The 288,358-nt window shown below is 41.5% G+C and overlaps 9 protein-coding genes and 1 long non-coding RNA gene across 16 annotated transcripts; 6 read left to right on the top strand and 4 right to left on the bottom strand.

The window, feature by feature from the left end:
• The first annotated feature begins 21,857 nt into the window (after positions 1–21,857).
• On the top strand, positions 21,858–32,625 carry DLL4 (delta like canonical Notch ligand 4). 2 transcript variants are annotated; one of them, XM_048307994.1, is made up of 11 exons: positions 21,862–22,615; positions 22,746–23,009; positions 23,475–23,532; positions 24,194–24,463; positions 25,165–25,225; positions 25,334–25,464; positions 26,844–27,013; positions 28,087–28,306; positions 28,757–29,465; positions 30,221–30,329; positions 31,769–32,625. In XM_048307994.1, the coding sequence occupies exons 1-11, from the start codon at positions 22,562–22,564 to the stop codon at positions 31,772–31,774; spliced, it is 2,052 nt and encodes a 683-aa protein (XP_048163951.1). In that variant the 5' UTR covers positions 21,862–22,561; the 3' UTR covers positions 31,775–32,625. The 2 variants fall into 2 exon arrangements, with proteins under 2 accessions (XP_048163950.1, XP_048163951.1); XM_048307993.1 differs by lacking the exon at positions 31,769–32,625 and having other exon boundaries at positions 21,858–22,615; positions 30,221–31,760.
• A 28,119-nt stretch (positions 32,626–60,744) lies between these two features.
• Positions 60,745–63,231, top strand: CHAC1 (ChaC glutathione specific gamma-glutamylcyclotransferase 1). The gene is made up of 3 exons (XM_048308342.1): positions 60,745–61,038; positions 61,129–61,164; positions 61,426–63,231. Exons 1-3 carry the CDS (start codon positions 60,790–60,792, stop codon positions 61,855–61,857), a joined length of 717 nt encoding a protein of 238 aa, XP_048164299.1. The 5' UTR covers positions 60,745–60,789; the 3' UTR covers positions 61,858–63,231.
• An 11,989-nt stretch (positions 63,232–75,220) lies between these two features.
• INO80 (INO80 complex ATPase subunit) lies at positions 75,221–133,185 on the bottom strand. Its single transcript, XM_048308363.1, has 36 exons — positions 133,141–133,185; positions 130,940–131,125; positions 129,505–129,671; positions 129,341–129,408; positions 128,234–128,395; positions 126,383–126,503; positions 124,929–125,143; positions 123,864–123,917; positions 122,199–122,402; positions 120,759–120,954; positions 120,502–120,569; positions 119,983–120,192; positions 119,312–119,392; positions 118,087–118,182; positions 115,448–115,507; positions 114,715–114,857; positions 113,544–113,628; positions 112,929–113,046; positions 112,460–112,545; positions 111,332–111,499; positions 110,752–110,885; positions 109,883–109,950; positions 108,675–108,768; positions 107,366–107,543; positions 101,890–102,030; positions 96,793–97,018; positions 91,405–91,532; positions 87,024–87,118; positions 84,654–84,726; positions 83,046–83,204; positions 81,654–81,756; positions 80,999–81,087; positions 80,067–80,222; positions 78,857–79,016; positions 77,845–78,054; positions 75,221–77,249 (listed from the first exon to the last, which is right to left on the bottom strand). Exons 2-36 carry the CDS (start codon positions 131,080–131,082, stop codon positions 77,032–77,034), a joined length of 4,677 nt encoding a protein of 1,558 aa, XP_048164320.1. The 5' UTR covers positions 131,083–131,125; positions 133,141–133,185; the 3' UTR covers positions 75,221–77,031.
• An 8,644-nt stretch (positions 133,186–141,829) lies between these two features.
• On the bottom strand, positions 141,830–157,182 carry EXD1 (exonuclease 3'-5' domain containing 1). The gene is given in 7 exon segments (XM_048307466.1): positions 141,830–143,013; positions 147,822–147,998; positions 151,572–151,708; positions 154,141–154,217; positions 155,299–155,408; positions 155,410–155,444; positions 157,143–157,182. Coding segments are annotated over 7 exon segments (873 nt in total). The 3' UTR covers positions 141,830–142,716.
• A 1,310-nt stretch (positions 157,183–158,492) lies between these two features.
• On the top strand, positions 158,493–178,187 carry CHP1 (calcineurin like EF-hand protein 1). Of its 2 annotated transcripts, none has more exons than XM_048308366.1 (7): positions 158,493–158,729; positions 164,808–164,880; positions 171,932–172,012; positions 173,276–173,403; positions 174,279–174,340; positions 175,270–175,392; positions 176,686–178,187. In XM_048308366.1, the coding sequence occupies exons 1-7, from the start codon at positions 158,663–158,665 to the stop codon at positions 176,737–176,739; spliced, it is 588 nt and encodes a 195-aa protein (XP_048164323.1). In that variant the 5' UTR covers positions 158,493–158,662; the 3' UTR covers positions 176,740–178,187. The 2 variants fall into 2 exon arrangements, with proteins under 2 accessions (XP_048164323.1, XP_048164322.1); XM_048308365.1 differs by lacking the exon at positions 158,493–158,729 and adding an exon at positions 160,571–160,751.
• Positions 178,188–180,425: 2,238 nt separating this feature from the next.
• Positions 180,426–195,825, top strand: LOC125326978. Of its 2 annotated transcripts, XR_007204096.1 has the most exons (5): positions 180,426–180,522; positions 181,110–181,336; positions 185,305–185,340; positions 185,898–186,124; positions 186,923–195,825. It is a non-coding gene; the product is annotated as an uncharacterized LOC125326978 (long non-coding RNA). The 2 variants fall into 2 exon arrangements; XR_007204095.1 differs by lacking the exon at positions 181,110–181,336.
• Positions 195,660–202,046, bottom strand: OIP5 (Opa interacting protein 5). 2 transcript variants are annotated; one of them, XM_048305751.1, is made up of 5 exons: positions 201,652–202,046; positions 201,455–201,521; positions 200,333–200,386; positions 199,723–199,804; positions 195,660–198,420 (listed from the first exon to the last, which is right to left on the bottom strand). In XM_048305751.1, exons 1-5 carry the CDS (start codon positions 202,001–202,003, stop codon positions 198,265–198,267), a joined length of 711 nt encoding a protein of 236 aa, XP_048161708.1. In that variant the 5' UTR covers positions 202,004–202,046; the 3' UTR covers positions 195,660–198,264. The 2 variants fall into 2 exon arrangements, with proteins under 2 accessions (XP_048161708.1, XP_048161706.1); XM_048305749.1 differs by having other exon boundaries at positions 200,333–200,455; positions 201,652–202,045.
• Positions 202,047–202,315: 269 nt separating this feature from the next.
• NUSAP1 (nucleolar and spindle associated protein 1) lies at positions 202,316–215,502 on the top strand. 2 transcript variants are annotated; one of them, XM_048307342.1, is made up of 11 exons: positions 202,316–202,463; positions 203,625–203,690; positions 204,758–204,949; positions 205,987–206,161; positions 207,838–207,927; positions 208,641–208,741; positions 209,738–209,925; positions 212,015–212,190; positions 213,176–213,286; positions 213,818–213,929; positions 214,413–215,502. In XM_048307342.1, the coding sequence occupies exons 1-11, from the start codon at positions 202,371–202,373 to the stop codon at positions 214,498–214,500; spliced, it is 1,392 nt and encodes a 463-aa protein (XP_048163299.1). In that variant the 5' UTR covers positions 202,316–202,370; the 3' UTR covers positions 214,501–215,502. The 2 variants fall into 2 exon arrangements, with proteins under 2 accessions (XP_048163299.1, XP_048163298.1); XM_048307341.1 differs by having other exon boundaries at positions 212,015–212,202.
• On the bottom strand, positions 209,411–223,942 carry NDUFAF1 (NADH:ubiquinone oxidoreductase complex assembly factor 1). 2 transcript variants are annotated; one of them, XR_007204332.1, is made up of 5 exons: positions 221,783–223,532; positions 219,790–219,975; positions 218,529–218,603; positions 216,506–216,893; positions 209,411–209,733 (listed from the first exon to the last, which is right to left on the bottom strand). XR_007204332.1 is itself a non-coding variant. In XM_048307344.1 (5 exons), the coding sequence occupies exons 2-5, from the start codon at positions 222,284–222,286 to the stop codon at positions 216,753–216,755; spliced, it is 906 nt and encodes a 301-aa protein (XP_048163301.1). In that variant the 5' UTR covers positions 222,287–222,401; positions 223,715–223,942; the 3' UTR covers positions 216,455–216,752. The 2 variants fall into 2 exon arrangements, 1 of the variants encoding a protein (XP_048163301.1); XM_048307344.1 differs by lacking the exon at positions 209,411–209,733 and adding an exon at positions 223,715–223,942 and having other exon boundaries at positions 216,455–216,893; positions 221,783–222,401.
• Positions 223,943–224,017: 75 nt separating this feature from the next.
• On the top strand, positions 224,018–253,748 carry RTF1 (RTF1 homolog, Paf1/RNA polymerase II complex component). The gene is made up of 18 exons (XM_048307142.1): positions 224,018–224,172; positions 226,807–226,917; positions 235,882–236,029; positions 237,503–237,707; positions 239,800–239,914; positions 241,221–241,332; positions 242,140–242,275; positions 242,878–243,055; positions 243,962–244,044; positions 244,380–244,467; positions 244,552–244,659; positions 245,234–245,311; positions 246,547–246,668; positions 247,042–247,099; positions 247,686–247,763; positions 248,850–248,945; positions 249,233–249,344; positions 250,979–253,748. The coding sequence occupies exons 1-18, from the start codon at positions 224,095–224,097 to the stop codon at positions 251,083–251,085; spliced, it is 2,013 nt and encodes a 670-aa protein (XP_048163099.1). The 5' UTR covers positions 224,018–224,094; the 3' UTR covers positions 251,086–253,748.
• The last annotated feature ends 34,610 nt before the right edge of the window (positions 253,749–288,358 follow it).

The raw sequence follows: 288,358 nt of genomic DNA, 5'->3' as shown, positions 1-288,358 counted from the left end.
TTGCTTGCAATCAGGTAATTAAGCCATTAATTTATATCTGCTCCCTAATAAATACACAGAGCAACAGGTTCAACCCTCACACATTTATGAGCTCATTTCAGATGTGGCCTCTGAAATGCTGAAAGACCTTTCCTGTGAGTATTTACTGCAGAAGTCAGTCCATTGAATGTTTGCAAAGAGTAATCCCTAGACAGGTGTAGTAGTAGCCAAAGCAAATTGGTCTAGAAATGTCAACATATATTCATGGATTATTTGCCCAGCTTAAGCACTTATAATAAATGTCAACAGACCTGTCAATAAGGTTCAGCTTGCCAGTAAGGAAACCCCTAGCCTTGCAGCAAACACATGCACCACAACAGGAAAGCAGCACAAGCCTGCTGACAGAAGGAAACCCACTGAGGAAGGTGATGGGAGGGAAAAGTTCCATCAAATCTGCATCCACACTTTCTGGGGCTATTCCACCCAAGGGAAGGTTAGCAATCTGTGGTGCTTTTATATCTGATCTTCCTTGCCAGCACAAGGTCCTTTTGTTCAGCAGGGTGGTTTCCAGCAGCCCAGAGCTGTCCTCCAAGGCAGCCACCAGTTGCAGGGTGAAAGGGGCACATTTCCCATATGGGTGTGCAGCATGTAAGTATCTGGGAATGTTCCTAATGCTCACCTGCACCCTTTGGCAAGGTGACACTCCCACACCTTTCCTCCTCCACCAGACATGGGACTTGCCAATGTTCCACCAAGGGACTGATTCATCACATCAGTCTGCTGGCCAGAAGCAAGAAACCTGTTAATGGATAAATCACGCAATATATGGCATGTTTGCGCTGCATACAGTGCTCCAGGGCCTCTACTCATGCAAACAGGAGAAGTCAGCCTCACCACCTTTTACAAAAAACTGTCTTCAGGACAGAAAAGCATCCTGAGTTTCAATTTCAAAAGCTGTTGGGCACAAAGCTCCCTCCCAAGGCAGAGCATGGGCAGCGACACGCAGCCCAGGACAGCTCTGGGTTGGCTGTGCACCACTGCATTCCTTGCTGACCTTGCCCTTGCTAAGCAGCCTGCCCAGGGCAGGGAGCAGCCTGAAAGAGAGAGCTCGTGTGGGAAAAAGGTCCCCATGCTCAGTGCTGACACCAGAGCAGCAAGCTACAGGGAGCTCCTTTTGTAACTGCAGAGGTTCAGCCATTTCCCCTCCTAGCTGCTAGAAGCCCTTGCATGAGGAAATAAGTGATTTAAGGAGTCATCATTAATAACAAACAATAGAATATTTTTTTTTTCTATTTGATGGGTTTTTAGACCTGTGACATATCCTGCCTTTGGGCACTGTTCCAGAAGCACAAAATTGCCATGCTCCCACTGTGCCTGTGGGAAGTGGGCTGGAGGCTGCTCCTAAGTAAACCTGAACACCCAGCAGATACTTCCCTCTTTGTCCATCTCAGTTTTGTTACAAGAGAAAAAATGTGCCAGAGATCACAAACCTCTGCAGCAGCCACAATCCCTCCTGCAGCACCACTCTTGGCATGTCAGCTCGGTGCCAACTGCGGCTCTTCCCTGGCCCTGTGGCTCAGCTCAGCCACAGGAAGGCTGATTTTTAATCTTACTGACACCCTGTTTACACCAGAGAACCTGCTTTGATTGCAGCTGGCTTCCAGCTTCCCTTTGCCAAACCTACCTCGCACCATGCCTGACCCTTGCAGGCACTATGGGAAGCATTACCGTCTCCACAAGCCACAGCCTCCGGCTGCCCAGAGGGACAGGCCACCACGGAGCCGTGAAATACCCATCCAGCAAGGGGATAAATTGCACTGGAGGCTCTGCTGCCTCCATTTGCTCAGCATTCCTGACTGAGAGCTTTTTCCTGCAAAGTCACCAGGCCCATCTTGAGCCAAAGTGCACTCACTCAGCTGCACCATATCCTGACAGGATGTCAGCAGTAAACAGTAGGTAAATACTCATGCTTTATCATTGGTTAGTATTTGTTGTTTTTAGAGACCTGGACTAAAATTCCCACTGGAAAAAAAGTGTGTACAACAAAAGTAGCTTCTATTTTCTGCCCACAGGAGAACCATGTGAAGAGAGCCATTTCCTTCATTATTATTCCACACACAAAAAAGTTTGATGATATTCCTATTGGATTTTTAGATCTTTTGCATCTATCTACTTAATTGCTGGGAAATTATTTGATCTATTAACAAACTTATATTATGAATCAGTAAAGACCTATCCAGTCCCCACAACTGTTTGTTGGCCCTTTGCAATGTGGACCTTCTCCGGATCAGTGAAAGCCCTGCAACCATCCCTGAGGTGCGGAGCAAGCACTCCTCAAGCATGACTATTCTCACACCATTCAAAATTGGTTTTGAGAAATAATTGTGGGTGGAAGTGAGCTCTCTGCAAAAAGCACACTCCTTCGAAAATCAAGGAGTAAGTGAGTACAGCAAGCAAAGCCTTATTCTGGCATGACTAAAACATAAACAGCTATTTGCTGGAAATCACTGGCAGCATTTTCTCAGCAAAGGTTATTGTGAGAAGATATAATTGATATTAATGTCTAGGGTTATCTCATCTGATTGTATCAGCAAAATATGTGATCACTTGGTAATTACTTTTAACATAATTTTCACGGGAGGACAGTCGACGCTGGAGAACAGAGTTGTCTTTTTAAACGCAGCAAAATACTGCCTAATTATGAATTAAACCCCAGGCTGAGCCAAGTTAGCAGCCTCTGGATTGATTTTGAGCTAGCAGTGCTTTCCCATTAAACTTTGGATGATTCTCATAGTCATTTTTCCATGGAAGTAACACTTTTCTGAAAAAAATAATGTTGTTAGCCCACAGAACATTGAAATGATACAATAGCTGCTTGCTTGGAGCTCACTCGCCACCTGCTTTTCCTTGTTTTGTTTTCTAGCCTCTAATTACTGAGCAGAGTCAATTCCTAATGAGGCAGTTTGATTTCCTGTTTTTCATACTTCTTGAGCTGCTTAAAGAGCCTGTCCAACATAAAAGGAACCCTTTTCTAAACAGATTTTAAATTAATTATAATAACCTTGGTGGTGGTTGCTGTTGTTGCTCTGCGTGTGTGCATGTGTGTTTGTGTGTGAGTGCATCTGAGTTTTCCATGGCTGTGTTTCTCATTTAACATTTCCACACGAAACAACTTTTTTTTCCCCTCCTGTTTCCCCCTCCCCCCACCCCCAACAATGCAAACTGGAAACTCTTGTCCAGGAAATTGTAGCCACAGAAACACTGTGTCTGGGGCTGAGGAGGAAAAGGTGGTGATGTCATGAATAATTGGGCTGTGAGAAAAAACGGAGCATGAATAAGGAGGGAAATATTCTGACGTCTGTTTTAAAGCTGGAAGATAAACACTTGTTGTGAATGGTACACACTGCCTTCCAAAAGGGCTGGTAGGAAGAAGAGCAGTACTAAATGACTGCTCAGAAATATATGAATGATGCTAATGAGGTCTCTGAGCCCTCTCCTAGCCCTACCAAACACGTGTGACGCCTCTCAGTTTGTGTCTCAGTGCTTCCCCCGTGGACAGCAGCGGCACTGGAGAGCTGCTGCATTCTCGGGATTTACAGCAGTCCTAGTCCTCCTCCTGCCTCTGCTCTCTGCTCACTCTGTCCCTGCCTGCTCCCTGGGGCCCTGTGGCATGGTGAGAGGCTGCTGCAGGCTGGAGCTGCACAGGCTGCGCAGGCTGCAGGTGTGGGGTGGCCATGGGCTCTGACCTTGCCCAAGAGGTTCCGCCAGCCACAGCTCCCCTCTGGCTGGCCAAAGGAATCTTGCAGCTATCTTGGTGCATGGATGGTACAAAACATTGCCAGGCAGAGCCTCCTGGCACAGTAGAAGCCCCTGCCATCATCCACCTGCAACTCCCCAGCACTTCAATACCCCTTGCCACAGTCCCAGGGTGGTGCTGGATGAGGCCACTCACAAAAGGAACCTAAGGACTTTGCTACGGTGTCGGTTCCCCCATCAGCTTTCTCCTTCCATTCTCCAACCAAGAGCCTTCCCAGAGAAATTCCCCATGGGAACCTTTATCTGGAGCAGAGCCTGCCACCGTGCCCTGGTAACAGGCCACAGCCTCTGCAGCGTTGAGAAGGTGGCTGAGGATTGTTGTGTGTTTGAACAGCCACAACCAGTCCAGCCCGGGACTGTTGTGTGGGCCACTTGGCAAGTGCATAGGAGAAAGGCACTCCCTGTCCCAGAATGTTTGGAGAAGAAAGCAATGGATTGGCACCAGTCAGCCCCTGGACCTACTACATTTGTGAGTGAATGAAGCTCCTCTGTGGAAGCTGCATATGAAGCTTACTGAAAAATACACAACCTGCTGCTAGAAATGTAAGGAAAGGCAACCCATGCTATAATTCTAAAAATTTGAGGGAGCCCTGGCTGGGGAGAGCTGCATTCCAGCCCCACCCAAATCATAAAGCTGAGAAAACTTCAATGGGCTCTAGCTTCTGGATTATTATTATTATTATGACAGGGTTTTCCTCTCAGGATTCAGAGTCTCTGTAAATGGTGGGAAAAAGGGTTTTATACAACCTCCAGTCTCCACATGACAAAGTGACTGCCTATTCCTACAGTCATCTGAACAGAATAGACGGAATAAGCTATTGTCTGTGCTCAGAAGTCAGCGACTGCACCGGCACTTGATTGGTCCAGGATGTAGAGGAACAAAAAGGTCATTGAATAAAAGAAGAACAATACTTTTCATGAAACAAATGAGCTTTTGCTAATTTATAACATGTTTGGATTGGGTATCATATACATCAAAATGATGTAATTAGTAAATGTCATTTTCTGGAGAGAGAGAGTTCAGCAAACCCTTAATGATGGGAATTTCCTGCCCCAGACTGGAGTCTCTGGACTACCAGGGCATCATAAAGATGCTGTATTCCACTAATAATTAGAATGGGCACAAAGTGGGACCTAGATGTATGACAAGGGGAAAAAGGAAAAAGTTCACCTACTGTGAGGGTTAGTTGCACTGAAGGATTAATGATAGGAGTACAATGGGCTGAAGGGTGATTAAAAACTGTCTTGCACATTTCACACTCAGTGTTTGAAACCTGGAATCTGAATTGTTCCTACCTCCAAATATCCACATCCCTCAAACCCGTCGCTACTTGGGTGATGGTGTTTCTGCAGTGGACACAACCATGGGCTCAACTCCCAAAGTACCTCAGTCAGAGGGATGTCCGGAACAGGATGGAAGCTTTGCAGTTTTTACAGCACTCTGCTGAAGACATCAAATTGCAATGGGACCTGCATATGTTCAACACCAGCTTCAGAAGTTTTGAATGTGTTTCTCCCCTGCATACTCACATACACACGTAGTCACATTCACAGTGCAAGGCAGGATCACACCTGGGGTTACACTTTCCAGGTCTGAGGGAAAAACTGCTCCCAAGATGCTCTTCACTCAGAAGGGAGTCAAGAGTACTGGAAACCTTGTGTAGGAGGCATTTCTCAAGCAGTGTCATTCCAGGTTGCTTTAGGCCAAAGACTTGCATTAGCAAAGCCAGACACACTGCAAAACTTGAGGAACATGCAGAACCTACTTGTTAAGGAAAACAATAAGTATTTTGCCCTTTTTTTGCAAGTCACGCTTGACACTAAGCTGAGGGTAGATTTGTCAGAGCCCATCTGAAAGAGCAGCTGGCTGCAGCAGTGAAAGCCAAAAGGTCTAAATTCCCTCTTCAAATATGTCTGACATCTTCAAATAAGCATATCAGCTACATCAGAACTGCCTTGCATCTCTTCCTCCAGATCCTGAAGCCAGCCCTAAGCTGAATGTTGATACAAAGAGAAAAACACTGTTTCTGCTTACAGTATAGAATCATGGAACAGTTTGAGTTGGAAGGGACCTTTAAAGGTCATGTAGTCCAACCCCCCTGCAATGAGCAAGGACATCTTCAACCAGATCAGGTTATAAAGTATAAAGAGACAGCAAATAGAGAGGGGTCTACCAGACTCAAAGAGCCTACCAGAAAGACTATGCCCTGACCTAGCTGCTTAGACCTGGGAGATGACAGAAATCCACTGTTTGGTTTTCATTTCGTATGTTGCTGACTCTTTCCCTCCAGAAGTTTTGCACCAGTTTTTGGACCCAAAGCTCCTGCTGTAGCATGAAAATCTCCAGGATTTTCAAGAACCATGTGGCGCACTCTGTTCTTCAGGTCTCACGGAAGCTCAGCTGCTCTCAAAAAGAGACCAGCTGGGCAGGGAACTAAATTGAGTTGCCACCTAGAAAACTTTTCCTCTCTGGTGGAAAAATCTAATAGGCAGGTTTACGAAGAGAAATCTCCTCTGGCAATGGCCGCAGCATTCTCTGAGATATGCGATAAATACATTATATTAGTTCATGTTTCCTTCTTTGCAGGAATTGCTCAGGCACAAAGGAAACAATAACATGATTTGGAAAAACTTCCTTACTCATTTGTACTGCAACTTTATTCTTCACAACAAATTAAATGTATGTGGGAACTAAACCAAAGATCCAAAGGTCCAGTAAACACTAATCACAGAACCTCTTCTGCCTGTAATGGGCATGTTTGAGCAGGAAATATTTAACTGTTAAGGGATTTTTGCCTCTCTATTAGCAAAGGAAGGACACCTCTAAATGTGACATTCTTGTCCCCAGGAAATACCCTTACATTCTCTGAGAGTTCAGAAAGGAAAACATTCCACTGCAAATAATTTACTTCACACCCGCTTCTTTCCTTTAATGTGCTTTTTCAAAAATTCCTTCTGCTGCCAATTTTTCTATCTTTTACGAAGATTAACGCAGAAAGTCCCACATTTGTGAGCTAAATTAATAATCTTGAGTCAACAAAACCATATTCTGAGGAGCCCTGGCTGAGCCAGCTACAATTCTGTGACTGTGAAAAAAAAAAACAAAAACAAAAGTGTGAATTTTCTCCTTGGAGGGAGAGCTAAAAAGCAGAAAAGGTTACCACACATCTGCTGATCCACTGCACATAGTCACCATTTCTGTTCTCCCAGCGAAACAACATCAGCATGACCCTCTGCGTAGCTGAGAGAGGTACCTGCTGTCAGGTAGGGTAACACTTAGTCATAACAGGAACAAGGATGCACAGTCCAGCAAATACTAGGGTATGACACACCACAAAAGCAGGTACAGGTGTTGACTCACAGACAATCCACCTTTTTTCAGCAGACTTCTTATTTACCATAAATGAGTGCATACAGCCCACTTTCAGTTCCTCTAAGTTGCACTTAAGTTAAACTCTGCTTTGTGTTCACCAGATGGTAAGATCAGGACCATAATCTCAAGGTGATAACAGCTCTCAACAGCTTCAGCTATTATTAAAATATCTGTATCAAGACAAAACCAAGAAACCACATTAATTGGCTGAGTGACAGGGCTTGTAGGTGAAAGACAACTTGCTGTAAACATTAATAGCCCATGACTGTGTGTGGGTGGCAATGCACCAAAGAAATGGGCAGCTCTTGCTTATTCTAGTGTTTTCCTATAGTTTTGATTCCTGGATGGACAGAAGAAATAAAGATATAACATCAGTTAGGCATTCATTTGCTCTCTGCGTGGGAAGTACACCTCTGAGCTAACCAGTCTCTTCTCATTGTATCAGTCCAAGGTCGTATATATTGCCAGTAACTGCATTGTTCAAGCTTTGTCTTCAGATTTCGCAGAGTGTGTTCTCACAGGTCCCTCACTCCATAGCTGGCAGATGTGAATGGAGCCTCCACTCCATCTCCTCAAATATTTTGTAGTTCTTTCCTGCCCCTTTCCTGCAGATGGAAAGACCAGAGCCCTGTGTAGAGCTCCAAAGATAACCGTATTGCAGATCTGAAGTACAGGCAGTTGAGTTTTATCCCCAAGTCCTGTCTAAAAATCATCTGAGATCCTACCTGCATGTTCCCAAAGGAAGGTGTGAAAGTGACAGCAAGCATGAGGCAGTTTGGTCTATTGAGAGCTTCACAGATTCAGTGGGCAGAAGTGATCACCTGCCATATAACATGGGGCCATCAAAAGTCATCTGGGATTCAGGTCCTGCCCGTGCACAGAGCAAGGGAAGGACTTTCTTTACCATGCAGTATCCAGTAATGTCCTGGAAAAGCAGTGAGTTTTCACCCTAGATATGTACATGGTGCCAATGTGGTGAGGTTCTCCACATCCTTCTGGAATTAGAGTCCATCAAAACAGACACATACCCAGTGTTGGGTGTTACCAGCAAGCTCACTACCAAACTCCACAGAAATCACCCCGTATCTATAAACCTCTGACAAATTATTTAAGTAACTCCCTGGTTTGGGGAGAGAGAAAACATACATTAATAATAGGTCTATTAAGAAATCTCACTTGAACACTAGCATGCACACTCCCACATGTCCACACACCCGATTTCCAGGGAAATGGCCAGGGCAAAACACTCATTGCTCCCAGAGTTTTCATACTTTGGTTTACTCTGATTTGTGAGCTGCTTTACTGATAAAGAACTGGCACAAATTGTCAGCTGTTATCTCCACAGAAATAGCTTCCTCTGCTAGACTAGCTTTCAGCACTTACTCACAGCCAGTGGAGACCTGGGTCTCTCAAAAAAACCCCTCTCTGATCGACTCAAAACTTTGATCCTGATTTGCATGTTTGAATTAGGATTAAAGCCTGCTGGGTGCTGCTCTGCTCCCTATTGCCCAAATGCTCTCCCTCTGCAGGTCTCCCAGCAGGCAACAGCAGTCCAGCACCCCAAATAGAGTAAGATCTCATCTAGACAGAGCAGAGGAAAGTAATAGTATCTAAATCCTGGTGGACAACTCTGCCCTGAGCCCAGCTAAGGGAATTCTTCCCATTACTGTGGTACTGCATTAGGACAGGATAGAGACAACAACTCTGGAGAGTCAGGTACATTCTGACCATCCCTACATGACTTAACAAGTATACGTACAAACTTTGCACTCCAAATTTCAAGGACTTGAAATTACAAAGGACTCATAGACAGAAATTACTTCTTTGACTTATTAACCTTTAGGTCAAAGCAATGTAAATCAACTTCAATCTGTTAGCAACTGAGAGCTCCACATTTCATTCGACCCTGGGACTTTTTAGACTACAATCCCCAAAGCTAACCACTGCTGGAAAACAGCAGCTCAGCAGTCTCAGCAAAATCTGAGGACCTGCTGGCTCGGGGACTGGAGGTTTCTCTCCAAGTCACCACCCAACATGTTAGTGACCAAAAGACACTCTCACCCTACACACTACCTGTCTTGCCTACAACAAATTGGATGGCTTCTGCCTTACTGCCTGTGGGTACCAATCCACATGCAAAGTGTGCAAGCATCTTTTCTGATAGGTGTAGATCAAACTTTCTAACGCTACTGGCTACCCCTTCACACTGGCATGAAGGAACACTAGATGATGTGACAGTTTTGGCTGGGATAGAGTTTGTTTTCTTCATAGTAACTAGTAGGGGACTGTGTTTTGGATTTGTGCTGAAAACCGCGTTGATACCACGGGAATGTTTTCATTACTGCACAGAAGTGCTTACACAGTGCCAAGACCTTCCCTGCCTCTCGCCCCACCCCACCAGAAAGTGGGCTGGGGATGCACAGCTTTTGGGAGGAGACACAGCTGGGACAGCTGACCCCAACTCACCAAAGGGATATCCCATACCTTATGGCATCATGTTCAGTATGTAGAGTAGAGGTGGAAGAGGGGAAAAAGAAGGGAAGAGGATATTTGAAATTATGGCATTTGTCTTCCCAAGTCACTGTTATGTGTGATTGAGCCCTGCTTTCCTGTAAACAGCTGAACACCTCCCTGCCCATGGGAAGTAGTGAATTAATTCCTTTTTTGCTTTGTTTACACCTGCAGTTTTTCCTTTGCCTGGTAAAATGTCTTTATCTCAGCCCATCAGTTTTCTCACATTTGCCCTTCTGATTCTCTCCTCCATCCCACAAGGAGGGAGTGAGCGAGAGGCTGGAGTTAAACCACAACAGGTGAGTGGCACAGAAGTTCTTGCACTTTGTCCACTTTTGCTGTAGTGGATCCATTAGTAAGGGAGAGTATCAGCCTCTAAAGCTGCCTGTCAAAAAATCTCCCAGCTGCACTGAATTCAAGAAAAATTAGTTTGGGGCATCACAGGAACCTGGTCTGAACCGTGACCCACTGACACAGAATTTGGTGGCTGCTTTCATTGATTTAACAGCATCTGATAGGATTATGGGCAGCACATTTCCAGGCTGGCTAAGCTCTACACAAAGCACTTCAATAAATACTGCAGCACTGAGTCCGTTGTTAGAGATGTTTTGGTGTCCACAGCAGTACAAGGCTTTGACTCTCCAGCAGATTTCTAAGCAACAAAACTTGCCGATCTCTGTTATTTTAGGAGTGAACTGAAAACACTTTGGTGTTGATACACCACAAAACTCCACCATACTGTGAACATTGCTATGTTTTCCTAAGAAAGGTCCTGTTCTTTAAGTATTGTACTTGTACAGCAGCTTTTATTGGCACTTCCTCATCCAAGCTGCAGCCACTCAGAGTGTGGGGATTTTTGTGAATTTTCTAATCACCCTTGCTGGCTGCCTCTGAATGACTGTGCAAATAAAAGGAATGTGAATGAAAGTAATGTGAACAGCAATTTTAGAATTGAGCTTGATTTCACCAATTTGCCAGTCTGGTAAATAAGAAGAGAAAGATTCAGAGCTAAGAACCTGTTCTGAGAACTAATGCCAACCAATGCACAGCAAAGGCATGCAGTTGTTGATTGTTTTTTTTCCCAAATGGTTGCCTTCAGAAGAGCAAATACACCCATATCTGGGATATCATGGGTTTGTGGGCTAAAGCAGACTTCCAGGACACTTTTTTAAACCCAGCCCCCTGCCCTCTGTTTCACCTCCTTCTCCACCCCATACAAAGAAATTACCTCAATACTTTTTCTCCTTTTACTCTTTTCTTATGTCCTTTTTCACCTTTCCTTCATTCTTTATGCTGAGATCTTGGCAAGCAACATCAACTTCGGCACCTGACGAGTGCTTATTCTCCATCCAAAATATCCCCCAGTCTGTGGCCTCAGCTGCAAACTCCAAGAAAACTGTACCAGCAACAGACCAAGGATTAGTGTCTTTCCTGTCATGCAGCTTTTCTCTCTCCAATTCTCCACTCCTATCCTGCTGTAGTGCTGGCTAGCAACAGAGCTCAGGTCAGTGCACATCACATGGAACACCTGCCTCTGGGTTTAGGAAGAGCTTCCTAGCAGGACTGCCTTGCCTCAGGTAAGAATAGTGATGCCACCTTCAGTAAGAGCTTCATGAGAGCCACAGTAGTGGTTCTCATGGTTCTCAGGTGAATATATTTCCTATTTTTAACCATTTTCTCACCATCTGTAGCAAGAAGAGATACTTTGAAACAAGTTCATCACAGAGGATATTTTGTGGGATTATGTGGCTCCTGTGCCACCCACCCTTAGTGTACCAGTGAACTGGGCTCCCCCCAGGAAAGAAGAGCAGGTAGGAGGGAGCAAGCAGAATTTGGACTACCGGTTGTATTCCTGACAGACTTTTATCTTCAGCGTCTTCTGGCATTGCTTCCCTGCTAGACCTCCACTGGTGGCAGTCACTGCTGAAGAGCTAATGTAAGGCAAGTTGTCCCCTGTTATACAGACTTGGTCTGAGAAAAAACAGATATCATAGTGGTTAAAATTCAAGGCACTAGGACATGGACTACCCTCCTGTTGCAACTCCTGCTACCCTTTCTGATGGAAGAAGAAATGGGAAATGATGAGGGAAAAGGCTCATAAAGGCCTTGCAAAAACTCAAATTAAAAAGCTGCATCTAGGAATACTTCGAGGCCGCAATTAGTCCTTGCAAATGAATGCTTACTATTTTCATCAGCTGGAAGAGTTAGCAGAAATTAATCAGCTGTGAATTGTTTCTAAAATGAGGCAAAAAGCAGCACTCAACCACAGGGGATCTGAAGCAAGAATGAAATGAAACACAACATGAAAATGTGGCCAAAACTCTTAAATGAGGAAACAAGCAGGCACCAAAATAAGCATGTAAAGTGTCTTTACTGGTCAATCCATCATGAACAGAATAAGATGTTTCCCAGTACAAGAGTTAAAGAATACCAGTTTGGTGATACTATCCAACAACTTGAGCTGCCACCATGTATGATTCAAGAATCAGCTAGATACTAGATAATAAACACACTGGACATCTAAATTGTTATATATCTTGGCACCTGACCAGCAAAGCATCCATGTAAAACCGTATGCCAGTAAATCTGCCTTCTGCTTTTAAGCTGATTATTCAAGGGTTAACTATGAGATCCCCTAATGAAGTAATAAAACCCAGACATATTTTAAAAGCTATTGATTCATCATGCTATCTGTTTTGGAGCATGTCAATGCATAAAATATTAAATGGAAATGCTCTGTAACTTACAAAAAGTTTATTAGTTGTGATATATGTTCTTTGAAACATTCTTTGCTCTACCTCTACTGCAGTGCTCCAGATTTTGTTAGGAATGGGCCTAAAACAGAATCCTGCATAAGACTCCCCTGCCCCCAAAGTTGGAAGGGTGCTCAAAATCCAATCCACAGTGCACAACCTGATTTTACCAATTAATCCATTCAGCATCATGATTGTGGTAGAGATCCTTGGCTTAATCCAGATATCCCAGCTTGCACCCTTTCCAGGTTGTAGTGATGCCTTTTACTCAGGCGTCCTGCTGTGGCATAAGGCAGGTTTCAATGGAAATAGTGCCAAAATGCAAGCAATCTATGAGACTGTATTTCTTTACACCTTATACCTAGTTCTGAAAGCTTTGTCGTAAGGCTTGTGCTCTTGACAGAACTAAGACACTCCTGGTCCTAATCTCAGCCAAACATTCCAAGCACTGGCCAGTGGCTGATGCTCAGATTCCACCTGAGCTGTTGTGTATCAGGGTAAACCACATCATCCCTGCTCTACTCAGGCACTAAGGAAGGGATGAACCTCACCTCGCTTTAGCTTTCTAAAAGTAAGGGGTCTCACCTGATCAAGTCATGTGGGGTCCTCTGGAGTCAATGGAGAGGGAAGGGTTTCTGCAGATGGTGATTCTGCTTGTCTAACTCAGAGTACCCTCCCAGAATGAGCGATATGGTCCCATCTCTCAGAGTTGACACAAGAGGAAATGCAGATAATTCATGTAGCCTATGTACCTATTAAAAGGTTGTTATAGAGGCTCTGAGAAGCAGGGTTTCCAAGCAGCATTTGTGTGTGTGTGTGTGTGTGTACAAGAAGAACCACACAGAATGGGGCCTTGCCTCACCCCAGGTTTTAAAGAGGACAGTATGTCAACCTTACCCAACTGTTCAATTGCTCCTTCAGGACAGCTTCATTCCCTTCAGGATGTGATGGATGCTACTGTCTGCCCTCCTGCAGGTGATCTGGTCACCTGGAGAGACTTCAGTGGTTGCCACTCCTAAGCAGGCTCTGACAAAGGGCACCCAGTGACAGAAGACTTCTTGATCCCTTGCTGCTGGCTAAGGGTGGCAGCATAGTCCTATATAAGAGCACTTAGGAGCCTCATGGGAAGTCCTCGCAGTTGCTCAACTCAACAGAGGCTCCTGTGTAGGCTGCAAAAGAGCACCTCTGGGACCATCCTTGGGCACAGAGCTGGAGGAAGGAGTCAGTACCCATGCCATCAGTGTAGCTCTGGTTTACATCATTTAACACTCACAGATGAAGTGTTTATTGCTCTTCCATTTGAGGATCACTATGTGGTCAAGTACCAGCTTTTTTCAGTCTGCTAAATTACCTGATGAAACTTTTGATTTAAAGAATAGAGCTGGGAGCTCGGGCAAGCTGGGCTCTTACCAGCCAACTAGATTTGCTATCACATATGAGTGACAAGATATTTATGCTGATAGGTCAACAGACAAACAGACAGATTCATTAATTTTCTTCTCCCTTGTCCCATTATCTAAGCCCCTGTGCCATCCACAGCCACTGGAGTGAATGTTCATTTCTATTCCATTGTCATACTAACTACTGCTCTAGTTTAAGTATTCTTTTGAACCCCAAGAACAATGTGCACAAGGCGCAAATCCATCCCGCTCCTCCATGGCTAAGTAGGGCCATTAGACAGGAGAAACAATAGAAACTCAGCGGGTGCTCTGTGTTTGCTCCCTGCATGGCCGCACACAAAGACAAAAAGCGAGGAGGGTTGGATGGTCCAGGGATGGGTATTGGATACCCTGATGCGCTTATTTTCCCAGCATCCCCAGATCACAAAGGAGTAGAGGTTTTGCATGGGCCTGCAGAGGCTACATCAGTGACTGGGCACAGGACCTCATTGTCTGGTTTGTTTTGTTTCCCTGAACAATATGTCACATATTTACTTTCCTCTTGGAGGGCTGATGCTAACATAAAATCATCACCACGTTATGCCAAAATGTCAGCATGCCACATCGCCGCATCTCTACATGAGGCTGCCTCATGGGCCCCCACTAGGATTTCTGACCCTAATCATTTCCCATAAGCAGTGTTTGCAGGATGCAAGATCTTAAAATAGGACAATCCCAGAAATCCTGGAGCTGGTGGCAGCTCTTGTTCAAGTCTCTGTCTTGAGTGACTCCATCTGGACAATCTAGGACTGGTTTTGATTGGCTGTGGAAGCAGCTGGTCTTGGTTAAAACCTTTTTTTTGCTAGAAATAAATATAAATGCTAGGGATAAAAAGTCAGGATGGTCTTTCTCTTGAGTCATTAGCACGTTTTACCTCTGGTGAAGGGATTTCAAAGTGGATTTTCTTACTTATGTGGCCAGCTGTATTTTAAATACCTTTAACTTTTACCAGTGTGCAGCTCTGAGATGTTTGCTGCTGCTGCTGCTGCCTTGCTGCAGCTTGATCCTGGAGCACAAGCAGGTGCAACTCCACTGAATCCCACAGACCTTTTTCTGCCAGTACTGGCCTATACAGAAATTCAGCCCTGGGTATTTAAGAGCTTCTGCCCAACACCAGATACCAGAAGAGTGAGGAAAGCAGAAGAGCTCAGCAAACACCTGGTGCAGCCACAATACCTTGATTGCAGGACACCTCCCGCTACGAGGGATCAGCCCCAAGCACCCCTGGGGATGATGGCATGTCATCAGCCTCCCATTCGTGTGGGGTGGGGTGCCATGCACCTCTGGCCACTCCAGAAGTTATTCCCAACACTGCTCTGCTCTCCTCTCTGTCCTCTGGGACAAGCTGCACAGTGGCTGCACTGAGGCCATACTCCAGGATTTGTTCTGCCAACTCTCACATGCCAGAGGTCTGAGGCTTCCTCCTCTGACTGTCTGAAGCAAGCGCCACAATGCTGGGCCCCTACCAAACATCCCGTGGGCTCGGGATGAGGGACAGCAGAGGAAGGACTGGTAACACAGGCAGAGCGTGGATCCATGCCACTCCCCAGGGGAAGGGTTAAAACTGCCTTTTACTGTTTTTCTGTGACAGGTCTCTTTACTCAGTGCTATATAATATAGCCCCAAACATATTCTAAGTAGCCAAGGGCTGCCCGGCCATCTGTTTGAAGACACAGACCTTCTGAGGCAGGAGTTCCCAAAGCCTGGCCCATGGGACATTTACTATGGAGCCTGCAAAGGGAATTCTTCCCCTTTAAGAAGGCAGCCTGTACTTGTTTTGTTAGGCTGCTTCAGGCCACTGTCCCATCCATGAATGTTGATCCATACATGACTTGTATATGAAACCAGACATGGGAACTTCTGCTCCAAGTGAGAAATCTCCCCTCCAACTCTCCCCTGCCAATCTCACCCACAACTTCCAGACTCAAAATAAAGAGAAAGATTTGGTCACCTCCGAGGTAACTACTCTAGTTCCTGCCATAGCTTCTGGGGGTGCTTTTTATGAGAAATCTTGATTTTATCCAGCTATCTCAGATAAAAGTGCCAAACAACTTCATGACTTTCTGTCTTTGAAAGCAAATTAGGCTTTTACAGGCACATTTACGAATGGTATCTGTGGCCTGCACTGAATTAATTAAGAAAGAAACAGACCCACATAGCTGAAATATGTGCATATCCCTAACTATTTTTTGTATTATGTTTCATTTTATGTATTTATTCAAATTTAAAGCAAAGGCACCTTTCAAAGGCTCTAGGCACAATAAATTATACAACGAATGTAGTCAAACAAAATCCCAGCAATACAGAAATCGCTTCTTCTAGAGCAACTCAGCCAGCCCAGAGCTTCTCCATGAGAAGACAGCCCCATAACTTCCCCATGCTTTATTATATCACTTTCTCATATCCCCAGATGCTATTTTCCCTTCCCTGAGACGAACAGGATGACACCTGGAGAGACACCACCTTTCTCTCTCTCAGCTTAGCAGGGAAAGTATTTTGGGGCAGCCAAAAGGAAAACGAAGGTTTGCCAAGGTATGGGGCAGAGCAGCACATGGGCGAGCACCACTCACCTCCCCTTGCTCTTCCTGCCGGGGACTTCAGGCTGGAGGGCTCAACCTCGACGCCCATCGAAGTGGCCTCTCAAAGAGGGGTTAACCCTCTGAAACAAGTTAAATATTGGGGCCTCTCATCCCACAAGTCCCTGTAAGGAACCTTGCCCCATGTCATGGGGTGATAAACTGCAGGCAGTGTCTTTGTGTCCTTAAAACATTAATTCCCCTAAAACATGTAAAGCATCTATTGGTGAGTAAAATAAAAGGGAGCCAAAAATGTCACAAACTGCCCTGATGCCTGTGACCCACAGGAATCCCAGCACCACCTGCACACCTGCTGCTGGTAGCGAGGACCAGATGCCACTTCCCCAGGCATACAGAAACCAGAGCATTAAAGGAAAAGGTGAAATCGGTGAGGTTCGTGTTGATTTTTTTTTTTTTTTAATAAAGCCATTTTTTCTTATTTTCTTTACTTTTCAGGTCTGGTCCACACCCCAGCATCAAGTTTCTGCAAAGGGGCAGCCCCGTGCTAGGCGACTGTGCTGATGAGGCGCTGGGTTGGGGTAGAGGTTTGGAGCTGCTGTGGCATCTGGCATGAAAAAATGTCCCGGGAAGCTGTTACATTAAATGGCCAAATCGATTTATTGAATGGCAGGTGTTAGCTACAAACAGATGGAGAACATAAAGGCATAAGCAGGCATTTGTATGGAAAAGAAGCCATCGATTTGTAGCGAGAGACTCAATAGTGATCGTTACAGCCTTTAACAGAAATGTGCTTTTTTTTCACGGGCTGGGCGCGGGGCGGCTCGGGGTGAGCGGGCGGCGGGGAGCGCAGCCCGGCCGGGCCCGGGCTCGCCGGCGGCGGCTGCCGCGGGCTCCCCCGGCGCCAGGGCCGGCCCCGCGCGGCGCGGGCGCTGCGTGGCGGTGCCGCCCGCCCCAGTTGCGGCGCGGCGTGTCCGGGCCGCCCGTGGCAGCGCCCCGCGGCAGATGAGGCACGCGCCGGCCTCATTACAATGAGAATGGGCAGGCTGGAGGGGCCATGTGGCAGCAACAGTTTGCAAATCCCCCCTCCTTCTGTGCGAATCGGGAAACATTTCCAAACATTTGTACCCCAAATCGACCACATTAACACCCCTCCGAGCGGCGCTCCCTGGAGGGATGCTCCACGCTACGGGCATTTAGGCAGAAACAAAACAAGCAAGAGGGATTTTTTTTTTTCTCTTCTTTTCTCTCTCTCTTCCCCCCCCCCCCCCCCCTTTTTTTTTTTCTTAGAGGATCTCGGTGTGTGTCAGCGCTGAATCGATGCGCAACTTTCTAGCCAAGGGGTTTTAAAGCCATCGGGGAATCCTTCTCAAAAAGTGGGGCTGTGCACATGGAAGGGCTGGCGAACACTGAATAAATGGGCGAGTCTCTGACTAAGAGATCAAACTCACTCAGTTATCAAAAAGGCGACCAGCGAGGCCAGCCCCAAAACAAACCGCAGAGCCAGGAAGCAGGAACACTCCCGAGAAAGGCGCGCAAGGTGCATAGTAAAACCCCGCCCCGCACTCGTACAGGCGCCAGGGATGCTGCACTGACAAAATAGTTACGATAATTTTGACCAAGGGCGGGCCAGCCCGCGGGGCTCTGGAATTGCGAGGGGTTTCTGGGCGCCACTCAGCACACGACCCTGGGGGTGAGGGGGTCGGCTCCTGGGGAAAGGTGAAGGGCTCCAAGGCGCGAGTGCGCTGCTTCCCCATCTGCGCCCTGCGATCCGCTCCCAAATGAGTGCGGAGAAGGGGAGTTGGGTGGGCACCGGCTGGCGCTGAGGGCAGGGGAGGGGCGTGAGCAGCCGTGCCCCTCGGGCATCCGCACCGCTCCCGGGCACAGGGAAGGGTCAGGGGCTCGCCCCCCAGGTTAGGGGAAAGGGGAAGACGCAGGACGCCCCCAGCTAAGCTTGACCCGGCCGGGAAGCCAGGCCAGCCTGGCTGCGGCTTCATGCTGTTTTAGGGGACAGCCTGGGACGCCCGGGTCACAGGGAAGGCAGGGACAGTCTCCATCTCGGGCGTGCCCCCTTCCAAAAACCCCGAATGGCACCACGGGGCGGCCGGAGCATCAGGCAGGTCCTGCCCCGGCCGTAAGTATGGGTGCTCTGTATTTTCAGGGCCTTAGAAGCAGCCCAGCAGAAGCTACGCAGGAAGCGAGTGGTGGCAACATTACCGGGAGCCGCTTATGCCCAGATCCATTCCCCCGCGGGAGTTTTCCCCCGTGGGTCGGGCGGGCAGATTAGAAAGCACGGAGCCTTCTGAAAAAGAGAAAAGTGGGACCAATGGTCGCGATGCAGGTGCTGCTGGCTGCATCTGTGCGGGCGATAGCGAGCCCTTCGCAGCCCCTTTTCCCGGGCTCTGGCAGCCTGAGAGCAGCAGGACGCTGGCGGCCGGGGTCGGGGGGGTGGGAGGGGGGCCGGACACCTCCCGGGGCTGGGGGAGAGCTGGACATCCCCCCGGGAACGGAGGAGGGCAGCCTGGCACGAGGGCTCGGGGGGAGGGATGGCTTGGGCAGGCTGGCAACTTTCACCCCCCCGGAATTAATTAACGTTGTCTCGTTAGCGAGATGCGTTTGGCCCGGCCACGCGTATGCTGAGCTGGGCCAGCCTGGAGATAAACCGGCAGCAAATGGGGCGCGAAAGAGGGGAAGAAAGCGCCCTGACCTCGAGTAAGTGAGCTGGAGAGATAGGGAGCAGGGCGGAAAGGACGGGGAGGCGGCGACCACCGGGTATGTCTGGTCCGGGCAGTGCCCAGCATCCCGACAGGGGCTGCGGGAACCCCACCGCCTCCCCTTGGCAAAGCCGGGGGCTCTGCGGGCTTCCCCCCGTCCCGAGGACAAGGCACCCCTCGAACTGAAACGAGGATCTTAGGGGAGGTGGTTAGGCTGTTGCTCTCCAAGTGACCCAGGATGGCGTGTTGGGCACAGGAAAGAGTTTGCAGGAGTTGTGTTTCTAATCTGCTCTCGGCCGACTTTCAGGCTCAGCTGTTTGATGCTACTAGTGAAACTTTTTTTTTTTTTTTTTTTTATCTGAGCTCCCTGTGCGCGTGTGTCAACATGCAGCAGGTGGTTTATTATATTCCCCTGTTATTATTTTATTACGAACTCTTTTTATAGCTGCAATCAAAATAATTGTCTGGAGTTTCGAGAAGGATTTAGCGTCTGTTTTGCACCACTCACCCGAGCTTCTGAAAATATTTGGTTTTGGGGGGGATGACACGTGGGGAGCTGGAGCGACTTCTGCTCCTGCCGGGAACAAGCAAAGCTAGATGCAAAGCTTGACTCGAAAAACAATGGCCACCCAAGGGCGGTTGAGCGGGTGGAGGAGTGCTTGGGGGGCTTGCACCCCTTTTATCAGATTTAGGGAAAGGCAGCTCTTCTCCAGCCGCCAAGGTGTACTCCGCCAGGATGGCAGAGAGGTTTGGCAGAGCTGTGAAAAGCAGAGATGAGCTTGTCTTGCTTTAACCTACATTAGCTCCGGGTCCATATGGTAGATGCTGCCTGTGGATCCCCAGCACCAAAGCAAGGCCCTATTCTTGCACGCTGCCCTGCTTGTGCCAGATGGTGCCTGGACCAAGTGGCCATGCGTGGGGTGGCTCTGGTTAGCCTAATAAACGTCCAATACAAGTCAAAAATCAAAACACACACATACTAACATCTGCTAGAGCCTGCAGTACCCAGCTAGCCTTTCAATACTGAATTAAAGAGCCCCACAGCCCTTCTGTTCCCCTAGGTTAGACACTCATTACCATTTATCAAGCACTGATGTTATCTGGCCTCTCATTTTATTTAGTACCGAAGCTATTAGCATCAGATTTGATTTTGACAGTTGACGCTGCTGCTGGTAAAGCCGGGATCTGGCCGGGTGGATCGCTGCAAAATTCCGAGTTCATCAGCGGCGACACATTCCTCCTTCCCACTTGTTTACGAGGCCGAGACAAAAGAGCTCCTCGCCTGTGCCTCTCTGCCTAGCGGTTTATCTCCACCACGGACACGGCTCCCGTCCGCACAAACACGTACCCCAGGCGACAGCCGGGCTCCTCGGGACGGAGCGAAGCCAAGGGTGCCCGGCCTCGGGTGCAGTCCCCCGATACTGCCAGAGTTTGTGCCTCCCAGCTTCGACTTTCACAGGCGCAGTGGGGACCGGGAGAAGTTTTAATCCTCTTTTGGTGGCGACACCGATTTCTAGCCTGCTCCTCTCCCCAAACCAGTCCAAGGCGGCGATGCCCGTGGCTTTCCCTCACGCTTTCTCTGCGAAGCCGTGTCGTGTCCCACCCCCCGGCTCTCCCGGTGACACCCCGGGCGTTTGGACTCTGACCACATCCTGGGCCAAAGCTGGTCTCCAGGGAGAGCAGCCGCTTTAAATGTACGAGGGAGAGCGACGGCCTGGGAAGTTTGGCTGGAGTGTGCCCTCACCATGCTGCCTCGCCTCCAAACGATCCAGATCCCCGTCTTTCCTTATCCCCCCCAGAAGAACTCGGAGTGGGGAAGTAACGCTGTGAGAACACACCCTTTGGGAGAGCAGAGGGGCGGAAGGGGACCGGCAGCGCGCTGCGCCCCGCGTTACTCCCCAGGTGACCCACGCCGCGGAGGCCCGCAGCCTGGCGCGCCGGGCGCTGGCAGAAAGGTGGCAAGACCTCATTACCATACAGCTGAGGGTTTATCTCTCCCTCCCTCCCTCCTTCCCTCCCCCCTCCGGCCTCCCATCCATTTAACAAGCTGAAATAAAAAGCCACATGAAAGGCCTTCTCTGTGCTTGGCTTTAATGAGGGACACGCGACCCAACAATAAGCGCACGCTGCAATCAGGCCAAGGGCTTTATGGCACACGCCAGACCGCAACCCGGCCGCGGCCAGGCGGCCAGACACTGCCCGCGGCCCCGCTCCCGCCCCTCTTGCCTGCAGGCACCCGAGTTTTCCCCTTGCCCATTATTTCTGGGAGCCGGGGCAGCCCAGGGAAAACCCAGTTCCGTCCCTGCTGTCGACCCCGGCCACCTCGCTGGAGCGCTCGTTCGCCACCGAATTCGGAAGGGCGACCGAGCGTCCGTCGATCCCCGCCGTGCCCGCCTCCCTGCCATCACCCACCCTTTCTTCGGTGGGCTCCGTTAGCCGGGGTCAGGAATGGGGCCGGGCCGAAGGCTCGGACGCCCCAGAGCCGGGCGCTGCGCCCCGGGAGGCGCCCGGGGTGCCCGCCTGCCGGGCAGACACCGTTTTACTTTTGGTTTCTACCCGGGGCCAGCCTCCGCCGGGCAGGGCAGCTCTTACCCGCCGGCTGGCCGCGGCTGCAGGGCACCGCGCCGCGCCGTCCCGCCGCCCCGGGACACGGCCGGGCACGGGGGACACGCGTGGAGTTGGGTAGTAGAGGGGAATGGGGAACAAACAAACTAACTAACTAGCAAGCGTATTTTTAAAACATTTCATCCTCTATTGTTCGGCCGCCGTAGAAAGCTGTCCTGTGGAGAGCCGTCTGATTTTCGAGGGAACTCTCTCTCCCAGTGTGAGCGCCGTAAATATCTCAACAGATGCTCGGCTCGTTCGTAATCAGCTCGGCTCCTCGGCCGGCAGCGCGGCAGCGGCGGCGGCGGCAGCAGGGTATTAATTCGGGATATGAGGGCTCTCCGCAACATTTGGTTCTTTTTTCCAGAAAGGAAAGATGGAAAGGGGAGGGATCTGACCGTGAGTCTGACTGACAGTTTACATAATGAGCTTGTGAGGATGCGAGGAAACTATATAAACAGCTCGAAGCGAAGCAAGTTTTCCATTTACTGAGCGCTGTTAGCACCGGTTAAAGGAGGAGCGGTTCCACACTAAGCACTCCCCTCCGCGTCTCTCACCAAACCCACCCGGCTTTGGAGTTTATAAAGGCGACGACAGCGATCAGAGGTCGGCGGCTCGCTGCAGGATTAATTCTCAGAAGGGGACGGATCGACACCTGGATTTTACCTTTCGATTTCTGCTGGTGCTCGGGGAATACTTGGAAGAGCAGGTTGCTCCAGGAGAATCGCCGTGACGCCTCTCTTTTCTCCCTCGACCGAGAAGCGCTTGCTTGGTCTATTTGAGGAATACAGAAGGAAAACTAAACCCACTAAGAACTGGAAGCTCGAATAACACAAGGATGACAGCCTTGCGCATCTTTGGCTTGACGTTTCTGTTAACGATTTTGCAGCAGGTAATCGCACATGCCCAAAAAAAAAAAAAAAAGGGTTCGCAAAATGTAAAGTGGGTGATGGAAGCAAGTTTGCATGGCAAAGCCGGGTAAGGTCTGATTTGGCTATTTTGTGTGTCTCCCCTTTGTGCAGAGGGTGGCCGGCTCCGGCGTCTTCCAGCTGGAGCTACACGAATTCGTGAATAGCCACGGGTCTCTGGCCAGCGGGAAGCCCTGCTCCCCCCACTGCAGGACCTTCTTTCGTGTTTGTTTGAAGCATTTTCAGGCAGTGGTTTCCCCAGGCTCCTGCACTTTCGGCAGCATCATCACCCCGGTTCTGGGAATAAACTCCTTCAGCATCAAGGATACAGAGAGATTTGACAGCCCCATTAAGCTGCCCTTTAACTTCACGTGGCCGGTGAGATTCCGCTTTAAACCCGATTGCGATGGTGGGGCAGGAGGGTGGCAAGAGCGGGCTAACGGCGGCGGGCTGATAACCTGTAATGTAATCAAACTACTTTTGCCTTTATACTTATTTCCAGAACTTCCTTAAAAAAAAAAAAAAAGGCGGGGGGGGGGGGGTGTGGAGGGAAAGCTCGATGAAAAAACTCATCCAGACCAGAAGCACTTGGGATAATCAATGTTATTAAGAGAAATAGAGCAAGGGGCTGGGGGCCTTGGAAGTGGGGATGTGTATCCGTGGTCTGTAGGAGGGAGGGAAGGAGGAAAGCGTGTAGCCGCGGGGAGAGAGCGCAAACGCGGGGCCCGGCGGAGCAGGGCAGGGCAGGGCAGGGCAGGGCTGGTGTGCGGTGGCGCGGTGGGTGCGGTTCGGTGCGGCTGTGCGCGGTGGGGTGCGGGGCTGACGCTGGTCTCTCTCCCGCAGGGAACCTTCTCCCTGATCATCCAGGCCTGGCACGCGCCTGCCAACTACCTGCCGGAAGGTGAGTACTGCGCGCGCCGCCGGCAGGGGGCGCCCGCGCGGCGGGAGCGCCCTCAGGCCCGTCCCGTGTCCCCCCCGTCCCGAGCGGCCCCCCCGGCTCAGCTGTTTATACTATAACTCCAGGGCCGGCTTTATCCCACCATCAGGAGCCGATCCCCCAACGATATCCATCAGGGGCCGCTTTGATTCTGCCCCGGCCTAATCTCCAACACAATTGCGTTTCCTCCGGTTTATTTTTGGCGTGGGAAAGCGAGGCGGGCTGCGGTGAGAAAGCCGGGAGCCTGCCAGCAAGCCCCGTCCGCCTTTTCCTGTATTTTACACCTTGCTCGAATTCCGCCCTTTGGAAAGGAATAATGGCTTTGGGATGTTTTTCTGAGAGGAGAGGAAAAGGATATTTCACAGCAGCCCTCCTTTCACAGGCCCCTCGGCTGAGTCCCCTTGGCCGGGGTTCGCACAATCTGGTGGCCACCTTTTTGTACCCTTGCACACATCGATATCCACACGCGTGCCTGTGTGTATGTATATATGTGTATGTGTATGTATGCATGTACGCATGTATGTATGCGGACATATATGTGCGAGCGGGGTATCCCGCTCCGCTGGCCCGGCGGCGTGGGACGCGGCGGGCTCTGAGCCGCTGACCCACGCCCGCTCTCCCGCAGGCTCCCGGCCGCCCCCAGAGGAGTGGCTCATCAGCCAGGTGTCGATCCAGCGGTCGCTGTCGGTGGGCGAGGACTGGTCGCAGGATGTGCATCAGGGCCCGCTGACCCAGCTGCGCTACTCCTACCGCGTGGTCTGCAGTGAGAACTACTACGGCGAGAGCTGCTCCCGCCTCTGCAAGCGCCGCGACGACCGCTTCGGGCACTACGTGTGTGCGGCGGACGGGAGCCTGGCCTGCCTGCCCGGCTGGGCCGGCGAGTACTGTACCGACCGTGAGTGTCCGCGGGGAGCGGGGCGGGCGGGCAGCGCCGCGGGCGTCGGCCGTGGCTCTAAAGCTCACGGAGGCCTCCCGTGGCCTGGGCCGTGTTTTTATGCCGACGTCTCCACTCCCTGCCTGGAGAGGCAAAGTTGCGCGCTGAGGACTTTGTCCCCTTTGGCTGCAACCACCCAACGCTGTGCTGCACCTCTGCGAGCCTTAGCAGCAAAGAGGGAGCTGGCAGGAAAGGGACCTTGGCTGATAGCCCTAAATAGCAGTAGCTATTGCAAGGTAAAAGGGTAGCAGCTTGCTCACGCAAAGTCTGCCCCCAACCATTCCTGCAACCAGAGGACATGAGACAGGTGTTGCAGTGTAGTGGTGGGAGCCTTTACTCTGAGTTCAGGGTACCACTGGGATTTTTCAGTCTTTCATTAGCACAAGCCAAAGCCACTTTCTGCTTTTCTAGCAAGAGTTGCAAGAGTTCATGTTTGTTGCATAAACACAAAAACTAAAGGACAACTTGTCAAGTGTTGGCTCTCCCTGTTCACTTCCTCCTGCTCCAGAGCTCCCCGTACAAAGAAGTTTTAAAACAAAGTTTTGGAAGTGGAAAACTCTTTTTGGAAGTGTTTTTTAAAGCTTATTATCCTTTAAAAGTGTCTTCTGTAGTGCCATGTGTATTTACCTAAACATTTATGCTTTTTTATGTTCTCTTCACAGCCATCTGTCTGGCTGGATGTACTGAACAGAATGGATATTGCAACAGGCCTGGAGAATGCATGTGAGTAGATGGCAATTGCAGTCTGCACATCAATTAAAATGTCATCTTGTAATAGAAACTTAAACTCTTCTCCATGTCATTAATGTTTTAATTGGACTTTTCTTTTAGCTGCCGTCCTGGTTGGCAAGGCCGCTACTGTGATGAATGCATCCCCCATATAGGCTGCCGTCACGGGACTTGTAAAACACAATGGCAGTGCATTTGTGATGAAGGATGGGGTGGCCTCTTCTGTGATCAAGGTTAGTTCTGAAGCTTGCACTTACAGCTCTAGGTTGGGTACTCCTTAGTACTGCACTAAGGAATCTGACTCACTGGATCTGGAATTAAATTTTCCCAAGGTACATGTTCACAGGCATCAGTTCGTTGCACTGCTGCCTAACTTACCAGTTCTTGTAGTAATTTTGTTTGAAAACGAGGAAACCTTTTTGGTAGCTGCAGTTTTTCTCTTGCAAAAGAAGTTTCTCTTGGAGAAAGACCTAACAATCTGGATGAGTGTTGAACAGACAAGTTTTCTGCCTGCTCAAGCTAAGTTTAACTTATTCCTTGAACAAGTATAACAATTTACTGAACAATTTCCATCAGCAGTAAACACCATCATTCGGGCCTTCCTTATTTTGCATACAAGGAAGTTAACTCATGTGATAAGTCTGGAGCATGAGAGAAAAATCATGTAAGCAAGAATGAAAAGTACAGGTTCCATTTTAAGGTACACCAGACCACTTCCACCTATTCAACCCACTGAATCACTGAACCGTAGCCAGCTGAGCAGTCATGTCCTCAAGGCCATATATGCACTGCTGGCGCTGAGATCATTAAGTGCTCAAAGCAGGCTAAGTGTTTCCAGGACAGTTATAGGATTAAGATGGTGAAGGCTGAATTAAGCAGGAAAAGTAAAGTTGCAGATTTTTTTTCTGCTTATAGTTATCTATTAACCAGTTGCATACACATTACTCTATAGTGTTTATAGAGATAATAAAGTTTTTCTACTTATGTCCTATGAACTTACGCTTTACCTCTGTCTCAAATTTAAAGGAAAAAAATTAATAAAACCGTCGATCTTGGCAGAACATTTGACAGTTTAATCTACTAACATCCATAACAAGAGAGCAAATAAACAATAAAAGATTTCTGGTGTTTGTTTAAATCTCAAAGCCAAAACATCTTTTATTTTTCCTCCCTGCCTCTCCAGAATGTGCCTCAGAGCACACCTTTTAAAGATGGAGCTCACTCTTTTAGTGTCTAACATGTTGTTCATGAAGTGTTCATAGTGCTGTGGCGTATCTTTCAGAGAACACCTGCTTATGAAGTACATTTTCCAATTTGGTACCTAAATCCCATTGCAGCTAACCATTTTGTGTCCACAAAAAAGGGAGAATATACCAAAACACTAAGAAAGTTAAATTTTTGCCAGCTCTCTCAAAATTCAGAGCTCAAGTGATAGATGGTAATCTGATTATTACTGATAATAACCTGGATAACAATCTCCAGTACTCCTATTGATAGAAAAATTAAATACTTCATTGGAAATTCTGTCTTTTTTGTTGACTACAGCATTTTGTAGATATATCTTTTCCCAGCTGTCAAAGACGTATTCTCCTAACTCCTGGTATTTTTGCAGATCTGAACTACTGCACTCACCACAGACCATGCAAAAATGGAGCAACTTGCATGAACACTGGCCAGGGCAGCTACACGTGTGCATGCAAACCCGGCTTTACCGGCGTCGACTGCGAACACGAGATCAGCGAGTGCGACAGCAATCCCTGTAGGAACGGCGGTAGTTGCACGGTAGGGGCATTTTAAATGTAAAGCCTTTGTGTGAAGCAAGCCGCGGTGTACCTTTTCAGAAATGGTTCTGTAACAACATAATGGGAATTCGATAGTACACAGGTTCATTACTGACGCTCACAACTATCATACTGAACCCTTTCCGAGAGGTGTCAGGGGAGGAAGTCTGTTACAGGAGGAGATGTATCATCTAGATTAGAACTAGTCAACTGATCCTTGGGTTTCTGTGGCAGCCATTATGAGAACTTGGCAAGATCTAGGGTTGGTGAGGGAGCAGATCTGTTAAAAATAAGCTTCTCAAACCACCATTCATGCAGAAATGCACTAAGTCTGTATTTTAATCATAAATAAAAGAAAATGTTGCTTTCCGCTATGGGAAGATAGTGTCAAACAATATGGGGGCAATCAGCTGAAACTTTCTGTGAAACAGAATTCCACACTTTCAGATTCCTGTAATTTAGTGTTTCAGCCTGTTTTCGGACTCAGTTAATGATGGGTTCTTACCAATGATGGATTGGTAAAGGCTGATTGATTATAGATGCCAAATGTAATCTGATGCATGTTTAGAGTAAGGCACAGGACCCTACCTCCCTTCTCCCAAGGTTTTGGACATACAGTACTTGGAAAAAAGAAACAGTTCATTATGATTTAAGGGGTGGGACTTACCCAAGCCAAAGCAACTTAAAGTCTTGTGAAATAAAGAAGGGCTCTCACACTGAGGATAAATGGCCTGATCACAGCTTCCCACTCTGCTCTGGGAAGACCTCAGGGATCCCATTAGACAGTAGTAGTGTTTGCAATGTTTTTGTCTAACTGCCTGCATGCTCCCTACAACCACATCTGTTCTGCGTGTATAGCTGCACAATTACTCCTGTACGCTGGGTACGGCTGAACCTATGCTCTATCCCTTACAGTCTGACCTGCAGGTGTTTACTCTCCTGGTGTCACTTTTGCCACATCAGGCTGTGGATGAGAAGGGACAGAACAGCGCTTGCTGCTGACCAAAACTAAGCATGCAGGGAGCTATCATTTGTTGCTGTTAAATAACAGTGGCCTAATGTTGTGTTTTGCAGGATATGGAGAACGGTTATCACTGCCTGTGCCCCCCTGGCTACTATGGCACTCACTGTGAGCACAGTGCTCTGACGTGTGTAGATTCTCCGTGCTTCAACGGTGGCACATGCTTGGAAAAGGAGCAAGGGGCCAGCTACACCTGCGTTTGCCCTTTCGGCTTCACAGGGTCAAACTGTGAAAAAAAAGTAGACAGGTGCACAAGCAACCCGTGTGCAAATGGTGAGTCTTTTTATCAAAAAATCTCATGACCCTGACTCATTTGTGCTTTTCAGTGCAGAAGTGATAGAAATCCAATCTGACCTCTACTCTTCCTCTAGAACATTAGTCCCTCTCCCCAGCTGTATTCCACATCTACCCTAATTTTAGTCTCTTGCTGGGGCGGGACTTTCTCTGGCATTTTCTATGCAACAAAACAATGCACAAGGTTTATCATATGATTAGGAAGATGGCAGAATTAATTAAATTAACTCTATTACATATTTAGAAGGGGCATAATTTTAAAGCACAGTGATAGATTAGGTAAAGTAGAATGAACTTTCAGATGTGTGGTTGTTTTGTAAAATAACCTCTCTCTTCTTGAGGTAGTATAACATGCTGACCGGGGAAAGGTTTAGATTTCTGAGTGAAGTGCATTGCAAACTAATTTTCATTTTACTTTTTTCCCCTCAGATGGTAGTTGCTTTTACCTCGGGCAGTTTCGTGTGTGCCGCTGTCGGGCTGGTTTCTCTGGTCAGAAATGTGAGATAAACATCAATGATTGTGCCAGAAACCCATGTTCCAATGGGGGAACTTGTCATGATCTAATCAACGATTACACTTGCACATGCATGCCAGGCTACAGTGGCAGGAACTGTGACATCAAAACCAGAGATGAATGTGCTTCTGGGCCATGTGAGAATGGAGGCACATGCTACAGTGGACTTTATAGTGCCAATTTTGTGTGCTACTGTCCTTCTGGCTTCATGGGCAACCGCTGTGAATTGCCAGTTTATTCAGTGCCCGTTACACTTCCTCCTAAACCAGTCCCCTGGATTGCTATATCCATGGGGGTGGGGCTGGTGGCTTTGCTCATACTATTCTGCATGATAGCAATGGTCATCAGGCAGATGAGGATGCACCCAGAGCAGGAGTTGGAGACGATGAACAACCTGTCTGACTTCCAGAAGGACAATCTCATTCCAGCTTCCCAGCTGAAAAACACCAATAAAAATAAAGACCTTGAAGTGGACTGTGGGCTGGAGAAATCAAACTACAAACCCAAGAACCATAAACTGGACTACAATCTGGTAAAAGACCTGACAAGTAGAGGGACACCGGAAGATAAATATTACAAAAGTGAAAAGTGTTTAGGAGAGAAGTCTCCCCTCCGACTACACAGGTGAGAATGCAGTCTTTATTACAGTCTTTCTTAAAGCCACTCATCTTCATTATCAGTCTAGAAGCAGGTGAGCATATGAGGGAAAAAGAAAACTCAAGCAGATAATATACAAAACAAACCAGATCAAAGCCAGGAGTCTTCATACTGGAGTATGTGAGTCACAACCAGGTGGTATCCTTAGCTAAGTCAATTAATTTGAGTGTTTGTGCAGGATGCTGTTAGTATGGATACTGTGAAGGAACCCAGAGTGGCTAGGCCAGTGGTGAAAGTAAGAAGTGCCTTTCCTTCCTCAGTAGATCTTGAAGGAACAACAGTTAAGGCATACAGTGATTAAAATAAGTATTTCATTTTGTAAGAAGGCAAGATGATCTGCTTACTGAGAAGAATGATAGAGTGAAAACAACTACTCTTTTTCAAAAGGAGAAAAGGGCAGGTATTCAGTGGCTTATCAGTCTTCTGATTCAGGTGCTGAAGGTCTTGTCTGGGATCTGCATGTGGCTGTTACAGCGAGGGCTCTGAGGAACGCGCTGTTAGGTTGCACATGACAGGAGCATAGGAAGACTGCCACTGTTTCTTACTTCCACTTCTCTAGCATAATATTCTGACAGACACAGAACATGTGAAAGTTGATCCTATGCACTTCCCTTCCACACCTTCATGGCTATCTCATTCCACCGCTCCATATTCATGTTAGGTTTTGGGAGTCAGGCTTGTTAGTAGTCAGCTAATATTCTTTTTTCTCTGCCCTGCCTTAGTGAAAAGCCAGAATGCAGAATATCAGCGATATGCTCTCCAAGGGATTCAATGTACCAGTCTGTCTTTGTGATAACAGAAGAAAGGAATGAGTGCATCATAGCCACAGAGGTAAGTAAGTACACAGGTGGATAGGCATAAATTCACAAAGTAAAAAGGTAAAACATCCTTTAGTACTGTATCTGAGAAGGCTCCTTTATTTCCAGGGATCGTGATGCTTCCCAGCATTTACGTCTCCTCCTCTGTGGCCCACACAGAACATACAGTGGGGAAAATAAAAAAATTAGCTGCTCTGATTTTATTAAACCAGAGGTTTTGGGCTTACATAAGTCAGTGGTAGATGAAAACACAGAACATCAGCTCATAAAAATTCAGCACATTGTAGGATTATTTCCTCTTAAATAGGTGGTCAGAAGAAATGGAAATAATAATCGTTCTTAGGCTCACTGATGTAAAGCCATGCTTTTTCCTGTGACTACAATGGATAATCTTTGTTCTGTGGAAACAGGCAATGCTATAGATTTCTAGCAGAAGATGGAAGGTAGCAGAATATGTTAGTGGATAGGCATAAGAGCCATTTAGAAAGTCTGTTTTAAGGTAATTTCAACCTCTTAGCATTTAAGCTCCAGCTAAGTATTCTCTAACAGAAATTAATGGTGTTACTGATGAAAACATCTCGATTTTTATGTTATATTGAAAAGTTGAATGCCCAAAAAAAAGGAAAGGCCTAACACTGAACTTTAAAGACTTTAAAAAGCAGATATTGAGGAACCAACTAGTTCCTGAAGAATTACTGGCCCTTTGGAAAAAGTCTCAGTGGAAGCTAAAGGCAATTTGACGTTCACCAATACCTGCCTTCTTTGGTGTAGCCATCGTTAGGACTACTTTCACCCTGCAGGAAAGAGAAGCTTGCTGTGCCATACAGCAGTGATCTGTGAAGTCAGATCTGCAGGATTCCGTCTCGCTTTCCAAGGTGGATATCAGATTTCCCCTTGAAAGCAAGCTGGAACACAAGTCAACCAACAATATTAAAAGTTTAAGACTAAGTGAAAGGATTCAAAGATACAAATGACAGCTAGATGCTTCATTCCCATTAAGTGACCTAAATACTGTATCTTTGAAGATCTTGCTGACCAAAGCTAGGCTCCCAAATTTACATCATGCATCTCCAGACATGTTTCTGTTTTCAGAATGACAACCCTTAGAATCTCTCACCCCATCATTCAGGCTTAATGCTTCTAAACACAAGCTGTTTAAGTATACCATGTACTTCTTACAGAGCCCTAATGTTAAATGCCCAGGTTTGTAAGCATTGTCCCCCTCAGGCCAGGTAGAGAGGCCACTCATCACAGAGATGACTGGGTTTTTTTTGCTGGTAATTCTTTGCCGCTGGACTCAGCTGAAAACATTGAGCACTGAGAGTTAAACTGCAGTAATGTCTGGCTTAAATTGCTTTAGTTTGACATAGCTGAATTATAGTTTGTTAGTTCTGCACTACTCTGTATGCTGTGATTCCTTCTCATTCCTGGTGTTATTTTACGTCCCGACAGGTATAAGACTGAAGATCGGCCCATTTGCACCTCAGATTTGGTGATGCCAGTAGATGGACGTTCCTGCTGCATTGTTTACAATTCAGAACTGGATTGGACTGTTTTTAATTACATGCAACTTGCTGCTCTCAGGCGGAGGATGGAACTGAGTGAACTGGACAGACTGTGAATTTACTGAAAGATGCAATACACCTTTTTGTTCTTACTGCCCTTGTTTGAAGTTTGATACCAGAAATTTCATTTGCTATTGAAAAGGGGAGGCAGAGGGAAGAGAGAGGTTAAAAATGTTGGTGTTTTAAAAGGTGCTGAGGCCAGTTCCTCATGGACAGACCCCTGGCTTTCCAGAACTCTGGTTATGGGAGGTGCTGGTAGATAAGGAGGCACGTAACTGTCACAGATATTGCCATGGAAGGTGCGAAGCAGGACACATTGCTATGCAGATAATGGAATACAGTATAAATGAGGTCTCAATTTTTTCTGGGTTTAAAAGTGCCTATAATGTGTCAAGAGAATCTAACAAGCCCAAACAGAAACTTGACTGCTCTTTTTGCAGTTACCTGAACAGTACTGGGCAGAGGTGGTTGATACTTCCTGCTACACATCCATTTGCATCTCCTCTCTCCTGCTGCATGTACTGGAGACTGTGTAAGGGGTGAGAGGAGGAGGAAAGAAGAAAACCAAATTTACATGTCATCTCATTTGGTGATGCTTTGGAGAACTGATTGACTCAAGCCATGATGTGGGACATGATTTTTGTGGAAGCTGTGATAAGGAATGTGTACTGCCTCTTCCCCATTGATACGGAGAAGGTATGATCCCAGCTCTATGTAAAGCCTTACAAATGCGTTTAAAATCAATCAGCTCCTAGAACCTTTATGTGCTGAGCTGTCTCAGCTGTTTTCATGCCCTTTGCACTACCAGTGATTGTGAATAGACATTACTTCTTTTCTTCTCCTTCCTCATTCTCTTCCCCCTGCCTTATTTTGACACAAATTCAGGGGTTTATGTCGTGTTTCTGAATTAGGTGCCACCTTTTACTGCAAATAGTCTCAAAATTGCAGCTTCTACTTTCTGAAGAAGCAGCAGCAGTGTACCCACTTACCCCTCCATTTCTCCATCTGGTTGCAAAACTCCAATTCTTGTTCTTCATCCTGGTTCTAAATGCCCAGTAGTGAAGCACCCGCTGAGATGCCCTCTGCCAAGACAGGTGGAGATTAGAGTTAGAAGGTTTTAGGCTCATCCTGTTTCTTTCATACCCACCCACTGCTACATGGAAAATATGCTGTGTCTGTCCCTGGAAACCAGAGGCGGGCAGAAGCTCCTTTCTTCTATACATATTTACAGCAATAATACTGGACACCCCAGTGGAAAGTGCCGTGACATTCATGAATGAGACCAGGGCATGGGGCAGAATGAGGAGGGAGAAACAAGATCTCTTAGAAGAAACCTGGACTGTGCTATCTCTCTGACAGCGATATTCCTGCCCTTGTAAAGCCTGTTGTTGGACTAGCCCATCTACTCCCTTGAACTGTGCAGACAAGACCCCTTCATATTGTCCACTACTGACCTTCTGCTCTGACCACGTAGGACCATTTTGAAGATGACCTTCAGAAATCAATAATATGGGTTTTAGTTTGTCTGTTTGTAGTTTATTTTGAAGACTAGTATTTCAGTAATTTAAAAAAAATCAGAAGCACTGAACTTTCTACGTTTTATAACATTATTTTGTATATAATGTATATTTATAATCAAAACAGAAGTGTAAATATGTTTATTACTTCTCATGTAATGTTTTTAATGTGATGACAAAGTTTGAATTTTATTTTTTTTTTCAAGCAATGAAAATACTTTCCTGCTACAACAAAGTTTATTGTGGTTTGTCCTTTTACACATGTTATTCTGTGACAGCCAAGGTTAGCAAAGCCCCCCAGAAATAAGCTTGGCCTGCCTGGTCCCTGCAGTCCTACATTTACATTTTGCACACCAACTGATGTCAGCTGCTTTTTATTTTTTAAAGTTATACTGTTAGCACATGTCAACAAAGTTGTTCAGCTGAGTGGCATTCATCTGACATTTTGAAATGTTATACATATTTATATTGTGATGGATAATATTTAAATTACATATATACATATATACACACACACGCACACATTCTCTTGCTATTGGTGTGGGACTGAACTGTCAGGAAAGTTATTTTTATTAATACTTCACTCTTCCTCTCCCATCGCAACTCATGACATGAAAGATGCAGATTTAATACCATTTCAAAGTGGCTTAATAAATGCATTGTCTTGGGGTTCACTTACAGAACAAAACACAGTTACTATCTTTTTAAATCCTATTTCTTTAAATACTTTTAATAAGATCCAAATCTTGTCCACAGGTTACTCTGGCACAGCATCTACATCTACTCATGTAAGATTGTATCCCTGTTTGTTTGATTGCAAGGGGTAAGATTTGTCTTTCACTTGTGGGATTAGGGGGAGTTTCAGGCTTTCTCCTCCTGAGTTCCCTACACTACATCAGCAGCTGTGTCCTCCCAGGGCATCACAAAGTCATTATCCTCTACAGCCCTTTTGGAGGACATTTCCACAAAAAAAAGTGTAAAAAGCACACTTGTATAAACACTCCCAGCAGGTTTAGTAGCCTTTGAAGCACATACATTTACAGGCAATTAAATCTCTCACTAAATCAGCTAGGTGCAATACAGCCAACATCTGAGTGCACAAAAGCAAAACTACAAGAACAGGAAACTACTGCTGCTCTATTTTAAAATCAGGGGGTTTTGTTGTTGTTGACAAAATGCCAAAAAAGCATCTGAATATTGGATGCCTTTCCTATCTTTCCCCAAAATAAAATCTAAGCAAAATTTGCTATTTTTTTTCAAAAAATGCAAAATTAAAAACCCCAGTGGCATTAAAAAAGCACCATAACAAATTCTTTTTACTTCATCATTAAGATACTACAAATAATGATTCATAAGGGTCCTTCTGAGTGTATTATTAAGGTTACATAAATACTGCTTACTTTGGATGGTTTTGTTTCTCCCTCTTTAGACATTTTCACAGTAAAATTAACTTTCAAATCCCAGCCGATTTCCCCAGCTACCATAAAAAATAAATTTAAGACAAAATTCAGAAATAAGAAGCCACCTCCCCCTCCCCAAACATTCACCCTGTAGAGCAAATTATGAAAAACAAGCCATTGACAAAAAGCTGAGCAGATGCTCCCTGCTTGCAGTCCTTCCTCGGCAATGTGAAATAAACCCAACAGATGCCTCCCTTAATTGAGCACATGGATTACATACACACATGCACTCTGTCCTGCTTAAAACAAAACACACACAAAAATCAAACAGGAAAATAGACAGAGAACTCTTCCCAATGCCTAGGCAAGCAGGAATGCTAAGACCAAAAAAGACTCGGTTCTTCCTGCTCAAAACATGACAGGAAACTGTACCCCTAGACAGAAGGGAGTTGAAATCCATTAAAACCTGTGGACCTGATTGTGTAGATCCCATGGGGTAAAGCAGGTACAACACATGCCTTTGTGTATCCACACAGGAGAGAGGAAAAAAAATAAAAAGCATCATCTTACAAGGAAATCTGTGAATATTTACTAGAGGCAGCACTGCACGATGCAGCCACCAGAATAGATCACATATCCTACGCAGGAAAAACAGGAGCGGTGCCTGCTTCCACACAGGGGGAGATGGAAAGCATATGTGAATCTATGCACGTGTGCACATCCCCAAGTCCTTGCCAAAGAAACCACAAGCAAATTAGCTGAACACATAATATGACCTGGATTTAACCTACATCTTTGGGCAAAACCTTCCTCACCAAGGGCCACTGTGCACTGATGGCTCAGCAGCCTGGCTTCCCCCAGGTGAGCACACCTCTGAGCCACAGTGTATGAATTCACTAGGAGGAGCTGAGATCCTTTTGACTGTGAAGACTCCACCTCAGTTTCAGAGATTCCTGTTGAGGACCACAGACCACGTCAGGACCAAAATATCATGATAAACAGTGCCTTTTCTCTTTACAAGTTCTTAACAAGCTTATGGACTTCTCAGACCAAACTGTGCAATTTATTGCTTTCAGCATAATTTCCAGTAACTGTGGCAAGATTATGGATTTGGCTCAAGGACTGCACCTAAACTTGGCATTCAGTTTTAAAAGACTGCACAAATTCACTTGAAAGCCATGTGACAAAACAACTGTTTTAAGAATGGACTCTGCCTCTGAGAAACTCTCTCATGTTTCCTTGTATTAGGACTTGATAAAAATTATTCCACAGCCACGCAGAGCCCTGCAGTCTAAGTGATTTTGGAGCTGGAATGAAGGAGAGGGGTGCTGCCTTGGACACTGCTTTGCCTGAGTTTTTTCATGTTCGGCTCCATCCCAACATCACTTTCCTCTGATGGAGACAGATGCCGGGATATACCTGTAGCTATAGCACCCACTGGTGCTGAGACAACATGCAGCAGGACACAGCACAGGGCACAGAGTTTACTTATATTAGTGTAGCTGAGGGGTGCCTGTAGAAATTAGGGTCGATACAGGACACGCCAAAAATGGGATAAAATGCAAAATGCATTTTATTATGCACAAGACTTGACCAGCAACAGCTTTCAGCCTTCAAAGAGCTGCTGAGGAAGCCTAAATTAGTTATTGTGGAATTTCAACCACCTAGTCCAACAGATGAAACCATCTCTGTCAAAATGCATATCAAGTATTTTCGTTGCTCCTCAGTCTTTTTTTCATTAATTTGTGCTAAAATGAGAAAGGCACTGTAGGTCACTAACGAACCTGCACTACAGCAGCTTAAGCGACAGTTACGTATCTGTGTTTGCCTGTCATTCCCTTATCTCGCATACCTGACCCATAAATACACATTGGTTTTACGCAGCAAATATGACACTCCCAGCACATTTTGCTCCCAATCCAAACTCCAGTTGTGGAGCATTGACATAACTCAGTGGCCCTCTGCCACACTTCATTGTTTTCACAACTTCAATTTCATGCCCTCTCCATCAAGATTCCCTGCCCCCGTTGTGCCTCTCCCTCCCTGCCCTGCTCTCTCTTTTTAAGTTTTGCCATCTCAGCTCCCAGAGCTGGCAGGTAATGGCCTTGGTGGCCAGTGACATTGAAAGCAGTGAGAGTTCTCCTTGATAACTCTTGCATCTACTCTAAATCATCCTACTCTCCTCTCAGACCTTCTCTGGGAACCGGTGACCCAGAAACATGAAGCCATCCTTTCTCTTTCTCCTGCCTCTGCTGGGCATTACTACTGCCATCCTTGCTCCTCTTCCCCTGCACAATTCCGGGGCATATTTCTGCAGCACAGTGGTCTATCATGCTGCAGGGCTAGGATGGAACTCTCTGGTCCATCAGGTAACTGCTTGTGTACACAGCAATAATTTCAGATGCCCCAGCAATTGTTCCACTCACAGCATTTGATTCCAAGGACCTTTGTACCTGGAATGTACCTTTGTTTCCTCCCTTTTAATTCTTGATGACAGACCATCACCTTCCCAGAGGTGCTCCCTTCTCCCATAGATCAGCTGTCCCCTCCAACGAATGTTTCAGCCCTTGGGAGATGCAAAGGAGAAGAGACACAACATTGATCTGCTTACAAAGCTCACCCAGCAGTCACTGCCACCCAGAGGTCTTCACTGCCTTCCTGCGGCACTCCACACATGTCCCTGAGAAACTCAGTGGTGACAGGCTCTGTGCAGCTCCCCACACTGCAGGAATGCACCCCTGGACGAGAAGAGCAGGTAAAGTTTAAAAGTGCAGGGCATGGAGTAGACTGGAAAATAACTCCTGCTGCCCAAGTCTCCATCTCATTGTCCTCCCTTCTGACTGGCTCACTTCTGGCTGACATGTCATGTGAGAGGGGACACCTACAGCTGAGGCACGTAGAGGGGTCTACACCTGGAGATAACAGCCCTGGGTGTTGTGTGACCTGCGTAACACAGACGATCCCATGATTACTTTATCTCTTCCATAGACTGTAGAATACTGCTGGACTTGCCTCTCACAGAGGTAGCAGTGTAGTACATAACCACCATGGAAAGGCTTAATCCTTCTTCATTTCCTCTGCTAGCATTCGGTCTTCCCTCTTGCAACCAAGTTGGAGACAGTGCTCAGACTCCATCTATCCCTGCAACCAACCCACCCTGCTGGCTGCTCTGCATGAAGACCAGGTCATTCCCAGGAGGAGTTCCAAGGTTCAAAAGGAGGACCTTGCTCATAGTCATGTTTTGCAAATACACATTTAAAGGAGGAAAACATGCAGTTTGAGGAGAGGCTGTTTGGTGATGACATCTTTTAGCTGTACTTTATGACTTATTTGTTGAATTGTTGCTGGCTCCACAGTGGTTTAGGTGATTATATTTTTAACTGACTGCCTAGAAGGTCACAGAGGCACCATGTTTGTTTTTACAAATGAAATTGAACTAACTTGTATTTAACATCCAAACAGATCTGCTGAAATGTTTATAGCTGGAGAGGCCTTCACCAGCCAGAACAGGATTTGGCCATTCCTGGCACCATGCAAGAGCTCTGATCATCCCTGTACTGGGGCACATGGCTCCCACAAAGATTTGTGAGCAGGGTTGAAATTCCTGGTCCAGATATGAATCACTGTGCATTTGAAATTACTTTTCTATTAACACTGTTTAATATTTGCCTTACATTTTCTGCTTTGGCAGAAAAGGCCAAAGCATTGCCAAAGCATTTCGTTCTTGATCATAAACTCATTTGTTCTCTGGAAGATTGTCAGCAAAGAAACAAAAGACAATCTGAACAAAATTTATCTGGGGGGTAAAAACCCACATGAGATAAAAGCATGGTAATTAAAAAAGAAATGGCCCTGTTCTAATCCTCTCTTCCAATTCAGCCCACCAGGTCCTGGTGTAAGTTTCTCCATCAATAGCTCCCCATCCTCTCATGTCTCCTTATAGCACAGGGGCTCTTTTCTTCCTCCCAGCCCTCTCCCTTCATGAAGATTACACTGATTCCCACACTATTAATGGTATTTATGTTTGTCATTAGTTGCTTAGGAGGAGGGGTTTTAAGTTCTTCAAAACTCTACATACAATTCACAATGCCTGTTCAGGTTTCAGGAGATAGAGTTGATTTATATCCTAGGAACAGGTAGAAATACCTGTGTACTTATAATCCAAAAATCTCCTTTTTCATGGAGACAGTAATGTTAAGGAACCTTTGCATCAGATACACATTTTTCAAACATGAGGAGGAAGAATTTCCTTGCCGTTTTGGCAGTTGCTCCACAATCTGCTCTCAGTCATCTCCAGCAGATGCAGATTCATCTCACCTCACTGCAGCCATCCAAGCGTGAAGCATCTAGTTTAAGCCAACTGTGTAGCTTATCTAGGGTTCACGGAGAAAGGTAGATCCTTCCAGTGTTTGCTCCTGGAGAGGCATCTGAAATAACTGGGGGTGACGGATGACGCTTGGAAGGGTCAATATCATTAACTGAAACCTGACAACTACTTTTAAGATGGGCAAGAGGCATCCTTAAGCATGAATTTGAGGAGCAGGCAGTGCTTCTCTGAAGGGAGTGGGATGCAGACACTTAACCCCTACATGTCCTTGAGGAGGTCTCCCTTTTGATGGCTGGCCGTTTCTCTCTCCTGACATATGAGCTGGAGTTGTTAATGCTAATGTGACTCAGAAGGATGTTGTGAGGGCTCGTTCATATCGTTCAGACTCCTCATGGCTTCGGAAGTGCAAATAAGCCCTTACCGGTTTGGTCTGATTGTTTAAGTAGCTGCTAAGGATAAGCAGCCTCTGGGCACACCAAGCCGTGGTACAGGGCTGTGCAGAGCAGACATTGCTCCCAACACCTCCCTCACAGCAGAGCATTTTCCTTGAGTTTGAGCCCAAACTGGGCTGCGCTGTACTGCCATCATCGCTTCCTGTTTGTTACCTCACAGCACCATTTCCTGTTTCCTGCCTGATTATGACCATGCCAACTGTTTTTCTCAGGTCTGGACCAGCTTCCCAGCACCCCCATTTCAACTCACACAAAAACACCATCATGGACACTGTCCTGGTGGCAGAGCGTGCTCCTGGCTGCCATGTGCCTCTCCCCACACTGTCACCTTCCCTCTCCCTGCCCACTTGGTTGCCCAGTCCCAAGCTAAAGCAGTGAGTCTCACACATTCCATGAAGTGAGAGAGAACAAAATGAGGTGCTGATGATTCCCAGGGTTTTGCTGCAAACAAGCAGAAGGCAGCAAGGAACCCTGCAAACCAGGAGTCAGCTGGACAGAGAAGGTGGTGACATGAGGGACTCATGGGGCCCATCTCTACAGACACGCTCTGTGTCACTGGGCTTTTTGCTTACTCAGAGACCTGGCACTGAGCTGCCTAAAGCAAATGCTGTGGGAAATGACATTAAGGCATCAGAGTACAGGGGATTAATGTGGTTTCCAGTAGCTCCAGCACCTCATCACTCCCATGGTAGAAACACTTCCACTTCCATAGCTGAATTTGCTTTCAGCATCCAGACACTTCTGATTATACCTTTCTCCACTCTATTTATGGCTTATTAGCATGTGGTATTTTCTCATTACCTGTAATAAAGTGACGTTCCCAGTCTTGTTTTGGTACCTGAAACAGCTGAGCCCTTTCAGTTTCTCCTTGAACATCACAGCCTCTAAAGATGAGGTGAGGTCCCTGGCTCAGGTGGGAAGAAAACCTTCCTCCTACTACTCTTTACACCCTTGTTTAAGCACCCAAGGAACTCATGGACCTTAGAATGTGTCCCTTTTCCACCTCTCCACTACTCAGTTAAGGCCCTGAGTCAACTAACACATATTGCCAGTTACTTACTGTGCTGTGTCACCACCTTTCAAATATGAAGAAAAAGAAATAGCCTTTGCAGACATACACCAGAGGTACAGCACTTTTAAGCTGGTACTTTTATTTCCATACATCTCACCTACAGCAGGCAAAAAAACAACCAACAAAAAACAACATGCCTGTTCCTTCACCTTTTGCCTGTCCTGTCTGTTTAAAGAATAAAGTATTTGAGGAAGGACCTGTCCTTTACTGGAGCTTTCATAATATTCAGGTGTTTCAGAGATGCAACACAGGAAAGACCCTGGGAATTCTAAACTGCAGAGTGAAGACATGGAAGTGGCAATAACTGATCTATAACAGAAAAAACAAAAGCTGTTTTCCCCAGGTGACCCTGAATGAACACAACGGGCATGTTTGTACTAGGTGTTTTCTTACTTAAACACCTGGCAATAAGACTGTACCTCTGTGAGTGGTCCCCTTGTAGTACAAAGCTTTATGAGGATTCCATTTGAGTGTTTGTGTGAGAAATCTGAGCAGGCAACAGTAGCAGGGTACTTCCTGTACGTCACATTTAGAATAGATTGTCCCACCACGAGTAACTGTGGGGCACACTGCTGGGAACAGGCTGGAGAGGAATGGATCATGCCAGGTGAATCCAAGCTGGCAGCATGTGAGAGTGATGAGAGTGCTGGTGTGGAAGGAGCTCTTCACCATGTACCAGCTATTGCACTCAGATTTTGTCTTTGGAAAGCTGAGTATGTTCATCTGTACCAGAGAGTAGGGAGAGCAGCAGGAAAAGAGAGTGTTTGCACCATTCCAGAAGTCTTGCAGTCCCTCGGGAGCCGGCAGTACAGCATCCCTGACCAGCCCTGTTCAGCCAGTAGAGGTCTGCAGAGTCGGCACAGCCCGAGCCTGCAGCTGCGGGCTATGAAGGCTCAGCGTAGGTGGCAGACTACGTCTGCCTGGCACAAGGCACCTTAGCTGGGCAGAACTGTGGGTCTCTTGGAACTGAAGGCACACCGGAGCTCTGTCCCTGTGCACTGTGGTTAATGGGGAATAGAACAGTGGGGCTAACAGAGGGTAAATATTGTGAGCAAGATTTGTGGCTGCAGGGATCCCTCTCTAATATTGGGAGTACAGGTGCATGGTCACAATTTGCTGGCCAAAATGGGGTTTTTAACATAGTTGAAAGGTTTTGCACAGCTCTGGAATCCCAATTGCAAGGTCACAAGTGACCATGGAAAGTGCACTGAGGCATTGCAAAATACTGCCTTCAAGGGTCAGGTTGGAGTCATGGGAAGAGGGTGTGTGGCACCCAAACCCACATTACAGTACTTTCCAGCAGTCAAGGGAAGGCAAGTGGGGCATTTTCAACGAGACTCAAAGTTAGCACCCTCACTAAGCTATAAGAGACAAACCAAACTCTACCCTTTGAGAAACCCACAGGGATCAGGGAAGTTATACCCTGGCCTTCAGTGACTTATTTCTGTGTGGTGCATGATGCAGCACATCAGGTAACACACATTAATTCAGTGCCAGTGTGCAGAGCCAGGAAGGGCATCTCTCTGAAAGTCACCGCTCATGTTTCAGCTTCAGCCCGCGGCTCCACACAGGGAGCATTACTGCAGAGCAGCAGGCACGGGAGAAAACAAACAGCATTGTTTCCCCTCAGAACCAGATTCCCACCCCAGGACCCTCTTCTGGTGTGCTCCCTGGCCACGAGCTGGATTGGTGGGCTGCAGCTGTAGCACCAGGAGGAGATCTTCAGCAACAAAAGACAGGCTAACACTGTGGGACAGAGCAAGTTGCATCTCTCCCCAGCCCACTATCAGAAAACTGACTGAAAATAGCTGAACCGGAAGGCTGCAGAGCACCCACCCTCCAGTCGGTGCTCTGAAGGCACAGAAAAGCTTTCTGTTTTCTCAGTTGCCCCTTTTCTTTGGGAACACCTGTACACCTGCTTCAGCAGCAGCAGGGTCCTTGGCAGCACTGGAGCCCTCAGGGGGCAGGAATCAGCTCCAGACCCCCAAACAGCAGCCTGTACATGCAGCATTGTGTTTCTTGTCAGAGGCTCATTAACACAGAGATATTTAATCAGTGCCTCTAAGGCAAATAGGGAGAGAGGCCATGGAGAAAAGGGCTTCCGAAGGTTTGCAGGAGAGGCAGTACTCCTGTCAGTGGGGCTGCAGGCTCAGAAAGCCTGACCCCCATGGCAGCCTGGAAGCACGTGGGAAGAGCAGCCCATGTGCTTCTTTAGGTGTGGTTGAAGTTGTCACCAGAACCCCTCAGGGACCAGCACAGTTAGTCACTTCTGCAGCACTGATGTTTTGGGTGTGGCTGGTTGGCTTTTGTTTTCCTTTTCTCGGGCTCAAACACATGCTGGAATCACACTAGTGAAAGGGCAGTTAGAACAGTTTAAGGGGTGTTTGTAAACCTACACCAGAATTAGATAACAATACTTGATGGGGAATGTGGGACACAGAGAAAGAGGGTGAACTCTGCAGTGGGCAACTGCAGAGCCTGCCCAAGAACACATCCCTGGAAGTATTCGGGGCCAGGCTGGATGGGGCTTTGAGCAACCTGGTCTAGTGGAAGGTGTCCCTGTCCATAGCAGGACGATTGGAACTAGATGGTCTTTAATGTCCCTTCCAACCCAAACCTTCAAAGAGTCTATGAAAAGGCATCAGAATGTCATGGCAAGTAGATGCGCCGTGTACATTTACTTTGAAAAGGATTTCTCACTGTCTACCTCTGCTTCTCTTTCACTTTTGTTTCATTGCTTCAGGCCCTGTTACCTCCTTCCTGAGTAACTAACTGCAGGTCTCCAACCTTTCTGAGTCATGCTCCAGAGAGGCAGAGGCATTCAAGGCACTGCTAGGCAGCCACACAGGATAGATACCTCAGGAGAAGGCACCACCCCAGACCTGCAGAGATCAGCCATTTCCCAGAAGGGTGCATGCCATTCTCTATCTCTTTCTAAGTGCAGCTGTTCACTTCCATAAACACCGCCTTTGTTTTAACGCTGTTAGTCCAGCCATCCCCCTGCGTCCTGTGGCAGCTAATGAATGCCACAGGGCTGCAGCTGCCAAATGAAAGAGAACCCTCTTCATGCAGGCACACGTCTGCCTTCAGGGTGCTGAGCAGCCTCACCTGTAATTTTGTAGAGCTGAATGATTAGGTCCAAAATGCCTTTGTATAAACCTGTGCAGTATTTGGTGCACACAGCTTGTGTTCTCCTCTTGTTCTCCACTTTAGTTTTACATAAAAACCATTGCTAAACAGTTGCAGCATGTAATTTCCTGTAACATGGATGGAGTGTGTTCTGGAGTGTGAAGAAAGCTTTGCTAGCAGTACAAAGAACAACTGGTGAGGAGATGTGGAGCTATTTTTTTTGTTTCTCAGCTAGCTTTCCTATTAACGTAATTGCACTGACACCAGCAGTTAAATGGGTGTAAATCAGGATTGGAGGAATTCAGGGTTAGGGATCCATTCCCTCTCTTCTCTCCCAGTTCTTACTGTACAGTCTCTGCAGCTGCCCTCTACAGAATTCCCCATTTCTCTGTCCATCATTTTCTCCATCAGGTGTTCTTGTCCACTTTAGGCTACAGCAGGTTTGTACAGTGCTTGGAGATCCTCTGTCGATGGAGGCTGTGTTATCATTACGGACAAACACCTCTCTGCAGTCCTGCCCTCCATCTTGCTGTCACTTAGCACCCTGTGGAATGTGCCCAAGAAAATGGCAGAGCTCCTACACGGTCACAAACTGAATCCTGAAGAGGCAATACTGAAGAGACTCCTTTTGGCTGCAAATCCAAACTGCTGGAGCTGACTGCTTGTCCAAACAGAGGTGTTACCACAGCATGGCGCTGTGGGTCCTCTGGGCACTCCCCTTCCTCCGCTCTGACCCGGACAAGGTTTATTCTGAGGAAACAGAATTAAGAGAAAGTAAGAAGGGTTGGTCTTTACCTGTGCCTCACTGGGTTCAAAAGCTTCCAGCTTTTGAGTTCATCCTTTGCCCCTTCATCCGCGTCTCAACAAAAGGATTCAAGATCCCCACACTGATATTTTCGCATGCAACACAGACATCGTCATGAAAAGGAGAGCAGCACTGCCACTGAGGACTGTCTCAGTGCACAGACTTTTTGCTTGTCTGATATGAGACATGCACATTTCCCATTCTCAACTGTTCCTTTAGAGAGCACTTGAAGTATGCCTTTTCTGATATTTTCCTGTGAGACCATGAGGACTGCTTAGGGGTTGGAAGTATTGTTAAGCAGTCACATGAGTCTTTTGAATAAGCCCATGAGGAATTCACCCTTTAGGTCATAATTAAGTGCATTATATCTTTATTACCACTGTACTGTGGGGTTTCCAGCAGGCCACTGTCACTGACACAGGACTTGCTCTCCAAATTGTTATGAATGCCATAAAGAGAAGGCTTTTTGCATGGCTTCTGCTGGAATTCTCCAGGCTCAAGTAACTGCTCAGTACATGATCAGCTCTCTAATTCTAATGTTCAGGTAAAAATTCATCCACCATAGAGGATGTTTGCAAAGTAAAGGGAGATATGATCTTTTCCAGCTATGATTTACCATAGATACAGTGCAATAAATAGGTACTTCTTGGCATGCACTCCAAGGCTGGACCAAGAAAAGTAGAAGGGGTGGGGGTTTAGTTCTGTTTTGGTTGGTTGGTTTGGTGTTTTTCTGTTTTTGGGGGTGTTTTTGGGGAGTGGGGGTTTGTTTGTTTGTATTTTTTGGTTTTAATGAATACCTCATTACTTCCACACTTTGTCTTCATATTCCAGGTCAGCAGCTGGTGGTGAAGTTTGAGAACAACCTTGAAGGATGAACCTTTATGCCCTTTGGACCATAGAGGAACTCAATTGTGATCTCTTTAAACCTACTTGCTCACACTTGCTTGCAGAAAAATTCCTACTAGTTCCAGGATGACATTCCCTGCCAGACTCTGAATGTCATCATATGGAGATCTGCTCCCACACAGAAGGGTGCAGAAAAGATGATGTGCTAATGAGCTACCTTCTTATCCCTGCTGTCAGTTCAGTGACTCTCCCTCCTCCTCTTCCCTTCCCCTGAACTGCAAATGTAATTGCTTTCCAGCAGCACTGAGAACAGCCCGGTCCATCTGCAACCCTGGAATCCCTCCAGAGGGCAAAGTCTTGGCTTTTTCCTTCAAATTATCTTGTCTTTTCTTTAGAGGAGAAGGAAGGAAATACCAACCAGGGCACTGATGCAGTCAGACTGAGCAGTTGAAATGAGGCCAGCATCCCTTTTGCCATCAGACTACCCAGGCTGTCCTTCTGCCAGTGCTCAGCAAGCCACTGCAAGCCTGTTGCCTGACTACCATGTCACTAGCACTGTTATTCTGCTTGGCAGTGCAGCTTGTGCCCCTGAGCCCACTCCCCTCATGCATTTCTCAACACATTACCTAGCACCCAACAATATAATATCTAACACAGAATGGGCAGCCCAACACTTAACTCCTCTCCCATGTTTTGCAGGGAACTTCACCATTTCTGCATGCACAGGGCTCAGGTGCAGGCAAACAGGGTATTTGACATTGTTCACACTGGTTGCCAATTAAACTTAGGGCAAGCCACTTTCCCCTCCCACTCTTCCTAGGGGTAACGTGGGGCTAGTACTCACTCAGCGGCCTCCAAGAGGGATAGTTAGACTCAATTAACTGATGTAAAAAGAGTTCCGCGCGTTGCTAGAGGACACTGACGCAACATCTGAGCCTGCTCAGGCAAGAGCGATGCTCAGGCTAGGGCAGTGAATACAGAGCTTTGATGACACTTGTGGTCTACTAAAGCCATAAAATTATTTCAGATGTCATGGTTATCAGCATCTTTCTTTCACATCACCTCTCCATATGCAGATTAGAGCTCGCTAAGAGACATATGATGTGATTCTTGAGGCTGTCTTGTGCAGGGCCAGGAGCGGAACTCTGATGATCCTGTGCGTTTCTTCCAAACCAGAGTATTCTGTGGTTCTGAGTGGTCCTGCTTTGGGCCCTTGGAAATGAGGAGAATGAGAGATCAGCAGAGAAAAAAAACCTGCAAGGGAAGAGGAATTTGCCTGCTCAGTTTTCCTAAGAGGATCCATAGGTACAATATTTGTCAAGTAACAGTATCTAAGCAGTTGCTTTAATTTCTCTCTTACAGAGGCAACATATCAGGAGAAAGATTTGTCAATAAAAATTTGACAAAAAACAATTATGCTTTCAAACCATATTGTTCCCCAACCCCCTTGTTTATGAAATCTATGCCAGCCTTTTATAGCTTTTTCAATTTAAAGGGTCATATTGAGAGCTCAGCTCTGTTTCCTGCCCTGCCTTTGTTTCTCAGTTTCCCATTTGTAGCTGTTTTTTGACTAGCCTGGTCACAAAGCATGAAATCATTTGTTTTCAAATCCAGTGCACAGAAAAACTGGGGGATTCAGCTTGTAACTATTTTGATCTGATATCTTCTGGGAAAAGCCACATGTAGCCACCAGCTGGCCTTCCCACATGGAGTTCTCCCACTTAAAGGCTCTTCAGATGCTCTTTAATGCTAATGCTCAGCCTTATGATGCAATCTTTGCTGCATGTATCATGGATGCTGTAACGTGCCACAATGACCCTTCTACTCAGGTCCTGAGCCCTCTCATGGCATGTTCCACCATGAGCAATACATAAAGCGTGAAGCTATTGCACAGTCATATCATGACACCTTCTTTCCATTACCTCCAGCACAGCACCTTGCAATTCCTCTTTAATTGCTCTCATTATCTTCCTCTACCACATGTATCTCTAAAGAACAGCCAAAAATAGCTCAAAGAAAATAGGCCAGTTCTGTTACAGGAAAGTGGCTAAAATTTGCCTGAGAGGTTACCTTTCAGGCTCAAGGCTCCACAGATGATGCTGTGGAGTCTCATTTTGACTTTTCTTTGGTGTGCAATCCAATGTTATGACAGACTAAAAGACCTCATGCCTGCTGATGTTTGAAAGAAGATACATGGCAAAACCATATTTATGTTCAACATACACCAAGTCACCCTGGCTTGAAGGGAGGAAGATAAGAGACAGCTCTTGGCTTAGATTTGGTCTCTCACATTTGTATTCTTGGCTGCAAAGAAGTGCAGTACGTGGGCTTTGTTAGATGAATGGAGCCCGCTTCAGCTACACCACCACAGCTTGGTGCCATTCCATCACCTTGCAGCGAAATCTAAATCCTTTCTTCTGCTACATTTAACCTGCCTATCCATGTATCCACTCACAACTACTCTTTCCCAGCCGAGCCCTTGACACACAATAGTTGTCTGCTCCCCTTCACTTTGTCTGCTCACCCATGGAAATCCAAAGGCTAAGAAATCCTAATGCTCTACTGTGATGCTTTGTAGTACAGGGCAGGGGAAATTTTGGAAAACCAGTTTAATAAGGCAGCTAAGGGAAAAGAAGGATGCTTGGAGTGGAATGTGCACTCTAAGCTACTGCGCCATCAGATGTTATCCTAACCTGCTGTAGAACAGTTTTCTTGTCCTTCTCATTTAGGATAAAACATATATACACAGCTCTGCCAGCAGGTCTGGAGAAGCAACGAGAAAAGCTGGGGCTTTCCCACCATCTGGATCTAGAAATGAACAGCCATCCACAGCCTGCTTTCGAGGAAACTTCGTGTTATAGGCTCCCATTTCAGCACAGAAGGTAATGGAGTGGGGGATAGGAGAAGAATAGGTGATGATGATTCAACTAGAGATACAGCATGAAACAGTCCTTGGGCAATAGTTCGATCACCACAGCCATCCTCAGGATTGGAGATAAAAGGCACTGGCAGATTTAGAGGGATTCTTCCTTCCTCTGACTCTGAAGACATCTGTTATGCATAGGCTCAGACTCAAATTAAAGGAATCGCTAACTGCTTAATCTTAAGCACATGATTAAGTTCAGCATCAAGTGATTTAAACACATTCTTATCAATCTTCAGTCAGGAACCTCTGATCCTTATTTTGTTGTCTAAGCTTTAAAACATAATGGGATCTGATCGTAACATTATACACGCAGATGGTCAGTCTGTGAGAGGGCAGCACTGTGACTGCCCATTCCACAGTTTGAGGCAGTGGGACATGGAATAAAGCTAAAGGCTTTGGCATTAGCCTGCAGTGGCAGACTTCAGGAATAAGCTTCTGCCAACCAATATCCTAGAGAGAAGAACACTACTGTCCTTTCACCCTGCATCCACCTCTGCATGAAGCCTCTCTCCTCTAGACAGTGCCCAGGTGCTCCAGCTGCTGCTGCAAGCTACCTGCTGCTAGGCTGGGGTCTTGGCAGATTATAGCCAAGTGCTGTGGGATTGGAGGTTGAGGTTAGAGGGTAATTTTTAAAAGAGAATATTATTATTCTAAAGAATCAGTAGCCTCTTAAAGGCAACAGCCTTCCTATCTTAGCTGGCACAGATTTCCTAAAATGGGACACAACTAGAAAAGATTAAAATATTTTGGAAACCACTCACTGTTCCACAACTAGACGTGTATGTGTAAAATTAAGAAGAGGCTGTACATGTCCCAGCAGTGCTGACAGCAATGCCACATTCATCATAAACTGGAACACAAGTAGCTGTACAGCCACTTTGTTTTAATTGTCCGGAGATCGTGGGGTAAGAGCTTGTTTATTTTCTCACTGAAAAGATGTACTCAAGGAACTGTTTTCTATCCAAAACACACAGATAACAGGACAGAGTCTTTCCTCAACAGTGCAATCTGTACTGAGGTGGGATTCATACATCTCTGAGGATTTGAAATACACGTGTTAGCTGAGAGTCCTGAAATCTTATACCAAGGATACCACCAAGGGAACATATAGAGGCTTTTCCTTGAAATAAGGGGAGGGAAATACCTATCAAAAAAAGCTGACACTGTCAGCTGTTGTCCTGGCACCAGTCTAGTGTTCCCACCTCACGAGAATCTGTCTGTGTGCTCTTTAGCCTGAGGTAACCTCGGGCTATGCGTAACATCAGAGTTAGTAAACGGGGTGACGGTGCCTCTGCTTGTGTACAGCATTCCAGTCCAATCATTACGTAACACACCAACAACTTAAGTTATGATTTTGATATTCCACTGACACACCAGTCATCAGCTTCCAGTGCCCATGCAACCAGAGTGTCTGCAGATTCAGTCCATCTCAGGAGAACATTCCCCATGGTAGCACTGTACCACTCACTGCCAGGTTCCACACTGGCCTTTAAACAGGGAGGGTGCCCTGGTAAAATCTGGATCCCGATTCAACCAAACAACATCACCCTTTACTCTGTGTTGTTACAACTGGCCTTGGAGGAACAAGTGCGACAAATGTTGTACAGGGGTGCAGGTAGAATTCAGACTGGATTAATTTAAGCAGATTACTTCTAAAAAAGCACATAAGCCAAATCAATCTCACTTCTCCCTCTTTTCCACCTCCTCTCAAAAAAGTCCCATTGTTTTTCAAGAGCCAAATGGGCCCAGATGCATGTAGTACTGCACCCTACACGACTCTTTACTCCAGCCAAGGCAGATAAACTGTGCTTACATTCTGCTTTGGTGACATTGTTACTGTCTCCACATACAGACAGATATAACTAGGCAGGGTATTTGGCATTGAGAAGGTACCACAGCACTTCAAACTACCACAGAGCTGCTGAGAGATGACATTAGAATGGGAAGAATGACAAGGAATTCTCTGGCCTTGGCATAAATAGATGAAGTTACTGAATTCAACATGGCTCACTTGAGCTTCTGCTGTCACGTCAGTTCCAAATAACTCAGCATGTAGCAGATAAGACAAGGTTAGGAACATGAGAAGAATTAAAATCTGCAATGGAGACATGTCATGGCAGAGCTGGAAAAGGTTAATGCCAGAGCAGGATCGATAGCAGACAGAGAAAAGCAATCTCATGGGGAATATTGATAGGTCAGGGTCAGCCAAAAGAGGAGCAACATCAGGACATGGTGAGTGCAGGAAAAAAGTTCAGGCTGACACTGCAGTTACATGCACAGAGAAGTTTTGCAAGCAGACATGAGAACAGGCTAACAGTAAATACCTTGTTCTGTCAACACTGGATGCTGTTTTCGGCCATAGCTATTAAAACCCTGGCAAAGTATGACAGCTCTGGACAGTGCAGAACTCTATTTGCTGGTGCCCACAGGTCATTGATAGCTGAGGAACTCCTAAGAGGAGCTTGGATGACTTCAGTTGTGATCTTAACCAGCCAAGAGCTTGGTCACTGTCAGCCTGTATCCTTTTGCTGTCAATCCCACAGCTTCTGTGCGGTCCAGTGCCCGTTCTTCAAGTCCCCATGCTCCCTGCACAGAAGAGGATGCAATGTCTCATGAGTCACTTTCCTGTTGCTTCCCAATTAGGAGGGTGGCCCACAGAACTGCACTGTCAACACTTCCCACACACTGCTTATACAGCAAGAAGGTGCAGCAGAAACATCTTCTCTGCACTTAGAAAAGCTGTTGAGTTACCCTTCCTTGCCACGCATTCCATCAAAAGGCTGGCAGAAACTTTCTCACACATGCACTGGGAGCAGGGAAGTTATAATTGGTTCACGGAGAGGCTGCTCAGGGCTGCAGAAGCCCTGCTCGCTCAGGCACTCTGACACAGCACGACAACACAGCTACCATTGCACACAAAAGCGCACCCGTGACTTATGCCCAGAGAACAAGAGCAAAGATACAGCTTCTGGGTATGGATTTCTCGTTTCTGCCTGGAGGAGGGAGGTGAAGTCAGCGCCTGCAGGCATAGGCATGTCGAGGTGACACAAAGCTGGGGCAGAAACACCAGCAGTCACTGTAAGCCCAGCTGCTGGGGCTGTGCAGTCCAGGGCTCTGCACTGACAGTGCTGTGCGGCACAAGCAGCACAGGTGAATCAGCCCAGCAGCTCCCAGTCTTATACGTGCCTGGAGTCAGCTTCCCCCAAACACACCCCCTGTGTGTGCGCAGCCACAGGGAATTCACCTCAGTTTATGCTAATACTCTGACTCACCCTGTTGATCAGCCTCTCTCTTTGCAGCCACTACAACAGCAGTCTCGGGCAGGCAGTCAAGTGCCTGAAGCCTGGATGCTGGAGTTCCTCCTACCTACCTTCTGTTACCACCACAGCCTATGACTTGATGCAATATGTTCTCAGAAGCCTTCTGTTTCCATCTTAGTGCAGGACGGCACAACCCTTCTGCTACATGGCCCCAGTGTTCCATACAGGGCAGAAAGGAAACCTTCCCTTACCAAAAAGAGCACAGTAAGACACATATATCACTGGGTTTTTTGTAAAGCCAAACCAGACTTCAAAGAGACTGTGACCAGAGCCATTGCCGGCCTGGTAACAAGACCACAAAAAACATGACTTCTCTTCAAAACAGGATTCATCTTATTTCACTAGAAAAATTCTGTTCCCACACGGGCTACAGCTGCACTTTCTGACCTCTCATTCCAGAGGGCTTGGAAGCATCATATCTGCTAAAAACTCAACTGAAAGAGGTTTAATGTTGAAATAATTTTATCTTCATAATCTACAATAGTTTTAAAGTATTTGAGAGTCATGATATCCCCATGATGGAAATGGTAACACCGAGCTTTCAAATGCTGCTACAGCAAACTGCCACAAAGGTTACGAAGCATGGAATGCACCAGGACAACCCAGGACTGGTCACAACCAACACGCACAACAGCTTTGTCCAGGCAGATGCTTTTCCTGTTTTGATCTTGCATGTGGTTGAGCGTAGGAGGACAATGCTCATCATTGGCCATAGAGAAAATCCAACAGCTACTGATTATTTTTGAGTATTCTCAGCTATCCAACCCTGCAAGTTTTTGCTGTTCCCACATGCAAGAAGGTGGCAGGCACTTGACTTCAGAGAGCAGCATGACTGGTTACAGGCAGGAGTTCACCCAGCTTTGGAGAGATGCTCCAGAACTGACTGCTGCCCCACAGGATGGGAAGGATGGTGTGGACTGACTGCTGGGCAGCACATGTTCCTTATGCATTTGTGCTCCAGGCTGAATGAGAAGTGTTTCTGTGGAACCTGCATGTCTTCACACAAGTTCTCATGCCTGTTATCCTGGCACTCATTTTTGTCTTCTGGGGCAGAGACAGCATGAGCTGATACACAGATGCTCTCTCTGAATTAAAGAGCTGGCAGATCTTGCTTATCATATTTGCCAGGGCACCACAAGGAAGACAGGCAACACTTAGCAGGTGTGTGAGTCATTTCTTGGCTTATTAAGTAGCTTTTTTCCATAACATTTTGTTCTAAATAAATAGCATTGGGCTTTAAGGAAGGTGGTGATCATGGCATGTTCTGCTCCTCATCTTGGGAAGAGCACCTGTAATTAGGAAGGACAGGTCTTTGGATCTGCTGGGCTAATCATAGGAAGATTCAGAAAAGGAAACTGCAGACCTAGGTTACCAAATTAAAGGGCAAAGAAAGCTGAGAACTAAGTGCCCAAAACCTAGGTGGACATGACTTAGGAATTCACAAAAAGAATAGAGCTACTGCTGAGACAGAATCTGTCCTGTTAATACTACAAAACCAAACATGCTAGCTCACATACAACACATCTACACCTATTTTTCAAACCACAAACAGTTTTCAATGTATGTGCCAGAGATACTGAAATATAAAGACAAATATTTTCAGCAGGACTGCAAATTTCCTTCAGACAGAGACATAGTCTTTACATCAGAATGCAAGATTCTGCCCTGCATGGCCACATTTAAAGCAAAATCTTTCAGTACTTGTCACTAACAATAATCTGGTTGGTATGAGCCACAATCTCAGGACTGTTTGGGTTTTTTGGTCACAGCAATGAGACTTTTAGTCATTCTAGAAATAAACAAATTTGATTTACTGAGACAACAGCATAGAACATTTGTCTTCCTCTGCATAAAGCATCACATTAGGTAGGTCATTTGCTTGCAACTCAAACATTCAAAATAGTGAAATATAACATAAGTGAGTCATAGTTACACATTAAAAGCTATAAAGGAGAAGGGAGGCAGTGAAGGAGGAACTTCTTATCAACATAGCTACTTATCACTCTTCCTCCACACAGATCCGTAAATGCCACACATTGATTGGCTGGGTTATTGCTTTGATTGTACAGGCAACACACTCATCTTCCTGCCCTAGAGCAACCAAGAGGCTAAACAAAAGCACTGTTCCTACTCTCCTTTTTGCCTTGATAAGGACCTGGATGAGTGGGCAGCAGGTGGGTTTTCTTCCTCTCTCAGATGAAGACTATTAGTGACTGTTTCAGGTGCAAATCCACCCCTCTGGCCATTGCAAAGAGGGGCAGAGCTGCTAGGAGGCTGGCTGCTGTCCTTGTGGGGTTACCAGATGCCTGGTAGAGGGAGGACTTTGTTCCTCTTTGTGCTGTTTAGTCTTGTTGCTGACTTTGCCCTTACTCTGTCTTTATAGGCCCTGCTGTCATCTCTTTAGCTGTGTGGTTTATGGGCTTTGTTCCCAAGGAGAAATCTCTTGTGCCTTTATTACACTTGGCAGCTTGCTGCTTCCTCTCTTCAGAAAGTGTGCTGGCTACCTATTGTCCTTTCTTAAAGTTTGGTGGCTGACTTTACAGCTCACTTCTCTGCTGCTAAGTAGAACATGAATTTCAACTTCCTTCTACCTTTCAAAATTCCTGATGATACTGTAGCGTTGCTTTATCTGGGGTTTCTCAGTAGGCAAGGGATGAATGGTGATTCAGGGTTTGCTTTTGTTCTGCAGCCCTTGCTTTGCCATTAGTATATCAATCAGATATTTCAGAGCTCTCAGTTTGTGCTTGTTCAGGGCTTTGTGGTCACACTCTAGCTATAGCTGTGTTGTAGAAAATGATTCCATAGCATCTAAGCCACAGAGAAGCAATGCTTGTTATGAAGACACCATGACAATCTGGGTAAGAACAGCTGCAGGCATGTCAGGACAAAACCTTATCACTGCAAACTGATGAAGCCTCTCCGACACTACAAATCTGTGGAAATTATGGAGCTTGGCTGTACTCCAGCTACTTCCTGTGATACTCCTGAAATGAAAACTTTCTGCTCATCAGACAAGAGCACCGGATGGAAAGGCAGTAGGTAATAGAGGTAACTACATCACATAATCTCTGTTGCAGTCAAATCTACATAAAGAACTTATTTTTGTGTTATTGGCCCTTCATACGGAGGAGTGGGGGGGGGTGCAGAGTTAAAAACTTGCTGCTCTGCAGGTTAGGATATTCTTTTCAATCTTCAAGCTGAGCCACTCATGTCCAGTTAATGCTCATATCCCTTTGTGTGAATTCAGTTTCAATAACAGGGCTTTAGTTTGCTCAATTGCGACTTTTTTTTCATGTCTCAAATACAGGCACCACTTGCTATTTTCCAGTCGTGGTACCTGCCCCACTTATATATTTACATTCTTTGCTAATAAACTCTTGGTTTGTGTCTCTTCTTTCACCTCCCTTGACACAAGGAGTTCTAAGAACAGTGCTTTTCCTTCAGATGTGGTAATTTTTTTTAAAGGACTCACAGCAATCACCACCGTCCTGTCTTTTATTGGTTTGCATCTAAGGTATCTTTGGTCTTGACAGTCATATCCCTGCCAGTAATCCCACTTCTATCTTGATCCTCTTTTTATTTGACTAGAAAGCTTCTTACTGGGTTTTAAACTCTTTGCAAATGTGCAAATTGGCCCTAATTTCTGCGGCTCTTACTTCATTACATAGCTAAGTGCCAAACCAGAAGTTTTTCTGTTGCATTATTCCTTTTCCATCCTGTATGAGTTCCCTATTATTTCTTAAACTGTTCTTGAAATCAGCTGGTTACTTCCCTAAACAGTTATCCTTCCCTACTTGGGATGCAAATCACAGATTTGCTTTCTACCTTTGAATTAAAAATTCTGTTGTTCTTCCATGTTTCTGTCTTTGGACTCTTCAGTCTACCTGCCTGTATCAACCAGTTCCTTCAGGTTTTTCTCAGACCTGTTTAAAATTTTACCTATAAACACATTTTTCTTCTTTTTATACTGGAACTAGAACTAAATCACTTCCTGAAGTGAAACTAAATGACAACATTACATCAGCCCAGGTAAGATAATGACTTTTACAGCCAGGGCTGAGGTTCCCAGCCCTGGCCTTGTGAGCCCATGCCTCCTCCATCAGAGTCTCACCTTAAAGCTGCCAGTGTGGACATCCACATGACTCCTCAAAATGTCTCTCTAGTGTTTGGGCAGCAGAGTGAGGCCATGGGGAGAAAAAAGTAGGGGGTTATACTGTACCAAAAGACAAGCCAATCTGGTTCATGACTCACAGCCTGGCACTCAGATGAGCTCCTAGGTTTGGGATGCTCTGGGCTCAAGCAAAAGGAGTTTCCACAAGTTTGTACTCAGATTTTAAGTTCAGTGTCCAATTTGTTCATCCCTCAATGAAAGTGAGTAGGAAGTGTTTGAGCTTCTTTCCTACCCTGCTACAACCCTCCCCAGTCTCTGCTCACTGTATCTACCTTTAACCAGTAAAAAAAACCCCTCTGAAATTGTAGTTCTGATTCTTTATTGAGAAATTTTTTATGTATTAGTGCTGGGAGGGACTTCGTCAGCAACATGGAATATGAGAGAGGGACAGAATGACCAGAGCAATCAAGGCCAGTTCCTGCCAGGGGGGTCAAAACTACCCACCAGCTTGAAGTGAGAAGGGGCTGGAGGAACTCAGCAAAACCCATTGTACAGCAAAACACTCTGGTGTACAACTCAAAAGCCAAAATTATAATGCTGGATTTTCTTAAAGGACCTCTCAGCCAACTACCAGGCCACTGGTTAGGGTATTGTTATTGATGGCATGTTAAAATGCTCATTAGATACATGGATTTACTTTTTCCCTCTCATATAACTAATTCAAATACAAACCAAGTTTGTTATGTCTCTATCCAGTTTGTCATTCCCATCTGTGAACTGGGCACACTGCAAAATCTCCCAACACAGCTGACAACAGTCAGAGCTGTAGCAGTCATGGGGTGAACCGACTGAATGTGGAGTAGGTCAGCATCAGCTCAAGTTCTGTCCTGCAGAAGAATCCCCCAAACTATCACCTTGTCCTAGACTTGTTTTTCAGCCTGGTGTCCTTACAGTACTTTTCCCCTGGATTTTACAGTAGTTCTCTTTAACATACTGGTATGTCCTTCACCATTTTTAGCTCCCTTTACTCAGGACTGTATTTAACCCCACAAGTTAATGCATTTAACAATGGAAGTGTGTTCTCCTTGGATGCTACAAACAAATTCAAATACACCCATTTCCTACTGTTCTATCCATCTTTCTTGGTCTCCAAGTTTTAATACAGAAGCTTAACAATGTGGCTTATGCATTTCCTTGTTTGAAACAAGGCTGACTGCATGTTTCTATGGTAAGTGTTCACATCTGGAGGGGATTTGTAAATGCCATAAGAATTGGATTCCTCAAACAGAAGTGAGTAAGACCCCTGGTGATGCACGTTGATGTGGCTTTTTGAATATCAGGTGAATAGCACTGATTTACATTGCCTTAAAAAATGTGTGGCATTGTTTGAACTTCATCTCCAATTCCAGTAGCTTTAATCTTTACTGAAGCTTTTGGGAAAAGAGGACAATTTAGTGTTTAGATTCCTGCCTGCTCACTGTAGAGAGGAAAGCAGTGCCAAGCTGTTGAAAGATGTGGTAGTATCTGGAAATTATCTGGCAATCCTACTATCCCCAGCTGATATTTTCTGAACAGAATAACTTTTGGTAAGACCCAGTATGTGCCCTCAGTTTCCTGAAGTAAATAAGAGCCTGACACACAAGCCACTGCTATGTGTCATGGCAGCCCTGTTGTTGGTTCCTCTGGCTCTAAGGTGATTCATCACTACCCTGAAAAACAGGCAGCCCTGGCACTGCTAGTCACCCCACAGTAATATGGGAATGCTTGCTCTGGGGAAGCACAGCATATACTGCTAAAGAGAAAATAGCTCCTCCTTTTCCTGAAATCCGGAAAAAACTAGTTTCAGGAGTAACAAATAAAGCTGTGATTGCCTTTTTCTCTTTCCCAAAGGTTCCAGGCCAAAGTAAATATTCTTACTGCTGTTAAGGGTTTTTTAAAATTATGTTAACAGAGTATGACCATTATATTCCATTTCTTTTTCCCTTAGTCACTTTTAAACTGTTGAAATCCTATGATTTTTTCCATCTCCTTTTGTTGTACTACAAAATCTACATCGTGCTCCCTAACAGTTAACTTCACTGCTGTTCCACATCCTCCCTCACACCTGTTTGAACATTCTTGTGGTTGAGTTTGGCAGGCTGTTCCCCTGGCCTTTCAAACACAAGCTCCAACAATACCAAGAGACACTAAAGCCTCCTTTATACCCACCTGCTTCACTTACACAGTGGCACCTATACTGTCTGCAAGGCACCTTTCTGCTCAGCCCTTTGCCCCTAGTGATCCTCATGCCCCTGGTTTATTTAACCAAAGTAAAGTGAAGGTAGAGTCAACATAGAAATGAATGAAAGAAAGCTTGAAAGAACAAAGAAATATTCTTAACCTCTTGCTGTATATGCCACAACTTCAGTAATAGTCTTCCCTCAGGCTCTGCTCCTAATGATGGAGCAATATCCCAATTTACACAAGAAAATCAGGGACTTCAAAAGGAGTTTCTAACCTCATACCTCATTGATCTCGTTGTACAGCACTGCAGGGAACAGAGACCTGTAGTGTTTAACTGGTGTGGGATCTGAAGCTGCTACCCTAAGGCTTTTGCTGTACACATTGGCTCTCCATTGCAAATCTGGCTTAGCCACACAGCAGAGTCTTTTGGCAAAGGCAGACAGACAGACTCTACAAAGGAAAGGAGTAAATTTTCTCCCTCACCAGCAAGCACCCAGTCACCTCCCAGTAGCATAATTTTTAATTTCTTGGTCCAATTTTCCTTAGCTTAGTACCAGCAGATAAGATACCTAGAGCTTCATTTGTCACACATGCATAATCCAGTGCATTTCTCAGATCATGGAATCACAGAAGATGCTGAGTTGGAAGGGACCCCTGAGGATCATCAAGTCCATCTCCTGGCCCTGACCCCAAGAATTACACCATGTTCCGGAGAGCGTTATTCTTGAACCCAGACAGGCTTGGTGCTGTGACCACTTCCTTGGGGAGCCTGTTCCAGTGCTCAACCACTTTTGGATGAAAAACTTTTTCCTGACAGCCAACCTAAATCTCCCCCGACTCAGCTTCATGTTGTTTTCTCCTGTCCTTGGTCACGAGAGTGAAGAGATGGGCACTTGCCCCTTTGCTTCCCCTCATGAGGATGTTGAAGACCACAATGAGGTCTCCCCTCAGTCTCTTCCAGACTGAACAAACCAAGAAGATGGATAAAATTCACATCCTGGGGAAAGCTGAAGAAAGAGATTAGATTATTTTTTTACTGCTGTTACTAAGACCAGAACCTAGCAAGAGCTTTTTCATCTTATCTTTTAGACTGATTTGTCACTTTTTGTGCTCTTAGTAATTACGATGCACCTACAGGCAAGTGTTTTAATGCTTTTGTTAACTACATATGGGGGCTTTGCTCAAATTTCCTTGATCTTAGCAGGAAAAAAAGATAAAGAATGAAATATGAAAAATATACACTTGCTCTACATATACAGTGGGAGATAGAGGACTGGCTTAATTTCCAGAGGACACTGGTTTCATTTGATTGAAAGGCCACATCATTTTAGCATGGACAAACTGCTGCTAAGGCAGGAATCTTGTATGTTAGGGGATAGGATCTACTAGAGATTTATTTCTTATTTTCCACAGCTGATAAGAACAGTTTCTGGAGCATTTTCTGGTCTGACTGAGGCCTTTGAATACAGCAGCTGTACAAACAGGTGACAGATTCACCTTCTGCCTATGGAAAGGGACCATTGGAAAAGGATTAAGAGGCTGCAAGGCTGTGCCAGCATGGGTGTGTGGTGTGAAGGGCTGGGAGCCTGCCATGCCAACCCCATACCTTTGAGCCTGAGTAAGACAGAGAAGGTGACTGGGAAAAGCGCAAGTGGAGAGGAAAATCAAGGAGCTTTGGGCTCCATTACAAGGCTGACCTTGTGAAGGGTCATGCACAGTGACAAGTCAGAGAGTCAGTCGTGTAGGGCAGGAGAAAAGGACATGCTCTGTAAGGCATGGAGCAGCAGGGCAGATGTGAGAGCCATGCAGACTCCTGTCACCTGTGGTGAACATACCACAGTACAGGGAACACCCACCACAGTCTGTGTGTGTTGTAGCTGCAATGCCCTGTTAAGTGGAGTGGAAAGGTGGGTGCTAGTTGGATGGGGACCAACAGGAAACTAAATAAAATACTGTAAATAGACTGTTTAGATTGATTAAGTGCAGAGGACAAGAATAATAATGAGAAACACTTTGATGGTTTTGCGTCTCATTCTTTCTCCTCCTCTCTTACCAAAATGAACAACTTTGTAATGTAAAAAGTCCACCTCTAGTTGTCACAACCTACCTAAAGCTGGTTTACAGCTGGGTGTCCATCTCATACACAGACAGCACTTGGGCCCACACACATAACAAATGTTATGTATTAGAAGCTGACATTCCAGCCTGGGTATAGTACTAGGGGAAACGCACTCGAGTAGCTGGATTCAGCACCATGTCCTTGCATTTGTGTGGATGTTATTTTCTGTTTCACTTATGTGCCTTACGCCTTGGCCCTGTTGATGTCAGGAGCTGTCGCTTCACCCTGTTAAATATTAACTGCTTGGTTTTCCAACGCAGCACCTCCGGTTCTGGGATAAAGCCAAAGCCGGGAGCGTGGGGCAGGCTCCTGAGGAGGGCTGGCCCACTCATTCCACCCCAGCTTCTCCCTTTCGGGCACGGCGCGCTCTGCTCCAGCGGCCTCTGGGGTCTGGCAGCGGCTGATCCCCTGGCGTCCCCAGGCGGGAATGTCGCACCCAGCGCTGCTGGACAGGCCGACGGCTCCGCTCGCGGGCCGGGGTGTCCCGGGCCGGGCAGCCCCGCCTGACGCAACCCGGGCCCCGCTTTGCCCCACGCGCGGCGCCGCGAAACCTCCCGCCCTCGTTGCATCACCCGGGCGGGGCGGGGCGGGCGGTGCGGGCCGCCTTTAAAGCGCCGCGGCGGCAGAGCCGCCCCACGAGCCCCGCAGCCGCAGCCCCGACATGAAGCGCGACCCGCAGAGCCCCGAGGAGCGCCCGGAGCCGCCACCACGCCCGCTCCTCTCCTCCTCCTCCTCGCCCTCGGGGCAGGCGGAGGGCGCGGAGTTGGCGGCGTCGGTGTGGATCTTCGGGTACGGCTCGCTGGTGTGGAGGCCGGGCTTTGAGTTCACGTCGCGCAAGGTGGGCTTCATCCGCGGGTACAGCCGCCGCTTCTGGCAGGGGGACACCTTCCACCGCGGCAGCGAGAAGACGGTAAGGGGGGGGGGGGTGCAGCCCGGGGGGGGCCGCGGGGCACCGGTGTCGCGGCTCGGCTCTAACGCGCTGCCTTTTCTCTGCCCACAGCCCGGCCGGGTGGTGACGCTGCTGGAGGACTGCGGGGTGAGTACCGGGGGCGCTGGGAGCTGGCCTGGGCGGGGGGTGCCCGCGCCACCACCTGGAAAGGTGTGTCGGCAGCCGAGTGCTCTTGAGCCCCGCCGGGATCGTGGAGGGGGGTGTGGGGTGCGTTACCTTTCTCTGCCCTGTTATCAGTTGTGCGGAGACCCCCAGAGTAAGGGAGCCTTGATTTGAAACATGAGCGGGCGGTTGGACAGGCCACTGCAGTTACAGCATCCCGTAACCACCTTGCTCTTTCACTTTCAGGCATGCACGTGGGGTGTCGCCTATGAAGTCCGTGGGGAACAGATCGCTGCATCGCTCGAGTATCTCAACATGAGAGAAGCTGTCCTGGGAGGCTATGACACCAAGTTGGTGAAGTTCCACCCTCAGGAGAAAGATGCAGAGGAACCCATCCTGGCTCTTGTTTACATTGCAACACCTCAGAACCCCTCTTACCTTGGCCCAGCATCTGAAGAAGACATTGCAGCTCAAATCATTGTCTCAAGTGGTTGCGCGGGTCATAACATTGAGTACTTGCTGAGACTGGCAGACTTCATGCGCTACTTTTGTCCTCAAGCAGAGGATAAACATCTCTTCTCCATCGAAGAAGCTCTTATTTCCATCCTTCCGTGTCTATACTACACAGAGGACTCTCTAGAAGAAACCGCAAGTGTCCCTCAGAAGTCTAAGAGTTGAAATAGGAATTTTTTTTGCAGGGTTCAGGAGAAGGGACATAAGGGAGAAGAAAGCAGTGGGGACAATCTTAACTTTGATAAAATATACTGGACTGAGTGAATAAAGGGAGAATTAGCAAGTAGTTGGGGAGGGAGGAAGCGGAGAGTAAAACACTTCTATAGGACTTGCAATTAGTACCTGTTGCACTCCTTATCTGTAGCATCACCATACCCATCACTGCTTTCCAGATGGAGAGCAGGGATCTTCACAGGAACTCTGCTCTGGAATATTTGCTTCTGGGAGTCAAACCTGAGGCCCTCATTTTCTTTAGAGAAAGAGGCTCATCTATTCTGTGCACTTTCTCTTTTTTTCTTTTTTTTCTTTGAAAACTAGTTGAGCAGGACTTGACTAGGTTTAAGCAGTATATATGTAATTCTACCTCAGATTGGCAAAAAGCTGCTTGTGTGGTGGTGGAGACTTTGGCAGATTCTGCCAAATCTTTTTTTTTTTCCCCTGCCTTGTCCCACCTCTAGTACAATGACCTGGCGCTAAATTTTAGAACGTTTGTGCAATATTAAGTGAGCAGGCCTCTTTATGCTCTTGTGGATCCTACTTCTGTATGTTGTGAAGGACCACAGTAATGCACTTATTTTCTAAAATGTCATACTGTATTTATTATGTGTTATATTTCCTCTTAGGAGGGCTATCTAAACTACTCACATGCCACAGTGCTATGCAGCCCACATTCAACCTTGCATTTGTGCCTTCTAGTTTTAAATCCATTTTCTGAGGGCTAAGCCTGCTTTAATGACAAGCTTTTGTCCAAGCTTCGCTGACCTTGTGCTGCTACAGATGTAACTGACTCTGTAAGAAATGGTCATGCCTGTGGGGAAAGCCTGTGCTGTCTGCAGGAAAGCTGTCAGGATGCAGGAGAGTTTTAACTAGCCCTGTACTGCATTAACCTCTGGTGCTTCAGGATGGGCTTCTGCAGAAGCATTTGAGGGTTCTAGTTCCATACAGGGGTGTCTGTCTGGCACACTTTCATTTGACTGCAAAGGACCATGACTGAGCATACCTGTAAGCCTGTGAGCTGCTGAAAAGCCTGCCTTGATCACGTTAAGTAGAGGCACTGCTGCAAGCTCAGACTTTTCAGCTTCACATATTAACAGCATGAAAACCCATAGTATTTTGTGAGAAAACTGCTGCTACTGCAACTGCAGCAAAATCACTCTTGAGAGCTGACCCCTGGGACTGTTGGCTCCTCCCAAATACCATGTGTTTTTTTAATTATAAAAAAGGCTAGGGTCTGTTTGTATTACTGTGGCTTGTATGTATATGAAGTGATAAGGTGCTGTGCCCAGTAATAAAACAAACTGACAAAGTCAGTCTCATGTACTTTGGTGTTGGTCTTTTTCATTATGGAGTTACAGTTCAAATTAAGAAGTCTGGTTGTTTGGGGTTTTTTAAATGGTGATTGTTTTTTTTAAAAAAAACCAAAGCCTTAACTGCTAATTCTGCTGAAGCTCCTGTGGATTTTTTGTGGGTTTTGTTTGGTTTGGTTTTTTTAATCATCTTGCTGCTGAGCAGCATGCCTCTGCTATATCTACTGGAAGAAACTGATTGACTCTTTCCCTTAGAGAAAAGGGGATTCAGTGACTTTCTCTTTCCAGCTCTTGTTGATTGTGGAGTGCTGGTGCTGACAACAGACACAAGCCAGCCCTCCAAACTCTGCAGGGCAGGCACAGAAATGTAATTCTGCCTTGGCAGGTCAAAGGATTTTCATTCTGAGTGTAACTTGGCATAGCTGTTTCCAAGAAGTAATAGTGGAAGGACCAGAAACTGCAGCTGCAGCCAGATCTGTTGGCTGCAGTCAGGGAGTCAGTTACTTTTCTTCTGCTTTGCGCACCACGTGGTGTGTACAGGGGTAATGTGTACATTCCCACTGCTCTAGTTACCAGCTCTGTCAGTGCCAGAAGATCACTGTACCTACCAGTATAACCTGCCTCAAGGCTTGAATGATGGAGTGAAAACTAATTGAAACGACTGAATATACCACTAATTAAAGGCAGTTGCGTGTTTCAGGGATAACAGACTAGAGAAAAGTACACTTTCCCTGTCCTGTGGAGGCTGTCACTTTGGCTGAGCAGCTGTACCATGGGGGCTGGGATATCCTCCAGCTGGAAAATCAAAGGGTTAAAGATTGAACTTACCTGGAGGGAAACAATCCCTTACTAGGACAACACTGGGGTCAGATTCTAGAATAACTCCAGATAAAACAAAACCATCTTCACACCAATCTTCCCAGGCACAAAGTTGCCACTGACAGGAATTAATATCAGATGTGCACTGAGCAACCTGCATTGCCCTTGCACAGAGAGAGCCCCTTGCTTTGTTTGTCCTGCCTAGCCTGGGTTGGCCCCATGATCTTCTGCATCTGGTAAAAGACAAGCAATGAATGCTTATGAACAACCCAGCTCCACTAGGAATGTTCCTTCAGTGGCTGTTTCTTCTTCCCTGAAAAACTTCACTGTTTTAAGCACAGGTACACTACTCCACTGAACTACCATTTTCTTTCCAAGGAATTCTTTGTAGTGGACTTCCAAAAAAGGACCCCATTTTCCCATCTGAAGTGGTGAATATGGCAGCTTGCTACTATCACCCTGTCACTGCATTTTCAAGTCAGTAAAACAATGAGGTATCACGTAACTGCTTTCTCCCAAGGCTTTTATTGTGTCCCGTGAGTCTGGGAACCGGTCACATTTTGTTCAGTTGATGAATTTAAAAGGTTAACATCCCAGATTTGAACTTTGGCCATGTGAGTGAGGAGAGATGGCACCCTACAATATTTGCTACATGCCCAGACTCCGTACTGCTGCTCAGAGTTGGGGGTTGCTTGCCTCTGATGAACCAAGTGGGAGGAATATAGTTGCTGCCTGGAGGCAATCTCACAACCATGGCACTTGGGAGTGCCAGGTCAATGGTGACACACAAAGACAGTGTCCTACCCCAGGTATATTTCACTATAGGTTTCCTCTCCCCATGCCATGTCTTGCCAGCCCAAGAGAAGCGGCTGGCTGTGGGTGCAGCTCCAGCTTCCGGCAGCTCTGCCACTGACAACTGGCCTGGGAAAGAGCACTCACCCCTGTCAGAGGGTGGGACAACCAGTGCTGTCAGACACTTCTGGAGCTGCTTCCCTATCCAGTGGCTTCCTCTCGCATGTACAGTTTTCTCTGACTTCCCTATGACAAGCTTGTGCCTATCAGGTCACCTCACATTAGAAACCAACTGCAATGGAAACACATTTACAAGCGCTGTCAACTGCATACTTCCCAAGTCTAAAACCAGCACAATTCACATTATTTCAGTTCCTTCTCCAGCCTTTTCCATTTTCCTGCCCAGCAGTTCCCACACAGTCTTGGAACATGGGCCTGAGTCACCATTTCCTTGAGTGCATTAAGACAGGACCTACCCAGCTGCTTTGCAGTGCCACAAGCCAATTAAATGAAGCAGATGACAACAGAGGCCCCAGCCTTCATATGTTAAAGCACTCCTGAGGGCAAACAGTCCTTAAAAGGGCAGGGGAAAGGATAAGGAAACAGCAATGTTAAAAGGATTTAGAGAAGACCAAACCAAGAGGAAAAATCTCTGGCTCTTAGGTGCTACAGTATCATCTCAGTTTCAAGGTGGAGTGTCCAGAACAGAGGAGACCACACAGGTAAACCTATCAAAGTGATTCCAGCCTTAGTAAAAATGTCATTTAAATACAGCATCTCCAAGGTGTGAACTTACCTGTTCTCCATGTACTTCTCCAGGTCAGAAAATTAGCGAGACCAAACTCCTATTTGTGGCTGATGGCAATAAATGCATGCAGCTTGGCAAGGGAAGGAGGTGGTAGGAGAGGGGAGAGGAGAGGGAACAGATCAGCTTTCCTCAAATGGGTGCAAAAGCAGCCAATGGCTTGGTCAAGTCTACCTTTGAGCATCCCAAGAGTGGGGCCAGCATAAACTTTGAAGGCTATTGAGGAGCCAGATCAGGATCTCAGTCCCAGGAGGAGCTGAAGGGGGGAGCTGCCACTCTGCATGCATATCCACAGGCTTGAGAGGGTCCCTGGAGCTCTGCCATGTGTGGCAGGGAGAGTCTTGCAGGTGGCCTACAAGTCACAGGGAATGGCACATGATGGACTTAGCATCTGTTACAGGAACTGCAGCTGGTTGTATGTAGCACATGTTATTCCATATGTGTCTGCTTGCGGCTCAAGAGACAGGCTGAAATGTGGATTTAATTACCTACAGATGTTTCACAGGCAGAGGAATAGCAAAAGACAACACCCCAAAGAACGCTTATCACCGCTCCAGATCGGCCCCAGCAGCGGGTGCTGCTCTGTGAACTGGTCACTGGAGCCTGCAGAGGCTACGCTGCACTCCCCTTGCAGCAGAGGCACTTTGTGCACACTGAACATGGGGTGGAGATGTCCAGAAACCACATCTGGCTTGGTAACAGCCTGTTGTTTGGCTCCCACTACCAGGAAAGCTTGGAGGGAAAAGAAAGCAGGGGAAAGAAAGAGGGTCTACTGGATGTACAGCTGCACCAGGACAAGGGAGACAGACTTTGCTGAAGTATCCAGACATTGTCAGCTGTGTGCTTTGACACTTCTCCATGTAACACATTACAGATAGTTTGGTGCCAGAACGGGAGCTCTGCTGACATGTCCCAAAACCTGGTAGTCAGTCTAGGGCTGAAAATTTAAATCAGGTGTATCACATTCAGTGCAGTAATTTCAGCCCAATGGCAGGAGGGAAAACAAATGAGCAGAATTTGGATGCGAGATGTTCCCCGAGTCAGACTTCTTTCTCACTTTGGTGCCACCAGTTTTCATGACGGGGCACAGACTTCATGAGTACCAAATTCAGAGTGTTTTTTAGAACTCAAGGACCGATGCAACATAAAAAGGTGCAGTCCCAATGCATGACTGAGCAGTGATGTGCTCTCATCACTCAGCCAGCACTCAGCCCAGCTCAGTACAGAATCAGTCCCTGTGCATGGGAGGAACAGGAAGGGATTAATAAAATTGATTCACAGTCAGGCTGTGAAAATACACTTGCAGCGAAACTAGCTGCTGCTCAAAGGACTTACGAATTTCCTACTAACTAGTTGCCTTGTCTTAGGTGAAAACCTCCCTGATTTATATGCTGTATGAAAATTATGAGAGAGGCCCCTTGTGGCTTTGAAGGAGCCTTGAGCCCTGGAGGGGAGGGAGGGTGGAAGGAAGTGGGCATTCTGGGCAGCACTGGGGAAGCTCTACATGCTTTGTTTACAAACCCTGTACACTTTTTGTTTGGCTTTCGGACGTGTTTTATCCTTTCTCAACTCCCTTTTCATCTCGTTGTAGTGCCAGCCACACTGATGAGTGTTTATGCTTGCAAATTCCTGAAGCACAGCCAGTACCTTGAACTCTAGAGAATGAGACTGAAATAACGTAAAAGGTCAGGGAAGTTCAAAGACAGAGGTGCTGTTTTCCTAGCTGGGGACACCACACTGTTCCCAGACCACGCTGGGCTGCTCTGGGAACACAAGAACAAAGACTTCTCTCTTACGTCCTCCTGTTTATGCTGCTTTTTGCCTCCCTCACCTCACTGTTTTAAAAGGACTCATTTCCACGAAGCTTCAATTAACCACAGGGGATCAATGTGGCCTAAGCCTGACAACTGAAGAGACACCTGATAGCTACCGGCACTTAAAACTCCTGTTCCAAAGGAAAGGAGAAGTTTTTAGCCCACTACCCAAGTCCTGCTGGCTGACACAGCAGGAGGAAGCCCCAGGGTGCTGCTTTGTCCACAAGCAGGTATCAGCTATTGAGGCACCTGGAAATCTCTAAGTGTTTCACTCACAGAAAGGCAAGTCAGAGGGTGACTTTTGGAGAGGTTTCGTGTACCTGTGCTGGTTAGCGAGCCTGACCTTCAGAAACATGATGAACCTGCACCTGAGCTGGCTGGGCACATGCTGGGTACGTGCAGCTCACCTGTGCCGTGCAAGCAGAGAGAGCTCTGGCGTGCTGGGCACCCCGCCCATGCTCTGCACGAAGCCGTGCAGGCACTTCCAGCCGCACATCTCTGCAGACCGGGGCCTTCACTGGCACCTGCCCACACATGGCACGATGTGCTCACTTGCACAGCACCACACCCACCCCACGTGCTCTCATTCGCGGCTGAAGGAGGCTAGGGAATGGTCTAGGATAGCGTGAGCACTGGGTTTCATTACTTTCTGGCCTCAGCTCTCTGCTTAAACTGAGGCTGTGGACTGAGAGACCCCGGCAGCACAGACAGTATGGAAGTCATTTCACAGACGCACACCCAGACCACTCACAGCAATTATAACCTCGTCTACAAACGAACCCCCTGGGGGGCAACCACAGCCAGTTTGTTGATACCAAACTGTCTACACAAAGCATATGTGACGCTTGAAAACACTTAGAAAACAGACTTTTAAAAGCAGCTTTTTATCCCGTCCTTGTCTAGACGGCACACCAGCCTTTCCGAACTCCGAGTCCGCACCGAGGAAGCGCGTGATGCCACGGGAGGGAGGCAGCGGGGAGGGAGCAGGCGCTGCCCCGGCCCCGGGGAGGCGAGGGAAGGCAGGGATGCCCACCTCTGCCCACCCCGCGGGCACCTCACGCCGGGGCAGCGCCGGAACATGTGCTTCCACGTGTCACAGCACCAGCCAGCGCCGCAAGTGACCTCCCAGGACTGCGGCTGAGCCGTTGTTGGATGTCCTGGAGGTGCACAGCGGTGGGAGATCCTGTTACAGACAGCTGGGATCAGCAGCTCTGTCCTCAGTGCTTCTACTGACGTGATGAGCTGAAATCTCTCGTTTATTCTTGTTTTCCAGTGAAGTACTTATTTCTTTAAGTAAAATTGAGCCAAAAGCATATTTCAAACAGCTAGCAGGTTCTTAGATTATACATACATTCACTTCAGATTATACATACATGCATTCTTTGGTCTGCTTTATAGGAGTGTGTTTTACTTCAAGTTGTTTCTCTCCACAAACACACAATCCCATTTTTAGAGAGGGAAAAGTGCAGGAGTGCCCAGCTCCCCACAGCTATGACAGATGCTGCTTCTCACCTTTCCTTTGACAGCAATTGTTAAGAGACTCAATCACCTCTGGACATGTTAGGCAGGAACCAGATGAAAGTGTCTCTTGCTGCTGCACAGCAGAGTTGATTCTGGCAGCATTTCTGTCTCTAAACTACATATATATGAATCTATTCTTGGGAATACATCGTATAATTTGAGGGCAGATGAGCTCAGGACCGAGGGAAAAAAGTAACTGTGGGACTAGCCTCATTCAGAATAAATATCCACTGTTCTTTTTCCCCAGAGCATTGCTGCCTCATTTAATTTGATGGGAGGATGTTAAAAATGAGCAGCAGTTCAATTCCTTTTTCTCTTGCATGGTCCTGTTCATGCCTTTATGCACACAAATGCAGGGGACGGTTCCCCTCTTTGACTTTTCTCTGGCAAACCACTATAGCAACACCTGCACATCACTGCGGCACCTTGGCAAGCCCAAATTCCTCTCCATGAGACCTTTGTGAAGAGGTATAATTTCTATTGTACAGATGGGGAGCTGAGACATCAGGAATATGATTTCTAAAGTGTACAGTGACTTTCAAAGCACATGGTGAAATATTGAGGGATGATGTTTTTCAGAGTACTCGGAACTGTACATTGGGTGTTCAGTGATACCATGCTGGAAAAAAGATAGTGTGTGCTCATGTAATCAGCACTACCTCCTGATGCAAACACGCAAGGGCCATCTCATATTTTCATGCATACTCTTATGTTTGCTGTTGTTCAGTGAGGATCTGTGTGGTTGCAAGTTTAGTGATTTGCTCTCAGTATTCTTAAATTTTCACATACCAAAGCAACTAAAAATTAAGCTCAGCAGAGAAACATTTTTATATACCTTGGGGTGTTTTTGCTTTATAGGCATCACTCAAATTTCTTGCTGTCTCTCAAGCTTTTTTAGCTGCTGACAGTTCCAAATACCTCACTTAATTCCTGTAACATCTCAAACATGAGATTTGGTTTAAATTAAAATTTTAAACATTACTTTTCTCATATGCTATCAATTATATCACTGCAAGGCAGAGCTGGGCTTCTCTAATCTGTCTGTGAAAATTCTACCAAACCAGTTCTCACTCTTAATATTTAGTTACTTGATTCCAGACAGACACGATGATACAAAGGACAGCAGTGAAACTGAATTACACTAATTATGCAATATATACCCCTGATTGCATATGCTAACAGCAAGTTATCAAAACCAGGGAAGCTGCCCATAAAAGGAATTGTCAGGACATCCAGTCCCAAGTCAACACTGTTTAAAAACCTCCTTGTGCATTACAGATTCAGCATCACAATGTCAGTAAGTTTTCAATTAGTTAACTGGAATTGATCTGAGTGTCAAAGTACTAAAACACTAAGAAGAATTTTTTTTTTTTGTGCTAACTAGATTAAATAAATATCTCAGTAAAATTATGACAGCAAGTTAGTCACACTAATTTCTTCCAAACTCTGAACATGCAGAGAATGATGAAAGACTGCAGTCATCTGGACAAACAGACATCATGAAACTGAATTACTTTGTCAGGAGCCCTTGAAACCCAGAGACAGAATGTCCCATTATGCACCTTTAGATCTATTTAGAGATCCACTTAAAAAAAAAATGGTTTGGAACTAGATGATCTTTAAGGTCCCTTCCAATCAAAACCATTCTATAGTTCTACAAAATACCATAGTACTATGACTGTAAATAAGATTAAATCAAAGAAAAATCTAGATTACATGGCAAGAAAAGAGAGGTCTGCAGGAATGCAGACATTGTTCAAAAAAGCGTTCACATGAACTCTATGGACAGAGCCGGAGCAGCAAGAAAAACAAGACTCAGAAGGGCCCTCCCATTAGCACCCACCAGATGCATGGAGTAACCCCCCAAAACAGGTTTTTGGCTGTTAGTTTTCACAATTCTCTGAAGGTTCATATAGCCTGAACATCTCTTCTGTTTCCTCTGCTTGCGAAGGAAAACCTGGGAGCTTTGTCACAGACAATGAAGTGTCACTCAAGGGTGTGTCGGGCCACGTGCCATTGCATTTACTGTGCAGCAGCACGCTCCGCTGATCAGCACGTAGCTAATTGCAGTCACACGCCAAAAGCTTAATGTAGTTTAAAAAAAAACCCCAAAGCAACGTTTAGCCAGCTACGTGTGAAATTTGCTGACTCTCCCATTCTTAAAAAAAACCCCATCAGCCTTCCATAGGCTGAGTGAAATATAGGCAGGCACTCTGCTGCCGCTTCCGACTGACTGTAGGGAGGGCAAGGGCTGCCAAAGGTGACTGCTTGGGAAGCACTTCTGGGAGGAACTCAGATGGGTTTAGACCAATTCTGATACAAGTTTTGACTTGTCTGTGGAGAAAAGTTACTTGAATTACAGAAGGCTGTGAATTAGAGAATAGTTGTTCCCAGAGAACACGGATGTTCTTTCTCAGCAAAGAGCCTACCTGGGAGGGGAGTTCTTCGGAACATTGTGGAAGAACAAGCATCATAAAACCACTTGTCTACACAGCAGCTGCGAAACTCTAAAATGTACTCACTAAACTGAATAGAAATGAGAATTTCTGCATTTGAACTCTAGTGTAACATCAAGGGAAACTAACACCTCACTTGAAAAGAAACCTGAAGGACAGTCACCTGAAAGACAGATCATACCACCTTACCATGGTATAGAGGGAGGGCTCCCACCTGTGATGTATTTCTTCCTAGAGGAGGACCCAGTTGGGAAGTTAAGATGTAGGGATACATCAGAGGAGCTACAGGAATAGATGAGAGGTGAGATTAACAGGATTTGCTTCACCTAATAAAAGAGCATTTCTTAAATACATCTTGAGAAGAAAGCTGCTAGTTTCTTGCTATGAATAAGAAAATTTAAATAAATTTTAAAAATAGTCCAAAAATTAGTTTTATGAGACAATCCAAACCAGTAGTAAATTTCCAAATAAGTTATAATCTCTGAGCAACAGTAAGAGTTTTTCTTGTATACTTAGTTTCATCTTAATTCACAGTCCCCACAACAGAGGTGCAAGGCATAAGGGTCCTGCATTTAAAAATTAACACTTCAGACAGAAGCATTTCCCCTGCCAACCAAAAGCACTGAAGACAACACTTGGGTCTTAAGAAGAGTTGGGTAAGGTTGAGGACAGGGAGGAAAAAAACAACTGCTTGCAAAAAAAGTCACAGAGATTACAAGGGATACTGTAGTCCTTAGATATTCAGAAGCTGACATGGTCTCCTGTGAAGTACAGCAGACCTAACAGAACCAGCAATACTGACAAGGAAGGAAGACAGTCCACGGGAAACTCAAGAAGACAGAAAAGTGGTGTTTCGGTGTTTTCTTCCCCTACCTCATTCTATCAGTGATGCTCATCAGCTGAGGAAGGAAGGAGTCATTGTTTCATACCTGAGCACTGAAACACTTCCTCATGCTTAGTATGCAAAAGAATTCCCTCATATGCCCCTAGGAGAACATTCTATAAATAGAGTACAGTACAAAATGCCTGGAAGGCCCATTAGCTTTGGAGTAACTTCACTTCTCTGAGGGGGTAGGCAGGAGCAAAGAGGAGGCTGAAGCTGGAGGAAACCCAACTCATCTTATCATGCATTCCTCCATTTCAAGAGGCATTTGTTGGATGCTTTTCAGCAGAGCACATGCTAATGTGAGTGCTACAAGAACAACTTGTTTACTCTACAGATCTGCTAGTTGAATCTGAGAGCTGGGCCATCTGTATTGTCCTAATAGATGCTCCTGAGAGAAAGGCAGAATCATCCCTTTCCCTCTCATTCACTCCTATGTGACTGTTGCAGGCTGCAAATAAAAAATAAATCCTTCACAGTTCTAGGAGTATAAGATATGATTACCTTTATTTTAGTACGTATGTCTCAGTTATACTTCACATGCAAGCAGCATCCCTTTGGGTAGTGAGCTACAAATTGTTTTCCAGCCACTCCAACAGAAATTTCCGAAGGACAGCAGGGCGTGCGCCACCATCCCACCTTGAGCAGGAAGGGGAGCACAAGACATGCCTGTAAGGCTCCCTGAGAGTTATAATGTGTGTTTCAGACTGAAGAGTCGACAAAAAAAGAAAGATGGAGGCAGAAGTGAGAAGCTGAGCAGGCTGTAAGTCTGTCTGGGAGCAGAAGCAGGCCAGCTTGCTCCACTGAGACCAGGACAGGACAGGCAGTGCAGTGGTCACAGGGCAGCACTTCCCAAATTACACTGATCCACATCCTGCCCCGGAGTGATTTTATCAATTGTGCTCTTCCTCCTCTCAGCTGTAACTTGGCTGTTCCTGAGCTACAATCAAAGTAGTGCAGATCCCTACTCCTGCTGCATGGAGCTTTTCCCACTGAGCTTTGTGTGCCTCCCCCACTGGGAAATGCTGCTAAAGGAAATACTTGGGGAATATGGAAATAAAGCAAGATACAGCTCTAGGCAGACAGGCAGCTTTCTACAAACGGAACACAGGACAGCGAAGAGCAGGGACGCTGGTGGGGAAAGCATGCAACAGAGAGGGGAGAAGGCACAGAAATAACACTACATTTGGACAGTACAGCAATAATATCCTGAAGTGAAGAATTAAAGCAGTTCCAGGTTCACACCATCCTGCAGTAACCTCTTTATCTCTTTGCAGAATAAAGAAAGGAAATTTAGTGGCTGGCTAAATGGAGAGGACAGCAGACTTGAGCCATAATAGAAAAGAGAAAACGCAGGCTAGCAGCAAAGGGTGTTCTGAGGACCCTTCTGAACTAGACAACCCTTGTAGGCTAAACTACAAAAATGTGTGTGAGGCTGAGACACAACAGCACTTTTAATTTAAGTCCTAACTTCTCAGGACCTAAGAAAATTATCACCTTTAAATGTCTTCAATAGTAGCATTGATCAGTGAACTGTATTTAACAGTTCTGTAGCAATCAGTGAGTAAAATGCTATAATCAACTAGCATGATGAATACACAGCACTGCCAACATCCCCCAAACCATACTGACAGCTATTTCACCTCTCCAGCTTAAAACACAAACTCAGTTCATTTGTTGTTTCTACCTCTAGCAAATACCTTATCTCTTGGAGTAAAGTGACCTTCTCTGCCATTAACCCATATAAGTGCATTAACACACAGTCAGAGTGAAAAGATGCTCAGAATGAAATTTAAAAGAACAAAGCTTCGGTGTGCACACCCATTTGCTCACTTCAACTGAAGTGTTCCCCAGGTATGGATACAAAACTACCTCCACCTTCTTAAAAAAAATTCCCAGTGTTTGTCTCTGTAGCACTACTTCCTTCCCCAAACCAAGAAATTAGACTAGGACAGCCATCACATGAATTTTTCCCAATACCTTGACTACTATCACAGAATCTGTTCCCCTATGATGCATAATACCAAGAAATTTATGTTGAAATGTTGAAATTTAATGTCTAACAGAAATTGAACTGAATGTGATCTAGCAGTTCATTTATTTTAAAACTGTGTTAGATCTTCCTGAACTTCTTGGCCTGACACAAACTGTGCAAGCAGATCAGCTACCACTGCTTTTGCCACAGCTTGTGATGTTATTTGGTGTTTCTCTTGAGGATGAAATGATTTAAAATATTTTTTAGTTTTATCTTATGTTAAATGTATTTTATAATTTATTTTATAAATATATTCTAAATATATTTATACTCTTAAATACATATTTTTATTTTTATATTTATCAGTGTTTAAAATATCAATAATTTAATCTTCCAAAAATATAGCATGTGACAGTACATACTACACTTTTGCAAGCTTTTCAAATTACAATTTTGGGTTTTTTCTCTCCACTTTGGATTACAAATTAATGCAACTGTCTAGCAGTTTGGAGATCAAGACTGTGCATAAAAAAGTCCTTTTAACTCCCACTGAGAAGAAAAAAAAAGTAAAAAAAAAAAGAAAAGAAATAACTGTAGAGAATGATGTCTCAAAACAATCAACTGTTGAATTGAACCACCGAAGTTCAGGTACTGTGTAATTACGCATATTATAGTTGCTTCTGTTTCCTTGTGACCTGCTGCACACTTACTCTAAAATAGATTATGAGATAATCAGTGAATACAAACATGGGATAAGGGTACAGTTGTAACTGAAGAAGGTTACAAACATGATACTTGGCAGAGCACAGACACTCTAGAGCTTTACATTGAGCAGCATTTGTCTCCAGAAGCACTTCCAGATGTGCACCCCTCCATGTTCTCTTCCCTAATCCTCTCATTCGTACAGCTACATGCATAAAAACCACAAAGACACTGATTTACATAAAATTATCTCACTCCATTTTATTTAAGATTTTCTCCTCCAGTTAGTAAAAGAAAGATGTGTCTCTCTTTATACATATGTACAAGTTCAGTTACAAAAATAGACAGCACATTCAAAGAGAAAAAAAGGCTTGGCATTTGTCTGATTCCCTCTAAATATCATATATACATGTGAATAGAAGGGGAAGGGGGAAGTCTTCATGAGTTAATTAAACATCACCTCCCCCTCAATTATCCCCTGCAAATCTGTTCAAAAATCAATCTAACTAAGCTCAGTTCTGCTATTTTCAGGTGTGCAAATTAGAGGCAGAACCGACAGGAAGCACTCGCTCTACACTGTAGGACGCCAGGCAAAGGATTTGGGGTCAGAAAAAAATTATAATAATAAAAAAGGAAATCATCTTCCACTGTCACAGCCCAGACCTGCAACTCAACTTGCTTCTCTCAAGGGATGAAAGTGCCCCGGCAGAACAGCCTCTTAATTCAACGTGTGAGACAGAACAACTGTCCCACACCTAAATCTCAGTGCAATGCAGACAACGCTTACAGCAAAGCAAGGGGCTACGGGCGGGGTTTGTGCATCAAGAACGAGGAAGGAGGAAGGGAACAAGAACATGGATGGGTACTGGCAGCACTGCCTTCTATCAGCCTTATGGGACACAGCTACTGCCCGCACACTGCAGTGAACTCAACCACGCCAGTATGTGTGATGATCACAAAGATGAAGGGAAAACACACTGCAAGAACAGTCAATGGGATGGCTGGGATATTACATAATTTTTTTCCCAGATTTGCCTGGAAGGGGGAATGGCACAGTTCCCTCTCTCTCAGGATTGTTTTTCATTGCGCCTCTCACAGCACTGCAAGCTGCAGATCCACGCTCTGCTATGGCGCAGTGAGAGGAGCAGCACGAACTCCTCCTCAGCACTTCCGTTTTCCTCCTTCTCGAGATTTGTACAAATAGAGTATTATTTTGTTTCTAAGCTTTTAAGAGTTTTGCACACCTCAAAAATGAGAGAAATCATTCTGAACACAGCGAGTGTTCATGCTGATGAGAATTCTGAAATGCAAACCAATCACTGGCCTGTGATTTCTTCCACTGTGTGAAGCAGAGGCTGTGCTGCTGCTCTCACGAGGCTTGACAGTGCTCCCTGTATTCTGCAGCTCTGAGCATCTTCCTGACAAATGGTGCTGAAGAGAGTCTGCTCCCTGGAAACCACCTGAGACACCTTCCTTTGAATTTCAAGTCTTTAAAGAACCTGGAGACCCACACCAGAGGAACCCAAGATTTTTTCTGATTACACATCATCTTCAGCATAGCCCCCAATTACTCCTGCACATTCACTGACCAGCTGCCAGTACAGAAATGTCTTGTGACTCTACAGGATACTCCTGGTGTTCATATACTGATTTCATAGGACAAAATTAATGCTGGGCTCCATCTCAGGCTATAACAGAGGAAGTACACTGGTGTGACTTCAAGCACACTCAGCTGCAGGGTATTGCATGGAGTAGCTGGATGCTTTCTTGGGAATCTTTGTCAGATGTGTCAATAAAACACAGGCTGACACTCTCCCAATTACCCCAGACTCCCTTCCCTCCTTCCTGCAGTGTCTGCAAAGATAGTTTTTTGGAATACACATAATCAAAGTGCTCACATCAACCACCCGCTCCCATTGTGCTTTGATTTTCTTTCCACACATGTGCTGGACACCAACAAGGCATTCGTTAGCATGCCTTCAACTGGCAGGGTGGTCTACTCTGAAAGCCAATGCAGTTCAGACAAGCTTTGGGGGTTCAAAATTACTACCGACCACCTGAGGTGTGGGCACCTTTGCTTTGCTTCCGAATTGAAGTTTCTGATATGAGACTGCTGGTCAGGTTTAAACTTTTGGGGGTCCCACAAACACTGTTTCCTTTGCTCAAAGGGGAGCTCAAGGGAGAAGAGGCGCTTGAAGGTCCAAAATCTGCAAGTCCAGAAGGTCGAATGATTGCTGTTTGTAGAGGGCTACTTGCAGCCATGCCTAGCAATGGAAAAGAAAACCAAATTCCACATGAGCATATTATTCCACTTCAACAGCAAACAATATATTAACAGCCAGTCCTAAGACCACTCTGTATTCATGACTTATGACAGTTTTATGAAGAGGGATCTCCTTAAGATACAAAACATCTTACAGTTATACCTTGGGCTATCTTCAGCTAATGTAAAGCTGCAGCTCAATCACCATCAGTTTAGGAGGTTTTGGAATGTGATACGGTAACCTCAACATGATGCAATGCAGGAAAATCACAGCCACAGCCATGGCATAAACAACACTATCTGATCTGTCTGAACACCACACTAAAAAAATGCCAAAACCAACAAAAAAATTAAGGAAAAATATTTGGTATGAGGTAATTCAAAGGGCAGACAAAAAACTCAAGGTCATCTGAGGTGAAACTGGCTATCCTCTCACACCCTTACCATGTCACACTGTGTACTGCCTGGATCTCAGAATATAATGGGCAAGCAGTACCACCAACACAACACTTTTAACCGGTTGTGAGCAGCCGTCACGCAAGCCTCCGTGGCTGGCTGTGCTCTGGGCAGCCTGGTGCCCGCCCTGCCCCACGTACCTTTGGAGACGCTGTAGCCGTAGGCTGCGTACGCCGCCGCAGACGCTGCCGCTGCCCCCGCCTTGGCCCCTGCCATGGCCGCTGCGCTTCCTGCTATCGACTTCCGGCTCCTGCCTTTGCCAGTGCCGCCTTTGGAGCCCCCTTTGGGGCGACCCCGGCTTCGACTTGACTGGCCTCTTGCAGCGAGAGATGTATCTTGCATTGAAACGCCTGAACAAGGAAAGAATGTTACAACAGTAACTCCTACAGTGTTTTCACAGTGAGTGCAGCATCAAAGCTGCCCACCAGTTACATTAATACTGTATCCTATGTGGCATTTACATTAACAGGGACACTGTTAGCAAGCAGCCATTTCACGATAAGAAATTATGTATACAAGACTTCACTCTTCAGCAACAGTATCTTATTAACTGCAACTACTTGTATTACTATGAATCCAATCTACAAAGAGGTGGAGGACACTGAGTTCTACTTCAGGATGATCCTTTTTCTTATTTGAAGATGGAGATGCAGTATCTTCCATCTCTGAAGAAACTCATCAAGAACTATGATTCTACTTATTTCACTGTAGAAAACTACAGTAATTAAAAACACTTGACATTATTTAAAATTACATTGCACTTAAAAAATTGCTCCAACCACCCACTGGAGATAGAGAACTAATTATTAACCCAGCAGTAAATTCAAGGAAAAGCTTAGAGAATAATAGTTCTGTGGTAGTCTGTAATTTCGTAACAAACTTATGGGAAGGAGAGCCTTCTATAACACAGGAACAAAGGACACAACTTTTTGAAATAACTAACACAGCAAAGAGGTAAGTGTGGTGAATGACAGACTATAAACAGATTTCCTATCAAATTAGAAGCAACTTCTCAATGAAAAGGCAATTATTGTCCCCCATATCTTGCCAACCATTCATACATCCTGGGTAAAATGCAGAAAACATATCACTTAGCCATGCAAAGTCAAGGTTTAATAAATGTTAGCAGTAAATCAAGGCAAGAGTACTGACCATTCACGGTGTCTGAAACTGAGCCAGTAATGGAAGCAGGAGAGTTTGTTGCCCTTGACTGAGGTGCTGAAGAAGCTGGATCATCCACAATCACAAGCATATCATTACTGCTCTCATCAGGAGGGATAGAGCCCATATGTAATTCACTGCTGATGGATATCTAAACATGACAGAGAACAAAGCCATTAGCTTCTCAGGTTCGGAAAAGGTACAAAAATAGTAAGATCTTCAAAAGCTATACAATCACAAGTAATTGGTACTTATTCCTTCCCATTTTCTCTAGAATAGCAGCATGAGCAGGATACATCATCTGCCTGATCACATCACACTTTATTTACATGCTGAGCAGCAGTAAAGACCTCCACCCACTATTTAATTTCAGTTCATGAAAATACATGCTAAGTTATGAAGCAAAAGACTAATGGGCTGAGCAGATTTAAGTAAACTGTTGTTCAACTGTGCATTTTCAACTGCAAGAGAGAAAATAGGATTCTTAATCCACTACTACTGCTAATAAAAATCTTGATCAATAAAGGAATACAGAAATCTTAATCAACATGGCACAGAACAAAAGACATTTCCTGCTAAAACCAATTCTTTACACACAGATGAAGCAAAATAAGATGTGTGCCACTGAGAATTTTTAATTTAAATTCCAGAGGAGAAAAATCACAGTAATTCAGAACCTGAAGCAAGTGAGGAAGCAGAGATGCAGATAAGACTAGTGAGGGGTACTTAGAAAGAAACTGAATGTCAAGGAGCTATTTGAGGGATACTGCTTGGCTCAGAAGCAGAATGTTCTTGCTGTAGAAGGTATTGGTATGGGAGAGGGCACATGGTTGTAAGTGTGAGCATAACAAAGGCAAGGAAAAGGGACAAGGAAGTAGGAAGAAAGTAAGTGGGACTCCAGGTAAGAATGGAAAAATTTCAGAGACTGGAAGGGAGGAAAGTCAGGGCGTAAACTCACTGTAAGAAAAGGGAGGTAGAGAGTGAAGAAGAGGGGAATAATGGAATGTCAAATAACATGAGGAGCTGTAAGGAGCTGCTGCATTTTCAATAATCTATTTTCATTTCCATGGTTCACCTTTAAGACACATCACTTCCCCACACCCTCAAAGCTCTACAATAGCTAAAATAGCAAACAAGAATCCTACAAGATGTAGGGCCACAACTGAAACAGTATGTAGGTTAAAGCAGAGGTGAGTCTCACCTCACTGAAAGGACTGGGCATGGCAGAGTCTACACTAATGAAAGAATCATCCCCATCAGCAGATAGGTTGGAGTTATCAGCTGAGGGAACAAATGGGATCACAAGGTTCATGCTCTCTTTCTTTCTCTTCCCATCCAATTCATCTTCCTTCTTCTTCTGAAATAAATAAAGTAATAACAGGATGAAAAAGGCAATAAAACAGCAGAATGGGAACAAGCCACCCAAAATCTCAAAACCTAGCTCAGTACTTTAACTCAAGGAATGCCACGTGCAGAATTTCCCAAAACAAGTTTCTGAAGGATATGGTAACAGATCCCTTAAATGCTCCTTCTTTAGATTTGAGAAGAGTTTTCTTTTTCTTCATAAAATAGCTGGAATGATGGAGTATTACTCTTACAAAATTACTTTGATTTCCAGTACCTTTTGGAGTGAGTTTGAAATTCTTTACCATTACCCAAAATTTCAATTAATTAATGCAAAGCCTCCCTGTCTTAAAAACTCAGATTTTTCATTACCTGGTTTTAGTGATGCTTTTTAAACAAACTGATCTTCCCTAGTTCCACAGAAGCCTCATAGCTATATGGGTTTTATCCATGGTTGGTGCTTCCTTTACATTCCCCTTTTTGTCCTTGCAGAACAAAATCTTGATAAAGTCACCAATTTAATGATCAGTTGATTGTCAGGTTTGTTTGGATAGGCAGTACTTCCCTATTACTGAAGTTGCTGATGAGTAAAATACAGGTAACTATGCATTACTTATTTTGTAATATCCCTCTTCTGTGTAAGGAACTGCCACTGACTTTCAATGGCAAAGGCAGGAAGGTTTACTCCTTAAGACTGCCTTGGCATAACATGCTCCACATCCCATAACAGTGATCCTGAAGCTCTTCTGGCTCTACCACTGACACAGCAACCTCTCTGTATCAAAATACCTTCTCAGCATATTTTTCCCTTTTACGTTTACGCTCCTTCACACGATTTGTTTCTTCTTGCTGTCGCTTCTCTTCTTGACGCTGACGCACTGTTGGAAAAGAAATACAAAGCTGTCACCACTGGAAAAGTATTTCATATCCTTTTATGAATCTTACCAAGAAGTTCTAGTTCTAACAGAACTGGGAAGAAAAGTCAGTTGTATTGAAACTAAAACACATTGAAAACACTACTCTATTAAAACTATTTGTTTCCAAGTCACTAAAAAGTCTTACAGGGAAATTCTTCTTTCAAGCAACATGGAAGTGTATGCCTCTAACTTCAAAAGTATGATGAAATACAGCACTTTTATTAATACTTTTCTTGTCATGACCTACATAATTCTTGTCAAAGCTCTGTCATTCAGGAACAATGTAATGATCCTGAATGAGTGCCAATAAAAACTTAATCACATCATCATGTCTCATTTTGCACAACTTCATTCAGCTCAGCAGTGATATCAAACCAGCTTGTACTAACAAGAGTTGGCAATACAAAAAGAGACAGGAAACAGAAGTTGTTATCAGCAATACATGTGTTCGGAGAGATAAAAACACAGATTTCATAAGGTAATGAAGTGGAAAATGGGGGAATTGCTGAAACACCAATTTCACATACATTTCTTTTCTAGTTCCTCATCATCCAGCAGAAGGCTGACCACCTCTTTTGGCTTCAAGGTGTCAGGTTTGAAATTGCCACCTGAAATTACCATTCGTTGAATCTAGAAGGAAAAAAATGAGTGAAGAAAAGGAAAGTCAAAGCATCCATGAAACATTTCTCACTATCCATCACTGAAAGCCAGCTGCAAAAGTCATGCAAGTACATCTAAGTCAGACTTGATCCAATTTCTCTATCATACCAAAGTTAGTAGTAAAATTTCAGGGTATAAAATACGAGAACCAACTGAGATAGACAGCAAAAAACTACCATCCCTTATGGAAGGATACATTTTTTCTAAGCAGCATGTAATAAACTACTAATTATAATAGTATTAATTGATATACTGCTGAAGAAAACAAAACAAAAATACAGCAACAGCCCTCTCAAGTATAATTTACCCATTCAAGTTTTCAAGTAAACTGCACAGAGGATCATGCAGACCACATTCTTAAAGGGTGCAACATTTTTCATCTCCTTGACTGAAAACTGTATCTCCCTATTGAGTCGGTGTTGCAGTTAAAGCAATTCACTCAGCCTCTATTACTACAACTATATCTTTAAAAATGCAACAACTAAAAAGAGCTGTAATTTAGCAGAAGAGAACAAGCTTTAACATATGGCAATTTAAATTATTTGCATCACCAACAGCAGACTACACCTGATTTTCAGGCTGATTTCAGGTAACTCTAGTGCAGAATCTCAGAAAAAATGGTTTCAACAAGGGAAATATGAATGCATTCAGTTGCTGCAACATCATGAGCAGCATCCAAGTAAGACAAAAGCTAAAAGAAACTCCCAAGTACACAAAACATCTGAATGTTGTATATAGTGTACCCACTGCTACTGAAAAACATGACTCTCCTTAGTTATTTTCTTGCCAATTAAGTGTCATGAGGTTTGAAGTTCCTAGTACACTTACTGCTTGATGCTGCAGGACACTGAGCTTTTCTGGCAATCATCACACCTCAAATAATTTCCACTTGATTACCTTCCAAATGTCTTTAAAAAAAAAAAAATCAGCTGCTGTGTAACATGAGGGGAATCAGTAACTCTGACGCAGCCAAGACAGAAGCCCTAGTCTTAAAGAAGGCTGAGTGTTTTCACTGCAGCATAAGAAAAAGTTTTCATGAAGTCATATTGTAAATAATTAGCTTCTTTCCAGCTCACATAATGTCACTGGACTGCTGCTGTGTTAGGGACACAGATTTGTACATGTGAACAAAGACACTTCCTTTTGCCTTCTCTTCTGTCTCCCTGCAGACACTTTTTCTGTCTCTTTACTCATGTTGATACGTGCTTTATGATACCATCTCTGTAACTTCTTGTTCCAGATGAGTTCCTTATTCCTACCTCACTCTTTTCCTTTGCCCTCTGTAGGATGCGCTCCTCAATGGTGCCTTTACAGATCAAGCGGTACACGGTGACTTGTTTGGTCTGACCCAGCCTGTGGGCCCGGTCCATGGCCTGCTGGTCTACTGTTGGATTCCAGTCACTGTCATAGAAAATTACCTGCAAGGCAACACCAGAAAGGATTAAATAAAAACATACATTCAGAGCCCCTGGTGATTAAACAAACAAAAATCCAATATATGGTAACAATAAAATTCAATCGTGTTTCACAGAATTACAGCCCCACTTTAGGCTGTGTTAAATAGCCTTGCCCAGTCCCGTGAAATCTCTTCCACTGCATTTCAGGTGAATTCAAACTGAATGACACTACGAATGCTTCAACTTCTACAGAACATCTTTAATATCCTCTTAAACAGACCTGTCTGGGATGCACAGAATTCCTAAGTTTGTCATCACATTAAATCACTGTCATGCAATTAATTATAGACTTACCACATCACGGACGCATTTTAGTGTTACTTACCATCATATCAGAATTTCATGCAAAAAGTAATATTCCAATTTTTATTCAAAACTTAGATGAAGTCTAACATTTCTAGTACTTTGACTATAAAAAACTGAAATGCCACATTAAATTCATATTGCACTATTACTCTAATAGTACTTTATGCATAATAAGCATAAAAACCAACAGCATTTAAAAAAATTTTAGACAGCAAAGTAAAGTATTAATGAAGTTACACAGAAAAACATAGACCTAAAAATGCTCATGCAAGGAGCCTGCCTGAGCTTCCATCTGTTTATTTCTTCTTTTAAACCCTGAAAATCCTACAGATACTTTTTTTCTTCTGATTTCTTGTGACTGACAACAAGACACGATAGGATTTCTTTTTTAAAAACACGTAGTATTTTTTTGATTCAAAGGTCTTTGGGTATTTGTGGCTACAGACTTGAGGTCAAATCTGCATGCACACCAGGTGTAGGTTAGAAGCACAAGAATAGCTGTTAATGAAAAGATGAATGGTTCATCAGTATTCCTTCCCTAGTGATTAGTGGCAGCTGCTCCAGAGTGCAAATCCTTGCAATTCACCTAAATCGGTCTGTCCTTACACCTCAGGGGAAGAAATTTATCCTTCCTGAGTAGCTGACACTCAAATACAAATGGCTTCCTACCTTTATAGGCATTGTTTCATTCTTCTGGGCACAGAAAAAAGGGTAACTGATAACTATTCCACTGGTTCCTTTGCAACTGAACCTTTGGAGCAAAGGGTCATTCATACAGTGAATGCTGTTTCATCTAAGTGTCATTTGCACCTGTAGACTCCTTCAGTAATCCAACTTCTTTCTGGACTCTGGTACTCAAGTATGTGGGGAATAGGTAGAAATTTCCAACTGTAGCCAAAAACTGTGTACCAAAATGTCCAATATTCTACAACTTTATCATCAAAGTAATATTACATTGTGAATAATAACTAAATAAACAAGGCTATGCAATTTCACAATGTGAATGGCAGTACTAAAAATATTGATCAGTACAGGCAAGAGAGTGCCAACTTTCACACAGAATGACTGATTTTCCCACATAAATTGTTACCAAATTTCACCTACCGTATCTGCAGCTGTAAGGTTAATGCCCAAGCCTCCAGCTCTTGTACTTAACAGGAACACGAAAATATCATTCCTGTAGAGGAAAGAGATTAAATCCCCTTATTTTGTGCATGAACAAGGAATAACCACAGAAGCAATTTTTTGACCTATATGAAGCAATCAGAGCTGTTTCTATTACTTGAACACTTCAGAACATTTTGTGCTGTTCATTCATGGTCAAGGAAAAAAATGTATGAAAGAGTGAAAGAAGTTAATCTACAAGTGAGGACTGTCTGAACATGTAAACATTCAACTTGCAGTTTATTAATCTGTATCAAAACAAACCAGGGCTTGTTTATCTTGCCCACACTGGAAATTAAGATTTCATATGGACAAAGAACAATTTACTGTTTCACAGAACTGACCCCATGTTAAAGAAATCTTGCCTTAATGATGCTCAATTGATAAAAACAGAAAAATAAATGTCAAAACTCTGTAGTGCAAGTTTTGTTCTAAATTTGGTGCTTTGAACAGAACGAACATGGAGACAAGCCTTTATGGGGCAAGACCAAGTACTGATGGAAACTTAAGTGATAACAGCAAAATCAAAACTTCTGCTAAGGTTGTAAACGACACTAGTGTCTCTGGAGGGTCAGCATTATTTAGAAGTGTTCAACACCTTATGGATCTGTGAACAGGCTGAGACAAACAAAGCAGACAGTACACTAGTACGGACTCCAAAGACATTGACACATTGTCCTTCTCTGCTTAAGAGAAGACAGTCTGGAACGTCACATCCTTTTGGTACTACACTGTCTGAACAACTTGGCAAATATAAGATCAGTAAAGTACCAGAAACTCTTGCGGAATGAACTGGAAGGAACTAAAACCAAGCTGTAAATCTTCAGACATTATCTTGCAGGTAACAAAGCCAAAGGAGTCAACAGGTGCCTGTTTGCACTGAAGATAATCCTTGGCCAGGTAATCTGCTCTCTTTAACAATAGTGGGATGTATGTATAGACAGTCACCTGAACATCCAGCTGTGAAATGCTTCTTGATGTGCCATATGGGAAGGAAAGTGGACAGAACCACAGACTACATGAACAAATTATCATCTCATAGCTATATATTTTCAGCGCCTTGCAAGGATATCCTGCAGAATAGTTTAATCTCAGTCATGCTTTTTTCTCTGGAAGTATTTCTCATAAGTAAATCATGTATAAGAGGAATTCAACTAACATTTTAGCAGGAATTCTTGTTTAGACTGGCTGACCTACATTTCAAAGGGATTTCCTGCTGAAATTATTATTTTTCTTCAGTTGTTTTATTCACTAATAAAAATGAATTCTGTTCATTAATAAAACTAGGGATTTTTTACTTTGTTTGGTTAAGGATCTTACAGGAGGAAGCATCAAGATTCCAGGAGGACATCATAACCTGCAAGGAACTTGTTTCTGACATGTGGAAATAGGCAGAAAGAAAGGTACTACACGGTCCTCTCACTTACTTCTGCACATGTTCAAGTTCACTAGAAGACTCATCATTGCAACACAGTCCTTCGGGTCCGTCAGCCTCACGAACCTGCAAGGCCTGGACTCCTATTTTCAGCTACAATACTTTGGGACCACTAACACAAGGACTCTTCTCTAGTTTAGAATAGTTGTTTATTGTAGGGTGAAAGCAACATCTATGAATCTAACTCCACTGAAATAGGAAAGTGGCCTTCTTACAAGCTCATGTCAACATACAGGAAGGATAACCTGTGAACTACTGTACCAAAATGATATTGTATCAAGCCATATCTCAGGATTAAAAGGAACTCAATAACCACAAACTCAATAATTATAAATAATGTGCCCTGATGTGCTTAAAAAAATTGTCAGGATCTATTTTGGTTTACCACACAAGAAGTTACCCTACCTCTCTAGCTAATAAAATCCCCATCCCCATTTTATCTTTTGTTTATTAGTTTAAGGTTTCTTAGTATAATATGGTTAAATGGTTCGTTTTGCAGAAAACTAGGTCACTTTCAATACTCTAGCATATGCAAGATTTTCAATCTCATCTTTACAGTGTCAATTGTCAAAGCATTTAATAACCAATGGACATTTTCTGCCTTTCCGTTGAGCTTCTTTCTAAGCAACAGCCTATTTGGGTTGGCAAGAAGTACAATAAGTGGCTACACTAAAATTGCTTCCACTACTCTTTCACAGATTCATATCAACACCACTGAGTACTGGTCAGCAAACCGCCTAGAAACTGTTTCAAATAAATGAGGTCAATTTGATATAAGGAAAGAAAAGTACAGACTTCATTTATTTCATTACATCTTACACCAACTTCCTAGGTACATGTATTTTATCTCACACACACCTTGCAAAATACATTACCTGTTCTGAAAATCTGCTACCATGTCCCTTCGTTCAGAAATCTTTGAAGAGCCATCCAATCTCATGTAGGTATGTTTCCTATAAACCATGTATTCCTGCAAAGAACATGGACCAAAAAAATACAGTTGTTCTTGAAACTGTTCAATCTTGATTCTTTCAGAAAAAAAAAAAAAAACACAATAAAAGCAGGATTGCTAATTACAATAAGGTTCCCTAAACATCATCAACAAATGTTCTGTAAGCAATACTTGGTAATAATACAATCCAGAAATTAAAGCTACTCCATCATATGTTGGCTTTTGCATTCCATGTAAGAGATAAATGACAATGTCAGTTCAGAGTTGGGGATATATTTGCTGCACTGCAGACCTGGTACATGCCTTTTCCTATAAATAAATAGGGAAACAAAAATCACTAAAATGGGAAGTTTGTTTTCACAGAGTCTAAATTTTTACTAAATCCCAAGCTTTTACTGTGCAAGCAAACCTTTCCAAACAAACCAATTGCACCTGCTCCCTGTCGATTTTATACCATTTGACTGGTGGTTTTTAAAATCTGGTGCTGTATAATGTCTGTCCAGGTTTCATCTCAGCAGCGAAGAACCTCTGAATCTGTTGCACACAAGAATACTTTGAACATTACACTGGTGTGTCAGCCCACAGCTCCTGCCAGGCAGCAGAACTGAAACCATTGCCTGAGACACATATCAAATGGCATCAGCCAGGAATGCTGTAAGCAAAGGCTTTTTCCAGTGAGACACATTTTTCATGCTCTAAGGTTCTCAGCATTTTCTGATACCTGTGCAACTTTGAATAAAATCTAAATTACATACAAAGCTCAAATAACCACAGAGTTTCTCTGGAAAGCTATCCTCTGGGGTGCTTGAACAATGGGATCCTTGCTTGGCTGACAAGATGCAACATCTACTGGTTACAAGAGTTAGGTTTAACCCTACTGATGCATGAGTCTTTTTGAGATGCTGTGAGTGCAAATGAAGACACAAAGGAACAGATAATGCTTTAGCAGCAAGAACTATTGGATTCATCTCGCTCTAAACCACAGTGCTCAGCAGACACAGAACTGATATGCTATGGAGAAGACATGGCAGTGCCTGCACTCCAATGAACCTTCTGACAGTACCATGCCCAGTTCTCCTTTTCCACCATCCTTCAGGGCTCCTGATCCCTTTGTGTTCTGCTTCACTACTGCAGAAATGGTGAAAGAGCTGCCATATTATAAGGAACTGAGAAAAAATTGATGTGGAGGAAGCAAGCTTCAATGTGAGACAGATGAAAGAGAAAATTAGGTAAATAAAACTGTGGAAATGGCCAAATCCACACTTGGACCACCTCTTCGAAACAGAGCTCATGGCTAGTAGGATTTCTGGAGGGAGTACAACAACAGAAGTTCAAAGCAGAGAAGAGCAACTTCACTACACAGACAAACAAGTCCTAATTTACTGTTGATTTATTCAATTTCTGTGACAGGTTTCTGTCACCAACTAAAACCAGAGAGAATTGTCAGTTAGGCACTATGATGCCACCTTTTCTCCAGAGTTGAACAATCCTTTTACTATCATCACAAGAACCTTTTCCTTTCATTTCTTTGTTACTGTCTTTATCTGCCTTTATGATGATTCAACCTTTTGATCTTGATTTAGACTTCCCTCATCTATTAACCATCTTTTCATTATCTGTCTTCTAAACAAAGCAGCACAAACAGAAAACAACTTCATTCATTCCATCAGGTGCATTTATTCTTATTCCAGACCAGACATTTTCACAAAGGCACAGAGTGCAAAAGAACAAGTTATTCTACACCTGCAGTACTGGCATTTATGGGCTGTTCCCCCAGGTCTGTGAATTAGCTTTGTACATTAGCCCTTAGCTAATCATCTAACAGGTTCTGGTCTGCCTCCATCCACCTTCCTCTGATCAAGGTGGATGCTTCACAGTAGTGTAACAGTGCTCATACGAAACATCCTTTTGTTGTGAACTGGTTTTGTGCAGTACTTTCCCAAATATTAACAGTATACCCTTTCAATTCAGAAAAAAAGTAAAAAAAAAAATCCACATTGCAATTCATACTACACTTCTCAGCAGTTCAGTGTTCTGATCACTCATAGAAATGGCATGCTTTCAGCTAAAGAGACAACCCTGATGGCAAAGAAAATATTTAAAGAATAAATATACCTGGTCTGTACTGTAATTGTGGAAGGCACTTGATGACTGCTCACTTTTCTAGTTCCCCACAAGGAATGACGGAGTGGGGTGGGGAAACCTCAGAGGGAGGCTTCAGTCTCATATAGAGATCCTTATACTAGACCTGCTTGAAAAATCTACCTGCCAGTCTTGTTTAGTGTAAGGGGTCACCAAGCCACCAGAAGCATCAGTCTAGGACAAATAATGAAACCCTTGCAACAGAGCACCTACACAGGAAACAAACAACACACGATGACCTGAGTATGGTAAGAATGTAGTGCCTGCTAAAGCCAGTGCTCTTCTGGGCTTCCACACTGATACTTTCTCAGTAAAATGTTTTCCCTTCATATTATTTCACAGTCTAAATTGAGTACTCTTACGTTTTAACACAACTCATTAACTTTTGGTAGAGTACAACCAAAAGTAGAACATTTTACTGCATGCAGAACATAATTCGACTCCTCATCTCATGAATACAATCTGATTCCCAGTGAAACCATGGACAATTGCTCTTCAGGAAGACAGCAATCATATGGAGAAAAACAAACAAAATCTTAAAAAGTATGAAATACACATCTGCATGAAATAACAATACTGAAATTACAGTTTATCCTCTTCTGTTGAAAGCAAATAATTTTCCTCTTTGTATTTATAGCTGCCATTTTATAATGGCTGAACTACTCAGCAGTTCTTCAGTTGAAGCTACATAAAACAAACAAGGTTTTATAACTTTGTAAACAATGTGCTTTGTGCTCTCTGCCCTGCGTAGATTAGGTTAGTGTAATACAGTCCAAATACTGTTAAAAAAGACATCCTATGTTTTTTCATATTCAAGTAGGCAGATGGGATATATTTTGATAGATCAGGAAAAATATCTACAGATCCACAACTTTTGCAAGGACTTTCTTATTAATCGAGTCCTTACTTGGTTTTTAGCTTGCTTAACTTCAGCTTCTGTTACTTGGGTGGAGAGAAAGAAAAACAGAGGACTAAGTAGGTGGCTTATTTGGATAATAAAACACAAGTGAAGTTGAACATTCAAGAGGTGGAATAGCAAAACGTTGTGCTCACAAGCCTTTAAAATGGAATGCTAAGAGAAAAGACAGAAGCACTAAACACTCAGCTTTATGAGCTCCATGGTGTAATGCAGGGTATCAACAAACCTACACCACGTCCAATGTTTGCCAAAAAAAGAGGCATACAAAGCAATGCTAGGCAAACTGCCAAAATACAGAATTGCGACCATGCAAGTTCTGTTTTTCCTCACAGCAGCAAAAACAAAATTCAGCTTGTGATTTGTTACTAAACTATTAACTGCTGAGCTTAAAATACTCTCCTGTTCATACAAAACTCATGACTTAGGCAGCTATTGATTCAGGCTTCTCACTTTTTCTCTTCAGTTTATTGTGGAGAAAACAGTATCCTAGCTCTTTGATGGCATGGCTGCTCATCAAATAATGATTTTTTTGTTTTTTCTTCAGAGGCAGACTGCCTGTATTTAAATTATGAGTCATGACTTCATTCCTTATCTCTTTCCTATCCCATATGCCAGAGAATCTCTTAATGTTTACCAAACTTCTGCAGAGGAATCAGATATTAGAGGGAAACGGTAAAAGTCTGTGAAATTACAACATAAACACTGTAAAATTTACCACTGTTTTTCCTCTTCCTTCCAATAAAAGGGCATGCAGGCATTGAATGAAAATAGAAGGAAGCAGTTCAAAACCAGAAAAAGAGGATAATTAAGCCATGCAACCCCTTGCCACAGGGCAGTGCAAATGCCAACACCTAACAAGGTGTCAAGATGCAAATGAACAACTTCATGGAAGAAGAATCCATGTTGGACTACTGAGTATGCAGGAGGCACATTTGGTTCAGAAACCCCTTGAACTGCAAACTGCTGGAAATTGAGTGACTAAGGGTGAAGTATCACTATTCTTGTACACTTTCCTCCTACCATCTGCTGCTATACACTGGTATCACTATAACACTAGGTAGGACCTTAGGTCTAACTTTGTATGGCAGTTCTTATATTTTCATATTAATGCATTAACTGGGTATCCTCTGGTAAGCAATTTTATGTCAGGTTTGCTGCATCCAAATTATAGTACTTTCTCCAAAACAGTGTTGCTAAATCTCCATCTTCATAAATTGTCTTCTGTCAGCTCTAGCTCTCCTACCTCCAGTAAGTCAATCATCCGCGTCATCTGGGAGTAAATGAGAACTCTGTGCCCTTGAGATTTCAGCCGTGTCAACAGAAGATCAAGAGCATGAAGTTTTCCACTGTCAGTGATCAGACTTTCTTTATCTAAAAAGAAATAGAAGAAAAGCATGTAACTAATAAAGCAAACCCAGATACATGCAACAAGTTAGCTTTTAAGTTTTCCTAGCACTTCACTGCATTATAATCCCTGAAGTAAGGAGGTGTGATGGAAGAAACTGCAACATCCCTTCTGGCTGATACTTAAAATCACAATGGTAACAATAACTTTTGTTTGCTGGGACAGGAGCAATATGAATATACCCACCTGGCAAAATCTTGTCACAGACTGATCTCCTCTCAAGTATGGGCTCAATCATTTTTTTGGATAGCCATATCCCTCATGTAAGCTTTTATTCTGACCATATCAACAAGCACTATATGCCTTGACACTTCAAGAAATGTTTTCCACTTCACACAGGAAAATGGGGTCCTTTGCACATTTGCTGCTACCTGCTGCTGAGCTTTAGATTCATCCTCCACAGATCACACCCCTCACCAACACAGAAAGTGAAGAACAGCTCTCTAGGTCACTGTAAAACAACAGTCCCCTCACAGAACTGCCTTGTTCTTCCCTGCCCTCTCCTTTTTTTTTTCTCTTTTGTTTTGTTTAAGAAATGTTTCCAGATGGCAATCTTTTCAGTCACTTCAGATTTTATACTTCATGTCCTCTCTATTTCAGCACTGCTCATGAAGTATTTTTCAGGAAGGAGATCTTCCTGTTTGTACATTCTGTACATAAACTTCAGTAAACAATACATTACTGTTTAAAGAGGATGAAGAGAAATTTTCTTCCAAAAAATTATCTGTTGGAAAGGCCATTGATGATTCTCTATTCTTTTGGATGTCTGAACTTAGGTTTACAGCCAAAACGGAAAGCTGACAACTGCAGATGGTGCGGGCTAGTACAGAACCCAAGTATTTTCAACATGTCTAGCAGGTAATGTTCTCTAATGTCTAGCAGGTAACACTTTTGCACACTTCCTCCTTCACAGAATGAATTAACTCACGGGCTGAAGAAAATCCAGCTTTCTGTATGGCAGTTAACTGTCTTGCCCAATATCCCAATTAAAAAAAAAGTTATATACAAAAATTAATTCTTTCATCTGACCACCATGCATTTTAATATAGCCAAAACCAGGTTCATACCAGTGGAAGAGAAGAGCACAGATCACACAAGAGCACTCCTAAAAAGATCTTATAAGCACAGCAGGCAACACAGTTCATGAGTACCAAAGTGGTGTGGTAGGTGGACAGCAATGTGGCAGAGTAGTAAGCAATTCCTGCAAGAACAACTATGGACTTGCTGAGAAAAGCAGGAATGTAGTTGCTCTCTTTCAAAAACATCCTTTAGCTTAAATATAAATAGTGGACTTGATGCTGGAATTAGTGGGATCTACATTAGAATATCAGAAGACGCAAACAACAGTCTCCTTTCTGAAATTCAAAAAATTGTGAGTTACCATATTGTTTAAAATAATTAGGTATTCTACTTGCTCTACAAATCAATGCTGTGAATGCTCTCTCCTATGGTCATTCTAGAGCCATGCACCTGCAATTCACTAGCTAAGAACCCAAGACAAGACAGATCTGCTCTTTCTTGCTTGTCTGCCTATCTAGATAGTCACTGTTTTTCTCCCTTTTGCTCTTCATTTTGGCAGTGATGATCATGCTCTGCCAGGAGCAAGCAGCACATCATTGCTTGAAATGTTAGCGACTACCTTAGGGAAGCCATTAACTGGAGAGCCAAGCCAAGGAAATACTGTAAGGAAAACTCAAGCCCACACATCAGGCTGGCATTTGTTCTAAGTGCAACATAATGTATAATGATGCACTCATCTCTAGAACAGTATTCAGTCTCAATTACATATAAATCATTAATAGCTTCATGTGTTCTTCAAAGGAAAAACAAATTTTGAGCATAGGCCATTAAGGAAAATGGAAACGACTTACAGCTATTTTGATTTAAAATACACCTATAGAAGCCAAAACTTCTGCACAATAGCAGTGTTTACTCTTTACAGAAAATATTATTATTTCCTTTAATTATAAATACAGCCATGACATTCTGCTTTTATTCTAATTGGTCAGCTTGCTATTTCAGAATGAATTAAGTTGAGTGAAGTTACATGAAAAGTCTAGATATACATGACAAACTAACACAATTATTAACCAAAAGCCACCTGACTGGAAGAAAACTCAGAGAACCACCAGGGTCTGTTCAAAAGTCAGTCCTGATAGGATCAGATTAACATATAGCAAGTTTCCAAAAGCAAAATGCTTTCTGTTTTTCTCACAAAGGCATGAATAGGTAGAATTAAGCTTTGCTAACTGGAAATGATGCGCGTCCTTTGCTGCTGGCTCCTGAGGTCTCCATTGTGTAAGTAACTATTTTTAAATCGCAATGAAATGCAAATTAGAAGTAAAGAATTTATTTGCAGATGGTCTGAAAAGTTAGCAACTTGTTAACAGTTCATAAGTCATCCAATATTTCAGCAGCAAAGCAGACTGCACTGGTGAGAAAGTTTTTGGGGTATTTTTTAGGAGAGCAAAACAAAAAAGAGTACTACCAAAAAAGAGATTTATCATCTCAAAGAGAAAACCATTTGTCCCTAACCTGGCACCTTTAAGTATGCTATCCTGATGCCATTGTGTTTTCCAAGATCAAGTATTTTTCCATGCTGAAAGCCTGCCACCTAGTGCTTCAAAGAACAAATTCTGGAAAATCGTAAAAGAAAATGTATTTTACTCATGCCATCTTCAGAAAATACCACAATTAGTTAAAAGAGAAAAAAAAATGTCTTCCACCTCTAGTTTCTCTCACTTCTATTTCTAATTTTCTCTTAACTAGGAGAAGAAAATGACAACCTATTACTTTTTTAAAGGGGATTTCAAAATTTGCGGTTCTACCTTTTTTTTACTTTTAACGATCAGTAACAACTTCCAATGACAAATTATTTGGAATTTTTTTTTGTTTGTTTTTAAAAGGAACTTCTAAAACTTTAAGTCAGTCAGGAGATAGAGGTCGTATATTGCACTGTCAGAGAGCTCTCCCCAGGACACAGTTTTTGGGTTCTTCAGCACTGTATGAAATAAACAAGGAACCAGACTAAATGGCTTTCAGTCTGAAAACAACCCAAACCCAACTGCCTCCAGCCATGCAAGGATATGGACATAAATTATCTACAAGGGGATACAGTGGGCCTGGGAAGAATAGTTAAAAATGATTATGACTCAGAATAACCCTTGTCAGGAGCTCTGGCTGATGACTGTAGCTGGGCTCAGCGCTCTCTGGAGAATGAGAAAAAGTGCCTCTGGACATGCAAAAAGCAGAGGAAAGAGAGATAAAGCCTGGGTTCCAGTTGACACCCCTGGTTCCCCTCCTGACGGCACAATGGGGTCAGTGAGGAGCTAGCTGGCTCTCACAGTAAACAGCCAGTGAGGCCGGTGCTTTTTATCGATACTAAAAGGACTCAGACACTTCCTGCCATTTAATCCAGGACCATTTTTCTTTCAAAGAACAGGAAAAGCCTCAAGAGATTCCCACAGTGATCACAGCTGAGCCTGCTGCCACGGTACTGGGAACGCTGAGTCTGGGAGAGGATACATCAAGGTTTAGGAGAGAGAGGTGTCCCCCTTTTCTTGTCACCTATTTGCCACAGACCTTTACAGCGACTGTTCCATTTGACATTTGCTAGACTTTAGCCTTGCAAATGGCTCCTTCAGCAAATCACTCACTTTCTGTAAGGCACCAGGCCTGTTTCTGCACCTATGAACACAGCTGTCCTGCTGTGGTGTGTGCCCTCTCCTCTCAGAGTAAGTTTAGGTTTGAATGCTACTTTCTACTTAATTAAAACACAGCTGTACAAAACTACTTTTTTAAGCCACTTCTAGGTCCAACACTTCCTAAATTAAACCAGCTTTACGTAACACACTCATCTCAGCCTCCTTCTCAACCAAATTCTGTTGTGCTTTGACAACAATTTGCCTACCCCTGCACCTATTCTCTCACTCCTGTAAGCTTCTTGTACCTCACCTTTATTCCTCTAAAATTTTTTTGCTGATAACAGTCCCCAGCTTAAAATGGAAGTCTTTCAAGAGAATGCAGCCCTGTCTCTTTCCTGCATTGGCTACTTTTCTGCATTTCTCTATCCATGTCTTCTATCTTATCTCCTCAATACTTCCCGATTTTCTGCTACAGAGATTGATTTTCTTTTTCCAAATAACTGGCAAACAACTAAAAGAATTCCTAGAAAAACTATAAAATCATCAACTATCACTGAATATTAATCCAGTGCAAGCTCATGAAAAATGGTTTCTCCATTACATAGGTACAAACGTGCATGTGCTTCAAATGACTCCAAACAATTAAAAAGGTACCTTCTTAAACCGGACTGTAGCAAGCAAAAGGCCATTTTCCTCTTACTGTATTAACTTCCCCTGCCAAACATCCTTGACCCAAAAGGGTCTGGGAATAACTTTGCATCTGGCAGTGTAAGCTGTTTTTCCTCTTGGCTATCTATCAGATCTCTAGTACTTTCTGCAGAATTCTGCTCACTGCTCAGGACCATCTTCTGACAGCTAGAGCATGTCCAGCCCATGAAAGTCACTGCAGTGCTGGCAATCAAACCCTATGAGATCTTGGATTACTTTTGTCTAATTCTAAGAAAAAACTAAGTACATTTATTTTACTGGTACACTGGTACCTCTTTCCCACTTTACAAGGAAATATGAATAAGTCTTCTTCATTTCAACCAAAATTCAGTAAACCCTTCATGCTTTATTTTCCAGGCCAATTTCCTCTGAACTTGGTCCTCAAACCCATCCTTCTCATGGTAGACTGCTACAAGTAATTTTAACCTTTTCACTAGGTAGACCAATAAAAGATCTTTTAGGACAATATGAAGCTCTTCCAACACCTTAGGAGGCAAGGTATATCTCTAACTTTTCATCCAATCTTCCTATCTCCAACCTCAAAACAGTATTTGGTTGTGAGAGCAGACTGTGCTCTAGTAAGCAAGTCGACCTCTTTACAGTCATTTGGAAGACTGACATGCAAAGAGAGATTTGCAGGCATTAGAAAAACCTGTATTAGACTTTTCAGTATCCATCAAAGATTTACTTCAGACATAGGATGCAAAATCATGGTGTATTTTAAGATATCAGGGTTAGCTTTCACTCTGAAGGAAAAGCAAACACACAACCACCCCCAACCCTTCAAAAAGCCCATAACCAAGCATAAATTACCACAAAATAACAGATGTTCTTATTTATCTTATCTCTGTTCCACTACAACCTCCAAACTTACCTGGTATCCTGATAAAAGACCAGCCGTTCTGAGGCCTGATCCCTAAGAGCCCTCCTGGATGCTCTGGGAAGAACTGGGAGCACTGCTTCAGCCAGTCAGCTGCTAGCTCAGGGGATCCATGGAGTACACACTGCTTTGCTTCCAGACTTCCTCCTTCCCTTAGTGCCCTGTGCTCGTATTCTGCACTTCGGTCATTGCAGTAGAATTCCAGTGGCACAGCTGTTACCTACAAGTAAAATAATAATAGTCAATATTCTTGCTCACATTTCTCCTCATCCCCAAATCCCCAGTTCAAGTACCTTACTATGGGATCAAATTTTCAAAGTCATATCATTATGAAATGCAGAAACAGAAAACAATCTTTTGTTTGGCTTAAACCAAGCAAAGACGCAACACCTCTCCACACCACAAAAAACACCATGTAAACAACCAGGCACAGAAAACCTTCCTTTTGATAAACTATGCCTTGTGCCAACTGCTACACAACTGACAGCAAAGCTAGAAGAGTAATATCCTTGCTGTACCTCTCCTTTTGCCAAGATTTCTTTTATTTATTTGTTTATTTTTAGTTCCACCCTTCACAATCAAGTAAGTATTTATCTCATTAGCAGAAATGACACTTATATATTGTCCTTAACAGAAATTCATTTGATAATTCAGAATTAGGGAGATTCATAAATTAGAAAGGGGAAAAAAAGGAACAGCATATTTCTTGGGCTTTACAGCTGCTTTGAACAGAAGTGGGCCACAGAAATAGTGGTCTTTTTCTTGTGGCATTCTATGAATCCTATGCCCTATTACCTGTTTCAGTATATACAATCCAGCTGGACAGACCAGTGTTGCAAACAAGGGAAATGTGATTTCATGCCATGTAAGCTGTTCTGGAACAACTCCATCAGTTTCACTCCCCCTTTTCTGCCCCATCCGCCCAAATCCGTACAGAGTGGAAGGCGGACATGAGCCAAACAGCTGAATGCCAGTGGCTGCAAGGTGCTTGAGCAAACTCTGTTCCAGCAGACAAGGCTGCATTTTGTAAAATCTGAAGCTTTCTCTTCTCTCTCCCTTACCACGGTAAAGGACAACAACCAAAAGTGAAACTGAGCCATGGTACACAGCAGGACAGGGTGCTCTGCTGGATTTAACTTCAGATACTTCACCAACAGTTAAATCACATGATCCAAAGTAAACACAATTACAACACTTTAAAACAAATATAAATGCAGAATAATTCACTGTCTAGCACAAGAATTAAAAAAAAAAAAAAAGCAGATAACCAACTTCTTCTTTCTACCTTTTTTGAATATAAGTCTGGTTTTGGGAAAACATTCTGGAGTGTTTACAGAAACTGTTTATAACCAAGTTTACAAAAGAAAGCAAGTAGAAGCTTTTACGTACTATCTAAAAACTTAATAATGTGTTATAAACTCACATAGAAATGAAAATAAATGGTAGTATTAAGACAACTAACCTTACAGTAACAGAGAAATTTGAAATGCCATGACAATTTCTTCACCAATATAAGAAGCAAATATATCACTACTTTAGAAGTCATTGTTGCTTTTATTTTAGAAGTACAATGAAAAAAATCCTCCATGTAAAGTCATAGAAATTAAAAACACTGTCATGAATCCTAACAGTGTGCAAAATGACACTTCCTCCAGGACTATGAAAAGCAATGTAACAAATGAACAACAGAGAAAATCAAGCTTGTGAAAGTTTTCACACTTAAAAAAGGCAGCAGGGCTGCATAGGAAGAAACAGTACAGAAACCTATAGGTTTTCATGGAGAACAGTAAACAGTGGACTTCCTGCAGAATTGAGCAGGGGTGGGAATTAACGTGATAATGGGACATCTGAAACATTAAACACAAGAAAAGAACCATCTTTGTATTGCAGATGAAAAGCTTCTATGTTTGAAGGGGGTTTAAATTTTTCTTCCAGCTTACTCTGGTGCGATGTAACTGCTACATATTGAGAATAATATATGCAACATTGTATCATGCAAATAAAAACATTTTAACAGCTTAACTAAATGCTAAGCAATAGACAGTTTAATTACCACCAGTTTCAAACAAGGCACTTTAGAACTGTAAGGTAAAGAGAGCAACTCCTCCCTCAGAACTGCCTGGTATCTTACATGTCGGCTGTACCTCACTGAACATTTGTCAGCTAACTCAAAGTAACAGGTATTAAGCAAGGTTTCCTAGCTGGAAGTGTGGCTTTGACCAGTTTTACAGGAGCTCTTCTCATAGGAATAAATTAATCTCATAGAGACTTCTCTTTACAAGGGCCAAACAATTGTTTAAACATATTAATGAGCATAGTTACAGTAAATAACAAAAACAACAAAAAAAACCAACAAAAAAAGCACACAATATCTTTGCAAAACAGTAAATCCAGTGCTTTTCCAGATGCCAAGAGCTGTTTTAAAATCTGTCTACAGGTCTTACACACAGCTACACAAAATACTGCAAAGAGAAAGGGGCTGTGTTAAGAATTTGAACACATTTCCACAACCTACAAGGTACTTTTAGAGTTGCTGCTATCCTGTACTGCCACCTGCAGTCAAAGCGTATGTCTGACCTTTGTGAGAGAGGGCAAAACCTCTCTCAAAGCACAAAAAATTCAAAATGCAAGCACGTTCTGCCACCTGAAAAAAAGTTCTGCCACTGCTGTAAACCACAAATGATGGTACAGACTTAGGTTGTTTAAGAGACAATATTCACCATCACGTTTCAGTTCATATTTCTACACTGAACAGACTGGAACAAATACTCTTTTCAAGCACAGACAACTTGCCATACTGATTTCCAGGACCTAGATTTTTCACCTCTAGAACAGGCAGCCACTACACACAAAACAGAGCAGACTAACTTCTGACACAAACATAGCTTACCTACTGAAAACAATACACAGATTTGTACACCGGGATTTTTACAAGACAAATGAAGTCATGTCGGAAGATTCTACAAGCCACGTTTCAGTAACACTTCACTCCAAGGAAGAACTAGTAGGAGACAATCTTGAGACAAACTCTGTGTGCCTCAGTGCTATTTCTACATTAACAAGAACTAATCTTCCTACATATCCCCTGTAAAACTGACTGACATCTGAGGACCTAAGACTATCTTTATCATCAGTTCCAATTTTTTTTTTAAATGCAGGCATGTATTTCTAAGGTCCTGTATTTTTACATGCCCTTACAAGAGAAAACAATGCTTTTCTGAAACAGACAAAAAAAAAAAAATCTTTCATTCAAGCTTGTTCACACTCCTTTTTGTCATGGCATATTTTTTCAAATTTTTTTCCCCACAGGTTTGTTTTTGTGGTTTTACTTGTAACGAAAGGTAGAGCAGTCCTTAGAACTAAACCCTCCTCTCTCAACACCATTATTGTCAAACTGATTGAAAGAGTAATGGTTCAGAAATACATCAAAAATATAGTGACAGGGATGTATAAAGGCATTTCCACCTTAAATTAAACAACTTAGTTTAGCTAGGACAATTGTAAAATGCTTCCTGCATTTTTCTCCATGCAAAGTTAACCTTTCAGACACTGTGAGATGACCAAAATGACTTCACACAATATTCCAGAGTGTAAGAGAGCTATTGAAACTAAACCAAAGTATATTACTCAAAATTTAATTAATTAGCATCTTAATGACAATGCAAGACCCATCCTCCAAGTTACATTTTTTATGATTGAGACCTATCTGTACTCATGAAAACTGCCTGCAGAGAAAAAAAAGACTGACCCCCTCCCCCAGCTGCTACATAACACACGCTCCTATTTCTATCATTTGCTCCATTAACTTCCCAAAATTCATCACAGGTCAAACAACAACAGAAGGCTATAGTTTCTGGGAACGTATGTGCTCTTTCTGCTCTTTCAGGTCTTCTACACTCCTGCCAAAAGTTTCTAACAAGCATAAAATTAAAGTCTTTGTACTCCTAGAAACAAAAACCCATGTCTACGCTTAATCATTTTATACCAGCCAAGCCAAAACAAGTAACTTTTATTCACTAGAATAAACACCAGAAGCCCCTCTCCACCCTTTCTGCTGTAGGGGAGCAATTCAGCATATCCTTCATCCATGATGCAAATTTAAGCACAAAGAGTGACAAATCAAGGGAATCTGAAGGTGGTTTTCACAACTTGCTCTCAGAACAACCTCTTATTCTCCAGCCAGGTAGTACATTGTAACTGGGAGGTGACCTGTGACTTTGAGCAGTCCAGCTGGATTCCTGGCCCCTAGAGCTGCTGACACAGAAAAATTCAGCTTCAGCAGCAGCAGGTACGTAATAAGCTTCCATTTGTGAGGTCCTGCTTGCCATCCAGCCTTCTCCAGATGCAAAAGTATAATTGCACATCATTTGATGAGGTCTACAGCAATAACTTCAACAGTGACTAAAGAACATAACATCTGGATGGTCTGGTAATAAAAATTCATTTTTTCCAGGTTTGTCAAGATCCAACAACATGGAACACAACAGCCATAGACCTAATAAAGGTCTCTTGTGCCAGCCCAGGAAACCTCAACTAAAATAATTTCAAAATTCATTTAAAAGATGATGGACAACCCCAAGCAGTAGCACTTAACATCCAAAAGCCCTAGAAAATGCCAACTTGAGTAATCCTTATACACTGCAATCTGGTGTTCCCTTACTGAAGCATAAGAGAGGAAACAAACATCCTTGTCCAAAAAGCACTGCTTCGCAGCCCTCTTTTGTCATCAGAGCTGACCAAACAACCACCTCATTCTGTTCATATCATACCTAGATTTCCCCCCTTGGCTTATCACTGAATAATTTACTTTAAAATCCCTTCTATAATTGCTTTAGGTATTAGGAGAGAAAGTGAAATCTCAGAACAACTCCTGTTGGGTGCATCTTACAACTTTCCTCTTCCCTTCAGTACACATTACAGTCACTTCCCCTATGAAAAACCCTCTATTGAATACCGTAGCAAAAGGATATCCTCACAACAGTTTCACCCAACCAAAAGAAAGTAATATATCATTCTGTTCCTAAGACACAGTTCTACCAAGATTTAAAACACAATAGAAAATACATAATTTACAACTTTACTTGGACTTACCCGTGGACTGGCTATGCACAGGAAGGACGGCAGCTCAGTCACCTGGCAGCATCGTACACATGAGGTAGCTGATCTCCTTCTATATATGACATGGTCTGAATAGCCAGTAACTGCTTTACAGTGGCTGCTGAACACAAGGTTCTGAAAACAAAATTAAAATTAAGAAGTTACTATGTTTATAAAGAAATACTCCTCTCAGATCTTCTATCCACCCATGAGGAAGACAGACAAAGCACATTCCGTACATATTTCTCTTTGAATAAGGAAAATTCCACACATCTTCTGCAGTGAGTATGTAAAAATCTTTGTGTAATTATCAGAACATTCAAATCCAGAAATGTTTGCAATCAGAATAGATCATTCTAATAACTTGTCTTGACACTCAGTTGGAACCAGAAACAAGTTTTTCCGCCTTTGAACCTTTTGACCTTAGTTTTTCTAAAGAAGGAAGTAAAGGAATATTCTAGTAGATCTGCCCCTCAGGGTGTTTTCTAGCTACTCATTTATCTATTCTGTATTAAAATGAAATTTCACAGAGAGAAAAAAATTAAGAATTGAAATCAGGCTGGATTGGTATCTTTAGACTTGCATCTTTTCCAATCTTTTCCTTCTTTCCTGTGCAAAAGGGCTCTAAATTTTATCCTGAAGATTTTGAAAGTGCTAGCAGGGTTATATGCATGAACAAACGCATGTTTAAAACCTGGAATTTGCCACAATGTCTTTTTGATACAGAAAAATATACTGACTCAGAAGTGGAGACATTTGGATGACAGTGCAGTTTAAAGAAAGGAAAGTTCTTTGAAGATGCTCAACTCTACACAGAAAGCTAACAAAAAATTTAATTTTCTTTGCTTGCATCAGTTATAGCTCCTTTTTATTGTAATTATCTCCATCAAACATTTAAATAAACTGCTTATAGACTAAGCCATTTCTGCCACTTAGCTTTTATTCTGACTCTTCTATATTCATAGAGCTCAACAGTTCTTTATTATGTTTGTTTCCCATAATACACAGAGCATTACCCTGCACACAGTAGGAAACTAGCAATAATTTTAGAAGCATTAAGAGGTATACCTCTCACAGCCACAGGACCACAGGATATGCCCTCCTGGCAATTCCAGCAGTTCGCATAAGTAAAAGGTAAACAGGATCTCAAGTTTTGGTATTGTTCTGCCCAAGTTCCTAATGCACCAAAATTAACAGACCCTCCCAATTTTCCGAAATCCCAGTATTTGAAGTTCTAAGCATTCAGGTACATGATAGAAGCAGACACCCTGTATAACATGTCATACACTTGATAGCTGCTTTTCTATGTATGTCAAGAAATGCTAGAAAACATCCACAGTAAGAGTCTATTGCAGATCATGCATTCTGGGCCCTTTTTTTTCCATTCACTGGGAGAGATGCAGATGGCTAGCACATATCATTTGGAACCTGCTAACAAGGAAGGAAAACAGTCTGACTGTACATACATGCCAGCACTACCCACACTCAACCTTAGCCTGTAAGCGCATCTTTCAGCTGCTGCCAGCGAGACTCATGGGCTGGAGCTGGCCAAAATGAAGTTCATACTCTGACTGAACATCTGCTCCTCTATTATATAAAAGGTGAGCACAGAAAGAGCTGACAGTAGTCTTTCACTAACACCGAGCAGAGCTAAAAAGCACAGGTCAAAGCTTGGGCCACACTGGATAATGTGAAGTGATCCCAAAAACAGCCTCTTACTCAGCTGGCAATTCTTAATCAGTAATGCTGGCTTAAGCAACAACTGCTTCACATGTTTATTCCTGTCCCCACAGAGCCCCTTCTTGTCAGCCTAGCCGTCTGTACTCATTAAGATGCTGATCAAGATGAAAACAAACCCCTGCCCCTCCGCTCCAACTGAGTTTTGTGGCATGCTTCACCACCTGGTAAAACAGACTGCATGCTGAAACAGCAGTGTTGGAATCACAGGGCTGGGAATATGTGCCTGTGGACAATGGATACGAATGCTGGCTTACTCATCTGAGAACCAGAAATAGTGGCAACAGAGCACCAACGCTGCTGCTGAAAAGGGTGAGTCCTTTCCCATGATATATTTGTGCCACTTCCTGTGCTCCTCTCCAGAAGCCTATCTGGCTACACATCTAATCAAACAACAAATTCAACAGCCATGAAAAGACAGTTTTCTGCAGCTGGCTCATACAAGGATGTGTCAGGGTATACCCGCATCGGCAGAGGCAGGGTTCCACAGCTGAGAGTAGAGAAAGGACAGCAAGAGCTAGAGGGGGAACACTGAACAACTGCTTTAGCTCAAAGCCCCTCTCTTCCCCACCCCTGGACCCCAAACGGTGAGTACAGCTGATTTTCTGAAGAGGAATCAGCATTGCAGGCAGTCACAAGAGCTTTCCAGTAAGTTTTATGACAGCAAGCACTGGCATACTGATTGTGGCCCTGGTCAATAGAGGGGTTTGGTCATTATTTCCTGGAAAGCGAGAATAGAAGAAATGGATAAAGAGGAAGTTAACAAACTGTAATTCCAAACCTATGCAAGTTTGTTACTTAATTCTCCTTTGGAAAAAACTATCAAAGACCTAATAAAGACGACTTTAGGGCAGTTGAAGTACCCAGGAAAAAACATAAATAAAGCTTCAAGAAGGTATCCAAAATAAGATAAAAATACTTGTACCTGGGCATTAACCTTGCTTTGAGTGCTAGACTTCTGTGTGCAAATTATGAGCAGGTCACATAAGAAACATCCCTCTGAATTCTGACATATGCAGCTGTTAAGAATTCATGAATGGAGCAGTCACCAGATATAACAGGGACAGTGGAAACCAGCTTCCCATCAACCACACACATGGAAAAGACTGGGTAAGGTTACAGAACTGAACACAGCCACAGCTCTGAAATGGATCACATACCTTAGTACAACAAAGCCAAAAACCAAAGTGGAAGATTGTTAAAAAACAAGAACGCACACATCCACTACAACTATGCAATCCAAAATAAATCTTGAAAGAGGCTCTCCTATACTGCAAACAGAGCTGCACATAAATATGTGTATATTTATGTAAATACATATGCACATCTTAAGCTCATTAAAGCTCCTAAATTTTTAAATAGAAATAAAATTAGGAAAGGAAAGGAGAGAAGGGTTCATGTAAACAGAGCAGATTTCATATTAATTTAATTCAATGTATACAAATTAATACATATTGTGTGGAGGTGTTGAGCAAGGGCAATGAAGAGACCTCACACTGAAAGGGATTTCTGTGTTTACATGATGAAACTTATACTATCTTTAGACAGATGTTACTTCAATTTCAGAAATATCCATTAAAAATAAATGTGTTTCTTTTTCTACTGACTTATTTTCATACTTTGTCTCTTGCATCGGAAATGCTGATCTGAGCAGTTAAGAAAAGCCTTTCCAGATTTATACCATTTCCTTTTTCCTCTTTTCTCACCCTCCTCACTCCCTACATGTTACTATCTTATGAAGCCCAAGAGGAAGCCTTGGGAATGCTACGTTGAAAGCTTCTCCAGTTTGGGCTAAGGAAAATGTTAGTTCTTTTCACTCACAATAATGTGTGGTGCTAAAAGACAGGCATGTAAAGGGCAGTTTGTTTTCAACTCTCCCTTTGGTTTTGCACTCTCTAACCACCCCTTTTTTTTTAAGGCATTCTAAATGTAAGTTCTGCAAACAATTCTGTAAATACAGCTTATTTTAAAGTGACTTCAGGTGGTAATTTGTCTAACAGGCAGGTTAGAAAACAGCTCTAAAGTATCTGTCATAACTGCAGGGCTATTCTTCCTTTAGATTTACTGGGGTTATCACAAATGCACTGTATTGCACACACTGATGAACTCTGCTCCTCAGCTGGTTGTTTTCTGTATTGAACGTATTAGTTGCAACAGTCATTAGTTACACACAGTCAACAGCCCTGGGAACCCCGAGACACAAGTAAGGACATCCTCAAAGAACAGAAATTATTTGGAGAAACCAAATTAATGTTTAAATCTTGCTAGGCTGTGGTATAGGGAGGTCTGTAGCCTATTCAAATGCTTTACATTTAATCACTAATATTAAAACCTACACATGCATATTCCACATCTTATATGTAAAATCTATAATCTTAATCCATCTTCTGTCCTTCAGAAAGTTTACTGATTTTGATATTTATACACACCAAACCAAGGGTTATGTAAGGAGTTAGAATGTCTTTCTACATATGTAAAAATGAATGCTACCTCCTCTAAGTGCACACTTCTGATACTATCTTCTTTACTGCCACACAAATTCTCTTTAGCCATACCAAGAGGACAGAGCTACAGTATAGTCTCAGAGATAAGCACTGCAGGCACTACAGAAACAGCTGACTGTAATCTCCAAAAAACTAACTGAAAGCGAATTCATATAGCATAGACATTTTATTAAGCTAGACATAGAAACACAGAATATTGAAATACCAGCACAGCCAGAGTTAACAGGCACACACATTCACTTGGCTGGCCCTTTGTTTGATAACTAGGAGGACTCATTTTGTTGGCTTTGCTGTTAACGCTGCAAAACATGACACCAAGTCCAAGGTTGGTTTCCTACTGCTTATGCGTCTTCAATTTCAACTTCCTCTACACAATATTCAATTGAATTCTGGCTATCTCCTTTCCCCTTCCAGACTCATGAGCAGAAGCAATATTCCCTAGAGAAATTTGGCAGGATCTCACTGTTTCAGAAAAGATTTTTTTTTTACTGCATATCTGCTAACTGCCCTAGATGCTTTCCTGACTCCACGCTAGCACTTTTGTGAACTTATTTCCCAGTGAACTGAATCAATGGAGCCTTAACCTAACTCAGGAAATCAACTGCAATTTAGTCATAAAAAGGCAAAATCTTCACACATATCCTAGGCAAAAGATTAGCAAAAATGATCTTGCATTACACAGTAATTTGAATACATCTGGAGTCTACCAGAAAGCAGCAGAAGCAAATTTCAGAGTAGAAACACACCACCGAAAATGGTTGTCCACCAACTATAAAACACTGTCAGGCTGGTCTCCGTTTTCCCCAGTTGCTGCAACAATGTATTGAATTTGACAAGAAAAGAGTCGTTTCAGCCAGAAAATGAGCATGTTGCATGCAAAAAACATTAAGAAATTCTGAAGCTTACATATAGAATCCATCCCTGACAAATCATGAGTCTAGTTCTGTTGCTCCTGTATTTACTTCTGGTGCTGCAGTAATATTTTAAAGTCAACTGATTTATTCATTATAGCAAGTTTTGAAATGTATCGCCACATAGGAAGGAGAAAGAGGTTAAACTATTTTCCTGGTCAGCACTCTGAAATCTCTTAACTGTATCTAAAAAAGCAGACACCACCATCATCCTGTTTCCAAGTTTGTTTTCCCTGTTTTGTAAGGACAGAATGGTTTTCACCATTTCTCACTCATGAGGATTTGCTACTGTCTCCAGATCACAGAAATTTTGCTTACCTGCAGCAAAGTGCAGCTGTGCAAGTTAGGGAAAGACAGTGGGAAATTTACATCAAGCAAGAAATCCCTGTTCCTCAAAAAACATGATCCCTGCTCTTTGTCCTCCTCAGTCTCCATCCAGGAGCGCATGTGATGGAGCCTGTAGGATGCTTTCAGAGACAGGAAAAGAGCTAACCATCTGCAACAAAACACAGGAGAAACATTTATTCACTGCTTTGTGAAAGAAAGGCTTAAGTATATTTACAGCATAACTCTATTTGACAGAAATGTTTTGGTTTTTTTCAGCATATCAGGCTTACAGTGTCCTGACTTAAAGAAAATAATTTTTGCTCGACATCATCCAATTATATTACCCTGATTTCGATTTTTTCTGAGGTGACTTAACTGAATCTAAGTGACTAAATCAAGATACACTTCGAAGCACTTTATCTAAAAGGGCCAAGCCCCAGTTAGCCACTACTATTTAAAATTGCACTCTGACTTCTCTGTAAATTGCTCTACATATAAATTATGCATAACAACCTGTGTAATGAATGCAGAATTTATCATAAAGACTATTGAGATATACCAAGAGAAATCTGAATTATGTTGCTGTAGTGCAGTCAAGAAACAGTAATTCAAAATAACCATAACAAGAAAAGAATATTACACTTACAAAGCCCTAAGCAAAACATCTCTATTTATTAATAAAGACTTGCTTTTAATTTCCAATTTCTTACAGTCACTATCTTACTTGACTCAGAGTCCTTTACAGAGTACACTATAACTTAAAAAGATCACCTCTCCTTTCGAGATAATACAGTTCATGATGCTATAAATCCACAGTTCTAAGCCTACGCCTCAGAATTCCATTCCATATTAAAAACAAGACATGTGGAAAGTAGGCAATATGGCTCAGGACTGAAGAACAACTACCACACCACAAGCTTATTCCACGTGTTTAAAACGTACGCTCAATTGCAACTGGTAAGAATTGCACTGAACTGACCTTCCAAAGTCTGGATTTTGAGTTTGTTAATGCCAGCAACCTGCAGCATGACCCTAAGCAAACTCTCCTTTTGCCCTTTGACCATCTTGTGTATTTACAATGTCAATTCTTTGTAATGCAGCATTTCTTGTGACAGGGGCATAAAAATTGCATTGCCTAATGGTGCCCAATACTTGGAGGAACACTCTAGACATTGTTCTGGTATTAGATAATGACAGAGAAATTATAATATTAGGAGGCATAGAAAATGCAGGTATCATCTGATATCATCTGTACTTTTCTTGTAATTACTAAAAGAGGGAAAAAAAAAGTTGTCCTCACCTGGCTAAATGTCCCTGATTCATAAGGTTTGCCATTTCTGCTGGAGAGACATCAATAAATCGGAGGAAAGAAAAACAGCTTTCTTCGTTGATGCCTAGGTCACAGAAAAACTGAAGTTAGGCCAACACATTTCACAGACACTCACAGCTGAAAACTAAACTTGCTTCATAAATTCAGGATACACACTCTACAGCTCATGACAAATTTAGGCAAGTAAACAGAAGACTCTAATTTAACCTAGATCTTTTAGAAATACTGAAAATTCCATCTGAATCTCTGTTGCCTGACCCCACATTCCAGCTCATTTTCCAGTGTGGGCAAGACAAGAGTGCTTACCAAAAAAAAAAAATACATTTTAGGCCCAAGTGCAGACAGTAAGAACATTTGTTCTACTTATTAAGAATCAATAGGCAGCGTGCATATTTTCAAATTCGAACACATATCCTCCAGACAGCCGACAAGAACATGCATGCCTCTGGATGCCTGTCTCACATGCTCCCTCTCATCCAGAAAGTCAAACGGGTTAGAAGGAGATGCAGGAATTGGTAGAGAAAAGCCTTGCTGGCCCACTCATGTGCATTGCATAGCCCCAATAGCAGCTGAACAGGTCCATGCTAACAGATTTCAGCACAGTAATGCAGCCACTACCTCTCTTGCTTTTTACATCGGAAGCTTTTCCCATCCCAGTAGCTGAGTGATCTAATTAGCTCTTGTAGGAAAAATATTCAATCATCTATAATAAATTGTATCTGTCAATATAAGCAGCTTTTCTGGGGTTTTTGCTCATTGATAGATTCTGGGTCACTGGCATCTCATCTAGTTTCCAGTTGAAAGCTGGCAGTTTAAGATACTACACATAATGTACTGAAATGAATCCAAGATTTCTTATAATTGAATCTGCGAAAAATTCACATTAGACTAAAAAGGCAGCACTAATGTCTTGAAGCAAGTTAAAACAAGACAGACTGAATTAAGATACTGAACTGGGATTAAGCAGTAACCCAATAACAAGTTATCCACAGATTGTTCTTCCAGCCACTTTCCATCCTTTCCTCTCTGCGCAAAGGAAATATATGTATAAACACTAACAAAATTCTAACAAGTTTTGATCAGATTATCTCAGAGAACTAATTAATCTGGCCTCTCAGTCCTTCTCCCTGAAGAGGACATATTAAAACCCAGCTTGCTTCCCAGGACTGTAAACCTACCCTTCCTATGGAAGAGAGACTGCTGGATGTGGTCTGGTGCAAATGGCGAAAGTAAAACCCGTAACCACCTGAAAATGAAAGCAACAAAAGCAAACATCATCACTAAGAAGGTGTTAACACTTAACATGTTCAATCACACAATCAGCAGAAGATCCAGAGTAGCCATTGACTCTCCACTGTAAGTATTTTTGCACTCTGAATATGTGGAATTGCATGGCAGTAGAAGGGAAGTGTCATCAGTCTACATGCACTGCTGCTAATTTGACACTGAGACACACCATTGTTGTGGAACTGCATTATATGCTCTAGAAAAGCTGACCTAGTCTTCATACATGTCTTTCTCATCTCTTCCCTGAGCACTTTTCATAACTGAATGCAGACAAAATTAATCAAGAATTGCTACGGCTGGACAAGACAGCAAACTGCACTTGGGCAGATTGTCCTCATCCAAGGTGAGCATTAAAAGCTGTCAAGGCACTAGCAGACGCTCATGTGACACCATGTTGCAACAGACAGATACAGATAGCTTCCTTGTATGTGAAAGCTCACTGAAGGGAAATCACGTGAGGTTTTTTTGTTTTAAGAATCTTTTAAAGCTTAATTCTACCACACATCATCAGCAACAACTCTAAATTCCTTTTCCTGGCTTTCTTACTCAATCAAAGGGATATTCTGTGATTAGGATTCCACCAAGAAAGAGCATCTATATTTGATGTTTAACAGATGAATGACTAAAAGGAAATGGACTGCTCAGCCAATGTCATTTAAATACACCAGATAAGGGATTTAATTAGCACCTACAAAGATAAAATAAGTGTAAGTAATAATACTTAATAAGCTAAACTGGATAGGAAGTGGAATAGGCTTGCCTGTCCCGTGAGTGGTTAAAGACCCTGATCTGCCCATGACGGTAGATGAACTTGGATATCTGGTATGGCTTTAGGGAGATGTGAAATGGAGACCAAGTTTCCTGTCGCTCAAACAGCTCTGGGTGATTGCACACCTGTAAGGAAGAGAGCATGTCAAAAGCTGGGAGGAATCAACTTGCAGCATCTACATCCCAAATCAACCGTGACCAATGATCACTAAAACTTTAGTATTGCTTAATATTGCATGGCCATTTTAGTGTATCAGTTCAAATTTGAATATGGCATCATACCCTTTCCTAGTCACATAACAGCTATTGCCTCTTCTTCTCAAGTGAATGGCTTCCTTCAACCAAACCAACCTTTGTAACCAAACAGGTCAGCAGATGCATGCACCATTTGGCTAAAGCTCTTCTTCACCCAACATCATGCTACACTGCATCCGAAACACAACTGAGCTGCACGCAAGCTTGCTTGCCTATGCCAGAAATTTTTTTATATGGTGTTTTCTAGAAGCCATATTTTAGTTCTGTGCTAACAAATGATTATACTTCTCAAAAATTATTATTTAAAATAGCCTTACCTTCCTGAACTGCATGACTAGATTCATGAGACTACTAGTGGTGGTCTGTGCTTGCTGAGTAGTGCCCATTGATGACTGCAGGAGGTCATCAATAGAGATTTTGTTTTTCAGAGCTTGGTACAAGAGCTTCTGTCGACTTGTCTGCTGGCAGTACATAAGAATTTCAATCTGCAAAATGATAATGAAGATTTAGCCATTTATATCTCTGAAATATTAATGTACATAAAGCTGAGAGAAACACCTTGAGAAAAACACAAGCTTTCTCAAAAAATACATTTATAGGCAGTTGCATTCAGATCTGCCTTTCAAGATCTAACTTGGAAAGGACTTAACTGATAGGGGGGTTTTGGACAGCTTAGGTAATGATGTAGGAGACAGACCTTTAAAAGTACATGAACACAACTAAGTAAACAGACAGATTCTTAAGAAGCTGTGAAAACATCACACCTCTGCAGCTGATCAGTTTAAAATCTGACTTCAATTCTACCATCCTACAGTTCCCCACTTAGAGCAGCGATAAGGAGTGTCAGCAGCCAACAACAGCGACGGGTGCATTGCACAACAACAGTGGCTGTGGGAAGTCCACTGAAATAAGCACATCAGAACAAACCAGATGTCTCTCAGCCAATGGTGCCAAAACCTGGGGACTGTTGGCAACAAGATCATCTAGTATTGCTAACATCTGCATGAAATTAAGAGACTGATAAGAGAGAAGAATATGATGTTGCCACTGTGTATTTCTCACTCTGTACAGGCAAGCAAAAAAAAATTCCTAAACCCATGCCAAATCCTTCACAAAGACAACTGGAAATATTTATCACCCAGTCATTGCTGTATCAATCTCCTTCATTGCCATTAGTGATACTTCTGTCAAGTTAACGATTCCATTTTTAACTGGTAACAAAATGCTTTCCCTAGAAAAGAAGTTTGTTAATTAGGGGTTCTTCAGTTACATTCAAATCTAATGACATTGCTGGGATGTGGTGTAAGAAAGCAAAGGTCCAAGAAAACTCTACAGTGAAATTCCAGGTATGTAGACTGACAAACAAGTTAGCAAAAACCAGATAAGAGAACAGAGCCATGACAATACAGCTGTAATACTCATTCCAGAGAAATCCTTTTTCTCACCTTATCTGACAGTTCATTTTCCACATCCTTCTTGATTCTTCTCAACATGAAAGGCTTCAGGATCATGTGCAAGCGGGATAGCTGGTCTGAAATAAAGAGAAGGGGCAAGAAAGAACAATTACTTCATTAAGGAAGAAAATTATATGGTGTTTTACCACAAACGCAGTCCCTTACTGCTCAGCCATTTCCCCCCATGTGACTTCTTACAGCATAGAGTTGATACTTCTCTGTTGATTTTTTTTTAAATGAGTGCTGTGCTACACTGTTTTTTCTATTCATTACACATGCAATACTACAGTGAGAAACACAAAATTTAACATAAACTATCAACAACAACCCAATAATGTTCCAATCCCATTATGCATCTTCAGCTTTAGATGCCATATCTCATAGAAAGTTAGCCATTGTTAGTTTGAAAAGGAAACAGATTCTTAATATAAAAATGACAGCAGTTACACACTGCACTCACTCTCGTCAATGGCAGATTTGTTCTCTGCATGGCTCTCTATGTCCTTAGAAAACCACTCATTGAACTCCTCATGGGAATCAAACAGTGTTGGCATGATAAAATGCAGCAGGGCCCACAGCTAAAAGGAAAGGAGAAAACACTGGATCATCAAGTCATCCTACTGCGGACAAGGTAATGGGGGATTCCAAATCCTTGCAGCTCAAAATCGCTTTACTAGAACATGAGATATGGCAAAATTAAGAAAAAACCCAGCTGCATTCTCTTCCCACCTCCCCAAAAAATGCCACAAATATCAACTTAACAAAACCCCATTAGAAAGCAGTAAGAAACACAGCACAATTACTTCAGCCAACAAAAGGAAAAGTCACTACAATTAGCTTTCATCCTGTAATCTAAGTATTACTTCAAATATCTTTAGTTTTAGTTTTATTTGAATGTGTAGCAAGTTTCCATATTTTTCCCTCCCAGAGCTGATCTTACGTTTGTTTGCCAGTGGTTTGCTACAAGCAGGATCCCACAACCACACAAATACAACAAGTTTCTCAACTGTTCACATATACTTAGTATGTATTCTTGTTATAAAAAAAAAATCCACTCTTGTGAGCTTTCAAGTACCTCAGCCATCGTGTTCTGGATTGGGGTCCCAGTCAACAACAATCTGTTTCGACACTGGAACTGCAGTAGGATTTTCCAACGAACACTGATGAATAAAAGCAGGAAAAATCATTTCTAGAGAAAACTGTAGAATGATATGAAGCATAAGGTATTTTAAGACCAATTGCTTTCACTGAGTTTCCCAAATGAGCTTTGGAAGTCACTGGACAAAACTATTACAGCTGTTCCCCATTCTTTCAAAAGAGAACTAGAGGAAAAAGCAGCCTTTTTCCAATTAAAAAAAAAAAAAAGAAGAAGAAAGAAGCATAATTTATTTTATTTTTCTAAGTACCTTTTTACTTATTTTTAAAACAAATGCTTACTAATAAAATCTCATTATCAGAATAATTAACTTTGCAAAAGAAACAGTTATTTTGAATCAGAATGTCATGTATTTTTCAGACTTTACAAGAGGAAATGTATAGGCTACTGTGGCAGGAGTGCTGAGCTATTCATTAAAATCCTCTTAGAGGGGTGGTTTCCCAAGAATGCTGAAGAGACAAACTTCAGTCAGAATGAGCCTACATCTAAAGCAGTCCTCAACTTACTGTGTACAGTGGCAACTTGGACAAAGGTTATGGGAAAGCAATTGCAAAAGTAAAGACGGACAAATCCATTACTTGAAAACAAACAGAAAATTTTCTGGCATAGAGTCTCATGACACAGATTGGGCTTTATTGCAGCCAACAGTATTCATGGGGTTCTGACCTTCATTCACGTCTGGAAGTGCCACTGAACAAGGAATCAAAACACTGCATTTAATGGAGCCAATATAAGCAATATAAGCTAAAGACTACAGACCATTCACCAGGTGGAATTTTGTGAGTAGTCAGGAGGGAAAGTGAACAGCGTTTCAGTGTTTTGTTTAACTCTCCTGTACTCTATACAAAGTTTCTGCTCCACAGCTATTTTTTAATTATATTTTACATATCTGGAAAATCTAAATGCAAAAAACGTAATGAATCAATCCAGAGTCAGAGAGTTATATAGATATTTAACTAGGTTAGGTACTTAAGGGATCTTATGTGTGTCAATCTTAACTTCTATAAGTTTATTTCCTCTTGATGCTTTCTTGATATTCCTCCAAGAGGCTGATGCAGAGAGAAGACTTTTGTTCCAGTTAGTTTATTACCTGGAGCTACTCTTGAGTGCTTGTGCTTCATCCAGCACCATATACTGCCACTTCACTCGCTGGAAATACTTCACATCCTGCACTACCAGCTGGTAACTGGTGATTACCACATGGAAAGGAGCATCCTGAGTATACAATGTCTTCTGTAACCACAAAAGGAGAAACAAATGCCCCACACAATGTGAATACATGGTCAAGAGTTCACTGTCATTTCAGAATTCTGTTTTACAATCTTCTCATTACTACTACACTTTCCTCAGCTGACTTTCTAAATTAATTATATCACAGTTACTCAACTAGTGGACCTGGACTTCAGCCCTTGAACAATTTCAGACGCTTCTTAACATGCAAGACAAGACCCAGGTACTGAACCCTACAAAATGCTATTGTTAAATCAGGAACAATCTGACAGGCCTGCAGGGATTCTGGATTACGGCACCCTGAGTTAGGTTACTCAAACAGAATAAACAGTCCTTGACACCAAAACTTCCTGCTTCATTTACAGAGCTCTAGTTCCTTCATCTCAGCTCCAGACTGCATTGAATTGTCCTGTATGGTATTGCTGTTCAGCACAAGAGAAGTCTTCCACCTCATTATCTTAATGAAAATGCTACTACAGGGATGAAAAAACTCTGCATCCACACATCGTTTAGTTTGGTGACGTGTAGCAACAGGCTTTGGTTTACCCAGCACAGAGAAAGATGGCCAAAGCACACGTTCATGCTGGTATTACCTGACTCCAGAACTTCCTGATCACCTTTCTATCATGAGGATTTCCCCAATAAGGTAGCACCTGCAACAGTAAAATAAATAGAAAGACATTATTTTCAAACAAAGACACCAGCTCTAAAATTTCATCATCTGTAGTCTACAAAGTGACATATCTCTTTCTCCAAAACAACAAAAAGGGAAATCATCTTTTTCACCACACAGAAAAACCAGAAAGCATTTAAAAATACTTTAAAACAGAGCATTCCAGGAAAATGTATCAAGCAACTTGTGGCCTGATCAAGCTACGCTGAGAATCTACAAATGCCCATTAGCATGTTATACCTTCTAGCTAGGCTTTTCTAAAAGTTAAAAATTATACTTCGCTTATGTAAGAAAGAGGTCTGCACTTAATTGCTACAGTTAAACTTAGAGGACTAGAAAGCTTGTTGTCCTGTTTAACAACCCCGTATTTTGTATTTCAGAACTGACCCCAAAAACCTGAGATGAAGTTAAAATGTCTGGCCTGGATATATTTAATATAAGAATTTTAAAAGCAAGCACTACTGCCAGAGAAATCTGTTAAACTATCTACCGTTCAAAATGTCATGGGTCCTATTACTCAGACCTCTGCAGAGCATCGATTCCTGCCACCGGTTAATAACATTGTACTGCCATCTCCTGCCTGATGGAAGGACTACAGTCAGCTAACACTGGGAGGTCTGGGAGGGAGGAAGAATGCTGCTTTCTGAGGCGGTAAAAAGTCCTACAGCTTCAACTGACAGGTTCCAAAAGCCTTTAATCGAATATTCTTCCTACTGTTCTAAAATAAGGATGCTTGCAAAAAAAACAGATGGATCGAGAAGTGATTTGTCTTTTAGTTTACATATTCTGCCATGGACATAAATTCACTGTGATTTACTACAAGCAAAATTGACTGCACACTTCTGTTTGATTAGAGGCAGAAAAAAAAACTGGTTGAAGAAGATTGATCGAAGTTGTAAACATGTGACAGTAAGTTTAGAGAATTTCTTTTTAAAACATGTTTTGTTCCATGAATGAGGTGAACATTGGCATGCAGTAAGATCAGCATGCGAAAGAACAGCTATACAATGATATAAACAGTTTGGGGTTTAAGTCAAAAAAGAGGAAACTATCTTTTCACAAGCATCCTGACTGCATTTTTCAAACATTTTCTGTATTTCATTCCTGAGAAGGAGAAAGCATAAACAGTTGCTTGCCTATTCTATATAATGAATTGATCAAAGGAAGTGAGAGAAAGTATATAGAATGTCCAACAGCTCTCAAGTTTTCTAATCAAGAGCCCCTATTATTTTGGGCTATGAAAATACATGAACAGATTATTTTTAGGTTGTTTTGGGGTTTTTTTTCTGAGTACCTCCTCAATAACAGAAGTGTTTGTATTTCTTCGTTAGTTGCTTCAAAGGCTCAATAATGCCATTTTATTCCAAAATATAAGTCACTTGAATAATCTAGTACTGAACTGTGCTCTAGCACAACTTCTCCTCATGCAGATACCTCAAACTATACACACCTTCAACCAACAAAAGTCTCATGAGGGATCTCTCTATTTGGTAAAAGCTAACTCCTTTAACACTGCCCTGCCCCAGATCAAGAAATCAAATATCACCTATAGTAATACTTTCAAGTTTTTTTTCCTGCACTTATTTAAGTAGCCAAGACATTCAAACAATTAGCCTGATGTTACTGGTATACTGGTTGCTCATAACTAGGCGTCTTCTACTGTTTTCTGTAAAAAGGAAAATCTGATGTTTAAAAAGAACCCAATCAAGACTTCTTCATATCAAAGGTTACTGTGTTAACAACCCAAATACTTAAACTGTGATCTGTTCCTCTTCGCAGGTGTAACTGCAACTTCTGACACTTTTGTCTATCATGAATTCTGGAATTCCAGCACTATTTTAGCAGTACACATTTATTTTCAAATTTTCCTTTGCAACACTTCAACGTTTTCCAGTGGGAGACAGGTAAGCAGCTTGTTTTTCAGTAACTGGTAGTTCCTTGCTTTCTAATTTACTATTTGCTATTTCTATTTACTATGTTTTCGCATTCACAATATACCTGAAAAACTCAATTTGTTTTCTTCTAATCTTTTTGTTCTTATCTATTTGTGCTTCATTTCTCTCCTTTTTGTTATTAACTTGTATGTCCATGGTTGTTCTGTTTTTCTGTAACAACTACATTTTGCCTCCCTCTCACCTGTTTAGAGTTTGTTCACATACAATCTTTATCTGACTCAAATTCATATGAATGACTGAAAACACAGCTCTAACCCTAAAGACATTATATAAAACTTGGTATGTAATTCCTGGTTCTGCTGCCAGACCCATATGTTAAAATTATACATCCACTTGCTGACCTACTACAATTCCTTACTGAGAAGGTGTCTTTAAGCTGATGCAAAATGAAAATCATGTGATTAAAGTAAGAATATTTTTAAGCCCTAGATAATTGAACACTCCAGAAAAAAACAGGATGATGGAAAAAAATATCAGAAACAGGCTCATTACAGAGTTTCATATTCCAAGGTCAGTAAGCACCCAGATGTGACACAGAACTCAGGAGAACAAAACGGTTTGCTCTTGAGAAAACAGAAAGAACTTCCTTGGACACGTTTATTACCTTAAATTTAGGTACAAATCTGGCAAACTCCTGGTGCCAGTTGTTCAGTGTAGAGGCAGGTGAAATTATTAAAAAAGGTCCCCAGATATTCTCCCTCTGGAAAAAACACATAAAAAATTAAATTAAAAAAAAATAATTGAACGGAACTGATATAGAGATGGTTTGATAGGGCTTTACATCTACTGAATGACAGTGGCTACACAAGAGGGACCTGTATGCAACCTAGCAAAACTCTCCCAGCACAGCAGGGTGATACAAAATCAGAGCAGATCTAATGTTTAACCAAGACTTATTTCATAACAGTGAAGTTGTTCCCAGAACAAACTCCTTTGTTTCTGAGAGTGGCCACCTTCACGTTACAAACAGCCCCTGTCATATTCATAAGGAAAAGAACTTCAGATGGCATTGAAAAGCTTTGCTCTGCCACATCACACATTACTCTGGTGAACAACTGAGCTGATCCATTAATATATTAGCAGTTACAAGCTTGCCCTCATAAGGGAGAGGCAGGAAAAATAAAGCTGTGTGTAACCTTCCAAAAACCTCAAGGTGCAGCGTCACAGGGAGACAAGCTTATCTTCTTATTCCTTCCACAGAGATGAGCTTAAGAGCCTTCAGCTCTGCATACCTTTACAGTATTTTGGCCAACACTACCAGGAACATAAAGAAATGCACACAATTGTCACTTGGTCACTAGTGCAGCTAATTTTGCTTCTAGTATCCCTTCATTGATATGTCCTACCTAGGGCAACTGACTTGACTGCAACCAACCTTTATTTCTTTGAAATAAATGTACATATTTCTGCATGAAGAAGCAAGTTCCTGTTGCTTACTTTGTTTTGTTTGTCTGCCCTGGCACAGAAGAATCACTATGCTTCCTAAAAAACCCCACTGAAATATGGAAATTAATGCTAATTGTCATGAAGCTCGGAATTTGAGCCCTTTGATATATAAAACTCAGTGAACCATCAAGTGTACAACTTGTTCTCTCCTGAGGCTTTTATATTCAGTGCAAGTGAGAAGATAATACTCTCTGAATAAATGAAAACTCTGAAGTACAGACATACACACATATTTACAACTATTTCAATGGCTCACTTGAAACAATGTATAAAACACTTTTTAAGACATTTAAGCTTTGTAATCCAAAATTCATTTCCAACATGTGAAAAGTATGCATCTTCTATCGAGCAGACTACCCAGGAACAAGCTATAATCCACCTACCTCAGCCAGATGTGCAAGGAGAGCAATACTTTGTACTGTTTTACCCAGACCCATTTCATCTGCCAGGATCCCATTGATGCCCTGCAAAAGATCCATAAATAAACACCTTCACTTTACTACTTTTTAATCCACAAAGGACTGGCAGAACAGCTGCCACTAGATTTAGGGGGAACAGCCCCACTGTAACAACTCTGACACTCCGAAACTTTATCATCTCTTACATCTGCTCCTGAGAGGTAATTGGTCTCAACTGTATTTCTTTCATCCCTCAGTCCAATTCCTCCCCTAAGCCTCTCTGCACTTCATGATCCCATAGTGACCCGGGCACACTCATAAGGACAAGACTGCCTGCAGTTTACCAGCTGACCCAAGCCTGAAACAGTACACAATTCCAAACAGCAAAAGTCTCCTCCATGTATGATCTAAGTGATGAACAGTTGTACAAACCACACAAGAATACTGAACTCAATGCTCCATTCAAAGCTGTTATGTTCTAAATAATCAAGAACACTGGCATGCGGCCTACCTAGTATTTTCCTTTCTTCCAAATACATTAAAGATCAACTATAAACAGTCTATTTTTAAAAACAGGACATTCTTTTGGCCAACGTTACTCTACTGACTTAAATAATCCCAGAAGTTTTAAAAATTTGCAAGATGTACTAACATACCTGCTCATATAGGTTGGCCAGCCAATTCATGCCTTTCAGTTGATAACCTTTCAGTTTTCCATTGAAAATGGTAGGCTGTGGAATGTCTTCTCCTGCTCGAATAGATGGGTTTGCCAAACTGTAACTCTCTCCAAATCCAGTACCAGACTTGTTAGCAGCCCGTAGAGCAGCTGCCCGGCTCTCCTTTGCATCTTCATCAAATGATCTGGTCTAAACAGGAAGAGGAAGGTATGCATAAGATGGTGAATACATTACCTTATCAAGAAACTGTAAAGCAAAAGGCTTTACAACTCACATTAAGACACAATACTCACCAGAAACCATGAGAAAATGAGCCTGTTCCTATAGCCCAATCTTTATACTCTGGTTTTCTACTTGTTTAGCACAAAATGAATTAAATTCAAATCTGGCCCCCAGGATTAATCTATTTGACTTGGCTGCTATGAAAGATCCTGGTACTTTGGCCTCTGCCAATTACTTTGCTTTCTCTTCTACTTCATGGATCCAAAAAATACATACCCGGGCCTGATGAATCTGGTAAGCATCCTCAGCATTCTTCAGAGCTTGGGCCTTGTAATAGTTGCTATCTGAAAATAACACACCCATGTTAGAGCTCTGCAGCAGTAACCACCCAAACACGCAGATAAATCCCAGTATTTGCAGTAGTCCTTCTTGCAGAGAAGGATGTTGTGCTTAAAATTGTTAAGTTTGCACCATAACACAGTACAGTAAATTTCAAAAGAGTGCAAGGAAAGGACTATAAATGAATCACTTACCATAATCTTCTTGGGTGATGTTGACCACTACTCCTCCACCAATATCAATCTGCCTTTGGGTAGAGCTGTCCTCCAGTTTGCGCAGGATTTCCTCCTGTATCCCATCGTGTCCAATATCTCGTTTACGACTCATAAAATGGGCATATAATTCAGTTTGTGTAATCAGGAAGTTAAGTTTTCGCTGCTGTCTCTTAGCCTAAGAGCATTTACCGAAAACAGATGAAGGGGAAAAAAAGACAGGACAACAGTTCAATGTTTAAAATATAATTAAACAAAAGAAATTCATCTAATAATGTATCAACAACTAATCTATCTAGATTATATTAAACACACCACTGTGCTAAGTGCTACATTACTAGTTGCACATAAGAACACTGACCACCTCCATAAATATCTGTATTAAAATATAAAATTGTTGTAAATAAAAAATTCTTTTAAATTCAGTAATCATGACAAAAAACCATAATAAAAGAAAATTCAAATGTTTTGTTTACACTGAAGAACTAAAATATCAACAATAAATAGCAGGATTTTAGCGCTTTATAGTACAAGAACTCAGCAGTTAAGAAATGCTCTCATGGCAACCTGACTCCCACATTCTGTTACTTATTAGTAGAGGGAATTATGGTAGTACACATGAAATACATCAATAGGTACTACAGTTGAGATATTATCATCACTCAGCATTCAGCAAGACATTGCAGAAGCTCTGTTCACCCTTAGGCTCTGGCAAAAAATGCAACAGTTAAAATTTGTCTATTAATCTAAGTGAGCAGAAAACTTCACAAAATGCTTATGAATTTGCAAGAATAAGAGGAACACAATAAATACAAGCATAGTTTAAGCATAAAACTAAATATAAGGCATTCTAAAGATTCAACCTTTCCTCATATAAGGTATACCCATATAAAGTAACAACCACAGATTCACTAGAGAGCTTTTACAAGGAAACTTTCATAAATTCAATCCCTTTTACTCTGTAATGGAGTTCAGGAAGTTGTCAGTTGGCCAACAAAAAAGCAAGCACAGAAAAATTCTGTGACCCATACATAAATGGCAGTATCAGTTTACAGCAGTGGAAAAAAAGGACCAGAAAAAAATTCAATGTCAATGAAAAAGTGTCTTCCCTTCTGGACCCAGAAAGATGAACAAACCATCACAAAACATTGGCCCTTACCAACATTGAGCTGTGTATGTCTGTGAGACATGCACTGCTTCTCTAATTCCTTCCTCAATTTCACTCAATTATAAAGAATTTATGCAGTTCGAAGGTGTTTTTTTAATTACCTCTTGCTAACATTAGAAGAATTACGTAAAGAAAAAGAAGATGGCAGAACAAATAACTGAATTTCATGGCTTGGATTTAGAAACTCAAATTATCTAGTCACTTCTGTGTCTCCTCAGCAGATTAATTATCAGCAATCTGTTATTTTGCTATACCTCTCTCATCTCCTCATCCAGCTTGCGTTGCTCCAGAGCCTCCTTCTCAGCTCGTTTCCGATGCTCTTTTTCCACCTTTTCATACTTTTTCCAATAGAGAAGCATCTCCTTGGTGAGACGACGTGCTCGTGGTAGAGTTTCCTTACAGTTCTTCTGGGCTTGGATAGCAGCTCTACGTACCTCCCTCATGCACTGGTGGGCAAGCTAGACAGGAATAAGATTTGGGAACAGTGGCAAAATGGGCAGATTGTAAAGAAAGCCAGCAATAAACTTATCAGGATTTAATTACAACCAAGTCTGATCCTTCAAAAGAGAAAAAACTGTGATACTTTACTCAGCAGCAATGCTTCTGAAATGGCATGAGAGAATATGATCTTCCAAAAAAATGCTGAGATGATGGAGAAGACAAAACCTGAAGGCAGTTTCAGCATGGCATAATACTTAAAAGACTCATCTGAAGGATAGGTCCTTGAAAGGGACTCAGAAGAACAAAATTCAAGTCTTGCCTACAGCTCTGACTCACCTATTTTTTGACACTTTTCCGGAGTTATTTTTCTCACTTTTCAATAAGAATATACTTAATCCTGCAATAGCAGTATTGGTGGAACACAATGCTGTTCACATTAATACAAAGAAAAGTGAGGGAGCATTCTACAGTCTTGCTACCATTTCACAAAAAAACATAAGAAAATGTAATTTTTGTTCTAGTATAAATAAATTGATGTCATTGTCATAACGGTAAAAATTGCTGGGTTTTTTTGTTGTTTGTGACAGGTTATTTTCCTCCACTAAAATTTGCACATCAACAATTCTAACACAGATTTCAAATGATAAAATAAAGGGGAAAAAAAGCGGAATTTTAAAATCTGTTAAGTCCTACAACCAAGTTTCTTAAACATACACCAGCAAGTCCCATTTTCTGCATCCCATACAAAGAAAATGCTCCCTCTCTCAATAATGTATACACAGAACAGGAAATTTCCCACATCACCTTGTCTCTAACAATTCACAGTCATATACTTGATTACCTTTTTCATCATTAGCCATAGGAATGAATCAGACACTTGAGCATAACACTTGAAGAATGCTCAGAAAACTATTACCAAGTATTTGTAAGCAATGTTTTCTAGGTACAAACAATGCCACTTCTCAGAGAAGATGGATGAGAAGATGGATTGCTTTTGCAACTACTTAAGCCAAAAACTGCTTTATTTTTAATCTCAGGTCCTCTATATATTTATCTAAATTAAAGCACTTAATATTCCAAGAGCCCCTTTGATTTCAACCAGAATGCTTAAAGCCAGCAAGCTTTAGATAGTGAATAGACAGGCAGCTCAAAAGTCAAAGTGCACCAAAGCCACTAATGTACAGTATGAAAGATCAGTAAATTTAAAACTTACAAACTAAATCTTTTAAAAGCCAGAAAGCTCTCATGAAGAGAACTCATGTTGCTTGTTTCATCTGTTGCTTATGAAACAAGACAAAACGACACATCTAAAAAATTAAAAGCCCTATAATAAATGACAATTACTTGTATACAATGCTTTCTTCTACACTGCCCTGCTAGTATAGTCAGTATTGTAAGAAACAGAAGAAACATAAAGAGGTTACAGTTTGCTTATTATATGCAGTACAAGTAACAATATGAAACTAAACACCACCTACCTTTTTGCTGTTGGTAAGGAAGAGGTTGCGGGCTGAAGCTTTCTGTTTGTATGCCTGTAAAAGAACACCATTTGTAAATGAGTTAAAGGGTAATGGTTTCACAGTATTTTAAAAGATCACTATCTAGTCCTCAATAGGTACATGTGTCAACTTCAGCCATGCACAGTTTTATAACTGAGAATAGGTATTGTAAGTATTCTTCATTTTGACTGAAACAGCTTTTCATCCTTACATTACTGAAGGCATACATAAATGTATTCCCTCAAATCCTGGAGGAAGCATGCAAAACACCTCCTTTTTCACAATTGTTTCTTTAATTACTACTATTGCAAAGCAGGGTTCTCCCATTTTTATCACTGAAGCAAACAATATTTTCCACTCTTCTCCAAAGACATTAAGAATTAATGTAGATCATGTTCTTCACATGATCAAAATCAGTCTTTCGAAAAAATACAGTCTATCTCACTGTACATATCCTTTGTTTGGCTTTTAAGTTCATAAAGGATGATACAGTCATGACTTGCTTTAACTTCCTAGAATTCAAAGTCTGTTAACTGTGAACTCCAAAGAGCAGGTTCTAAGGTCCACTCAGACCATCTCAGAAAATTATCAACAGTGAACCCAGCTTTCTATTTCAAATGTGCCTGAAGCTTGTCCTGTAAACAATACAATACAATAGCTTGTTTCTGAGGTAAGGTTTGAAAAATACAGGTGATATGACTGAAACACTCCTTTCCTGAACTTTATGGTAAACCTAGATACTGGTTTGCTCTAGACTGCCATCCTGCAGATCAGTGTGAGCACCTGCTAGAGCTTACTGCACTTTTCATTGCCAAGGGTTGAATAGCCACGGCAAAACACTGCATGATCCATTTAGATACCACTGGTGATATTTCAACTACACGTTGCTTATGGATTACAGAATTCCAGTTGGGTCATTAATGACCAACAGAAAAACCAGGTCTCACTTTACTCTGTTTTTCTAAGTGCCAACTCCCCACTAAGTTAATTTTCTATTTCACTTTCTTGTATCATCACTGATCTACTGCCATTATCCAAGCTCACCTTTGGCAACTCCTTTTTAACAATGCTAAGCCACACTTTCCGCCGACGTGCATTAAGTTGCTCAATAGAAAAATGCTTTTTCTTGGACCCAGGTGGTGGTGTATCATGGGAAAACTTGGCAAAAACTTTGGTCTGGTGATGGTGGCGTCGTGGTGACTCCTCTGATGAGAGTTCTTCATCCCGTCTCCTCTTTTTCTTTACTTTTTTCAACTTGCCTGCATGGCAACAACAATCATAAAAATACATTTCTATTTTCTGGGCACATTTAGTCAGGCATCTTTCCTGAGTAAACTCTTCTAGTCAATTTGTATGTGGAACCAACAAAAAAGCTGAACTTATCCATGTTTGCCAATTCTGGTACAATTCATTTATACTATTAGATATTTCCTCACTACTTTATAATGGAAATATTTTCCTGGTTAATAGATGGGTGAAATGAAATTACTTCCACCCAGGGAAACATGCTTTGAGAGTTAAAATATCTAGAACTTGGTGCAATGTTTCTTGCTTTGTGGCAAAATTCTACTTAAAGCTATGTAAAGGTAAGACATTTAAAAGTGACAACATTATCATTTGGTACCATAAGTCTCAAAGCAAACTTCTTAACGAAGAGAAGAAAGCATTGAAAGAGACTGGCATGTTGTCATGTCATACCAGCCTTCAGACGAAACTGATACTGGTATCAGATATTAAAAATATTCACTGTGAGTATGCAAAATTATGGATGCTGCAAGATCAGTGGAGAAAAAAACCACCACAGTTAAAGGAATTTGCAAAAAGAAAGGAAGACAGCCTGAAATAACCCCTTTAAAACACAGCTCAAAGTAAAGTCCTTGCAGTAAGAGAGTTCACCTTACACTGACAGCTCGTAGCCTTCTCTACTTCCTTGCAGATTTACAACTACTGCCAGCCCAAACAAGAGAGGAAACTGTACTTCCTGGCAAAGTGCATCTCAGAAACTCCAGTTGTTACATCAGAGATATAATTCTATTTTAACTCATATCAAACATCAATTCCAAGTTCCCTCTATTTTCCAGAAAACACTCTCACTCCCTGTAACTTCCTGTTCACTAGAACTACATATTCAGGAAAAACTGCAGCAGGTACTGGGTAAGTTCTCACATTTTTCAAGGACCTACTGCGCTTTCAAAAAACTCTCGAGTAAACGGACCGTGATATGAAACAGTATTTATGGATTCCAAACCACTGAATAAGGTTCACAAAGAAAATCTTAAGCCCTGAACTCTCCAGTCACACACCTTTTTTCCACCCTAGCTTTCTAGAAGCCAGACAATAAAGCACAATATTTTCTGAAGACATTTTTCTTTGTCAGAACTTGGTATTCCCCTGCAAAACCCACAAGTTTTGAACATCTATGTTTAATCAAAGGAAATTATGCAGGAAAGAAGTTAAATCACAGCAGCAATTTCAAAACATGAGGTAAGTGACTTTACCTTTTATTTTTTTCTCTTCTTTAAACTTCTTTTTCTTAGGCCCTAGCAGGTGGCGCTGCTGCTCATAGTAGGGGTCGTAGGTAGAGAGTAGCCCCGCGCTGTAGTACTGGTACTGCTGCAACTGAAGGGTGAAAGTGAGCAGGTAACAATGACAGTCCCTAAACAAGCTCAGATCCTGAACATAAATAAGAGATCAGGAAATATGCAGTTCTCCATATTTTGCATTTGTTATCAGCATCAGAGTGTCTGAAGTGAAACCACTGCTCCCAGGGGTGGCCTCCAAGTTCTGCACAGGGAACCAAGCCCACCCAGTTAAGTAGGACGGAAGAGCAGGCAGTGAAGGTTGCACTTCCAAAACATACTGCTCTGTCTTTTCCACACAGGTGCTGCCCAGCAAGACAACACATTACATGGACAGGTCCAATTATGGACCTAGTATTTGTTTTGCTTGCATTCCCAAATTAAATACATGTTCTACTTTATCATTCCAAAGGATGTAAAAGGACAGGTTTAAAGAAAAGGCATTTAAAAGATTTCCACAACGACAAAAAACTTGAACACTCAGACCATCAAGTAAAAATATAGCTGCCACAGTACTTTTTCCCATAAATGATCGAAAAAGCCAGTATATTACCAGCATTATTCAAATGAAGTATTGAAGAATTCCACACAGGTTACATATAAAAAGGCAAATTAAAGACAATACAGCTCAGAAATTAACTGTTTAAAACCTAAGCATACTTTTAAGTTAATAGAAGATTTTTGAAAAGTGAGACCATGAGCGCAAACAAACTTTCTGAGATACGTTTCCCCCCACAACTCTGTACTGCTGATCTGACAATACACTGGTTACTTTCACAGGGTATTATTTCTTGCTAGTCTAGAAATTAATATTTGTGTAAAATCTAACAAAATTATAACCTGTGTAAAAATTTGGTGTATGAATATTCGTGTAGCTATCAAGTATTTCAAGAAACTAACACAATATTGGTTCAGAGCTTCACAAGTAAACAAAGGAAAGAAGCAGAGAGAAGCAAAGAGCTGTGCAGGAAAATATTTCTTCACTCTTCTGGAGAAATTTGAAAAGAAGATAAAACAGGAAGACAAATTTTAACTTCAGGCACATACTCTGATAACAGAATAGGATAACCTCCTTCATCTAAGACTTTCTGCTGCAATTCAAATCAGCAGCGAAAATTTCTGCAAGAACCCTTATAGTTCGAAGAAATATATTATTAGAATCAAAGCAGCTACAGAATTTGGCTTAATATTAAGAAAAATGCAAAAGTGCAGCAGGCTATTTTCTTCTAAGGGAAAGAAAGAGAATATAAGAAGAAAATCCAAAACAAAAAAAAAAGGTAAAAAAGAAAGAGTAAAGTAAAACCTCAAATCATGACAGAAAACAACAAGGTAGAAAACACCCTTTCAAGATTGTAAACACCACCTTACTATTCAACATTTCAGTGATGATATAAATACACTTGAATAGCAGTTACTACCTGTATTAGAATTTAACTTGCAGCATCTCAGTTTTCACATATATTTTGTATATATTATCCAAATCTTGCATTCTGACACCCAGTATTTGCCCTAGTGACTGGGACTGAGCACTGTTGAAGTTATATATAACATGTGCCAGTACTGACAGACTTGCAGCATCTTTCATTCTATGTATGTAATTGATTAAATAACCCTTGTCTAAAAGTGATGTTAGACAGTTACTGTCTACCAAATAAAAGTGTATTCTCCAGTCCCTGAAATGAGTTTTGATAAAAATGTAAGAGCAATTAAAATAATGCATTTAAAGGAAAGAATAAAAATCAATGAAATGTAAAAATTCTGGATTTTTACCTCTTTGTCTTTGCTATATTTACTTTGATGCAATTTCTTATACTTGTGTAATCGCAGCATATTGTGAAGTTCCTCCCTCGAAAGGGAAAATTCTTCTTCCTCCTCTCCATCCTCATCACTCGGTGAATCTGTGTCACTGGAATCATCACTCAGAAGGATACTCTAGCAAGAATAAATGGGAATTAATTTAACAATCCCAAGTCTCTGTACTGAATTGTTTATTAATGCAAAACACTCTTGAGCCTTTCCCTAATAAAGGAGTGTGGCCCAACAATGATACATAGCACTTACAAAGTGTCTTCCATCTAAAATGACTCAGAAAAGAGTTTTCTGAGGAGCAGACCTGTGTAGCAGTGAATTCAATACACATTTTCTGATTTGCAGGAAAGTAGTTTTCTGTTAGTTTGTGACAGTTACATCATTTTAGTCCACTTTGTTTGTTTGTGGTCTCAGAAAAGCAGCAGTGAGAAAAGCCAGGATAACAGTATGGGCATTTTGTGATGTGTGGTTTGCAGGTGCTTCCCTACCCCATTTGTAGTTTGTCCCGCTATTCTACCACTTCTATCTGCATCAGTTTCTGCAAGTTTGGCTCGTTTGACCTCTTGGCAACATGTTTTTGCTTACCTGAGATGGCTACAATACAGTGAAAATGCAAAGATGGCATAAAGCCACCATTCCACTCTCTTTTGCCATCCTCACTTTGAGACCTTGTACTTACCGAGCGCAACTTAAAAACAATTTTCAGATGAGTCCCAAATCACCATTTAATAAATTTTATAACAGATTAGTTTAATTTAGACAGTGTACTAAAATTAATTCAGGTTCTGAATGTATACTCACTGCCAAGTCTGCCACTAAACTGCATTCCCAGGTGACACTCAAGATGATCTGCTCCATAACCTTTCATGGCACCAAGGACAGGCTGACAGCTCTGTAGTTCCCGAGATCCTCCTGCCAGCTTTTCTTGCAAATAGGTGTCATGTTTGCAAACTTTCAGTCAACTGGGACCTCCCTGGTTAGCCAGGACTGCTCATAAATGAGTAAGAATGGCTAGATGTGTAACTACTCACAGATTCCAATAGCTGCATTTCTTTCCAATATTCTTACCTTCAGCCACTTTCTGCTTTTCTTCAGTTTGGAAAAATTATACAAGCTCCCTTTTTCAGACTTTGGTTCTGTTTAGAGAAAAAATAAAAAATAAAGTTCTTAAGAAATAATGCTTTTCCATCCTAACCTAAAGAAAGCAGAGATTCAACCTACTACATGCCTACCTGGCTGGAGTACTCCATTCAGGGAATGTGTGTTCAGCGTCCCAGAATTCCCTGCTCCAGAAGGCTCTCCAAGCAAGGTGTTTGGAGGCTCTTCCTTAACTTGCATCAGGGGATCCCCAGACTGAGGCAGCAAAGGATTGTCATCCAATCCATCTTCACTCTCATCACTGCAAGAAGATCCATAATACAGTGACAATGACAGGAAAATACTCAAAAGATGCCCATCCAACTTTCTTACATGTGGGCACTTGTCTAAAGGTTTGAGAATTGAGACAGCTTCAGATGTAATTTCACACATCAGAAATATTGCTGTCAATAATTTCCCATTAACCCCTTAGCAATAGTTAATCATCAGATCAGCCTGGCTATACTATCAAACCGTACCTCCAGTCTTTAACTAGGTATCTAGTTTTAGAAGCATGAATTAAGCAAGTCAAACCAAAGCACAATATTGTCATACTCATTGGGACATGTGAGAAATGTAGCTATACCTTTTCTAATCCTTGTGAGGGTCTTATTACATGCTTGTAAATATACCTGTTATCTGTTGCCCATTCAGTTACCAGTTCTGTAACTCTACAATTCCAATGAAATTAAATATGTAATTGTTTTGGGACAGAAACATACCTTGATGATGCCTCATTGCAACAATTTACACAAAAATTCTGCATCTGACAATAGTCTTTCTATTTTCTTTATGACCAAAGGCTGTAAGTGTCACTGAAAGTCTACTTAGGGTTTCCTCATCCTACTTTTTGCAGACAAAGAGAGTTTTGGCCACTCAGCTACAAAAAAGAGCTTTAAAACATTGTGCTAATTCATACACGAGCTGGTAACACACTGTATTATCACTATGAACCGAGAGAAGCACAGTTCAAAATCTTTCATACAATCACAAAATATCCCAAGTTGGAAGGGACCCACAAAAATCATGAAGTCCAGCTCCTGGCCCTGCACAGGAATCACACCAAGAATCACGCCATGCGCCTGAGAATGTTGTCCAAATGCTACTTGAACTCTGTCAGGCTGGTGCTGTGACCACTTCCCTGGAGAGCCAGCTCCAGCGCCCAGTCACCCTCTGGATAGAGAACCAGAGTGGTGGTGCATTTCCTAATAAACCACCTAAATCTCTCCTGATAAAACTCCATGTTATTCCCTCAGGTCCTGTCAGTGGTCACCACAGAGAAGAAACAGAAAAGCTTTGTTTCAGAACTCAAAGCTAATGCTAGATTTATTATTAAATTTAATAGCATTTTTTAGATTTCCTCTTCTCTAGGCTGAACAATCCAAGTGACCTCTCCTCCTTTAAAGCAGAAGAGTTTCTAATGAACAAATCACTAATAAATTCTTAATATGGTGTTGGCTGGGAACAATATAATAAAAATGCCTGTCTTTCCTTGGCATTCCCAAGGGAAAGTGGAAAAGCTTTTGGTACCTGGATATACTCCTGTTAAAGATGGCAGACGTCTGTCGTAAGAACTGATCCAGTTGCAGAGCTTTTTCCAGGTATTGCAGATAGAGGGGTTTTGCCAGCTCTGAGCAGCTGCCATCCTCCCTAGCACCCAGCTCTGAGGCCATAGAACAAACTTCTCCTCATGCACAGGTGCCTCTGAACACACAGCTGTAAAAAGAAACAACGGCCATCAGCAACACAACTCCTCTGAAAGGAGCAAACTTGGGGAGCAGACAGACCTACCAAGGCAATTCTGGGCAAAAGCTTAAGTTGCAGTTAATAGGTATAGTAAACAGAAATTTTCATTCAACTTTCCACCACAGTACTACCACAGCCAAAAACTAGATTCTTAGTTTTCTGGTTTATGACTCTGTAATTGCTGTTTCATAGGAACAAGCACTGTTTTAACCTAGTATGATAATCCAAGTGGTGACATAGAAATGCGAAGTATTGTGAAGACAGTCCTCAAGCATGTAAAATAAGCTTTCATCATTATTAAAGATAACATGTTTTACCCTGAACAGAGGGCATATATATATAAAATAACTTATTCCAAAAAGGAAGAATTACTAAAAATATTATTCCTCTGTTGTTTTTACCATTCCATTCACAGCTGTAGTCTACTGAATACTTGTAATATTCCTCCTTTATCTTAAAGCAATGCTACTCTTTCAGCACTGAAAATACAGCTGTTACCTGTTGGCAAACAAGCTACAAATACTTGACCAAAAACCCTTTAATTCTAAAGTGCAACTGTTATTTTATTAAAGAAAAAGTAACACATAAAAAGCAATTTTCAACACACTTATTAATATTTAAAAATTTAGAACATATTCTAGCATTATGTTTTTCAACTAGTAAAAATTGTCCACCTGATTTTATTTTTTTTTATTTCTTCTCTGGATTTAAGATTCTTAATAAAGCCAAATGCACCCCCCTGCAATATTTGCATACTACATATTCTAAAAACAAAGCTATCAAAACATTTTATTGCTCTGTCAACTGTGGTTTTCTCTTCCTTCAACTACAAAGGATGTCATAACAACTGTTACAGTAATAGCTCCGTCAACTGAAATTTTACTTTTCTTTGACTATAAAAGATGCCATCACTGTTATAATAATAGTGAGAAAGATACACGATTCCCAAAGCCAGAGTTGTCACTGTATAAATGGAAGTGCTGTCAAGATCTTAAATATTTACTAATAAATAAATATTCTGGTGGAGGACAAAAATCATAGAATGGTTAGGTTGGAAAGGCCCTTAGAGAACATCTAGTTCTAACCCCCCTGCCATTGCCAGGGACACCTCTCACTAGAACAGGTTGCTCAAATTAAAACCAGTCAGACTTAGATTAATTGCTCTTCTGAAAAATTATTCTGGTTTCTATCACTTCTTAAAAATACCACAAAACCTGAAGCAAACTTCACATTAATTTATTGCAAGACATTTTATATTTGTTCAGTTATTAAATCAGTGACTAAATGGTTTTATGCTTATGTAAGTGAACATGCAGATTGGGTATCCAATCTTGAAGTTGTTCTCTCTTCACACAGACAGGTCCAAAACCCAGTGTTTAACCTTCTCTAAGTCTTTTATTCTCCAAAATTGCAGAACAGATTCAGAACTTCTGAAATTAAAATAAACTATTATAAGTGATTCTCACCTTAACACTAATGGCTGTGGTAGAACAAGAGCAAATTTTATTATTTCTTAATAAATACTGAGCCTTGAGTTAACATCCTCACCCAGAGAGAATAACCAATAACACACAGCATTTGTTAAACAAGGTAACAGCTCTGATTTAAAAATTATTTTTAGACTGAAGCTTTCTACATATTAATTCTTACATACCTGATGGCAATTGAATGACTGACCTCTGTCAACAAACACTTATTTCCAGCAGAACTTAGCAGAACAGCACCTGAAAGCTTTTCCTATGATAAGGGTAGTAAGATGTACATTGTTCAAGCAACTTTCACCTATGTATGTCATAGTACTTAACAGGCATTTGAAACCAAACCAATCAACCAAAAAACTGAAATCAAGAACTGTCTTCCAAGAAAGAGAGCTATGAACCATAAAATCATTTAGGCTGGAATTCTAGGATCATCAAGTCCAGCTGCTAATCCAACACTGCCAAATCCACCACTAAACCATGTCCCCAAGTACCACATCCACACACCTTTTAAATACCTCCAGGGACAGTGACTCAACCTCTTGCCTGGGCAGCCTGTTCCAATGCTTGGCAACTCCTTCTGTGAAGAAATTAAGTAAAAGGGTTAAAAAATGAGAGGAAACATGAAACTTGTGTCTGTAATGGAAGAGATCATTCATGAGGTGGTAGAAAAGGACACCTTGAAGGTGAAAGGGGTTTTCCTTCTGAGCACCAGTAAAAATTACATATATTACAAGAGCAAAAATCTATCCCTAGTAGCATAGCAAAAAAAGTAAGGTGATTCCTTTTATCATTCCATTTCAAAATGTATCTATCAACAACAGCATGTATTATATTAACATGGTTAACTCAGAACAACATGGCATCTTTCATCTGTCTGTTCTTTGCAGAAAACCACATTCCCGAAACTCAACATTTAGTGGCATTACCTGTCCTCTGGGCACTCTGGGGGGAAAAACATGCCCCAAAGGGCACAAAGCACACAGGATTTGATTTGGATTCACTGCCTCTGAGGAACCTAACAAACCAAATGTACTCTACTGCCCCACAATGAGCCTTGCCCTCACAAAACTACACAAGTTTAAGAGCAAAATAAAGGTGAAGAATTAAGATAGATTTGAGGTCAAGTTCTTAATTGCAGGATAGCAAACAGGCCAGAGGAAAAATCAAACACAATCATCTTCCTGATCCAAAATGACTAACTGGATGTTATTCTTTCTGCCCAGACACACTTGCCTAAGCACTGGTCTACGTGGATCCACCAGACTGGATCAGTGCCCCTGCCCCAGTGGTGCTTATCCAGCTCCCTGCTCATATAGTTTAGCAGATAACCCATCAGAAGGCTATTTCTTTACTTGTAGGATATAAATGACCCTAGGAAAAGAAGATGCTCACAGATGTGTTTAGTAAGTAGAAAACTAATATATTTTCTCAGTAGTGGCTCATTGCTACTGCACAGGGTTCCCACGCAAATATCAGAGCAAGTGGTAGTATCTGTCTGCACTGACTGCAGTAACTGTGAAGGGGAGGTTGCATTCCACACTTCAACACATTAAAACCCCTTGTTGTGTACAGTGCTGAGCAGGTACACACTTACGTGCTGAGGACCTGTCTTATCCTTACATTTTTTCCAATTATCTATGTTTTTAAATATTACTTTCCAGATCAAGAAACCTTGTATGTCCGTATTTAATAGAGTCCTCCTTGACCTGACGTAGTATATGTACTCTACATTTCACCCATATAAAAAGACAGGTTTTTGCTTGTCTTCCTATTTTAATTGCTCCACAAGGCTCCTGTACATACAACATTAATTACTCCTGTCCTCAAAACAGTTACTGGATTGTATCCTGCCTACCAAATAAACAAATAAGCACAGGAGAGCTTAACAATATCCTTAAAATGTATTTACAATGCCCAAAGAAATTTAGTAAGTGTTACACAAGCATACTGAATAGTGAATTTAATTCAGCCTTTCATTTATTTATATGCTAACAGTCACAGAGTGCTTCTCTGCTGATCAAAGTAATAATACAGAAGGCTAAGTGACAGATAATTCTTCATTCTGCATTCTTTCAATTCCACTCTAGGTTTTAAGAAACAAAGATTTACAATAGCAAAAACTTCTTGAACACTGAAGTGAGAGAAGATAGGAACAAACAAATGAGAGGCACACAGCCTGATCCACTACTGTATGTAACTGTTTACAACATCACCATCGTACTGCTTCCGCAGATTTACATGGTGACAACATTCATTCCAGTTTTCTTTCACATTTTTGAAAAAAATCTATCCTTTTGCTTACTCAGTTTAAGGACAAAACACAGATTTTTGAAAATATTTCATTACTGATGATAACATTTAAGTAAATACTTGTATGTTACAGGGGCAAAATGAGCAGAAGCTGCAGAGTAATCCTTGTGCCATTATGACTTTCTTATCAATATATACCAATTTTATGTTAAGTTTCAGTATCAAATTCAATAGCTATTTGCTTTCTCCCTTCCTTTCCCCTAGAGTTCTAATAGTTTAAAAAAACAGCATTTAGAAATAAATAGCTTTTGCACTGCCTGGCTGGCACTTTGAATCTTCCAGCATTCTTAATCAGGAGTTCACACTGAAGCCATTTAATTGTATCATGTGGACAACTGAATTATTAAAAGCACTGGTAAAATATCAGCAGGAATGTAGTAACTTCATGCAAATAACTTTCATAATAATTGTATTTTTTTAATATCCAAGTTCAGTTCTGAAAGAGCCTTCTTTATCCTGTTTTAAATCACATTGCTTAGTTCAATGTTAATGTAGGCATGGGGTTTCTTCCCTCACTCTTGTTTTCTTTAAGTCTACCCATTATAGCATCCAGTCAGTAAGTAAATATCCAGGACTGGAGAAGAATCCTCCAATGACATTTTCTGAGAGCATTTAGGTTTTATAACAAGGTTTCTAAATTTTATGCCCACTGGCCTGCACCAACCAAACAGCAAAACCGTGGTCTCCTGAAGCAGCTGAGCTTTAAAAGTAGTCTCCCAATTTAAACAAATATCCACTGCATATTTCTGAATGGAAGTCCAGCAAGCTTTTCCTGGGTATCACCCAGGAACCCTGTAAGTGGTAACTGCAAAATTTGGCTGTTGTGCCTAGCTGCAAGCGGGATGCGGTTTGCTTTGCAGAGCTGTTTGAAACAGTACTTTTTCATTCAGGAGTTTCTTGTGTTATTTCCCTTCAGCAGCTGCCACCTCTACACCTCAGATAAGGCCCAGAGGATTACTTTTTCTGCTCTTTATGACTCACATCAACCATCATAGAAAATAATGATAGCAACTCCACTCCTAGCTGAGGGCACATACACAAACACAAGCTGCCATTGAAGTAAAAAGTACTGGATTGCAGCTAATCCACAGCACCTCTTCTTAGCCTATGACAAATGCAAGGCAAATCAGGGAGGTAAAACTAATTCAGTCTCACCAGCGACACATTAAGTGCATGGATATGAAGTGTGATCAGCTGGCAGGTGAGCACCAATACTTTTCCAGTATTTCAGCCCACAGAAGTAGTTTCATTTTTCTACTCCATCCCATCACTGTAAGCACACTGACAAAACATCCATGTGGACAAAAACCTGAAATCACAGAAAGTATGTATTCCTCATTTATTTATAGCATTGAAGGTTTTATCCATAGTCCAGGATTAAGTGCTGCACAAGAATACAATCTTCTATGACACCTTAGTTGCCTTGCAATTTTAGCAGTTTTCTGGCTTTTTCCCACACATGGGTTTTTTGTGCTTTGCAATTTGACACCAACTTATTAAGACAGATTTTCTAAACTTATACAAACACCTAAAATACTTTTCCTTCTTGAAGAAATTGAGAAGTGAGACATACAGCTCTCATTGGAGCAGCAGAATTGTTCATGCTGTGAGATTTTCCGGTGGTAGTATCTCCAGAATAACTCCTGACACAAATACATATATATATATATATATCTATATATCTATATATATATATCTCCAAACAGAGGATTCACTCAGTCAAGGTCTGTGTGGAAAACGTACACTAGCATAGTAATAGCAGCTAGGCATATTTTTGTCAGACTTCTTTAGATGCATATAATCTCCAATAGAGAAAATTGTGGTGGTATCAAAAACTTGAAGAACTATTTTGCTTGAAGGAGAATTACATGCTCTCCTTTCCCTACTCACAGTTACACTACACTTTTACAGGTAACAGTACAGTTACACTAACAACCATTTCCCAGAGCTATATACCATGTTCTAAAGCAAAACATAATTCCCATATTTTTTTTTTTTTTTTTTTATGGGAGTGTCTTATATATAACTTGGATCTGTAAGACACTACGGCTTTTAAAAAAGCAAATATGATATTTCATATGAACCTAAAGCCCTCCACTAACCTCAAATTGAACAAATAAAATTCATGTTTATACAACTGAAGTCTGAGTTCATATCATTTGAGTTTGAAATTTAAAAAAGCCATTTTAATTGCTTTTCTGAGTAATGAAATCTAAGTAAACTAGATGCCTTACTTTGCTGTTTTGCTTTTGTGGTAAGGTTTTGTATTGTTTTCCAAGGAATGAGACAGCATTTCACTGATCTGTGTTCCACCTTTTAATCACTTTTAAATACAGAGAAAAGCCAGTGGGCCACTGGCTCTGGATTTTCCAATTCCCAAAAAACCCCACTTACAGATAGGGCCTAATGTATTATTTAAAAGAAAAACTATACAGCAGTGTATCAGAAGCATATACATAGTAAACAGCAGAATACCTTTAAACATACTGAACACAGAAGTTGGCATGTGAGAGCTCCACTTCCAAGTTTAAACTAGCAGAAAAACAAACCTAACTATTTAATTGTTCAATTAGAGTAATTCTTGTCCCAAAAGAGCAGTCAATAGCATTTATGGAGGCCTCTGAAAATGCATTTATACTCTCTGCTCCGTGCAGCAGCACCAACAGTTACCCTCACACTTTGCCACTCTGTAACACACAAAATAACAACTGCATGGATATTTTCAGTTCTGTTTGGTTTTTACTCCCTCCACCCCAGAAAACGAAAAGGGAACTATGTCGAAAAAAAGCTCTAAGAGGACTTTCCAGATAAACCAATCTCTAGCATGTAGTCTAGCCTGTCGAAGAGCATGCTTATTACAGAATTTACAGCTTATTGCATTATACCCAAATAGAACAAAACTTGCTCATTTGAACCGTCAAGAAATAGGAGGCAGAACTTTCAGCAATTTCAACAAAGACACATGTGAGAAATAAACAAGATAAGAATTACAGGCAATATCCTTTAGTACTGGAAAAAGGTTCAAGCTCCAATTGTATTTCTTGTACTTTTCCCTCACCATCTTATCAGCCTCTCAGTATCACAACACTCTTACACATACACACTAAAGGAGTGACAACACAAGTGATTCGTGTAAGTTAAAAAATATGTTGGTCACATACATATAGGCAAATCAGATGTGCTGTACAAATCCCTGCAGATTTGTTTGCAAGAGAGGAAACTAAAACTCGAATTATACACATTTCACTATAAAAATTTAACTTCACTTGCACCATTTTCTTCATGCAAAGGCGAAAATAAACTAAGTGATTTTTTTATTATCTGCAACACCGCAGAGGGGGAAATTTTCCACAGAATACCGGTAACAGCATCAGAATGTACAACGCTAAATCATTAACAGAAATTCTATTGAGTCACACACAGAAATTGCACTAGGCTACCTGTTTGCAGTCAAACAGGAGCAGACTTTACAGCGCAGCTTTAAAGAAGTGCGCATTCACCAGCGCAAACACAGCACTGAACTACGTTTCATGTACACCCGGGAGACGCTTTCCATCAACAACGCCACGAGTCTGGCAGGCGGCCCCTTCCTGCAGGTGCCGGTGGCTATTCCGGGGGCGCTGGGGCAACCGCGGCCTCGGCCCCCGCCCCGTCGGGCCCTACGGGCAGCGCCGCGACACGCGGCCTCACGCGCAGGGGAGGGGGGCAGCCCGGCCCGGCCCTGCCGCGGCTCCCGGGGCGGAGGCCGCGCTCTGACGGCACCGGAGTTGGGGGGAGGAGGTGGGCGCGTTCCCGCAGGCGCGCCCCCGCAGGCGGCGGCGGGCACGCGCTGCCGCCGGTGACGCGGCGCTCCCGGCCCGGCCGCGCCGCCGCCCTCGCCGCGCGTCCCCCCCCCGCACCCCCCGCCCGCGCCTCGCGCACGCGCCACCGCCCGCACGTGCGCCCGCAGGTGCGCGGCGGCGCCCCCGCCCCCCCCCGCCGACCCCCCCCGCCCAGGGCCCCCCTGCGCGCGGCGGGGCCCGGCGGCCGCTCCAGACGGGGGGTGGGGGGAACGGCAGCTCCACGGCCGCCGGTACCGCGGGGCGCATCCGGCGGGCAGGGCGGGGAAGGGGCCTGTCTCTTTAAGAAAAGGCCCGGCTGCTGCGGCCGCCGGTCGGCGCGGGGGGTGAAGCCGCGGCCTGCCCGGCCGGCGCCCCCACTGCCGCCTCCAGTAGCCCCGGCCCGGCGTGCCCTTGCGCAGTGGCGGCGGTGGCTAACCTGGGTAGCGGGCCCGGCGGCGACGCGGCGGCGGCGGCGGCGGCGAGGGGCTGGGGGTGTCTCCCGGGCTCGCTCCCCCGCTTGCTCCACCCGGCCTCTCGCCCCGCGTTGCCGGGGCTGGCGTTGCCTGTCTCCTGCCGCGGGGCGCTCCCGGCTCCTGCCTCGCCAAGATGGCGCCCGCGCTGGTGCTGAGGAGGAGGCGGCGGCTGCGGGCGCTGGGACGGCGGCGGCGGCCACTTTCGCTCACTGAGAGGAGAGGAGCAGGGACACGGGGAGCCATGGCGGGGGGGAGGAGAGGCGCCATGCCCAGGCCTGATCAATCGAACCCCGCATGCCTCCCCGCCGCCCCGGCCCCGTGCCTGGGCCCCACCGCCCCGCCCGCGCCGCCGTAGCCGCAGCACGGACCCCACGCCCGCACCGCGGGGCTCGGCCCCGCAGGGACCCCGCGGGGGGCCCTTGCTCATCGATGCGCTCCCGCAGACGATTGGTAGGGTCTGGCAGTGACGGAAATTGCCGAAGGGACTCGGCCAGGCGGCCGGGTGAGCCAGCGAGTCTCGCGCGAGGCGGGGCGGGGTCTCGCGATGCAGGCGTGGGGAGGCGGGTGCGTCCCGGAAGTGACGCGCGCTCGCCCTTGAGGCGCCGTGGGGGGCGCGGCGCGGGCCGGGACCCGCTCGGGGCCCTGGGAGCCTCTCGCCGCCGGCCCCGGGCCCGGGGGAGCCGGTGCCGTGGGTGTGTGGGTGTCGCGGAGGCCGCCCACGGCAGCCAGGCAGCCTGTGCCGGCCTGGCAGCCCCCGCAGCCGATGAGAGCGGAGAGGGGCTGGCGGAGCTGGAACCGGGGTGCCGTCACGGTTAACACATGGGGGAATTTGGTGAGGCTGCGTGAGTTCTACCGCTTTCGCTTTGTCATGCACTAAGAGTTGCATCAGAGGAGCTCTGGACGAAATAGGCCTCAGTGTTAATTGCGAAGATGCTTTGGAGTGTAAATACGGTGTGGCCATCAGCTGTTCAGCACCGCTGCCTTCCAAAACCCATTAACTAGTACACTAACAGCAAATCCTTAAATGGATGATTAATCCAAATCACCTACTGCATAGCGATAAAAACCTGTATTTCATGACTAAGCTGTGTCAGTCCAGCGCTCAGTAGGTACCAGTGTCCTTGTTTTGGCTGGGATGGTGTTAATTTCTGAATAGCTGGGACAGTGCTGAGTTTTGCATTTAGAATAAAAACCTGATGTTCTGAGTTTTGCTAAGTCGTGTTTATCCTAAGTCAAGGACTTTTTTGTTGTGTCTCATCCTTTGCCACTAAGGAGGAAAAACAATCTTGGGAGGGTTCACAGCCAGGACAGCTGACCCGAACTGACCAAAGGGATATTCCATACCACAGAACATTATGCCCAGCATAACTGAGGGGAGCTACCTGGAAGTGAGGCCGATCTGGATTCAGGAAGGGGATCTGGCATTGGTCAGCATGGGGTGAGCAATTGTATTGTGCATCACTTGTTTGTTTTTCTTTCCCTTTTTATCATTCTTACTATTTACTACTATATTTTACTTTGTTTTCAATTATTAAACTGTTCTTAACCTACGAGTTTTACTTTTGATTCTCTGCCCCATTCCACTGGGGCAGAACAGGAGGGAACAGCTTCATGGTGCTTAGTTGCCAGCTGAGCTTAAACCACCACACACAGTTACTAGGAAATAAAAATAGGACCATTGCTACTGCCCCAGTAAAACTTCACTAGAGTTGTCCTTAACTAGTGATGGTAACTGTATCTCTAACTACAAACAGGAGTTGCATTGTTGGGGAAGTGTGTGTGATTTGGTTACATGTTAGTACCACACTTAGAGCTGGCCCTGAGCAGCATCATTATGGCTGATGGACCATTAAAAAAAAAAACCCTCTGTTTTCTTCTTTAAGAAAATAGTAACTTTCAATCTCGTGCATCAGTGAGCAATGACTCCATTCCAATATATTTCTTTTCTTTATGCCATTCCCAAAAGAGAACCAAAGGGAAAGCTGCACCCATATTTGCCCAAGAAAGTTTTGCTACTTGAATCATTATAGTGGCATAGATGCAATTAGACTGTGAAGTCCCTCTTGGAATTCCTTATTCCATGATAATGCCATTCCAGTCATAGATTTAGTCCTGGGAAGAGGCTGAGAAAGCAGCTCAGTCTCTTACCAAGAAGGGTGGCCTCAGCAATTACTTTGTATCCTGTAGAGACATTCCATACCACTCTTCTATATCCCAGACTTGGTGCCTTCGTATCGCAGCTCCTCTTCCCTCCCTCCTTCCATTATCTGAGGTATCATCATTTTCTGTCTGGTAATAGGACTGGATGGACCTAGATGATTCTGGTTGTGGAAATATAAGCTAAGTGCTCTTGATCTGTCTCTGACAGAAGAGCCTGTGTGTTCCACATTGTACCCCACTGATCTGTGATAGCCCATCACTGCTTGGAAAAATCCTGCTTCAGTTAAATGACAAAGAGAAAACCTTGACTGTTTTTCTGTCACTCTGAGAAGTGATCAAGTCCGACCTATAGTTTCAAATAAGACTTACTTAAATACTGCTGGTATAGTACTTTATGGGGAGAGGTAAAAAAACCCAACACACCAGAAAACCAACATGTTTCCCCTAAAACCAGTTTTTAAAATGTGCAGATACATCATAAACACAGTCACACCAATTTACATCCAAAGAAAACCAACTCAAACAGGTATTGGCATGTACACATGTGCAGATGTCACATCCCTTCCAACCTGGTGTCATTCCCCCCTTTGCAGCCTGATGCCCAGATTGTTCTTGGACTGCAGTCTGGTTGGCACAGTGACCTTTGACCTTTTCCATTCTTCCCTGTTCTACGTTCATCAGTGTTCATCGGTATGTTAGAAAACTTGTTCCAAGACTCAGGCATGGCCTACCTTAATTTTGTCCTGTGGTAGAATAGTAGTTTGCCTTAATACCTTATTTTGCTTGGGGAAGGACTGCTCTACACCTCCTAAACTGCTATTTCCACACACTTTGTCTATAGACACACAGCAGAGTGGTGTTACAGCCTTATCCACACAAGTTGGATGCGGCAGCGCTGGCAAACAATGGTGGTGGTGGTCTGCAACTTTCAGCAGCAAACGGCTCTAATGAGAATTTTACATAACTGCAGCAAGTAACAAAAGAACCAATGCAGTTTAACAGTGGTCTGATAACAATGCAAGAAAGTCACTCTTTTAAAATCAAAAATAGCTCTTGGAAAAAATGGATCTCAAAAATAGACCTAGAGAAGAACAGCCAGACATAGCAGGAGTTTGCTCCAAAAGACAGACCACCATTATTTCCATTCAAAAATGGAATGTTGAATTACCTGTCATTGTAAAGCCAGGAGCTTTTGTTTGACACCTCTGCAAGGGGAACAGTCCCTTTTTTCACTTAGATGTCTCCAAACACCCAGCCTAAGCTCATCAAGTCACCTGTGTCAGAAATTAAATTCATACAGTCTGCCTAAGGTCAGTTTAAGGTCCTTCCACAGATTTTACCGTGTAAATTTGATTTTCAAGCTCTGCTTTGACAAAGTACATCCTTGACTGTTGGAGGATGTGATTTGGGACTCTGCTATTTTTTGTGGGAAAGCAATACCCATCATCTCTGTAGTTTCCATCCTTCTGTGGATTGTTCCTTTCTATTAAATTCCATGGTTTGATCAAAAGCCCATCCTCATTCATTTTGTAGTCTTCTATTGCTTTCTTCCTTCTCAGCTTCTGGATGTCTGCCAGCTGACACTGCTCCTCTGGCAGCTCCATGCAAATGGGCTAATAAGGAAATAGAACCAGAAAAGAAATCAAATCAATACTTACGAAAACACATACTATACTTTTGTTAGAACCAGGGATGAGCTCCCGCTGTAATTAGCCAATGGAACGCACCAATCCTTCTGCTATCGTATACAGCACAGCACTTTATCTAGTGCAGCTTTACCAGGAGTGCACAGGGGATATCAACTGTGCTGCACATGGGTGTGCAGCTCCCCTGTGGTACCAGAGCTCTGCATGTGAACTGTCACCTCTTAAACAAGAGGACTCTGCACTTCTAGGAAAGTATTTGCTTCCCTACACCGATGGGTTCCTAGGCTGCATTTGCTTCTTTGAATTTAAGTCCTAAACAAGAGAACATGTCTGCATTTCCAAGTACGTAACAACTGTCAATATGAATCCACAAGGAGGGTTAAAAAGGTAGCACACATAGCTCCTTTACTAGTTCTTTTCTAGTGACAGAGCTGCAGAGAAACAGAAACACATTTTCCTAAGTGTGTGCATCCACAAGAACAATTAGTGCTGGCAGACAGTTACACTGAAAATGCAGGAAACTGCCAAGACTTTCAGGGTGGGAAGTTTGTGTTTGCTCCTCCCCCTCAGCACTATGGAAGATTATCAGTTTCTGAAAGACACGGAAGAGGGAAGCTGAGGGTTTTGATAAAGAAGCACTGAGGATCAGAGGTCACTGCTTTGCATCTGGTTTGTGGGTAAAAAGTCAGGGAACATCCTCCCTTTACTTTAGGAGGGAGCATCCACCATTCAGAAGACTCAACTACCACTTGCAGGTGATAACACAGGAAACCACAGAAAGTGTCAACATACCTTTCCAAAAATACCAGGACCAATGAGATGCTTTTCTTTTTATTTCCTTCCTTTTTATTATTTTTTTCTCTATTTTCTTCTTAATTCTCTTCTGCAAGTACTACATCAACAGGAATGTTGTGAACCACTGGCAATACTTTACTGTTGCTAGTAAATCAGACTACAGGCACATGCAATTATGCATAAGTCTGAAATCAAGCACTCCTGAATATGTTGAAGACCACAAGGATGATCTGACCCTAGCAGGAGCTGTGCATTTAGTCAGAAAGTGATTCTGGTATTTTGCCACCAATGGAGGCCTGATAGAGGGTATAGAAACCCTTTCTAAGAAAGAAAAGGTGCATGTGGCAAATTGACTGCAGAGATTGGGCATACAGAGCCAAAGAAAGGGTGGTGACAATTGACAATTATATTCATCAGCCTTCTCTTCTTCACACTTGTCTTTCCTCAGCTCTCAGTGGATGAAGTGATCCATAAGGTCAAGTGAACAGTATTGGCTTTTACTCCATGATAATGCATATTCACTTTTCCTTGCTGCTATTTCCAAGAGGAGAAAAGAGAGAGTATGCTCCTAATCTGCTTCCAGCGGTTGCATACCCTGACTAGACAAGAGAATGAGAGTAGGTTACTGCCCCAGTAGTCATTAGACAACATTACTGGTTGTTACTTAGCATTATTCAATTCACAGGCAACCTCCAACTGGAAAGCTAAATCATCTTTTCCACCAAGTATACCCCAATACCTTATTATACACAAAAGCCATTGGTATTATGAAGTAGATGTGGCAGTGAGCCAAGACAGATTAGGTGAATGCTTCCATGCGAGTCCAAGCTGAAGTTCAGTGTTGTAAATGCTGATCCAGGAGCTAAGGTTCAACATGTGACAGCTAGAGATGGGAAGGGGTGTGGCTCAGTATTCCATCCAGCTTCAGTACTCCATGTTTAATGAAGTCTCATGATTGAAGCTGTATCTGTGTACTTGTTTTGCAAGTATAGTTTACAAGGGAGTGTCATAAGTTTGGCAGATTGAGAGAAGGAAAAAAAAAAGCATTCTTCTGTGTGATGTCACTCAGTAAGACCAGAGGAAACAAGAGCAGGCCAGGGAAGCACGGCTCTGTTCGTTGCTCTAGTAAGGCAGCATATACTCAAACAGCTCTGTAGCCCAGAGGCACAATAGAAGGCATGTCTTCGTAAGAAAAGTTCCCTTTGTCAGAAGCCTGAAGACCTGGTGGTTCTGCTCATTCAGCACAATCCAAGACCTAAAAAAAGAATAGACAAGGACCCAGAAGATGCTTCCTTATCTGGAGTGATGGAAGTTAGTTGGTTTCCAGATCTGGTCATATCCTCCAAGTGCCTGTAAATCAAAGAGCCCACGGTAACTTGGAGACTCTCTTTCCTAGTGACTTTCACTCCCACAACTTTCAAGTAAAGGCTTGATGTACCACAGATGGTTCCTGTTCAGTCCCCCTTCCCATTTAGCAGCTAAAGTAGTGCAAGGTACCTTTATGGCCCTAGAGCATTTATTTGGCTTTGCTGCAGTACTGCTTCAGCAACAGAGGCCTCTCTTCCAGTTCTCCAGCACAGAGACAGGATAGTAGATAACATATTTCAGGTTTCCAAAATGTTTCCCTAGCATGGGTTTGTACCGGAGATCCCTTACTTCTGCTGAAGTAGTGTTGGAGCTGCACCAGATCACATCTGGAGAACACAGCCATCAAGTGCAGGAATTCCAGTGTTGCTGTTGTTTGAGACTGGCTCCAACAAATGAAGTCAAGCTCATCACACCAGACTGCTGTTCACCAAGGGCCCAAGGTGGGGCACAAGTGTAAATTGTAACTGGTCAATGTAAAAAGTAAAATAGTCCAGTAAAAGCATTTTCCAGGTGACTTTCAACTGTTGCTCCATGAAGTGCATGAAGGCATAACAGATTTTAGTGGTAAATAAACTTCTACATAAACATGAAAAAGCACTACAATAAATGGGAGTGGGTATGTGGGTAAGTACTTTGACGATTCATTCTGAGAATCAGATCTGAATTAAGGCTTTTTGATTCAAGGAATTAATACAGACAGCTAGAAAACCTGTAATTGCACAAACAAAGGGTTTGGTTTTCCTTTTTGTCTTAGAATGGATTTAGCTGAACTCATCACCTTGAAAAGGATTCCCTCAAAGATAACTTTGTTTACTTACTGAGTGAAGAAAACTGAAGTAACAGACAAGATTTAACTAAATCACACTCCACATTTGGAGTTTAAACATGTATTGCAAGCAGATTTCAAATAAAGTAGAAGAAACTTTTATTCATGGGATCTACTCACAAGATATAGAAACAACAGAAAATTATTATCAGTGAAATGACAGTGAAAGTGGCTACTTTTACTACCCATACTAGATTTCTAAAGTGGTTACTTCAGAAGGCAACTGCTTTAGAATGCAGGAAGTATGACAACCAGATGAGATATCAAATAGATCTTCAAAATACCATTTGAAATACTCAGGATTAAATTAATTCCTTGGCTAATCTTATGGAATAAATGGATTTACAAAAGGGTTGTCTTCAGCAAGCTGAGAACCACTTTAAAAATTCTACAAATAGCCCAATACAAACCAGAATTTGTATTCTCTTCCCTTTAACAAACTGTTCTTTTCCCTCGTGCCATGCCTACTTTTGCATGCATTTCACATTGGAAATTCATATGTCAAGCTAATTTTTTTCCATGACCTAGGAACAACCTTCTTTTTTTGGCAGCTTTCCTCTAAAGAGAAAAGGTTTCCACATATAACTTCCCCTCTTATATCTGTGAAGCAACTATGACCTCTTGGGGTTATCTAATCTACTCCTAAATCCTCAATAATGGGATTTACTGCTCTGAGCCCTTAAGTAATTCCCAAAAAATTTAAGTCTGTGCTTCAAGGCTTTGTAAACCAGGGCAAAGAAAAATACAATTTTTTTTCATGAAGATAAAACTGCATTCTCTTCTCCTAATAAATACTTCAAGACATTCACAACTGCAAACATAAGGCGCTAAAACGATTTAATCATGTTAGTTCGGTCTCTTTCTGATGAATGAGGATGTTTGACCATACACTTTTCACCCAAATTTAATACCAACAATATCTTACACGGTTAGTGCAAGCCCTCACAAGGTTATTTCATTGATCAGACAAAGACCACACCAATACCACTGCTTGTTTGGTTTGCATGGACCTGTTCTTTCCAGTAGTGCAATAAGTCAAGCTCTTTCACCAATAATCTCATTTCCTCCACTTTCTGCTGTAAAAATTAACAAGCAATTACAGAAGTGTCCACCATCCAGCCACTCCAAGGTACCTGAACATGCACTACTACTAGTTCTATGTAACCACAGATGAAAAATGTTACTTTACTCGATTCTTCACTGGTTTTTTAAGATAACAAATGTGAGAATAAATGAGTAGGACCAGTATAACTCAGTGACACTTTTATAGAAATAAATATCTTTGGTCAACAAACATTATTCAGAAACAGACAGCATATGCAAACCAGCTCAGCAGTGAAGTTGATAGGAGAAAAATAGAACAAGATATGGGGACCAAACACTTACCAAAACAAAGCAACTCTGTCAGCTGCACATACCAGCACTTTACATCTGCCTGTTGCTCCTCATATCTTCACATGTACACAGCCCCTATTGAGCCCAGTGGTTCTCATCTCTGAGGAGAGTGAACAGAAGGCACAGGTGACTGCTCATGCCTTAAGAGCTGCAACTCACCATCCACAAGGCAAACGTGGGGTGGGTTCTGCCGCTGAACTAACAGGAAATGGAGCTAAGGAGATACAGACACCATCACTTCTGCTGCTGCACATGGGAAACAAGGTATGTAGCATAAAGCAGGGTGTACAGCTGCAGAAAAGGAAGCTGCTGTGACTTGGTCCTCCAGAGTTTATCCATTAGAGCCTTAGATCCAATCACTAACCAGAGAAATAAGCAAAGATATACCTACCTTTGCACTTACATGGTGATCTCCAGACCCAGTCCAATAAGCATTTAAATAAGCTGTTAGGTCAGACATCAAGTTATCCATTAGAGATGAGTGGAGCAGCAGAAGGTATATAGCCTTCAGGACAAATGCTTTAAGCAGGGAAGCTAGGAAGGGTCTCAAGAACCATATGTCAGGATTCTCTTGTGTATCCCAGTGCAAATGAAAATAGTTATTGTTGTGGTTTAATCCCAGCCACAAATTAAATACCATGCAGAGGTCACTCCCCTCAACCCCCATCATGGTAGGGAGGAGAATTGGAAAGAAAAGACAAACCTTGTGGGTTGAGATAGAATAGTTTAATAATTTTTTTTTAAAAGAGCTAATAATATAGTAGTGATAAGTGAAGGGAGAAAGAGAAATAAAATCCAAGAGAAAAAGTGATGCACAATATTCCATCATTGAGCAGCAATCAGCTCCCTACCAGGTAACTCCTCTGGTTTAAATACTGGGCACGGCATTCTGTGGTATGGAATATCCCTTTGGCCAGTTTGGATCACCTGTCCTGGCCATGCTCTCTCCCACTTTTTTGTGCAGCTCCTCATGGCAGAGCATGGGAAACCGAAAAGCCCTTGGCTTAGGGTAAGCACTAGTGAGTAGCAGCCAAACCATCAGTGTGTTGTCAGCACTATTCTCATACAGAATCCAGGAATCACAGCACTGTACCAGTTACTAAGAAGAAAATGTACTCTGTCCCAGGACAGTTATTTTAAGTTGATAAAAATTTAAGAAAGCTTTTCATCATAGACTTCTGCAGTTTACAACGTATTTCCTGATGTTGATCTTTATTTTCTGTGCAACTGAATGTTTTCAGTTTCTAAGGCCATCTGTGTACAAGCCTGTGGTGGTTAGAGAAGCAGAAGTTTGGAAGGAGGGATTGCTTCCTAAAGGAAAAAAACAGCAAAAAACCCAGCCAACAAAAACACAAACCAAAAACCACCACACACCTATTCCAGCATTTAATGCTAGGTTCTCTCTCATCTATCTCTGAAACTAGGTTGGATTCCTAAGAGCTGAAATAAAAGATCTAAAGGCAAAAAAAATACTTCTGTGAAGGGAGTTGGGGAAGCAGCTAGGGATAGAAACATCATCAGCAATCATAAATGAAACCAGGAGAACATGAAAATAAGCCCCAGTTAAACAGCATGACCATGATACCCTGGGCAAAACTGTCACTACAGAGTGGTTTACACTGGTATACTTACTGCATGCACATTACACAGTCATTTTCCACTTTTAGTCTTCAGGGCAATGGGATGATTTGGTCTGGTAAACTAAGGAAGGCGTGTTGTCATTTGGCTTAGATTTGCCATCAGAATTCTCAAAACAGAAATTTTGAGAGACACTATTGGAATTCTAAAACTTACATAAAAATAAAGCTGTGTTCAAATTAGAGGTTTCACTGAGTAGCTTTTATAGCAATATCAAATAACATTTAATCCAGGCTTTTGAGAAAGATTTGAAGTCTATGAACAAGTGGAAGCCCACTTGTATTTACTGAAGAAGTTACAATACCAGAATGAAGGAAGAAAAAATGCTCTTGTAGGAAAGAGATTGTTCCTATTCAGTAAAAAGTCTTGCCTGTGTAGTGAGGTCTCATTAAGTATCTAGTACCCTTATTTAATAGGTTCTTTGGAAGTCTTCTCACCCCACCTCAACCCCTCCCCAGCACAAAAAAGCAAGGTCACGTGATTAAAAAATCCCAGCAAAAGGATAGAACCATAGTATAATTTATCTTAGAAAAATCTCAGTTATCATCGAGTCCAACTGTTAAGCCAGCACTGCCAAGTCCACCACTAAACCACATCCCTAAGTACCACATCCACACATCTTCTAAATACCTTTAGGGATGGTGACTACACCACTTTCCTGGGCAGCCTGTTCCAGTGCTTCCCTTTCAGTGCAGTAACTTTTCCTCATACCCAATCTAAACCTCCTCTGGCACAACTTGAGGCCTTTTCCTCTTGTCCTGTTGCTTGTTACCAGAGAAAAGAAACCATTCCCCACCTCACTACAACCTCATTTCAGATACTTGTAGAGAGCAATAAAGTCCCTTCTGAGCCTCCTTTTCTTCACACTAAACAACCCCAGCTCCCTCAGCTGCTCCTCACAGGACTTGTGCTCCAGAGCCTTCACCAGCTCTGTTGACCTTCTCTGGACATGCTCCAGCACCTCAATGTCCTTGTCATAGCGAGGGGCCCAAAACTGGGCACAGGGTTCAAGGCATGGCCTCACCAATGCTGAGTACAGGGGGACAATCACTGCCCTGGTCCTGCTGGTCACGTTCTTTCTGGATTTTAGTAAGGCTTTTGATACTGTCCCTCAGAGTATCGTTCTGGACAAGTTGCCCAACTGTGGGATAAGTCCATGATGCTCTGGGTGAAGAACTGGCCAAAGGACAGAGCTCAAAGGGTTCTAATGAATGGAGCTACATCTATCTGCCTGGCAACTGGGAACAGTTGAGGAATACCATTGGTATTCCTTGTGGTTCAGTTCCAGAGCCTGTTCTGTTCAGTATATTTGTCAACAATCTGCATGCAGGAGTTGAAGGCACCATTGGCAAGTTTGCTGATCGTACCAAACTGGGAGGTGTTGCTGATTCTTGAGGAACAAGAGGCCTTGGAGAGGGATCTATGTAGATTGGAGCATTAGGCTACAATTAATGGGATGAAATTTTCCACGTTGAAATGCCAGATTCTGCATCTAGGATGGAATAACACTGGACACAAGTATATATTGGGAAAGTGGCTGGAAAGCAGCCCTGCAGTCAGGGACCTGGTTGGCAGCAGGCTCAATGGGAGTCAGCAGTGTGCCCTGGCATCTTGGGAGGCATCAAACACAGCATCACCAGCTGGTCAGTGGAGAAGAAGGTGCTGAGCTCTTCTCCCTGGTATCCAGTGACAGGACACATGGGAATGGTTCAAAACTGCATCAGAGAAGGTTTAGTCTGGATATTAGGGAGCATTTCTTGGCTGAGAGGGTGGCCAAACACTGGAACAAGCTTCCTAGAGAGGTGGTCAATGCCCCAAGCTGTCAGTTTTTAAGAGGCGTTTGGACAATGCCCTTAATACCAGCCTTTAACTTGGCCAGCCCTGAACTGGTCAGGCAGTTGGATTAGATGCTCATTGTAAGTCCCTTCCATATGAAATAGTCTATTTAATCAAGCTTATGTTCCCCGGCTCTTATAAGTTCTTGGTCCATCAAGTTTTCCCATGCTTGTTTTCCCATCTGAAAGATTAACAAAACCAAGAAAAATAGAGAATGATGGTTTGGTTGCTGAACTGCACAAGAACTTTTTCATTCTAATAGTGCTGTCAGTAAAAGTTCCCCTTTTCCCCATTTGACTCAGGATTCATTTTAAGCAATTTGCTCTGTCAAAACTAGGTTTTAGAATTAGTCAAAAATATTAAGATATCCAGAACATTTTCCCACCCGAGTTATATATATATCCTGTATTGCACAATCTTTAAGGTTCTTCAAAACCTGAATTTCAAATGAGCTATTAGGAAATACCAGCATAAGCACTGATGCCAACTAATGGTTGCACCTGTCTCCCAAGGCAGTGTTACAAAATGTCCTTAACTACAGCAATTTAATCACTGCTTACTGCCCTGCTCTTAAAAAAAAACAAAAACCCCTCACATTAACATCTCAAGATAGCCAAAGGACAGCTCACAGCTGAGTCTTCAGAAGGTGCCTCACTGAATCATTCACTGAAGTTACCAGCTGTCTGCACTTCATGATGGCCTCCCACTTGGAAGGTATCTTCACCTGTAATGTGCAGACATGATGCAGAAGGAAGCCACCAGTTGTCACTGAAAACTGCAGAACAGTTGTAGAGCATCAGCAACCTGTGATGGAAGGGATCAATATGCCATGACCAATGTCCATTAATCCAAGGCAAAGAATGTGGAGGTTTGACAGTGGTGTTGCATATTAGGAGTAAAGTGTGCTACAAGCAAATTAATCATCATTCTGACTGCATGCAGTTGCAGAGCTAGCAATCTGACTCCTTAAAGCTGTTATGTAAAGGGGTAGATTAAGTTTTAAGAATTACTTATATGAGTTTTATGTTGTAGTTGTCTATGGCTCCTTCTAGCCCAGTACTCTTGGTATCAGAATAAACATATGGTGATACTTTCCCAGGATACTTATGGTTTTGCCTTTTATCCAAAACCTAAAATAATGATGGAATATAAGGAGAATATAGTGAAAAAATAGGTAAGTTGTCATAAACCTTTTGCCTATAACCTGATTTTGCCAGTAAGACTCATCTTTGACAGCACACAGAGCCAGAAGGAAAGCAGGAAACAGCCTCCAGCAGCAACTGCATGGCATGGTGTTTGCTTGTTTCTATTCCCGGTTTCATCCTTTTTACCTGTTTGCATTGATCTGTGGAATCAGATAGCAGCAGTGAGTTCTTCACTTGTGCATTTTATGGTTAAATCTTAACTCATAGACTCATGGACTTCTGTCTTATGGAAAGTCTCAAGCTGTCAAATTTTCTGTATTTTTTTCAGCACACACCTTTAGGAATAATTGCAGTATTTATTTTGGTAGTACACAAACATGCAACCAACATTTTACAATAGGCAGGGGTTTCAGAGTGTGAGGATGCCCAAAAGGTTAGGGATGTAAGCACTGACAACAGCCAGTTGCTTGCTCACTATGCAGCTTTTTAGACTGTTGCAGCCCAACATGGACACAACCCCTGCCCCCAAGGAAGTAAAATGTGAAATAGCAGTATCAAACTTCCACAAACTTTATCAAAAGCTACTTCAACTGGTGATTTTTAAGTATTATAAGAACATCAGTAGGGAAGACAGTGAACATCAGAACACTGCTACACTCTAAATGGTGTCTTAATTATATCAGTTTACTTATTGTAAGGAACGAACTGTTGCAGCAACTGGCCAAAACCAGGGATAACATTTTTCAAATTGTGCAGGCAGGATTCCATGTAAACCAGAGTTCTTAATTCCACTGCTTCATTTTTTTTGCAGAGTGTCACTTGTACAACCAGCCTGTTCCCATTTTAACAACACTGAGAAGCTGTCTCTAGGAAGTGCTTCACAAAAAGCAGCTGTGAGAATTTGCTCAGAAGTACCTCCCAGTTATTTTTCCAGCAGTACAGAGTAGAAGACAAGACAGCTTAATTCCCCAATGTCAGGTACACTACGGGCTACCTGAGATCAGACTACGTCGGTCGCTTACGTCCATTAGAAGTAGGATTCAGGCCAAGGAATCAGAATAATTGAATCTCCGCCTAGAGAACTACCAGTGCGAGGAAAGCAGGCATGGCAGCTCATACCGAGACAACAGAACAACGAGTGCAATTCTGTGTACCTTGGATCCTAGGGTGCGTAGTTCTGGTTAATTATTTCCACTGTTTCAGTTACATGTTCTAGCCAGTACCTTTGGGACTGCTGGTGGGAATTTTCAGTTCTATCTTTTTCATACAGTCAAGACTTAAAACTGACTGATATTTTATCTGTAATGAAATAACATAATTTTTAAGGGCAAAAGGCCAAACTAAGATTAGAAAGTAACTGAGAGAAACCTGTGTCATAAAAAGCTTACTACATAGCCCAGGTTAGGGCTTTGAGGAGTTACTACAGGCAGTCATATCTATGACATGAAAAGTTAGTATATATGCAAGGACAAGTCATACATAACTATGTATGACATATCCATGCCCATTATGACGGATCATAGCCATTATGTTACTTTCTTCTCTCTCAAAAGGCTCTTAATTCTCCTGTTAGTTACACATTAACTACCACACCACCAGGGCCAGCACCAGCAAAATCAGATTTTTTGATAACTTGGCCCGTTCCCTCATTTTACCAGCTTTTACCAGCAGATGCTTCCCAGTGCAGGATGCCTGTATCTGAATCTGTTTCTATGCTTGTGCAAGGGGCAGAAAGAACAAAGAACATAAAGCACAAACTGACCTGGCTCCTGGTTAAGTCACAGTAGCCTCAGGTTGTTCCGAGTTTGATCAAGAACAGTTAATACATCTTAAAAACCCCGCACATTAAACCTGCTGCTATTATTAGACAGTAGCTACCTTTTAAAATGGGTCTACACAAGATTCTAACTAACACTATCAGCCTTGCCTGTGGTTTCTTTCTAGCTAGAACAAAGCCACAACATTTACTTTGTTCAACAACTGTCTCATTCTAGCAATGTTGACCTTCTCTGAGAGAATGCCCTGAAGTTTGTCTTGGTTAAATTTTTGTTCCCAACCAGAATATTTGAAGGGTACCTGTGTATCCAAGACACTGAAGGACACTGTACTGGTGAAAGAGACAGTCTGAGACACATTGGCAGCCATGCATGACTTGAAGCATGAACTGTCTGATTTAAATGCCTACAGTCTAGAGCGTGACCACAACTCTGTTATCTGACAAAAAACCTGGCTGTTTAAAAGTGAGCTGCAGCATTACTTTTTGTCATTATGATGCACAATGAAATAAAAAGATTTCCATTTAAAATATTACGTGCACTAAAAAAAGAGTGCACCCTAATTTCTAGGCTTGTCTAGGGAAGGGAAAAGACTGTTGCAAAGACAAAACTAAGAGACAGATCACATCAGCCCGTGCTCATTCTTTTTTTACTCACGTCCTTTGGTATTTGAATTTTTAAATATAAAAGTGAATGGACAGTGAAATAGCTGAGACAGTTAGCATCTCAGCTGTGGAGAATATACAAACAGCAGACTATTCTAAAATGACCAAAGTATATATTTTATATAAAAGAAGATGTGGATGTCCTATCCCTGGAAGTGTTCAAAGCCAGGCTGGATGGGGCTCTGAGCAACCTGATCTAGTGCAAGGTATCTCTGGAACTAGATGGTCTTTAAGGTCCCTTCCAACCCAAACCATTCTATGATTATATTTTGTCTCCCACTACCCAGATAAATGCAGCTAACCTTTCTTTAGCCTATACAGGTTTTGCACTCTTGTCACCATTCTCTGAGAACAGAACGAGCTGATTTTGGATCTGTGCCTGAATAGGTAAACACCTATTCAGGTGTTATGTATGTGTTAGAGCAGGAGCCACACAATCAGATCAGCGCCTGACAGCCAGCACAAATCCAAAGGGCAAAGCTCTTATTGAGCTTTAAATTATCTATCATGCCACGTACATTTCAGGAACAAGTGTAAGATTAAAATAGTCACCAAAAGGAATGCTCACTGGCTGAAGCCCTTTTGATTTCTCCAAAAGATCAGTTGTGCTGCTCAGCCACTTTTACGTTTGATAACAGCTACAGGATAAACATTTTGGAAAGCAGGTCAGTTTCCTTCTGATGTCTGCAGATAACAAGCTCTGTACCTACCTTTGTGTTACCATTGTTCTCTCAAAATACATCCTGTTCAGACAAACCAAGAGATAACAGTCTCGGGGAAAAACATTGTCTAAAACAAAGACTAGGTACATTGCTTGACTAATATCCACACTATCTCCGAGGGAATATTTTGAGCGATCTGAGGCCCTGAGATGGCTCTCTAAGGAAACACAGGGAGAACTCCATAGACCACAATCTGCTTGGTCCTGTGTCTGTTTGTTTGTTCACTTCAACACCTTAAGTGCACCTGAACAAGCAAGACAATCAAACAAAACACAGAAGTCAAAACATCATTAAAATGTCCATGCTGATGAACTGTGAAAGAGAAATATTTCATGCAATACCCTCTACCTCTGTTCAGAAAATTAACTGCTGTATATGAAGCAACTCCTTAATTCAGCATGCATGGTTCTTACAGAAGATCCTGAAGCTACCCAACAATAAGCTTATTTTCCACAAAAAAGCCCCTATCTCAGATAAAATTTCACATTTATTCTGAAAATAAAACAGGAAAGCAGAATTTGAACAGATGTTCACTACAAAGATCAGCAACAGTCTTAAGGTAAGCTGGAGTTCAAGGGACAAAGAATGAAGTACCTGACCGGAGCCCAAGAACCACACAATTTAAATATCTGTAAGTCTTTACCCTGAATCATTAATATTTGATTCATTAGTTAGTTAATTGGAGGGCAATTATACAAGTTAACCACTATGAAAAACCAAGTTGCATCACTGAAACTTTACTGTAACCAAATGGAAGTTACTAAAGTCATAAAAAATGGTAGCATCACAGGACCATAAGGAAGAATAAACTATTCAAATGTGGTCTTGTGAAAAGACTCAAAGCAAAGCCATCTAGGAGCATGGGTCTGCAGGAGTTTGAAACATATTTTTACTAGCTTTCTGAAGGCACAATTATAAATGTTTTGAGAGCATCTATATAACTCTAACTTTCCTGTGCAATTGTTCTGGAACTGTTCCACCACAGTTGAAATGCTCATAGGAAATTCTCCCTGAAACCACAAGCTGACAAGGAAACAAACCAAGCAAATTCTACCTAGGAATACTACTGGGAAACAAAAACCAAAACCAAAACCAAAACCAACCAACCAACCAACCAAAAAAAAAAAACAAAAAAACCCAAAGAAAAATGTGAGAGATAAGAATTGTAAACAATAGTTTGGAAGAACCTTTTACCATATACCCACCACCTTGTTCACCTCTTTAGAGCTGAGAAAAACAAACTTGGCACAACTGAGTTTGAAAATCAGAATTATACTCAATGTTGTGGCTCCCCCAGCAAGTACATCCCATCCCTTCTCCTCGTGTGAAAGGCAGGAAGCATTTCAATATACTCGAAAAGCATGGCTGTTCCCCTCCCTGAATCTGGTTAATTCAATGACAGAAACAATTTATATTCTAGTGCTGAAAAGCAACATTTGAACGCTTGTTAAAGACTACTTAAGACTAATGACTTAAACATCCCATCAGGAACAAAGTCAGTATTGAACTACAGCTAATTAATTTACAGACTATTACATATAGCATAAAGCAAGTATGTAGAAAAAGGCAGAATGGAGTAAGTTAATCACTTAGTAAGTCCAGTAGATGCCTTCTAGCTAGTTCCCCCTCAGCACTTTTCTCCTGTCCCCAAAGCAAAGCAGATGCCAATAGAAATGCACAGGACCTTCGTACATTAGAAATGTTTTTCTTAAATAATCCCATATTTATGCCATTAGTGAAGGAGATAAACAGATCATTTAATAGACATGCTTTTGCCTGAGCAAATAAAAGTAAGACCAAGTTAAAATGAACTTTAGGCATTTTAACTTCCCAGCACAATCCATAAGGGAAAGTTTTGCACATATACAACAACATATACAATGAACTTGCCTTCAGGATATAAATAGGGGGCACTCATCTCAACTGATTACCTTTGGAATAGTTACTTTCATTAGCAGTCTCATTGGACATTAACTATTATTATTTAACCAGTAAGCTTTAATGCAGTACAGTCCCAAGACCTCCCCAAAGTGAGTTATTATTATTATTTCACTTACAGATAATTGGGGAAAAAAAGCTGTGTGATTTATACACCGTTTTAATTCCTACTGATTTTTGGAGAAAAAATGAAACTGAATAATTCTGATGTGACCCAAAAAAGGAATTAAAATTATGACCTATAGGTGGGCACGACCCCCCTGCCCCAAATGCAGTAAGCAAAGCCTCACCATTGACTATTCCACGACCAAAAATGATCCTTAATCTTGAAGTGCTTCTGCCAGTTTCCAAGTTCTTCACTGAAATGAAGGAGGGGAAAAAAGTACAGACATACATCAGGTTCCATTCTTTGGGGTAAAAATTTATCATTACCTCTGACCTGCTGGAAAGCAGCTCTGCAGAGAAAGACCTCGGGGTCCTGGTGGACAACAAGCTGTCCCTGAGCCAGCAGTGTCCATGTGGCCAAGAAGGCCAGTGGTGTCCTGGGGTGCACTAGGAAGAGCATTGCCAGCAGGTCCAGGGAGGTGATTCTGCTCTACTCAGCCCTGGTGAGGAGGCCACATCTGGAGTGCTGTGTCCCATTCTGGGCTCCTCAGTACAAGAGAGACATGGAGCTCCTGGAGTGGGTCCGGTGGAGTGCAGTGAGGATGAATGGCCAACTGGAGCATCTATTTTGTGAGGAAAGGCTGAGGGAGCTGGGCCTGTTCAGCCTCAAGAAGAGATGACTGAGTGTGGACTTCATCAAAATCTATCAGTATCTGAAGGGAGGGTGTCAGAGGATGGAGCCAGGCTCTGCTCAGTTGTGCCAAGCAACAGGACAAGAGGCAATGGGCAGAAACGGATGCACAAGAAGCTGCAACTGAACATGAGGAAAAACTTCTTTACTGTGCAGGTGGCAATGCACTGGAACAGGTTGCCCAGAGACGTTGTGGAGTCTCCCTCACTGGAGATATTCAAGAATCATCTGGATGGAATCCTGTGCCATCTGCTGTAGGATGACCCTGCTTGAGCGGGGAGGTTGGACCAGGTGACCTACTGCGGTCTCTTCCAACCTTACCCGTTCTGTGATTCTGCGATTTGCAAAACAAAGCAAGACCGTAGCACCAGGCACTGCTATTAACTTGGGAAAGAAACAACAAAGCAGTTACTTTAAGCGGCCGCTCTCCCGCTGTGCACAGGAGCTTTCCACACGCCTGCGCGCGGGGCTCGTGGGCGGCCGCGAGGCGTGTGAGGGGCGGGCGGAGGCGGGCGGGGCCGGGCCGGGCCGGGCCGGGCGGAGGCGGCGGGCGGGGCCGCGACAGTCGGTGCGCGTTCGCCTTCCGCCTCAGAGCAGCGGGGCGGCCGCGGTCGGGCCTGTGCCGGGAGCGGCTGTGGCACCGCCGTCGCTGCTGTTCGGCTGCGTAACTCTTCCCCCGGCCCCTCCCTTCCCTTCCCCTCGGGCCCAGCGGCCGCGATGGGTTCCCGCGCGTCCACTCTGCTGCGGGACGAGGAGATTGAGGAGATCAAGAAGGAGACGGGCTGTGAGTGCGGGGGCCTGAGTGCGGCGGGGCGGGGCGGGAAGTGCCGCGGGATCGGCGGCCGGAGCGGGGCCGCTCGCAGTCCCTCGGGCCGGGGGGCCCTGCCTTGCGCGGCTGCGGCGTTCGCGTCGGGGCAGTGCCCGGGGCCAGGCACCCACAGCCCCCGGGGCCGGACGTGTCTGGCAGGCCCGCGGAAACCTGGGAAGCGCCGCTGCCGGTAGCAGCAGCGAGATCCCAGTGGAAGGGAAGGGAAGCAGTGCTCTTGGTGCGTGCAGTATTTTATTCGGTCAGAGGTAGCTCCTTGGGTTTTGAAGAGTTGTCTGTCTCGATGTCTGGTGCTGGAGTTTCTCTCAGGTTTTTAGCCCAGAGAAACTGTTGTTGGATAGTAATTTTTTCCCCCAGGTGTTATTTGTTTCATGGGCTAGTGCTAAAGTTGCTGTAAGGGTATTCAGAATGAATGTTGTGTGGCATTTAAACCATAAAGGAAGTGAAGTAACTTGTGAGAGACAGGTGTGGTTAACTAAAAAGAAGTGAAAATTTCTGTACTAGTCAGCAACTGGGAGAGCATTATTCAACCTGGACTCTAGTATTTAGATAGTTTAGCCTACAGTATTTGATCGATTTGTTCTCCATAAACATAAAATACCTTAGAGAGGGTGAAACTCCAGTGTTGTTAATTTGTGTGATAGAATAGTTGCCTGAGAGTTCTAGCAAATAGTAAATGATAGTAAATGGAGGATGCCCTCCTAACTAGTTTGGGAGCAGAGGTCATGATGACACCATAGGTAGCACTTTGCTGTTTGTTTCCCCAGGAAACTTCTCAGGTAAACATGCTGTGCCCAGCTAACATTTTTCTTCTGCATATGCCTTCTTATCTGTTCTTGCTACTTGAATATGCTTTCCTCAGTTTTCTTTCCAATATAAATGGTGTTATATATTCTTCTTAGATGTTAGTTTATTTGTGTCAGGAAAATGAGTGGCTACAGAAAAGAACAATATTAAGACATCGCTGGTGCTAGTGTAGTGGCAGTCTGAGTGAGCTAACATAGTTTCCATGATCCTTTTTCCGTCTGTCATGAAAACCTTCTACAGGAAGGCTGTGATAAACAAGCCTAGGAATGTCAAAGTCTGCTTATCCAGCAATAACTTACTGTGGCTTTTTTCTTTTAATCTTTAAAGATCATGGACTAAAGGTAGCCTCCTCTCACTTAGATGCTTCAAAAGCCAAACCCCAAATCTGGAATATTTTTCCAAAAGGTTTTACATTTTTCCTCATGCTGCTACTTGATTTATTGTCTGTGGTGTTTTATTCCTAAAATTTTACTTACATGATTGTTAAATAAATACCATTAAGATGCCTATATAGGCATCCTAAGCAATAAAACCCCCTGACTCTAGTTAGCCTCTAAATTCTTTTCTTGTATGATCAGAGTGTGATCAAAGTTATGATCAGTGGGTTTTAGCTTTGTGACCTCAGTTTTGTTCATTTTCCCCATGTTTTTATCTAGTCAATTTTATAAGTAATACCATTTTGTTAATCAGCCATTGCTAATCTCTGACTCATGCTTGCTTGTAAGTCATCGCAGTGTGTCTCATTGATTTATCAATTATTTTCTTCTTGTCCCCAGTCTGTAACTGCTGTTTAGGAACACGATTTTTCTCTTGCTTTTTATACTTCTCTAGCCAGATGCAAAATTCCACCAAGCTGTTAGCAGTGTTATACACTTCATATAGGTGAAAACACTTAAACAAGGTGGGAAAAAACCCCAACACTGGTTATCTGGATCAAAGTTCACAGGCCGAATGCTAAGTTAGTGTTACTGAATAGACTGCTGTGTTCTGTTGGAAACTTGAGGCTGATGGTACTTCAGCTACTGAAGAGTTTGAGAAAGAGACTTCGTAGACGTGAAAAAATCTGGCAGCAGCATTACAAGTCCGTCTTGAACTGGTGGTCTGATAAAGTGCTCCCAGGGATTCTTTTTTGGCCTCTTTACTGTGAAACATGTTTTCTACAGTTCATCTGGGGTAGGTGTGAAGCACTGAGTAGAATATTTAACCAATTCTATTGAGTTCAACTGTGGAATTATATAACTTCTGCTCAATTTCATGTAGCACAAAACTGAATAGCTAATGATTCTGACATGAGTGAGAAACTGTATGTTAATGTTCTTTAGCAGAGCTGGTGAAGAACATGTGTTTTAGGGGACTTGAAGCATAGTCTTTCAAAAGCTATGCAATGACTATCTCTTGAATGAAATTTGCTTGGATTAAAATTCTAGATTTTTTTTTGCTGTAGTGAAAAGCACTTTGTAGCATAAGTTCAGAGACATCTGCAAAGGTAAGGCATCAGATTCTCAGTAGCAGGTGCGAAGCCTGAAGTTAACAGACCTAAATCTCACATGATGTTGTATGGAAATTGTTTGCTTTGCATATAAATATTTTGAAATTTGAGCATGAAAACACCTTGAAGTCATCCTAATTGCTTTGATATTTCAGTAACAACTGTAAAAAAAAATGGGAGGCCCAAGACGTTGCTTGTCCACATTCTGTTGCAAGCTTTTGGAAAGCTGTTGGAATGTAACAGTATTCAAACTATTTGGTTCACACCCTTTGTTTCCATGCTTTGAAGCACTGTACCTAAGGATTAATAATAAACTAATGCTCATACCTAAATTTAGGAGAAAAAAATGCTTGCATGGTAGCAGATAATATATTTTTCTGATGGATATTTATATATTTTACTAAGTATATAAATATATTTATATGAGTTTATGCTACTGTTGTAGACAAGAGTGTCTAATTGCTAAAAACTTTACAATGATTTAACATAAGTAAAATAGAGGGAGCAACTCCTAATTTAGAGGTCTTGACCCTAAATTTTTAGAAGGATCTTATTGGGCTAGCAGTATTTTATTATTGCTAAAACGGTGTTTCAGCTAGCTTTAAGCCTTAACCTTGGATTTTCAAGAAGCATAAATTCATAAACTCATCAATTGTAGGTCTTAATTCTTCTATGATATGCAGGAGAATCTTTATGTTTGCATGCAAATGCACTGAAAAATGTCCAGTGACACAGCTTTTGTGAGGGATGAGAGCCAAAAAGAAATTATGACACAACACCGTGGTAGACCTGAATCATCCTCCTTTCTCACAGAGCTATGATATGCTTTTTGCTTAGTATGACGTTAATGAAAATACCACTTCTCCTGTGAACAGCTACGTACTATTTCTCACATACTAGCTGTTCCAAAAATGGAGATGCTGACATTAGTTTGGGAATGGTAGCTAAGCAGAATTCTCATCACCTTCTTTGTTTACAGGGAGGAGTGGGAGTATGGGGCTTCTAATAGGAGATCTAACTCCTGCTTTCTTTTTTTCACCATCAGTTGTTGTTATGATATCTAAAACACTAAATCAGAAATGCAGAAGTTTGAAGTCTTTAGAGTACCGGTACTTGTTTTCTATGTGTGTGTTACTTAACTTGAAAGGGAGCAAGCTGCCCAGTCTGATTGTAGAGAAGTTGCCTTAGGTGAATTGAGCAATTTGCCCAATCCTATGCAAAGAATGAAAGTTGCCGAGGAGACAAGAAGGTGGGGGGGGGGGTGAAAACCCAGTTGCTGGCAGGTCATGCTGAAGGAGGGAACCTAAACAAATAGCCTCGAGAAAGAAAGAACTGACCTTAAAAAAGAAATTTGCCTCGTTTGTCACAGATCAAACAATTTCTGTGCAACCTCTTCCCAAGTAAGTTTTAGTAAGTAAGAAAAGCATTGTGCATGTCCTGGTGATGGCTTTTTAAAAAACCTAAATCTGAAAAGGACATTAAGTCCTAGTTTAGCATTGTAGACAATCATACCTTTACTGAGTAATCATTAACATTCAGTTCAGTCTTATTTCATGTGTTTATTAACTTCATCAGAAGAGACTGAGAAGTCAAGATCTCCTGTAGGGCCTTGTTGTGGTTTAACCTCAGCTGAAAACTGAGTACCACGCAGATGCTTGCTCACTCCCTGTCAAGGTGGGAGAAGAGAAGCTGGGGCAGAGGGGAGGTAAAATGCATGGTTTGAGATAAGAACAGTTTAAGAGTTGAAATAAAGTAAAATACAATAATTACAAAAATGTTAATGATAACAATGATAATGCTAATTGTAATGAAAAGGGGATAGAAAGAGACATGAAAGCCAAGAAAGACAAGTGAAGCACAGTACAACTGCTCACCCTCTGTTGACCAATGCGCAGCCTGTCCCGAAGCAGCAATCGGCCCCTTCCGGCCAATTCCCTCAGTGTGCACCGGACATGATGTGCTGTGGTACAGAAGATCTCTTTGGCCAGTTCGGGTCAGCTGTTCTGGCTGTACTCCCCCTCAGCTTTTTGTGCACCTCCTCATTGGCAGAGCCTGGGAAGCTGAGAAGCCCTTGGCTTAGGGTAGGCACTACTTAGCAACAGCCAAAACAACAGTGTGTTGTCATTGTTATTCTCTTATGAAATCCAAAAACCACAGCACTGTACCCGTTACTAAGAAGAAAACTAACTCTGTCCCAGCTGAAACCAGGACAAGTGTTCTTTCAGTGTTAAAGGAATTGCTGTTCTGTATAGGTACATCCCACTCACATCACAGACTAAAGATCTAGTTGTCTAATATCTTGGGTTGTCTAGTATCTTGGTAATGTTGACACAGTTATGCTGAACTTAATACTGCGTTTGTAATTTGTGTTTCAAATTGCAGATTTTAAAAGTCTGCAATAACTTGCTTGCTTTGTATCCCAACTCCTTCTCAAATTTCTTTAGAAATAGGCTTTTAAATTTTTAATTCAATGTTCTAGAAACCTGGTAATTTATTTCATGAGCAATTGGCTCCTGGGTTGGGTGCAAAGGGTTACAGTGAATGGGGTAACATCAGGCTAGTGACCAGTCACTAATGGGGTTGTGCAGGGCTCCATTTCAGGGGCCAGTACTCCTTAGCATCTTTCTAAACAACTTGGACATAGGACTCTAAGGCATACTAAGTAAGTTTGCCAGTGGCACTAAATTGGGAGGAGCTGTTGACTCCCTCGAAGGCAGAGAGAGATCTTAACACAACAGAGGGCTGGGCACCAAAGTATTGCTGGTCTAATGCAGGATCTAAACAATACTATTAAATTTAATAATAAATCTGTCTTTGGCTCCAGGTTCTGAAACAAAGCCTTCCTCATCTCTGCTCTCTGGTGATCAGTGATAGGACCTGAGGGAAGAGCATAAAGCTGTGATGGGAGGTTTCGGTTGGATATTAGGACAAGGCTCTTCACCCAGAGGGTGGTTGGGCACTGGAACAGGCTCCCCAGGGAAGTGGTCATGGCACCAGCCTGACACAGTTCATGAAGTGTTTGGCCAATGCTTTCAGACACATGGTGTGGTTCTTGGGGATGGTGCTGTGCAGGGCCAGGAGCTGGACTCAGATGATCATTCTGGGTCCCTTCCAACTCAGGTTATTCTCTTATTCTATGACTCCCATAATGTTTAGATTTCAGCAGTCCTGTAAAGGAAGAATAGTAAAGTAAAAATTAAAGCCTCTCTGACCACTTTCCAGATGCAGAGAAACTGAGTTCACTTTCCATTTTTAGGTGGAAAAAAGACAATGGGAATAGAGATAAGCAAAAGAGAAGCAAAGATACTATAGCAGGGGTCTTCAGTGTCATGAGTGATATAGAGGTCATCAGTGTAGGCTGTGTCCAGATTATTTCTAGCCATAAAGGAATTAAAGGAAATAAAGTGGAACTGTGAATCAAATATTTTTTTCTTTTTAATTGACATATACTGAGTCAGATAACAAAAAATTGTTAAAGATCAAAAATAGAAATGGGTAGAAGACGAAGTTAGACATATTTTTGCAGAATGAGCTAATTTGTAGATTCTTGAATATTAAGCTGTGATTTATAGCTCACAAAGTCCCTAAATGCTTATTGTCGTGTGCTTTCAATGTAACTGGTTCTGTGTGATCTCTTTTTTGAACAGCTTCTGGCAGCAGTGTAGTGCAGTGTAATGAGGTCTGCTCCTATGAGGAATCATTGACATGCTAATTTGTCATCTTCTTTCCTTTTTTTTCAGTCTCCCACAGTCAAATCACCCGCTTGTACAGTCGATTCACCAGTCTGGACAAAGGAGAAAATGGCACTCTTAGGTGGGTAATTCAGCTGTACTTGCATTGGCACATCTGTATTGGTGGCTTGCCGTTGCAGGATGTCTGCATGTTTTTCTCATTGGTAAATCATTGAGGCTGTTGTAACAAGTTCTTTCATACCTACTGTCTACATGAAAAGTTTAATTGTTGAACTGAGGTGCTCTAAGTACCAACTGTCTTTACTGTAGTGTTGAAGTTTTGTAGCAGTTAATATGAGAAAGTACAGATTTGGTATTCAAAGTCTTATAAAAATGTTCAGAATTGTGAAACAGCACTTTCAGATTGTTCTTTCTCACCTTTCTTTATATGTTGCCTCTAATATTTATTCCGAGAATGGTTCTGCTGTATCATGTTTCTCCTGGCTTTCATAAGAAAAAAGGTCTATACTTACTTGTTTCTGATATCCAATGTCTTTTAACCATACTTGGATCTTCAATCCATTTACTATATTTAACTTTGCACCTCTTGTTGACCACCCATATCTGTTAGTATGCTCAAAAATAAAAAAAGAGCTGGAACCAAGTCAGTGTGACTAAACAAACATTCTATTCTTTAAAGTGGTAGTGTAGGATATTCTAAGATCTTTAGTGTTTGTTTCCTGTCTACAATTTGAAAGCTACAGAAGTGATCTTGTTTCTTACAGCTTAGTCAATTAAATAAAGATGAGTCTTTAACTTTATCTGCAAAATATTTTTCATTTTGACGGACCAAGTCTGCTGGAAAGAGTATTCTCAACCAAAAGGTAAACTGTGGTGAGATCATGGCCTGTTAAAATATATCTCTGCCTGCTGTTGTTTTTCTGTAGCCTTCTCTACTCTCCTGGATTTTGTTTCCCATTCACCATATAGCCACAGTGCACAGGAAAGCTGGAGAAGAATGCAGGAGAGAGTAGGAAGGGGAAAGGGACCTTTTTGTAGCACATGTGAGATCTGGCTCTTACGGAGTTAATTTCTTTCATAGCAGCTCTCTCCCAGTCAAATTCAGTGATTCAGGCATCACCTGAGGTTTTGTATGTGATCTTGTAAAATATGACTGTAGGATGCACTATAAACCCAGAAAAGCTATAGGCGTAACTGTAATGCTGGAATCACCTCTTAAAAGATCAAAGTGGCAAGTTGTAAGATACATGGTCTTTGGCAGTACTTTTGGCTTACTGCAATTTCCTTTCCTGAAGGAAATGCGCAGTTCCTTCTGGTGCCACAAATTGCTGACTTCTCAGCATTTAAGTAATTGGATGTGGAATTGTATGGTAAACAACTACAGAGTGATTATTTTGGGTTAAAAATGCTCTCCCTCCTCTTTTGGCTTGCATAGGTTTTGAAGCTGATTGACTCCAGTGATTTGAACTGTGTCTGTACTGATTTCTAGACTTGCATAGCTGAAGGGATGACTAAATGGATTGAGCATGTAAAAAATTGGCTTGGGATGGGATATGCAGGAACTTCCAAAAGCCCACTCTGACACTAAAGCCAATTATGTGAATTGTAGCACTGGCAATTCTGATGTAGAGATCAACTGATGACATTGTGGATAAAGTTAATACTCCTTATGTTTAAAATTATTTGGAAAAGAACATTAACAGCCTTTTCAAACTTTACGTGTGAGTTTAATATTCATTGATGGATAAAGGTGATGGCTATCAGATTAGTCTAGCACAATTTCAACACAGGACGTGTTCTTCCTCAACTCCTCCGTGTTCTCCTCCAACACTGAATTCACTTACTGATTCCATAAGGCTTGTATAAACTGCAAAGTGATTGTACTCAGTTTATGTAAGAGGAGTAATTGATTAAATATGTTATAAATGTCTGTTGCACAATGTTCAGTTTCGCAGTATTATGCATCAGGAGGAGTTAGAGTTCCATTGTTGATAATCATATGGTACTTAGGAAAGGAAGTGGAGGTTTGGAAAATCCCAGCAACTGTGCTTATTGTGATCCTTTAACTTGCAGTCTTGGCCCCCGAGCATTGCCCACTCTCAAACATGTCTGACTTAAGAGTGGCATTCAATTTTTTAAACTTGTTCTGGTACCCACAAAATGTAGGAACTATTAAGTTTAAGTAATAGAAAACTGCTTCCTGAGACATAAAAGAACGAGGAGAGAGCAAGAACTACAGCTTGGAAGGTCATAGATGTTGGTTTCTGAGCTACAGCTCAAAGAGAACTTGCTGCTTTAAGACAAGTAAGAGGAAGTTTTGCCTTGCTTACTACCACCAAACAGTTTAGAGGGTATGTCTTCTGTCTGTTTCCTGTGAGCAAGAATTACTGTTTCCATAAGGATGACTTATACCTTGACTTATAAATCAAACATGACAAAATCACTCATGTGACCATGATTAGGAAAAGATGTGTTAGGCAGTTCTTGATGGCATGAAATAAATCTTTAAATGTGTACCACCCTTCTGAAGAAGGGCAAAGTAAAGAGCGCTTCATACAGAAGATCTGGTAGATGATGATTAATCCTGGTGGTTATGGAACTATAGAAGTTCCATTAAAAAAACCTATAAAATTAATCAAAAGCAGAAATCTTTCTTAGCCACATGTTTCTAGCCAGTGTACCTATGTGTAATTTCAAGGCACTTTGTTTTTAAAGAGTTACATAAATGAAATATTAGAGATGATTATTGATAAAAACAAAACTTGTTCTTCAAAACATTTTTGGTTTTTGCTTCCTTTTTTCCCTCTCACATATTTATTCTCTAAGAGACTACAGCCATTTTTACCTGTAAAGGTAAACATGTCAGGTTTGCCTTCACCTTTCTTTAAAATTGTAGAAAAATTTTATATTTTTCCTTAGCTTCACTTTTGCTAAACAAAATTATTAAGTTCCCTCAGACTTCCACCATCTGAACAAAACCATGTTGGAAAAGACAGGACAAAACTGTTCTTGGAAACTCTTTTGTCACCTTTGATTTCAATATTGCAACATGCTGAGTTGCCAAAACAAAAGATTGACACCCCTGGATGTCCATAGCTACATCTGAATGATGAAATCTGGAACATACTTGTTCTGTCTACATCCTAACTATAGCTCAGGAGGAAACCAGTGTGCATGTTTCCTTACTTACATGCTGATTTCCAATAGGAGGAAATAATATAGCATGAACAGGATAAGTATGTAATTGCTTAGTGAGTCTCCTTGTTGCGCTGGTACTGTACTGTACACCACACAAGAATACCTTTGTTCCAAAGTTTATCTACTAGTAAGTAGCTCTAGACAGACATGTATAGAGCTATAAAGGGAGATACTTATCTAAACTGGTATCTTTGTATGTAAGTTTTTTATGGAACCTCCCACTTAACAGTAGTTTCTTGTGCACTGGGGAAAAGACAGGTTAAGCACTTGAGAAGTAGTTTTTACTATACAGTAATGGGTATAGCCTGGTAAGTGTGGAAGAAGGAAGGAAGGGCAAATGTTCTGAAAGCTGGTACATACAGAGAATAGACACACTGAGCTGTTTATGCAGGTCTCATGCTTATGAAAGCTGTTCACACGTGTCTGCTGGAGAACTTCAGAAAGCCTCTGATCCTGAGAGAAGGGTAACATGAGCCAGCCAGGCCATCTGTCAGTCTTTGTCAGCTGACTGAACCATCTGGGTCTGGAAAGGTGTCAGGCTTGTTCTTATTAGTTCAAACTGATACTGCAAGATTGTAAAACATAAAAGCTAGCTCTCTGAATGTGGAATTCTTTACTTTTTCTCAAGAAAATGCAAAGCATTTTTAGCTTTATCTAAAATAGAAAAGACAGGAAGGATATGGGTTTGGATTGGAAAAGACAGGATACAAGAATAGTCTATACTTCCATCTTCAACCACACTTTATGCATGCTGCCTTTTTTCTTTCCTTCTTTATTGCTCATCTAATTATCACCTTTTTGTGTACTTCTTGGCCTTATGTTTATGAACCAATTAGTGCTCTGTTAGTTAAGCTATTTCAGTTATAATTTGTGTAGAGCATGTGTAAGGATGGGGTTAGATGAGATGGCTGATGCAACCCCAAAAGAGGGGGATATTAGTATTCTTTCCCTGTAACTTCTCCAGGCTTCCAGCACTTCATTGTCAGCTGTGGTGCTCTTAGATTTTTTGAAGTTTTGGGACTGCCTCAAGTTGCAAATTCAACAGAAGGATAATTGGAGAGGAGGAAAGTAGGGAGATTTTTATGGGGGATACATTAGACCACCAAAAGGTTAGATGAATGACAAAGCTGATGTTAGCAGTGGAAGGAAGCAATGGAACCTCTTCAGTAGTCACCTCTTAAATATTTTTGACCAATTTGTATGATACACCTTACTACTTTTAATTATTTCCCTTCTTCAAGTAATTTCTTGTTACCTATATCCTCTGGGCATCTTTCCTTTCCTCTACCACTTCTGATGTGCATGTATGTGGGGTTTTTTTCCTTTCCATAATTTTACTTTCCCTCAGCTCTAGATACCCGTCCTCATCCCTGCTGAGGGAACAGTGCTTTGCTACCATACAGAAGTAACAGAAGAATGAACAACCAGAAATGGAAGGGAAGAAAGGGTCTTGCAGGCTTCTTGCAGCCTTTGGGATAAGGCAGAACCACCTTTACAGTAGGGGTCTGCTCTGTGCCTTGGAGGGAGTACTTATGCTTAGGAATACTTGCCTTGCTTAGAATCTACAAATTCTTTGCTGTAAAGTACATATAATTATGAATCCACTGGCATATGTATTAAATGGTTGGCCTGCATAATGTTCACATGCAGTTAAAGATTGCTTTGTATGTTGCATTTAAGCAAAGATTTCATAAGAGCCAGGTTCATGGAAAGATAGCTTAGAAGAGCCTTGTTGCCCATGAACACATAAGAAGTAGAGGGTATTAAGTTTTGTGTAAGCTCCAGCATCAGCCAGGTGAAGTTGGTCCCTAATGAATGCAGGAAAGCTTAGCTTTATAAAGTGGAGAATAATTTACCTCACACATTCATTTGCTTTTATGGCTATTGCAGCTATTTCAGTTATAACACTCAGTAATGTGCTCTTAATAAGCAAAAGTGCTCTACTGCAATCCTGATAATGACAGGACAAATAGATTTGAAACCTGGGGAGTTTTTTGTGGTTAATTGTTAATCTGTTAGAAAACGGAATCACTGGAGGCTGAAATGCCAAGTGTATACTGAGGCTGAATAGTAAAAAGTCACGATATGCAAGTAAAAAATTTTGAATCATTAGGATTTTGCTCTACATGGAAGAGAGGGTAGCTGCTGCTTTAGGGTTATAAAGTTAGCATTGACACTGAAGTTCTATTGTTAAAATACTGTTATTAGGACATAGGCTTTCCACATCATTGCATCTCCTGCTTAAATCACTAATGCATACTTTGACCTTCAGCTGTAGCTTAAAATGCAGCAGTCCTGAAGGGTCTGGTAACAAGTTGATTGTGCTAAACAGGTGTTAACTTTGCCTATTAAAAATAACAGACCTGGTCAGAGCAGAATTTTGCTGGGATAACTTAAAAATATGGTCAGGTCTCTCTGTTAGAAGGTCAAACAGTTTAACCACGTTGTAACAGATGCACTGTAATTGGGAGTCTTAACAGTGCTGTGGTGGTGATTGGGTGTAAGAAGTGCTTTAGAATACATTTAAAACTAGAACATCTTGCTTCTCTGCCTTTCCTGAGCGAGACTGGTGATAAGGTCAGCCAATTTCTTTTTTATCCTGTCTTTAATATCACAGCATTATAAAAGGCTTGTATATTTAAATAATCTCAAAATTGGTTTGTGTTTACTTTATTAAGCCACTTTTTTGCTTTAGTGATGTCATGAATCAGACCTTGTTGCCAGTTTAGTTAGTGAGCATAGTTTTGAACAGTAGCAAACATTTAGTAACCAAGTTTGAGACTTTGACCCCAACTTCAAAACCAGCAGGACTGCATTTGACTTGAAGGGAACTGCCAGTATTTCTGGAGATTGGGCAGGAAATGTCAAGTTATGCATCCAGACAGGATAGGGTGGAGGGTTTTTACAGCTTAACCGCTTCACTGTTTGCAATTTAAAATCTAAATTATTATGAAGTACATCTTGTACTAACTGATAAGTTGCTGTGTTCTGTTGTAGGGAAAAGCAAACCAACCAAACCTGCTCACTAAGACACATTTGGTGTGTCTGCCTTGGTCACACCAAGATTATCCACTTTCCTGTCACTGACAGTCTGTTAGGTTGAAAGAAAAGAGAAAATATTAGTGCAATTCTAATAGGAGAATGAAGCCTGTGTTCATGTCCTTCTGTTCTAAAATGTGTATACAGTACAATTCATGATGTCTTTCAGATCAGAAGAAGTGTAAGCATAGCTGTGTTTATATTGTGCTGTGTACATATAATCATGAGCAGAAAAGAGAATGGCTGGCAAGAGAACTGAGTATTTGCCTGTACTGGTGAAGTTATATCTGGTGTATAGGTGCCTGTAAAAGTGTAGATTTACCACTTCAAAATAGGAGTACTGCTTGGTTGAAACTAAAATAATCTGAAATTTGGCATTTATTATAAAATATAGATTTGTTGCATAAACAAACAACAACAAAAAAAATCTATTGGAACATTCTAATGACCTATAGTAGGCTTGGAGAAGTATGGTATTCTTCCAGAATCTGAAATGAGGCAGTCTGGAAAAGTCATGACAACTCGTATGATTAAGTACCAAAATAATGATTAAAAAAACCCAATCAATATTTTCATCTTGGAGCCATAATTTCTTTCAAAGCAACTTCAGAAGCTTTCCTTTTCTTACATTGCAAACTAGTTGGCATCATTACAGTAAGGTTTCTAGCACAAATGATGTTAGTGTCTGAGAAGTGGTGTTAACATGATAAATGAGCACTTCTAGTTTGTAATGGAATATAGGTTTGGCATTGTCTTTTGCTTTATTTTGTGCCATTCGTCATAAAGAAAAAATTATTTTAAAAGTTACGTTTTCAAAATCACCAAGTGTCTTGCTGCAGAAATAGAATTCCATGGATGTTTTACTGTGAATTCTTTTTAAGCAGCTTCTCTGACTTCAGCTTTATGCTGACTCCTTGTGTTCTTGCTTTACTTAGCCGTGAAGATTTCCAGCGGATTCCAGAGCTTGCCATCAATCCACTCGGAGACAGAATTATCAATGCCTTCTTTCCAGAAGGGTGAGTTGCAACAAACTGAATTTGTGAGCAGGCACAAAATTTGTAGTTCATCTGAAGTTTTCATAGGAGTGAAATGCTGATAATTAAGGGACAGAATTTGAATTTGCTAATAACCTAACACCTCAGACTTGCCATGCAATGTGTGTGGGTACATTGTTTCCTCAGCATATCTTAATTCTCTAAAGAGAAATTCTTTACAACACTTTTTTGTGCTTTATTTATTGACAAACTCAGGCTTCTGTCACAGTTTTCCACTCTTCCTAAACTACTGACCACTTTTGAGGAAATTCCAGGCCATGTATGGACTTTAGTTCTTAAAGCAAACTTGTATCAATGCTATTCTGTGTAAAGCAGCATTACAATTAACTAATTTGGTCTTCTTGTGTCTGCTATGGTAAGTGTACCATTGTTATTAGATTGGCTTTTTTGGTTGGTTGATTTTAGGTTTTTATTACATTTAAGACATAGACTAAGACACTTCTAACACAAATCCAAAGAGATGATCGAATTTGCAGTATTGTCTCTCTTCATTGTACCTCTCTGGATTGTTCTATGGAATCTGCTTCTCCTCTTGAACATAGTTGTCATTACTGATTGATGGAGATCAGATTGTCTAATCAAGTCATAATATCAGCTAAAACCAGGCAGGGTTTACTGAATAGAAAGCAGGCATCCTGGGAAGTATTTACATGGCTGGTTCCCACCGAAACTAGAAAAGAGAACTCTCTTGTCAGAGAGTGGTGAGCAGTGACAGCCTCACAGGCAGGAGCCAAGGGTGACAGCAAAGGTGGACGGGGTGATGTACTTGGTGAAGAAGGGCACGCACCTGAACACAAAGAGCAGAGGAGGTCCAGTGACTGTTGTCAAGTCAACCAACAGTCCAGTGCTTGACAGTGGTGAAACTAGTATCAAGTCAATCCAGGGAATTAGGGTCCAGATCAGCAAGGTACATTGCTACATTCCAGCATAGCAGCAGCATAGCTCAGGCAGTGGCTAAGAGTAAGGGCTTCAGCTTAAACAGATTTTGCAGGTAAGGGAAGGGGAGTCCTCAGTAAGACTTCTCTGAGCTTCTTTTTTTTTATACATCATACTTCATAACAGCACAATCCCAGCTTGCAACAGCATAGGCAGCCAAACCCTGGGGAGGTGGGAATGGAAGAGTTCACATGGTCTTGATGCTTCAGATATTAACAGTCTTCTTTACTGAAATGAAGAGCCTGTATAAGGTATGCTAAAAACTGACCCGCTGAAATGCTTACACAGAGAGGACCAGGTGAATTTCCGTGGATTCATGAGGACGCTAGCCCACTTCCGACCCATAGAAGATAATGAAAAGAGCAAAGACCAGAATGGACCAGAACCACTGAACAGCAGAAGTAACAAGCTCCACTGTAAGAAATGGGAACCTTCCTATAGAATCAATTATTTTTCCTTGGTTTTGGTCGGGTTGGGTTTTTTTTTTTCCCCTTAGGAAGGGAGGAAAGGGGCTTGGGATCTTTTGCATTTCCTGTGGAATGATACCTTCTAATGCCTGACTTTTTTTAAAATTTACTTGGAAGCTTATCTGTTCAGAATGTCAACAATTGAGCCCTTGGTATATTAGAATTTGGTGGAATTGGTTGACTCTTGAGTAATGTATATATGCTTTGCAAAATGTCTCAGAAGTGTTTCAAAATAGTTTGTATTCAAAATTATTTCACATTTTGAAGCCACATCCCATACATGAATGAGCTTTTCTTCTTATTTCTCCAGTTCTTCCATATAATATAGTGGCTTTTTCCCCACCTTCGGCTGAGTACTTTCTTAAGTATTTGGATGTCTGCCTACAGTATATGAGCAGAATGCTCTTTCTTGCTAATCAGAGTTGGCAACAGTCCTCAGAGCACTTAAAATTTCTGTCATATCTCATCCAGAATATAGTCAAATAGAATGATTGGTAATGTAAAAATGGTTGGCTCTGAAATTAAAGGACTGAATGTATCTTAGTGATAATTATTCTTCCATGACTTGGGGTTTTGAGGAAATATCAAGCAGAGTGCTTGTGAACATAAAATTTTTCCATTATTGGCAATAATGCTATTTCTGTGTCTGGTAATAACACTTTATGGAACTGGGCATGAGTTTTATGGTGACCTAAATTCTAAGCTAATTCTCATAAAATAATTTACAAGTACTTAATTGTGTTGGTTTTCTTTTAGATAAATCTATTGTTATGAAGAAAAATAATGGCACTTGAATTCAACTGGTCTTTCTTTCTTCCCTGTAGTTGCTTTTCGATTATACGATCTAGATAAAGATGACAAGATTTCCAGGGATGAGCTTCTCCAGGTAAGTAGCACAGGGTTGCTTTGAATGACTCAATCATGATGTTCTCTGTGACTTCATACCCACTTAGATGAGGGGAGTTGCAAGAGTTTCCTCAAAAGAACTGCTGGAGTAATGTGGTGGCTTTGCTTACCTCTGCCTTAAAGCTTTAGATATCGTATGGGACTTTATTCTTAGCTAGGCAGATCCTGTTGGAAGTGACACCTAAATATTCAACAAATACACTAAGCACCTTAAGAACTACCTTCTATAACTTTCAAAGGTGCTTCTAAAAGGATTTCAAAAGGACAGTCACTGAGGTGGATTAGGTTGTTTGCCTGATCCTCTGTGCATCTTCTCAATAGAATAAAACTTTTTGAAATTGCAGCAAAGGTAATCAAAGTTCGTCAGTGCTGCATATGTATGAAACTGGGCTTGTGCTAGGAGTAATTACATGCTACTAATCCTGGGAAGTACACATGGCAATTTGTGGTTCCTGATGTAAGAAAAAGGTTTGCTTTTGACTGGAACTGCCCTCTTCTATCTGCTCAGAAAATGCTTTACTGACTGTGGAGGGTAACAGCAGTTGTCACTGGACTGTGATTCCTGTAGGTAAACATCTCAAGCAGCAGATATTCAATCAAATGCTGGTATGTTTTCTGGGGAAAAAAGTAGAAGCATTGGACAGAAAGACTCGTTCCTAGTTCCAAAAGATTCCTCTTGCTTCTGCCTCTTCCTGCTGCCTAGTGAAAAAGCAGGATTCTTTGTCAATGGTGGCTGCAAAAGATACTTGTATTTCCTGAAAGACTTAATGTACAAAGAACAACAGAAGTCTGTCTAGAAATTACTTCAATGAAAATCTTGTGTGGGGTTATTTTGACAGTACACACAAGAAGAAAGCACTAAGAATACTTGTGTTCCTGTGTCAGTGATGGTTATGTTGTATGCTACAGGTATTACGGATGATGGTTGGTGTAAATATTTCTGATGAACAGCTGGGCAGCATTGCTGACAGGACAATCCAGGAAGCTGATCAAGATGGAGATAGTGCCATCTCCTTTGCAGAATTTGTAAAGGTTTGTAAACTGTAAACTATGACTAAATGAAACTGCTCAGTAATGAGCAAGTCATTCAAACAAATGCAAATGAGAACAGAGAGGAAGTCATTGAAATACTTGTGCCTGCATTTGGGCAAAGCCTTCTGCTAGCTTTTTCTTCCCTTTATTAGTCACATTTTGTATTTTTTTTAATACTGTCGGTGCTAATAATTAGTCCACATGTTTCTTTATACTCTTACATAAAGCTACAGCCCTGAATATACTGAAGAATTTTCACTTTTTGTTTTGCAACTGCTGCTTTCTACACAAGTAGCCTGACTAGCACAGTTAGAACAGATTAATTCTTCTGCTGTAATAGCACTGATCAGTTTTCATTTGCAGATTTCATCTGTTAGCAACACAGCTAATACTGGTATTGAAGTTCCTAGCTCTGATACTTTGAATTACATGTTTTCATAGTCAGAAATAGGTAACAGTAGGGAGCCCTTAGATAGTCAGTGGAGAAAGTTGTCCTGTAGCAGAACAATTTCAACTACCTAATGGGATGCTATTGACAAGAGGAACTAGACTTATCTTGGAGATAATAAAAAGAACAGAAACAAGTTGCAGCATGGGGAACTGTGGTTTGCTTTAATGAAAACTTTTTACTAAGAGGATGGTCATAGCTTCTGAAAGATGTAGAAATTCCTCCCTTGGAGATATTTAAAGTTTAACCAGGACAAGGCCCTGAGCAACCTGATTTAGCAGGTCCTGCTTTAAGTAGGAATTGAGGGGTTGGACTAGAAGACTTCCAGAGGTCTCTTAAAATGTAAATTACTCTTACCTTGGAGCACTGAAGTCTACAGCCTGGAGCAGAGTAATGTCTTCATGCCTCAGTGTTAATAGCAATTTAGTGAATGAACTTGCCACTCCAGTCTTACAGTGATCTGCATTAGTGGTGCTCTGGTCTTGATTTTTGCTCTTCAGTGATTGCTCATGTCCTGTTCTCTACTCCGTTCTCCCTTGTGTTTCCTGGCCGGGCATTACCACACAATCTAGTTCTGGAAGTCCAGGCCTTTCTGCGTTGTTGGCAGACTGAAACTGCATTAGTTACATTTTGACTGACAGCCTTGTGGCTTTGATGGCTGAAGTTCCTTCCCTTGGAAGGACCTTAGCTGACATTGAGAAACAGCAGTCTCTATCTGGATGAAGGACTGGCATGCTGAATTGAAGACATCCCATGTTCCCGCCCATTTCCTCAATATTAGAATAAGAAACCTTGTAGGAGAGATGTCCAGTAACTTAAGTAACTGTTTCTCAATTTTATTGCAGGTTTTGGAGAAGGTGGATGTAGAGCAGAAAATGAGCATTCGATTTCTTCACTGATGGATGGAGAACCTATTCGTTTCTACTCCAACTATGTAATGAATAGAACTTCATTTTCTCCTTAGCACCATACCCCAGAGCATTGCCACTGGTGCATATACATCTCCAACCCCTCCCTGATTTGTTCTACCAATGTGAACATTCCCTGTGCAACAGGAAGAAAGGGAAATGGCTGCCATGCAACTTGGAAAAGGAGCTTTTTTTAATGTTGTTCATCCTGGGTTTTTTGCCCTTTCTCTTGTCTCCTTCTGCACTACTGTTTCAGTAAAATGTCTCTCCTTATACACTACTGTTTAATCTACAAACTGATTCTTCTGAGCTCTGAATCTGAGAATGGAAAAACAGGAACATGCCACAGAAGTGCCCTCTGAGACATTTCGGAGACAAGTATCTACTCAAATACTAGGTGCATTGATAATGATTCACTTTTGCCACATTACAGCTGCCTTTTTTTAAATTTTTTTTTTGCCCCTTTCCTATTTGGCTCTTTATATGCAGATTTGTTTCTTCGCTGCTTCTAAATCTGCCTTTTACTGGAGAACTTCTCAATTACTATGGCTTCATTGTACAACTAGCACAAATGCATGATGATAGCTTTGAGTACTTTAAATTAATGTGAATAGATTTTGTTCTTTGTGGAACGAATTCACAGGGACAATAGTAGAATCTATGGTGGGGACAGGCTGTAGTGTTCTTAAAAGGAATAGGAATTCTGCACTAAGTCACTTGAACTGTTCAAGTAGCAGAGGCAAAAATTTGTTTCTTCCTTTGTGTAGCTTGCAGGCTTGACAGCCAGTGGACCATGAAGTGTCCTCTCCAGATTGTTTTCATCTAGGATCCCTCCCCTCATCAGGGTGGTTTTGCTTCTGAAAGTGTAAATTTGTTTACCAGTATACAAAATGCAAGAAAACCAGTCATGCCAAAATCTTAGTTCTGTAACTGCCCCCTGGTAATAGTGTTAATGAAACATGAAATCATGAAACTGATTTAATGGGGTTTTTTTCCCCAATTATAGTGGCCTGCATAATGAGTAATTATTTATATTTTCCATAATGAAAGTCCCGGTCTGTTATATTTGTGTTGAGGGTGGTAGCTGTATTTAAGAAAGCTCTGGCATAAGAATACAATTTGGGAAAGTTCATATTATCCCAGATATTTCACAATGTATTTCTATACAAATCTCTTTGCAAGTGTAAGATGATTAATAGTATTACTATAATGCTGATAAATTCAAGAGATCAGAGTCCTTGAAGGTTCAATAGTAACAATTCACTGTGGCTAGATTGACAAATGATCTCGTGTAGTTCAGCTGGGGCATTCCACAATATGGGAGATCCTTCCAATAAAACCAAAAAACCCTGGGAGCTTCTTTATTGAAGAATCGGTGTTATAACTGCTTCTCTGTTATGTGTTAACGTTTCTATAAATACTTACCAGTCTCAAAACTACTCTCAAATGCGCGTTTCCTTTTTTCTTAGTTCCTTTAATCATCACTTTTGTTGAAGGATGAAAGTCTCTGAAGGATTTTTGATTTGTTTTAAATTAAGGAATTCAAAAGTAAAATGTTGCACTTCATCGTTTTGTGGAGTGCAGCACAGTTCCAGAAGGAAATGTAAATTGAAAGCCTCTACTCTGTATGAGAAAGAAACATTATACATTTATAACCACCTCGTGTGAAATAAGAATGTAACAGTGCTAATGGACTGAAAAGTAAAAAGTGCTTGTAAGCTTTGTGATTTGCTTAGAAGTAGGTGTTGCTCTCTTCTGGCTCTATAGTTGTATCCTACAGTTGTGCCTTATTGTCCCAGTGAGACTGGATATTGTATTTATCAATCCATAAATAAACCTTCCACTGTATAAACAAAAACCAAAACCAAACCAATCCCCAGCTATTCCTGTATGGCAACCAACTATCCTTTAATTACTGGAAAAACTAAATACCAGTAATAATGGTGCTAGCAGGCCTTACAGATCAGTTTCTTATAACTGAACTTATTTTCAGTCTTGATAATCCTTTATTCTGCTGGCAGAAACCAGTGCAAACATGAGCTCCAGAAGAGGACATGCAGGGCTGGTTTGTGACAGCTGTTCTTACAAGCTCCCACCTCCGATGTCAGATATTTTTGCTAACGTGCTTGAAGGTGAATACAAATGATCTAAGAGATGCCCTGCAAAAAAAACCACCCCAAAACACAATCAATCAAAGAACAACCAACCTTCCTGAAATAAACTAAAAGACCCCTAACTATCAGAATCTAACTTTGCCATTAGCAGAATAAATCACATGTAAGCAACTATCTTACTCAATATTCTATATATGTAACATCTAGTTTAAAAGGTGGTAGACAGTAAGAGAAGTTTTAGAGACCTGAGATCTTAAATTTGTTAAATTTAAACTTGTTCAAAACTAAACTGTACAGATACAAGCAGATTTCCACAAAAGTAGTATTTTTAGCATACCTGGTTGCTTATAGAAGTATTTTGTCTTGAGAACAGGTCATCTTGAAGGTGAAAGTGTGGAAGAGGGATAGGGTTGGCAGCTCAGAGGCAGAGCTACTTAATATTTAATCTTTGTCTTTTGAAAAAGTAGTATAAGGGATAGGATTTTAATACAGATGAACCATTCTCCAGTTTACTGAGAGAAAGTCTGTTTTCAAATCTGCAGCCAGGAGTTTATGTTGAGACTGACTGGATGGTTGACTGAAGAAATATGTTATTGAAACCAGTTACCAGAATGTTGTGAAGACTGTAGAAAGCAGAAATAGGTTTGATATTGAATCAGTACTGAAACCTGTAGGCCCCTTAGCTTGGCAACAACTCTGGGCAAAAGAAAAGAATCCAAATACAGGATTTTACTCATGAGGAGCAGGATTAAAAATCATGTTAGCTTCTGTAACTTTACAATGGAACATAAAAGTCTGCTTTTGGTTCTTTGAAACTACAGCTTTGGTTGTAAATAGGATATGGGTATAATATTTAAGTTGGCTGAAGTGTTTCATTTCTGTCTGCTCTAAAATGTGACGGGGTAGAAAAGCGTGTGTTAAATGTTTAACACACGTGTTAAGATTTCGAGCGAAATGGCTTGTAGTAATCTGTGATGAATCACGGTGCGACGGGGGTGTTTCTCTAGAGTTTTCTGAATGGGTACGTACTCCTCTTCACACTCTTCAGTACATCCACCCGTCAGCTTTAAGTGCAAAATTACTGCTGCTAAAAAAATTTTTAAAATAAATTATTTTTGCGGATGACACAAACCCGGCAGAATGACTGAGGCAGAATGACTGAAGGCCGCCTTCCGGGGCAACCACGCTGCTCGGTGAGCTCAGCAGGGCCGCTGGACCGGGACCCCATGTCCCCCCACCCCTTCCCTTCCAGACCGGGTGGTGCGGGGCGGGTATTCCAGACCACCCCTCTTGCCGCCCTTCTGGAGCGGCCCCTTTAAATCCGCGGGGCGGTCACCGGAGGGCTCGCCCCGGGCCGGTCCCGCTCCCGCCGCTCGAGCCAATCCCTTTCCTGTGCCCTCCCCGGGCGAATCAGAGAGGGCCGCCTTGGAGGCGGGAGGGCAGCCTCCGTGATGGGCGGCGCCGCTGGCCAATCGCCGCCAGAGCCGGACGGCTGATGCAGCGGCACGGCACCCAATAGGCTCGCGACCGGGTGGGCGGGCCCGGGCGCAGCGAGCCCCCGCCGGGAGGCCGGGGGAAGGAGGGGAAGATGGCGGAGTGAGGGGTGGAGGAGGCGGAGGGGCCGGGCCGGCCGCGGCCCTGCGGCCTCGGCCGCGCTCAGGTGAGTGCGGCGGTAGCAGCGGCTGCGTCCAGCCCGGAGCCTGGTGCCGGATCCCTGATTGGGCTGGGACGGGGCGCCCGCGCACCCGCCTTCCCGTCCCGTCCCGTGGCTGGGCTGGGCCCGAGCTCTTTCCCGCGGCGCCGCGCCGGAGCGGCGGGAGCGGCTGGCCTCCCTCGCCGCGGCGGCCCTGAACGAGGAGCGGGACGGTGTCCGTGTGGGGACGGACCGGAGCCGGAGCCGGAACCGGGCCGGTCCGACCCACCCGGCGCCCTGAAAAGTCCCAGCAACTTCGGAGCTGGGGACGAGGGCGTCCTGCAGCTCCAGCGCCGGGCTGCAGCAGATGGCCGAGCGGGAGAGCCTGTTCCCTGCACAGCGATACCCCGCAGCCGACTGGGAACAGCTGCGGCTGGCAGCGACGTGGGCAAGGGAAACCGAAATGTATAATCTGAAATGAGGTTTTGCATCTCTGGCTACAAGCATAACGCTGAATATAGCTATGCTGCTGTTATCGTTATTATTCATGCAATCTGTGGGCTGGATGAATTCTGTTAAATCTGAATGGTTATATCCTTTTATGATGTCTGTAGTGCTGACACAGGAGTGCACAAAGGGAATGGCTTCCGAGTTGTTTGACAAAGCCAGAACGTACAAATAATCTACCCTGCAAAACAAGTCCTATGGAAAGTGGAGAGACTATAGTGGAATTTGGTTTAGCCTTATAAATTCATGTGATCGTTGATAATAAGGTAAAAAGAATTTAACACACCATGAAACAGCTGAAACTACTGCTAAACCCACTATCTCTTCTTTTCAGGTTAGTACCATGCAGGCCAGGTATGCCCTGAATTCTTCAAAATTGTCCGTGGTATTTTGTACTAGGGAATAGTACTTAGTTTAAATTCGGAAAAAAAAAAACGGGGGTCGGAATCAACACTTCTTAGTGAAAACAAAAGAATTAGTGCCACTAGCATGAGATTCCTTGTGTTCTATATTTGTTCTTAAAATCTCGAGTTCATGATAGAATTGTGACTGCATTTTCAATCTGCATGTCAGGTAAAAGAAAAAAGTTGAAGTGGTTAAATGAAAAGTACAGCTTTAGATTTTATGAAGATATGGTGTGTTAGCACACATGACCTAATAATGAAGTAGCTGTTTGTAACTGGTGAAATAACTGAAAATAAATGCAAGCATTATATTATATATTTATATATATTATATTATATACGAGTACTGTCAGGATTAGTTCTGCAAGCAGGAGCTACTTAGGAGAAAAATTTCCTAAGGAACATTTTACCGATTTTTATGTGCTACATTACTCATGTAGTAACAGTAATAGCAGCTTAGGAGCAACGTAATGTTAAGGCACAGTATGCTGCTACTGATGAATATTCCTACTTACACATGTCTTTGTGTGAATTTTTAAAATATGCCAGGGGATTTGTCTTCGGCATACTACATACGAAGGTAATTCTGCTTTATATTATCATTAAAAGAATAATAAGCAATCAGCTTGCTTTTGTGTGAAGTTATACACTACTTTAGCAGTAAGAAATTGATTTGGATTAATATTTATTCTTAATTGCTTTCAATGCACAAGAGCTGTGAGAAGTAGTATCTTTAAAAAATAAAATCAGACTTTCCTGTTGCTCTGGTATATGTCAAATCAATATGCATTGCTTTACAATCTTGCCCACAGTGCTGTGAGTCTGCAGTGTGGAAATTTGCATGAACAGGCTATGGATCTCATGATGGTCACCTCTATTCAGGGGTGTCAAAAGTTGTGGGCCAGCCAAAGCTAAAAAATCCCGACAGAGTATGTGAAGAGTCTGGAGTATCACTTGAACACCTCCCACATTCATTCTTAAAAATTAGAGAAGGAGCAGTGTTTGAAACCAGTCCTGACATGCTAGAGGTTATGTGAGTGCAAGAAGCAAGGCTTGCACAGTCTTCGGAGGACTGGGGAAAAAAAAGGCTTTTTCTAAAATAGAATGTGGAAGAAGGGTCGTTTCTTTGCCTGAACAGTATTCCTAGAGCACATTCCTACGGTGTGTGTATGGCAGAATTGAAAGCTCATTTTTAAGCAGTTTCCCCTGTTTTCTCTGCTGCAGTAGGAAGTACTGTTACAATATTGTACCAGCAATGTAGTAGATGTGCATTGAAAACCTGGTAGAAGAGGAAAGAGGTTTTATTTAAAAATACAGAGTGAAATAAAAAATTCAGGCAGAATGTGTGCGGTGCCTGAGATGCCTCTACAGCAGCCAAGCACCATAGCAGGGTGCTGTGGATCCAGCAAACTGGCAGTCTGTGTTGACAAGGGACATCAGCTGACAGGTCCTTACTGTCTCCTGGCCTCTTCCTAGGCTGGCAGCCATTGTAGGCTTCAGATGTGCCTTTGTTTACCCTTTTGGAGGTGTCATTGGCCTGTGTCTCTACATTGTCCTGACTCTGTGGATTATCAGTGTTCTTTGTCTCCAGATCTGGGTGTCTTCTGAAGTGGCAGGGGGATGTGACTACTAACCTGGGTGCTGCTAACTAAGCCTCTTAGAGCCCAGTTCCTGCTCACTGTTCTATTTGGTGCCTCCAACTCAGGCACTCCCATTCTTTCTCCAGTCGCACCAGTCTTAGACTTTGCCTTACAAGTTCTCACCCTTGCCTTGTAGCTTGGATTTAGATGCAGTTTCAAAGTTGCCTAGAAAGCAAAAAGAGCATGAAGGCAGCTAAGACTGTAACCTACTTTCTATTGTATTTTCTGTTTATAATTTAAGCATTTGTCATTGTCCACTTTCCAGGTTAAATTTGGCAGTTTTTAAGCCATAGGAAAAACCTTAGTGGACTTGTGATGTGTAGGGCTAATTTTGCTTTTCCTATCTCCATAGGTCTCCACTATACTTTCAACTTTTTGTGTTTTGGTCTTTGTGTATAAATCTGTTTCTAGATCTTTAGTTCCTCACTTCCTCATACTTCTCAGGCTCTAGGCAAGAGAAGAGGAGTCATCTTCTTGAGTCCTTTTAATTCTGCTTATCCCTGGAGCATTTGTGTCTGTGTGAGAGGCAAAGATAGTATTTTGGGAAGCCAGATCTGATGGATATGAGTTTTTGTTGTACCTTAAAACAGAGTGTGGGGGGTGGAGTGAAAGTTGGTTGTATAGCTGTACACTATTATTTTAGTATAATCTCCAATTCCAGTGTGCAGATTATGTCAGAACACTGACTTTTTGGGGTTTTTTTTGCCCTATTGGTGGATTGGTAATAGAATATGTTAATATATATGAGAAGAATTGCAATATTTATATATAATATATATGAGAATATTATTTTAAAATATTGCAAATTTGCTGGTAAATTTATTTGTGAGATATTTCTTCATCTCTTTGGCTTTGGAATTCCTGAAGTTAGCAAACTTCTTGGATACAGGCACCTATCTGAATGTGAGATTTAAAGTTCATGAAAACTAATCTTTAGTTATGGTGGAGCAAAAAAATGAATGGGCAATAGGTCAAGACTTAATAGAAATAATATTTTCTGACTTCTTAACGAAGAAGGAGTCTATGAATGTAGGCAGTTTTGAGCTTTCACAGTTATTTCTTGCTCCACATCAATTGATTGTATGTTCAGTAAGGTATGAAACAAGAGCAATAGTATTTTTTTTCTTTGTAATGTCCACTAACATTTATCTGAAGAGTTGATAGTGTCACCATCAGTGTCAGTGCCTGCTAATTTTCAATAACGTTGATGTGTATCCAGTTGCGTTTGCAAGTTTTGTTGGACTCCTGTGAACTCTGTACTCATGTAATCTAGCTGATGAAAGTCAGCTAGAAAGTGTATCAAGCAGAGTAGTTAAAAACTGGGACATTCAAAGTCAGTGAACTTGTTAAAATTAAAAAAAGTAGGCTAAAGCTAACTGTATTTCAGTGTTGGATGAACCATTCCTTTGCTTGAGTTGCTTTAAATGTCACCAGCTGCTTTCTTCTTTTAATAAGACTTAGTTTAGTGTTTAGTTAATTCATAGTTTTAGAATAAATGAAAGAAGACCCAGCTTTTCAAAGATTGGATTGGTTTCTGTTATGTGGTTTCTATTCTGACAAGGCAGTTTAGGAGAGCTCCTGGTAACCGTTCCTTTTCAAGTTAATTCTTCTGTGAAGCATTTGCTGTTGGTTCCTGCATCTCTCAAAATCACATAGTGCTTGGCTGGTTCTTGAGGGAAAATTTGAGTAGGAAGGGTCAGAACTGACAACATGGGAATGGAGTAACTACCCTGAAATAGGGGTTGTCTGATGACTGGGGATTTTCTGAAGGTCCAGGTGCGTGTTGCTTGTAGAAATGCTGTGTTGTGCAGGAGTGTGGAAGCTAATAATACTTTGCTGAGGATACTGGGAATTTTGAATAATTTAAGTTTTGTGTGATGAGATAGTTCTGCTTATAGCAATCCCTTATTCTTCCAGTTAGGTTGTCAGCTCGGCATCCTCGCTACAATACTTTGTTACTAATGTGAAAGAGTTTCTTGCCTTACTGGAGACTGAATATGTGTCCATCTCAGTTCCCAAGAAACTGAAATGTGTGCCTGCTCTTAGTGAAAATTTATGTGTCCTGCGTCTTCCACACTTGGGTCTAATTTGCTTGATTTAAACTAAAGGAGGGGGTGCATCTGATAATTTGAAAAAATCTTAACTAGTTCATGGAAGGTACAGGTGATCTTTTGTGTCTTGTGCAGATAATTATGTATGATCTGAGTAGCTTTCTAGATGCAAATTTAATTTTGTTTATTCATCTCTTTCTCTCTAAGCTCACTGAAGAAGATGTGGAATAATCAGAAATAATGGTGAGTACAGTTGTAAGGTTATTGATGTACTAAATATAAGGTACTAAACTTATCAAGTTTGTCAGCTAATTTAGTTCACTTTTCCATGACCAAAGAAATCTGTCATTGAGATTTTAATTTTTTGTAGCATGCTTTCAGAGAACTGGAATGTTTCTACCAGTGTCAGCTTTCAGCTTAGGCTTCACCTTAAAGAAACATTGCTTTGACTGTTATATATTCTAACAAGAATAAATGCTTTGAAAGTTGTGAAATCCCTATCCTATGGTGTCATTTGCTCTGCTAAGACAAATTGTGTCGTTGTATTAACTTGGAATTGTTCTCTTAAAAGTGTTACTTGTTAAATGATAGGATTGGAAGAATGATAAAATAACCAAATGTAAATTATCAAATAGAAAAAAGTACATTCAAAATTTCTAAGGACTACAATAAACTTCTGTAGTTTTGATTTATTTTTTCCCAGTGAATGAAATAAAGATATTCTGGTAGTTAAGGTGTGCAACAAAGGGCTATATTGTGTTCTCAGCTCTGTCACAAACCTTTGGCATGTTTTATTGCAGCTCTTCAGGTTTGTTTTTCCACACCTTCATGAGAATAAGACTTTCCCAACAGTCTGAGCGTGGATGGTCAACCCAATGATCAACTGAAGTACTTGAGTGACTCAAGAGATATCAGTAGTGACATGTACTATATTTGCATTTTCGTGGTCTACTCACTGCTTCTAACAAAGGAGCTGAAAATTGTCACTGAAAGACTATTACTGAACTTGATCAACTGAATGGTTAAGGTAATTAAAATAAGATAAATATAGACAGGGAAAAGAGAGGAAGAGGTTAGTTATTCTCATGTTCTTGTATATGAGAAAGAATTTTTTTTTTTAAATTTTTGTTTTTCCTTTTTTTGGTCTATGTTGCATCTCTTATTTTAAGGCAGGAGAATGGTAATAAACACTTCTGGCACTAGCTATGCAGGAGTGCACCCATGCTAGCTTCCAACTTAATGCAAAAATACCATGTCTTAACAGCTGCTCTGACTAGGTAATACCAGGCGAGTGTCACTGATGGAAGGCCAGGCTGTGGATAAGTGGGGAGAAATGAGTAAAAGTAGGAAGCAAATGTATGTGATCTTAAAACTGTCATAAGTGCTCTTTTCCTCTACAGCACTGGCAGTTTGATAATTAGTTAGGTGATAGTTTATGACGTCTCTCTGAACTGTGACCTGCTAGAGCAGGGTCTGCCCTCTCTGCCGTGTGCACTCCGCTGCTACCTCGTCGTCGTCATGCTCTGTGTTGGAGACACAGCTGAAACCCCACAGCTAATTAACAGTGGTGTATTTTTAGATGCATCGCTTCTGAGTAAGTGTACAGTTCAGCATTTCTGAAGTATTTCCTTAGCCAGCTTATGGACATCTAAAGTTAGATATAGAATCTTACAGGCCAAGGGATTACTGCAATTTGTGAAACCAGATAATTTTATCCATTAGAGTCAGGCTTTTAAAGTAGTGAGCTGGTGGGCATTTTAATGTTCAATGTATTTAATTCTAATTCCTAAACTACCTTTCCTGTTTTTTTAATTTGGGATTCCAGATCCTCTCCTGACATTCAAGAAGGTGGTCCTCTTACTTGCTCAAAGGCTATAAAGTGTTTCCCTTCTAGCAAGCAAAATCCGTCCTTCACTTCCATGGAGCTGAACGAACAAAGATCTGTCCACTTCCTGTTTGAATCGTCTCACCAAACATTTGATTCACCAGATGACTTCCCCCACAGAAGGAGCCCACTGTTTTATCAAAACTCAAAAGCAGAGTAACAGAAATCAGCATTTGTTTTCTGAAAAATGTCTTCTGTGCCAGCTCTTCATTCAGCTTTCTGCATTCTGTTTTAAAATGAAAAATACTTTGTAATCAGATGCAAGTGGAAGCTGGTGTTTTTCACTGATATTTCCTTCTTAATTTTAGGAGGGTTAAGTACTTGCTGTGTCAAATTGGAATTCCTAGCAGATAAAGTGTCTGCATGCATTGCTGTGTCAGACTGACCTGATATATATGAAAAGTTGCAGCAGGAAAACCAGAACATTTTCTTCTCTGACATGAGGAAGCAACTTACCAAACAACTAGGGTCATCTCATACAGGTATTTTCTAGTCCAGGTCCCAGGCTTGACTTTGTAGATAGGTGTCAACTCATGTAAAGCAGCTAATGCACAAGAACAAATGCAGAATCACCTTGTCTATACTGTGTATCCCAGTCTGTGATCAAAATGTGTATTTGCATGTGTGAACCTATGTAAGTGCAGGATATGAAGAGCTTTCACCTGAAGAAGAAATTACTCTGCACCATTTCATTTTTAGCAAAGAAAAAGTAAGCTTTGAAGGCCTCTGGGATAGCAGGATAATGACTAGGTTTGCATTGAATCATTCCCTTCCTTTGGCTTTTTATGAATCCTTAGCATCAAAAGGAACAAGACCATTCTACAGTCGAAGAGATGATGGGCAGAACTTCTTTATTGTAGAAATTAACTTCTGATGGGATGGAAGAGACCAGAGCTGTAAAGTTGCAGTTTATCCACCTGGCTTCCTCCACACAAATTCAGCTTTTCCTACTGCTGATGGAGTCAGCTTTTTGATTCTTTCATGACTGAGAACTCAGAGGACCTGTATGTTTCCATCATCTAGGTAGAAATAGGCCCAAGAGAATGGAACGTTAGCTATGTAAGAGGGGTGAGTTGAGAGCAGAAATACTTAGTACAGTCCTTTTTCTGGCTCTTCTTATTCCTTCCCAAACTAAGGCACAATCTGGTTGTTCTTATGTTTACACAAGGTTCTTTGTCTACATAATTCGTGATTATATAGGATGTTTTCTGTCATTCTGGGATAGAAGTATATATTGTTTGTGTGCTCCCTGCTATGGGATTATCTATAACAAATAAGATTTTTTGGCAAAAAACTACCAGAACTGGGATATGTATTGTATTCCACCTCAAATCTGAAACTCTTCTTACTGCACCTTATTCCAAGCTTGTGATTTAGAAAATGTGATTTGCTAGCTTAAAATATGGGAGATACTAAAATGGTTGGGGAGGAGTTCTAGATTTCTTGTTTTGTTCTGTTTTTCCTTTTAGAAAACTGCTGGAGAGAGCCAGACAGCCTGAAAATGGCTGAAAAAGCAAACAACTGAAATCCTTCTTAAATCTTAGTGATAGATTGCCAGGGCAGCATTCTAATATCTAAAATGTGGTGACATTTTATGAGACCAAGTTCCATAGCGGAATGAGGCCAAGTATTGATGTTGATCCTAATCCTCAAAGTAATGTCTGTGTTTAGACTTGTTTTGTAACAATAAGATTCAATGACAGCTTTACCCTTTTTTTGTTTCCATGAAGCAAAGAGCAGTCACGTAAGCTTAAGAGTGGTGGGCAGGACACTGTGTATAAAAGTAATGCCAACTGTAATGAGCAGAGAGGTGCTCTAAAATTGTGTGTAACATTGTGATGAGCTGTGTGATAAGAGCTTGTGTGACAACATTGATCTTGATGAGGCACCACCAGCTTGGCCTGACTTCTTTTAAGAACTTAGGATTTCTTTGCTGAATATGGTCTGAACTTTCTGGCATTGGAAGCAACTAGAAAAGCACACTTCCTTTTAGGGCCTCTGTACGTTGAAGCCAATAGGATTTAATGGAGATGTCTGTAGAAGCAGGATCCATCTCTAAGTGATGGAAAATACTGTCAATGTCATAGGATTACACGAGGTTGGGAAGTATGTGGTATAAGAAATGTCTGATTTTAGATCTGGGAATTTTCTTTTCTTCCTTCTGCCCATACTTACACTTCTGATGTTAGAGATAGCAGTTGTTTCTTGCATAGCTTGATGACAAAATACATGAGAGACAGGAAGGTATTTTTGTTTTCTGTGGACACGTACAAAAATTATGAATTTGTCTGACAAGAGAGCTGATTATCTAAGATCTTTAATTTTTTTCTCTGTAGGAATAATCCTCAATATTCTGTAACCCCGCATTGTAAGAAAAAAAGTAGAATTACTGATTTTTTTTCTTGACTCCTATTCATGACAGCATAGCAGCATTAGTTTTCAAGTTTAATTTTAGAACACCAGGATTTCATTAGGTTAAGGATCTGTGGCTTTCCTGGAAGTAATACTCCAACAGTGCATGCCCAGAAGACCCCCATTGCTGTACCTTCCTGGCCAGCACCTTTAAAGAACTGCTGTGTTAGGAAATGCTGCTTCATCTCATTTACTATTTCTTGTGCCGCTTTTTCTTTATGTTGGTTGGAAATCTTCCCATGTGAAAGATTACAAAAAAAAGGGGCATGTGCAATAGATCATATATATATATACATATATATATTTTAATACTTGTGGACAAAATGATGTTACAAGTTGTTTGAAAACAACAAAATCACCAATGTCTTCCATTTTGAGATGTGTATAGTTCCATAAGCATTAGTGCTTTGTAGCAAACTGTAGTGCCATGTTAGGATCAGTGCATGAGCCTAGTAGTAGTATTACAATTTCAGAGTGACAAATTTATTAGTAAACAGTGATGATAATGTAATTAACACTAGAAAGGATACAATAGAAATGTCACAAACATGGTCTAAACATGCAGTATCCTCCCTTTGACAATGGCAATGCTATCCTTAGAAATGGAACTCATTCACTTAATGAGCTTCATAGAATCATAGTTGACTTTTTGATATTTGTCTGTCCGTCCAACTGCAGTAGTACGCTAGAGTATGCAAGCATCCATAATTCTCATCTCTATCAGTGGGATTCTTTTCTTTTTAATCTTTGTTGGTGTTTTCTTCATTTTCAATTTTATTGAACCATTTATTACCTGTCTTGCGATAATACTCAAAAAAGTATGAATATGCTAAGGAGTTTGTGTGCATTCTGTACACATCTCTGTTACCTTAGGTCATTTACAAAGTCTGTCAAGTAATCTTTTCTTTTTTCAGATCTAACTATATGATTATTATAGCTAGTAAAACATTGCCCTCATTGTGTGATAAGTTAATAGTTGCAAAATGTGATGTGCTAATTATGCATAGAAGACTTTTATCCATTATTGCAGGAATGGGGAACCTTTTTTTGGCTGAAGTCCTGTCGAATCTTAGAATAACTTTGGTGGATCCTGCATTTACATACATCTTAATAAGAGAGAATATGATAAGGTCAAAGGCTGTTGAAAAATGATGTTGCAGACTGTATCCGTGCAGCAGGCTGTCTCTAGCCAATGGATCAGAGATTCCCCACCCCTGTATTATTGAGAATTAAATATCTTATATTTTAGGTAACTTCCAGTTTTGCTTTCCAGCTCTAAGCTCAATTTTAATGATTTCTGTCTCTCCCTCTGCTTTTTTCAGAAGGAAGGTTTAGACCGGGGAAGTGAAAATGATTTAGCACTCAATGGGCAGCTTGGACTGGTCAAATAGGAGACTGGTATGATTCTTGAGATGTGCATTGCTCTGTGGATGGCATCCTCTGATTTCCTAGGAATAAGTCTTTTATTTGGTGCCAGTGCTGCTCTTCACCCATTTCTCTCTTTCAGCTTAGAGAGGATACTGCATCTTTTTTTCCTGAGACCTGCCTGTAAATGGCCATTAGGGGGGAGGGAGGGAATGGGTAGCTTGGTTTTGTAATTTTGGTACAATATATCTTTAAAGTAATTAATCAAGAAGCATGTACTTCGTGCAATGACAGTAATCCAGGCAGAGTTAATGTATGTAACAGGGAAAAAAAACCCCAACAAAACCAACCAAACAACCCTCTGCATCTAATAAATTTCTGAGAAAATTGGACAGGTGGGCCATTTACAGCAGAGCTCTGGGGGACCTGTGCTAACAGTCAGGTTCGATTCTAAATGGACGTAGCTGTACCATTGAATAAAGTAGTTTAGTGCTTGGGAGAATCAATTGAAAAATACCTCTGAAACTGGAATGCAAAATAGCACAGTATGTAGGGGGAAGAATCCCTGATGCAAACAAAGCCATAAGATGATTTAATAAGAAAATAGAACTTTAGTAGCAATAACTGTTTTGCATGTGATAGTAAATAACTTGCATTAGCAAGACTGTACAGTAGGGTAAGTGGGTAATAACCAAATAAGTTTGTGGCGCTCTGTGCTGCAGGGAGTTGTGTGAAGAGTCTTCCCGAGAAGAAGGGTGAATTCTTCTTATGTTCCTCTCATTGGAGGGAATTTGGCACTTGAATACTAAGTTAATGAACTTGATATATATATTAAAAAAAGAAAAATTAGCTTTGCCACGTGTTTGAAGCACTGTCAGTGAGTGCTGGGGGAAGGGCAGACAGTTCTTTTTGAAAGGATAGCTGAAGTTTCCCTGTAATTTTTTTCTTTTTCTGTAGCCTAGCACTTGCTCTGTTTCTCTGAGAAACTAAACCTTTCCAAATAACGTGCTGTGAAGAGAACCTGATTCTAAAGTTAGAAGCTTTTGTTGTGGGAAGTACTTTCTTTTTTCTTTGTTTATAAAGACCAATCTGAGATAGTCTTTAAATAAATAAAAATAAATAAAAAAATTTGAGAGCACTTGACACTCAAAACATCTGTAGATGCCAAGCAAAACTGTAGAATTCTAACGATGTTACAGCAGAAGATAATCTCAACTTTGCTAAACACTGTTTCAGACCATAATTGATTTCAGTTGATACCTGAAATTTTGCAGAAGTACTGTAGATCTGCACCCAACAAATTATTTGCTATCAAAGGGTTGCATAAAAGAGCCACAGGAGTTCTAAACTGTTCCTAGTTGACACTTTCCAGTGTAGATACCTAGTCTATATAGACACAGTATGCCCCAACAGATAGTAATGTATTCTGAGCAGAATTATGTGATCACAGGTTTAGATCAATCTGGCTGGATTTCTTCCGGAAAGCTGAAGCAATTTAGACTGTGACTTAGAGCTTACTGGAAGCTTCTTGTGTTTTTAAAGCATGGGGGTGAAGCACTTAGGATCTTCATAAATTGATAATGGAGCTGTGAGAGCTGTGAGCATTTCTACAGTATAAAGTAACAGGATAAGTGTGAGAATGTCTAAATTAAGTGTTGGCTAATATGTAATATGCATATGAAAAGCTAATTGATCTGAAAGGCTGTAATCACCTTAAATTCCAACTATTGAATTTCTGATAAAATTGGAAGCTGGCCATAGGGGACCTTAATTTGATTGCTCTCTGATTACATTAGAGAAATTATGAATTTACCCTGGTCTGTGGTCAGCAAGTACATTTACATAATAATGAAATTATAATGAAAACAAAGTCATGTTCATGCTTCAGAAGTATGAACTTTGTGGCTGAACGGAATTCTTCAAGGATATATCCATTCAGAAAAGAGGGGAGGAAATAAAGCCTGATGTAGCCAGGCAAGCTATCTGCATATACTTCCCAGTTCAGGCTTTTGGTAATGATCTGAATTCTGTGGGCTACTAGACTAGAAATTACTATTCACAGCGACAAAAGGAATCCCTTTGCCTTTCAGCTCTTGTACTATGGCATGACTTCTGCTTCAACCTTCTTGATTTAACAGCTTCTAAACGTAAGTGGAAGTGTTAGGTGCTACCACACTTGCTGTGGGATGTCAAGGTGTAATGACCAGTGTGGACATTCCTTCTTTAGCAGTACTAAACCCAGATGATACAAATACATGCTGTTTGTATATCCAGTAGTGCTGCTGCTGAAGGTCTAGCCAGTACTTGTGTTGGGAATTGTGCCTTCTGAAACTGAGGGTAATTGTCAAATTTAGGAGAAAACAGAAAATCTTGCAAAGACTTCTTCATAGTGAGTGAGAAAAAATTATACTGAGCTTGAGGACACTTGACACTTTACACGAGGATTACATTGTCAAGAGCTGGCAGTCTGGTTTTTTTTGGGCAGAAAAGGAAAAATTACTGAAGATAGAACAATTTTTGATGTATAATGAATCATAGAAATTACTGCTTCTTGCATCCTTAGGAAACTGGCTGGTCTTCCTCCAAAACTAATAATACTGCTTGCAGGTCAGGTACAGAGCTGCAGAATGGCAGATCAAGTTAGATTCCACTGGATTTCTTTCATGGGACAATCCAGCATTTTCCCCCTGTAGCACTTGACTGGTACACAAAAGCCAACAGTTGGACCAGGGTGTCTTGTTCAACAGTGCAGAACACTAACCATGGATTCTGATGTCTGTTCCCTTTCAGTCTCTGCACTTCCTCCTGCGTTTTAGAGAGTGTCAGTGTTCATGTCAGCAGAGCGTGTTTCTGTCTCTGAGCCTGTGTACTGGGTTATAATATAGACAGATTGCCAAGACTTTACCCCATCTAAAGTTAAAGGTAGAAGGTTACTTTCTGTTCAGTGTGTCCTATGTAAATCCTGTCTGCTTCTCTCCACTTCCCCTCCAAATGAGCGTGTTTGCAGGTCAAATAAAAGGCAGGTAGTTTGTAATGCTTTAGGCATGAAGAACTGCATGGAGAAACTGAAGGAACGCGGCACAGGCCCACAAACCAAATCTTAGCGCTAGTATTCTAATTATGCATGATTCAAAATGTCTAGTGTAATGTAGTTATTACCAGTAAATTGAGATATGCATTTATACATAATGAAGCAATAGGAATTAATATACCAATAGCTTGAACTTCCTGCTTTGATTCTCAAATTTCGGGTTTTTTTAGAGAATGTGCTGCCTCTTAGAGAAGGGGGCAGAACGTATAGATAGGGACAGAAGCATGGCACCAAAACTGTAAATCAGGAACCAGGATCAGCAGAACTCGCCTTTATAACTTCTTGTCTGGTTCATATCACTGTCCTGAGCATGTAAAAAGCAGGGCATGAACTAAGCATGTTTAGAGGCGAGATGAGGTTTCTCACCTGCTGCAGCTGTAGCAAGGAAAAAGGGTGCAGAGTTTCTTACACGGTGCACGGGGAGCGACTGGTGGGAAAGGAAAAAAACAAACCCACAGAACAACACAAAAAGATCACCCCAAAACCCAAGCCAACAAATTGAGTGTAGTATTTGCCAGACAGTAGGTAATAAGCTTGAGTGTGGTGAGAGAAATTATTTGGAGAAGACTGAAATTAATAAGCACAGTACATATTTTTCAGGTGTTGAATAGCTTTTTAATAGACAGTATTTTCAGGTAACTCTAGCCACATAGGCAGCTGTACTGAAGCATACTGGTACCAGCCAGCAATAATGGTATCCGCAGGAATGAACCTGAAAATACTGGTAATCTTGTATATTTTTTAAGTTCTTTAAAGAGATTTTTAAAAACAGAAAATGAGACTTGATCACTGAAGGTCTTTATCTTCTGCAACAGAGGTTGCAATTGTCTTTTTGCTTTATTTCACTTACTAAATAAAAGGGAATTTGGGTGCCATCTTTCTGTAAATTAGTGTGTTCTCTGTAATTCAAGTCTCTTAGTGGATAATGCAGTCAATTTCTGCTGGCAGTTTCAAAATAAGAGAATGTGTGGCATAGCCTACATCACTAATACTTTTCCAAGTTTAAACTTGTAATTAAACATGTAGAATACTAGCTTGTTATTGCAGAATTTCATACTTATAGCTTAGCTTAATTTTGTAAGTGGGCTTAACTTGTGCAGAACACTTCTCCATGTACAGAGGCTCAGTCCTCTCTTAAATAGAAAGAAGTGACTTGGAGGAAGAGAAGGTGTGTCAAGTTAACTCCTGTTCATACTTCATAGCCAACCATTCATAAAGCACCGTGTTTTGGGTTTAGAACGGGAATTGTGTTTTTTCCCATGAATGCTCTTTTTAGATATGTAAGAATTGCCAAATGAAGATAGGAGTATTATAAGAAAAGATAACTACTCTGTGGTATCACAAGTTAGACTGAATGAAAGTCTTTGAGCCAACTTCTTCAAGCAACAAGAAAATTTGTAAGACAAATTCAGCCCAGCGGTTAACCATGGTCATTCTTAATTCTTTAGAGCACTATGCATGGTTTTAAAGTTCATTGAATATTTTTTTTTGTAATGAGTAAGCCATTGTATCCTTTGTATTTCCCTTCACTATAACTGGGGGAATAAACTACTACTTCAGGATGTCAATGAAGTTATCTTCCTTTTGAAAAATGTAACAGCAAAGGAGAAGTATTAGGTATAAATTCCTAAAAATTACCTTAGTACTTAATAATAGGCTAAATAATACTTATACTGAACTTCTGATAGCGTTCTTGCATGGATTAGTGGAGGAAATTATTGGTGTGACTATGAACTATGTACTCCCATTGCACATGTTTTACATGGTAACAGTGAAAGAATGTCTCCCTGCAAATTCTGATGTTTTTCCAAAAGGCAGCTTGCTTTTATATCTATGCATCTTTGAGGATTTCAAGATAAGATTTTATTCTTTTGACACTGTAAAGAGGAACTGTTTAAAAATGAACCTGGAAACTCTGCACCTGTATACAAATTTTTTTAGCAATAAAGCAGCACAGGCTGAGAATGCACTAAAACTGGATGTGTCATCTGTTCAGAAGAGAAATTAACCAACTTACTATACACTCCACTCCACTTCTGCAGTGTACTTGCTGTAGCTTTGTCAAAACTCAACAACTTGAACTGAATTCATATATCCTGGATATCTGCTTTGGGGCCAGCTGTCCCAGCAGACTTCAGGCAGAATAGCTCCTGACTTAGACAGCAATTAAATAAAAATTGTTATTCCACTCATTCTAAGAAGTGCAGCTTAGCAGTTAAGAGCTTCAAGGGTTGTTTTAGAGGGTAGCAGAAACCCTCTGTTGCTTGCATGGATTGCCTAAAAGTAACAGGCCCCTCAGAAAACTGGTTTTTATATGTTCATATTGTTTTGGTGACTACATTTCTGAAAAATTTCTTCTGTGGTTGGCAAAGGTCCTCCCAGTTTCAAAGATTACAGAAATGTAGTTTAAAAATTTACCAGCTATTCTTCAGCACATACTCATTATTTATTTAAATTCATGCTAAGTAATATAATTTGAGCAACCGTTACTTTAATGCTTCATAACAAACCAGGACCCAAGCAAGATAAAGTGATGTTTTTCCTTCTGCAAAATTAATCAAAGGAAAAGTAGGCCTAGGACTCACGTGATATTGGCAATGATTTGCAAAATATGAATTTCTGAATTTCAGCTTTTATTTAAGAAGTTCCTTCTTCATAATTTTAAATATAAAACAAAAATGTAACCGACAGCTTTCTTTTTCTTTTAGGGATCAACACTAATGAAGCAAAACAATTTAGCACTATTATTCATAGTATAGACATAAAGTCTATAGCAAGAAACAGTCTCAATGCAGAAACTGGAATGAAAGGGCAAAAGCAAGTAGTCCCATATCAGTGACGTATTCTTAGACTCATGCAACAACACAAGCACTGTCACTCAGGAAGTACTACAGAGGTGGTATTAGAATTTGTGAGAGTCCCTCCTCTCCATGCACAATGACTGCTGATACTCCATGGTTTTGCTTACCACGATGAACTGAGCCCATATGGAACTCCCAAACAAAAAGCAGCACAGCGAGTAACAGTAGTAGCCTGAGTACCAGCTGCCTACCTCAAACCTCTAAGGTGCCTTACAGTGAGTTTTGTCCCCTCTACTCCAAGCCCATTATGAGTTATTTTATAAATAAGACAAACAGGGAGAACTGGCAGCAGCAGCAATGAGGTATGCAACCTGCTGGTCATATATATGGAAGTAGAAGGCAATTTGCATTACTGGAATTAATCTGATCAAGTAAATAAAATCCTCTCTAGACTGCAAGAGACAACTACTAAACTTTCCATAAAGTTCATTAGCCCTCTAGGGAAAAAACATTAGCCCTTTAGGCAGCAAAAGGGAGAGGAAAGTGGCCCTTTACCTTCCAACAAACAAGAATTGTTTGTTGGAATTTGTTACTGACCCAGTAACAAAGGGTAAGTGGTGCTTTCTTTACTGTAAAATTATTTTCTAAATGTTTGGAAATAAGCAGAACCAATTTGCAACAGTGAGAAATGCCAATGAACCATGAGTACCCATTAGGTTTTTTTTATGAAACAACTGGCCAATTGAAGGCAACAGACAAATCCTAACTTCAAGAAAGCAGTGCTTCCACAATTGTGCAGAAGACTGTTCCTTGGTTTCACAGTTCAAGTCCCAGAAAGAAATGCTCAAATCTGTTCAAGGCAGTTTCTCACAGCCTTAGCTGGCAGAAGTTGACTCAGTCCTGTCCATGGGGCTGCACTTCAGCAGACTTGGCAGCCACATGGGTTGCCCTTTAACTGAAATCCAAAACCTTGTGTTCCTGCCTGCACAGGAACCACATGGTGCCATCCAGACTCATGCACTAAGAACACTGCACCAACTGTGACATGCTTGTCTGCTGCTTTTGCAGGCAACACACACAGGCAAATCTAAAAACTACTCAGGAGTCCCTTTAGCAGTGGCTCACATATGAGATGTAGCTAATGAGCCACTTAAGCAAAAACTAGCTGCCATTAAAACCAAGGCTGCCATTAACGCTGTATCTGTATTAAAAGGTAGGACACGAACTTAGTGTCTCGAAGAATGTTCAATTTGTAATAGTGGTTCTTGAATATCATCACCTTGTTAAGTTTGTTTTCTGTAGCTCCAGAAATCTGACTGTAGTATTTCAAAGGCTGTTTTTCCCCCTGAAGTCATTAGAAAAACCAAAGTCACAGTTACACAGCCTCAGAGGGCAACGTGCTGCATGGGTGAGCTATTGAGTCTTCAAGCGTAACTTCAGTCCGTCAGATTTTCACGTGTTCCCCTGAAGGGATGCACTTCATCATCAGTTCTTTGCACACACAGCTAAAGCGACAGATCAACACTCAAACCCATTCTGGTGCATTATTTCATCATAATGAGCAAACTCAGCAGAGATGCAGAAACAACTCCAGCAGTTCTTGAAAATGGGTATTAGTTGGCATTAACTCTTGCATATCCTGCCTGTAGGTCATCTGGATCTGGTGAAGAGTTTTGCCATTCTGTTACATAATTATTTTGTTCCAGTTTCTCCAGCTTCTTCATCACTAATTCCATGCGACCACTGAACTCCACAAGCTTATTTTTCACCTAGAAAAAAAGAGAAATTAGAGTATTAAAATTAGCAAAAAAAGTCCTAACACTGGATCTTTGAATGACCCACACCCCACTTTAAGTGGCTAAAGAGCAGCTCACTTTCAAGATGGGAAAATACAGAGGGCTTGATCTCTATGCTGCATGTTTAGTATAGACAAAATGAGCACCCAGATCAGAGGGCTGCACTACGAACTGGAGATGGATGAATGTGTGCCAGTATCAGCCCTTCCAGGGGCATAATGGAGATAACATTTAAGGAGATGGAGTTGCAGCAGTTTTACTGTGATGAATCTGATCTTTCCCAGTTAACTCATTACAAGTTTTCACACAGCCAGAGATCTTTGATAATATGTGGACAAACTGTTTCATCATTAGCTTAGGAATACGTGTGGGCATTATGGCTCAAAAAGCAAAGGCCAGATGCTTGAGCTTGTTCTAGTCAAGAAGGAAACTCTCTACAATCACATAATTTGTGTTTGCAATGAAGTGCTATCATATTTTTACTTCAATCTTGTATTTTTACTAAATCATGTCTCGACTTCAGAAGTTTTACCTGGATAAGATTTTTGCATCTTAGCCTCACCTGTGAAACAGTAAAAACACTGATCGTACAGAAACTGGAAGATGACTTGGGAGAGGACAAAACTTAAGAAATGTCAAAGGCCCATTAAAAGAGAAACTAAAATCTAAAGTCAAACCCCCAAAAAGTAAGGAACAATTAAACACATAAATACTGGGTACGCTGGCTGTCTCCTACGCACAATAACTTTATTTGAGCTAAGGGACAGGCAGTTAACTAACGTAACAACTACTCAGGTTCAGATAAGAACATCCAATTTGAGCACCAAAACAGGAGGGAGGTCCTAGAGTTGTCTCTGAAACTACAAATACTGCCATGCTGTTTTGAGCTTACACAGACATAAAAATATAACTCTCTAAAAATCCCTTTCAAAAAAAAAATTTCTATTTTTTAAATTCTTCAACAGTGACAACACAAGTTGTAATACTTAGGCCAAGTCTGTACAAATGATTCTTGGGGTTTTTTTTCTTTGTAAGGTATAGAGATAAAAGGATAACAAACGGGCCAAAATTCAGCTAGAACTGGGTATGTACTGCAGTTTAGGAGTCTTAATGCATGAGACATGGAACATTTTCTGAGTCAGTTACTGTCATATAAGGGCAGCATTTTCTCAATCTTATGCACTTAAAACCCCCACATTTGTATCAATGTTTTTGAATTAATGTCCAAAATTATCAGCATTTTAAAAGTATTTTCCATTAATGTGGATATCTTACTTTCTCCATTTGTTCTTTTAAGGTCACAGCTGGAAAATTCACTTTAGAAGCTTCTATAATCATTTGGCTTTTTAAGAGGTAACTGGAAAACAAAAGGGGACAGGGGAAAAAAAAAGAGAAGAAAAACAGTTAAAAACCCAGTTACATTATTTAGACAGATGATTTAAGATGATTTTAAAGCAGATTCAAGGTTGTTGCCAAAAGTAATAATTATGAAAATATTCAAAACGTAACAATCGTTTTACTTTGGAATCAAGATCCTCTCCTCACCAACTATAAGTAATTTACAGCTTCTATAGTCAAGTCCTCAACCTATCATGGAACCACTTTGATACCTTACATTAGCTACATGAATCTGGAACTGAAGGAGATTTCAGTATTACACACAACTAAAATTAAACTCTTACATTGCACAAGAACACTTAAGAGGTGCAAGGCAATCAAAGGGATTCACATCAACACAAACAATTAGACATCAAGGATATTAAAATCCCACACCATTGTGCTCAGACAAAAGTCAAACCACTTTTGTTAGCTGTAGGCTAGTTGTACAGTAACTTACAACTACCTGTGAAGTCACTGCCCATAAGAATACAGTGTAGTCACTCACCACATGATGCTGTCCTTGAAGAAACAGAACAAGCCTCGGAGATATGCCAGGTCACTGCCAGAAGAATAAAGAATGAAGCCCAAGGTCAAGCCACATGACCGACAGGTTAATAAATAATAAGCACTAAAAGGAGAAAGGGAAAAATGTTCTTAAACAGAAGTCTTTGAAATCATAGATGCTGCATGTTTGTCAGAGGGCGTAAAATCTTCAGTTCTATCAGGGCAAAGTCCAAGGCATAATAATGCCTCCACCTCAAAAAAAAAAAACCCTACAAAAACAACATGACCATAAGAAATTTGCCATGTTGTGAAAGAAGTAATCTCTTGAATAAGTGACATTGCTATTAAGGAAGAGAATGCACATCTTATTATCACAGAGTGGTTTAGACTATACTACTCAAAGATGATTTAACTGATAATGCATGTGCCAGCTGAAAATCCTCTCTATTAAAACACATTATTGCCCCATGCAGAGAGAGGGGCAGGGAAAAAAGTCAAAAAAAGAGCAAGTTTTGTATTGAAGAAGTTCCCATATAGTCCTTATAGTTTGTAAAACAGCCTTTAAACAAGCTACTGATTACGTAAGCCCCCAGATGACATTTCACGTTCTTCCCATTAGACTGAGTTACCAAACCTTGCTAACTGTACGTTCATGAATGGGCAGTACAAGTTCTTCATTTTCAGTATTAAGAAAAACCAGCTAACCAAAAGCCACCCCTACCCCCTCCCCGAAACCAAACCAAACCAAAAAACCCCACCAAGCCAAAAAAACCTCAGAGATATTTTAAGTAAGAGACCTTTTAGGGGGGAAGAAAGGGACCTTATGTAAGTTAAGCTGCCTTCTACTGCATTGCTCGAATGTTCCTCTCCACCTATAGAGGTTAGAGCAGCACAACTTTTGATTTCAAATGAAAACTACATCCCTACAAAATGTTTCACACATTCAAGTGTGAAACAGGGACAGAAGTCACTTGGGAGTTTGCCAAGCCCCTCAGAACCCCCCGCGCACAAGCCGGAGGAGCTCCCGGTCTTGCCGCAGCCCGGCTTTGCCCGCACGATTTACCGCGGCGGCCACTCTCACGGCAGGCCGATGCCAAGAGCAGGAACTACGGGAGCTACGCACCATCCCAGGAGGGCTCCCTCGAGGCCGACCAACAGAGAATCCTCCCAGGTCACATCGCTGGTGACTTCTGAGGAGAAAGAGAGAGAGACGCGCTGCAGCCAAGAGCCCCCGGACCAACCCCAGCCCGGCCGCCGCCGCCCGCCCCGAACGGGGCAGCGGAGCGACCTCGGCACCCGCCGACCCGACGAGGCACTGACTGAAGCAGATGAGGACGCTGAGCCCCGGCGGCTCTTGCCCGCACAGCTGCAGCGAGTCCCCCAGCACCGTCCAGCAGCCGCGGCAGTGGAACACGGCGCACTCCTCCGGCAGTGGACCCTGCCGCCGCGGCGGCGACGCCGGTGCCGGCGGCAAGGAAGACGCCGGCGGCAAGGAAGACGACGGCGGCAAGGAAGACGACGGCGGCAAGGAAGACGACGGCGGCAAGGAAGACGACGGCGGCGGCGGCGGGATCCAGGCGGTAGAGGCGGGGGCAGGCGCCCGCTCCACCACAATGGACCCGGCGACCTGCGGCTCCTGGAACAGCTGTCGCAGCTGCCGCCGCACCGCCATTTCCTCCCGCCGGGCGTTCGAGCGCGGGGCCCGCCCTCCGAGCCTCGCGATTGGAGGACGGCCCGCGTATCTGCGTTGCCTTTGGTCAGCGGCCGCGTCAATCCTCGCCGCCCGAGGCTATTGGGCAGCGGCCCGCACCGCGCGCGCCTTCCCCTGCCGGGAGCGCCTTTTCGCGGTTGAAAATAAGCACGCGCGGCGGGCTGCGCCGCCATTGGCGGCTCCCTCGCCCCGCCCCCGGGCCCCGCCCCTTTTCCCGGCCCGGCCAATGGGCTGGCGCGGCGGGCCCGTTCGAACGGCGGGGGCGGCGCGGGCGGTGTCGGTTGGCGCGCGGCGGGCAGGGCCGGTCGGTGCTGGTGCCGCCGCTGTCATGGCGCTCGCTTCGCTGCAGCCCCTGGAGGCGCTGAAATACGTCGAGCTCCAGCGCATCGCCAAGGCCGCCGGGCTGAGGGCAAACCTTCGGGTGAGGCGGGGGCGGCTGGGAAGGAGCGGTGCCCGGGAAGCTCCGGGTTCTGGGGTGCCCCCGTGCCCGGCCGTGAGCCGAGGGAACGCGTCCCCGCGGGCGGTGCCCCCTCCCGGGTCTGGAGCGGCGCTGGCAGCGGCACCGGCCGCGCGGTGCGACGGTGGCTCCGCGCTGGGGTGCCCCGGGAGGCTGTGCTGACGTCTGGGAGGCGGGCAAGCGCTCGAGGAGGAGGAGTGCAGGGCTCCGGTGCCCCCGGGGAGGCTGCCCGCTCGCCTCCCGGCCCGGCTGTTCCCCCCCCGCTGGTGTTCCAGCGCTGTTTGCCTCCATCGTGGGTAGTTGTGGTTGTTTTGTTTGATTTGTTTTGGTTTTTTTTACGACTCGGAGTGGGAGGAACAGTGTACCTTAAGGGAGGAGAGGGCGCGTTTGGCAGTCGAGGTTAAGGGCGAGAGGTTTAAGGACGCCCCAATGTCCTGCCTGGAGCCGCAGGTGCACGCGTGACACGGCCCGGCCTCTCCTGGCAGGCGCTGCCAGCAACGGGAGAAGGCATAAAGCCTTAAGGAAAGATCCACACCTTGGGTGGACAAGGCAACTCCCTGTCCTCACAGGACTAAGAATTGTTCTGGGAATGTTAGTTGCGGAGTATTTTGATTGATTTTATGCTGCCCTTTTCAATTAAGTGTTTAAGAGTCTTTCATAGCCTGAATTATCAATGGCGTGTTTTCATTGTTATTTTATTAGTATTACTGCTGATGTATGCGAGGGATGAAAAGAATGCTTTGCATGTAGCATGTCCAAGACAGAAGGAATTGCAGAAATTTGATGCAATTTTAATTCAAGTTCAGCTGCACTGTGGGGCTTAGAACAGTTTGTCTCATTCATTGAACGATTAACCTTCTGAAAAATAGACAGATCAGAAGAAACCCAGTCAGGGAAATTTGCCTTTGTGCCTCTGGAGAATGTGCTACATATTAATCTGTGGCCTTCAGCACTTTATTTAATTGACTGACTCGAATGACGTCCTAGGCATGTCTTATTCTGTTGGATTCAGGAAATGTTCTGCTTGTTTGTTGGATCAGTTTATAGGAGGCTGGTTGGGCTTACAGAGTTCTTCAATGACTTAATGGACTGTTTGGTTCATGTGGTGTTTTGATTTCTCTTCAGGCAGACAAATTGTTGGAATCATTGAAGCAACACTTTGAAGGGACAAAAGAAGAAAGTGAAAATATGGTAATAGATAATAAATCAGCCATTTGCTTTTAGGAAGTATAATCCTTAATTTGTAACCAATTGAGCGGGGCATGTGCTGAAGGGTGTTTTTGACCATGATGAGAACTGTAATAGAAATACCTTTTTCTTCTCAGTGCCCTTAGTTTAAAGCACTCATGTACTGATAGACATAGATATGCTAATGTTAGCTTTGCATTGGCCTCCTCTATGACTGAAAGCTGATTTCCTTTCAGCTGCCAAAATTAACAATGTATTTTTCAGCATCAGTACAAAACTCTTCTCTGTGAACACTAACATTTAATTTCCACTGAACAAATACTAATTCTTGCCTGTGTGGCTCCAGACACTATTCAGTATCAAATATAAAAATATTTTATTATTTTGCATGCTTAGATGAAGGGGACTAGATGCTAATTGGAAAGCATTTTGCATCTACTACAATTTACTTACACTAGCACTATAATGAAAGCAATACAGTTGTGCTACTTCCTTTATTTGTCTCTTGTGTATTGTTTTCTTAACTTTAAAAAAGTGTTCTCTGTAAGCTGAATTATTTTGCTGAGTGTGGTAATGTTTTTGAAGTTTTTGATAAAAAGTAATTTGTTATCTGCTTTTTCTAAAATACATCTTCCTTGAAGTGCATCTCCTAAAAATCTTCTTTAAAGGTTTGAGGAACTGGTGTAAACCTTGTCAGCTTTTAAAAAATTTTTACAAGCATGAAAGGAGTCCTGTTTTTATTGGTGAAGAGTATTCCACAAATGTGGGAGGGTCATGGCATCATGCAAGTTAGATTTCAAATATAAAGTATTAAGCCTTTATAATCTTATTAAAATGAAATATGATAAAACAATAATAGGAATTGTATTTAAAGTCTCCAAACAAGGAGCTTTGATGCTTAGGGGAATCTAGATAGTGCCTGTTTCTTGATTACTACACTGCTAAATGGCATGCTACTGTTTTTCCTCTGTATGAAATACTTTTTTAATAATGAAATTGAAACTGTCCCTGGAGTACTTAACTTATGTTTGTGTCGGGTATCTTCTGATTATAGTATTTTTCTGCTACAGGATCCTGTAAAGAGTGCATTTGCTTCCATTAAATCGGATGAACTGAGCAATCAGGAGGAAATGATGTCTGATTCAGGGTCTTTTATTACAAAAAGACGTGGTAAAGAAAAGAAAATAACCAGAAAAAAGAGGAACTCCCATGAGGAAATGAATACCAGTGAAGAAAAGCCAGTGCTTTCTGATGAGAAAGAGGTAATTTGCATTGCATGTTTTTGTGTGCTGACTGTCCACCCTTCCTCTGAGCATAATTTAAGCACAACTTGATTTCTTTTCTATCACCACTTATAGATGGTATATGTTTATATGTGTGTCTTTGGGTGTGTATACACATGTATAAAAATTCATATGCAAACATTCTGGTACTGGTCTTTTGTACTTTGTAGCACTGACTTTTGTCTATCTTAACTATGTGCTATCCCATAATAAACAGACATTACATGCTAGTCATTGCTTCAAGAAAATAAATTCCTCTAAGAAATATACAATTCCAAACACTTTATCTGCTTTCTCTAGTTCACTGTAGTATTCTGAATCTTAGGCTAGTTTCAGAATTTATCTAAAATAAGGCTGTTCTCGCTTTTTTGATAGAGAAAAAATCATTAGAAGTCACACGATTGCCTAAACATCATAATTTTTCTATTGTGAGGGTTGTATCACTGAGGGAGAGAAAGTTTCAAGGTGAGGTGGAGGCAGAATTTTTCTTTCTAGAGTTACAAGATGTAGGTAAGCTAAGAACTGTTTGAAAGACTTTTTACTCAGGTAGAGGAGGGAAATGAGAAAATGAAGAATGTTAGTCTGTTAGTGTTAGAGATGTACAGTATACAAAGATACAACAGTAAAAAGTAACATCCTCAGTGAATTTATTTTTACTTGCAAATAATTAACTTTTATGAATAAAGGCAATTTTATACTAAAATGTTAGAGCTGTGCAGTTAAAAGCTTTATCATATATCAAAGTTTGTGAAGTAACAGGGTAAGTATTTCACAAGTTAATTCAGTTTGGACTTCAGAAAATCTCTTGCTCAATCTCCCAATGAAAGCAGACTCAGCTATAAGGTTAGACCACAGTGCTTTAGGCTTTATCCAATCTGATACTGAAAACCCTTGAGGATGAAGGCTATGCACCTCTCTGGGCAATCTGTTGCACTGACTCACTGTTCTCAGAACAACAGCCTTTCTTTATAGCCACTTGGAACAAACTGGTTAAACAAAGTATGTTTAAATTGCAGGTGCATTCTGAAATGGAAGAAAATGAAGTGCCTCAGGGTGAGCACAAAAAGGGACAGAATGTATTACAAAACAAGAAGCAAATAGCTGAAGAGAGGGCTATTGAGAATCCAGGGATGGGTACTGGACAGAAAAAACAAGTAGAGAAGACTTCTACTAAAAGCAGGGCAGAACAACGTAAGTAGAAAATTGGGAAAAAGTAACTTCAATTTGTGCTACTTCAAATAACCAAAAGGGACATTTTATTGCGTCTTCAAGGATTTTTGTGGCACATCTGTTGATCACTACCTTGTTTTGGGGATACCAGAAGAAAATCAGGCTGCTTTGAGTTTGTGTTACTTGTTTAACATATTGTAACACAAATCCACAAATTCTGCAGTGTAGGAATTTTGCCAACTTCAGAACTTTGACTTCAGAACTCTTGTTTTCAGTGAAGGAGTTCTCAGAGATCTGGGTATATTTGAGTTTTACACTTCCAAAAGGATCAGTGCCTTTTGGAATACTCTTGAGGTGTTAGTTGGATTTTTAAGAAGTGGCAAGAAAGAGAGGACTTGCTTCCTCATGCTTCATTTATCTTTTTCTACAGGTGAACAGTTTTATCTTTTTCTTTCCAGGAGTAAAATTAGCAGAAAATAACAGAGACAGAATCCTTTATAATTTGTTTGAACTACCTAAGAGTATCTGAATATATTCCAGTGGATCACTTTTTCATCTGGTGGTGTTTTTAGTCCTTCAAACATGATGCCACTGAAAATATGAATTAATTTATCCCCCACTCCTTTGTGTATGCAGCTGACATGAAGAGATGACTTTGCCTACCCAATCTGATTAATTCTTGGTATTGTGGGTCTGTCAAGTAAAATGCACACCTGCATTTGCTCTGTTAGGCTCAGTGTTTGTAGTCTGTAAGTTTTATTATGAATATTCTTGTTGTTCCATAGAATTTACAAGGACAATCTTATGGGAGACCACCAATAATTTTGAACTAACTCAAAAATCTGTGATTTTCTATGAAGGTTGTTTTTTTAAAAAGAAAAGCAAGAGAGTATGTGGGGGATGCTTGGGTTGAGGCAGCACTCATCCTGACAGTTGGAACAGTGCTCATCTCTTCCTATAGCTGTAGTAACAAGTGTCTGCATTTAATATTGACAAGTTGATTTTTCAACCATTAGTTTTAACTGCACGCCCTTACTTGTTTCCAATAAGTATTCCAATAAGGATTTCTTTCAATATATTAAGGTCATCTAAGTTTACTTCTGAGGGGATGTGAATGAACAGAAAAGCAAATGTTTGGTTTTGATATGAGTGAACTTGATATAAAGTCTTTACCTGATTTTTTCTTAAGAAAATTAATCATTAAAATGTAAACATGAGCTTGTTACTGTACCTGAGAGCAAAGGTGACAAAAACAACTTGGACTCTCTGTATGTAAATAAGGCAGTGGCAGAAAAGTTGGTCAAAAGGTATTTCTTCTTTGTTATCAGCATTTAAAAAACACAGATCAAGGCCTGTGAATTTAAAGTCTGCTTTGCTTACCACAAGCACAGTTCTCTTGTTAACTTTTCCTGAAAAATATTTTACTACCTATCATAAGATTCTAGCTTAATATGACTTTAGGGTTCATGCTGGGCTTGAGGTTTTACAAGATATGTTATTATTGACAAACGAATTAAAACACTTTTGAGAGACTTAGAACATATCTATTCCAGCTGGTTTTATTTCTCAAAACCTAAACCCTTGAGGAGATAAAATGTGTTTTGAAACAAATATTGGAACACTATTTAAAACCACTGTGATTACTTTAAATCATCTTCCAGGAGTTCTAATGCTTTTGTCTAATCTTACTGTACCAGGTGATGCTCATCCTGCAGGAGGGAAGATTCCTCTACGTGTAGGCCGTGCATCTAGGTCTGCAAGAACAGGAACAACAGCTACTACACCAAGTAAGATAACCTACCATCTTTAGAAATAGATGTGTTTTCTCTGTGTAAAGGGAGACTTGACTTAGTTCTTCACAACTCAAATTTCTATTCCTGTTCAAAGAAGAGAATATTCTCTCTTTAAAAAGCAAGCAAGCAAAAAATATTTCCCAAAGGTTACATTTCAAGGTACATATTCCAGCTTGTAAATTCATAGTAGTAAATGACTGGCATGTATGTTAAAAAACTGGTTTATTGAACATTTTGGTGACTTTTGGATACAATACTTGCAATTAGTGATTTTTCAAAGAACAGGAACACATTACTGTTACTCCTGCTTGTTTAGTTTTCACTTTATAAATACTATGGTTGTGCTGTACTACTATACATTAGCTCATCACTTCTTAAAATGCATTAAATAATCTCAAATGCAGAAGTATTTATTGTTTTCTTTAACTGCAGAATTTGGGGGTTGGGTTAGATGATCTTTAAAGATCCCTTCCAACCCAAACCATGGTTCTATAATCTTCCAGATTACCAGGTAGCTGGCCATGTAGCTGGTGAAATAGATTCTTTTGGTCCTGTTTGGTCAGCTGTGTCTACAGCCTTTAATTAGAGGGATGCAGTGTTTTCTTTGAGGCCATAACAATAGGTGTCACAACATTCTCCTATGAAGTATTAAACTTCCTTAGGACCATATCAGATCTGTGAATCTTCTTATTTTTGGAACTTCTTAGACTTTAAAAAGTTGCACGAGGCTCAGTTCAAGAAAATGGAATCTATTGCTGACTACATCGAGAGGAAAAAAAAACTGAATGAAAATTGCAGCACAGTTAAGGTAAGAGATAACACAGGAGGATACCCATTGTTGGCATATTCATTTATTTCCAGGGCCTGTCTGTAAAAGTCTTTTCAGGTCTCTTTAGATCAGTGAGTAGCTGGTCATGTGAACATGCAGTGTAATGTTATAACCAATGTAATTTAACTGTAGTCCTACATAACTAGTTATATAGTTATTTGTATATAACTTATGTAACTATACAAGTTTTTACATGTTAACAGTGTACAGCTGTAGAAACCAACAGCTAACTTGTTGGTTTTGAGTAAAAATAATTGTCACAATTACTTTTGTGAAAGATCTCCTGGAACTTTTGTTTACAGCTGTTGAATTGCTGTAGAACTTAAGCAAGGGATAGGTTATTTTTCAAAGAGCAGGAATGAAATATTAAGTTTCTCTTCTGTGCCTGAACTATCATCCAATGGCTGCATATGACTCTCCTTTAAAATACATGCAGTATATGTTCTCAGTTCCTGTATTTCACCCTCACGTGGGTGCAAGCTGCTAACAGGGCCTCTCACAAAGTGCAGTAGAGCCTAAAAAAGTGACAGTAATGTGTCAATGAATGTATGAATGAGTACGTCAATGGCCTTAGAATTGTTCAGGTTGGTTACTCTAGCACTGCCAGGTCCATATCAAACAGTCATAATGAATCAAACTCCTGAAGACTACATTTATTTTTTTAATGCCATATATTGCATCATTGTGTACTTCAGACAAATTACTATTGGCAGGTGCCAATGGTCAGAAAATCAATTCTCTTAAGAGTATCAGAAAAAGACACTCCACATTCTAAGGTATGTGTTGTCAGGTCAGTTTAATAATAATAAAAAAACTATTTACATTTAAAATAAGCTTTTAAAGAGGAAAAATAGAAGGGAGAAAACTTGAAGAGGCCATATGCTTCTGATGCACTGTTTGTTTTCCTTTCTTCTTGCCTGCTTTGTAGATAATTTTTCAGCAGAGTCTGGTAACTCAGAATTTGCTTTTCCCTAGAAACAAGCCAGTGGAAAAAGATTTTTATTCAGCCCAAATCCAGAAAGAGGCAGATTCTCCAACACCTGCACTCCTAGTAACCTCCGGCGCTCACCACGCAGTTCTCTGAATGCTGTTAATCGGAGTATTTTATCCCAGAGATCTTCATTTAATCCTTCTGTACTTTCAACATCCAAAATGAATGTCAGGTAAAAAGAACAAACCAAAGCTACCAGCAAGCCATTTGATATGATACACGTGAAATAATCAACACTGACAGAGATTTTACTACATCATTTCTCTTCCAAACATGAACTGTGCAAGACTAATTCTGATTACTAACTTCCAGCCTGGCTTTGTAGCTGGTTTAAGCCTTACTGCTCTGTTACTATCTTCTTTCTTCATTTTTATGTCTGTTAGAGGAATCTCAAATCCTGGCTTTCATTTTGCTAAACTGCTCAAGCCAATTATTTTTCTTCCCTTACTGTGTTAGGTTTTCCATTTTGCCAGGCAACCTAATAGTTTCTGTTTATCTGAATTAATTTATCTTTAAAATTTTTTAATCAGAACTCTATTCAGTATTCCAGGTAAGTCTTGCAATGGACTCATCATTTGGGGTTTTTAGGTACTTTCTTCCTTTTGTCCTATACTTCCCCTCCCCTTCAGGTCACAGCAGGGGTCCTCTTGTGATTGACTACTATAAGCAGATTGTTTCTAGCAGATGGGAACCAAGCTGACACCAGAAAGTCATGAGGAATTGCTAAATGAATGAACTCATACTCAATGCTATTATACCTCATCTTATTTCCTTTTAGAATACCATGTGTATGTCATCATTCCTCCACAGTAATCTAATTCTCTATTAGTGTTAATACTTCCTGAACTTCTGTTATCAGTACATTTTATTAGCTTATTAATAATTTCCCTAAAGTCTTGATCAAGAAACCTTTTAAAAGAAGGAATTGAAAGGGCAGTCCTTATGGTATCCTATTGATAAATGTCCTTTTGCTTGGATTTCTTTGTAGTGAAAGCCCTTATTTCTACTATTTCTTTGTTGACTTCTAACTATCATACCAATTTTGACTTTAATCAGTTTACTAAAGTTTCCACAGGGACTGAAGTTCTGATTAGACATTCTCCCTTTGCTAACAATTTACGGTTGTTTGCAGGCCTTGGTTGTGTTACGTTCTCTGATGACCTTCACTTTTCAACTTTTGCGTGCCAAGACCATGGCTGCTGGGGCTTTTTTTTGTTCCTGAATAAAGTGTGTGTGGGATTGTTGTTCTTAAGTCAGATAATGCAACTTCTCATACTGGTATCTGATAATATATAATTATGTCACTTTGGAATGCAGGTCTTTTGCTGTTCAAAGGTCAAAATCAAGTTTACAAACTTAGTGGCTTTGTTTTTACTTTAAAAGTCCTCTTTTTGATTTCAATAGATAACAAATGAAAAAAATACACTGCCCCTAGTGTCCTCTTGGATGAGCTTGGATGTCTCCACTGCACCTCTTATTGATTCCTAGCAATATGTAAACCAAAACATTACTTTTAGAATTTGCTTCCATTCCACTGGTCCAAATTTGCACCGTGATGGATCTTGCAAGTTGTACTTCATCATAAACTTGCTTGCCCATAAAAACATAGCTTTCCTCAACATTTACTCCCTGTCTTTCTGAATCTTGCAAGCTTATAGCTTATTCTTAGTACCTTTTTGATGTGGATGTTACTTCATTCAAGATTTTGAATTTTATGCATGTACTCACAAGTATCCCTAAAAAATGTGCATATACACACATACATACAGAATGTGCGTGTGTCTTGGAATGCAGGTAACTTGGGTGTTTAAAAATTTCCAGCTTCTTCCTCTTGTAGCTCTTCGAGGTCTAGCATTCTGATAGTTAATTGGCTTTCAGTTTTTCTTAATCTGAATTTTAAAACTAACGAAATATGCAGACTCCAGAATACAGAATCCAGATCTAAAGTAAATCATATCTGTTGGTGAATAAATCTACTTGCTTATTGCATCCAAATATATTTGCTTTCCAAAATAAAAAAGAAGTCTGTTCTTTGTAGTTTGTCATATTACTTACTGCTGTTGATGCTGGCTCAGAACTTAATGTTATACCAACAACGTATTTTAGTGCAGTTTTTGCATAAGCTGTGAACATCTTTCACACAGTAGATCTTTCTACCTGTAATTAATAAAAGTAGAATGCAGAACCTTCTGTATTTTGGCAGATGGCTTACATTCCTTGTAGGTGACTAAATTTGTCTTCATGTTTCTAATAACTTTCAGGTTCTCAGAAGCCACAAAAGATAATGAGCACAAACGCTCTCTTATCAAGACTCCATCTAGAATGTCTCCATACATGGAGGAGATCTGCACACCTGACACTCAAAAGAGCTGCAAATGTATAAGTCAGAAGAACAGTAAGGGAAATGCAAGAAATAATGATCTGACTGCATCAAAGGGTAAAGTGGATGGTGAATATTTGGCTCTTTCAGATCAAGACTTTTGTCTTACTAAATTATAAGTTTTTAACAACAAATGTCATGTAGACCCAGGTTTTAATTTAAATCTCTAATTTACGACTGGTTCTTCAGAACTGCAGTAGTTTCTTTGTTTTCCAGTGGTTTGAATAGAATGTTTAGGTGCCATGTCTTAAACATATGGTACCTAGCTACCTACAGAAAAGAGGGCAGAAAATCTTCTAGCCCTTTAGGGACTACATAGCAAAAGATTCATATAGCAGATACAGGGACACCCTGTCTGCAGTGAGAGGAATTCCTGATACTTTCTCAGAGGTCTCACTCTCCTTGTGGGGTTAAGCACGCATCAGGCTTCTAGCTGTGCTTTAATACAACCTGTTACCAGCCTCAGCACCCTGATCAACTCAGGAACTAAAATTAAGAAAAATCAGAAGTCTTCTGATTACTAATGATCTCTGCAGCAGCACAACAGCTCTGCTATCCAGCCATTGACACCCTTAGCATCACAGGGATATTTGCACAGGTCAAGAACCCAGAGCTGCCTGGTTTGCTGTATAATAGTGATGTTTTTAAGGGGCAAGCTAAGTTCCATGCTAATCTGAAGCTGGCCTGTTCCAAAAGAATGCTTCTTTGTTTAATGTGAAAAACCACTTGGTTCCAAAAATCATAGAGAAACACAACTTGGTTTGAAGGACTAGAAAAACACATGAAGCTGTATGTGCTCTTCCATAGTATAATCACAGCTAAAGGGCCAGTACTCTACAACTTTTGCCCTCTCCAGACCTGGAAGCTCCCCATTTCAAGTGAGCTTTGTTTGTGCAATTCTATCTTTAGAGGTGTCAGCAGGGGCATTTAATGACTCTTTGGTCTTGATAATTGTAGTGTGGTCTTCACAGGCACTTTCCAACTTTCTGTGTACATTGATGCTCTTGCAACTCTAATTATGGTATCTTGATGCCTTTTGTAGTTCTTACCCCCTTCAAGTTTGGTGCTCAACCTGCAGAACCCACAAGTGGAAAGAAGACATTTGATCTCAAAGCAAGTCTCTCTCGGCCACTTCGGTATCAGCCACATAAAGGTACGTTGAGCCTGTGCAGTCTGCGTTGCTCACACCCCTTACATCCCCTGCTCCTACCAGGGGCGCATTGATACAAACAGCAATAGTGAAGTTTGCAGTCTCCTTTCCTGCCCCTTTTCCTTTCTCTCTGGGTTCCCACATAGTATGCTTTAAATTTCTTCACAGTATATACTTTAAGAACCTCCCACTGAAGATTAAGATTTTATGACCAACAGCCCATAAATACAAGAATAAATATCCTTGTATTCCATTAAATAGATGTATGTACAGGAAATATGAAATATTTCTTACACAGTGAGGTGGATTTTTTTAATCTCATGTGAGAAGCTGAACTTTGCATGCTGAGTGTTACTTCTAAGTACCTGTTACGACTTACAGAAGAACTACTTGTAGGGAATGGGCTGGTGAATCTGATAATACAGCCTGAAGAGGCATTTCATCTTAAAGACCATCAGCAAGTAACAGACTAGCTAGGATAAATTCATGGTAAGAATTACTGAACTAGTCTCTCTTTTTGCTCCTAAATTGTAGGACGACTAAAGCCATGGGGAGAATTTAAAGAAAATGCTGTTCTCAGTAAGTCTGGTGGTAGCAATATCTCTTCACGTAAGAAAGGTTACAAACAGCCGCATCTCCAGACAAGGTTAGTATACCACTAGTCTTTTTATGAATAGTGTTACTTAAAATAATATGATGATTCATTCTTCTTTTTAGGATTTAAATGTAATTTGGGAAAGAATACTTTTTTTGTATTGAAGCTATTTCTCCTTCCAATGACTGCTGAATTTCAGGAAAGCCAACAGGAAAGGCTGCTCTGAATTTGTTAAACTTTTTTTCCATGAAAGGTATCAGTTTCACAATTTGGAGATTTACCTTCATCTTGGAAGAAGCTGTCAATATTGACATGCTGTTACCTTGTGTGTTAGACCTGTATGTCTGAGCAGAAGTATGTTTGAATTCAGTCCATAATGGTACTGTTATCTCTGCCTATGGCAAAGGCAGTACGCTGATTAAATGGGTGTTAAGTTGTGGTCGGCTTCAGATTCCTTTGGTTGCTTGTGTCTCTACCTTTAATATAACTTGATATGGTCTCTTTTTTTTTTTTTTTTTTTCCCCCCCCCTCCAGGGAAGAAAGGCGTGAGACACTTGAGCAAGACAGAAAAAAGAAAAAGGCTCATGCTCTTGGAAAACGTAGAGGCCTATCTGTGTGTTAGGACAAATAAGAAGTCCTAACTAAGACATCACTGTAAATACTGTTCCTGTCATGTAAAGGCTTGTGCTGTCTGTGTATGGTTCAGGTTGCTATTAGCTAGTGGAATCCAGAGAGCAATTAAGGAGACCTTGTAATGTGCCCTGAGCATAATGTTTCTTTGATCAACTTCTCCACTGAGATGAGAGTTCCAAACTTTCAGGGGCTTAGAATTCTCTTGTTGCTTCATAATGTTTTCATTTAACTAATTTACTTGACTAAAATATGTTCAAGAAGAAAATACAAGCGGAAAAAAGATGCTCAAGAAGCCTCCTTGCAACTTAGGATAGACTTGCGCATCAGAATGCACTTGTTGTGTGCTAGAATGCAGGCTTTGAACAGCAAGCTTCAAAATGTTCCACAATATTCAAAATGACAAGAGTTAGAAGTACCTGCTTGCCCTGTTCTCCAGATCAATCCTTAAATTCTCTAAATTGCAGTAAGTATTCAGCATTTCTAATTGCATGCTTATGACATAGTAGGGAATTTCAAAGAGAGGAGAAAGCATGCAAGCTCTCTGGAAAACGAAAAGCTTACAGCATAACATAATTGTAAACTACCTTTAAAAAAAAAAAAGTCACAACTGAATTTACAAATTACCAACTTTGATGCTTTGAGCAGTTAAGATTTTGTTCCTTTCTATGGTAAATAGCAGATGTTAACAAAATTCTCTTGCTTTTCATCTCCAAGATGCTTAAAAGAGGTTAGAGTAGTGTTGAGTCACATTCAATACTTTGGTTTTAAAAGCAGTTGTTATTTTTACATTAAAAAATACATAGAAAAGTTGTCTGGATTTGTTAGGGATAGAACTAGAAAGGTAATTCAGCAGTTGTAATCTTAGCTGTTGAGCAAATACATGTTTCACCGAATTTAGTGTCCTATCAAATATATGTTGCAATGTCAAGAACAAGCTATTTCTTTTATAAACTGAATGGGGAAAATAAATATTTTGTATCTCTCCTGTTTATCAGTGGCTTTATCATTTAGTATACTATGTATAACTGCTTCCTTACTGTAGCACTCTTTTTGTTCACACTTGTATTTACTACTGTGTTTTCCTGTGCCAAGTTTTCCTCACAAACTCACCTGCCTGCCACTCCATGAAAGATCTTTGCTCTGGTATCTTTAGAAATAATAACCCTCATCCTTCTGCACTTAAGCTGTTGAATTGATAGGACAAGATCCTGTTTCAGCTTGCTTCATTGTGGTCTCTTCCATATAAAATACAGGTACATTTAATATTTCTAAAGTATACTTAAGCAAGGTCACTGTGGAGCAGGTCAGTGCTTTGATTACTTAAATTTGACAGCTGAAACATACACTTTACAAAGCAAGTGCTGACTGGTTATCTTGAATTACTGAAAACTGGAGTTCTCTGAAAAAGGGAGGTGTTGAGCTTCTGTGCCACCAGTTGAGGCTGTGATTTCTTACAACACAGCTGAGTTAGGCTAACTGCACACAGCAAAAGTGGGATCTGCTCTGCCCTGTAATGGTGCTAAGTAAGCCACGCTGTGCCTCCTCAGGGAGCAGACAGAGCTGGGCTTTTCCTTCCACCCCTTCTTTGGAGCATTACTTCTTTCCAACAACTTTAGCTCTGCAACATTGTAGGACTATGCTCAACAGCTTTAAAGGAAAAGTCAAGCCTGCTGCATAGCTCTTATTTCCACCTTGGCAGTGGCAGCTTTTTCTTTTTTTAGCTATCCAGAGGAGCCAAAATGAAAGGTTGAAATACTTCTGCCTTTTCCACTTTAGGTGCTGCTCTTTGTAAATTTCAGTAGCTGAGTCACACTTAAGCACCAGTCCTCAGGGTATTAAATCTCATACTCTTTTCAGTATAAAACTGTTAAAAGTGTTTTACAACTGTCACCAAACCACATAATGCAGAAAATGAAAGTGATGTACAAAAAAGAACAAAAAACTCATGAAATACTTTTATTTCAGTAAAGGTCAGGACAGAAGCCAAAACTTACCTAGGGAAGAGTTACTACTTTGTAAGAACATCACAGCTCCTCTAAGGCTATGTTGCAGTCCATGTATGTACAGTCTCTCCAGGATTCTGTCTCTGAGAGTTCAAAGATGCCAGTGCTGTCACGCTTCATGCACTCATCTCTTTAATGTTTACACAGGCTCTTCGAGTTGTTAAAAGCCACATGTTAAGAAGTATTTTATAAAAATAAACCAAGTATCTAAAGAATTTATAAAGGACACCAGCCCAACTTAGACTGGAGTGTTCTTGTCATGTGTTTCATAGGCGAACTCTTCTCTATGAGCTCTGTCCTTTAGCAGACCAATAAAATCAATCTCCAGCTGGAATGGACCATCTACTTTATCTCCAATGGTGAATCCAAGGGTTCTAATCTAATTAAAAGACACATAGAGGTAGAACAGTATTTATAACATTACAATCAAACGCAGTTATATCTCCCACTTCTACATTTTACGTACCATTCACAGCCATCTACTTTAAGCTGGTGTTTGTTCAAAATGCAGCAGCATTTCTCAAGGCTTGAACACTTCACTATCCCATTTTCAATACACACCCCAGAGGGAAATTACTCCACATTTGCCTTTCTACCACTGTGTTAATAAACCCTTGATTTAAAATGGCCTGAGCCTAAAGCAACACTGCTACTTTTATCCTTCATGTTTTGTGTACAGCCACTGTCACCACAACTGGGTTTCTAAACACATTTTCATAAAGTCAAAATTCTTTCATGAATAGGAAAAACAAAGATGTAATTAAGGATGGAAGGGATCAGTCTAGATTGTGATACACCATGTACTCTGTGAAAACACCAAATCAGACATTTTAAGTTGGCATGAGACTTAATTACTGAGTTTAATAGTAAGACAAGGTTCTTAACCATTGTTTTCCATTTAGAATAATGTTCTTATATATAAGAACAAATCTGTGTGGCTCAGGAATGCTTTCTATTAGCCTGTGGCTTGCCCAAATACTCTCTCAGCTCTCACGTTACAAAACACTTCCACTGTTAACAGCTTAGTTGAGTCACCAGTGCAGGCCACCGCATGAACTCAAGCTGCCCCAAAGCCCTGCTGAAAGTGCAGGTCTGAGTGGTGCCCATGATTTTAAGGACTGCTGTAAGTTCGGGAAAATAATGCCTAGGATGTGTCAGATGAGTAAATGTCTAAATAAATACTGCAAATATATACTAAATAAATAACAGAACAACGCTAGATAAATGCATTGACACTCCTCTGGATCATTCTAATGCTTTCAATCCTCTTCCCCAGCAGCAAGCTCTACAAGCAGCCCCTTGGCTTTTGGAGCCTGGACAGTTTTTAAAGCTCCTTTCTTCCAAATCACATTGTTACGGATACCTACGGGAGTCACCCAAACTCTCTGCTCTAAAGAATCTATTCCTTTGTAAGCCCTAGACACATTGACTATTTCCTGCCTTTTTTATTCCTATTTAATAATTACTTCCTGCCTTTCCAGGTTCCTAGGAAAACATACATTAGTACCATGAGGGACATTCATTTAAGAGCTGGACTTGATGGTCCCTGTGGGTCCCTTCCAACTCTGAATATTGTGTGTGTGACCAAGACATTTTATTAAGATTTCTTAAACTGCCTTCACACTGCTTCCCTGATTTTTGGGTTTCTTTAAAATATGTTTGTAAAATCACACTGCAAGTACATAACTTTTACTGTCAAATGCTACACATAAGATAACCATCAACAAAACTTCAGTGGAGGATGCTCAGATCAAGTACTATTTGTCCCTTTAACTCCTAGTAAATATTTTTAAATACCCCAAATATGACTTTATGTTTTCATTTACCACATATGAGAACAAGTACCTTATAACAAGATGAGGCCCTTCAATTCCAAATAACAAACATTAGAGAATTTGTAAATTATCTATATCAGGCCAATATGATCTTGAAGGAAACTCTGAATTTCTTACAGAGCAGTTCTTTATACTGCTTTTTCAATTGAAATTTCAAAAAAAGCCTATAGAAAACTTGCCTTGTCTAACCAGACAGGATGCTGGTTATCCTGGACTCTTCCCCGACTGGAGAGAAAGAATTTGGAGAATGGAATCTGACATAAACAAAACAAAATCAGACTTTAGTGTAACCAGTATATAAAATAGAAACTTAGGGAAAAGAAAATAAGCATGTGTTAGTAAAGTAACACTGTGCTATATCTGGTACTAGCATTAGTTGGGTTTATAAAACTGGCACAAAGAAACAACCCACGTTAACCCTTTCAACTGGCTACTCACAGCCAGCTCCAGGCCCACCCTGTGGTGTGGTGGCTGCAGCCATCACACAGGGGCGTTACCTTGTTGGGACACAATGAAACACTGCAGCACAGAAAGTGGCTGTCTACACTCAGAATATCTCCTTCCAATAACATCAACCAGAAATTACTGCAAAGCCTAGCATGTGTACATACTGACAGCTTATCTGTACCTAGGATGTGGATTTCACAGTGCAAACTTCGTACTCAGACATCAGTACCTCTAGGAAAGCACTTCAGGATAATGTAACAATTTCTTTGAAAGCAGTGGGAGCAAGAAAGTAGGGCTGGCTGGTGGCTGGTGAGAGGAAAACATCCAAGCCAGCAATGACACACCGACTTTCATCCTCCTGGCTCCTCATCTGTGAAACACAGGCTGTTCCCACATGATTGGACAATGGTATCATGAAACACTCAACACCAATCTGTAAGGATGTGCAAACCTCCTTATCATTGTCATCAGACAATTACAAAAGGTCCCCAAGTTGCATCAGAGAAGAGCCACAACTCACACTTCTTAAAAACATTATTTTGTGTCACAGAATCAAGGGTCACAAATGACAAACTCCAACTCCTGAGTCTGACTGACTCCAGAGAGGCTGGGAGTTAAGCAAATCCTGTTGCATGGAACAAATCCTACATCGGCCTACACCCATTTGTATTAGAGATAAAACGGTTATCACAGAGAATATTCATGGGAACACCTGCTAAGTTTCAATTGCTGTATCTATCCCATTACTCCAGTAAGAGCCAACAGTAGGCATTAAGGGGAACAGATGGTGGATCAATTCTTTAACACAATTGACACAGTGTGCCCTCCCCCAGTCCAGTTTTGGGAACTCCCAAGCCAAAAGTACGTCTTGTATAAAGAAAACATCGAGTGGACAGCAATTGAAACAAACTGTGAATGCTGAAAGAATTCCCCTTCCCATGTTTTGGCCAGGACCCCAAGAATGTCATTAGTTTGAAAGATTCATTAGTTAACCTTTATTTCCTCCCAGTATGGGCCTCCTCGGGTGAACATGAAGTAGCTGTAGAGGTCATCCTTTTGGTGAGAGAAGTAAGGATCTGTATAAATGTTTACCATCCAAGGTCTGCCATCACCACGGACACGTAAATACAGACTGTTGAAGTTTGACCAGTCATAATACTTCTTCCTGTTAAAAGATCCCTACAAATTATTAATAAACAGAATTATTCCTCCGTAATAAAGGGACACTTTCATTATGAGGAACAAAGCATTGTTGCTTTGATCACTGCCCTTGTTATTATGTCAGATAGTATTTACTGTAACATAGTGAACACAGCTACACTGTCATCATCCTGGCTGCTGAGCTCACTGAATTTCCTTCATCAGTACATTAGAGACAAAAAACTGCAATATTGCCACTCTGAGGACTCACACTCATTATAAGGCACAATCTTCTAAGTATCAGAAATCAGACCTCCTTCCTAAAGACTGAATTCCCTACCAGGCAAGTACACAAATGCCATGGTGATGGACCAGTACTTATGTAGTTCATTAAGTTTAATATTCTGTGCTCAGTTCTACATAATTGAGAAGTGATGACAGGGAATTGAAGCAGTGAAATAATTATCCCCTTTGATAACTTCCCAGTTGAAGACTAACAAACACTGGGAGCATTTAATGTTTTCCAACATTTTTTTTTCCATTAACTGTGTAAAATAGTAAGATTGCAATCATGTCTAAATCTTTACTGCATTTTTTCCAAAGATCTGAAAAATCCTGATGTTGTCATTTGCATGATGGCATATCCAAGAGTCTTCAGAGAACTACACTGAGGTCACTCAGAGCAATGAGGGGCAGGGGTCAGGGTTATTGGTCAGAACTGCCAAGAAGTCAAAATTAGCACCAAAAATTCAGATATTTCCCCTTTATTTTACAGCACTACTACAATTACCTATCAGCTATCCTTCTACCAACTCATCTTGTAGGTAACAGAACGAGTAGATCATCAATATATTAATATAAGGTGTGTAGCTACTTGATTTTATGGTTTTAACAGTTTTGAGCCTTTCTACTTAACTAAAGATGGACTGATACATTCCACTTCTTCAGAATTAGGAGGTGAAAGTTTGAGTCACATTTGCACAAGTCAGTAGCAGTCCTGAGAGTTTAACTCAGGCAACACTCCACTTGCTGTTCCACTCATCTGATCCAATGCCACCATTTTAATCAGTGTTCATGTGCCTCTCATTAACCCATTGATTTTGGTTACTCTCATTCTCTGCTCCCCAAGATTCTGGCCCAGAAATTATTTACCTGAGTACTTGTGACAAGACACAAACAACAGAACACATTAAATAGTTAAAGATTTTATCCACTGAGTGAAAATGTTCCTTTGCTTTTAAAGGTGCTTAGAAATAAGGGATGAAACAAGGCATATCCATAATAAGCACATCCATTTCTGGTCTATTTTGCTCAATTCTGAGCTATCAAAGGTTTGTGTTTTGCTTTTTCTGACTTACAGTAGGAGGCAGACCTTTAAAAAGTCCATTTCAAAGCATTGTTTTCTGTTCCTGTGAGAAGATGAGTTCATTCACCCTAACCAAGTTTGATGAATAGACCAAGTCAAAGCCCAGAAAATTCTTACTTATGACACATTCAATTAACTTCAAACTTAGAAAGATGTCTATTTTAATCATACCAATTTTGGATATAAAGATTCATTCCAGATCCTTCATTTGTAAGGATGCTGCAAACAGGGTGGTCTATTGTACATAAGTAAAAGATCAAACATGAATTATTCCTTTTCTAAGAAAGGAAAACAAAATCCAAGAAAAAATGTAAGTTCCTCGCAGGTCAAAGGATACAGCAGCAATTAGATCTCTGAGAGAAAGTCTAATACTCCTGAAAGTGACCAGCAGTAAAGAGCAGGCCACTTGCTGTCACTGGCATTCCACAAACACCCTCAGATTCAGTAACAGAAGCTGTGCAAACACGGAGCTGTACTTACCACTGCCGGTCTGGATCTCATACTGCAATATCCACTGTATTTTGTCTCCCCATCACGAGGTACTTCTGTATTGAGGGTTCCATACAGCAGAGCAGCCTGGTTATTCCTACCCAATTTGAGGTAAATTTTACTTTTCCCTCCAATCTCTACATCAGAGGAAATAACCCATTCATTTAAATCTTCTTGGCTCCGAAACTGCCACAACACCTTTGTTTGTTCCAACAAGTGCTGACTTAATGGATGGCCTCCAGGTCCTAGTAAATAATCTTGGGTTTCCTTCTTCAGCAAGCTTAGCTGAGTCTTTAGGTGATCAATGCCCTTCTTAAAGCTGAAATCAGCATTCTGCCAAGACAGTTTTTTCTCAGGCTCTGCCCCTGGCCTCCTGTAGCTGCTGTACAATTTTGAATTGCTGAGGAAAGGTCCAAGTAAGGAGAGCAAAACTTTGTGCCTGCAGCATCCACCACGGAAGGAAGTACCATTCAGCAGCATTACAGTCAGAGCCATACTGATAAACTTGAAGAATTCACATCTAGTAAGGCAATTAATGGGCTGAAAGTTAATTAACAAGAAAACTAGTATTCAGAGCTATCTTACTGTAGTTACTGTAGTTGATCTTCACCTTCAATGAAAAAGAGAAAAGGTTATAAAAGATTACATATGGGATGCTTGTGAAACTATTTAACTTTTATAAGTGAAATTAGCTAGAAATCCAAGTAATTGGAAAAAGGAATGAAAAAAACCATCAGGAATTACACTTCCTCAGAGCTCTAATTTACTTATTGACTTCCACCCTATGCTTTCCTCTCTTCCCATGGTGTGAAATCCCCACACAAATAAGAAAACCCAAGTAAAAGACTTCAAATAAAACTGAAAATAGAAAAGAAAATCAGTTTCTCTTTATCCCTTCCACTGTAAATAAGTTTAGGTGTTATGAATAATACCAGCAAGAACAACCTATGAAGGTTTCTAAAAGATGACACCTATATAACTAAAAAGTATTATCCTCTGCATGAAAATCACAAATTCACAACAGGCAGACCCTGCTGCCACACAGATAAAAATTACAATCTCAGCTGACACAGATGACAAGACTTTTCAGGTATGACGTCCTGCAGCAACCATACCACATGCTTCTTCCATATCATCCTCAATATACCTGTTTTAGGATTACAGAGACATTTGCAAAGACCAAAAAGTTTAACATGGAAGACTGCAATTCAATAGGGTTTTCTTAAATAAGTCTTCAGGAAAACTCTGCTCAATGCCCTATACAGAGGCGATTTTCCTTACTTGTAAAATTAAAGATATTTTATTGTTGGTGTTGGTTTTTTTTTTTATGTCACAGAACAAATCCAAAAATGATGTCACATGCATTCAACTCCTCTGAGCTTTTAAGAATGAAGTCAGGCACCCCACATATATCCTCTGTATGTCACTTACCTTCCTTTACCCACGGTAAAATCCACTACTGTTATTCTCACACCTAATTAAGTTATGTCTAAAGCTATACTGAAGAAATTCACATTTTGCTCTGTCCTGCACTTCACAAGATCGGAGGCAAGTTCCCAATCAAGAAACCCTGTCTCCTCATTGCTTCACCCGAGTACAAGAAGAAAACGGGGAATCTGAACATATTCTACTTTAGCCCGGTCTTTGTCCCTCGGCAAGGCTTTAGCAGCCCGCCGGTGCAGCGCCAGCACGAAGCACGGCCCGGCAGCTGCGACGCCTCGGCTTCCACCCCGGCCCGGCTTGCGCCGCACCGCGCCGCGGCCTGGGCACCGGGCCCGGATCCCGCCCGCCCTCCTGAGCCCGCGGGCAGAGACGAGGCCAGCACCGGCCGGGCGGCGGCCGCGGCCTCTCCCCGCAGAGCGGCCGCCCCGCCACTCCCGCCCCGTGACCGACCGACAGACCTCGGCGCCAACACCGGCTCACCTTCCCGCCGCCGCCGGCGGGGCCGCCGCGCCCGGGCCGGCCAAGCAACGCGCACCGCGCCGCTCGGGTTCTGCCGCCAGCGACGGCGGCCACCGATGTCCTGCCCGCGGCAGCGGCCAAGGCGCGATCCTTGACCTCCGCGGATCTCCGGGCACCGGAGGAGCACCCACGGAACGGAGCGCGGGGACAACGCGCGGCTCCGTGAGGGGACAGCAGCGGCCGCCCCGCCCCGCCCTCGCCCCGCCCCACGCGCCGCGCATGCGCGGTGCCCTTTGTGTCGGGCGGGCGGGCGGGCGGCGCGGGTCAGGCCGGGCCGGGCCGTGCGAGCGCCGCCGCCGCCGCCGCCGCCGGGGCGGGGAGGGGGCACCGCCGGCTCCGCCATGGTGAAGAAGCGGAAAGGCCGTGTCCTTATCGACTCCGACACCGAGGACAGCGGCAGCGAGGAGAACCTGGACCAGGTGCGCGGGCAGGCCCGGGCCGAACGCGGGGCCTGGGATCGCCGGCCCGCGCGAGGCTCGGCGCCGCCATCCCTCCCTCGCTCCCGCCCGGTGGTCCCGCGCTGCTCTCGCCCTCCTCAGCCCGATGGGCCCCCGCGGCCGCCGTGGGGAGAGCCCGCGCCCCTCCGGCGAGTCCCCGGCCCGCCCCTGGCAGGAGGCCCGCGTTGGCGAGGGCTCTCTGCAGCGGGCCCGGTGCTCGGCGCCGGCGGGACGGAGGGGCGGTGGATGCTCCGGGACGATGCTCCGGGGCGGTCTGGCCCTGAGGAAGGGTTAGCGAGGCCCGGCTGCCAGCGGTCTTCCCACCTCGAGTAGTGGGGAAACAGGCCCAAAGGGCTGGGCAACTTTTCCATGCTACTTTGGCACGCCGGGAGAGCAGCGTGTCAGGTCCCTGCCTCCCCTCGGGGCAGGCGGGCTCCCGGAGTGCTAATGCGTGTTTAATGCAACCCCCTCAATCCTGGTGACTGCACTGGGGGAGCTCTGTTCATGGGAAACCGCATGGAGCCTGTAGATGTAAGAAGGGGTAGTATTTCTTTATTTGTCATCAGGGCATCTCCCGGGGTTGTAAGTGTGATGTCTGGTGTGAGCTCAACCGTGTCAGGCTTGGAAAAGGGGTGTCTCCCTCTTTGGAGGGGGCTGCTTTCAAAGACTCACCTTTTGGTGTAGCATGTATTGATGGTGTGATTCGAATGGTAAATAAAGACATCATAGGTGAAGTGTGTTACAGCTTGTATGGCAGTACTTGTTCCGGGGAGAAGTTTGGCGGAATGAATATGCTGAAGCCTACATGTCTGATGTAATTTATGTGTTGGACCTTCAGGGTTTTTAATATAGAAGCTGTTGCTATGTTGCAATAAAAAGCCTTCCCAAACACTCAAAAATACTTCTGCAGACTGGGGCTTCAGAAAAATGAGATCAGATAGTCTGTTAAAACAAGTACACAGGAACTGATTAGGTTGATCTTGTGTACTTCTAGAGTCCATAGGGCTGCCAACATCTCGCTGCTAGTGTATCAGTTTGGTAGTTTTAAAACTTGAAAATAGGAGTTGGACTAGCCCTAGCATCAGTCAGACAATCGGAGCCATGGTGGTAGGAATAACCACGTGGTTCTGCATCCGTTCCATCCCTCACTGGCAGCAGGCATCTGCAGCTGTACCTGAGTAGTAGGTGCTTCCCCCTCCACGGAGCTGTTTGTAGCAACTGTAACAAACAGGGAGATGTATGTGCAAAGATGAAGATTAGGTAGCAGGGAAGCAATGTTTCTGAGATGAGAGAATACTGATTTAAATGTAAAATACCGAGTTAACCCCTGCAGATTAAATGTTTGACAGCTTCCAGTGGCAATCTAGGCTTGTTGACTTAAACAGCTAGCAGCCTTTTCAATATAGTATCTTGGAAAACAGAAAACAAGTGTAGAAAGAAAGAAAGAAAGGAAAAAGGAATATTTCTTAGCTTAAGTGGTGCTCCTCTTCAGGAGCTTCCCAAAGGGAAGCACTACTGAAACTTCTTCAGGAGCTTCCAGAGGAGATCTGTTAATTGTACGAATGTGCTGTGTTGATGTTGCAGGGCTTTTGCCGAGAAAAGTTGGTAAAAGCCATTACTAATGAAAAGTTTCTTTGTTGGTAAGTAGGCAGACTATCAGTTTCTGCAGTGTTTATGTTCTCATTTGAGGTGCTGAATTGTAATCAGTTTGTTTAGATAATCTTCCAGTTGTGAAACTAATGGAAACCAATCTAGCATCGACTTCCAAAGATGGCAGAAGTCAGAGTGGCTGTATTTCTACACAAAGCTAAGATTCATCAGCCCCAGAGCAATGTTTTTGAGAATAGATTCTGTGTCCCGGACTGCAGAGACAGTAACACAGCTTCAGAAGTGTTTTGCACTACTGCTTGTGTCACCTGAACAAGCAATGAACAGCAGATGATGAGAGTATTTGAGAGCCATGTAGTTCTTTGTGTGGGTGCGTGTTGCCTGTGAAAGGGCTTCCTTTTGAGTAGAACAGCTCTACTAAGTTTCACAGACTCTGAGCTTGATACCTGCTCTGTGTCTGTCCAAAGCTTCAAGTTTATTCTGGGGTGTGTACCAACAGTGAAAAGGAATTGAACAGGCTGACTAAATATTACCAACCATGACATAATGGTGATGCCTAAAGCATTTCCGCTTTAAAGTGTGTAATTGCAAACATCTCTGTTGTTTAGGAGAAGAAGCTGCTATCTACTGGTATTTGGCTTTTTAGGGCTAATTCCACATGGTGTAGTTAGGGTGGTTTTGAATTATTACCCAATCCATATAAGACAAATCTGAACACGACTCTGAAAGTAATTTGTCTTACGTGGCTTATACCAAGAAAGTAATGGTACTAGTATTTACTTTTATTAGCTTGTTACCATCAAAATCCTTTTGTAGCATCCAGTTGTATTAAAACTGTGTGTGTGAATGTGTATTTATGAAACGTAAGTAGACTTGTTCCTTAGTAGGTGACAATAGTCATGCTACTGGGATGTGCTCAGATATTTCAGAGAACCTGCCGGTGCACTGACCTGGATTGTTAAAACTAATTATGACACTTTGCAATAAATGTGTGTGTTTTCACACCAGGAGCTCCTGTCATTGGCCAAACGGAAACGCAGTGACTCTGAAGAAAAGGAACCACCTGTGAGCAAACCTACAGCTTCTTCAGACTCTGAGACATCAGACAGTGATGATGAGGTGAGTTTATCATGTTACCAGTGAGATTGTTATGGGTTATTTGTCTGATCGTACCTCAGAAGTGAAACTGTATTTATCATACAGTATCTTTAGCCTGCTGTCTTCATAAAGTGAGACTGTCCATCAACGATGGAGACCTGTTAAGGCCTGAGGATGTATTTTTTTCTTTTTTTCTTTTTTTTTTTTTTTAATGATTGTGTTTTGAATTCTAATTATATACAAAATAATCTGTATATAGAAAAGATGAGTGCTGGTTAAATCCACGTTCATATGGTCTGGTGAGCTGCCTGCTTAATGCTAGTGTTTTTCCTGTGTCATGTGTGCAGTTGAGGTAGCAGTGAAGCTGCTAAAGCTGGACTCTGAATTCAGGGAAAGAGGTTTTCAGCTTTAGAGTGGAGCTTCCTTCCTAAGAGAAGGGTCAAGGCAGGTGGTACTATTTTACAGGTAGTAAAACTGTTCTGTTTAGCTACTTTGATTCTCCAAGAACTGTGCTGTGAACTGTCTGGCCATTTGGACATGCAGCAGCGTGTGTTTTGATTGACATTTTTGAAGAAAGAGGCAAGAAGGAGTTTAGCATTACTTTGTTCTAAGGTTTGTCAGTTTCTTGTATAGTAGTGCTTATCTGCTGCTTCTGTTTTTTGTATTTGTTCTTGGTACTATTTTCTAGAGCTGGTTAAAAGTCTGTGCAGCTAGAAAAGGAAATTGAAAAAGACCTATTTAAACAGGCACTGAAAAATGTTATACAGGTATTTGAGTAAAAACAATTTCTTGAAAGCTCACAAATATCTTTTGCAAGCTTTCTGCAAGTTACAGTGAGGTCATTTATTCCACCTGTTCCCTGTAAATTTGATGTGGAGATGTTTGGTGTGGGTTTTTGTATTTTTTTTCTTCTGAAATAACAGTAAATATTATCTATTGTGGCAACTTGCAGACTAACAGGGTAGGTCAGTGATAAACTCTTAAGCATTTGTTAGTGTAGTAGAGTTCTTCCAATAAGTGTGCAGAATGTGCAGTTTAATTTTCTTTCTGAGGAATTTTTGAAACAAATATGCTTGGAACTCTGTTCCAAATCAATCATTTTCTTTAAAAAAAATTGCTTCTTGTGTATCTATTATACGTTTAAGGCATAGAGACAGAATTATGAACAGGCTAGATATATTAGGTTTCCTATTGGGTAACTACCCAGTCTGTCACCGTGTGTGCTCAGATCTGCTGGCTCGCAGTTTACTTATTCTAAGTTATGTGGAGAGCAGCTTGTCTGGAAAAAGTAGAATTGGGTGTGGAGAGCCTGTGGATGATAAAGCCTTCCATTCTGTGTTTAGCTCTGAAAGCTGTCAGAATTTTAACTTGTGTAATAAGGAAGGTCTACCTTTCCATTATATGTAGAATATGTCAATACCTCTTCACAAACTTGCACAGACGTTGCAGATCAGTAGTGCCACTGTTGCACCCTGTTCATTTGATACTCTTTCTAATCTCTGTATCATTTCAAGTTGATACTATGTTCTTTCTGACCTCTATGCCGCAAGAGGAAAAAGATTTAGCGAAGAGGTAATTAGGACACTTGCTTCTATTCCTGTGCCTGAAATATGCATTCTGAACTGCTGCTTGTCACAGCAGGATGAGCGGCTGGCTTATAACAGTTCTGCTTCTGCCAGTCATTCAGTTCGGTGCGTCCCTGGGCTTGACTACACTAGTCCTGCTGAACAACTCTGGTTTTAATAAGTATTCTTGTGGTTGGTTTGAAGTTTGTTCAACCTTGGGGGCTGGGACAGGGGGTCTAAAAGTTGAAATTGTATTGTTGGACCTCCTGCAAGGTGAAGACCTTGAGGCAAAAGCATGGAAATTGTTGCCCTGGGCAAATGTTCTTAATCATACCCATGTGTTTCCACAGAGGTTTTTCAGTGTGCATGTCCTTTGTGATTCCTGGAAAGCACTAAACGTCCCAAGATTGGCACTATGTTGCATGTACAGAAAAGAAGCCTAAATCTCTATTTCAGAGTGTAATGCACCGTGCCGCTTTTTTTTAAAGGGAGGAAAGTTTGTGGGGCATAGGGGAAAGAAAAACGTTTAGGAATTACTGAATAACAGCAGTTACAAATCATGCTACATCTATACAGTGCCCAAGGGATGTCACTAGATCTTTAATGTTATATTTATGTGTATCAGTGAGAATTTCTCATCCAGATGCTGAGTTCTGTAACACTTAAAGGACCTCTGTGGGCTGAATCAAATTTCCTAGCCAAGGGACTGAAGGTGAGTTGCAGGCAGTGGGATAGGAGGAATGGTCTAAGCTGTCTTCTGGTGGGGCTGTTGAACATTCTTGACTCAATTGACTGTAGACTGTTGTTCAGAGAGCTGATAAATCTCAATGACTGCAGGGCTTTGCAATAAGAAGAGCTACCTTTGCAAAGAGGTGTACTAATCTGGACATAAAAGGCTCCTTTATGTGGTGTGTGACCATGTCTGCTCAAGAGCTCACCATCTCTAACCGGTAGCTTTCTGCATTTAACCAGTTTGATGCTAGCTAGGCTACTACTGGAGCTACGGTGCTAGAGGTTTGTGTGTCCACAAAGTATTCTTGTTACTGATTGAGGGCATTAGGTGGATGATGTTCCTCAATTGCAGTAGGTTAATTCTGGGTTCTTGCTCTTCCTTTTATTCTGGCATCTTTGCTCACAGATAATTTTTTCTATTGCATGGGAAGAATGGATGACTTCTGCAACAACTTCCCTGATATTAGTGTTGGTTAGACAGAAAACCACAATGCTATGGGAGCTCCTGTTTGTTTCTCTTGAAAGATTTGTTGTTACCAATGGTGGTAAGACTGTACAGCTGTGGTGTAAGATCTACGCTCATTCTAATGTCAGGAAGGATTCAGTTCTTCCTTTTAACACCTACAGGGTAATGACAGAAGATACTTCCAGGACAAGAAAACTTATACAATGAACGCTTGGTACTAGTGTGGAGTTTACTGAGGATTATCTGTTTATGCCTTTTTTTACAAATATGCTAATTTGTTAGGGAGCTGTATAGCTGAAGATCTTGTCAAAAGCTATGGGACAGAGGAAGAGGTGAGCAGTAGTCATGCAGCTAGTGAGGAGATTGGTCTCAAATAACAGTCAGCCTAGAGGGTTTTGTGCCTCTTTGTGTCTGCTTACTGCACTTCAAGTTAGACCACTCCAGCAAAGCACAGATCAGCAGAATACTGCATGTGTTCTTTCTGTTATGGGGGTGTCTTTTTGTGGGATTGTAGAAATTACAGTACTAAACGTTGTCTTTTCCTGTGTGCTTTTATTTTATAATACTGCTTAATTAGACCTTCAAGAATGAGTGGGCTCTCCAGTTCTGTGAGGCCTTTGCCATAGATTTTTTCCAAGCTTAGGAAATTTGAAACAGGCTGTGCTTTAATCTTCTTATAGACAGCTTATAGACTATGTGCTTTGTAACTTTGACTTTGCTTGGGGACAGTTTCCTTCAGCTATTAATGTGTGCAATAGTAAAGCTTTTCTCAAGGAAGTGAAGTGCTGTTACCTCCTCTGCTCCAAATAAAGTGCAAATGCAGATCTGAATAGCACAAGCTAATTGTATGAAGGCTGGCGTGTCCGAAGAAGTAATGTGAATAAGCTGTGGACAAAATTGATATAACATTTAGTCTGCAACTAACTTCTTTAAATTGCAAACTAGCATGACGGTAACTTCTTGTGATTTGATTTATGTGGTAGGAAGAGTCTGCAAGAGCTCTGAAGGACAGCAGGTTGCTCCAGAAGTAGACTCATGGAGGTATTGGAATTAAATATGTGAATTTTTTTTTTTTTCACGGAGTGAACTTTTCCTTTGTACTCATGGAGCAGTTTTTCATGACAACATCAGAGTCAGAAGGTTCTGTCTAATATGTAGAGGAGCCATTAAGCCTTTTGGCCAGGTGATGCTGTCTGGCTGGTGGTGCTAGAGCTGTGCAAGGCACTTGTGGACCAAGTGTTTTATGGCTGTTGCCATCTCCAAGTGTTTGGCCCAGGCTTCCTAAATAAAATGTTGCAGATTTTCACAACCAGTAGCATCCCCAAGTGTGTTTTAATTGTGGAGTGCTTCCTGATTGGCATTTGGTGTCTACCATCTTGATGTTGTCACTCAAGCAGTTCTTGCCATTTTTCCATACATGAACCCCCTCAAAATACTTCTAGAGTAAATGTTAATTTGAAGCTTAAACTGCATTTGAACCTTCTAGTTCATCTTTATGTATTATCACCTTTCTGTGAGCTTCTTCGAGCAATACTTGGATAAAAAGAGTAGATCAGGTGTCTGGTGGTATTTTGGCCCATGAAGCCTTCTTTCAGCCATTTCCTGGCAAAGCCTCTTCTGTGACTTCCGAAGGTGTGTTCTTTATTTGCTTATTTCCTTTCCATTTTGGTGTTGACACCTAGAGTCTTCTTTCTGTGTCTAAAATAGTTCTTTAAGTTTTCTGATTGCTGGGCTGTTGTTATCGTGTAGGTGTTTGAGGTGTTCAAATGACGGGTGTGGATCCTAAAAGGAAAGGATAAGTAACAAGGACTTTTTATTTACTATTTAGTTTTTTAAGTAGTGGTAGAAAGCATTTTGCTCCTTGAAGCTCTTGGAGTGCTGTCTGTGGAGTTTTCCAATCCTTGAGAAAGCCTGAAGACAGTAAATACTGCCTTATTTTCATATCTGTGCTTCCTGCTGTTGAGTTCAGACAGGCTGAAGCTGTAGTTTCATGACTTGCATGGTGGACTGCCTTATTTTTTTCCTGTATGAATGCATGAAAGTTTGTAAGCTGAGCTGATGTTACCTACCGTGGTGCACTTAAGTGCTACGACAACAGGACAGATGAAGTTTATCTGGCCTAGGAAAGGAACACATTGGTAAGGGACCTATTTTGCTTTGATGTTGTGGCTTGTAGTTTGCATTTTGCTTATCAAGCCATTGGATATGGCAGGAAGGAAGGATATGGCAAAGACAGGCTGGCAACCTTACTTGTGCATCTCTGACTTGATAGGGGGTAAAAAAAAAGCTGGGAGAACATCTATTTGCAAATTAAAATCTCAGTGTGTAATGCATTTAGGTACTGTGTGAATAGAAGAAAACAGCAACTACCTGAGCAGTAAAACAGTTCTGCACTCTGAGCTCACTTCAGGTATGGGTTTTTTTTCTTTTTTCTTTTTCTCTTTTTTTTTTCTCCATGATCTCATTTCATCTCCCTAGTGGAAATATGTTCCAGGTTTGCTGAGCTATAAATTATTTTCTTGAATCACTTTGTGTAGTTGCTTTTTGAGAAGCTGACTTACAAATCTAGGTAATTTCTAATGTGGTGCGTTGGGTTTTTTTTTTTTTCCCTAAGTCCATTCTGGTTACTGTGGCTTAATTTGGACTTCTTAGAATCAAAGAATAGCTTAGGTTGACAAGGACCTTTAGGATCATCATGCCCAACTGTTTCTTGGAAGAAATATTCAAGCTATTAACACTGTGAACCTTGGCAGCAAGTGGAAAATTCAGAAGGCTCTTCTGGCTGCTTCTTGAGAGAGACCCATAAAGCTCTGTTGTTTGGCAGTACTAAACAATAAGCAGAAAGCCATGTAGCAGTACGCTTCTGCATGGGTTTATTAACTTGCTGTGTCCGGAACCATGGAGGGTCCAGATGGTGGCCGAGGAGGCAGCAGTGAATAGAGGGGCTGTTCCGAGGAGGTGTTACAGTCATGGGAAGCATGTGAGAGGCACTGACTGGTGCTGCCTGACTGCAGCATGGAAGAGGGAACCTGGAGAAACTGCAGTAGAGGACAGATTTTGGAAAGGGGCTGTTGTTTGGAATTAAAGGAAACAGAGTAAAGAAATGCTTCTGACTATAACTGTGTGCATTTTTACTTGATGTTGCATGTGAACATGTTGCATTTTTGATTTCTGCTGGTGTGCTGGAGCATGAAGAAGGGACTCAAGACTTTGGTTTGGATTGCAGGTTTCCATGCAGCCCGTGGCTTTCCAGCATTGCCTTCCCTCTTCCTCCTAGACCAGCTAATCTGTTGTGACTTCCTCTGCCGCAAGAAGAAATTCATGTTGGCCACTCTCTCTGAGCAATGCAGAGTGGTCATTCAGTGTCCAAATGACAGCTGCAACAGTGTCCAAAGGCAGAGCAATTTGTGAGCCTAAGAGTCTTGCACTGTGTCCTGGTTTTGATGAATTATTTGTCCAAGATTTGCCCTAACTCTTGTCTTATCCTGTAGTTGTTCCAGGAATGACCAGGCATTCCTGAGAGATTGGGTTAACTGAATAAGCCCAGAAGCACCTGAGTTGGATAAGAATTTGGCTTTGTGACAGCCCTGAAATTGGGAGATCAACAGAGGTCACTTGCATAAACAAAAGTGAGATGAAGTCTTATCTCCAGGGTGAAATAGAAACCAAAGCACAGTTTCCTAGATTAGGGAGCAGATTTTTTAATTACCTTGTTCTGTTTTGGTTTGCTTGGGTGGTTTTTGGTTTTGGTGGTGTGGTTTTTTGTTTGTGGGGTTTTTTTGGTTTGAGGTTTTTTTAGTCTTTTTTGTTGTTTGTTTGTGTGGGTTTGGGTTTTTGTTGTTTGAGTGGAATTTTTGGTTTGGTTTTTTTTTGTTCCAAGTGTTTGTCACACAGGTTTCTTTTCAGTCCTATCTTCCTGGTTTTCTCCACAATTTTCACACAGGTTTTCTCTACAATTCTACTAGTGAGTTAAAAGCTGAGAACAGTGATATGTAAAACATGTATGTAGAGCTATTAAACATTTTATTCGCTGAAGTCCTGCTGTTTTTTATCTGATCTTAACTTCTTTCATCTCAGCATGACCTCTCAAGGTCTTGATATAACTGTGTTGTGTACTGTGGCTTTCTGTGTGCTTCCTTGCTGTGCAGCATGCTGACATGAGGTATAATTCAGCATTAAAACACTGAAATTTGGCAGAGCTCTGAGAGGAAGGCACCTCTGCATCACTGCTAAACGCTTAGTTTCACTTTTCTTGCTGTTGTGTCTTCACTGGTATGCTGGCAACAGGTGAGCACTTGAGCAAATAGCAAAAATGCACTTTTCTGTACACCTGGGAGATGATTCCTTAATGCTGGGGTTTGAACAGATTTAGGCAGAGTACAAGCTTGTTCTTAACTGATTTACATGGGCATAGGTATCCAGAAATATTATTAGACAGTGATATCGTAACACTGAACGAGTAAAACTTTAATGCTGAAGCCAGAAAAAACTTCAGTACAAGCTCAGGCTGGTATAAAGTCAAAGCTTTCTGTGCAGTTTCTCACCTGTCCTATGGACCATAACAGACTGGAGTACCTGCATAGGGTATGAATTGCAAGGCTCACCACTGTACTTTTTACCTCAGAAGAAAACAAAACGAACTTCTGCATTGACAGACTTCTGAATACTCTGATGGTGCCTAAAGAAAATGATGAAGCATTTGGTAGTATGGAAAGTATAAAGCTGGGTGTGAGACTAATCAAAACCTGGGAAATTCCAAAGGTATTAGTTCAGGTATTATTAGATCAGGTAGTAGCTTATAACTACTTGCTTGAGTTTCATCTGGAATAATTGAACATTAGGGTTCTCTGAGGATGGTGTCTTATCAGGTAGAATAATTTATCAAATTTGATGGAATGACTAGTGCCTGCAAAGACAGACTTGATTTATCCCCCAGGATAGGGTGATTGGGTAGGAAGCCTGAAGTTTGTGTGCATCTGAGGTCAAATCTAAAGTGGTTTTTTTTTCCACTTAGAGTAGTTTTAAGTGCAAGATCTCAGTTACGCGCAAGTGTATTTGCTCACTTGCATTATGACTGTTTTTTAAGACTGCATGCTCAGCCAGATGGTGATGTGCATGAAAGATGAGAATAATATACAGGTATGAAGAGGATTGGGGTCTAAATAAATGTATTTATTTATTTGTTTGTTTGTTTTAAAAGCCTGTTATATTCCTGAGGGTCTCATGCCTGGAGAATTTCTAGGAGAGGCAGTGAAGTGCAAAATATTGTAAAGCTTTTAAGTTATATATGGGCAATCCTTATTGCTTCTATTCCCTTCTGGCTTTACCTAGGTAGTTGGAACAACGTAAAAATTCTATTAAAAAATCACACTGTAAGGTAAATACTAGTTCTTCTGGGACTTTGGGATTTAAAATGGCTATCTGTGTATGTTTAAGTCCTGGTTTAAGTCTTGTATGTTTAAATGCTGGTTTAAGTCCTGTACTTGGAAACTGCAGTCTAAGTTAACTGAAAATATGACATTAAAAGAAAAATAAAATTAGGACTTGATTTTTTTTTTCCTTTTTTTTCCCTGACTTCTGTGATTCTGATTTGATTCTACTTTGCATACATAGAGGGTAGTGTCACCACCTGCATCTATGAGTGCACTGTTGGCTTGTTGCATAGAAATACAGACACATGTACTTTTGGTATAATGGAGATCTTGAAAATGCTGTCATGTATCATTGGTGTCCTTCATGAAATGTAAAATCCGTTCTTGATTAAACTAGTTATGGAAACACATCAGTTGCTTCTGTTTAATAGTAAACTGAAGCGAATCTTTATAAATGCATTGGACACATTGTTTAGAATTATTTTCTTAGGAAAATATTTTCAATACCTCCTCTTTTGGCAGATATTGCAAACTTTGAAGTCTTCATTATTTTTTAAAAGGAATGACCTACCAACTGTTGGCTTGCATTGATAATTAATTTATTTTTTTAAAAAAAGGAAAAACTTAAACCAACCACACAACACCCTACCCCCAAAAACCTTGTCAAAGGCTCCCATTTATCTGATAAGTTTCCTATTGGCTTCTCTTTTTTTAATCTCTTCTTTCTGCTTTTATTTTTTTGTTGTCAGGTATTGGGCTATTTCTCAGCTGGTTTTACTCCAGTGTTTTGGAGAAGGGAGAAAAGTGATGTTTGTGTCTCACAATCCCTTTCTTCGTTCTTTCCTTGCAGTGGACTGTTGGAGGTTCTAAAAACAAAAAAAAGGGAAAAGCGGGTAAGGCAGAGAAGAAAGGAGCCATGAAGAAACAGATGAACAAAGCTGCCTCTTCTGGCAGCTCGGATAAAGACAGCTCAGCTGAGAGCTCAGCACCTGAAGAGGGTAAGATAACATATGTGCATCTATTTAGTGTGATTCCAAGTGAACTTACCTGTTGTGCACCCTCAAGAGTAGTGTTGCATGGTGATGTTGAAGACCATCTTCAAAGACTTTTCATTGTGTAACTTAAAGTCAGGATAACTTTTAAATTTACCATGGCTTGAAGTGCATGTAATTCAGTGTAGCATTGCTGCGAGCACTCCATTACAACCGCAAACTAAATGCTATGTTGACTGAAGAATGAATGACATTTCATTGCTTGACTTTCTCCTGGAAAATTCCTTGCTTCCTTCTAGCATGTCCTATCTACCCATGTGGGTAGCATTTTTTATTCTCATTGACATATTTCTCCTTCCCAAACTTCTTGTGATAACAAAGGGAGAGGTGTATAGTGTTTGTGATGCAAATAGGAGCTTATCTTGCATGCATTTGCTCTGAAATGGAATTCTTGCACATTTATACTGACATGGAAGAAGAAAAATAATTCTATAACTTTGCCAGAATTTTTTATGTGAATATTGAATACATTTCAATGCTGGTCAAATTTCCAGTCTTCTGTTTTCATCATGCCCATGAAGGTTTGCAGGTGCTTACTTGTGATTTCCATTGATACTAAAAAAGGAAGTTAAGATAGTATATGAAGGAGCTTACAGTTTTAAGTATATCAAGCACAGGAGATACAGACAAAGGCATGACGTGACTGCACCTGTGTATATCAGTGCTTACAACTCAAGGGTTTTCACAGTGTGAACTTGCAAAGCTGGAAGTTTCCAGAAATACTAATACCAGAATGAAAGTGAAAGAAGGAATGCCTGCTTTCATAATTTAGTGTAATTTAGTCAATTAATTGAGATAATCAAAGTGCTTGGTCTTGGATCAAATTTAAAGGTGGTGTTACCCAATTATTGGGGAGTCAGCTGTTCCCTAAACCCCTGTGTAGATGGGAGGGCTTGTTACAGTAACAGAGCTAGTGTCAGGGCCTTGCCAGCCCTGAGGGTATTGGTTTCAACTTTATCTCCTGATGTAGCAATTCATAGTGTTGCAGTCTTCACTGGACGAATTTTGGTCCTTCAGGTTGCTCTAATGAGGTGGTTAATGTGCTATACTGTGGTGGTTGATCGTGGTGTTTGAGGTGTGCGCACACAAATTCATGGCTGTCTAAGCATATAGGCATAGAAATCTAACTTTGAGACTGTAACACATTACTAAAAGGCCTTCTAAAATTTGCTTGTTCTGCTAAGAATTTTTACTTATAACCCAATTTGTGTTCAAATGTAGTAGCACTCATTTTATTTTTTTTTAGCGTATGTGTGTTATGGTAATTTCAACCTGGCCTTAATTTTCATTTTATGTATGCTTTTAGTATAGTGGAAGATGAGTTTAAAAATAATTAGTGCTATCCTTTGCTAATATGCTATAAGGAAGTGGTTGGGCTTTGCCCCAGCTGAATCTCACTACTTTGTATTTTTGATTTAGGAGAAGTCTCTGACTCGGAAAGCAACAGCTCCTCATCTAGCTCAGATTCAGATTCTTCATCTGAAGATGAGGAATTCCATGATGGCTATGGAGAAGACTTGATGGGAGATGAAGAAGACCGAGCTCGACTGGAACAAATGACGGAAAAGGAGAGAGAGCAAGAACTGTTTAACAGGATAGAGAAGAGAGAAGTGCTAAAGAGAAGGTGAATTTTATGTCTGTTGATATTCAGTAGCAAATTCTTAAAGGCTGCATAGAGGGTCTGCCAACTGTGCTCTCTTCTTTAAGGTCCAAGCATTCAGCACTGTAAAATGAATTAAGCTTGAGTGTATATTTTTTGGGTGTAAACTGTCGCTGTAGGAGTGAAGGAGCACACAGCAGGAGTTCTGCACATTCTTGCAGAAGACAGTATCTAAAAGTTTCTCAGCTGTTGAATACACTCAGTTCTGGCTACCCTTGTAGTTATGTTGCTGCACCACAGGTTAGATGCCAGACAGTTAGAAGGCCTGCTTTCTGTTCATCTTTTTTTGTATTAACTCTCATGTGCTGATGCTTTGGAAAAAGGCAAACAAAGCATAAGGTGTACATGAGTTTCTGGAATTTTTCAGAAAACAATGGTGAAGCACAGAGCAGTGTCAGGGTTGCCTGTATATGGGTGTGAAACTGGTTTGGGCCCTAACAGAAGATAAAGATATTGAAATAATGAGGAGTGGTATTGGATATGTCGTTTTCATGGAATCTTTTGTGGATTTCTACCTTATGTACTGTGGTTTTGTTGTTTGTTTGTTACTGTTACACTGTCCAGTCAGGCAGCTTCTTTGTAGTAAAGGTATTTTTCTTCCTGTGTGTCTTAATCAAAAGGATTTGGCATGTATGGGGCAAGGTTTCTCCAGTTTCTTTCTTCTTTAGTGCCTTCTCTTTTCTCACTTGCTGAGAAATTTCCCTAGAGGACTGACATCTGTTGAGTAAATCATGTCAATACAAATGACTGCCAGACTGTGTTTGTCCAAGCCATAGCCAGAGCACTGCCTGCCTGCCTTGATTTTAACACTGTTCAGAATCTTATGTGGTCTGCTGCTCTCCTCAAAGGGATCAGAATCATTGTAAGTTTGGATTTCGATCACTTAAAAGGACATAATATTTTTTAAATTTTACTCTCTATTCCATGGTAACTGAATGTCTCTCTTTTAGAATGAATGCCAGAGAATACTTGATACAAACAAATTAAACAACTGATGCTTGAGTTACTGATTTAATCTTAAATTAATTTGTGCTGTTCTGTGTGAAGTCTTGGCAGGTAGAACTAAGGGGGTGGTGGGGTAGTCATTTAACTTTATGATAAGTTGAATCTTTCAAAAGCTCTTTGTATGCACGTTATGCTGTGAGTTCATTGGGATTACACAGGCATTGCATCTGATATAATGCCTGTGCCTTGTGTGTTATGCTTCATGTTAAAGGCATAAAGGGCAGTGAGCTCACCTGACACTTCAGTTGGTTGTCTACAAAATCCAGGTGTAAAGGGCTGAAGAAGAATGGACTGTGTAATGTGCATGTGGAAAACACATTTTGAATTTCAATTACTGGAAGTTATTTTTTTCTCGTGTTTGTCCATATGCACACTTCACTAAAGCAGTGACCAGTCCCCAGTGCAGTGGAATCTCAGTCACAGGACTGTTCCATTGAAATCACTACTCTTCTGAATACAGTGGCTGAAAATAAGACATCAGGGTGATATATTTCATGAAGGTAGAAGTGGAAGTGCCTAAATTGTTCTGCAGAAACTGAGTCTGATGAGAATTTAGCTGCTGAAGGAGGACTCCCTGAGACATTGCAGTTATTCTTATACAGGCCAGTGCCAGTAGAAAGGTGAAGCTTAAGCATGAAAAAGTTAGCATGATAGTGGCTTTAAAGAAAAAAAAATTAGCTGTTTATGTTCAAAGTATGTGAAATAGCCATATGATTTTAGAGTTGTAGGCGGCATGTAATGATCACTGCACTGGCAAAGAGGAAGATGGAGTAAGGGCAGATTTCTGTAGAATAGTAATTTCTACATGGTCTCATCAGCCCTTTAGGTTAGCTCTCTGTAGGACTGCACTTTGTGTGCTCAGCTTTTCTTCACTTTATTTTCTTGGGGAAAGGAGGGGATGGGAATAGGGGACAGGATAATATTAAAGGGACAAGAAGTTGAAGTGTTCCTTGCAACCTAATAGCAATTGTAATAGCATCTGAGCAATCCTTTGCTCTCTCAGGAAAAGCATTCTTTCATACATTCTTTTTGTTCCAATAACTGCTACTAGATTTGAAATCAAGAAAAAACTAAAAACAGCAAAAAAGAAAGAAAAGAAAGAGAAAAAGAAAAAGCAAGAGGAAGAGCAGGAGAAGAAAAAACTCACACAGATCCAGGAATCCCAGGTAGGAAATGAAACCGTTCTTGGTAACAAACCCTCTTCCCTTGGCAAAAGGAGATAGGATATGGCCTCTCTGCTCCTAATGTTTTCCCTTAATGTCAAACAGTGTAGAAAGCAGATCAGAATTTAGTTAATTTATATGCTCAAGCTATCTTTAGTTTTTCCAGTTCATTTAAGGAAGTTAACATCTTTGGCCTATTGAGGGGTGCACTGATACTCCTTTAATGAAAAATGCAAAGTTGCAGCTATGTCTAGAGTTGCTGTGTTAGCCATCCCACATGAGAAAAAGAAAGCAACCTGGGCAGGTAGGCTCCCAGAGTGGGATGGGATTCATCTTGTCTAACTTCAGCCATCTAAGAACCAGCTGATTGTTTACACTTTTTGTTGCCTCTTGTTTTATGCAATGGAAGAGGACATTTTCAGCTGACAATTCACTCCATGTTATTTTCTAGTGAAACAGATGTTTAACACCTACAATCAAATTAGGTGAGATGAGTTTTCCCTTAGGCACATGTTGAGTGGAATGAATTTCATTTCCCTACTCCCTCAACTCCATATATGTACGTGTGTGTACACTTTAATAGTCCATTTATAATACACATTTATACATATATTTATAATACACATTTATAATACACAAAGTGTACTTGCAAATACATATATGCATGTGTAAAAGAATCTTATTTAGAGTTCTTTCACAGTGCCTTGCAGAAATTACTTCAACTTAGCTCAAATTACTGTCTTTTATGCTTATTATAGAGGCTGCTTTCTCTACAGAGATAGACCTGTTAGAAATGGAAAACACAAGACTTAAAACATTTAAGATTTGGATCCATCGTGCAGACTTTACAAGCAACGTTATTTCTGCTTTAAGTATTTTTAACCTAGCTTTTTTCTTTGCTACTAAATGAAAACTAGTGCTTTGATTTGGTCTTGCAGAAGCAGCAAATGAGAAGAATATTCATTCAGTTTTTCCTTATTGCATGTTATTTGCAGAATTACTTCTGTTTTATTTCTCTAGTCCTTTTTTAACTTTAAGGAGGATTTTTGAGACTAAGACTTGGTGGCAGAAATGTTGAACTATAAATATGTTAATTATTTTTGATATGAAGCAGAATAAAGAAATATGCTCCAGATTGATTTCCCTCTCTAGCCTCTGTAAAAAAATGAACTGAAAAAAATTATTTCAAAAAGGAGTATGTTAGTAATTTTTATTTGAAAAAAATTCAAAGTATGCAAATAATCTTTGTTTTAATGCTTTTTGGCTTACGGATTTATGGTGTTGAGGGACTTTCTGTACATGTTTTTAGGTCATGTCACATAACAAAGAGCGGAGATCAAAGCGGGATGAAAAGCTGGACAAGAAATCTCAGGCAATGGAGGAGCTAAAAGCAGAAAGAGAGAAAAGGAAGAACAGAACAGGTATGAAAGCATGTTGCTGTTGCTACAGTTTTTGAGGCATTATTGCAGATGTCTGAAAGTGCTACATCCTGTTTCAAATTAATGCGACAATCCTACACCTTGGAGTGAATGAATTCCATGTCTGTGTTTTCCTTGGTCTTTGCCTGACATGACCACCTAGGGTGGTATTTGACACCACTGATGCTGTATTCCTCACCCCTACCCCTCCCTGGAATGGTCTAAAACTAGAACTTTCATAACAGTCCACTGAATGGCTCTTGGTAATGTTTAGTTAATGTGTCTGAATTGGTCACTTAGATCTCTGAATCATTCAAACTGTTACTTATTGGACTTGTGATACCTTGTTTACATTTGCTTGTTTCTTCGCTAGCACATCATCTTGTCCATCTTGCCACTAACTTTTGATGCAGCCATTTTTGTTACTGTACTGGGTTTTATTGTGATCCTCTCCAAACATGAGGTTTTTTTCTTTTTCCTTGTAAAATAACGATGCGATGTCTGATCATAGCAGTTTTTTCTTGTATATCCAGTTGTTACACCCATCTTGAATTACTATGTGCAGTCAAGTTGGGAGACTGAAAATAAGTGCAGCTGAGGTTTAGGATGATTTTAAGTAGTTTGTGTATATGCAAAGAGAGAAATCAATGAAGCACAGTGGATTTGAACATGTGCCACTTGTGTCTAGTGTAAAATTAATACCTGTCTGCCTCTTGGATTTTTTTAAAGCAATTAAGGTTCAGCTCTTATAGGAAAGCTTTCATAAAAGATTTATAGCTTGCTTTTCCTTGCTCTCTGTCCTTCCCCCAGCTGAATTGCTTGCAAAAAAACAGCCATTAAAAACTAGTGAAGTATACTCTGATGATGAAGAGGAGGAGGAAGATGATAAGTCTAGTGAGAAAAGTGATCGCTCATCCAGATCATCATCCTCTGATGAAGAGGAAGAGTAAGTAGTAAACACTGGGCTGTGATTACTTGTAAGCATGTTCAAAAATAGAGACCCACTTTAGGTAGACACATGCTGTTTTAGAGGATTGTTTGGGGCAGTTCAGTGTCTCTAAAGTGTTTTTGCTTCTGGGCACAGTTGCATTGCTCAGATTTGAGTCCTTGGCACTATATCATGGTTCATGGGACTCATTTACCTTGGGTGGGTTTGCAACTTCAGTTCCTGCTGTTAGCTTTAGCCCAAATTACACTGTTGTTTACTGATTTGTTTGGTTCTACAGTTCAGCAGCTGCAGAACTCTGACACACATCTGGGCAGATACGTGTGCTGGCTTATCTTAAAGCATTAGTCTGTAAACTGCCTTGGTGTGTGTCTTTCTGCTTTCTGGTAACAGGGATAGTGGGTAATAAATCTGGGACTTCCCGTTAAGCCTTTCTCAGGAATGCTAAATTCACACATCTACATCAACTAGTGCATGATGAATCATTCCTTCTACTGGTAATTTAAATAGTGCTCACACTGCACCTTACTCAGGACCCTCTTTTTGGGTTTTGATTATATCTCTACTTTTTTCTTTATTCCCTCTCACCTTTCCCGAATCAGGAAAGAAGAAATTCCTCCCAAGTCCCAGCCAGTGTCCTTGCCTGAAGAACTGAACCGAGTACGGTTGTCACGGCACAAGCTGGAACGCTGGTGTCACATGCCCTTCTTTGCCAAGACAGTCACTGGCTGCTTTGTCCGTATTGGCATTGGCAATCACAACAGTAAACCTGTTTATCGGGTGAGTTTAGCTCTGAGGGATTCAGTTCTTTTTTTTGTGCTGTAATTAAATATTTGCAGCTTATCCGTTCTTAGGTACCGGTGACTGTTTGTTTGATTGATACAAAAAGATTGCTTATAACCAGAAAATGTAGTTGCTGCTGAAGAGGTGGAGGAGACTGGTTTAAGAATAAGTCTGTGTGACCACCTAGGGGAGGAGATACATTTAGTGAGAGAGGGAGAGCACTAACAAAGCTTATTCTTCCAGCTTTGGTTCACATTGTCTTGTCTCATCACTTGTATTGCAAACTAGAGTTCCAGACTCTGCTTAAACCAAGTAAGGATGAGTAACATTCACTCGTTGTTTCTAAGACTATTCCCAAATTATTGTCTTGATTCTTCTTTTTACAAAGTTTTTAGTACACCAGTGTGCCTTCAGAAGAGAATGTGATGGAGAACACAGTTTTGTTTTTCTGTTTCATTGCTGTAATCATAGAATGCAATAATATTCTTTAAAATGGCATTAAAGGCACCTAGAAGGGCTGTGTTTAGTATGTGAGCAGCATTAGTGTATTTCATTTGGAACGTATGTTAACCCAAACCAACATTATTTGAGAAGGAAATAGAAAAGGTAGGAGAGTGTACACTATTTGGTCAGGAAGGCAGAGGTGAGAAGATACAAAAATTGCATCAAGCATTCAGATGGTATAATTTATTAACTCAAAAAATATGTACAAAGCAACTAATTCAGTACCTGATAATATATACTGAGGAGTCTTGCTTTCCTTGATCTGGTTAGAATCGTTAGCTAGATTAAGGTTTTTTATCTCTAGTGAAAAGGCTTGAATATGCCAAATAAATTCCAGGAACATGAAAAAAAAAAACGCTCTTGCATCCTTCTTCTTGTGTATTTTATTCTGTGATACAGGTTGCTGAAATAACTGGTGTGGTGGAGACGGCAAAGGTTTACCAGCTTGGTGGCACACGGACAAACAAAGGCCTACAGTTGAGGTAAGATACTAAGCTAATCCTCTTTAGTTCATAAATCAGTGTCCTTTTCATAGCAAATCATGTTCTCTGTGGGGTTTGGAGGTGAGAACTGAAAAGCAGACTGAGCCTTGTCATGCTACTTACTGCTGCAATGTTTGGGTTGGGTTTATTTGGTTTTTTTTTTCTCCTTGTGCGCAACGGAAATTATAAAATACCCCAAAAATGTCATGCAGGGAGTTATAATTTTGTTGACATGTTGTTGTGGGGTTTTGGGCTTCTTTAATCAGTTTACATATATAGATTCAATGTCACCACTTTGCACCATGAGAAGGGGATGTTACACTTTCTTGTTGCAGGCATGGCAGTGATTCACGTGTGTTTCGCTTGGAGTTTGTCTCAAATCAGGAATTTACTGAAAGTGAATTTATGAAGTGGAAGGAAGCAGTAAGTTTGCCAGACTTCAGTTTCTTCTTAGCAACCTTCTGCCAAGCATACTTTAAGTAGAAAGTAACTCTCTCTCGTGTTTAGATGTTCTCTGCTGGGATGCAGCTACCCACACTAGATGAGATTAACAAGAAGGAAGTGTCCATCAAAGAAGCCCTCAACTACAAATTTAATGATCAGGACATTGAAGAGGTAAATGGTGCACTGTATTGAAGCTGTGTCAGTGCTTAAAAGTGACAGGAACTCATGCAGTAGAGCAGTGGCTGTTACAAAGCAAAATGATCATGGTATTTGCTTTCCAAGAAGGAAATAAAAAGCTCAAAATGAAGTTTCATAACTGGATAGAGTACCTTGGTGATGCTGCTGTTGTTTGGTGTTCACGCCTGCTTTTCTTCATTTGTGCCCTGTTATTTCCTCTTGAACTTGTGTTGCATAGCTCTGAACTCCTGAGTATGGCAACTTAGTTCTCAAGTTCTGAAAAACTGACAGCATCATGGTAGTTGCATTTATCACAGTTTTTGTAGTTTAGTACTTGCTTGATACTGACCAAAGGTGTTTAGCATCAGGTTTTTGTAGGTAGTGAGAATGGAGCTGTAACTCATTACCAAAGGCACAAACTAAAAAACAAAACCATCAGAACATACATAAAATTCAGTAGCAATAAATAAATTTCTTAGATGATACTTGTCTGTTGCTTCTAATACCCAAATATCAAAATAGAGATTTCATATTTGCATATTCATGTTGTTTCCTCTGCATCTTACAGATTGTGAAAGAGAAGGAAAGGTTCAGAAAAGCACCTCCAAATTATGCCATGAAGAAAACTCAGCTATTAAAGGAGAAGGTGAGAGATGAGGTGATGCCTGCAAGTGTAATGTAGTCTTTGATGTCAAAGAACTGGAGTTCATCTGGATTTTGGCAGTAGTCAGCAGTAAGCTCGACTTTAACTGTGCAGCTGGAAGGTGGCTCTCAAAGTTCATTGCTGGGGTCAGAACACTCAGAGCTATTGCGCTCTTTTTTTTAGGGGCAATTGCCAGCAATTATAGCTGTCTCTTTTTGTGTCCATTAACAAAGTCTTAAGCTGGTCTGCCTCAGAAACTTTTCCTTTTTTCCTTTTTTCTTGGTTTTTTCCTTTTCTTCTTGGTGGTTTTTTTTTTTTGTCGGTGTTGTTTTTTGTTTTGGTTTTGTTTGGTTTTGTTTTTAGAGTACCTCATACTAATGTTTGAAAGTTGATTTCCTCTTCTTTATTTAAGATAGGAAAAAGAGAAGTTGTGTTACATTATTTTTTACTCAGGGGTAACTGGATTGTCACTTCATGGCTGGTAATTTATATTGAAAAAAAAAAGTGGCCGAGAGATTTACTTGCCATGATCTGTTTTACCTGCAGTCCTCTTGGGACAAGTAGACCTAACAGTGTATAAAAGCCAAAGCCAAGATGTGGAGAAAACAAGCAGCCTTAAGTATCTCTGAAGATAGGACTGCATGAATAAAACCAAAACTTGTTTATGTCTTTCTCAAGGCATTAATGCTTCATATACAGTAAAAACCAAGAGTTTGTATTAGTAGACATTCCTTGGCTTAACTGTATTTTTGTGGTCCCTATTTTGCTGTGCACGAACATGTAAATTACTGGGTTCCCATCGCAGGGGGTGCAGTTGCTTTTTGTTGTCAGCAGGTGGCACAATAAGCTGCTGTCGTGCCTTAGGGGACTCAGCTCCCTGAAGGAAACGGCAACTGGCAGTCGTGGAAATTAATTCTTTTCCTGATCTGCTAAATGGGGATGTTAAATTTTGATAAAACTTGTAACTTAAGTCATCTAGCTGACCTGTCCTCCTCATGCTGGGACTGGTGTTCCTACATCTTCCTTAGTGCAAGGGATGTCAGAGTTTTTCTTCAGAGTAAGAAATCCGGTTTTGCCTTGAGCTGTAAGGAGAGTGTAGGTCTTTGTTGTACTCTTACCATGCAGGGAAGAACATTCACTGGAGTAGGGTTAGCTGACTGATTCATGGGTATATCCCTTGTCTCTCTGACTAATTCTGGGTAGAGAGTAGTGCTTAATGAGTTACTGTTTGGTTGAAGGCTATGGCTGAGGACTTGGGGGACCAAGATAAGGCCAAGCAGATTCAAGATCAGCTTAATGAACTTGAAGAGAGAGCAGAGGCCCTGGATCGTCAACGAACAAAAAATATTTCTGCAATCAGGTAAGAAGCAGATACTGGGAACTTACTTTCTTAAATGGTATCAAACAATACTTAGAAAAGAGAAACTAATGCATTAACAAATTAACTGCAGATTTTGTTTCTTTTTCTTTTCTTTTTCAGTGTGTTAATATGTGTTGCAATATTTCTGTTAGTGCTTGTCTATCTTCACTTTCTTGTATCTGTCATTCAGTTAAAACTGCCAAAAATGTAAACTCTCTTCTATATACCCCAGGTAGCAGTTGTGTTGCAAAAGAGTAACTTGTGGTCAGGATGAAGCTGCAAGAATGCTGTCAGGTGTTTTGTTGTGTAGGGATTGATAAATGACAGTCACTTTCTTTTTCTTTCCCCTACCCTCCTTTTTTCCATTCTGCAGTTACATCAACCAGAGAAATAGAGAGTGGAATATCGTTGAGTCTGAGAAGGCTCTTGTGGTAAATAGTGCTGAATTATTACTTTTGTACAAGTAGAGATGAAATGATGCAAAGAGCGATAATTGCATTGCAAAGTTACTAATTTTTTTTAATGATCTGTAAAGTCTTTCAGATTGGCAAATGGCATGATTTTAAAGCACAGTGCTTTATCCTTTTGCTCAACTCAATTATCAGCAAATTAGTGACTGCAATAATGACTTAATGCATTTTATATGGTATAGGAAAAATAAGTCTCCTCATAAAGGAGACTTCAGATAATAAAAGAGTGAAGGAGATATTCAGTTCTCTGTAGTTACATTTTTATTAAGGAAAAGTTAAGCTTGTTAACAAATGCTTAAGCATTAACTATCCTGAGAGTTGTGTGCCTATTTTCTGTAGTTGTATGCAATAAGGACAGTTTTGTCCTGTGAAGCATAGGATGATGGGTGCATTAAAATCTTTCTAATCTGTAATGTTGTTGCTGGTTTTCTTCTGATCTCGGTATTGTATATAGCTGATGAGCGCTTGCATGGATGGCGGGCTGTGGGGGGATATACAAGGGTGCAAGCAGCAAACTCTGCAAAACCATGTGCTATTTCTTCTCCAGGCTGAAAGTCACAGCATGAAGAACCAACAAATGGACCCCTTTACTAGGCGGCAGTGCAAGCCAACAATAGTGTCTAATGTGAGTGTAATACTTAAGTTCAGTTGAGGCAATTTGCTGAAAAACAGAAACCGATGTAATGCAGAGTGTAGGAACAAAAATTCCCAACTGTGCCATATGCTATTAACACCCTGAGTGCCAGTGTGAGATACAGCTGAGTGAGATCCTGGTCTCTCTTTTTTTTTAATGTAAAGTGTGAAGGACAGAAGTGATGTGGGTATGTACTGCAAAAGCAACCATGATTGAAAATTCTGTAGTGAGTTCATCATGTAGAATTATTCAGATTTAGTTAGCTCTGGGAAGACAGTTTGCTTTAGATGTGAGTTTCACTTCTAATTAGCTGAAAGTTTCCTGTAAGATCAGTGAAAGGTGAGAGGAGAACATTTTGGACCTGTGATGGATGAAGTAGCTCAACACAAACTTCCCATGTGATACTGTGCCAAACCTGCTGCTGCAGTCCCTACATATATAACTGATGAACAGCAAGCTGATCACCTCCTTCTTCTAAGTAATCTGGCCTTGTTGAGGTCTGTTCTGGAATAGTATGTGATTCTGGTGTAGGTACTTAAAAAAAATACTCCTCAGGTTGGCTCTCATCAGTCACCACAAACCAGCAAGGAAATAAAAGAAAAATTCTATTTTAGGGCTTGAATTAAATATTTCTGAAATACTTCCTTATTAGAAAAGAATTGTAACTGAGTAGCTTTATTGTGCTAGAGAACTATTAGGTAAAGAAAATAGTCTTCTAAAGATTTCTCCTCTGTAGTAGAGTGTTTCAGACAGAACTGTAAGCTGAAAGCAAATACATGTTACAGTAGCATTAAGAGTAGTCACAGAAACAAGCCATATCATCAGGAAATGTATTTCTGATCTTTTGAAATAAAAACTTTCTGAAGAATGATTTTTAGTTTGTTACTGTCAGATACAGTCAGGATGATTTCAGTTGCCTCTTGGGATTCTGAAAGTTGGGTGAACCGATACACAGTCTCTTATGGCTTTAGATTCATGAATATGAATACTGTTTTAACAAAACATAGTTCTAGCTTTTGCCAATTTAAATGCAGGAATTTTAATTTTTTATTCTTCTCTAATATTTTGCCTTTGCAGTCCAGGGATCCTGCTGTCCAAGCTGCCATCCTTGCCCAGCTAAATGCAAAATATGGATCTGGTGTATTACCAGATGCTCCAAAGGACATGAGTAAGGCAAGTTTCCATTTTGGTCCCTTACGTTCCTCACACTGTCACCCTTTTGCTCTGTGAAGCTTGTGACTAAGCAGGTATGCATGCTTCAATTCTAGGAAGGGGTATCCTGTAGAGCATTATCATAGAAAAGCAATAGCTTCTTGTTTCTTGGGAAAGGAAATTTAAGTTACTCTAGCAGTATGAAAGCTACACTAAGTATGTTTATGACAGAAGTGGGGAAGAACATTTTTATCTCCGTTTGTATGGCCAGATAAGGTTTGGAGACTTACTTGTAGTTTTTATTTCAGGGTCAAGGAAAAGATAAAGATGTGAACTCTAAATCAGCTAGTGACCTCTCAGAAGATCTTTTCAAAGTGCATGACTTTGATGTAAAGATTGATCTTCAGGTTCCCAGTTCAGGTAGGTGTTCCATCTGAATTTGGGGATGGGATTGTACAGCCCATTTTGGTAGAACTTACTTCTTCCAGAATAATTCTTTCGAGGTTATTGGTGGGCTTTTGAAAATGAGAGCAAGGACTCTGTTTACCATCTCGGCAAGTATCTTGAACTGAGGAGGAGGGGATGTGTGATAGTGACATCCACTGAGAAAACAAGAACAACTGTATTGTGTTAGACTAAAAGCTTGTATATCCCCTTATCTTTGATTTAAAAGCCATGGGAGAGAAGGAGATAATGAGTGGTTTTTTGTACACTCTTCCAGTCTATATTATCTATGACTTGTATAATCTTTGGGAAAAAGATGGGTGTTCTATTTAATAAGTCTTGGCAGCTACCTTGATATTTACTTTGTTAATTTGTCTAATAACTTCTGATGACAGATAAGCTGGGTGTCTGTGCTGTTCTGTTCTGTCCTCTGTGCATATACTGTGGGGATAAAGTACTTTTACTTGATTTTGAACCTGCTGCTTTACCAAGTTGCTGTTCCCTAACTTAGATATTGCAGATGATATTGAAACTAAATTTTAGGGAAACGAAAATACTGGCCAGTGAGTGAAGATAATAGGCACAAATTTGCTGGCTCTTCCTCTTTGTTATCCCGACTTTGGCAGCATGAGATGTGTGACAAGAACAGTTTAATATCACAGAATCATTTTGTTTGAAAAAGACCCTTAAGATTATTGAGTCCAACCATTAACTCAACACTGACAAGTCTACCACTGAACCAGGTCCCCATGTGCCACAGCTACACGTCTTTTAAATACCTCCAAGGATGGTGACTCAGCCACTTCCCTGAGCAGCCTGTTCCAATGTTTGACTGCCCTCTTGGTGAAGAAATTTCTCCTAATATCCAATCTAAACCTCCCTAGTGCAACTTGAGGCTATTTTCTTGTGTCCTATAAAGTTGTTTTCCAGTGGAAGAAAAGGAGTATATGGGAGGAGTATATCAGTGCAATTTGACACACAAGGTTTAGTATTTCTTGCATTACTTGAAGAATTAGATCTGCAGTTTCTTGGAGGAGAGTAATTTAGGAAGTACCGTAAGAATGCACAAAACCAAACCTTGTCAAGAATCAAGAGCAGGAGATCCAAACTGGGTCAAGATTGAAACTCTGGATGTAAGACTACAGAATGAGGTAGGAGGTCAAGGACAAGAGACTTCCTGAAACAGCTAGTGAGAGTTACAAACTTGAGAGTTAGCAAGCAGGTGAGGGTTAGGCACTGAAGTACACTGAAGAGAGAAGGATGGGAGACAGAGTTTTCCTTAGACAGAACATCATTTTGGCATCTTACTTTGTGCGGTCTCCTTGCTTAACAGAAGAATCTGGAGATTGATAAAAATGCGTGTTGTAGACATAGAACGTTTGACTTTTTCTGCTTACTGTCTGTCTGGATTAACACACAGAGTCAAAATTGCATGTGCTGCATCTATGAAGAGAAGCCTGCCGATACTGTCTGTACTATTAACTGAAGTTCTAACCTGATGTATACTAGAGAAGCCAAACATGATTTTGTGGTGAAGTTGTCAGCAAAAACAAGTAAAAATTTGTAGTTTTCCTGTAGTTTGGTCCTTACTCTTTTCTTATCCCCAACAGAATCTAAGGCACTGGCCATCACCTCCAAGGCTCCTCCAGCAAAAGATGGTGCCCCTCGGCGATCACTGAACTTGGAGGACTACAAAAAGAGACGGGGGCTTATTTGAGCATGCCCACTCTGCTGCTTCTGATCCTGCATGCTCCATGATGATGTCCTACTTTTTCTTCCTCCCTTTTCAGTTCTCCCTTCTGGGTTGGAGCAGCAATGGAGCTGGGAAGAGACTCTTTAAAACTGCCAGTCATCTGTAACATAAACCATTCAACTATTTACTGTATAGACCTCCCTTCTTGCCCTTGCCTCTGCTCCCCTCACAAATGTGGATCTGTGCTATTTGGGGTTTTCCCATTTCTTTTAGTTTGAGTTTTGTTTTTATTTTGTTGATGCAGCTCGTTGGTCCACTCTGTGTTCAGTATTAGCCTGAGGTCTGGATTTCCGTAGGAATCTCTTGGCAGTCGCAGAATCAGCACTTGGTGATGTCCCCTTACATACCACCACAGGCACAGTGAATAAACATTGGCGCAAGACCTTTGTGGCTGGAAGGTCATCTGCACTTTCTCCCTCTTCTTCTTCCTCCTTCATCCTAGCTTCGGAGAAGGGAATCTTCAAAAACTGGCCTAGGTTCAAAGTGTAAATTTTTTTGGGAGGGTTGTGTGACTTTTTTTCAGGTGTTTTTTATCATTTTTAAGCTGCAGTACTATTTGTATCCGTCTGTCACAGTTCTTTACGGCTGTTTTGAATTTCTACCAGCTGTACTTGAGCATCTGAAATTGCAAGAAAGAAACTCATTAAATGTGATTCTTCTTACTAAAACGGCTTGGCTGATATAGCTGTTTAACTTCATGTTCCCTTTTTTACACTTAACTGATGAGAAGGAGGTACACAGCTCTTAATGTGGGACTTGTCATCTATAGCACATCCAGACTACAGCTGTAACTGGGTGAAGTAGCTTTTTGTGGGGTGACCCTGGGGAGCTCATTTGGTTGGGCTTTAATTTCTTCTCCAAGCTTTCAATATTACGTATTTATTAAGTCATCATGTCTTCACTGAGCTCCAGCTCACTTTGTTTCTTGCTTTCTGAACCATTTAAATGGGGCTTCTATCAATAAACAAAATTTTTTAAAAAAAGATCACATTCTATGGAAGGGGAAGGACATAATAGAAAGGTCAGTGGGTAATATGGACATTTTTCATATATAAACTGGTAAAAGTGGAGTGCAACATGAGCACAAGAACTGTATGGCTTTACGGAATATTTGACTGGACACAAATTGACAGCTAAATTATCACTCAGGTGTAAAAAAGAAAAAAAAATCAAGTGTAAATATAAGTGACATTTAACAAAGAACTTCTACAAACATACAACTGAATATATGAAACTAAGAACTAAATTAAAAGAGAATTAGAAGTCTAAAAGGTTAGAGGCCCTCGTTCAGGTAAGCGTGCAAGCACGAGTGTGTTCCTACTCAGGCCAGTACATATATGACAACTTAAGAACTGAACTGGATAGGAGTGTTTTTGGGGGACCCTAAAGAGGGAAAATGCTGATGCTCTTCTTGTGTCAGAGCATTACTGTTTTTCTGGAATCATACACTGGTTACATTTTAACCTGTGTTTGATACTTTCTTGTTGGATTCTTAATGAAACTTTAATCTAGTTCTTATTTAACTTTCTCTTCCTTTTTTTAACAGTAGCTTTAAAGAAACATCATGTAATTGTGTGCAGATTGATTCTACGAACTGTGTATAAAAAGAAAATCAACATATGAAGCCTACCATGTAAACAAATAAATAGAAATATATCAATACTTATTTACTGAATAGTCCATAGTTCTAGGGCATGTGGATTATTCTGTAAATATGTAATCATAGTCGACTTTATTTGATGGCCTATTTTAGCAGCTTCTCTGGAGTTACAGTAGGCTCTCACATATACATACTTGTAACTTTTTAAGATTGGATTTATGGGATCTACCATCATAACGTCATAGGAAACATTGTGATTCACTGTGTAGATATGCATTTGATATGATTTGGTTTTTTCAACAGCTAAAGTGATGTTAAGGATTTGTGATAAAAAAAGAATCTAAACGTACTTTGCAATAGACAGTTTTCAAAATAATCACTCTAATGGTTTGCAGAAATAATTGCCAAATCAAACAGTTCAGAACTGATTTTTTCTGCTGAAATACCTCAGAGCTCTGAGATGCAGTGACAAGTGGTCTCTAAAGGTAAACTTAACCCAAATACAGTATTTTTAATATGCTTGGCCTTGATGTATTGGTTTTAGTTAACTTCTACTTTTGGTAACACAAGACTATCTGTAATACAACCAAAATGTGGATGAGACCCATACAGTGTTGTAAGTAACTTAGTAGAGAAAACCAAACCAGAGGAGATGCAGTGAGTTTAGGATGCCAATCTTAATGATGGACTATGTCCTAATTATCTGCAATTATGAAACTGCCACTTACCCTCTCAAAGTCTCTGGGTTTTGCTAAAATACTGTTTTTCAGAGAAGGCAACCATCAGTAAATTATCATGCAAACCTCTTATATTGAGAATGATACATGAAGAAAGTACTCTTGAATAGTTACATAATTGTATGAAAGCTGTAATCTTTTTTCCTTTAAGTGCATGTAAAGGTGAGTGACTACACCTCCCACTTGTTAGAGAGGGAGAGATTTGTTTACTTTGTTTCATTGGTGTCCTAGCATAGTTCATCACAATTGTACAGACTTCTATAAATAAACTTGGTTTGTTGGTTTAATAAGGTTGACTGTTTATCCCTTGATCTGAGGTGCTAAGGGTTTCCTGTCTGGATTTTGTTTTTTTAGAAACTGACTCTTCATTTATCAGTCTGGACTACTGTATTTAATACTAATATTGTGAAATAATTAGTGAAAAGTAAGCTCCCTTTCTTTGAAAGAGCAGCTGTTGACTCCTGGATCACTCTCTAACATCTGGAGTTGGCCCTTATCACTACAATCAAATGGAGCCTCTTGGAAGGTCAGTTCTCTTGCACCTCTGCTGCACCTCACTTAAAACACAGACTTTGCTTGTCTTGTAGAAATCCAGACTACTTTTGTAATCAAAAAAGCATATAGCTGAACTTAAAGAAGCTACTGAGTAAGGTGAAGCAAAACTTCTCAGGGGTAGTCAGTGTGAGGATGAGACACAGGCATAATTTGAAACAGGGTAAGTTCTGCCAAGATGTAAGATTAAAAAAAAAAATTACCCTTAGGACAGGTAAACAGTGCACTAGGTTGCCCTGAGAGATTTTTTTATTTTGGAGGTTTTCAGGAGAAGGCTAGATTGAGCCACAAGTAACATGATCCCATCTTGTAGCTTACCCAGCTATGAGAAGGAGGGTGGATTGGTGATCACCCTGAGCTCTTTTCTCACCTGAATTAACATATGATTCTATGAGTAATTTCATACTGCATTCTCCAGTTTTGTCTGTGTTCCCTGCAAGTACTGTCTCCTCCCCATCCCTCTTTTGACATGCAGACTAATGCAGCATGCAGAATTTTTCTCACAGACATGGTGGCTTACAATGGGCAGTGTAGCATTTCCCAACACACATGTCCTTTCTGAGACTCCCTGGTTGTGGGCACCTATAGGGTTCCTGCTAGGGCTGTCTGTGAAACACAATTGTTCCTAGAGATTAACCACTGAGCAGGCTGGAAGACTGGAAGTTTGAGTGAAGAGCTGTAACAGATTTGCTTAGCAAAGTGTTCCTTTGCTGTACTTGTGAGTTGTAAATTTGATACTTAAGCTACTGATACATATGCAGTCTTACTTTCAGCACAGTAGCTTGATCTCCTAGAGGGAGATGCTTAAGTAGCCAAATAAATACGTGATTTTTTAATTTAATCTGGAGCTCACTGGTTTTACCTTACCACCATCATCAATTGCTTCAGATTTTAGGTCGCCTCTCACACTCAGTAGCTGAAGGAATTTCATATGAGCAATTTCTTAAGTCTCATTGTGTGTGGAGTTAGCTGGGTAAAAAAACCCAAACAAAACCCAACCGCCAGCTTAAGTTTCTGCTTGGTCAGTTGGACTGTGGGACTAGTAAACATGGAGAGTTGTAGTGGTAATATCTTAAACTTCTACAGCTCTTTGGAAAGCCAGCCATTCAATACTCCTTTGGGGTTCTTTATGCCTTGACATCTATTGAGATGTTAAAGGCTCCTGTGGCCCAGCTGTGTCAGGCCGTAACAGGTAGGTGTTAGCCATGTAACTCCAGCCTTTGGAGAGTTGACTGGTTTTATTTAGCATACTTCTTTCTACTGAGAAGGAGCAGTATCCTGCTAAGTTAAAGAAGGTAAATTCAAGTAGGAACTTCTCAGAAATAGCTAATATATTGCAATTACCTATCAGTAACAGAAGGCAGGGTGAGTATTGATAGTACTTAGGATGGTGTATCAGGCATTTTGTATTAAACTGCATGTAGAATACTGTGTCTAATTTTTGGGTTTCCCAGTTCAAGGAAGATTTCAGCCACTTGGAACAAATTTAGTGAAAGGCTAAGACCAAGATGGTCATGGACTAGGGCTTGTTCAGCTTCTTCCAAGAAGGTCATGGTGTAGCACTGTAATAGTATATTGTGGTTGTTAGTAACAGGCCATAAGCTTAGTACTAAGTCTGCAAGGCCTTGGGACTGAGGATTATCATACTTCCCTTTCTGGGCTTTCTTTGGCCTGCCTCTATCTTTGTATTACTTAGTTTTGCTATAAAAATTTCTATAAGTGGTCAGATGTCTGTGGCTAATTTCTTTTACTTCAGTTTACCTTTGTGTGGCACGACCATAGTTTTATATATGTAAGAGTAATAAGCAGGTATTTTATGTGCAATAAGATATTTATGACCAGAATAAGGATGTGGAGAGAAATCCGAGCATGTTATATGGTAGCAGGCCTTTAGAATTGGAAACAAAGGATGTAGAATAGAGGAGTTACAGATTAATGATGGGGTACATACGTGGAACTGGAGACCCCATAGTCTTGTATTGGTGAGCGATTAGTCACCAGCAGTCAAATATGGGGTGTTTTTTTCTGTGGTTTGATTTTTTGTAGGTTTTTCTGATTTTGTGGTTGGTTGGTTGGTTTTTTGTTTGGCTTGGTTTGGTTGTTGAAGGCAGAACAAGAACTGGACAAAATTGTGTTTAGGAAGTAACAGAACAAAGAAATCCCATCTAACATATGTGAAAGGCATCATATATCATATATCATATATTTGGATTTGAAGGCCAATAAGGAAAGAAAAAGATGTAAAAGCATGTTAACAAACAAAAAGAACCCCAAGTGGATCCTAGAGGGAGAAAGAAGAAAGCAACAGCATATTCCTTCCAACAAAGGACTTCAGATGCTGATAGCTTCATGTTATCCTTTTCAGCAGTCTGGAGATGTTGATTTTGAGATGCAAAGTAAGAGCAGAAGGGTGAAACTAACCCTAAAAAAGGAGAGAAACTGAGAAATGTGTGTTACAGTTTTAACTCTATTACTGCAACTTCTGTATAGAAGTATACCATCTGCGTTATTATTCTTTTCCTATAGTAATTACATCTAGACTAGTAGACTAATTGGTTTAAGATTTCTGTATGCTAACAATTAATTCTTAGCTTTACTTGTATATATGTTGTATATATTGTATACATGTTGTATATATGTTAGGCTTCCTCTTTGCCCATAAACAAGATCTTCAGTGTAACAGAAGATGCAACTTCAGGAGGATCTAATAGCAGCTTCCAATGAATGTGGAGAGGTTGTCAGGAAAGTGGTCTGCTTTTTACAGTTGTGGATGCTGAGAGGATTAGAGACAATGGCATAATTTAAAACTAGAGGTTTTGATTAAATGTGGTGGAACTCCTCTATGAGAACAGTGAACAGGCTGCCCAAAGAGCTTATCTTTGGAGGTTTCCAACTTGATAAAGCTGGAGCAATGTGGCCTTGGATCTGATCCTTTGGGATGTAGGAGGCTAATCTTGGGGACCTCCTGAGGTCCCTTTCAATCTAAATTATACTATGACTGTATTTACAGTATGCTATGACTGTATTTACAGTAATTTCTAAGTGAAGCCTGAGTTTACTTTGCTGTAGCTTCTGTTCCATAGCGAAATTGCTTTAAGGAAACTGATAGGAGTTACCCAGGTTGCCAAACAGGGCTTGGCTATTGGCTAATGATTGATTTCTTTAAGGTCTGGCTTCTCTAAATATACAGTCTGCACATAAGTGTCTTAATTTTTGTCCTTTAATTGAATGCAAAATGTAAAGAGCAGTTCTGTTACTGTAGCCCACTGCTGGTGCAGGCAGCAACTCTTGTTAGGAAAATCCTGGAATTTAACAACTGTCACTTCCTGAATTCCACATGTTGCATTCCAGTAGTTTAAGTGTATTTTCTGTAGAGCAAATAATATACCTGAGTGTTTTTAGGTTGGGTAGAACATAGTTGGGGTAGAATGTACTCTGTATCATTAACTTTGCACTCTGTTGTCAGTACTGGAACATGAGAATAATTATTTGAAATGAAAAAGGATTGTTTTCTTAAGTGCTGGCACCCGGTGTCAAAGCATGAGCTGGATACTTTCAGAGACTCAATACCCTTAAGCAGTATGAAGCAAGGGAGTGTATTAAGAGTGATAGTTATGGAGGGGTATTCTTTGAGGGATATTTTTCTTTTCTTCATATCAAGCTTTAGAAAAAGAGTTGATTGAATTTCCTTGTGTGTTTGATCATGACAACAGCTAATGTCTGATTCCTGAAAGCTAGCTGCAGACTCTCTGCTCTACTAAAACTCTTTATATGCCATTTTGAGCTTCTGTCTTTCAACACATTTGTAATCCGCTGGCAACAGAAGAAACACTGAGCCATAAGGAGGGTAGGAAAAGAGTGGTCAGAGCCTGGAAAACACCAGGAACTTCTGGCCCATGAGGAGGAATACTGTGAGAGACACAATATGTTGCTTTCTGATGGCTAGCCTCCCACTTCTGCCAAATGTGGCACCAGGTTTGAGTGTTTTCACCCATGTTGCAGAAAACCATCATGCAGTAAGTAATTTTCTGAAATTATTTTTAAGGAATGTAAAGTTTCAAGATTGGTCAATTGGGCAAAGTTGTTACTCATACAAATGCTTACAAGCAAATTCCCTGACTTAATTGAATGTGCATAAATTATTGTGGATTCTGCGCAAGTTTGTTTGGTTTTAGTAAATGTATACAATTTTGCTGTATCAGAGCTATGGTTTTTGAGTACTATTCTGGAGAAATTACAGTAGGTCAGTGCAGAAACCCATGATCACAAAAAAGGAGAAAGGAAAGAAAGTCATTGGTGAAAAAACTTGCTGGAAGTCTCAGGTTTGTGTCCTAAATCTCACATTAATATTCAAGTAAAAACTTTTTGTTTCCTCAGTCTTCCTGAGGCAGATTTTTTTTGTTACTAAACCTCTGTCAGTTTGTTCTGCAAAAAATATAAGGCTGGATAGGGTAATAAATTACACTGCAGATGAGTAACTTTGTCGACTTGTTAAAGACCCTCTTCAACAAGATTCATAAATACAGCTTAATGCTAAGTGAGCATTGGAATGGAAGCAAAGAATACAGGTTATTTTCTGGCATGAGTATATATGTACAATGCCCAAAAGACATCACGTCTTTGGGGAGGTTGGATTTATGATTCAGTGGGTTGAAGGAAGGGGCAGTAGAGTAGAACATTAGAAGCTGGGAGTGATCTGCCTTTATAAATGGCATAAACAAGATCACGATGCCTTGTTTCACTGTGCCTGCTTCAGGAAAGAAATTCAAAGTTCAAACTTTAGGGTGGGGAGGGGAGTATTTCAGCTGTAAAATGTGCCACTAAAACAGAAAATTTTATCTGAGACTCAAATGATTTGGACTTTGGGCTTTACTAAAAGATGGTTTTTTGAATCATTTGTTGGCTCTCCTTCAAGACTACAGATAAACATGCAATTGTCAGATACCCCACCTGGCATGCAAGAATATTTGCCTTGAGTGCAACAGTGTAAGTGGTGTCTACTTCATCCCTTTGTAATTCTTCCTGGTGGTATATCTGCCAATGGGTAACTTGCTTCCAGTATTTTTCAAAGTGAAATTGCTGTGTAAAAGCTCAACTCCTGAAAGTAGCAATGTGCCACCAGTTTTTAGGCCGTTTGCTGAAAGCAGTGGCGGAGGAGTCCGAGCTGATGTGCAGAAGTAATTTGAGCACTGGTGGCCTGGCAGCTCTTGTGTGGCTGTTTTCAGATAGGGCAGTTCTAGTGAAGCCGCTGCTGCCTGCCTGGCCAGGTGCTTCTCATTCAAGAAACAACGGACTTTTTGTACCGATTAATGGTATGGCAGAGCAAAATTATTGCTCATATCCCACATGTGCTTTAGAAGGTTACTATGACAAATTACAGCTTCTCCCAAGAATGGTGCTAATGCAATGTTTTTTCTGGCTGCAGTTAGCACAAGGACACTAACAGTTGATTTCATGTAGTCTTCCTTGATCGGGGGAAAAGACTGATCTGTGACTAGAAAAAGCAGATCATATAATCTACATACAGCATATATACATATACAGCATATATACTTAAAAGGAAAAAAACAGACTTTTATTTCATGCTTTGCTCTTGAAGACTTCCCAGTCATCAAAAATTGAGAGTAGCTATTTTTCCTGTAATAAAGCTCTCCCCCTGGAAATATTATAATGGACTGTGGAGGCAAACTGGTTTTCCACTATTGAAGTAAACTTAAATGTTTGAATAAATGCTGTCTTCATCTGAGAAAGACTAGATGAATTTCAAACACAAAGCAGTTATTTTCAATTTTGAATCAGGGTTACTTAATTATTAAATTGATTATTGATTTTTATTTCCATTGCAAACTTCTGCGATATTTTCCCAAATATTCCTGATCGAAGACAGGAAGTTGAAGATAGCAAAGTATGATGGCCAAGCTTGAGATGAAGTGTAAGCTGAGTACCATTTTAGCATTTTGTAAAATTCTCTTCTAGCTCTGCTCCTGGTAAAGGATTTGCTATGAAGAGTTCTGCAGTTTAGCTTAGCAACCGAAGTCTGGAAGTGGGAATGAACTATTATAACAGCATGGGGTATATGATCTTTAACAAAAACCTTCACTTTAGGCTAACATCCCCTTACTGCTTAACAATGAAGAGTTTTTAGAGTATTAATATTACAGTGTACTCTTGGGTTTCTTCACAGTGTACTCACTGTGTTGCCTGTTTCAGCTAGCACAATCTGTTCACAGCAGCTAGTGCTCTTCCAGGGGCAGATTAGGAGTACAGAGGGGAAAAAAATTGTTTATAAATTGTATCTTGAAACACTTTAGGGTTGAATGCCCAGAAGCCTGAAGACATACAATCCCAAATATTATATTATGGTCTATTTAGCCAGTGTTACAGTGAAAGGGAAGACTCTGTGGGAGGCGTGGGAACTGGATAGAGTCCTCATAAAGAATATATTCACTCACAGGTGACCTGAATTGCAAAGTCACAGGGCAGGACTGTTCCTGAGGTGACTATTTTGTGTTATTTACTGAAAGTGAAGGCAGAGCTCTTTGTGGACTGCCACATACTAAGATTTTGACTACTGGGCAGAGACAGCCTGGGTAGTTCCTCAGGTCCTGCTCTCTTCAAAAAGTAATGCATAAAGAGATCCACTATAATCTACCATAAAGTGACTCATCACTCATAACAAGTTTGTTGATGCCTGGTTAATAGTAATAACCATTAGTTATTACTATAAAATTAGAAAGCATTTAAATTCTGAAGGATTATTGCCCCTTTGTTTTTCTCTGTTCCTGCTCATGAACTTCCACCTTGAATAAATTCTTCATTTTGTCACACCTTGTGTATTTATATGGTATATTAGTTCCATTTGCTGCAGTCCCTTTTCAAAGGGAATCATGATGATAACTTACCCTTGGAGGTAGAAACTAAGCTGCGTTCATTCCTGTAAGTTTTTAAGATAACCCATTTGCTGGGCTGTCTTAACATAAGTATGTTTTAGCTAACACTGTTCTTCAAAGTCCCTGGATATTTTTCGCCTGGCTTCTTGGGGATGGTAGCAGATGGCCACAGCAGAACAACAGATATTTTTTCAGATGTTAAAATAGGGCTGAATTGAAGTGGGAGTTTGACAAAAATACAACAAATGTTATCTGAACCCCAGCCTTGAGAGGAGGGGCTGGCAGAGTGGGCTGTCACAGAGCAAGTGGTCTGGCCTGCATGGAAGTGTTTCTAACTCTTGGTGTCTCAGCATGGCCTTTCTCAAACACCAAAGATGTGATGCTGGAGCTGCAGTGCCTGGGGAGCAAAGAGAATGAAAGGCAGTGACTCAAAGCCTGGCCCATTCAAACCTGGGAACTGTGCTTCTGAAGCAGGGCCTGGCTCCACTTGTGGTCTCTTGGGTTGTCTTTCCAGTCCCCTGAGCTCAGAGGAGCAGGAAGGTAAGGTTGCTCCCAAGCATGCTGAACAATTTCCACAGCTCAGGAGCATCTCATAAGAACCCTTCTCCAAATGCCTTCACTGGCTTTTTGCCACAAGCTTGTAATGAAACAGCTGTACTTGATTAGGTTCTGGAAAAAATGTGTCTGTAGTTTACTATTGCCTTTGGTTTCTTTATAAAACAATATACATATTTATGCATACTCCTATTCTTAACTTATTACCAAGACTGAAAATTAATCTTGTGGAAAAACCAACATGGTATTGTAGAAAGTCATTCAGTATTAAAAAGAACTGATTTGTCAAGTTCAGGGAGGCAAAGCACTGTTCAGCCGTGGCAGGGAGCTATGGTAACCATCCACTTGGGCAAGCACATTCAAAAATTATACTTTTTGCAAGTGGATTGAGCCATGAGATTTGACCAATTTCCTTTTAATGGATTAGCAACCAGGCTGTTGTTACAATTCTAGGTGCTTTTTTAGCTCTAGCATTGAACAAGCACAGCAAAAGCTGAGTTTCCTAAGGAGTTTCTCTTGATGTGGGAGGACTAAGACTGCAATCTTTGGATGCGAATGAAATTGTTTGGTTTGCTTGCCTGGAAGGAGCTAGTGTCTCACTGGCCAAACAGGCTGAGATGGTGCTCTAGCTTACACCTGTCAAAATGGTTACATGCTCTTTTTTGTCTCATTTACCCCACACTTTATCTTCAGACATGAACAAAGCTAAGAGAAAAGGCAACTTGCTCAAAAAGGCGGTACTTGCATTATAAAGAAAAAAGAAAAGGAGCACTTACTTGTCATGAAAGAACACTTAAGGTGAAATTTCTTGTTCTAGGCAATAGCAGTCCATGAGGCTACAGGGCTAACTTGCATCAGACATGAACACTGCAAATTCAGTTTCCAAGAATTAAACAAACACTCCTGAAGCTGGTAATCAGGCTGGAGAAACAAGCATTTTGCAGAATCTTTGCTGGTCTCTTTTTGGTCTTGAAATTGATTTGGCATTTGTTTAAAACAGAAACAGAATCACAGAATTTGCTGAGTTGGAAGGGACCCAAGAGGATCATCAAGTTTGACTCCTGGCCCTACACTGGACCATCCCCTGCAAGGATCTCCGAAAAAATAAAGACATCCTGCATGGGACAGGTGTACAACTGTAATAAGCTTTACTTTCTTACTTATCTGACCAGGCTGTAGAAGATCGATTTCTCTCTTTTCTGTCAGGGGACTGAAAGTTTCACAATAAAATTGTGTGGTGAGGGAGAAATACAGTAGATTTTCTGACAGGTTCCCAACAGGACAGTCTTATAAATACTGCAAACCTGTCCAGTGGAGAAACAAAGATGTGCTGGGTGGGGAAGGGCTCCCACAAGAAGGCAGTTAGACTGTCAGAAGTTTTGCCAGGGAATACACCATTGCTTCTTTAGAGGGAGAAGCAGCATTCCTCTTCTAGGCGGGGAAGGGCTTCCATCAGCGCTGCCAGGCTGAGTCTGATCAAATATCCCTTTGAGCCATTATCCTGTCTCAGACAACAGCCAGTGTGGGATGATTAGGACACAAACATAAAAAACAGGCCATAAAGAAACTGTTCTTTGAGAACTTCTTAGCATCCACAGTTCAGGGACATCCTGAGCCAGAGGTGGTTTTGAAACTGTTACACTTGCTCAGTAACCATCAGCAGCTGTAGCCTCTTTCTGTTTGTTCACAATCTCTTTTGGAAGCAAGAGAAGACTAAAGTGGCAGAAAGCATGGCATTTTTTACAGGCAATAGAAGCTAAGATACATGAAGAGGAGTCTCTGAGATTCACTGGTCAAGAGACCACTGGAGGAGGAACAAGGGCCAAGGAGAAACTGTGATGGTCTTTGGATCCAAAATTTACAGAGAAATTGTGTAGTGTGATTGTAGACTTTTAAAGTAGCTGACTTGTTGCTAAAGATCGTGGGGGTTTTGTTATTTCAAGCAATGAAGAGGTGAAGAGGAGCTAAGAGAAAGAGTGGTACTGGAGGAAACAGTATGTGGTGAGCAGGTGTCCCTGACACTTTTCAAAGCCTCCACTTTTTGTTTGGATGAAGACAACAAACTACAACATGAGCAGTGTTAGCAGCAGAGTTCCTGCCCAACCATCACACTTCTTAACTGGCTGGCTTTCTGGCATGTGCTCCTTGCTGAGGCATAAAACTCCAATACAGGAGTTTTGCTGGTGTGGGGCAACAAGCAGCATTCCTCTGGCAGGTACGTGTGTTCGCAATCTCCTCTGCTCCTAGGATTCGGTTGTCTGAGCTGTGCTGCCCTGAGAAATGACTGGGAGAAATTGCTGTAGTGTCTGTCAGATGCTGTCCACATGACTTTGCCATCTTAATTTGATGACAAGATCACTCTGTTTGGGACTTGTCCTAAGGTCTTATTTGGTTGACAGTATATAATCCACTCTCCGTTTCTCTTCTGATCCCATTTCTGGGATATACTTTCCTAATTACATCAGACATTGGCTATATGCCTTCATTTTTAAGGCTCTCTGCTATTTATCCCCACCTTACTAATTATCTTTCATTCTTAATGAGGTACTGACTCCTGCCTCTGATCTCTATGGCTGACTTAAATATCTTTCAGACAAGTTCCTCCATGCTTTCTCACCATACTGCTTCTCCAGTTTTGAGGTACTTTATGTAAACACTCTCAAGGGTACCAATTCATCCTTCTGTTTCCTCAACAGAGCCCCAGCTCCCCACCCTGGCACCTCCAGCCACATTACCTTCCTTTTGTGTTCATTTCCCAGCCTGTCAGGCTCAGTCTTCTCCCCCAGCTCTTCCTTGGGCAGTGCACCAGAGCCATCCAGCAGGAGAGAGCAGCAGAGATTTTTTTTTCTCCCATTGTATTGTTAAGCTCATATTTAGTGGCAGGTGCCAGTGCAGCACCAGCTCCTGCAGTCTTATTTTGAGCTGCAAGTCACTGACAGAATTTTCCAACAGGCTGTTGAAAGGGAAATCATGTTCCAGACTGGGACCAGGCTACAGACTCACTGCCATTTGGATTTTCATCTTGCCAGTTGGCAAAGCAATGCTGCTGAGCTGCCACTTCAGTTTGTTAATACCTGGTGCAGCTTTCCTTTCCTTTGCTTTAGTTTTCTGTTTTAAGATAAGGTCAGAAGAAGATATTTTGCTAGGTGAATTTTGTGAATTTGCTAGGTGAACGTTCCTCAAGTGCAGAAGAGAACGTAACACAGAGTGAATAAAGCACAGACCTGTTTTAAGGAGCAGATATGGGAGGAAAAGCAGAAAATTTAATCCTCTGTGACAAACCATGGCGAGTAAAGCAGAGAGGAAATTTTTTCAAACCTCTTAATAATTTCCTGATCCTTTAGAACCTATGGAGCCACCATCCCTATATGTAAAGGGCGGAAAGATGAAAGAAAGCAGGTTTTCCTACTCAGGTGTTCGGCTGTTTCCTAGAAGCTCATGTTCCTTTTCTGTGATCACTGTAACATTCACTACAACATCAGAGGGCCTTGGGACAAGATGCCAAACAGGCTTTAGGCATGCTCTGTGGAGTTTAAGGGGTACGTCTCAAAGGAGAGAATATGAAATTACTGTTACCCATCACTGACAACTTAAAGCAGCTCAGTTCTGTGCAAATGCAGCAGGGTAAGAAAATCACAGAATCCCTTAGTTTGGAAAAGACCTCTAAGATGGAGTCCAACTGTTAATCCAGCACTGACATGTTCACCACTAAACCATGTCCCTAAAAGCCACATCCACATGTTTTTTGAATGCTGCCAGGGATGGTGATTTCACCACTTCCCTAGGTATGCTGTTCCAATGCTGACCACCCTTCAATGAAGAAACTTCTAGTACTAGCCTGACCTCCCTTGGCACAACTTGAAGTAATTTCCACTGTTCTATCACTTGTGACCTCCTTTCAGGAAGTTGTAGAGAGTGATAAGATCACTCCTGATCCTCCTTTACTCCAGGCTGAACACTCCCAGCTTCCTCAGCTACTCCTCATAGGACTTACTCTCTAGACCCTTCCCCAGCTCCGTTGCCCATCTCTGGACATGCAGCACCTCAATGTCCTTCTTGTAGTGAGAGGCCCAAAACTGGACAGAGCACTTGAGGTGTGGTCCCACCAGTGCCAAGTACAGGGGGTCAATCACTGCCCTGGTCCTGCTGGCCACACTAGTGCTGATCCAGGCCAGGATGCCATTGGCCTCCTTGGCCAGCTGGATGCACACACTGGATCGTGTTCAGCCACTGCTGACCAGCACCCCCAGGTCCTTTTCTGCTGGGCAGTTTTCCAGCCTCTTCCCCCAGCCTGTAGTGCTGCCTGGGGTTGTTGTGACCCAAGTGCAGGACCTGGCACTTCACCTTGTTGAACCTCACACAGTTGGCCTCAGCCTACCAATCCAGCCTGTCCAGATCCCTCTGCAGAGCCTTCCTGCCTTCCAGCAGATCAACACTCCCACCTGACTTGGTATTGCCTGCAAAGTGACTGAGGGGGCACACAATCCCCTCATTCATGTCATTGATAAAGATATTAAACAGGACTGGCCTCCCCAAATGTTCACGAGTGCTATTTTTTAGTTTTACTATTCTTTTAATGTGTTCGAAAAGGAAACTAAACTATAAGTCTTAATGTGTGTTCCAGATGAAAAGTTTACATCCATACACTGGGTTTTCAGAATATTTATTTTCTCATCTACCATAAAGAGAGTAATTGTATTACATTCCACATATATTCTCCTTCCTTTCTTCAAACCTGAGATTTTTGTAAAGACGTTTGAAAACTTAATTTTTTGATGAAAAATGGGATAAATAAATATTTTCTTCTTTTTTTTTTTGTTCTTAGATAGCTTTTAAATAATCTTGTCCTCTCTCCGTATTACACATTTGTCCACTTTAAAATTATGTGCAGCACACATTCTCTTTTCTTCTTAGGAGTAGATAAGTACAGAGATGAACTGATTAGAATGTTCTCTTTTCCCCTAAATCTCAGGATGTTTTTAAAGGGAATACAATAAAGTAAAATCTCTATATCTTATGATGAAGAAGAACTGGTAGTGTAAACCAGGTGAGTTATTTTTCAAATACCACTCCAATAGGTAATGAACATACAGGTTAATTTCGAAGATACTGATCTCTTGTCTGCTAGTGACAATCCAGTTTGAAGCAAACAAATATTTCCAGTGTTGCTAACATTTTATAAGCACAACCAAGCCCACAGAGGAAGTCCTGTAAAAAGTGTCAGATCAGTATCACAGATGGGGCACAATGACTTGATCCCTTTACTGTGTTCAACATTCAAGAATTTTTACTGAGGTATTTGTCATCTGAATCAACAAAGCAAATGTCTTGTGTGAATATATTTTATGTGACTCCAATGTATGAGTTGTTTGATTGCTCTTATTAAAAGTATTCATTCCGGTACTTCCTTGCATTTATCACAGGACTTGAATCAAAACTTCTGTCTCAAAACATTGCTTCTTTTGTGTTTGTGCCCACTTCCAGCATGCTAAATAGGCATCTTTGTGTGGGCAGAGGACATTGTCTAATACAGTAACTGTTGCATTCTGTGGTCTTGGAAGACAGTGCTGTCCATTCAAACTCCAAGTGCTATTTTTCATTATGAAACAGTTAAAGTCATCATGAAGTTGTTATGATTAGAGCTCAGAGAATTCTCCTATAATGAAGAAAAGAAGTTCCTTGCCCATTGTATCTCCAGACTTCATAGAGTGGTGGTTTGGAAGCACTCATACCAACAGAATTTGTAATTTACCTGTTTTTGACTGTTTTATTACACTAAAGCAAAGACTCCCTTTGGATTAGCCAGTTGACACTTATCTTCAGTTTTCATATGATCACAAAATCATAAAGTGGTTGAGGCTAGAAGAAATGTCCAATCCCCATGCTCGAGCAGTGTCACTTGTTGCCCAAGACCATGTTCAGGAGGCTTTATTTTTATATATTATTTTTTGATATGGAGATTCCACAATCTTTCTTTGACAACCTCTTCCAGTGCTCAGTAAAACATTTCATGGTGCTTTTTTTCCTCATTCCTTACCCAGGACTATGGAGTATATCCTCGGCTCTCAGTTGGCTCATCATCCATCCCCAGGCAAAGCTCCATGCACACAAGCTGTTCTGTCACAAAGGGCAACTCCTTCTCTTCACCTTCTGAGCCTGTCCTTCCTAAGAGCTTGCATCCTTATCTTGGAGCACTTCAGCCATGACAGCCATTCCACCATGTCTCTGTGATCCCAAAATGATCAGGGCCTGTGATGGCAGGCAGATCTCTAGCTCCTCATGGTTATTCCCCGTGCTGCATGCATGAGTGTGCAGGCACTCCTGAGGGGCACACTGGTGTCCTGCTGTGTTTTCCTGTGCCCTGTAGGCACTCCTTGCTTCCGTGCAATTTCTTGTAAGCAATTAAGATGACCTTGCTTAACTCTATTTTGCTGATTTTGTGTTCCTCTTCATACATATTATCCTGGGTCCTTTGCTTATAATTGTGTCCATCATGTCCTCACAGGACTGCTGGTAACTCTCTTCTTTCCCCATCATAATGCACATAACTTTCTGTTCCATCTAGATTACTTCTGCAGAATTGCTTGTGCCTCCAGGAAAAACATGAACAAAAACAAGTCAGGCTTATTTTAAGAATGTATGATAGGGACAGAAAATTCTAATCTGTCCTCAAATATTTATGCTCACTGGAGTTGCTGTTTCTTTTCATGCTGTACAGAAAAAACTTCACTATGTGCACTGGAGCTGAGTAAAGGTAGCTAGGAGGAATTGTCCTTTGACAAAAACAAATGTTACAAAAGTCTCTTCCAAAAACCTGAACACACAATAAGCTTTCAGAGAAGAGAAATGGCTCACTATGCTCACATGTTTATTCATATTTCTCAGTAAACTCAAAGGTCATACAGTTCTCAAGTGGTCAAACAATGGGTATACCACAATGGCTGTTTCATCATATCTTTCCCTCTCTCTCTCCAAGCCTGAACATGCTTTCAGCTTTACTTCATGGCCTAAATGAAGACATTAAGTGCATTAGGGTTAGAACTGAATAGTTCTGACACACAGAATGTGACTTTCACAGAAAACTGAGGAATGAAGAAAACTATGACTGTCCTCCACAGAAACCGATCCTTTTGGATTAAAAAAAAGTCAATTGTCCAGGCTCACGATAATAGAATTAAGATGGTGCATTTGGTGCAGAATGAAGGAAAATTATACTACAGAAAGATTTAAATTTCACTCAAGATAAGCTGAAATCTCAGCATTTTAATGCTGTGACAACCTGATTTGTTAATGTTTTGATCTGCAATACCTTAGCCTTTTTATACTCTGAACAAACATGCTGCTGGTGAGTGGTGCTCATCTTGCAACCCTGCAGAGGAATGTGCTTTGTCTATTCAGGGAGCACATACTGTGCTCACACAGTTACTTCATCACCCTACCACCATTGCACTGCTGCCAGGCCCTCCTGCCTGCCCTGCCAAGAGGAAACCTTGGGAAAAGAGGCGCAGAGACACAGGAGTGTCCAGCTGGGGAAGCTGATGGTGTTTTATTAAGGTCTCCGCTGGATTCCAAGTCACCAGCTGACTTCATTCTAGCTACGGTGGAAGAGTGCTCCTTGGTACCAGAGCATCATCTTCACTAGCAGCCAAACACAGGCAGTTATGCCAGGAGCAGGGTAGGAAAAAGAGTGTGTCAAGAAGCTGCATAAGAGCTTGTGTATATGAGACAAAGAAACCAAACCCTCCAGGTACCTGAAACGCTGCAGAAGTGTGGCAGGCAAATTGGAGGTGCATGTGCACGAGTCATGTTTAACCCTGAGCACCATGAGGAAGGGAAGTAAAGCAGCTGTTAGAAAAGGTTGCTGATTCAGAGGCTAGATATCTGTCAAAAATACAAGGTAAGTTAAGAAAAGTCAATTGGGTACCAAAGAATACAGAATTTCCAGAAAGGAATAAATAAAGTCCTTACAATAAACATGAGTAAAAAGATGTTGGAGAAAGGCTATCTGGTCTAAGGCCATTTTGCAATAACATGTCAATATCCACAACTGAGGAAAATATTGTTCGAATTGCCCATTTATACTTACTAAACAACAATCAAATGCACCAGGAAGCAAAATAAAACCAATAAGGTTCCAAGTGTTGGAAGGCAAAAAGCTTATGCTATCCTGGATGGTATTAAATAAACACCTGAAACTGCAACAGTGCGAACAAGCACAGAAGAATGAAGGTTAAAAGATCCAAGGAGTCTGCAAAAGGCAGTCAGCGTGCACTGACAGGGAGCAGCATGCAGGACTGCACAAGGAAGCAACAGAGGCTGAAGTGACTCCCAGCCTGTCTGAAGTGACAGTACAACTGTCATAAACAAAACTATTTCACAGAGCCCAAACATAAGGACTGAAAATGCTTACGAAGAAACTTAGTAAATGGATTTTGTGCAACACAAAATAATTATTTTGAAAACATTAAAGGAAGAGCTATGTCAAGAGCCTGGAACATCTACTTATAGGCTGAAATCTTAATACATATTTATCAGGCAGTGAGGTATTAATGTACATTAAGAAAAAAATGACAAAAATGTATTCTTGTTAAACACGACTGAGAATATATTGCACAGAAATAATTTGCCAGGCATAAATAATTTAGGTGTAAAGATAAAATAAAATCTTGGAAATAAATAGCTTACAATTGTTTTAGAAAAGAAAATATTTATTCCATGCTTGTAAATGTGCCAGAGCTTGTTAGGAGAATGTGTACATCAGGTAGACATATATTCACAATCAGGATGATCAATGTAGAAATGTTTTAAAACGTGTGAGAAGGAAATTGCTGTAAGACAAGATGTAGGTGTACTGCCAAAAACCTCAAACACACCTACAAATGTTTCTTTAGTGCTCCAGCAGAAATGTAGAGAGGAATTTGATAAATAGAACAGCAAAGAAAAGTCTATTAAATGGCTTCATTCTGTAGTAATTATGGGAAATGAGAGTGTAAAAGTTTGCTTAGGTTTAGCTCCAGGGAGTAATGCAACCTTAAAATGGCTAAAATTGTATACTGTTAGCCTCAAAGGAATGTAGATTTAGAAATATAACAAAGAATGGGAAATGTGAAAAAAAGCCCCAGAAATACCCAAGAAAGGTTTGCAAAGACAACTGCAGAAACTTCAGATCAGCAGTTGAAAAATGGTCTGGATTTCCTTGCACGTGCTTGAAATTCTCTTCCAGTTTGGATACTTTCTCAATTCACAGAAACAGTTCAATTCAAGTATAAATATCTAATGTAATTTTTAAAAAAGCTGTAAGTGATATCTGGTATGTTTGTGATACCGTGCTAAATGTGATAATTGCCTATAAACAGTACCCAATGTGATTACTGTAAGTTCAATTTTTTTACAGAAGGATAAAACTGTACCCATTTTTTACTGAGTGTAGAGTATCCACAATCCAGTATTCCCATAAAAGAAAAAGTACAAACATTTTAAAACTAGAGAGTTAGGCCCAAACTCTTAATTGGCACAGCTAAAAATATTATAAATCAGGTAGTTTTGAATAAAAATTTGAGAACTAAACTTCTTTACAATACAATGGGCAATATTCAAAATGTGAATATTGTGATCTGTTACTCTCACAAGCAAAAAATAAAACTGAAAATGTTCTAGAAAAATCAGACTTGAGACAGTGGCAAACAAGCTGGAAAGACTAGAGGCCTTTCTAAGTTTTCATCAGGTAGGTGCAAAGTTACTATTGAACAATAACAGGTATATAAAAGTTACAGTGAACATTTGAATTATTGAATAAAAAGGGGAAGAGGGGAAAAGAGAAGTAGGAGTTTAGTTTTTAAGTTAAAATACAGAACAGGCTGTTAAAATTTAACATCTTTGAGGAACAGGAGTGAGCCAATCACTGTAGAGAGCAAATGCTAGGAGCTGTTTTGGAAATCATGAAATGACATTTGAAAATGCCTTGTGTAATCTTTTTTTCTTATGGAAAAGAGAGTTGTAAAGATAATTGTTCCTTTCTGAAAGTGGCATGATCAACCCAGATCAGCTGTTGATGTGTGGAAGTGCAAGATGTACCAGATTTCTGTTAATTCTTCATTCTGTCCTAAGCTCCGTGTTTATCCCCTACAGTCTTTTAACTCTGGTAAAAGTACACCCTTCTTATAAGTTTTTGATTCAGAGCAGAAGTTTTGGTGTGATAGATTAAAAAGTGCAATGTTTTATACAGAAAATAAATCAGGAAAACTAGAATTTAAAATTGGGCTATATTAGTCTAACTAGTGGATTAATTGTAGCAGCTTGGTGCATGTGCTATTTCTGGCTTAGTTACTCACACTCACCCATTTTTCAGCAGAATAGTGGGAGCAAGGCACTGAACAAACAAGACGAGGAACAAAAAATAAAGATTTTAAACTTGAATTGCGAACTGAACATTTCAGAGGGCTGAGGGTCTTTTAGAAGCTGAATGTAAAGAAAATATGCAGTTATGACACAGCAGTTTGATTATTTCCATTCACTATTTATCTTTCTTTCTCCAGCAAATGAGATTAAAGCTCCAACAGCAGATATGAAATTTTATGGCAAGGTTGCTTTTCAAAAATTATTAACTACATGCACAAAAGGGAACAAGGACTCATGAGCATTCCATGGGAAACCAAAGCCCTATAAGCCTCATCCATGCAATCATGGCTGCAGCAGTGCAAGGACAGGGGGAACTCGCATGAAGTGCTTTATGGAGCCTGCTGCAGCCCCAGGGAGCTGGTGTTCACCAGGGCTTAGAGGGGATGAGTGGTTTGTCTCCAAGTGTGGGGACCTAGTGAGAAAATAGCCCAAGGATTATTTTCAGCTGTAGATTTAGGGAAGCCGTGGCTCCCACAGGTGAGTGAAATCCTCCTGATGACCAACCAGCTCAATCAAAAGACTGAGTTTAAGGAACTCTACTAAAATTTTTTTTCACAAAATGCAGCAAACAAATGAAAATAATGCAAAGAATGATTACAAAAAAGAAATATAGGAGTATAAAAAGAAGAACCTTAGCACTGGTATTTTGTAAGGCTGTCACAGGGCCCAGGCCCACAGCTCGCTGGAAGCACCAGTGTCACCTTTAGGGCCCCTCCAGACCACAAGTGCCAGCTCTGGGGGTACCACCTGGCCCAGACCTGCCTCAGCTGGAGCCTCCCCACAGCCAGAGGCTCCGGGGCTCACTGTAAGCCCAGCCCAGGGCCCTCAGCCTCTGCCTGCCCTGGCAGGCACTGGCCTCCACCTCAGCTGTGCCTGTGGAACAGCTTGGCTCTGGGCCTCCACCTGTGTTTGGGCCAATGCCCTGGCATGGCCTTTCCCCATGGCCTTGATGGAGCCGAGCCCAGCCCTGTGGGTTGGCTTTTTGTCCAGCCCTGGCCCAGGACCATGAGCCTGGTCCTGTCAGTAGGACCCAGCTGTTGTCTCTGTCAGCAGGACAGGCCCTGACATCCTGGGGACCCCCTTGGGCCCAGCCCTGCAGGAGCAGCTGCCATCCTGCTCTCTGTCCTGGATGCAGGACCTTCTCCATGCACTCAGTCTTCATTCCAGGAATGCTGCCCTGACGAAGGGTTGTGGCTTTAGTCTCCAGTCACTACTGCAAAGCTGTGCTATGACCAACATGCAAGTAGGTGAGTAGTGCATTTAATGGAATTCTGTGCCAGGCAGGTCACACCTTTGCCTCACAGTTGTGTTTTGTGGTACTTGAACCCCCCAGCTCCCTCATGATCTCAGTTCTGCCTGTGGAAGGTAAAATCACAGAATCACAGAATATGCCGAGTTGGAAGAGACCCACAAGGATCATCAAGTCCAACTCCTGGCCGTGCACAGGGTCATCCCCAGAAGTCACACCATGTGCCCAAGTGTATTGTCCAAACACCTCTTGAACTCATTCGGGCTTGGTGCTGTGACCAGTTCTCTGGGGACCCTGTTCCAGCGCCCAACCACCCTCTGGGTGAAAAACCTTTTCCAAATATGGAACCTAAACTTCCCCTAACACAGCTTCAGGCCATCCGCTTTGGTCCTGTCACTGGTCACCAGAGAGAAGAGATCAGTGTCTGCCCCTCCTTTTTCCCCTCATGAGGAAGCTGCAGACTGCAATGATGTCTCCCTTCAGTCTCCTCTTCTCCAGGCTGAACAGACCAAGTGACCTCAGCTGCTCCTCATATGGCTGCCTCTCAAGGTCCTTCATCATCCTTGTGGCCCTCCATTGGATGCTCTCTAATAGCTTAATGTCTTTTGTATATTGTGGCACCCAAAGTTGCACCCAGGACTGCAGGTGAGGCTGCCCCAGTGCAGAGCAGAGCTCAAGCCTGTGCTGGTAGTGTGTCTGTCTCTTAACTCTCTCCCTTCCCTTAGCTCTCTTTTGGCCCAGCTTAGGTTAAAAGCCTTGATCAGTAAAATTAGTACATATACTGTGTTTTAAAGATGTAGATTTTTTCCCTACTTCTTTTTTAACTGATGGGTTACTGGTGGCTCCCAAGACACTACAGATAGACTGCTTCACCTGAAATTCTTCTATCGCTTCTGTTAACAAGAAATTTCTTGTTTTCTTCCTCAAAAAGTAGCCAATATCCCCTAGATTAATCAGGGAAGCTTTAAATTTAACACTTTAGTGTCTGCAAAAAAATCTCTATCATTAGTCAGTCTTATACCAGAAGACCCAGCTCAGGTTATTTCTAGAAAACCATGGTGAAATGATGGTCTGAGAACAGTGATCCGCAAAACTAAGGTCTATTTGGAGTGTAACTGCTTTTCTGATTCACTCTCCTGAAAATACAGTGCTGAGCTCTGCGTGATCAGAAAAACACACAATAGTCACCATCCATTAGTCAGTTCTTACCCATCTTTGTCCACCAGTTCAAATATTTTATTTACAGTACAAAACATTTTTAAATGATGTATCTGTTTTCCTTATTACACATAATATGGAATTTTATGGAATAGCTAGACCAGGAGAAACCAAAAACTTGCAGTTTCTGAACATGTATCACATTCAGAAGAGCAAGATGCCTGAAATTCTCACTTTTTATCTCCAGGCAGATACCAGAGTTAAGAGTCATGTAGGAGGAAGAAAAACTGGCAGAAGACCTAGATATGAAGATTGCCTGGTTCTGTGAGTAAAGACCCTAGTCTTGCATTCCTAAGTACAGAAAGACTCTCATGTAACTTTCCACAGCTAATACTTTTTCAGGAGGCACTTACAGTGTTTTACTACTTTAGGATTTTCCCTGGAATGTGGGGGGCCTGTGTTTAGCGCAGTTCCTCCTCTCATTGTTTCCATATTTTTCATCTGCCTTCCCAAATCAATATTCAGCCAAATCCCTGCAAAGAGAGTCTGAAATCTTAATCAGACTTCCTGTAATTTTTTTTTCTGGTTGGAAACTGTTTAGGTGCCTTAAGGAGGTAATCTTAAAGAGAGGGCAGGGACTAAAATCAGCAACTTCTAGCCTGATTTACCTTTATTGTTCCAGAGCTTCCCAAGAATTTAGGCATTTAAATATCTGATGATTGCTCAGATTCTCCACATTCATTTGTTTCTATTAGCTATATTGCCTCAAATTAGGATAAAGACTGTGCTTAATATCAGATAGAGTGATTAGCATGCTATCATTCTCTGTGGAGTCCAAACATTCACCTTCTACTCTTGAAGCCAAAAGTAACATCTTTCCTCCTTTAGGAGTTCCTCTGGCAATAGCTCTTCAGTTTTGCTGAGATTTCTGGCAGGGAAACTTAGAGTACTTTCTGTGAAAACAGCATGCTAAGGCATCTTTAACAAGAGTACATATAGTAGTTGGAACATCTGGGTATCCATGCATGCTTGCAGTAGTGATGTCAAGGAGAGAAATGAGGCAAAAAGGGATCTCTTCTTGCAGAGGCCCCTAAGTCCTCTATGGCAGTCCTTGATGTTGGCAGCTACAAGTACTGGTGGAGCTCATACTGGGCCGTATACACCACACCACAGCATGTACTCTGAGTTCAGAATCCTTCTCAGCAGCATAAGTGCAGAGAAGCACTTATTTTCCAGTCCTACGGATTTTCTTGTGAGCTTCAGAGTAGAAATGATGGACTTCTAAAGAATGCTCAAGTGTTGCTTTAGGTGGGGAAATAGAGTTTTGGAAGGCCATCCTTGGATGTCTCCAACTAGGAGATGTGTCTAGAGGGCTAATTCTTTGCGTACTTATAGTATGTTGTTACTTTTACAAAAATGTAAGCAAAAATAGGATACAGGAAGAAAGAACCAGCAGTTCTTGAACACAAGTCTCTCGAATGCTTTCTTGCAAGTTGTGGGCAAAAGCCCAGGCTATACTGTTTTATTATAAGACACTCAATTATTGGTGTTGGAAGATAGCCTTTAAAAAAAATCATAAACTTTCTTCTTCCCCAATTACTTGTTTTTTATGTATTAGATTACACAGTGCTTTGGACTCCTTTTCCAGTCTTCTGCAAAGGCTGGAGTCTTTAGTGTGACAGAATAAAAACCACTACTTTTGTGAAACTTTTGTTGAGAGGAAGAAGCAGCATTCTCTGTGCTTCTTTGAAGGGATTATTGCAATTCTTTATCCCTAAAATATTATGGCTTCTCTGGCAGTTTTGAGATGATAGACCAAGATATATTAGTCTGCCTTTTCCTTAAGACTGGCCTTCCCAGAGCCTTCTCCATTACTCCTCAGAAATCTCCCTCTTCGTGCCATTGCCAGATTCCATCAGGAGCACTGCCTGTGGACAGCTGGTCTAGTCCTTCAAGAAATACCTGCTTTCTTGCTGCGCAGAAGTCCTTCTCCATGTCTCGAGTGGGGATGTGGCAGTGCAGATAGCAAAACTCCCTGTAAGTCATCTTAATTAGCTTCCTGGTAATCCAATCCTTTGAGGTGCAGCATGTTGTCCAGAGTAGTTTTCCTGTTAGACTGCAGCTGACTTAGGCGGCCCTGCTGTGTCACAGTGGCTCACTCTTGCCAGAATCAGGCAAAGGACTGATGAGGAAAGGCCACCTTAACCACAAACATCAGCTGCAGACTAGGCAGCCATAGGCAGGAGTAGGCTCCCTGTGGAAGCAAACTGTCACAAAGAATGACCTGGGCTGCTTAGCACAAGCCAGCAGGAAAGGTTTACATGTATGGTAAGTGCTGACAGGCCTGAGCTCTTAGTGTACATTTTCAGTGCTGTTTAAGCACTGCTTAACGTTATAAAATCATATCACTCTTGGCAGGGTGTAGTTAAGACAAATAACTTCATACAAATCTCTTTCCAAGTTATCAAAAATCTGAGTAAATGTAAAAATCTGTAAATGTATAGTGGAATCTGAGAATAGGTTGCACAATGGCTATGTTGTATGTCACTGTACTGAGTTATCATCAGAAAGCTGGTGGTAAATTTACTCTTAATACAAAGCAGAAGAAAGGAGTCAAGACACACTGCATGAAAACCAGTCAGCATAGCTGGCTGTAAGCACTAGCATTGCACAATATAAATACAATTTCATTTAACCCATTACTTAGTTCTCAGCTGTACAGCAAGAGGTTGTGGAAAAGATCCCAGGAGAGTCAGATATGCAGATACCCTCCTGCCTCTGAAATAGACATAATGACCATGCTGATGCTAAGAAAATTGCAGGGACCTTCTTAGGAGGTGTATCTAGAAAAAAAACCTGTCCGCTCATATGGAGGCAGGTGGAGGTGGTAAGGAGCCAAGGCCTGTACAACTGTTATCAGAGGTGGTATGGGTGCACTACTTTCCTTGTGTATTAGGGTTATCAGATAGACTTCATTTGATCAGGTTCTGGCCAATCTGGTCTAGTTGAACATGGCATGAGGGCTGGACCTGATGACTTTTAAAGATCCCTTCCAACCCTACCTATTTTACGATTCATGAGGCACAATTCCTTCCTGAACTTGCCTGAATTTAGTGAGTATGCACTGATCCCCTCTCAGTTGGTGAACTTATTCTGAGTGTCAGGGATAACTTCCAGATAGCAGTTTCCAGACCCTCTAGGTGACAGCCATATCTTTGATTTCACTCCCAACCCCTCTATCCTATTTTCACAGCTAACACTTCTGCTAGCAGTGAAACATCAGCTGTGACTCTTCATGAGGCCTTAGCTCTTAATTTGGAGCAATTGTTAGGGTGAAAACTTAACTGCGGAACAGAGAAGAAGACAGCTGGTTTTTAGTATTGCTTAACTTTATACACCTTGCTCATGACAGATTTGTGTTAAATGATCCGTGTTCCTCTGGGATTTTGTCAAAGCAATCATAAACATACAGGTAATGGGAACTGTCATTCATTCTGTATTGCAAAAGACAAAAAAAGAGATTATTTACGTCAGATGTCTTCAAACATCCTTATATCGTATTACAAGGACTAAAGCATAGAAATGTATGTGTTCAGAACAGTGTCCAAAGGCTTTTGTCTCCTTACCATTGTTACATCTCAGTGAAACATTCCCTGTGAATGAACACAGACACTGTACAAGCCGTAGTAGTACCCTCCTACAGGACCTTCCACCTTCTTATGCTTCAGTTTTTCAAGTCTTGACAAGTCTGTGGGTGATGTGATTTGGTATCAGTGATTGTCCCACTTTGAGTGGGCGGTTGGACTAGGTGACTTTCAGAGGACCCTTCTGACTTTTTAAAATTATGTAGTCTTTGAGTTATTATCAGCACAATGGCAGCATTTGAGTAGAGAATGTGATATTCCAAATAAAGCATACAGACTATCAGGAAACTTGGGTCTCTGTTTAGGTGAAAAAAAAAAAATGTGGATGGAGTTGAGGCAATGAGGAGACATGTTTTTAAAAGAATGAACCGATTTGTGGGTAGATAAAGAATTATGGTCTGAAGGCTAGGATCCAAGGACTGCTCACCTACACTGTATCAGTACTAAATAAGTAAAATGAAGGAACTAAAGATTGCACTAACTTCTGACAGCCCCATTCTTGATTGCTATGTTTTTGTCACAGCTAGAGGAGCACTGTCAGAAGCTCTCTAAAATTATTACACTGACTGGTGCCAGCAGTATTTTAATTATTGCAGTTGAGTCACAGATGATTGACTTTTAAGAATTGAGCTGCATCCATACCTTTCTATAACAACTCTCCCTTTTCTCTGGTGGCCAGGAAATTTCAGAGTGGTCTGATCTCTTAGAACAAAAGAAACCACATTATTCCGTGTTATAACGTCACTACAATGGGCTCGGACTAAGACTTCTGTGGAGTCTGAAGGCAATTACAGAATATCTGTCCTTTATTTCCTTGGCATTCATAACCTGCACATCCCAATTTTTTTGCCTAGTTGACAGATGCATTTTCTTCACCTGTTGCATAATACACGCTTGGTGGTATATCCACATCTGTAGAGGTATGTGACAAGATAATCATCTTAGTGTGCAAACAGGTGATCTTTGACAAAATCATGACCCTGACTTGACTGAGAAATGCTCATAAAGCCGGGAAAAACTAAAGCTTTATTTTTCTGGGAGCTTAATGTGTATGCTTTGGGCTTTTGGAAGCACTTTTCTAGCAGTTGTTTCCATGAAGGAAGAAAGTCATTGTTCTTGTCTGTCCCTGGGCACTGATGTGCTCGTTGTGTGGTACTCACTGTCAAGCACGAAAAGGCAGCAATCTTGGCATGTGTGTGGGTGTGTGCATAGACTTTCCACAACAGAACAGAATTTTGGTCCCTATTTTAGGTTACCAGGGCAGAACAAATCTTCTTTGTGAAAGAAAGTAGTGATGGTGCTCCAGAGGCAACTCTGCGGCTGCTATACTGTGTGGCTGCATAGACTGGGGCTAAGAGCAGCAAAAATACCCCTCTTTCTCTCTCATGAAAGTGAAAACCAGAGCTGATCCTCTCATGCAGAGGGCTGGGTCTCATAAACTCTGTTCTTACAGGAGGGGAAGCATTGAAAACTAAGAAAACCACATCAAGAGAATGACAGAGAAGTAGGGAAGGGAGACATGCAGATCAGCCACCAAAGCCCCAGCTGGCAGAGAAACTGCAGCCTATTTAGTCTCTTGCTGGAGTTTAACAACATTGTCACTAAACATTTATTTCTAATATCTAACTGAAGTTTCTCAATGTAGTACACACATTATTTCTCATTCCTTCCAAAGACAAGAGATTATGTACTTTTTTTTGCAAAAATATCTTTTACTTGAAGACTGAAACTTTGTATCAGTCTTCTCTTTTTTGAGCCTAACAACTTCAGCTTTTACATTTCTTTATCAAAGGATATTATCTTTGGATATCTAATTATTTACATCTCTCTCCTGGGGCCTCTTTTGTTTGGCAGTGTCTTTCCTGAACTGCTGTGTTCAGAATTGAACTAAACATATGAGAATTTCAGCAAATCCCATCTTTATTTTTGTTTGGAAAATGGCTTAAGATAATATTTTCAGAGCTTTTATAAATTCTAGCCCCCACAAGAATAAGCAACTTATTCCCCAAACATTTCAGTCCAGGAATATAATATCAGGTACTCATTATTATAATGGGAACCCTTCAGTGCATATCCTAGTAAAGTAACACTAGAATCTCCTCTCCATCCTGGTTGGTTTGTGTTGTAGTTGCCAAACATAAAACTATTCTGCAGCTGAACATGGCTCCCTTGGCTCATCTAGACTGAGGAAATTGAGTCTAGAAAAAAAATCCTGGAAGAATAACATACAACGTTCCCCAATAGCAAAGGTACCATTGCAAAACAATGGTACTTACTATTCCACAGGAAGTATCATAAAATTTCTAGGTATGAGACCCAGTGTACAACATATTTCCAGAATGATGGCTCTCAGAGTGAACTCATCCAGAAAAATATCACTGAGGAAAAATCTGCTTCTTAGATTGATCAACTCTGAAATTCAATCAAACTTTCTTATTTGTCATTCTTTTTAGTAGAAATGTCCAACAATTACTGGGTAATATGAACAGTTCAGCAAAACAGTAACTTCTCCTGGGTGTGCGATCTGGCACTTGTGATCAAGGGAAACCAAAAAGAGCTCCATGTGGATGTGAATGTCTTTCAGGTACACCAGAATGATCTGTGGAAGCAGCAGGAAAATATTTGTGCCAACAATGACCAACCCCATATAGGAATCATAGACCATTGTGCATTCTTTCACCACTTTTATGAATAGTCTTGACAAACATGATAAAGGAATCCACAGAGTGAAATACATTAATGTGAAACATGTCTCACTTTTCAACTAATCTATTGAAAATTCTACATTTTGAACAAAGGTAAAGTATTAATTTATTGCAAGACTATTCTGACAAACTTTAAAATGTCTCTGCATACATCAGTAGATGCTGGTGGAATTTAATAAGTAATCTGTGTGCTCTGACCTAAATCAGGAACCTGCTGTCAGAAGACTTCTGGCTATGAAAATAATACAGCTGCTCATTAATTGCCCAGAGTGCTCTTTGAAGTGAGAGCCTGTAGGGAGACCCTCCCATATTATGTTGCTTGTACCCTGAGATAATTGTATCTTGAATTTCTTATGATTTATTTAGCTTATTTTTCAACTTGAAATTGACTGACTACTAAATCTCAGAATTTAGACAGTAAAATAAAAACAGTAAAGATGCCTTTGCAGAAAGTTTTTCTGTGATTAATAGGATGTTCCTTGTGCCATGTCCACAGAGAAAGAGTAAAGAAATAAAAAAAAGTGCAATTTTTCATTTAGAAATGTAAAAGTATAACTGAACTGTATGAAAAAGAGTTGGACCCCACATGCATACACATAAATATGTACATGTAGTTAAAAACTAACAGAAAAGGTACAGGAATAAGTTTATTTCTCCATAATTGCAAGTAGACGTGAAAGTTCATAATTCTTTAAAAAGTGTTATAAAATAAATCTGGGGTTTTACTGAATGACCCCATTTGGAGGCTTACAATTCTCTTGATAGAAAAGTGAATAAAACATGGATTTGATAAAGTTGGCCAAGACTGTAATGATTTAATCAAGAGCTTCTTGAAAATTGTAATTCTTGGTGTTTTCTCTGAAACTAGCTGTAATGTTAGAGTGAGCTTACCTGATACTTCCTGTGCTGTATGTTTGGTGCTGTTTCTTGCTCTGCCTGTTTGTTTGCTACCTTAAAATGTATGATTTCTTTCAGGAATGAGGTTTTGGATACATAACTTAAACCCAGAAACATTCCTCCAATACAATGGCATTAAGAATATCCTAGAGGAGCCTTAAATATAGTGAACTGTTATTTACCTAGGAAGAGGTTGTCAGATGGATGCTGGAAAATATGTATGGAGAAGCACAGGTAAAGCAGAGTCATAGCTGTGTATTTGATCATGATATAAACATGCATAAAGCAGAAATAGAAATCAGATGTGATTTTCTGATGTTGGGGGAAGTTCTTGTTCACAATATAATTTCACTAAGCTTGCTATATCCAGGCTTGAACAAGATGCTTATACATCTACATGCAAATAAATACATATATATTATGTGTAAGTAAGGAAGCAAAACATTTTACCAAAGTTCTTTTGAAAATCTATGGCCTTCACTGTATCCATTGGTTGCTGATACTGTTTTATTCTCTGCCAGCACACAGAAAAGGAGAAAACAGGCCACAGAGGTTTCAATCACCAAGGGGTGTTTGAATCCAGAGGGTTAATTCTTCCAGAAAAAGAAAACTCTAAGTAGGAACTTTTTACCTATACCTACCAAGGCAGGTGTATTTGGTGCTGTGCATATGTTAGTACCTGAAGATATGCAATGCCTTAAGAGCCTCAGATCTACCCTGTTCTGCCTTTCTCTTGGGACTCTAAGGAAAAATGCCTTTTGTTCCAGTTGGTAACATATTAAAATATTTTAGCCTATGTCAAAGAAAACTAAATTCAAATTCCATGTAAGGAGGAATATCCCTAACTGGTCAAGTGCATATGCTAGTTCCTTTAGTATGTGTACCCTGGGAATGGAAGAACTTTGGGTATAGGGATATTATACCTAAGAATTCATCACTGAGTTAATCAACACATCAAATTGTTTTGAAGAGCAATAAAGTAGAAAATCAGAAATTAAAGCATCATGATTTTACTAAATAGTTCAAATGAGAAGAAAAAACATACTATTTTTTTCTTTTCAAGCCAGCCAAAACGCTCCAAGTGTTTGAGTGTGTCTCATTTTGCCCACATTGAAAATAAAGTTATAGTGAATTTTCTTTGAACAGATGTAGTACTGTAAAGGCTTCGGTCAGTGATTTGACTTTTTTTTCATGAAGGAAAATAGTTAACTTTGATCAAATAAGCCTTTGAAAAATTGTAGTTTGCTTGTAGTATCCTGGCATACAAATTCTTTCAGTGCTTATGGGGAATGGGCTGTGCTCAATTCACTGCAGCTCTGGATTGCTTCAGATCATGCATTTTATAGGACTATCAGTTATTCATCTAGTAGATTTTGTACCTGTGTTAAAGAAGGACCAGGAATGGCAGTAAAACTGATCCAAGCAATAATAAGGTCATTAGTATGACTCAACAGTGTGCAAAGCTTTAGAACAGATTTTAAAGGAAGGAAGTAATTAAAGCAGGAAAATAAAATGGAACATACATTTTTCGGAACGTAGATCATGTTGTACTGATCTGATACGTTTGATAAAATAAATTATCTAGTTAAGAGGAATGCTATTGATTTAATTTTCTTCAACTCCAGAAGAACCATACAGTAATACAGTAATACAGTACCAGTTTGGAAATCTTGCAGCTGAGAAAGCTGCACTTCTGATGAACACAGCAAAGGATCTTCAGAACACAGACAAGCAATTGATGTGTGTTTGAAATGTAGGATTGAAAAGAGATGTAGACAGTGGATATAATATGTCCGATTTCTGAATACAGTGATTACAGCAAGGTAAGACTGCAGTTATTAAGGTCTAAGAAGAGCACTGTGATTAATTGATGTGTGAAGGGCAACAGTCTAGTTATGAGTTTTATATTTCTGAGCCACATTAACTGAGGGACCGTGGAAGTTTCTATGCATATTCTCTTTTCTGTTTTATGTTCCTCACTGAATATTGCTTTTTTATGTGTAGCAAGTGTATGTTACTTTCCTTGCTTTCTCCCATCAAGATAGAAAATGTTTCTCTTCCAAATTCAGATCATAGCATCAACAGTTTTGTTTTGGGGTTTTGTGTGTGTGCGTGTGTTTGGTTTCTTTTGTTGGTTTGGTTTCTTCTCAAGGCCTTTGAAGGAGTTTGATTACAAAATAATGAGAACAAACCTTATTTTGCAATGTTTATTTAAATAATCAAATTTAAATAGTTTTGAATTATGGAAGAGCCAGCTGGCATGTCAACCATCCAGTGATTAAGAGAGCTTATGCAGAGAGTGTAGCCCAATCGCTATTCTTGCTACCTGCTTCCAGAGGTCTTGCTGGTCTTTTATTAGGTAACCCTGTCACTTCCCCTGTTTGCCTCGACACTCAAACATATCAGTAACACATATGGGTATTATTGTAATTTTATTTCTTACATGGAAAATCTTATCCCTACATCAGGTGCTGAAGATCACCCTGTTTGACTGTGACCAAGATTTTTCCCTGCCAAATGTTTGTTTGAGACACACCTGCACTTAGAAATCTATCTCCAGGAGATTTAAATATGTATCACCCATTTTCATCAGTTTGCTTGTGACAAATAATAGAGTGGTTTGCGTGTGACTGATATTATTGTGCTTCTGAACAACCATGTGAGTGTGTTAATGTTTATCCATGTATGGAGGTAAAGGGTATACAGATACTCCTACTTTAAACTTGTACAACTTTTTAGTATTTTAAGAATCTCTTTCTTATAATCTTTCCCAAATTTTGTTGTTCAGATTGAAAATGTTCAAGTTTGATTTTCACTTGTAAATTTTTGCAATTAAAACTAAGTTTATTTGATATTTTCAAAGCAAGACCAAGTGCACTATGTTGTAGGTCACTGTTCTAGAAGATAAAGGGTAAAAGAGTGGAATGACTAATGCCTGCTACAAGCCATCATATGGCGAGATAGCATGAATCCAGCCCTACAAGCTCCAGTGTGTTATATTCTAGGAAAAAACTGCATTTCAAATACTGACTTAATGAAACTGAAACTGAAACTTTTCTCTGTGATACTGATATATGCTTGTCCCAGTTTGAGGCAAATTCGGAGGAACATTCGAAATGAACGTCCTCTGATAGAAGGCAGGTTACAGCCATCCCTCCCCCACCAGGTTCGGAAAGAATTTTCCTCGGAGGAAAGTGAAAAAAACCCTATTTATTTAACAAGTAAAGTGCATGCAGGCACGGGAATAAAAAGAATAGCATTAAATAATAAAACCTCTCTCTGCGGAGAGAACCTGGGTAGATTTCAGAGTCCTTTGTGGGTGTGGCTTTCTCCTCTCTGGAGCTGGGTTCAGCGTGGGCCCCTCTAGGCCATGGTGTAGGGTCTCCCAATGATGTTCTGGTGTTGTTGAACAGTCAAGAAGAGAAGAAGAAGAAGCCAAAGTTCCAAGGAAAACCTCTCTTCCTCAGCCAGCAGACTAGCATAAAAGAAAAGGAGTTTAACCCTTCATCTCTCTCCTGAGAAAAGGAGCTGAGAGCTGGGAAAAGCAGGAAGGTGCTTTCCTCTGCTCTGTAGCAGCCAGACATGCAGGGGAGTGTGTGCCCTTGGAGCACAAAACTGCTCGGCTCGACGATAGGGAATACAGTGTCATACAGTCACCCCAGGACAATGCTCCTTCCTGGCACCAGCTCCAGTACTTCTGTTTGTACTTTATGGATGATCTTGAAGATTGGGGAGGGTCATAAGAATAACCAAAATACCTGAAATATGTTTATGTAGAGTACCTTTCAAAGTTACCAGCTGCTCTTGGTTCTCTTTTATTCCTGTCTTTGTTCCACGTTGCAGAGCAAAGCTTGATGGCAGAAGTTGGTTCAATCTGGCTGGAGAAATGTTTAACAAGATTCTGGGGCTAGTGACTGAGTTTTCAGAAATTCAAGCTGGGAAAAAGGTGACAATTTTTATTAGGAAAGACTCAAGTGATGGTGAGTTAAGATAGAAAAACGAAGGATGGATTCCTTATCATTAAAAAACCTTTTAATCCGGGTTGGGTGCTTTTTGAAGTGTGTTTTAGCCCAAACATATGTACTTAGTTTCAAGCGGTAACTAAATCAGACATTGAGTTCTGCAAGAGACTAGCCTAGAAAACCAGAGTCCCTTGCCCTATTAGATCTAGGAATGTTTTCCCCAAACTAAAGCTTTCAGTAATTCTGCTAAGAAGCTTTCATACATCTTGGATATGAACCAGGAGGGTACAAATATTGCTCTGCGCATGGGTCTTCATGATACTACACCTGTATTGGAGTGCTTTATATCTCTCTAAAAAGTCTCTTAAGTCAGTGACAAGCTGGATTTTCCAAATTTGCAGAAGCTTTGGGACATTGTAACACTAAGCAACACAATTGAAAACAGAATTTGGCACTTTTTTCCTTCGCTATAACTTCTTTTTCCACCACAGGTAGAAACAGAAGTAAATTTTAAAAAAAGCTCCACCAGAGAGTTGTTTTAAAAGACTGAGATAGAAAGATTCTCTTCAGTTTGCACCATGTTATTCTGTAAAAATATCAGCATTTGCTTATCTCCCTCACACCTGCAAACATTATCTGCTTATTCTTTTCCTGTACCATAACCATGTTGCCCCATGCTTTTAATAAAAATAAGAGAGTAAGATAAGGGAAGAACCCCCCCCCCCCCGCCTTATTTGTCTATTACCAAAGTCACTCTTGCTGAAATGTTGGAAGCTTCTGCTTAGCCTCCCTAGTAACGAGCACACTCCATCAAGGTTAGTTTGTTCTATCAGCAGTAGTCCTTTGTAATTTGTAAGGCCTCCTGGGTAGGGATTGTGTTTCTGTTATACAAGCAGACAAGAACAATTATATTCTGATTCTTCTCTAGGTACTGCTCTCCTAAAGACTGTCATAACTGAAAATTATTGCCTGTATTCATACTTTTGTCACAACTGCTTTTGTTGGTGGTTTAACTTTTAAAGATGATGGATAACTGATGCACTTGTGATTTTATTTGTTAAGTTGCTGTTCTGCAGTAAAAAGTACAAAGATCAAAGTACCAAATCTTACAATATTTTTAATTGTGATTTGATAATATAGTCAATAAAGTCCATAATTCACCAGTGCATTTATAGGTCACTGACAACAAAGAAACATACGGGGGGGCAACTTCCAGTGAACTTCTGGTGGTTTTCTTCCATTTTGTTTAAATGTACAGTAGGTAACATAGTGTTATACCTGCAGAAAGCACAAAATCAGCTGATTTATCTAGAAAGTCACTTGAACTTTTGCATTTTTTAATAGCAACAATACCACTTCTAGGCTTTAAAGAAATTGAAGAGATCAGGCTCATGGTGTGGACTTGGTTAGAGTGTTGCTCTTCTCTTTGGATAGGTGGGTATTAGTGATATATGTCTTTAGGCAGTCACTGTGGTCTAGTGATGTGGTCTGATTTTCGTCTTCCAAAATAAACACCGAACTCTATTGCAAACTGCAAAGTCTCACTTTTGAGGTACCAGGGTGTGAAATGAACTAAAAGACAAGCCTAGGCAAAGCTGATGATGCAGAACTACAGGGCACTACTGTGTCTCAAATTAGACTTAAAATGTTCATGAGCTCAAGTTGCTGTTAGTTTCAGTAGGTAATAAGTTATACTCAAAGTCTAGCTCACTTCTTCCAGTCCCCTTCCTGCCCATGACAAAGGCACAGTTGCAATAAACAGGTTGCTGTGCATAGGATAGGCCCATTTTCTATTTACATATTTGTTACAGTTGAACAACTGTTTTCATAGAATCATAGAATTGTTTGGGTTGGAAGGGACCTTAAAGATCATCTAGTTCCCACTGCCCTGCCATGGGCAGGGATACCTTCCACTAGATCAGGTTGCTCAAAGCCCCATCCAACCTGGTCTTGAACACATTCAGGGACAGGGCATCCACAGCTTTTCTGGGCATCCTGTTCTAGTGTCTCACCACACTCATAACAAAAAATACTTTCAATATATCTAGTCTGAATATATCCTCTTTCAGTTAAAAGACATTGCTCCTTGTCCTATCACTACAGGCCTTATTAAAAAGTTTGTCCTCATCTTTCCTAAAAGCCTCCTTCAGGTACTGGAAGGTTGCAATTAGAGCCTTCTCTTCTCCACACTGAATAACACCAACCCTCTCAGCCTATCTTCACAGGAGAGATGCTCCAGCCCTCTGGTCATCTTCATGGCCCTCTGGACTCAGTCCAAGAGGTTCATGTCCTTTCTGTGTTGGGGTCTTCAGCATTGAATACAGCACTGCAGGTGGGGTCTCACCAGAGCAGAGGGGCAGAATCCCCTCCCTTGCCCCTCTGGCCATGCTGCTTTAGATGCATCCCAGGATACAGTTGGCTTTCTGGGCTGCAAGCTCACATTGCCTACTCATGCCCAGCTTCTCATCCACCAACACCCCCAAGTCCTCCTCAGGGCTGCTCTCAATCATTCTATGCCCAGCCTGTCTTTGTGGTTGGGATTGCCCCAAGCCAGGTGCAGGACCTTGCATTTGGCCTTGTGAACTCCATGACATTTTCACAGGCCCACTTTTCAAGTCTGTCAAGTCCCTTTGGATGGCAGGGGCTCTAGGCATCCCCTTGAAAAGGGATATTTCATAGTATCATCAGTCAGCTGTGAGAGAGTTAAGGACAGATATTTTAAAAAGATTTCCAAATGCATTCTATTCAAGTATTTAATTCCTTTTTCCATCTTCTTCAATCCTTCTATAAATGTTAGGCTCAGGGTGACTCCAACATGTACACTTTCATCCCTTTGAATACTTCACATACGCACTTTTGTCCAGCCTTAGGTTTCCAAACAGCTCTTGGC

The sequence above is a fragment of the Corvus hawaiiensis genome, chromosome 6 (genome assembly GCF_020740725.1).
Source record: "Corvus hawaiiensis isolate bCorHaw1 chromosome 6, bCorHaw1.pri.cur, whole genome shotgun sequence".
Taxonomy (NCBI): domain Eukaryota; kingdom Metazoa; phylum Chordata; class Aves; order Passeriformes; family Corvidae; genus Corvus; species Corvus hawaiiensis.
Note: the sequence above shows the minus strand (reverse complement) of the source record. Positions and strands in the feature narration are given on the sequence as shown.

Bases quoted from the DNA above. Each gene is read 5' to 3' on its own strand.
- DLL4 (XM_048307993.1), top strand. From the start codon at position 22,562: ATGACAGCCTTGCGCATCTTTGGCTTGACGTTTCTGTTAACGATTTTG. The intron at 22,616-22,745 runs GTAATCGCACAT...CCCTTTGTGCAG, and splicing joins TGTTAACGATTTTGCAGCAG to AGGGTGGCCGGCTCCGGCGT. The intron at 27,014-28,086 runs GTAGGGGCATTT...TGTGTTTTGCAG, and splicing joins GGAACGGCGGTAGTTGCACG to GATATGGAGAACGGTTATCA.
- CHAC1 (XM_048308342.1), top strand. From the start codon at position 60,790: ATGAAGCGCGACCCGCAGAGCCCCGAGGAGCGCCCGGAGCCGCCACCA. The intron at 61,039-61,128 runs GTAAGGGGGGGG...CTCTGCCCACAG, and splicing joins ACCGCGGCAGCGAGAAGACG to CCCGGCCGGGTGGTGACGCT. The intron at 61,165-61,425 runs GTGAGTACCGGG...TTTCACTTTCAG, and splicing joins CGCTGCTGGAGGACTGCGGG to GCATGCACGTGGGGTGTCGC.
- INO80 (XM_048308363.1), bottom strand. From the start codon at position 131,082: ATGGCCTCAGAGCTGGGTGCTAGGGAGGATGGCAGCTGCTCAGAGCTG. The intron at 120,193-120,501 runs GTATGTATTTTT...CTTCCTGTTTAG, and splicing joins ACCAGATTCATCAGGCCCGG to ACCAGATCATTTGATGAAGA. The intron at 80,223-80,998 runs GTATTTTGATAC...TATTTATTTCAG, and splicing joins GGGAAAAATATGCTGAGAAG to AAGAAGAAGGAAGATGAATT.
- CHP1 (XM_048308365.1), top strand. From the start codon at position 160,586: ATGGTACTTCAGCTACTGAAGAGTTTGAGAAAGAGACTTCGTAGACGT. The intron at 164,881-171,931 runs GTGGGTAATTCA...TGCTTTACTTAG, and splicing joins GGAGAAAATGGCACTCTTAG to CCGTGAAGATTTCCAGCGGA. The intron at 175,393-176,685 runs GTTTGTAAACTG...ATTTTATTGCAG, and splicing joins CCTTTGCAGAATTTGTAAAG to GTTTTGGAGAAGGTGGATGT.
- OIP5 (XM_048305749.1), bottom strand. From the start codon at position 202,003: ATGGCGGTGCGGCGGCAGCTGCGACAGCTGTTCCAGGAGCCGCAGGTC. The intron at 201,522-201,651 runs GTCAGTGCCTCG...CTTTCTCCTCAG, and splicing joins CAGCGTCCTCATCTGCTTCA to AAGTCACCAGCGATGTGACC. The intron at 198,421-199,722 runs GTAAGATATCCA...CTTTTTTTCTAG, and splicing joins TAAAAGAACAAATGGAGAAA to GTGAAAAATAAGCTTGTGGA.
- NUSAP1 (XM_048307341.1), top strand. From the start codon at position 202,371: ATGGCGCTCGCTTCGCTGCAGCCCCTGGAGGCGCTGAAATACGTCGAG. The intron at 203,691-204,757 runs GTAATAGATAAT...TTTCTGCTACAG, and splicing joins AAGAAGAAAGTGAAAATATG to GATCCTGTAAAGAGTGCATT. The intron at 206,162-207,837 runs GTAAGTAGAAAA...TTACTGTACCAG, and splicing joins TAAAAGCAGGGCAGAACAAC to GTGATGCTCATCCTGCAGGA.
- NDUFAF1 (XM_048307344.1), bottom strand. From the start codon at position 222,286: ATGGCTCTGACTGTAATGCTGCTGAATGGTACTTCCTTCCGTGGTGGA. The intron at 219,976-221,782 runs GTAAGTACAGCT...AATAATTTGTAG, and splicing joins TGAGATCCAGACCGGCAGTG to GGATCTTTTAACAGGAAGAA. The intron at 218,604-219,789 runs GTTAACTAATGA...TGTTTATGTCAG, and splicing joins CATACTGGGAGGAAATAAAG to ATTCCATTCTCCAAATTCTT.
- RTF1 (XM_048307142.1), top strand. From the start codon at position 224,095: ATGGTGAAGAAGCGGAAAGGCCGTGTCCTTATCGACTCCGACACCGAG. The intron at 243,056-243,961 runs GTGAGTTTAGCT...TCTGTGATACAG, and splicing joins ACAGTAAACCTGTTTATCGG to GTTGCTGAAATAACTGGTGT. The intron at 244,660-245,233 runs GTAAATGGTGCA...TGCATCTTACAG, and splicing joins ATGATCAGGACATTGAAGAG to ATTGTGAAAGAGAAGGAAAG.